Source organism: Miniopterus natalensis, chromosome 5 (assembly GCF_054644295.1).
Source record: "Miniopterus natalensis isolate mMinNat1 chromosome 5, mMinNat1.hap1, whole genome shotgun sequence".
In the NCBI taxonomy this organism is placed as follows: Eukaryota; Metazoa; Chordata; class Mammalia; order Chiroptera; family Miniopteridae; genus Miniopterus; species Miniopterus natalensis.
The window spans coordinates 6,513,653-6,802,010 of NC_142085.1; the positions used below are offsets into that span (position 1 = coordinate 6,513,653).

The window sequence follows — 288,358 nt, forward strand, 5'->3', positions numbered from 1 at the left end:
CCTGATGTCACTGTTGGAGCTATTATTGATTACCTGATGTTAATTTTGATCTATCAATTACTGATGGGGGATAGCAGACAGAATAATGGCTCCCTGAAAGAAGTCCATATTGTAACCCCCACAACCAGTAAATATGGTGTATTACATGGACAAAGAGATTAGTGTAGCAGCACAATTTAAGGTTGCTAATCAGCTAACTGTAGGATATTATCCAGGATTATCTGAGAGAGATAGTGCTATGACAAGGACCACAGAAGCGGTAGAGGGAGGTAGAACAGGGGATCAGAGTCGTGCAATGTGAGGCAAACTCAATCTGCCATCTCTGGTATGAAGATGAAAGCGAGAGACCCTGAGCCAAAGGATATGAGCAGCTTTGGGAAGCTGAAGTCGGGGAAACAGATTCTACCTTGGAGTCTCCAGGAAGGAATGTAGCCCTGTACACACCTTGATTTTAGCCCAGTGAGACTGTCAGTCTTCTGAACCACAGAATTGTAAGATTATAATTTGTGTGATTTAAGCCACTACATTTGTGGTCATTTGTTTTTGCAGGAATGTAAGTCTTGTACAAGGGGTGTTTGTCTCCAATCTAGTAGCTGATTTGTCTGTTTCCTTTTAGGCCTATAAGTTTTTGCCTCATGTATTCTATACTCCATTGTGAAGTGCACAGCAGTTTATGATTTTCTTATATCTCCTTGGGGAGCTAGCTCCTTTATCATTATGTATTGCCATTTGTCTGAGATTAATATAGCTACTTCAGCTTTCTTTTCATTGATGCTAGTATGGTATTTATTTCTTCATTTCTCTACTTGTATCAATAAGCGTCTCTGTAATTTAAAGTGAGTTTCATGTCATCCATTTATCGTGGGTGGGTTTTTAAATTCATGTTGACAATTTCTGTCCAGCTGGTGTGTATAGTGCATTCACAATTAGAGCCTTTTTCATATAGTTAGATTAATGTCTACTACCTTTGTAACTGTTTTCTATTTATTAAATTTTTCTTTCTTCTCTGCACTTCCCTTTTCTGCCTTTTTCAGGTTTTTGTGTTTGGTTGGTTCTGCTTTTAATCCTCACACAAGGATATTCTTTCCATTGCTTTTCAGAGAGAGTGGAAGGGAGAGAGAGAAACACTGATGTGAGAGAGACACATCTATTGGTCGCCCCCCATGAGCCCCAAAAGGGTCACGGGTGGAGCCTGCAACTGAGATATGTGCTCTAGGCCGGAATCGAACCTGGGACTCCTCAGTCGGTGGGCCGATGCCCTAACCACTGAGCCAAACTGGCCAGAGCCCTTTTTCAGGTTTTATAAAAATTTTTATGTGGTTCCATTTTATTGTGTTGTTTAGCATAAAATGTACACTTGCCTTAAAAACTTTATTGCTTTATCTGCAGTTTACCGATATATGTTTTTAAATAATCCAAAGTCAGCTTCAAATAGCACTGTATCACTTCATGCGTAATGCAGATAGCTTATAATAAAGTATTTCCAATCTTCTTTCCTATACCTTGTGAATTTCTTCCCATACATTTCGCTTATCAATATATTACAATTACCCAAAACTCTATTGTGATTTTGCTTTGAAGAGGCATCTTATATGTCAGTTAGTAACAGGAAAATTGGAAGTTTAATTTCACTTTCATTTGTTTTTTTTCCCCCTGATCCTAGGTGTTTCTTTATGAATAGCTAAGTTTCTGATCTATATCATTTTTCTTCTGCCTGAAGAAACCCTTTTCACACTTCTTGCAGGTTAGATGTAATAGCAATGTATTCTATCAGTTTTTGTGTATCTGTGAAAGCCTTTATTTCTTAGTAACATTATTTTTAAGGTGAAATTCATGTAACATAAATTAACCATTTTAATGTGTACAACTCACTTGCATTTATTACATTCACAACATTGTACATCCATCACTTCTATCTAGGTCCAAAAATGTCATCATCCCCAAAGGAGACTCCACACCCATGAAGTAACCACTCCTCATTACTTCCTCTCCTCTGCCCTGGCAAACACTAAACTGCTTCTTATTTTTATCAATTGACCTATTGTCCACATTTCATATGAATGGCATCGTACTATATGTCACCTCTTGTTTCTAGTTTTTTCCCCACTTAACTCTTTTTTGCTGGACATATAATTCAGTCCACCTCCACTAAACATTTTTCACCCTCTCTCTTCTTGAAAGGCCTATCCACATACTTCTTCAAATGACCTTGTTACCAGTTTCCACTCATGTTCTTTCTTTTTTAAAAATGTTTTAATTTAACTTTATTGTTGAAAGTATTACAGATGTCCCTTTTGTTCCCCCATTGATCCCCTCCACCTTGCAACTCTGCCCCCTTCCAGGTCTTCATCACACTATTGCCTGTGTCCATGGATTATGCACATATATGCATATAAGTTCTTAGGTTAATCTCTCCTACCCACCCCATCAACCTTTCAGTCTGAATTTTGTCTGTTCCATGCTTATATGTCTCTGGACCACTTTGTTCATTATATTCCACATATGAGTGAGATCATGTGGTACTTGTATTTCTCTGACTGGCTTATTTTGCTTAATATAATACTCTCCAGGTACCACCATGCTGTCTCAAAGGGTAAGAGATCCTTCTTTTTTTGAGCTGCATAGTATTCCATGGTTCAAATGGAATGCTGAGAAGATGCTTGGTATTATTTCAATGTTCTTGAACTTGTAGAGACTTGTTTTGTGTCTTAACATGTGGTCTATCTTTGAGAATGTCCCATGTGCACTTGAGAATAATGTCTATTTTGCAGGTTTTGGGTGAAATGTTCTGTAAATGTCAATTAATCTGATCTAGTGTGTCATTAAGAGTCACTCTTTCTTTGTTGATTTTTTGTCTGGAAGATCTATCCAGTGAAGTGAGTGGAGCATTAAAATCCACCTACTATGACTGTGTTGCTATAGATCTCTCCAATTAAAATCCTCCAGAATATTTTTTTATATATTTAGTTGCTCCTATTTTGGGAGTATAATGTTTAATAGGGCTATATCCTCTTGTTGGATTGATCCCTTTAGTAATATGTAGTGAGCTTTATTGACCCTTTTTATGGCCTTCATTTTGAAGTCTATTTTGTTCTATATTAGTATTGCTACCCAAGCACTTTTTTCATTTTCATTCACATGGAATATATTTCCCCATCCCTTCAATCTCAGCCTTTGTGAGTCTTTTGTTCTGAGGTGGGTCTCCTGTAGACAGCATATATATGGGTGATGTTTTCTTATCCATTCAGCTATTCTGTGTCCTTTGATAGAAGCATTTAATCCACTTACACTTAAGGTTATTATTGATAGGTACTTATCTATTGCCATTTTAATTTTTTATTGTTATGTTTCTCTCTCTCTATTTCAACTTATTACAGCAGTCCCTTTAATATTTCTTGCAATGCAGGATTGGTGGTGATAAACTCCTTTATTCTTATATTTTAAGGGGGAAGCTCTTTATTTCACCATCCATTTTGAATGATAGCCTTGCTGGATAGAGTAGTCTTGGTTTCAGATCCTTGCTTTCCATTACCTTGAATACTTCATCCCATCCCCTTCTGGCCTATAGAGTTTCTGATGAGAAATCAGCTAACAGCCTTATGGGAACTCCTATGTAGGTAACAGATTGCTTTTTTCCTTGCTGCCTTTAATATTCTTTCTTTGTCTTTGAATTTTTGGCAGTTTAATTCTGATATGTCTGAGCTTTGGCCTCTTTGAGTTCTTCTTGCTTAAGACTCTCTCCAAGTCCTGAACTTGTGTGACTTTTTCCTTCACCACACTATTGTCTGTGTCCCTGGGTTATGCATATATGCATATAAATTATTTGGTTAATCTCTCTGCCACCACCCACCCACTGACCTCCTTCCCTCTGAGATTCAGATCAAATGTTAACTTTGTGGCCCTAGGTTAACTATTCAGTTTATAGTAAGGCCCAGTAGCAAGCCAAAAACAATTTCTCAAAAGGAGAGAAGTCACCCAGAGAAGATGGTAGAGATTTGCTCCAACATCCTCTTGGACTATGCTGTGAAGCACTTATAAGAGTTGCAGAGGGTCAGACACCACTCCTATCTACCACGGCATTTTTAAGCACCACTTAATTTGTGGCACCATGTGTGGCAGAGCAGCCTGCAAGGCAGGCTGGGGTTTATGCAGAACTTTATCTTGTTCTGAGCTCCCTTCAAAACTAGCAGCTTTTCCATTCACTCGGTAGATGGCCATGGTAGCACATTTACAAATAGAATGTTTTATATGCCTCAATTGTGCCACCAAACCCACATACATATTTTAGAAAGACGTGAGTGTGATACAAAATAAGACGTCACTAATTGGGAAATTTTATGCCTCAATCATACCTAGAAGAATGTGCTCTGATATTCATAAAACAAATATGATTTACCAACCCTGGTCTCTGGGGATGTATCAGTGAACAAAAGAGATCAAGGCCAGGTCAATATAGGGCTTATTTTTACAACTGTTTGAAAAGTTGCCTGAGTTTGGATTCTTTGTCTTCTTCCCTCATTGAGTAATGAGAGCTGATTATCCTCAGGAGTTATCATTCATGTGGTGCTGGACAATCAAATTAGGATAAGGATCCAGCTCTCCATTATAAGATTAAGAAGTTTGCAGTGTACAGCTCCCTTTCTCTGTTGCTGTTATGTCTTCCCCTTCTAGTCCCCATGCTATCGAAGTCCAAGAGTAGATGCCCTCTCTTCCAGCACTTTTTCTTTTCTAGCTCTGATTATTGGCCCTCCTCTTTGTTCCTAAATAAGATAGAAGACTTGTGGAATTAAGTTTGTAAGAACAGTTTCAGATTTACAGAATAATTGTGAAGATAGTACAGAGTTTCCCTCTACCACACAAGTTTTCCTAATTATTTACATACTTTAGTATAAAGTATTTGTTACTGTTAATTAATCAGTATTGATGCATTATTGATAATTGACATTCACAGTTCATTTAGACTTCCTCACTGTTTCTCTAATGTCAGTTTTCTGGTACAGGACACCTTTCAGGATCCTGCACTGCATTTAGATGTTATGTCTTTTTAGACTCCTCTTGGCTATGGCAGTTTCTCAGAGTTTCCTTATTTTTGATGACCTGATAGTTATGAGGAGGACTGATAAGGCATGTTTTATGCCCCAATACTGGGAATTGCCTTATGAAAATACTGAGGTTATGCCTTATTTGGAAGGAAGACTGTTGAGATAAGGTGCCACTTGTATCACATCACATGGAGAGAACATAACAATCAGTTAGATTTATCACTGTAGACGTTGGCCCTAGTGACCTGACTAAGGCAATGTTTGTCAGCTTTCTCTTTTATAAATGTATTTCTTCCCTACTCCCATTTCATACTGTACACTTTGGAAGAGTTACTATGTGCAAATCACACATAAGGAGTGAAAATTTACTTTCTCTCATTTTGAGGCCAGAACATACACACTCTATATAAATATTATGGAATTTATATGAATGAAGTATTTGTTTCCTTTTTCTCCAATTCACTTATTTATTAACTTATCAGAATAGACTCATGTGTATTTATTTTATACTTTGGGTTATAATTCAATATTATTTTATTTTGTTGGTTAAATTATTTCTGCTTTGTTTGTTTATATTATTTTTCAGATTCCACATATAAGTGAAGTCATGTGGTATTTGTCTTTCTCTCACTGACTTAGCATAATACCCTCTAGGTTCATCCACACACAAAAAAAAGATTTCTGCTTTGGCCATTGGGAGCTCTTTCAGGTGACTTCTGTGATCTTTGACATGATCTCAGCAATCTTTGAGCACTTTCTTTCTTTGATTCACTACAACATGTCCTTGAGCCTTACTTTCAGAGATTACAAGACCCTTAAAACTCAGCCATTTCTCCGTAGAACACTGGATCTTCATACTAGAGAATGGTATTAAAACCAATATCTGGATGCTAGATTCATACATGTAAGTATGTTGATTTATTTTTAAATCAATAAAGCCCTTTACTTCCAGAAAAAAATATTGAGATAATGATTGAATCCTTTTGGCTGCTATTTTGGAGCAAAGTAGCTGAAATCTGAGTGAAGGGATGACAGTTCTTAGGAAATTCTAAAGCAGGAAAGCAAGCTTACTTACCTCTGGGGCTGCAGGAATCTCTTCAATAACATCCCCAGTACTATTGTGATCCAAGAACAATCTCCAATGTATGACCCCTCGCTCCTAATGGGTTACATCTCTGGGGTAGGAGATGTTTTTCTCTATAGCAGTTTTAATCAGAGACAGTCCTTGCTTATGTCAATTGCAAATGTGACCATTTAAAATTTCCATAAAACAGTGTTAACTTTGTCTAATGGCTACTCAGGATGACCACCCTCCTAAATGTTAAGTATTTTACAGGTTTGAAAATGAAAATTCCTGCTTTATTCCACAAAAGGTGTTTATTTATTTATTTTATTTTATTGGTTTCCTGTGGCTTCTGTAACAAAGTACCATAAAACCTGGTGGCTACAAACATCTCATATATATTCTCTCACAGTCCTGGAAGCCAGAGTCTGAACTCAGGGCTTTAGCAGTATTGCACATCCTCTGAATGCTTCAGGAAGAACACTTCTGTGCCTCTTCAAGATCCTAGTTGCACCAGATATTCTTTGGTTATTGCTGCATCACTCTGATCTCTGCCTCTGTCTTTACATGGCCTTCTCATTTTGTGTTTCCCCAAGTGTGTCTCCTGCAGGGACACTTGCCACTGCATTTAAGGACAACTTAAAAAATCAAGAATGATCATGTCTTGAGATCATCACTTTACTTACACCTGTAAAGATTCTGTCCAAATAAGGTTACATTCACAGTTTCCGGAGATCAGACCATAGCTTACTATTTTGGAAGCCACCATTCAACTCATCAACCCAGGGTAAACACACACCAATATATTAACCATTTATCCTTCTTGAAGGATGTCAGACTCTTTCATACTAGAATTATAATATTCCTGTTACCAAATTTCTTATTAAGCTATGGTCTTGAGAAGTCAGTATGCCCTAACGTAATCAATGAATAAGAGATTGAGACTACTATATTTTTCTTATGTTGAAAAGTCAAATCATTTCAAGTCTGTTCTTACCATACATGAAAAACAACTTTTAGAGAAGAGAAACATTTCATATAGGACTCAGAATTATTCTTTTAATACTCATTTTTTTACCTGTTGTCTATCAGAAAGCTTATGAAGGAACATCTGGAAATGGAATGGTAACCAGCAAGATCATGTCTAAGATCATTCTGAGGTAGATAGGTACCAGAGTGTACTCCTTCAGCTGTCAACACTTGCCTGGGGGAGTGAATCAGACCCTGGGGGATTCCATATTTTCTCCCATTTTTATGCTTCTCCCTATGAGGACCATGTGAGGTCAAAGCATTCTTTGCAAGTTCAGAAAGAAGAATAGTTTTGAAAAAGTTGGTTACTTCATTTAATTATCAAACATGATTGTTCTCTGACATTGGTAATGCAAAGACCCATTCTTCTCTCTTTCTCTCTCCCTCTCTGTCTCTCTGTCTCTCTCTTTCTCTCTCTCCAACTTATGTCTGATGATTAGAGAAGCTGAAGAAAGGAAAAAAGTTACCAAAGAGGAGAATCCTTTCAAATCTTCATTAATACCTATTTTGTATAAGGGACTGTGCTAGGCATAAGGAATGTATGCTTTTTTCCCCCCTGAAAATGCATAAATGGCGAAATGGTGTAAATTTAGAAAGTAACTATATTCCAATAGGTATACCTGACTTTACATTTTTGAGAACAAACTTTTCTTTAGTTGTCTCATTAAAAATAGAAATAATGCCCCAGCCAGTTTGACTCAGTGGTTAGAGCATCAGCCTGTGGACTAAGGGTCATGAGTTTGACTCCAGCCAACAGCACATACTTCAGTTGCAGGTTCCATCCCGTGTGCAGCAGGCAACCAGTCGATGTGTCTCTCTCACATCAATGTTTCTTTCTCTCTGTCTCTCTGTCCCTTCCACTCTCTTTGAAAAGCAATGGAAAAAATATCCTTGGGTAAAGATTAAAAAAAAAAAAAAGAAAGAAGTGATTACATGGGCTTTAAATTTTACGAGATTATGCTTTCATGGACATTATTATTCTTGTGGTGCCCAACAAAAGACACAGTCATGTTCCAATATCCATAAAAGCTTATGTCAGACAGCAGTTTGAATGATGAAAAGAGGACACATAGAATTCACTTCTCTCCAAGTGATTAAGCTCCAAAAGTGGACATGGGGATGAAAAGGGGCATCAGATGGTTTTCAGACTCTGAAAGAGAAGTGATTGGGGTGGAAACAGAGATGGGAAGTGGGTTAGTATGGGGACCAGAGATGGGGTCAAGAGCCAGTGTGGGATAGAACGAAGTGAATTCTGGAAACCGGAGAGTAGAAGATGGAAGATAACAAAATGAGTGTGTGGGGAAAGTACCTGATAAGGAAAGGCTGCGTGCCCACCCACTGCAGAATTGTTAGTCATGGGATGAAAGGTATTTGGGAACAGAAAGACTGGTGAGAATTAAATAATCCAATCTTGGACATTTCACCACTAGATACAGATTCTACCATGTTTCTTTCACTCTCCTCTCTCCTCTCTCCTCTCTCCTCTATTCTTTCCCAGCTCTCTCCTCTCCTTTCTTTTTTTCTTTCCCACCCTCCATCTATCTCAGTCTCTCCCTCTTTGTCTCTCATTATCCAATGTGTCATTTATATTTATTATCTTATAGTTGTGTACAGTAAATCCAACAAAGATCTCACTGGACAATAGTCAAGGGACTGGCAGGGATGCGTTTATTTACGGGGCTCTAGGGGAGAGCTTATGTCTGCCCTTCCCAGGTTCTAGAGACCAGTGTTATTTCTTGGCCTGTGACTCCCGTCCTCCATCTTCAAAGACAGAAATGGTGGTGAGTCCTTCTTATATCACATCACTCAGGCTTTCTCTTCTACATCCTACTTCCACCTTTAGGGGCTGGTGATTATATGACACCCAGTGAAAAAACTCCACTATTTTCTCTTTCATGGCAGCTGATTAGCAATCTTATTTGCATCTGTTATCTTAATTTTTTCCAGGTAAAATAATGTATTTACAGGTTCTAGAGGTGAAAACTTGAACAGTGCTTTTGAGGAGTGGTTATACTGCCTTCCACATCTATCTTTCACCTATTTATCTACTATCTATCTATTATCTGCTATCATCTATCTACTATCTATCTATCAATCATCTATCTATCACCTATCTATCATCTATCATGTAATCTCTTGCAAAATGATTCTAAGCCCATCAGGTTTGTTTGCAGGACTGAGCCAAATTCACTGGCACACCCTACTCTAGATTCACAAGAGCCTTGTGTTCCTCTCCACAGGACTGTAGCATAACATACAGAGAAACAGTCTGTAACTGGCTATTCTCCCAGGACTCAGTGCCAAGGGAACACATAGAAGCACCCATCACTCAGTATTCCTTGGACAGGGGCCTAACTGCTTACTTTAAAAGCTGCTAAGGGAGAGTGACATTACCAAGACAGCAACATAGGTCTCACTTGTCTTTGTTTCCCTCACAAGAACAACTAACAGCTATTCATAAACATACCACTGAGAGAATCCTAGAGCACTGGTGAGAAGGAGGCACCTCTTCCTGCACCGCAGAGACCAAGATAGACTGCCCTAGATGGAAAGAGAAGTGGCTACATGCTGACTGTATTGGCCCTCCCCCAGGCTGGAGAAGCACCATGCTGAGGGGTCTCCCCTGAGCTTACAGTAATCTCAGTGACAAAAAGCCAAGAACGGACATAGAGTTGACCAGCACTGAGGGTCATTTCTTGGGAGCTGCCACTCAGTTCTCAACCCATGGGGATTACAAGGATATCTGAGGGGCTTCACCACTGAGAACCTAATTGTGTCAAAGTGGGGACCAACATACAGCCACCAGCACTTGGGTCTTTGTATAGCAAGTTCCCACATGCAGTACCCAAGTAGTAGTCCCAAACATCTGACCAAGAAACATGCAGGGTATGGGTCTGACTGATTCAGGTCCTTCAACAAAGGGCCTTTTTGGGCCTAGAACCTGGTCTGCTCCTGTTGGTTTGTAAACTGATCTCCCCACATGGAGGGCAAGAAGAAGACAAAGAAAGAGGCAGACTACTACAGACAAGTAGGCAACGGGTTTTTTTGTTTGTTTTATTTTTAAAAGGGAAATTACTTTGAGGCTTATCTTGGGTGACCAGAAGACAAATAAGCCTCAGCACCCACCCACCAGAATCCTAAAAGATTATATAGAAACTGTCACAGGGTTCAGTCACATATACCATTCAGAGGGTCTCAATGTCACAATGCTATCTGAAACTTGTGTCCTTGGGGCATCTTCTAGTGCAGGGAAGACAAGTGGAATGCACATTCCAAGAACAAGGGAGAAGGTGAGGGGCCTCTAATTTCCTGTGTTCACATAGGTGGTTCGTTCAACTAATAATCACATCCTCTCGATAGTCACCTCCAACAGGGAACTTGGGGAGCTAGTTGGGTTGAGTTAAGACCACCAACAAAGAGACTCACCAGCCTTGGAGCTGGTTTTCTCACTCAGCCTAGACATGAAAATTAATTCATAATCCCACCCATTGCTGACTATAATCTTCAGCCCACCTGACCAGGGAACCTAAACAAAGCACATGGGAAGCTGCATAGCCCATTCAACAGCCTTACTTAAGGTGGCACCTGAACAGAATGCACAGCCCATGAGTTTCCCCATCTGCAGTGCAATAACGGTGGTCTTGTCTGGTCAAGAAATTTAGTGTACAAATTTGTCTGATTCAAGTCCCAAACAACAAGCCATGAGGGCTTTGGGCCCTGTTCTGCTGTCTCACTGAGGCAGGGAAGCCAACTTGTAGCCTCTCCTATTGCTGAGTATATTAACCAGTCCTGACCATCCGGGAAGCTTGAACAGAAAACCCAGGAAACTGTGGAGCCCATCCTACAGCCTCACTTGAGCAGGGAATCAATCCACAGTCCTACCCAAATGTTCTCAGCCAACAAAAACCTCCTCTCTAAACACAGAATTCAGGCAATGACCAGGAACGTTCCCAGCAGACATGTCCAAACACACAATCTGATCTCAATTCTTGAGTGCTACATCTCCTAAAGCAAACCTGCAATGTCTAGGGTACAGAGTGCTTACTGAAATGCATGAATACCAATGTAAGGAATCATGGAACACAAAAATCAGGTAAACACCAAAAAACTAATAGAGCTCCAATAATTGACTCTAAAGAAATAGATACCTATAAACGGTCAGACAAAATTTTAGACAAATCCTCTAAAATAAGTTTAGTAAACAACAAGAACACACAAAAAGACAACTAAATAAAATTAGGAGAACATGTGTAACATGAATCTTAACAAAGAAATAGAAACTATGACCAGAAATCTGAGAACTGAAAAATAAAAAGACTAAGCTGCAGAATTCAATGAAGAGCTTCAAATGCTGACTTTACTATGCAGAAGGAAGAATCAGTGACCTAGAAGGCAGGACATTTAAATTTATCCACTCAGAGGAGCAAACTAACTAATTTACTAACTAAATAGATAAATAAATTTTATGGGACTTACTGGACTCTGTAAAAAGAGACAATGTCTACATTAAGAGAATTCAAGGAGAATGAGAGAAAGTTAAAGGGACAGAAAGAGTTTTAAAGCAATAATGGCTGAAAAGTTTCCAAACTTGGGGAGAAAAATGGACATACAAGTTCATGGGTCCCAAAGGAATCCAAATAGGCTGAACACACAAATGGGGCAACATGAGGACCCATTGTAATTAAATTGCCCAAAATAAAAGGCAAAGAAACAATTTTAAAAAGTGCAAGGAAAGAAAAAAAAAGCAGTTACATACAGGGTTACTTCTATAAAATTATAGGCACATTCTCATTAGAATCTCTTCAGACCAGGAGTAAAAGAGGATGCTACTTTCAAAATATATTTTTAAATTTATCTTTATTGTTGAAAGTATTACAGATGTCACCATTTTACCCCACACGGACCCCCTCTACCCACTCCCGCTCCCTCCCCAGGCCTTCACTGCACTATCACCTGTGTCCACGGGTTATGCATATAAGTTTTTTGGTTAATCGCCTCCCCCTCCCCTTCCCTGTGGAATACAACAGCCTGTTGCCTGCTTCAATGTCCCTGGGTCTATTTTGTTCCTCAGGTTCTTTTGTTCCTTAGATTCTCCTTAAAGAAGACCCATAAGCATTTCATGTAATACTGGTTTGGTGCTGATGGACTCCGTTAGCTTTTTCTTCTCTGTGGAGTTCTTTAAAAGAAGAAAAACTGTCAACAAAGAATTTTATATCCACGAAAGATGTCCTTCAGCAGCAGTGAAGTAAGGACTTGAATGAACAAACAAACATCAGGGAACTCATCACCACTAGATTTACCTTACAAGAAATAGTAAAGGGAGTTATTTTAATAAAAGTAGTAGAATGTTAACTAACATTATAGAAAGATAGAAAGGTAGCACAGAACTCACTAGTGATAGTAAATATAAAGTCAGTGCTGGGTTATGTAATAGAGTAATGGTGGTGCATAATTAATAGCGGTTGATGGTTAGAAAACCAAAGTAGTAAAATAACCATAATAGCAACAATATGTTGGTTACACGATAGTAATAAAGACAAGTAAAGATATTACATAATATAAGAAGGTCAATTAATCAAGATAATATAAAAATTATAAATATTTATGCACTCTACCACAGGCCACCTAAATATATAAGCAAAAACTCACAGAGCTAGAAGTAGAAATAACAGTACAATAGTTGTGGACTTTCTTACCACACTCTCAAGAATGAATAGGTCATTTAGACTTGGAATCAATAAGAAAAAGACAGACTTGAAAAAGACTACACACTGATGGACCTAACAGACATATGCAGAACATTCTACACAACAACAGAATACATGTTTTTCTCAAGGGCATCTGGAACATTTTCTAGGAGAGACCATATGTTAGGTTACAAAATAACTCAGCATATTTAAGCAGATTGAAATCATATCAAGTATACGGTCTCATTCATATGTAGAATCTAATGAACAAAATAAACTGATGCACAAGGTAGATACTGAGATATAGAGCCATGGAGCAGTCGGACGAATTTCAGAGGGAGGCAACGATGTTGCGTTCGGGGGTGGGGAGAGAGATTAATCGAAGAACCTAGATGCATATATACATGACCCATGGACACAGGCAATAGTGTGGGGAAGGCCTGGGTGCAGGGGCAGGAGTGGATGCCAGGTGGAGGCGATCAGCGAGGAGACAAAGGGAACATCTGTAATACTTTCAACAATAAAGATCAATTCAAAAAACAGAAACAGACTCATAGATAGAGAACAGACTGACAGCTATCAGGCAGGAGGGTAGTTGTGAGGCTGGATTAAAAAGATGAAGGGATTAAGCACACACACAAAAACAACTCACAGACACAGACAATAGTCTGGTGACTACCAGAGGGCATGAGTGGGGAGAGGTAGAAGTGGGTACAGGGGTGATAAATGCTGATGGAAGGAAGCTGTGCTTGGGCTTGGGGTGGTGAACACACAATACAGTGTACAGATGATGTGTTGTAGAATTGTGCACCTGAAAGCTGTATAATTTTGTTAACCAGTGTCACCCCAACAAATTCCATAAAGAGGGAAAGAAAAAAGAAGATTGAAATCACATCAAGTATCTTCCCTGAACCCAATAAATAAAACTAAAAATAAATAACAGGAGGAAAGCTGTAAATTTATAAATACATGGAAACTAAATCACACTCTCCTGATCAATCAATGGAGCAATGAAAAAAATAAAGGGAAGGTAAAAAATTATCTTGACAGATGTCAAAACTTATGGGATGCAGCAAAATAAGTTCTGTGAGTGAATTTCACAGTAATAAATGCCTACATTAAAAAACAAGAAAGATCTGAAATAAATAATGTAATTATGACTTAACAACAAGAAAAATAAGAACAAGCTGCATGCAAAGTTAAAAGAAGGAAAATTACAGCAGAAATAAAATAGAGGAAAGAAAAAGTTTAAAAAAAAAGATTAATGAAAGTAAGAGTTAGTTTTTTGAAAAGATAAAATTGACAAACCTAATTGACTAGCCAAAAAAAAAAAAATCATCCGAATCAGCAAAATTATAAATTGTGGAGGAAAGATTACAACTGATACAAAGAAACACAAAAAATCATAAGAGTCTGCTATGAACAACTATACACCAACAAGCTGTGCAGCCTAAAAGAAACAGTAAAGCTCTAGGAAACACACTCGCAATCAAAGTTACATAAAGAAGAATAGAAAAGCTACACAGGCCGATTACTATACTAGTAAAGGGATTAAATCAATAATTATAAAACTCTCAACAAAAACTATCAGGACTAGATGCCTTAACTGGTGAATTTTAACAAATATTTAAAGAGAATTAACATGAATTCTTCTCAAACTTTTTCAACAAATTGAAGGGGAAGGAACACTCTCAAGTTTATTTTACATGTTCAGCGTTGCCCTGAAATGAAAGCCAGAAAATGACTTTACAAGAAATAAAGAATTATAAGCCAATAAACCTAATAAATATAAACTGAAAAATCATCAGGAAGAAACAACAGCAAAATCAGTGCAGCAGTAATGAAAAGGCTTGTTCGCAATGAGTAAGGGGGATTTTTCCTGGGATGCACATGCAAATATCACCAACAGAATGAGAAAACTGATTGTTTCAATAACCTGTAAAACAAATGGCATAATTAGGCCCACGCAGAGAGGGGGTAAAAGACGGCCGCACCCTAGGGAGGTGCCGTCCGCTTGCTCCCAACACTGCTATTGGCAGAACAATCCGCTTGGAACCGGCTGGAAGCAGCGGGTCGGAAAGCGGGGCGCGGGGCGCGGGGCGCGGGCGGCGGGGGCAGGTGGGCTGCGCAGCTCAGCAGCCCCGACGGGAGGGCGGCGGGGCACTGGGGCCGCATGGAGGCACAAAGCGGGGCTTGGTTACCCCAGCCTGGGAAGTTCGCCCTGTCAGTGCCTGCGGGGCCCTGGAGCTGAACTCCGGGAGCAGGGGTCTGAGGGGGTCCCCGCAGGGGCTCGGGGCGACCATTCCCCAGGAGCTTCCAGCAGAGCGCAGGATGGGGCCAGCTGCCCTGGGAAGGAGGCCTGGTCCTCCCCACCTGGAGGGAAGGAGGAGCCCCGGCCAACCTGCGGGACAGCCCCAGCTAGAAACTGGTCACCAGAGGCTCGGCCTGGCGGCAGGGGGACTGGCACCTCTGGCCCGGCGGGAGCCTGAGCAGATGCCCTCCCCAGTGCCGGGCCTGCTGCAGGATGAGAGCGCCAAGCGGGACTGAGGGGTGGGAAGTGCCTGCCCAGCCCTCCTAGAGGGTAATGGCCCACCCACCAAGGTAAAATTGTTCAACACACACCACATCCCACTCCCTGCGACCAGATACCCCCACGGAGCCAAGTTCCGTGGGGGAAGGGAAAGCGGCCCAGGATAAGTACCTTGGAGGACTGAGCCCCTAAGCAGACCCAGCCTCAGGGCTAGGGAGCCCCCGCCCACAGGACCACTGGGGAATCTGCCCTTCAGGGCTTCAGCCAGGCTTTCCAGGGCCAGGTAGAGACAGTGACTCACACTGGCTTGCACCAGGGAACTGCCCGGGAGACCCGGGACCCACGCACCAAGGGACCCACACACCAGGTACAACAGTGTCCTGGCCACCTGGCCAGAAGAATATACCCAATGAACTAACAGTAAAGGTAGAACAAGGTCCCTATTGCACAGGGCCAGGCCCGACAAGCCAGCCCAATAATGACCGCTGCCCCTGAGTTCCCATAGAAACAACAAACCACTCACACTCCAGCCAAGCATAACCCCATTACTCACTGTAAAACATTGTGTTTAAATCGGCCCTTTTGTGTTGCTAAAGGCCCCCTCCTTGTTTCCTGTAACAAAAGCTGACAACCTAACAAATTCTTGGAAACCCCTTTACCTCAGTGCCTTTTGGTTACTGAGCATAAAATGAGGGAAGAACTGAGGGTCAGGGCTGCAGTTGGGCTCTTACATGGGCGAGAGGCCGCAACTGCAGCCGCTGGCCAGCTAATAAAGGCTCCAAAATTCAAACACAAACTCTGCTGGTCGTCTGTCTCGGGTCACCCCAGAACAAGCAGCATGGAAGCAAAATACGGTGAGACCCAAAGGTTTCTGTGGGGTTTTTTTGGTTTTGGTTTCTTTTTTTTGTTTGTTTCTTTGTTTTTGGTTTGTTTCATTTTTGTTTGGTTTGGATTTTCTGTCTCTTGTCCTTTTCCCATATTCTAATTGCTATCTTTTATTTTAATCTAATATTTTTCTTTCTCATCCTCTTTACTTCACGTTAATTCTTATTTTTAATTCAATGTCTTTTTCTTCTTTTTTTCCCATTATTCTTTTCCTATTCTATATTTTATTTCATTTAGTATCGTTACTTTTTAAATTATTACTATTATTTTATTTATAATTTTCTCTTTTATCTTTTATATTTACCCTATTTCTAGTCTCTTCCTTCTTTGCTTTCATATTTTCTTTTCTTTATTTGTTTTAGGGTTGTTGTTTTTTCTATACTCTCCTAATTCTTCTGGTCTCTTGTCTTCTAGTGTTCTTTTGTTTTTGTTTTTTGTATGACTGTTTTTGTTTGTTTGATTGATTGATTTTTAGTCTTTTTGTTAAGGCTATTGTTTTTTCTTATTGTTGGCATTTTGGTTTTCTTTCATTTGTTTTTTGTTTCTGTGTTTTGTTTTTGTTTATTTTGGGGGGCTTTTTTCTTCCTTTTCTTTTTCTTTTCGTCTTGTTTTGTCCTGTTTTGTTCTGTCAGCCACTATATAACAGTTGGCACGATGTGTTCAGGGCTGAGACTCACAGTCAACAAGCTTGAGGCCTGAGGCCAACCACAAACAAAACACCACCAGTCAAGACCCAAGTTCAACAGGAAAACCCACATAACCCACACAAAGATCATTCCTAGAGCACTCAGCTCAGAAGGTCAAGGAGACTACACCACTGGGTCTCACAAGAAGGCCACCCCACCAAGACCCAGAGGCACAGCAATCTTCTCTGACACAAACACAAAGAAACAGATAAAATGGGTAAACAAAGAAACAGGCACAAAATGAAGGAACACAAAGAATCTCCAGAAAAAGGGCTAAATGGAATGGAGGCAAGCAATTTGTCAGATATAGAGTTCAAAGTAATGGTTATAAAGATGCTCAAAAAATGTAGAGAGATCTATGAGCAACTTAATGAAAATGATAAAGAACAGAGTGAAAACTATATCAGCATGAAAGCAGATATAGAAACCATGAATAAGAATGAGTCAGAAATGAAAAATGACAAAGCTGAAAAAAAGAATAACCTGGAAGGAATCAACAGTAGATTAGAAGAAGCTGAAGGCTGAATAAGCAAATTAGAATACAAGGTAGGAAGAAAATGTTCAATCAGAGCAGCAATTAGGAAAAAAAAAAAAAAAATTAAAAAGCAAGAGGATAGTTTGAGGGAGCTTTGGGACAACATGAAATGTAAAAATATACATATTATTGTGGTACCAGAAGGAAAATAACCTGGGTAAGGTAAAGAGAACATGTTTGAAGAAATAATTACAGAAAAATTCCCTAACCTGGTGAAGGAAGAAGTCACTCAAGTTCAGGAAACAAAAAGAGGCCTAATCAAGATGAACCCAAAAGACCCACACCAAGACACATCATAATTAAAATGTCAACCATTAAAGACAAAGAAAGAATCCTAAAGGCAGCAAGAGTGAGAAGGTCAGTTTCCTACAGAGGAGCTCCCATAAGGCTGTCAGCTGATATCTCAACAGAAATACTATAGGCGAGAAGGAAATGGCATGAGGTATTCAAAATAATGAAAAACAAAGAACTGAAACCAAGACTACTCTCTCCATCAAGTCTATCATTCAAAATTGAAGGGGAAATAAAGAGCTTCCCAGGCATAAAAAAGGCTAAAGGAGTTAAATACCACCAAACCCACACTGCAAGAAATACTAAAGGGATTGGTGTAAGAAGAAGTAATAGAAAGAAAGAAACACTGGCATAAAGAATAAAAATATCAATAAATAAGCACCTATCAATAATAAACTTAAGAGGGAAGATGGCGGCATCGTGAGAAGCAGCAGAGTTCCACTGTTCCCAGCCACAGACTTGATTGACTCCTAAAATACTACATAACTAGCTTGGGAAAACCAGAGAAACATACCTGAGTGGACAGAGTGGGAGTAGGGAGCTCTGAAGAAACATCATAGAGTCAGGTAAGAGAGGGGGGAGTAGAAAGGTGGAGTCCCCCCTGAAGCCTGTGCTGGGCTCAGAGCCCTGAGGCTTGGAGGCTGCAAAGCTCCCTCCCCTGGGGAGTGTGAACCGGCACCCAAAAGCAGGGATCTCACACCGAGAGTGGAGGAGAGGGGAAGGAGTGCCCAGTGCAGAGGGGAGAGGGACCCAGGGGAGGGGTGGAGTTCTCTTGCCTCTCCTGCAGCCTGGGAGCACCACTCCCAAAAGGAAAGGGGCTGGTCCAGCTCACCAATAAGGAGGGGATGGCACCTTCCTAGAAAAACAATGCTTCTAATGGCTGACGTGACCGGCTTCTATTGCTCAGGGTGCTGACCATAAGAAAGGCTGTCCCAAAGTGTGTGGCACCCAAGTAGTAAGGGATCAGAGATCGGGACTGAGCAGCTGCATACAGGGACCCTCTGCCCTGCTGTAAGGCACTGTGTTGAGCCCCAGGAAGCACTGAATCTGCTTGGCATGGGAAAGCAGAAGAGAGCCCTCCTGCCCTGAGCTCTGGGTAGGGAAAGTTTGGGATTTGTGACCAGCCCTAAGCGTGCCGTGTGAGCACTGAGCTTCCAATGGGGAGAGTCTTGGGTTTGTGACCATCCTTGAGGGCCACTGTGGTGGAGCATGGAGCCACCCCAGCTTTCAGTGGTGAGATCAGTGGTGCTGGGAGCTATGTAGGGCTGACTTTGGGTCCCCTACTGTGGGGCTGTGGGGCCTTGTGGGGTGGACTCTCTGCTAGTGTGTTGTTTTGTGAATTTGTGAGTTTTGATCTCTGAACTGGCTCCCACCTTCCCGGCATGCACTAGACAACCAGACTAGAGGAACCTGGGAATGGTGTCTGCACAGTAGACTGTTTGAAGGGTGGGCCTAGTGCAACCAGCCAACCAGATTTGGGAAGGGAGGAGTGGAGTTCTCTTGCCTCTCCTGCAGCCTGGGAGCACCACTCCCAAAAGGAAAGGGGCTGGTCCAGCTCACTGAAGCCCGAGACACACCCACAGGGCACTGTCCTGAGTGGGAAGAGAGAACAGCTCACAGGAGGACATTACAAGAATAAAACTCTCAAGGACCGTTATTTGGGAACTGGAAGAAATTCTAAAAACCCCTGCTGGGGGCTGGGCAGTCAAAGGGCTCACTGGAATGTCTTTAATTGAACCCACTGAGTCCAGGCTGCTGAAACGGCCCAAACAGAAAAGGCAGCAAGTGGAAATCAATCTGAAACTGCAGCAGGCCAGCGCATGGGGGCCTAGAATTGGGGGACAGGGTAGGGGCAGAGGAGATAGCTGTGGAGCAGAGACTAACTTCCTCACAGTGAGTGCCTGACAGCAAAACCTCTAAGTAAGGGGAGCGATACCCTGGGCTACATTAGCCATTCTTTAGCCTAAAGACTCTGCAGAAGACTGTGGAGTAAGACCAGGCAACTACAAAGTGGAAAATAGCTGACAAGAGGAGGTGGCCCACGGAGAGACTCAGATCAACCATCTACCTAAGGAGGCCAGACCCAAACCTAGACAGCTCCTCCCATTGGCTGATACACAAGTGCCTCCCACGAGGACAGAAATCAACACACAAAACAGAGAGCTGCAGACAGCATAAGCTGCCAAGAAGAAATTCACCTGATTTACACTCTTTGGTTTGGTTGGTTTTTTTGTGTGTGTTTTTTCTCTTTTTCCCTTAGGAAGAAAAGAAAGGGAAAAAAACTATTTGCTTTTTCTTCTTTTTAAATTTTATAATAATTTTTTAAATTTTTTAATTAATTGTTTTTCTTATTTTATTTTATTTTTTTAAAGAATTTTGTTTGGCTTAGCTTGTTTTTGTTTTGTTTCTCTGTTTTGTTTTGTTTCTTTGTTTTGCTTTGTTTTATCCTTGCTTCTACTATTAAGACTTTCTTGATATTCCTGCTTAATGGCTGGGACTTTTTCATCATAATCAACAAGTTTACTGCTTTTCTCTAGTTTTTCCCAATCTCTTATTAGACTCCCTCCGTGCCCAGGCTTTATCTTTCTCTCTCCTCTCAATCCATTGGCATAACTTTTTTTGTTTTTTCTTCTTCTTTTCTTTCTTTTGTTTTCCTCCCTTCTGTCTTCTTCTTTTTGTTTGATTATTAGTTTCTCTTATTCTCTTCAATGTATTTTTAGTGTTTCGTGTCCAACTATTATCCTATTCCCATTCTCTCCCTTAATTTTTTGCTGGCCCTTCTTTCAGAATCTTTTCTCTGCTTCTGTTATCTCCCAGTAGCTTCTTTATTTTTTACATTTTAGTTTATTTTTTTTTAAATTTTTATCACTATTAACAGCAATATACCTTTCTCTCTCTAAGCTTTACTTTTCTTTCTCTTTCTTTTATTTAAGCTTTTTTTTTCCCCTCTCTAAAATGTATGTTCTGCCTTCACTCTCCTAGTTCTATCTTCACTTGAGTTGTTTTCATTGTGACTGTCAAGATATTTTGTAAGATAACCTTTGTTTCCTGAAAGTATAGTTGGGTATTGTCCTGCCTTGCCAGCACCCATGCAACATCTTACACAAAGGGCTGACCCCACAGTTAGCCAACCTGAGAGGAGGGTCCTCCCAAGGACTGATCAACAACACTCTAGACCCAAGCACAATAGGATAACCCAAAGAACCCACAAAAGGGTCACCCACAAAAGGGACAGGTCTAGAGCAAAAAGCTCAGAAGTATAAGGAAAACACACTTCTGGGCTCCATTGGTCTCATCATACAAAATCCCTCCCCACAAGACTGGGAGACAACAAATATATCTAATATATAGTTGCAAACACTAATACCTACCAAAATGGGGAGACAAAGAAACAACCCCCAAATTAAAGGAAAGAAAAAATTGCCAGAAAAAGACTTTGATGAGATGGAGCTAAGCAAGTTATCAGAAACAGACTTCAGGGTATTGATGATAAAGATGTTCAAGGAACTTAAAAAAACACTAGATGATAAGATCGAGGACCATAGTGAAAACATGAAAAAAGAGATACATAACATAAACAAAAATCAGAAAGAGATAAAGACTGCTGTATCTGATATCAAGAATACACTAGAAAGAATTAAAAACAGGCTCAATGAAGCAGAGGATAAAATAAGTGACTTAGAAAACAAAATAGAAAAAAATCAATCAGAGCAGCAAAAAGAAAAAAACTTAAAAAGCATGAGGACAGTCTAAGGGAGCTTTGGGACAACATGAAGCAAAACAACATTTGCATTATAGGAGTGCCAGAGGGGGAGGAAAGAGAGGAAGGAATAGAGAACTTGGTAGAGAAAATAATGACCAAAAACTTCCTTATGCTGGGAAAAGAGAAAGGCACACAAGTTCAGGAAGCACAGAGGGTTCCAAACAAGAGGGACCCAAAGAGACCCACTCCAAGACGCATCATAATTAAAATGGCAAATGTTAAGGACAAAGAGAAAATATTAAGGGCTGCAAGAGAGAGACAAGCAGTGATCTACAAGGGAACCTCCATAAGGCTAAAAGCTGATTTCTCAACAGAGACTCTTCAGGCCAGAAGGGAGGAGCATGGAGTTCTCAAAGTAATGAAAAGCAAGAACATGCAACCAAGATTGCTTTATCCAGCAAGGCTATCATTTAAAATTGAAGGTGAAATAAAGAGCTTCCCAGACAAAAAAACAAAGGCTAAAGGAGTTCAGTACCACCAAACCAGCCTTGCAAGAAATGCTAAAAGGACTGCTCTAAGAAAAAGAAAGAATAGTGAGAGAAAGGTACATCAGCATAAAAGGGGAAAATGTCATTAAATAAGTTTATATCAATAGTAGCCTTAAATGTAAATGGAATAAATGGTCCAATCAAGAGACATAGGGTAGCTGAATGGAAAAGAAAACAAGACCCAAATATATGCTGTCTACAAGAGACCCAGCTGAGAGCAAAAGATTCACACAGGCTAAAAGTGAAGGGATGGGATAAAATATCCCATGCAAATGGAAAGGGGAAGAAAGCTGGAGTAGCGATTCTTGTTTCTGACAAAATAGACTTCAAAATAAGGACCATAACAAGAGACAAAGATGGTCACTACATAATACTAAATAGATCAATCCAACAGGAGGAAATAACCCTTAGAAGAATTTATGCACCCAATATAGGAGCACCTAAATATGTAAAAAATTTCTTGGGGGACTTCAAGGGGGAGGTTGACAGCAACAGGATCATAGTGGGGGACTTTAACACCCCACTGTCAGCATTGGACAGATCATCAAGACAAAAAATCAACAGGGAAACACAGACCTTAAATAACTCACTAGACCTAATGGATTTAATTGACATTTACAGATCATTTCATTCCAAAGCAGCAGAATACACATTCTTCTCAAGTACACATGGAACATTCCCAAAAATGGACCACGTGTTAGGGCACAACACAAGTCTCCACAAATACAAGAAGATTGAAATCATATCAAGCATCTTCTCAGATCACAATGCCACGAAACTAGAAATCAACCACTATAAAAAAACTCAAAATATTCAAATACATGGAGGCTAAATAACATGCTATTAAACAATGAATGGGTTACCAAGGAGATCAAGGAAGAAATCAAACATTTCATGGAAAGAAATGAAAATGGTCAGATAACAAGCTAAAACCTACTGGATGCAGTCCTGAGAAGAAAGTTCATAACATTTAGGTATAACTCAAGAAACAAGAAAAAGCCCTACTAAACCATCTAACAAAATAATTAAAAGAAATAGAAAGAGAATAACAAGAAATGCCCAAAGAAAGTAGTAGGAAGGAAATAATAAAGATCAGAGCAGAAATTACTGACAGAAAATAAAAAAGCAATACAAAAGATCAATGAAATCAAGAGCTGTTTTTTGAAAAGATAAATAAGATTGATGAACCATTAGCCATCCTCACCAAAAACAGAGAGGACACAACTAAATAAAATCAGAAGTGAAAGAGGCGATATAACAACTGACCCAACAGAAATACAAAGGATTGTAAGATAATACTGTGAGCAACTATATGCCAAGAAAATGAACAACCTCAGTGAAATGGACAAATTCCTAGAAACATAAAATCTTCCAAAGCTGAATCAGGAAGAATCCAAAAACCTGAATAGGTCAATAACAACTAATGAAATTGAAGCAGTAATCAAAAAACTTCCAGCAAACCAAAGTCCAGGATCAGATGGATTTAATAGGCAAGTTTTACCAAACATTCAAAAAAGAATTAACACCTATTTTCTTCAAACTATTACAGAAAATTCAAGACAAGGGATGACTCTCAATCTTTTTATGAGCCCAGCTTCATCCTAATCCCAAAAGGAGATAAAGATACTACAAGGGAAGAAAATTACAGGCAAATGTCCCTGATGAATATACATGCTAAAAACCTCAAAAAAAAAAAAAAAAAAAGTACTTGCAAAACAGATCCAGCAATGCATTGAAAATATTATACAGCATGACCAAGTGGGATTTATTCCTGACATACAAGGCTGGTATAGTATTTGCAAATCAGTAAAGGTGATCCATCACATAAACAAAATGAAGGACAAAAATTATATTATCATTTCAATAGATGCAGAATAAGCATTTAACAAAATCCAGCACCTTTTTTTTTTTTTTAGGTTTCTTTATCTTTATTGTTGAGAATATTTACAGATGTCCCCTTTTTATCCCCATTGATCCCCTCCAACCCGGATCCATACCACCCCCGGCCTTCCCCATGCCGATGTCTGTGTCCATGGGTTATGCTTATAAACATATAAGTTCTTTGTTTAATCTTTCCCCACCCACTCCCCCATCTACACCTGCCCTCTGAGATACCTTAGTCTATTCCATGGTTCTATGTCTCTGGATCCACTTTGTTCATCAGTTTATTTTGTTTACTATATTCTACACATAAATGAGATCAGTTGGTACTTGTCTTTCTCTGACTGGCTTATTTCACTTAGCATAATACTTTCTAGTTCCCTCCATGCTGTGCCAAAGAATAGAAGATCCTTCTTTTTTACAGCTGCATATTATTCCATGATGTAAATGTGCCACAGCTTTTTTATCCACTCATCTACTGATGGGCACTTTGTCTGCTTTCAGATCTTAGCTACTGTAAATTGTGCTCCTATGGACATAGAGGTACATAAATTCTTTGTGATTGGTGTTTTGGGTTCCTTAGGATATATTCCTAGAAGTGGGATCACTGGGTCAACTGACAGCTCAATTTGTAATCTTTTGAGGAAACTCCATACTGTTTTCCATACTGGCTGCACCACTCTGCATTCCCACCAGCAGTATACTAAGGTGCCCTTTACTCCATACCCTTGTCAGCACTTGTAATGCATTGATTTGTTGATGGTAGCTATTCTGACAGATGTGAAGTGATATCTCATTGTGGTTTTAATATGCATCTCTCTGATTATTAGCGATGCTGAGCATTTTTTCATATGTCTCTTAGCCACTTGTATGTCGTCTTTAGAGAACTGTCTATTTAGGTCCTTTGCCCGTTTTTTAATTGGATTGTTTGTCTTTCTTTTGTTCAGTTGTATGAGTTCCTTATATATTTTGGATATTAACCCTTCATCAGATGTGTCATTGGCAAATATGTTCTACCACACAGTGGGCTCCCTTTTCATTTTGTTGATGGTTTCTTTTGCTGTGCAGAAGCTTTTTATTTTGATGCAGTCCTATTTTTTTTCTCCTTCATTTCTCTTGCCTTAGGAGATGTATCAGCAAATATATTTCTGTGAGAGATGCCTGACATTTTTATGCCTATGTTTTCCTCTAGGATTTTTATGGTTTCATGTCTTACATTTAAGTCTTTTATCCATTTTGAATTTACTTTTGTGTATGGTGTAAGTTGGTGGTCTAGTTTCATTTTTTTACATGTATCTGTCCAATTTTCCCAACATCATTTATTGAAAAGACTGTGTTTTCTCCATTGTATTTTCCTGCCTCCTTTGTCAAATATTAATTAACTATAATGGCATGGGTCAGTTTCTGAGTTCTCTGTTCGGTTCCACTGATCTATACGTCTGTTCTACTGCCAGTACCAGGCTGTTCTGATTACAGTGGCTTTGTAGTATAACTTGATATCTGGAATTGTGATGCCTCCAACTTTCTTCTTCCTTTTCAAGATTGCCTTGGCTATTTGGGGTCTTTTTTGGTTCAATATAAATTTTTGAAGTGTGTGAAATATGTTGTTGCTATTTTAATACGGATTGCACTGAATTTATAGATTACTTTGGGTAGTGTGGACACTTTAATGATATTAATTCTTACAATCCATGAACATGGTATATTTTTTCATTTGTTTATATCTTCCTCTCTTTTTTCAGTGTCCTGTAGTTTTCTGAGTACAGGTCTTTTACATCCTTGGTTAAGTTTATTCCTAGGTATCTTATTTTTTTAGTTGCCAGGGTAAATGGGATTGTTTTACTACATTCTCTTTCTGAGAGTTCATTATTGGTGTATAAAAATGCCATTGATTTCTGGGTGTTAATTTTGTATCCTGCTACCTTGCTGAATTCATTTATTAAATATAGTTTTTTGGTGGAGTTTTTAGGATTCACTACGTACAATATCATGTCATCTGCAAATAAAGACAGTTTTGTTTCCTCCTTTCCGATTTGGATGTCTGATAGAAATGAAAGGAGGAATAGAAAATGTACAATTATAGTTGGAAACATCAGCGCTCCTCTCTCAACAATTGATAGAAAAATCAACAAGAATATACAAGAACTCAGTACCATCCTAGCAAAATATAGTCAGCATTTCTAGAACACTGTACCCAGTAACAGCAGAATACGCGTTTTTCCCAAGTGACCATGAAACATGTACCAACATAAGTTATGTCCTGGGCTATAAAACAACACATTTAAAAGCACTGAAAATCATAGAGTGTGTTCTCTGAGTACAGTGTAATCAAATTAGAAATCAGTAAGAAGATAACAAGGATATCTCCAAACAGTTGGAAACTAAGCAATATGCTTCTAAATATTTCTTGAGTCAAAAAGGTAACTCAAACAGTGCTGAGAGGTGAATTTATAACACTAAATGAATACATTAGAAAAGAGGAAAAAACACAGTTCAATAATCTAAATGCTTTCTCCAAGAACCTAAAAAAAGTTTAGCAAAATATACCAAAACTAACACAACAAAGCAAACATAAGAGCAGATATCAATGAAATTAAAAACAGAAACTTAATGGACACAATAAAACAAAGAGCTTATTCTTTGGATAAATCAATAAAATTGACAGATCTCTCGCAAGCCTAACAAAGAAAAAGGGAGATGGCACAAATTACCAATATCAGAAGTAAAACAGGTTGTTACCACTATAGATGCTATACGCATCAAAATGATAAAAAGGAACAAACTATTGAGAGATGAAACTCTGGATGAATCTGAAAGGTTTCATACTGTATGACTCCATTTATATAACATCCTTGAAATATTTGTATAAGTGGAGTACAGAACAGTGATGTGTTTGCCAGGAGTGAAGAGGTTGTAGGTTAGGAGGGAAGTCAAGTGGCTATAAAATAGCAACATGAGGAATCTTCATAGTGATGGAAATGTTCTGTATCTGGGCTACATCAATGTCAATATCCTAGTTATGATATTACACTATTGTTTTGCAAGATGTCACCATTGGGAGAAACTGGCTAAAGGGTACACAGAATCTCTATTATTTTTCACAACTGCATGTGAACCTATAATTACTTTAACATAGAAAATTTAATTAAAATAAAATAGCCATAGAAGGCAATATGATTACAAAGAATCATACTTTTCTTTTTCTTTTGTCAGTTGGTATTATATCAAACATTTTCGTAGTTACTACATTTCTTATAAAAGATCCATAACTTTTAAAAACTGTCTTAAATCAACAGTGATTTCCGGCATTTTCCTTGATTAATTGTACATGTTATTCATTCTTCCAAATTTAATGTACCCAGTTAATACAATACAAAAATATCAATTGATTTTCCTGAAGAAAAATTTAAGATTCATCAGAACTATAAATATAAAAGACTATCAAGTAATATTTTCATAATATTTTTAAATGAAGCAACAATGAGATATAACTTCACCACAAAATAATTAAATGCTATAATATCATCATATATATATTAATGGATTTTAAAGAAATTGTGAAGAGGAACCTATCTTTTTCACACATTACAACTCATTATAAGGCAAAACAAAACTTCATAATTTTATCACATACATATCAGTGGATCACAAAAAAGTATTCATGTAAAGAATCTATCATATGTCGAGTGTTTGATATATGGAAAAGAAAGCATTCTATACAATGAGAAAATATCATTTACTAAATTTTAATTATAACTGGATAATTATATTTTTAGAAAAGCAGATTCACAAATCATAAAACTAAAATTAACGTTCATAATTTTGCATAATTTATTACATTAAATTAATCAAAAGAAAACCTATGCAAAATAACCTGATTAAATACTTAACCACCCTGCCAACATCCTGACCACAGAACTAAAATCTTACTAACATCCATTTATCTTTGTGATTAAATGTAGAAGAGTTTTTCAAATAATTCATTGGTTTTCTCCAAGACTTTTCTAAGCTCTATATTTCCAAAAATGCAATTATATTTCCAAGCAAGTCATCCACTGAGTACATTCTTGATCCTAAATATTTGGAATTAGAGGATGATAAAAGCAAACATGACACTTTCTTCCTTGATATCTCCAGATACTTTATTTTGCCTTGTGAATTCCCATTAGATATGAAAACAAAAGAAACTAAGAAGTTAGCAGAGGACTTCCAGAAGTGAAATGAAGTGACTTTTCTATTTTACTTACCGTATCTTGACAATAATGTTGTTACCACTCTTATAATAACTTCCTTTTTAATATGCACTGAGGACATTCAGTATTTCCATAACTAAGCATTAACATTTACTTCATAAATAGGCTTCTATAAGAACCTTTCCAGAATGACTCTAAAAAAGGCATCTAATGTTGTACGTAAGATGTACTGTGAGAGTTCAGCCAATATCATTATTTTTACGTTGCAACATTTGCTGTTTCTCTAAATATTTATGTGTTCCTTCACAAGTACAACCAGCTTTGACGGAAACAAATGTGTTGTTTTTAAAGCGAGATAACTGGTTAGGAATGATAATGGCTCTGTTTGTGCTTTTCTTTGAAAATAAAATAGGTTATTCTACTATCAGCCTTTTTTACCCCCTGAAATTTTTGAGTTGAGACTAAAATGTATTTAAGTCTCTTAAATAAGGGAAAATTTGTGTATAAATGTACAAACACAGGTCTTAACTATCAATCAAAAAACTGGTAACTGGTTGATTCTGAAGAGAAATGGGAAGGGGTGAGATGAAGACATAATTTCATCATATGTACCTTGTAGTTTATTATTTGTTCTCCCATGTGCATGTGTAATCTATTTAAATGTATGAATATATAAATAATACACAAATAAATGAAACTGTTATGAAAAATAAATAATAAATAATAAATTAATAAATAAATAAATACACAATGCAATATTACTTCACACCTGTCAGAATGGCTTCTACTAACACATCAACAAACAACATGTGCTGATGAGGGTGTGGAGAAAGGAGAACCCTAGAACACTGCTGATGGGAATGCAGACTGGTGCAGCAGCCACTATGGAAAACAGTATGGAGTTTTTCTCAGAACATTAAAAATGGAACTGCCTTTTGACCCAGTTATCCCATTCCTAAGAATATATCCTAATTCAGAATTTTGAAACACTAATCAGAAAGAATATATGCACCCCTATATTCATAGCAGCACAATTTACAATACCTAAGATCTGGAAACAGCCCAAGTGCCCATCAGTAGATGAGTGGCAACAGAGATGTGGGGACATTTGCACCATGGAATACTATGCAGCTGTAAAGAAGAAGGATCTCATACCCTTTGGGATGGCATGGGTGGACCTGGGGAATATTATAATAAGTGAAATAAGCCAGTTCAGAGGAAGACAATTATCACATGATCTACCCACAGGTGAAATATAATAAACAAAATAAATTGATGGGCAAAATATATTCAGGGACATGGAAGCATGTATCAGGCTACGAATCTCAGAGGGAAAGTGGGTGTCAGTGGGTGGGTGGGGAGAGATTAACCAAAGAATCTATATGCTTATGTGCATAACCTGTTGACAGACAATAGTCTGGTGAAGGCCTAGGAAGAGGAGTGGCTGAGAGGGGGAAGGGGTCAATGGGGAAAAAAGGGGACATCTGTAAAATTTTGAACAATAGAAACAAAACAAAATAAGAATAATAATAATGGCTGAGCTCTTGGCATGGCTCAGTGGTTGAGTGTCAAACCATGAACCAGGAGATCACCCTTCAATTTCTGGTTAGGACACGCGCCGGGGTTGTGGCCTCAATCCCCAGTTGGTGGCACATAGGAGACAGCCAAGCAATGACTCTCTCTCATCATTGACGATTCTATCTCTCCCTTCATCTCTCTGAAATCAATAAAATGATGGCTGAAAACTTTCCTAGCCTGGGAAAAGAAATAGACACCCTCAACCTCATCGGGGTTCTAACGATGAATCTAAAACAGCTCCCATCAAAACACAATACAGTTAAATTGTCAAATGTTAAAAATGAGAGAATCTTAAGACTGCAACAGAAAAAGATCCTGTAACATAAAAGAAAACCTTTCGTACGTCTGTGAGCTAATTTTCAGCTAAAAATTTTCAGGCCAGAAGGGAAAGACATGATATATTAAAAGCGCTGGATGAAAACAATCTGCCAACCGAATATACGCTCTCTTGCAAAGCTGTCCTACAGAAGTGAGAGAGAAATAAACAGTTCACCAGACAAGCTAAAGCTGAAGGAATTCATCAGCATTGGACGGGCTTTATAATAAATATTAACGGGACTTCTTTAAGCTGAAATGAAATGGTACTAATTAGTAACAAGTAAAAAATTACAAAATTATAAATCTCACCCGGCCGGGCGTGGCTCAGCAGTTGAGCATCGACCTAGGATGCAGGCAATCGGGGTTTGATTCCCGGTCAGGGCACATGCCCGGATTGCGGGCTACGCAGTTGATCAATGACTCTCTCATCATTTATGTTTCTATCTCTCTCTCTCTCTCTCTCTCTCCCTCTCCTTTCCTCTCTCTGAAATCAATAAAGATATATTTGAAAAATAATAATAATAAATAAATAAATCTCATTAATTAAACTAAACTTAGAGTTAAATTCAGAATAACCGTGGTGGTTTTATCACTTATAAATTTAGTATAAAAGTTAAACAAAGTGGTATAATTAATTAAGAATGTAATAATTTGTTAATAAAATCATAAGGTAAAAATATGTAAATTGTGACATCAAAACCAAAAAATGTGAATATCAAAGTAAAAATTTAGGGTCTTAGAATTCATTGGTACTTAGTTGTTATTAACTTCAAATAGACTGCTATGATTCTAAGATAATGTAAGCCTCATGGTAGCCACACACACAAAAAAACTATTAGATTCACAACAAAGAAAGAGAAAGGAATCTAAGCATACCAGTATAAAAAGTCAAAAAAATCACAAAGGACTAGAGCAAGAGAGAAAAACAAAACAATTATGGAACAGCCAGAAAATGATTTACAAAATAGCAATAATAAGCCCATATTTTTCAACAATTAATTTAAATATAAATGGACTAAATTTTCTAATCAAAAGACATATGGTGGCTGAATAGATTCATAAAATAAAATAAAGGCCCAACTATGTGCTGACTAGGGGAAACTCACTTCAGATGTAAGGACACACATAGACGGAAGATAAATGGATGAAAATGTATACACCATGGAAACAAATAGAAAAGTGTGATAGCTATTTTATATTATTCAAATCAAATGACTGTAATAAGACAGAAAGTCACAAATATGAGGAATTTAAATAACATGCTATGAACAACACTGGGTTAAATAAGAAATCAAAAAAAGAAAAATAATAATGCCAAGCAGGGTGTGGCTCAGCGGCTGAGCATCGACCTGGGATCCAGGAGATCTCTGTTCCATCCCAGTAAGGGAACATGCCTGGGTTGCAGCCTTGATCCCCAGTCAGGGACGTGTAGGAGGCAGCTGATAATGACTCTCATCATTGATGTTTCTATCTTTCTCTCCCCCTCTCTTCTCCTCTCTCTGAAATCAGTAAAGATGCATTTTTAAAAAAAGAAAAAAAAGACAAAGATAAATGAGAGTGGAAATACTACATGCCAAAACATTTGAGATACAGAAGAAGCAATTCTATGAAGGATGTTAATGGCAATAAATGCCTACACTAAGAAACAAGGAAAATCTCAAATAAACTGCCTACCTCTACACCTCAAGGAACTAGAAAATGAAGAAGAAAGTAAAACCAAACTTCGTAGAATGAAGGAAGTAAAAATGACCGTGGCAGAAATAAATGAAATATAGAGTGAAAAAGAAAATAGGAAAGATGAATGAAGCTTAGACCTAGATTTTCTTTATTCATTTTCTTTTTATTGTCTTATTTTTTTAAAAAAAAAATTAAAATTATTAAGCTTACATTGGTTAATATCATTACATTGAAAATATAAACAAAATGGACAAAACTTTAGTTAGACTAACCGAGAAAAAAGGAAAGAGTACTCAAATAAGTAAAAACAGAAACAAAATAAGAGTCATCACAATTTAATGTTACAACAGAAATACAACAGATCATAGGAGACTACCAGGAACATTTATATGCAAACAAATTGGACAACCTTAAAGACATAAATAAATTCCTAGAAAAATAGAATCTCCCTAGATTAAATCATTTAAAAACAGAAAATCTGAACAAGTCAGTCACTAGTAAGGAGATTCAATTGGTAACCAGGAAGAGCCCAACAAACAACAGTCCAGGACAAGAAGGCTTCACTTGTGAAATGTAACAACACTTAATGAAAAAAGAGTTAATACCAAACCTTTTCAAATGCTTTCAAAATATAGATCAGGGAATACTGTCAAACTTCTTTATGAGACCAGAATCACTATATACCAAAACCAGACAAGGACACTATAAAATGGAAAACTCTAGCCCAATATCCTTGACGAACACAGATGAAAAAATCCTGAACAAAATATTAGCAAACTATATATTAAGAACAATATATTCAAAAATATATTAAAAAAATCAACACCATAATCAATAAGATTTATTCCATAAGAGCAAGGATGGCTCCATATCCACAAATCAATATGGTACACCAAATTAACAAAATGGAAGATAAATATAATATGATCTTTTCGATAGATGCAGGAAAAGCACTTGACAATATTCAATATGCATTCATGATAAAAAAAAAATTAAAACAAAAAAATAAAAACACCTCTCAACAAACTGGGTATAGAGGGAACCTACCTCAACATATTAGAGGCCATATAAGCCAGGCCCACAGCTAACATCATAGTCAACAGTAAAAGTGGAAATATTTTGCTCTAAGATTAAGAACACAACAATGATGCCCACTCTCACCACTTTTATTCAGTATAGTACTGGAAGCCCTAGCCAGAGCAATTAGGCAAGAAGAAGAAATAAAAGTTATCCTAATCAGAAAAAAGAAATAAAAACTGTCTCAAATTCCTGATAACATGATATATATATTTTCCTAAAGACTCCATCAAAACACTGTTCGCACTAATAAGTGAATTTAGTAAATTTGCAAAATACAAAATAGCACACAAAATTAGTTGTGTTTCTATACCTTAATTATAAACTAACAGAAAAAGTAAATAAGAGAATAAGCCCATTTATAATTACCAAAAAAAAGAGGAATAAATTAATTATGAATAAATTTAACCAAGGAGGTTAAAGTCTTGATACTGAAAACTGGAAGACTTTGATGCAAGTTTTTGAAGACACAAATACATGGAAAGATATTTCCTGCTCATGTATTGGAAGAATTAATATTGTTGAAATGCCCATACTATTCAAAGCTATCTACAAAGTCAGTGCAATCCCTATTAAAGTTTCAGTTTTATAAAAATAGAGCAAACAATTCTAAAATTATTAAGGTACTACAAAACCCTGAATAGTCAAAGCAATCTTTAAAATGGAACAAAGTGGAGTCATCATATGTTCTGATTTCAACTATATTACAAAACTATAGTAATGAAAACAATATAATATCAGCTTTAAAGTAGAAACATAGATCAGTGGAATAGAATTGAAAGTTTAACAATTAACCCATGGTTATTTCTCTTGTGACAAAGGAATCAAAAATATACAATAAAAAAATATAATCTCTTCAATAAATTGTGTTTAGAAAACTGACAACCACATTGCAAAAGAATGAAACTGGACCACCATGTTATACCATACACAAAATTCAAGTCAAAATGATTAAAGAGTTGAACATGATACTGGAAGCAATAAACCTCCTGTACAAAAACATAGGTGGTAAGCTCCTTGACCTTGGTCTTTGAAATAATTTTTTAGATTTGACACCAAAAGCAAAGGCAATAAAAGCAAAAATAAACAGGTGAAATGACAACAAACAAGATATGTTCTGCACCACAAAGAACACTGTTAACAAAATAAAAAGACAACCTACCAAAGGTAAGAAAATATTTGCAAATAATATGTCTGATAAGAGACTAATATTCCAAATACATAAATAACTCATAAAACACAATATAAGGAAATGACAATGTGCAGAGGAACTGAACAGTTTTTCAAGGATGACACTCAAAGTACCAAGAAGTACATGAAAATGTGCTCAACATCACTAATCAAGTAAATGGAAATTAAAACTACAATGGTACATTTACATAATGGAATACTACACTGCCACAAAAAAAGAAGGAAATCTTACCTTTTACAACAGCCTGGATGGACCTGGAGATTATTATGCTAAGTGAAATAAACCAGTCATAAAAAGACAAATACCATACGATCTCACTTATATGTGGACTCCAATGAACAAAATAAACTGATAAACAAAATAAAACCAGAGGCATGGATACATGAATGACACAGTCAGAGAGGAGTAGGGAGAGAGAGACTGGATGAAAGAAGGTGACGGGATTGGTCAAAGAACGTATATACATAACCCCTAGACACAAACAACAGTATGGTGATAGCCAGAGGGAAAATGTGGTTGAGGGCTGGGTGTAGGTGGGCCAAGGAAGGGAATATGGAGACATCTGTAATAATGTCAACAATAAAATAAAGTTTAAAAGTTTTTTAAAAAAGAAAACTACGATATATTTTTTCACATCTATAAGAATGACTATTGTCAAAAAGAAAAGAAAGTACCCACAAATGTTCATGAGGATACAGAGAAAAGGGAACACTATGCACTGTTAGTGGGAATGTAAATGGATACAGTCACTATAGATAATAGTATCGAGGTCCACAAAAAAATAAAAAATAAAGCTATCATATGACCTGAAATTTCCACTTCCTGCTACTCATTCAAAAAATATCAAAATCACTATCTCAAAAGATATCTGAACCCCATGTTCGTGCAGAATTATTTACAATGCCATGATATGAAAACAACCTACGTGACCATTGATGGATGAATAAAGAAAACATCATACATATAATTGAGCCATAAAAAAGGAAATCCTGCCATTTGCAACAATGTGAATGGACCTTGAGGGCATTATGCTAAGTGAAATATATGAAAGAAAGACAAATGCATTGTGATTTCACTTATATGGAAAATCTCAAAAAAATAAAACACCTGAAATGGTAGATGCAGAGAACTGATTGGTGGTTGTCAGAGCTGAAATTTGGAAGGAGACAAATGGGTGAAGGTAGTCAAAATGTATAAACTTCCAGTTATAAAATAAACTCTGGGGATGTAACGTGCATTTGGTGACTATAGTTAACAACAATATATCATATATATCTCATTATATAAAAAATTTGTAGCTAAGTGTGTTAATGGATAGTAACTAAACTTGTTGTGGCAATTATTATACAATATATACATATATCAATCATTATGTTATACACTTAAAAATAATACCATGTTGCCTGGCCCATGTGGCTCATAGATTAAGCGTCGACCTTTGAACCTGGAGATCACAGTTCGATTCCTGGTCAGGACACATGCCTGGGTTACAGGCTTGATCCTCAGTGGGGGTTGTGCAGGAGGCAGACAATCTATGATTCTCTCATATCATTGATGTTTCCATCTCTCTCTCCTTCTCCCTTCCTCTCTCTGAAATCAATAAAAGAAAAACATATTTAAAAATAATAATACAATGTTATTTGTCACTCGTATTTCAGTAAAAATGTATAGCTTAATACCAGCCTTTGAAACTTGTAAAAATGAATGTATAGATTACAGAGCAGCAATACTGCATAGGGCAAGATTGCAACTATTTTAGACTTTGTAGACAAAGAAGAAAAATGAAAGATATAATGACATATGTATAAGTAAGTGTACAAAATTGAAGGTGTGTATACCTATATAATAAAATAGGAAAAACATTTTCACAGTTTTTGAGAAAATTAAAAATGCGATATTAAAGTACTTTTTGGCAATAGGTCTAGTAAGAAGAATAGAACTCTTTTTTGTTTCAGGGCTGCTTGATATTATTTTGCTTAATTGAGTTTCAAAATTACTGCTTGCTATCTCCAAATGGATTACAAGTGTTCATCTCTGTCTATGGGTAATGACATTTTATGTATTTCATCTTGGAAAATGTCTTTTCACTCACATAGGACCAGAAAAATTCTGGTATCAATCTATGTGCATTGATTCTACTTTATCATAGTAATTGTTTGAATGTCTAGTAACTCACCAAATTCACTTCCATTTGAATTGCAAGAACTTGGGTCCTATAGTCCTTGCTGAGATTTTGCCTGTCCTCTTATGTTTACAGCTGCCTCTTGTTTCTGCTTTGGCAGTGCTAACCCCAGTCTCACCCAGGTGACTAATGCTTGACGCAGCCCCAAAGCTGGATCTCCACTTGCCAAGGACTAGCATCTGTCCTTCCTATCCCACTGCCTTCCTGTTAGCTTTCTGATTGCTAGGCATGCTCGCAAACTCTATGTAGGTTTTTCTGCTTTTCCATTGTGACAGGCCCTCCCTCCTTGAAGTTGACTACCTGCCCAACTATCCCTGCTCTCATGTTACTTGAGCTCTTTTTCCTGTAATAAATTCCTTCTTCCAGTCCCTGGACTGCAGCCTAGTACCAGCCTCACCTCTACCACCCCCTCGAGTGTGCCTGGTCTCTATGGACCTTTCTAGTCTGACTTTTCCAACTACTAACCAGGGTCTAATGTTGGAATCAGGAAGGGTAGATTTATGAGATTAAGGAGGACCCTGAGGCTTTCCACACACAAAAACAAGTGGGTTTTCTCTGATTTTAGAAAAGTCTCCAGAACCCTGTAGGCAAAGGGACCTTGTGAAACAAGAGAAATGTTATGATTGTTGGGGGGTATAATGGTAGCTGCCTCAGAGCACAAAAGGCAAATCAGCATTAAAATATGCAGAACAAAGCTTTCAGAACCCAGAAGATGTAGGTTGATCTAAAATTGAAGGCAATGAAATAGCAAGGCTGCCAAGGTTCAAGCAACTTAAAAGTGTGTGTTCAGGTCCAGGTGAAACAAGAGTCTTCTCCAAAAGCTAGGAGGCATGGAGAATGTGAATTTGGCTCTTATCCAATGCTCAGGTGAACTGTTAGAAATAAGTTCCTAAGACCAAAGAGGCTCTTAAGAGACTGGGATTTAGGGCTCAATCAGGGGAATTGCCATAGCAGAAAATATGACTAGAGACTAAGCAATGCCAACATCTCGACTATACCAACCTGTATATAAGACCCAGGTAGATTCTCTGAGGTGCCCTCGCTTGAGGACTTGAAGGAATACAATATTTCTCCATTAGAATATCTAATATTCCGTAACTTACAGGTAGTATTAGATCACTTAAAAAGTGAAGAATTTGATATCAACAATTAACTTGTAAGTGACAGAGATTAGATGTTATTAGAGGCTTCTTGATTTTCTTATCTAGTGTTTTTGTATGTCTTCTCAGGGTTGAGAAGGGGTGGGAGATGACGGTGGAAGGAGAAAGGAGGGAAGTAAAAATATAGCGCGAGAGTTAGTGGTTCCCTTGAAAACAAAGCTTGAATAAAGATATAACTTGGAGAGTACCAGGAAGCAGTGTCTGCAAGTACATCTGGGTATCAGAACCAGGTAAGAATTCTGGAGTCAAGGTATACAGATTATGACAGAAAATATCAATACAAGGATTTAAAAATAAGAAGATGGTCTGAAAACAAGAACATAGGACTTGAAGGTCCAAATTAGAGGAAGAGGTCAGAAATGAGGCAATGTCTTAAAAACAAGGGAAAATCTGAGAAGGTCTCAGTCACGGTACTTCAAAGAACTGGTGGTAGGTGTCAGAGAGAATGGGGGCAGAGAGACAGACAGAGAGAGGCAGAGAGAGAGAGAGGAAGAGACAGAGAGAGGGAGGGAGATACAGAGATGAGGGGGGGAAAGGGAGAGAGAGGTGGGAGGAATTGCCTCATTTGGTTGTAGGGACTTGGATGTCTGAAATCCACTGGGAAGGGTAGGCTGGCCACCTGGAAACTCAGTCTAATGCTATAAGCTTGAGGCAGTTACTTCTGTGGTATACCTGTTTTTATTCTTAAGGCCTCCAAATGATTGGATGAATCTTACCCTCATTATTGAGGGTATCTCCTTTACTTAAAGTAAACTGATTTTAGATGTTATCCCAACTACAAAACACCATTAAAGCAACTGTGAAGTAACACTTACTTTGATTAAGCAACTGAGTACACTATAGCCTAGACAACTTGATACACAGAAGTAACCATCACCTAGAGGAAGATAGCAGTAGGATAATCCTGAACCAGAGTCAAGGCAGACTACATAGATTGTCAGAAGTACAAATGGGCCATTACAACCCAGAAATCCAGAAAAATTGAAGGTATATGTCAGAAAAAAGCCGAAGATTCTAAATATTGAGGTAAATTGTCATGTAGAGTTGCTCTTTCTTTCATACAATCAATTTGACCCAGTAACAAAACCTACAAAATGCCCTGAAGAGGAAGTCTGATATCTGGTGGAATCTCATTTCGTAGATAACAGGAACCAAGGTGATCGTGGACAAGTCATCAAACCCCTCACGTCACCTAAGGTTGTCAGTAGAATTGGCAAGTGTGATAATGTTTGCAGAGTAGAATTCAGAAGCACAGTCACCTCTGAGAGCAGTATTTACACTGAACTTGAACATACAATGTCACTTGGAGGAACTATTAAAAAAGTACCTCTGCTTTAGTCAAAACTCCAGAAGATTCTAATTCCACTGAAGTGTAGCCTGGGCTTCAGGGTTTTTTAAATATTTAAATTTTTAAAAGTACCAACCCATGGGCATAGACTGGGGTGGGGCAGGGGCTGGGAGGAGGGGCAAAGGGGGTGATGGAAGACATCGGAGTGTGTGTGTGTGTGTGTGTGTGTGTACTTTGGGTGCTTCTAGGTTTATTCTCTGTGGAGAACCACTTACCAAAGTATTCAAACATGTTTTTGTTTGTTAATGTTTTTTAACAACCTGATAGTTCATTGTGAGCCATGGAAAGAATTGTTCAAGGTGCTGGTAACTTCTAGTTTTAAAAGTAATTACTTCTTTTTCAACTGAAAAAAATTTTAATTATTGAATTTATTGGGCTGATGGGCAACATTGGTTAATAAAATTATATAGGTTTCAAGTGTACCAGTGCATAACACATCATGCTGCACCTGTGTTCATCACACGAAGTCAAGTCTCCTTCTAGCACCCCTTATCCCCAGTGTAGCCCCTCTACCTCCCCCCATTTCCCCTTCCCTCTGGTAGTCACCATACTGCTTTCTGTGTGTGTGGGGGGGGGTGTTGCTTAATCTGATCACCTGTTTCACTCAACACCCCCTTCTGTCCCCCTGAAAGTCCCTTCTCTCTGACAGCTCTAAGTCTGTTCTTGGTATCTGACTCTGTTTCTACTTTCTTAGTTTATTTTGTTAATTAAATTCCACATATAAGTGAAATCATATGGTATTTGTCTTTCTCTGACTAGCGTATTTCACTTAGCGTAATATGCTCCAGGTCAATCCATGCTGTCACAGAAGGTAAGATTTTCTTTTTTGTGGCTGCATTGTAATCCACTGTGTAAATGTACCACAGCTTTTTTATCCATTCATCTACTCATGGGCACTTGGGCTGCTTCCAGATCTTGACCATTGTAAATAATGCTGCAATAAATGGGGGGGGGGGGGGGTGCATATATTCTTTTATATTAGTGTTTTGGGATTCCTTGGATATATTTCCAGAAGTGAAATTGCTTCTGTTACAGCAATAATGCAGATGCTATCACTGGTTAGGCATTTGCTAGAAGTTGGGGCTTGCTCAACTGGGAAAGCAATGGGAAAAGACAGCACAAACTCTCAAAACCATAAAAGGAAACATGGGTCGTATGCTGCAGAATAGTTTGTGTGCTTTTTTTAAAGTTATAAGTGACAAATGTATTTCTTTTTATTGTTATTAAACTTTTTTTCAATGTATTTCAGTAACCAAAGCAATTTTACTTTACTTTATTCCACTGTTGGTCATAGTTTGAGCCCTACACACCCACTTTTCTTTCACCTCAAAGGTCTTGTCTCTTGTTACAGCCTTTGTTTTAATGTCTGTTTTATCTGATATAAGTATTGCTACACCAGTTTTATTTTTCATTTTCATGGAATATCCTTTTTAATTTTTTTACTTTTAGTCTCTGTGTGTGTCTTTTGTTCTGAGGTGGGACTCTTGTAGACACCATATATATAAGTATTGTTTTCTTATCCATTTAGCTATCCTATGGCTTTTGATTGAAGAAGTTAATTAATTTACGTTTAATATAATTACTGATAGGTATGTATTTACTGCCACTTTATTCTTCATAATTATGTCCCTCCTTTTGTTTTTTCTTTTTTTACAGAAGTCCCTGGCACAGTCTCAGTTCTTCTGCCTTCCCTGGTTTGCTCCCACTTGCCCAACTACAGGCATTTCAATGCACACATCTCTCAGATGGGTTTGTGCACTTAGCAGGAAATCCTTTGTTGAATTATAGCTGTTAAAATTGTTGAAACTTCAAGGGGAGAATCAAGGGGACCACAATCTTGAGGAATAGGGTTTTTATATAATTATTTTGAGAAGTTTGATTATAAAAGAGCATTATAAGAGTATATAGGATGATTATGGAGTAGATAAAAAGTTGTACCCCATGTTTATTGCAGCATTATATATAATAGCCAAGATATGAATCAACCCAAATTCCCATAAGTACGCGAATGTATAAAAAAGCAGTGGTATATATATATATACAATGAATATTACTCTGCCATAAAAAGGACTTAAATCCTACCATTTCTGACATCATGTATGGATCTAGAGGGTGCTATCTTAGGTGAAATAAGTCAGACTGAGAAAGATTAATATCAAATGATGTCACTTATATGTGCAATCTAAAGATCAAATTAAACAAAGAAACAGAATGGAAACAGACTCATAGATACAGAGAGCAGACTGAAGATTAACACAATAAAGGGAGGTTGGAAAGATGGATGAAAAAGTTGATGGGATTAAGTGCAAATTGGCAATTACAAAATAGTCATGGGATGTAAAGTACAGTATAGCGATTACAGTCAATAATATTGTAACAACTAGCCAGGCTGGGCGTGGCTCAGTGGTTTAGCGTCAACCTAAGATCCAGGCAGTCGGGATGCAATTCCGGGTTAGGGCACATGCCCGGGTTGTGGGCTTGATTCCCACTCGGAAACGTGCAGGAGGCAGCCGATCAATGACTCTCTCATCATTGATGTTTCTATCTCTCTGTCTCCCTCTCCTTTCCTCTCTCTGAAATCAATAAAGATATATTTTTTTAAAAATATTTTAACAACTATGTATGGTGCAGGGTTGTTACTCCAAATATTAGGGGAACACTTTGTAAAGTATATGGCTCTCTAACTACTACGCTGCACCCTTGAAACTAATAAAAATAATACTGAATATATATATTGTAATTGAAAAATAAAAATTTTAAAATGTGCTACATTATTGGTTTTAAGTCTTTGAAAAATTAATTTCATGGGGGAAAAAAGCTACTAGATAAGCTAAGAGGAGTAACTGATGGATCCCATTGCCAAAGAAGACTGTAAAGGATGAATGGAGAGAATAGATGGGTTAGTGTTTCCTGTAAAGGAAGAGGGATATTTTCCTAACAAAACAGGGAGTGAGGAGTAATAGAGAGATGCAGATTTAAGTAAGTTTGCTATATTTTTTATTTAAAAGCTGAGACAATTCCCTTTTATTGATTTAAATTACTATTATTATTATTATCATTATTTTTCAAAGTGCAAACAGAACTAGGGGTATAGAGCTGGATATTTAAAGAAAGTATAATTTTTAAAGAAATTTACTGTGCAAAAGTAAGGAAATGCAGATGGCTAAAGAAGCGTGAGGATTACCAGATAGTGCTGAATTCTAAGTTGACTACATATTCTAGGTGACTACATATGTGTAGGTGTCTATACCAATCTGCTCCTATGTGTGGATTTGTAAAATATGTTAAGCTGCCAGTATGAGAAGTTGGCAATTAGATTCATCCAAATTTGGGCTTTTGTCACACATATGTGAATGAAAAACAAAGGGTCCAGATATTTTTACTTATTAACAACAGAATACTTAAAATTATTAACTATAGCACCTAAATAAGAAAGAGTAGGAGGTCAGGAGGGACAAATGGATGAGTGGAAACTGAGCGCCCTACTGAGACTGACACACTGGAGGGGTAGGAGTAGCTAAGTAACTAAACACAAGACTTTACATCTTCTGTTTCACGTGATTATGCAACCTGAATGTGATGTTATGCTATCCCTAAAGAAAGGATGCACCAGTTAGGACTAAATTCAATCACAGGTAACAAAACTCAGCATGTAAATTTGCTTAAAGATATAAAAGTTTATTTCTCACCAAAAAAAAATTCAGAAATTGAGCAGAGTTGTTTCATGACATTTTAAAAGACCAAAGCTCATTCTGACTTCTCTGACATCCTATCATTGGCATGGTCAGAGATGGTCTTAGCGTTCCACCTATCAGGCCACCTTACAGCCATCAGTAAGCAAATACAACAAGACACACAATTCCTTTAGGACACATCCCAGAAATCAAACAGAATAATTCAGCTTATAATGCCTTGGTCATTATTTAGCCACATTCAGCAGGGGAAGCTAAACAATATAATTTTTATGTGAGGCTGTCATAGGGCATAGTAATGAGAGTCTATAACTAAGGAAGAAGGGAAGATTGACGTGAGGAGCAACTATTAGTCTGTGTGCCAGAGCTTCATCTTGAAAAGGAATCAGTAAAGTAGAAAAAATCAATTTATGGCTGGTGGGGAGAATTGTGATCATCTTCGGTGCCCAATGTCATCATTACTCAGGGAAGGGTAGGCATATGAATTACATCACATCTTCTCCTCCACATGGACTATGGTCAAGGGGCCTGAGCCAGAGGACCAAAGTCCAAAAAGTGGTCTTAGGACACCATTAAATGTGACCTGTGGAAAGGTGAAAATATGGGACCCATCTGTCATGTTACAGAAAGATACATCTCCAGCCTCATAATCCAGGAATATCCCCACACAAAGGGGTCTTTCCCTTAGAGTAAGAAGAGTTTCTGGGGAGGTGAGAGCCCAGTATTCCCCATCACAGAGCCTGATGGCCCAGAAACCATTCTGTGGGGACATAGTGGCCCTCCCCTTCTTTTTTACATTATACCTACAAATTCCTAGGTCCCAGGAAGGCTTGTCCCCAACTTCCACCTCCCAGTAGAATCTCCCTGAACTGATGTCCTGCTGACCAAGCGCACATGGAAGGCTGACGAATCTCTGTGTGAAGCTGGGTAGATCCTGACAAGTTTGTTGCCTGGTTACTTGTTTCCCATCTTCAGACAGCAGGAGGGCAGGATGAGCACTGGCTGCATTCAAGGTCACATTTACTGCAAAGACAAGTGGGTCATCATGTCCCTAGGAAGAGTTTCAGGAAGCCTGGGACAGAGGGTCCCCATTTGGTGAGGGCTTCTCTGGTCCTGTGTAGATCCAGCTCACCTGCACCCATCTTCCCCCGAGACTACCTCAAGGGGAGCAAGGTCCTACCACCCTATACTCACCAGCTTTGAATTCTTCTTTCTTCCAATCTGCAAGAAACAAATAAACACAGAAACCCACTATTTGAAAAATAAAGCTGTTTTTATGCCAAGAATATCTGGACAACCAAAGAAAATACAACTTTGTATACTTAAAACTCCTTTCACATCCTGCTAATTTGTGTCTCACTTGAACATCTCACTCATTCATATTCTTTTTTCATCCAACATTCCCACAGCATAAGTGCTGTAATCTATTCAAGATGTTGAAGAGGAGGTAGGGAATGTGGTTAGTCTGACAACATGACTCTATGGGTTCCTCACGTTTTACAGCAGATAACATTTTACCTATCTTCAAAGCATTATGCAAAATTTTTAAAAATGCTAAAATTTAATGTTTTCCAACATGTCTTTTAAAATATTGAAAATCTACTGATTTCACGGAATGTATGTTTTGAAGTTTCTTTGGTTTTCAACATATTGTTTTGTACACAGTACATGCTCATTTAAAGTATCTTTGATAATAGGATCGTCTTCATCATGATTCATGTCACTCACCAGCATGTAATAGTGCTTTCTTCCAGGCTGCAAAAGAACAAAATAGGACACCCTTTACTATTTTTTCTTCCATGTTTTCTCTTATTGTTTCTTCTTTTTTATCCTATCTTTGTGCCATTTCTTCTTCTCAATCCTTTGTATTTTCTCTTTCTATCCTATATCCTTATTTTTTTCAAATATGGTGGAAAAAATGACCAAATGGAAGATAGATGGAAATACAGAGGCAACAAAGTGTGGGGGAAAGGGAGGAGCAGCTGGAGGGGGCATGAAATAAAGACAGAAAGCATGAAAGTCAAATGGGGGGAGGAACATACTGGATGACTTGCGATTTGCACTTCAGAAAGGATAGTTTTAAACTACTGAAATTTAGAAAAATCATGCTTTAGATGCACCCTTGCTTATTACAGAAGTTTTTGTTGATTTCCTGTATTCTAATCCTGCTACTACAGGGGAAAAATCTAAGAGAGACTAAAAATGAAGTTTCTTGAGAGATAAGCATTACTCACCAGACTTGAATGTAGCCTCCCTCTTATCTGGGAGAAAATATACAAACATTTATGTATAAGCAGGTAATTAACATTATAAAGAAGATATAATGAAAGCCATACATCTGCCAATATTTGTGCCTTAAAGTTGACCGACCAATGTCCATTTTCAAAGCAATGGAAGAAATCTCTAACATCCATTCCATTTGAAAACTTCACTACAATTTGAAGAATATAACCTGATATGTAGGAACAAGAGAATTTAAATACTTTTTTGTATTAGGGTAGGAAAATAGGATTATTCTAGATAAGGGCCTTAGATGTTGGAGTTATACTACCAATGAAGTTTACTTGAGTGAAAAAATACCTGTACAAACATTCTGAAAGAAGATAAATGTCTTGAACTAATAACTGAATAGATTAAAATAAAAATAAAAGAACAGTAATAATTATGATTGGAAGAAGAAAAAATCATACCAAATTATATACTTTAAATCCCTTAATCATATTTTTGTGATCATTTAAATCACAAAAATATTTACGTACCTTTAGATATAGTCAAGAGAAGTAGACTAGCTAGTCTCAAACTACACTTGACACCAATATACAAAGTGTTTGAAAGATCAACAGAAAAGGGACTTATCTTACTCAACAGCTTTTGAGTCTGAAGAAACCCCTTGAAGACTGGAAAAATATTATGTACAAAACATGGAAACTCTGTCTCAGAGAACATGTTGGAGAACCCAAATTAAAGGAAACTTTCTATTTAATACAAATAACCACATTCTTCTTAGCCGAATTCCCTTCATCTCACCAATGTTATAATAAAATATGTTAATTATCTCAAAGATAGAACAAACCCAAAAATATACCAAAGACAAGAAAAGGAATGAAGAAAAGCTGAGGGAAAGAATGGGAAGGAAATTTTATAAGAAAAGAGCCAGGAACTAGAAAATAAAATGGATAAGATAATTTAAAATACACAAGAAGAAAGGGAAAAAACAGGAGGGGGTAAGGAGTGAAGAGTCAGGAAATGGCAGAAAAAATATATTTCTAAGAAATATATCAGTAGAAAAGAAAGCCAGAAAAATTTACCATTTTTTTTTCACAAGTTCTGAAAAATAAAATGAGTCATTTAAACATGAAGGGGAACCAGTACAGAAAATAAAAATGGGTAAAAAAATCTCCATTGCACAGTAAATTGGCAGAATGATTGTAATTAGAAAGAAACAAATTTAAAAAAACAAAAACAACCCCACAAAAAAGGTCAAGGAAGTACTTTTTTTAAAAAATATGTTTTTATTTATTTCAGAGGGAGGAAGAGAGAGATAGAAACATCAATGATGAGAGAGTCATTGATCGGCTGCCTACTTCATGCCCCCTGCTGCGCATGTACCCTGACCTGATATCGAACCATGAGCTCCAGAATCATGGGTTGATGCTCAACCACTGAGACACATCAGCTGGGCAAGGAAGTACATTTTTATCTTAGAAAATAAAATGAAATTTACCAATTGATTAATTAAATAAAGATTGGAGAAAATTTGAACAGAACTGGTAACTAAGATTTTATTCGATACATTTTTTTAATGAATAGTTTTAAAGCATATGCATGATTCAATATTTGGACCAACGAGTATATTAAAATATAATAAAATAATTTTATAACAAATTCTATGTTTGTAGTAGTGTATTGAAATTGATTTTTATTTTGTTGTTAAGCCTCACTTGAGGATATTTTTTCCAGAATTTTAAAAAGTGGGAGGGAAGGAGAGAGGGGGAGACAGAAAGAGAGAGAGAGATCAATTGGTTGCCTCTGGCATGCATTACAAATGGGGCCAGAGATGGAACCTGCAACCCAGGTATATATGTGCCCTTGACTTGGACTCTAACCCACAAACCTTCAGTGTGTGGCCCAACACTCTAGCTACTGAGCCACACCCGTCAGGGGGAAATTGATTTTTAATTTTGCAAGTATTTCTGAGTATGTTAGATTAAACAAAGTATTTTCAAGTGAAACATAATTTATGTAATTACTGGTTAATAAATATTTAAGTACTGAAAAAATCTTTATAGAAGATTTCATATAAAGACCCAAGATAGCAGCAGAGTAAGTGAAAGTTACACTCAACTTCTCCCTTGATCATATCAAAATTACAAGTAAATTACAGAACAATCAACCTGGAGAGCCATCTGAAGACTAGATAAACAGATTTATAACTAAGGATTTTATAGAAGAACCCACATCAAGACTGGTAGAAAGGGCAGAGATGCAAAAAAGGGATATCTTAGCTGAAGAGGTCCTCCCAGAAGTGCAGGGAACCTCAAACCCTCATGAGCTCCACAGGTTGGAGCCCCAGATTCAGGAAGAGAAGCCCACATAACATCTGGCTGTGAAAATCAGTAGGAAGAGTGTTCTTTGGGGTGAGAAGGGAGTCTATAGGAAACCCAAGCATCCTCTTAAAGGAAACACAGGCACACAAAATCTCGTGCATGACCACTCACTTGGGCTTTAGCAGAAGGGTCAGTGGCTGGGGAAAAACTCATCACACAGGGAGAAATTGGGTTGTGGGACATTGTGGGAAGGGCTAAAGGGAAAGCTGAAAATTTCCTTGTGCTAGGTCACTCCCCTCGTCCACCCACAGATGCCATCTTTCCTGGGTTGAGCACTCTCCTCCACATGGCATTAGCCTGGGAGATGTACTAGCCCCTTGCTGCTGACACCTGGAAGCCCAACCCTGCAAGGCTCTTTTCAGTCAGAGAGGCCTACTCCTGACCTGCAGTCTGGGCCAGCCATACAATCTCTCACTTTTTTAACTTCATTTTTATTGTTGACATTATTACAGAAGTCCCCATAAACTACCCCTTTGCCCACATCCACCTTTGAAAAACTCTTGAGAAAGTTTGGGCAAACTCAGAGAGTGCCAGAAACACAGAGGGAGAGAGTCAGTTTTGTAGTTTTGGGGTAAGGGTCATCTTTTTCCCCTATGTGCCCTAATGGCACCACTGCCCATCAAATCAGCCTTAGGAGAAGCACTGTCCTATCTCTCCTGACTCCCTGAGGCCCCATCCCTCTACAAAGGTCCACAGGTCCCAAGAAGTTGGCAGCTGGCATTGGTGTGCCCTGAAATTTTTGAAGAGTGGCCTCAGATGCAGCACTTGTATGGAGTCTGAATCTATATGAACCTGATAAATACCACTCAGCCCTACCTGGTACTCACTGATAACCTGCCTCATGCAATTTGTGCATTGCCTGAGGCTAATTCAGAGGCTTAGCCAAATGGGCAGCCAGTAAGCAAGGCAGATCTCCAGAGGCCAGTGGCCTTTTTCTGACCTGTCTTTGGCCAGGACAGGTAGCAGACACCCATGAGGGATAGCTTGGCCACTCCCACAAGAACCTAGGCCCAGTGCCAACCATGCTCATTTTGTAGCTCTTACACGTAGCCTGAGAATGGTCACAAGAATTGTCTGACATTGATTTGCACTGGAATTTTTTCCAAGACACCCCAGAACCAACACATCAACTGGCCAGCTTCAGACCATATCAGAACACGACACGATTAGCTCCATAAGTGGCACACCAAAAAGAGGAGGTTTTCAGGCACCAGACCCTTCTGGGGAAAATTTTTAATTGAGAACTCAGCCCCAACATAGCAGTTTGTACACTGTGGTAGGGGTCTACCTTCACAGGCAGAAATCCTGAGGGTAAACCCCACCCATGGTTGGACCCAAAGCAATCAAGACTCAACCACAGCAGGAGGGCTCTCACAACCCACAGAAGAGACACTCCTGGAGTACTCAGCTAAGGGAATCAGGGAGACTGAGGTATAGAGCCCCACAAGACAACTGCTACATAAGACCAACCATACCAAGAATGGGAGGCATAGCATATCTACCAAATACATAGAAACAGCCAAAGTGGGGATACAAAGAAACATGTATGTCCCAAGTGAACAAACAGAAGAAATGAAATGGAGGCAATCTGCCAGATACCAGGTTCAAAACAATGGGTATAAGGTTGGTCAAGCAACTTAGGAAGACAAAAAACACAGTGGGGATGTCAATTAAAAAAATAGTAGCATAAAAAGGGACATAGAAACATCAAAAAGCACCAGTCAACAATGAATAATACATCTGAAATGAGAAATACATTAGAAGGAATCAACAACAGATTATATGAGGCAGTGGACCAAATCAGTGATTTAGAAGACGAAGTAGCAGGAAAAAAATAATTTTAAAAAATGAGAAAAGTTTAAGGGATCTCTGGGACAACATCAAGCATAACAACATCTGCATCACAGGGGTAACCAGAAGATTGAGAATTTATTTAAAGAAATAATGAGTAAAAATTTCCTTAACCTAGTGAAGAAAAAAAAAAAAATACAAAAAAACAAACCTAGGAAACACAGAGAGTCCTGAACAAGATAAACCCAGAGAGGCCCACACAAAAACATACTATAATTAAAATCGCAAAGATTAAAGACAAAGAGAGATTCTTAAAACCAACCAGAACAGGTAGTTAGTTACCTATAAGGGAGCCCTCATAAGACTGTCAGCTGATTTCTGATGGAATCTTTCCAGGACAGATGGTATTGGCACAAAATATTCAAAGTGATGAAAACCAAGGACCTACAACTAACACTACACTACCCAGCCAGGCTATCATTTAAATTTGAAGGAGAAACAAAGAGCTTCCAAAACAAGAAAAATCTAAAGCAGTTAATCTCCAACAAACCACTGTTACAATAAATGTTTAAAAAATGTCTATAAAAAAAGAAAGAAAAAAATGAGAAACAATTATAAAGAGTAAAACGGCAATAAATACATTCTTATCAATAATCAGTTTAAATGTAAATTGATTAACTTCTTCAATGAAAGAGATAAGGTACTGAATGGATAAGAAAACATCACCCATATATATGTGTGTGTGTGTGTGTGTGTGTATACATGCTGTCATACAAGAGACCCACCTCAAAAGAAAGAAACACACAGATTAAAGTAAAGAAATGAAAAAAGATATTCCATATGAATAGAAAGGGAAAAAAACTAGAGTAGCAATACTCATATCAGAAAAAAATAGACTTTAAAACAAAGGCTACAACAAAGGCAAAAGACATTGCTTAATGATAAAGGAATAAATCAAAAAAGATAACATAACTCTTGTAAATATTGATGCACCCACATTGGAGCACCTATACAAGTAAAGCAAATACTGATGCACATAAAGAAAGAGATCGACAGGAAGACAGTCAGAGTGGAAAACTTTAACATCCCATTGTCATCAATAGATAAATCTTTCAGATAGAAATCAGCAAGAAAACACCAGCCTTAAATGACATATTAAACATATGGATTTAATCAATATTTTCAGAGAATTTCCCCCTCCCAAACAGTAGAATTCACAGTTTTTACAAGTGCACATGCAACATTTTTCAGAATAGACAACATGTTAGGACACAAAACAAGTCTCAATAAATCTAAGAAGATTGAAATCATAGCAAGAATCTTCTCTGACCACAATGGTATAAAACTAGAAATCAATTACAAGAAAAAAAACCCTGAAAAACACACACAGAAGTGGAGGCTAAATAACATGTTACTAAACAATAAATGGGTTAAAAGAAGAAATTAAAAAATACCTGAAACAAGAGGAGGGCAGATGGCAGACAGCACTGTGAGAAGCAGCAGAGTGCCCCTGCTCCCAGCCACAGACTCAATCTACCCCTAAAATCCTACGTAACCAGCTTGGAAAAAACAGGGAAACAAACCTGAGTGGACGGAGTGCGAGTGGCAGTACTGAAGAAACATCATAGAGCTCAGTAAGGGAGGGGGCATAGGAAGGAGGAGTCCCCCCTGAAGCCTGTGCTGGGGTCCAAACCCTGAGGTTTGGAGGCTGCAAAGCTCCCTCCCCTTGGGAGTGTGGACCAGCATCCAAAAGTGGGGATCTCACACCTGGAGTGACGAGAGGGGAAGGAGCACCCTGCACACAGGGCAGACGGACCCAGGGGAGCAGTGAGTCCTGGAGGGCACAGCGCCTTCTTAGCAAACAAAGCCTGTAATGGCAAACATAACTGGAGTTTAATGCTCAGGGTGCCGACCTTAGGAAAGGCTGTCCCAAAGTGTGTGGCACCCGAGTGGTAAGAGACCAGAGGACTGCGCTGAGCAGTTGCACACTGGGACCCCTGCCTCCCTGTGGGGCACTGTGTTGAGCCCCAGAAAGCACTGAATCTGCGTGGCATGGGGGAAGGGAGGAGCCCTCCCACCCTGAGCTCCTGGTGTGGAGAGACTGGGATTTGTGACCAGCCTTGAGGGTGTCCTCCTGCCCTGAGCTCCTTGTGCCTAGAGGCTGGGATCAGTGACCTGCCCTGAGGGAGCTCCTGGTGTGGAGAGTCTGTGATTTGTGACCTGCCCTGAGGGTCGCCATGGTGGTGCCTGGAGCAGCCCCAGCTTTGCTGAGAGCAGTGGTGTGGGGAGCTTCGTGGAGCTGAATTTGGGTCCCCTCCAGCTGGGTGCTTTGGCCACAGGTGGCAGGACCCTGCAGGGTGGACTGTCTGCTTGTGTGTTGCTTTCTGCTTTTTTGATTCTGATCCCTGAACTGGCTCCCACCTTCCCAGAGTGCACTGCAGGGACAGACCACCTGAGGCTGGGATTGGAGTCTGCACAGTAGAGGGTCTGAGGGGAGGGCCTGGTGCAACCAGCCAACCAGAGCTGAGCAGGGAGGGGCAGGAGCACCGCCCCAATAGGAAAGGCTCAGGTCCCGCTCCATGAAGCCCCAGACACCCCCCGAAGGGCACAGTCCTGAGGGGGAAGGGAGAGCAGCTCACAGAAGGATATTATAAGAACAAGACTCTCAGGGACTATTGTTTGGGAGCTGGAGGAAACGCTGAAAACCCCTCCTGGGGGCTGGGCAGCCAAAGGGTTCACCAGAATATTTTTTTAATCAAACCCACTGAGCCCAGGCTGCTGAAACAGCCCATATAGAAGAGGCAACAGGCCAAAATCAATCTGAAGCTGCAGCAGGACAGAACCTGGGGAACTACAATCAGAGGACAAGGTAGAAACTGAGGAGCTGGCGGTGGAGCAGAGACTAACTCCCACACAGTGAGTGCCTGACAGTGAAACTTCTAATGGGAGTGACACCCTGAGCTACACTAGCCACCCTGCACCCTAAAGACTCTACAGAAGACTCTGGAGCAAGACCAGGCAACTACAAGGTTGCAAAATAGCTGACAAGAGGAGGTGGCCATGGAAATCCTCATATCAACCATCTACCTAAGGACACCAGAGCCAAACTTACACAGCTCCTCACACTGTCTGATACACAAGTACCTCCCAGGAGAACTGAAATCAGCATAAAAAACAGTGAGCCTCAGACAACATAAGCTGCCCAGAAGAAACTCACCTTATTGACAGTCTTTTTTCTTCTGTTTTTTTGTTGTTGTTGTTGTTGTTGGTTTGTTTTGCTTTGTTTGGGGGTTTGGCTTTGTGTGTGTGTGTGTGTGTGTGTGTGTGTGTGTTTGTTTTTTCTCTTTTTTCCTTAGGAAGAAGAGAAAGGGGGCAAAATTTATTTGTTTTTTCTTTTTTAAATTTTATAATAATTTTTTTAATTTTTTAAAAATATTTTTAACTAATTTTTTCTTTTTTTATAAAAGAATTTTGTCTTGCTTAGCTTCTTTTTAGTTTAGTTTTGTTTTGTGTTTTTGCTTTCTTTTATTTTATCCTTGCTTTTACTATCAACACTTTTTTGATATTCTTGCTTAACTACTGGGACTTTATCATTATAACCAAGTTTACTGCTTTCCTCTATATTTTCCACCAAATTGCTTACCAGACTCCCTCCCTGCCTGGGCTATATATCTCTATCTCCTCTCGACCCATTGGCATAACTTTTTTTTTCTTTTTTCTTTTTCTTCTTTTCTTTTGTTCTTTTGTTATCTTCCCTCTATCTTCCTGTCTTTTTGTTTGATTGTTAGTTTCTCTTATTCTTTTTATTATATTTTTATTTTCTCATTTTCAACTATTACCCTATTCATATTCTCTCCCTTAATTTTTTGCTGGCCCTTCTATCAGAATCTTTTCTCTGCTTCTATTATTTCTCAGTACCCTCTCTATTTTTTACATTCTAGTTTATTATTTTCTAAATTTCATCACTACTAACAACAATATACATCTCTCTCTCTAAGCATTATTTTCTTCCTCTCTTTTATTTTTTAAACTTTTTTTATTTTTTATGAGTGTTATCCCTTCACTCTCCCAGTTCTATTTTCACATGGGTTGTTTTCATTGTGACTGTCAAGATATTTTGTAAGATACCTCTTGTTTCCTGGAAGTTTATATGTGTATTGTCCTGCTTTGCCAGCACCCATACAACAGCTTACACAACAAGGTTGGGGCTGAGACACACTTAGCCAACATGAAAGGAGAGTCCTCCCAAGGACTGATCAATGATAATCTAGACCCAACCACAACAGGAGAACATAAAGAAACCACAAAAGGGACACCCACAAGAGGGACACGCCTAGAGCAAAGAGCTCAGAAGTATAAGGAAAACACACCTCTGGGCTCCACTGGACCCACAAGAGAAAAATCCCATCCCACAAGACTAGGAGGCAGCAAATATATCCAATATATAGATACAAACACTAAGACCTACCAAAATGAGGAGACGAATAGAAAAAACCCAAATTAAAGAAAGGGAAACATTGCGAGAAGAAGTATTTGATGAGAGGGAGTTAAGCAAGTTATCAGATACGGAGTTCAGAGTATTGATGATGAAGATGTTCAAGGAACTTAAGAAGACTCTAGATGATAAGATCAAGAACCTTAGTGAAAACATGAAAAAAGAGATACATAACATAAACAAAAATCAGACAGAAATAAAGAATGCTGTATCTCATATCAAAAATACACTGGAAGGAATAAAAAGCAGGCTTAATGAAGGAAGACAGAATAAGTGACTTAGAATATAAGGTAGGAAAAAATCACTTAATCACAGCAGCAAAAATAAAAAGCACTTAAAAAGCATGAGAACAGTCTAAGGGAGCTTTCAGACAACATAAGAGAAACAACATTCACATTATAGGAATGCCAGAGGGGGAGGAAAGAGAGCAAGGGATAGAGAACTTGGTGGAGAAAATGATGATAGAAAACTTCCCTATGTGGGCAAGGAAGAAAGCCTCATAAGTTCAGGAAGCACAGAGGGTTCCAAACAACAGAGACCCAAGGGGACGCACTCCAAGACACATCATAATTAAAATGGCAAATGTCAAGGAAAAAGAGAAAATATTAAGGGCTGCAAGAGAGAAACAAGCAGTGACCTACAAAGGAACCCCCATAAGGCTAACAGCTGATTTCTCAATAGAGACTATTCAGGCCAGAAGAGAGTGGCATGAAGTTCTCCAAGTAATGAAAAGCAAGAACATGCAACCAAGATTGCTTCATCCAGCAAGGCTATCATTTAAATTTGAAGGTGAAATATAAAAGCTTCCCAGACAAAAAAAGGCTAAAGAAGTTCAGTACCACCAAACCAGCATTGCAAGAAATGCTAAAAGGACTGCTCTAAGAAAAAGAAAGAACAGTGAGAGAAAGGTACATCAGCATAAGGGGGGGAAATGGCATTAAATAATTTCATATCAATAGTAACCTTAAATTTAAATGGAATAAATGGTCCAATCAAAAGACATAGGGTAGCTGAATGGATAAAAAAAATAGGACCTAAATATATGCTGTATATAAGAGACCCACCTGAGAGCAAAAGACGCACACAGGCTAAAAGTGAAGGGATGCAGTTAAATATTCCATGCAAATGGAAAGAAAAGGAAAGCTGGAGTAGCAACTCTTATTTCTGACAAAATAGACTTCAAAATAAAGACCCTAACAAGAGACAAAGATGGTCACTACATAATACCAAAGGGATCAATCCAACAGGAGGAAATAACCCTTATAAACATTTATGCACCCAATACAGGAGCACCTAAATATATAAAAAATTTCTTTGGAAACTTTAAGGGGGATATTGACAGCAACACAATAATAGTGGGGGATTTTAATACCCCACTGTCAGCATTGCACAGATCATCAAGACAAAAAATCAATCAGACCTTAAATGAATCATTGGACCTAATGGATATAATTGACATTTACAGAACATTTCATCCTAAAGCAGCATATTACACATTCTTCTCAAGTGCACATGTAACATTCTCAAAAATAGACCATGTGTTAGTACACAAGGCAAGTCTCTACAAATACAAGAAGATTGAAATCATATCAAACACCTTCTCAGATCTCAGTGGCATGAAACTAGAAATCAACCACTATAAAAAAAAACTCAAAAACTCTAACACATGGAGGCTAAATAACATATTAGTAAACAATGACTGGGTTACCAATGAGATTAAGAAAGAAATCAAACACTTCATGGAAACTAATGAAAATGAACAGACAACAACTCAAAATCTATGGGACTCAGAGAAAGCAGTCCTGAGAGAAAAACTCATAGCATTACAGGACTTTCTCAAGAAACAAGAAAAAGATCTAATGAACCATCTAACACAACAACTAAAAGAACTAGAACACGACCAGCAAGAAAAGCCCTGAGGAAGTAGAAGGAAAAAAATAATAAAAGTCAGAGGAGAAATTAATGACATAGGGCCTAAAAAAATAATACAAAAAAAATCAATGACACCAAAAGCTGGTTCTTTGAAAAGATAAATAAGATTGATGCAACTTTAGCCAGACTCATCAAGAAACAAAGAGAGAGGGCCCAAATAAATAAAATCAGAAATGAAAGAGGCAATATAACAACTGACACAGCAGATATACAAAGGATTGTAAGAAAATACTATGAGAAACTATATGTCAACAAATTGGGCAACATAGGGGAAATGGACAAATTCCTAGAAGCATACAACCTTTCAAAGCTGAATCAAAACGAGGTAGAAAACCTGAACAGGCCAATAACAACTAATGAACTTGAAGCAGTAATCAAAAACTCCCAGCAAACAAAAGTCCTGGAGCAGATGGATTTACAGGCGAGCTTTAACAAACATTCAAAGATGAATTAAGACCCATTCTATTCAAACTATTTCAGAAAATTCAAGAGGAGGGAAAACTCTCAAACTCTTTTTATGAGGTCAGCATCATCCTAATGCCAAAACTGGATAGAGATACTACAAAGAAAGAAAATTACAGGCCAATATCTCTGATGAACATAGATGCTAAAGTCCTCACTAAAATATTAGAAAACCAGATCCAACAATACATTATTGAAAAGATCATACACCATGACCAAGTGGGATGTATCCTGGGGATGCAAGGCTGGTACAACATCCACAAATCAATAAGTATAATACATCACATAAACAAAATGAAGAACAAAAATCATATGATCATATCAATAGATGTAGAAAAAGCATTTGACAAAATCTAGCACACATGATAAAAACTCTCAGCAAAGTGGGAACAGACGGATCATACCTCAACATAATAAAGGCCATATATGACAGATCTACAGCTAACATCATACTCAATGGGCAACAACTAAAATGATTTCCATTAAAAACCGGAACAAGACAGGGATGTTCACTTTCACCACTCTTATTCAACATAGTGCTGGAAGTCCTCGACATAGCCATCAGACAGGAAGAAAACATAAAAAGTATCCAAATTGGAAAGGAGAAAGTAAAACTGTCATTATTTGCAGATGATATGATACTGTACATAGAAAACCCTAAAGACTCCATCAAAGTACTGCTAGATTTGATAAATGAATTTGGCAAGGTAGCTGGATACAGAATCAACATCCGGAAATCAATGGCATTCTTATACACCAACAATGAACTTTCAGAGAGAGAAACTAAAAAAGCAATACCATTTACCATTGCAACTAGAAAAATAAGATACATAGGAATAAACTTAACCAAGGATATAAAATACCTGTACTCAGAAAACTACATGACACTGAAAAAAGAAATAGAGGAAGATATAAACAAGTGGAAGAATATACCATGCTTATAGATTGGAAGAATTAATATCATTAAAATGTCCCTACTACCCAAAGCAATTTATAAATTCAATGCAATTCCTATTAAAATAACAACAGCATATTTCACAGACCTAGAAGAAACATTTTGAAAATTTATATGGAACCAAAAAAGACCCCGAATAGCTGCAGCCATCTTGAGAAAAAAGAACAGAGTGGGAGGGATCACATCACATCACTGGATTTCAAACTGTATTACAAAACCATTATAATGAAAACGGCCTGGTATTGGTACAACAACAGGCATATAGATAAATGGAACAGAACAGAGACCCCAGAAACAGACCCACCCTATTATGGTCAATTAATATTTGACAAAGGAGGCAAGAGCATCCAATGGAGTAAAGACAGTCTCTTCAAGAAATCGTGCTGGGAAAATTGGACAGATAAATGCAAAAAAAATGAAACTATACCACCAACTTTCATCATACACAAAAATAAACTCGAAATGGATAAAAGACTTAAATATGTCACGAAACCATAAAAATCAGGGAAGAAAACATAAGCAGTAAAGTCACAGACATCCCATGTAGTGGAATTTTCACTGATATGTCTCCTAGGGCAAGAGAAACAAAAGAAAAATTAAACATATGGGACTATGTCAAACTAAAAAGCTTCTGCAGAGCAAAACAAAACAGCCTCAAAATACAAAGGAACCCTACGGCCTGGGAAAACATATTTGCCAAGGATGTATCTGATAAGCGGCTAATTTCCAAAGTGTACAAAGAACTCATACTACTCAGCAAGAGGAAGACAAACAACCCAATTACAAAATGGGCAAAGGACCTGAATAGACACTTCTCCAAAGAGGGGATGCGGACGGCCAAGAGACACATGAGAAAATGCTCGACGTCGCTAATCATCAGAGATACAAATTAAACCCACAATGAGGTATCACTTCACACCTGTCAGGATGGCTCCATCAACAAATCAACAAACAACATGTGCTGGCGAGGGTGTGGAGAAAGGGGAACCTAGTGTACTGCTGGTGGGAATGCAGACTGGTGCAACCACTATGGAAAACAGTATGGAGGTTCCTCAAAAAATTAAAAATGGAGCTGCCTTTTCACCCAGCGATTCCACTCCTAGGAATGTACCCTAAGAATCCTGAAACACTAACCAGAAAGAATATATGTACCCCGATGTTCATAGCAGCACAGTTTACAATAGCTAAGATCTGGAAACAGCCCAAGTGCCCATCAGTAGATGAGTGGATAAAAAAGCTGTGGGACATTTACACCATGGAATACTATGCAGCTGTAAAGAAGAATCTCATACCCTTTGGGACAGTATGGATGGACCTGGAGATATTATGCTAAGTGAAATAAGCCAAGCAGCAAAAGACAAACATCACATGCTCTCACTTATTCGTGGAATTTAAAGAACTTAATTAACAGATTAACAGAATAGATTCAATAACACAGAAGCGTAGATCAGACTGACGAATGTCAGAGGGATGAAGGAGAGCAGGTGGGTGGAAGGGGAAAGAGTAACCAAAGAATTTATATGATATATGCACTACCCAAGGACACAGACAATGGTGGGAAGAGGGACTAAGGAGGGGGATGGGATGGGGTGGAACAGGTTATTGGGGAGAAAAAGGGACATCTGAAACGTTTTAAACAAAAATAAAATTTAAAAAAAAACACCTGAGACAAATAAAAATGAAGGAACAACATCCCCAAATCTATGGGACACAGCAAAAGCATTCCTAAGAGGGAAATTTATAGTAACAGAGGCATACCACCAGAAACAAGAAAAATCTCAAATAATCCTACATTACAAATAAAATAGCTACAAAAGGAACAACAAAGCCCAAAGAAGTAGATAGAAGGAAATTCAGTCATAAAACGTGAAATAGAATCTAAAAGAAAAGAAGATCAAGGAAACCAAGAGTTTCTTCTTTGAAAACATAGACAAGATTGATGAACCTTTAATCTGATTCCTCAAGAAAAAAAGAGAGCTGACTGAAATAAATAAAATCAGAAATGATACAGGAAAAATAACCACAGATAGCAGAGAAATTAATAGAATTACAAGAAAATACTATGAACAAATATATGCCAACAATAAATGAATTTAGAAGAAATCAATAAATTACTAGAAACATACAATACTCCAAGACTGGGTAAGTAATAGAAAATCTGAACAGATTGATTGCAACCAATAAAATAGGAGGAGTCATAAAAAATCTCCAAAAGAAACAAAAGTCCTCGACTAGATGGCTCCCCGGGTGAATTTTACCAAATTCAACAAAAAATTAACACCTCTCCTTCTTATACTATTTCAAAAAATTCAAAAGGAGGAAAGACTACCAAACTCATTTTATGACACCAGCATTATCCCAATTCCAAAACCAGATAAGACACTACAAAGAAAGAAAAGTATAGGACACACCCCTTATGAACATAGATCCTAAAATCTTCAACAAAATATTAGCAAACTGAATCCAGCAATACATTGAAAAGATCATACACTATGACCAAGTGGGATTTATTCCAGGGTTGCAAGGTTGGCACAATATCCACAAATCAATAAATGTGATAAACCACATAAACAGAATGAAGGATAAAAACCACATAATCATATCAATACATTCAAGAAAAGCAACTGATAAAATCCAGCACTCATTTATGGTTTTAAAAAAAAGCTGTTATCAGAGTGAACATAGAGAAAACATACCTCAACATTATGAAAAACATACATGACAAACCCACAACCAACATCATTCTCAATGCCCGAAAACTAAAAGCTTTTCCCTTAAGATCAGGTACAATACAGAGATTTCCACTTTCACCACTCTTATTCAACATAGTACTGGAAATCCTAGGCACAACAATCAGACAAGAAGAAGAAATAAAAGGTATTTAAATTGAAAAGGAAGAGGCAAAATGTCATTATTTGCAAATGACATGATATTATATACAGAGAATCCTAAAACTTTCACCAAAAAACTACTAAAACTCATTAATCAATTCATTAAATTTGGAGGATACCAAATAAATATTCAGAAATCGGTTGCATTTTTATACACCAATAATGAAGTATCATAAACAAAAACTCCAAAAACAATCCAATTTACAACTACATCAAAAAAAAATAAGAAACCTAGGAATAAATCTAACCAAGGAGATAAAATACCTGTACTTGAAAAATTGTAAGACACTGAAGAAGTAAATTAAAGAAGATATAAGTAAATTAAACCATATACCATGCTCATGGATAGGAATAATGAATATTATTAAAATGTGCATACTATCCATAGCAATGTACAGGTTCAACCCAATTCCTACTAATGACATTTCTCACCAAACTAGATCAAATAGTCCAATCATTTTTATGAAAATTCAAAAGGCCCTAAATAGCCACAGCAATCTTGAAAGAGAAGAATAAAGTTGGAGGTATCATGCTACCTGATGTCAAACAATACCACAAGTCTATAGTAATCAAAACAGTATGGCACTGGCATAAAAACAGAAACACAGATCAATGAAACAGAATAGAGAATCCAGAAAAATAAACATATCCCCCAGCCGAAAGTGGCTTAGTGGTTGAGCATCGACCTAAGATCCAGGAGATTAAGGTTCGATTCCTTGTCAGGGCACATGCCTGGGTTGTGGGCTCAATACCCAGTCGGGGTTGTGCAGGAGGCAGCCGATCAATGACTCTCTCATCATTCATGTTTCTATCTTTCTCTCTCCCTTTCCCTTCCTCTCTCTGAAATCAATAAAGATATATTTTAAAAAAACACACATATCTATATGGTCAATTAATATATGACAAAGGAGGCAATATATACAATGGGGTAAAGACAAGCTATTCAATAAATAGTATTGCAAAACTTGGACAGATACATGCAAAAAGTTAAACTAAGCCATCTTCTTACACCATATACAAGAATGAACTAAAAATGGATTAAAGATTCAAATGTAAAACACAAAACCATTAAAACTCCTAGAAGAAAACATGGGCAGTAAAATCTTGAACATTTCTCTTAGCAATATTTTTAAAGCATATTTCCTTGAACAAGGGAAACAAAATAAAAATAAACATATGGGACTATATCAAAATAAAAGTTTTTTGCACAGCAAAGGAAATTATCAACAAAATGAAAAGACAACCTACTAAATGGGAGAAGATATTCATCCATGATACATCTGTTAAGGAATTAATATCCAAAACTTACAAAGAATTTATACAAACCCACATCAAGAAAACAAACAATCCAATTAAACAACGGGCAAAAGACTTGAATAGACACTTCTCCAAAGAGGACCTACAGATGACCAAGAGACATATGAAAAGATGCTCCACATCACTCATCATCCAAAAACTGAAAACTAAAACTGCAATGAGATATCATCTCATACCTGTCAGAAAGGCTATCATTGATAAATCAATAAACAACAAGTGTATGTGCTGATTTGGAGAGAAAGGAACCCTCATGCACTGTTGGTGGGAATGAAAATTGTTGCAGCTACTATGGAAAACAGTATGGAGGGTCTTCAAAATTTAAAAATAGCACTCCCTTCTGACCCAGCACATTCACTTCTAGGTATATATCTGAGGAAACCTAACACACTGATTCAAAGGAATAGATGTATCCCTATGTTCATTGCAGCATTATTTACAATAGCCAAGATATGGAAGCAACCCAACTGCCCATCAATAAATGAGTGGATAAAAAAGCAGTGGTACATACATACAGTGGAATATTACTTGGACATAAAAAAAAGAATAAAATCTTACCATTTGCAAAAATATGAATGGACCTAAAGTGTACTATGCTAAGTGAGATAAACCAGCCAAAGAAATAGAAATACCGTACGATTTCATTTATATGTGGAATTTAAGAACAAAATAAATGAACAAACAAAACAGAAATATACCTATAGATACAGAGAACAGACTGATGGTTGTCAGAGGAGAGGGTGGTGAAGAGCAGGGTGAAAAAAGTGAAGCAGTTACAAAACTGGTAGTCATGAAAATATGAACTACAGCATAGGGAATGCAGCCAACAATATTGTAATAACTATGTAGGTACCTGAAATATCAGCGGAAACATTTTCTAAAGTATATGATTGTCTAAATGCTGTGATGTACACCTGAACTAACACAAAATAATGTTGAATGCAAACTGTATTTAAATAATAAAACTAAATAATGAGTATTTCAGAGCTATTAAAAAAGTGAATGCTTAACATGTGTGGGTACAATCTTTTTTAGTCTCATATTTCTAATACTTTGCGTTCAAAAAGTTAAAATAGAATTTAATTGAATTGTCAATAAAACTTTCCATATTGGTTTTGATAAACATGCACTCTCAGCACCTTATCATTTACCACAGAAAAATTTTAAATTCAATGACATGCATCTATCAAAATTCCTTTCATATCTATTAACTTCGAAATAAGCACACAATTTCTTAGTATGTAAATATTTTATAAACAGAGAAATAAGTGTAATAAAATTAATGTTAATTCCTGACTCATGTATATTGGAGGAAATACATTAAAATATAATTTAATGGAGGGAAAGGAATGCCAAAATTACATGAGCAAAATGTTGGAAAACTGTGCTTTAAACTCTCATTTTATCTCTTTCCTATAATGTGACTCTAGGCTTTAATGAAGTCCCTTGAAAATCTTACATGAAAATTTCAAGAGATGAACTTATTTCCAGAATTCACATTCTGTAAAAAGGCAGTATCTTGGAAGGTCCTGCGCTTTATAGACTTCAAGCTTTTGTGTAATATGTACATAAAAATACGTGTGTACATTCTTACATTCTTCTAAGAAATCTCATTGGTGGTTTCTTTTCTCTCCTTTTATGTATTCCATAAACTTAATTGTTTGTTAATACTCATCTTGTCTGGAAGTTATAAACTTCTTCTTTACCAATTTTCCTCAGGGAAAAAAATGAGTATATTATGTTATATCCATTCCAATAAGAAAAATCTCATTATTTCTACACCACATAAAAGAAGAAAAGAAAAATGTGGTATTAAAAGGCAGGTGAAGAGGTTCTAATAAAATGAACTTAATCTATCTTGGACAAAACTAATGCAATAGTCACCATAAAAACACCATGATTTCCAAAATATATATTATCAATAAAATTTACTTAGGTTTTACTGACACATGAAGCTATTGCTAATGGACAGGACCTGAAAGGTGCTATTGAAATGGCAGCAAAAACTTAAAATAAGAAGAGACATTATCCAGCTAATGCCAGGTGAAGTTTCAATCAGCTTGGGGACATGACCACTTTCTGGACTGGAATCAATGGTCCATAATGAGAATGGCTAGTCTACTTTCTTTGGTTAGGTAAACGAAGCTTTACTTGATTAGTGAGTGCAGTTGTAATAATGGTGTGAAAATAAAAGAGAATTGAATGTGTGATATTGATAATTTATGTTATAGCTATGTGTAGACATAACGAGCAGTTTGAAATTATTGAGATACATTGCAAGTGCTACATTTATTTTTCAACATCTTTGAAACTTTTAAGAGAATCAAGCATATTGCATTTTTCACTTAACAAATTGAGTACATATTTAAATACAGAAAAAAATTTACTTGACATAGAGATCTGTCTAGTCATATTGAAATGACAGGGTAAATTACATAAATAATAACGGGAAAAATTAAATAACAAATGAAGATGGCAAATTTCAGTTGGATAGATAAGAATCAGATAAAATCATTTAAAATATATGTATGCTGGAGGTGCAGAATCTATTCACTGAGAGTAGAAGAAAGAGGTACAGCAACCAATGAAATAATTACTAGGTATAGAGTGAAATAGATCCCCTTGCCTGTGCCTCGTTCACACTGAACACAAAATAAAAGAATCAATTTACTCAAAATGAGATCACAATGTCAGGAATGAAGGGGGCAAAAATTTGAATCACATGAATAGTATTCTCTATGTTTCAAATTGACCCATATTACTGAAATTTAGAACCACAAGGTTCAAAATTCATCTCATCAATAAGAAGCAATATTATCTTATATTCCCCACATCCCTTACGCAAAAGGTTCAAAGATAGGAAATAAAACCATAAGGGAAAGTACCAAAGTATAACTCTGGGATAAACAATATCAATCATTAGTCTTTCATTGGGTCAACTTTTTAGGAAAAAATGTAAATATGGCAATAGAGTTGACATACAATATTCTATTAGTTTCAGGTGTACAACATAGTGACCAGACATCTGAGTAACATACTTGGTGATCTCCCCAATCTAGCACACTTTCTGAAAGAGGACATGGTTATCAATATCAAATATTATTGACTGTGTTCTCATGCTGAATTTTACAAGACATCCCTATTTTGTAACTCCCAAATTATAAGTCCTAATCCCTTCATATTTTCACCCAGCCCCCAAACACCCTCCTATCTGGCAGTCATCAATTTGTTCTCTATACGAGTTTGTTCCTGTTTTGGTTCTTTGTATATTTTGTTTTTGGATTCCACTTAGAATTGAAATCATATGCTATTTACTTTTCTCTGTCTGACTTATTTTACTCTGCATAATACACTCTAGGTCCATCTACAGTGTAGCAAAATGAAAGATTTCATTTCTTTTAATGGCTAAGTAATACATACTTGTACATATGTGATACATCTTCTTTATCCAATTATCTATTGGAGCACACTTAGGTTGCTTCCATATGTTGGCTATTTTTATAAATAATGCTGCAATGAATATAGTGTTTTTCTTTTTTGGATAAATAACCAGACGTGGGATTGCTGGGTAAGGTGCAAACAAAAGCAATAATACACAAATGAACTACATCAAACTAAGAAGTTTTTGGACAGCAACAGAAACCATTAACAAAATGAAAAGACAACTTACAGAATGGCAGAAATTATTTGCCATTGATACATCCATAAGGGGTTAATATTCAAGATTTATAAAGAATCCATATAACTAAAAGCAAAAAAAAAAAAAAAAAACCACACCACAAAATAAAAACAAACAATCAACCCCATTAAAAAGTGGGCGGAGGGCTTGAATAGAGACTTCTTCAAAGAGGACATACATATGGCCAATACATATATGAAAAGATGCTCAATATCACTAATAATCAGAGAAATGCAAATTAAAATCATAATGAGATATCACTTCACACCTGTGAGAATGGCTATCATCAATAAATCAAAAACAACAAGTGCTGGCAATGATGTCGAAAAAAGGGAACCCTAGTGCACTGTTGATAGAAATGCGCATTGGTGCACAAACTATGGAAAACAGTATGGAGGGTCCTCAAAAATTAAAAATGGAACTGCCTTATAACCCAGAGATTACACTCCTGGATATATATCTGAGAAAACCAGATACATTAATTTGAAAGACTATATGCTGCCCTATGTTCATTGCAATATGGATTACAATGTACAAGATATGGAAGCAACCTATGCACCCCTCAAGATGAGTGGATCAAGAATCTGTGGTACATATATACAATGGATATTACTCACCCATCAAAAAGAATAAAATCTTACCATTTGCAACAACATGGGTGGATTTACAGGGTGTCATGCTAAGTGAAATAAGTCAGTCAGAAAAAGACAAATAACATTTGACTTCACTTATATGTGAATCTAAAGAACAATATGAAAAACAAAAGAAAGACAGACTTAAAGATACAGGAACACATAGACTTATGTCACAGAGGAGAGGACTTGGAGGTTAGGTGACAAAGGTAATGGGATTAAGATGTACAAACTGGTACTTCTAAAATAGTCCCTGAGAAGTAAAGCATAAAGAACATAGACAATAATATTCTAATAACTATGTGTGGTGCCAGGTGAGTACTGGAAATATAGTGGGGAACACTTTGGAAGGTATATGATTTTCTAACCACTAAACAAAATAATGTTAAATGCACAAGCCAATTAAAAAATAAAATTAAGAAAATAAAAAGTTATCTAATTTACTGGAGAATGAGTAATAGTCATTATTTTGAACATCAACTGCAAATTTTAAAAAATGATGAGGAATGATAAAAATATATTTAAAAAGTAGGAAATTATACAAGGTGTCCACGTCACAAACAAATATTCTCATTTTATAAAAATCACCTGTTTCACTGTACATGAATTTTAACTAGGAAGATTTATGTCTCATTTTTCTGGAGTTATTCCAACGCTATTCTTATTTTCCAAGGATAATTATTAATAAATTTGTATAAGTTATATTTCTAAATAACAAATGACCACAAACTTTGTGCCTTAAAAGGAAACACATTTATTTTCTAATGGTTTCTCGGGATCAGTAACATGGTATAGCTTTATTGGATGCTGTACCTCACGGATTTTCAAAATGCTGCAATCAAGGTATTCACCACTACGACCTGGTTAAGGAAGGATCGGTTTCCAAGCCCATTTGTATAGCTCTGGCAAGAATTCCAACGGAATGGCTGTTTGGTTGAGGGCATCAATTCTGAACTGGCTGTTGGCCTGAGGCTGCCATAGGATCCTTCCCATGGGGTTTTCCTCAACATGGCAACTTGCTTTGTCAAGGGTGGTAAGGGAAAGATTCTGCTAGCAAGAGAGACATCAAAATATTTTCTAATTTAAGTGACATCCAATCAAACTTGAGATCAGAGGACAGTTATTCAATGGGAGAGGATTACAGAGACCATGAAGAGGCTGAAACCACTGGCGACCAGGTGAAATTTTCAGTTTAAGGTAAAATTTGCATCAAATTCTCACATCTCCTGGTTGCTGGGATTTTTTGGTACTATCAATTTAACAACAAAAATATTATTTCAACTTGAAAATATGGTCATGAATAGATGGATTATACATTCAAGGTCAGTGGATGAGTGATGACCCTGTTCAGAATTGACAAATGGCATGACGTGAGAAATTAAATATAGCACAGGCTTAGAAGAGACAATGCACAGAGAAGTGTCACTGCAACTTTGGAGTCTTCTCTTGTCTCCTCAGGATTTGGAGAAGCATCAACTGTGTAGTAATGGAGCCAAAAACATGGAATACCTGGGAGAGGTCCTAAGTTTGGATATTTTTCAGAAATATATAATACACAGACATACACACACACACACACACACACACATATGTTACATAGATGTACGATAGAAACCATGTGTCTAACACCTTAACACCATTCATCTCACTAACTTCTTCATGAAACAGGCTCTTTTCTGCAAGATGGATGCCGCCAAAGTTTACAGGGAAATCATTGTATAAAATGAAAGAAACAGGAATGGGAAGGGAAACAGAAATGGCAAGAATCCAAAGAGGAGAAGTCCAGTTCCCAAAATGAGGCTTGGAAGAGCAGACAGAATAGGCCAATGGAAGTCATCGAGGTAAAACGCCAGGAAATAGTAAAGAGGGAAAGAAGCCAGAGGTTCACAGGAGATCGAGAGTATAGGGAATCATAAATTTTACCTAATCTTGTCTGAAGTTCCTCTGAAAAAGAAAGGAAAGATCAATGTCAATTTCATGGGAAAGGACCACAAGGAGAATTTAAACTTACTACTGAATTCATATTTGAGCTGACCAGGTTTCAGATGGACACACAACACACTTGCACACACACCTGTGCACTGACCGTCACACCCCTGGGCCCCAAGACACTGGCTCAAAGCTCACTATTGTCCAGAGATTATGTTCAATACACAAGAAGGAGGAAAATGGGGTAAATTTAGTGAAATAACATAAAACCTAAAGAAATATTAATGTCAGCGGTTAATTGTTAAGGTATTCTTTAACTATTTGAAAATTTGTGTTCCTATGATTCAGTCTCTTAACTTTAGTGTCATCATGGGCTGCTTCTAAAATATTGGTCCGTCTCATCCCTGAGGCAGCTGCACTGTATGAAGCCAGCACAAGCGCTGTGGGAGGGAGCAGTGACACAGAGCGCCCGCAGGCACACAGGCCAGGCTTCTGGGTGCCTGTGTTCACAATGTTCTTGTCCAAAGAATAATTTCCAAGCAAACTCCACTTGAACTTCTGTGTTAACTCATTCCTGAAGGAAGCTTCCCGTAATCAATTCACATGGGTGCTGAATGCAGGAGAGAGAAAGCCCTGTGATTCTCTGACAGAGATTCTGTTTCTCACTGGATCTTTATTGTGCATGTGTCTTGACTGAGAAAACAATATCTAAACACACATATACCAGAAAGGTTATCTAAATATGGTAAAGGAGATGCAACTAAATATGCACATATGCCAATGATTATTTCTGCAATGTGGCCTGTCAAGTGCCCTCCATAAATAAAGAATAAATCTCGAAAATCCATTCCACTGAAATCATCACGACAACTATAGAAAATACCATGTGATATGTGGGGACAGAAAGGTTTCAATAACTCCTGAGTAGGGTACTAAAGAGTGGTGTAGAAATATCTTAGAACATAGACTTAGATATTAGAGTTTTACTTGAGTGAAAAACATATGTATAAGATCCCAAAGGAAGAGCAATTTGGTGACTTAATAATCACATGATTAAAAATGAAAGAAGGGTAATAACTATTGTCGAAAAGAGAATATCAGGAGGCACAATCATGAAAAAATATTTATATACTTTGGACCACTTGAGAATATGGTCAAGGGGAGTAGAACAGCATTTCTCAGGATTATACAATCTAAAGAACTTCATAAACTGATGAACACAATAAATTCAATGACAGGGAAGCATGTAACATACTGACGAATCTGGGAGGGATGGAAGAGGGTGGGTGGGTGGAGGGGGAGAGAGTAGCCAAAGAACTTATAGGCATATATTCACAACCCAAGGACACAGACATGGTGTGGAGAGGGACTGGGGAGGGGTGTGGGATGGGGTGGAATGAATCATTGTGGAGAAAAAGGGACATCTGCAGTATTTTAAACAAACAAACAAACAAAAGATTATACATGACTACAGTATGTTCAGAGTGTTTAAAATTCCAATTGGAGAAGAAACATAAATCTGAAACTTTGATGACTGATCCCTTCTCTTCAAAATTAGGACATTTTCCTGGGCCTGTCCTTGGGCACCACAATCCAGAGAACCTGCTGGAGAGCCCAAGGGAACGGAAGTGTCCTACAAGATATCTTAAAAGGAAGCGAGCACATTCTCTTAACCCGATCCTTCTCATCTCAGCAGCTTTGAAATGGAATTAAAGTGAGCATCTAGGGGTAGGAGAAGCCTGAGAATATATTGCAACTGAAGGAAAGTAGGAAAAAAAGAAATGAATGGGATACTTTAAAATTCAAGATGAAAGAGAGAAAAAGAAGAGCAAAGGAAGGGTTGGGTAACCATTTAGAGAATGAAATAACGACAAGAAAAAGACATTTTCTCTGAAATCCATCACTAAAGGAGCGCCAGTCTGAGAAAAGTTACCAAAAGCTTGCTGAAATTCTTCTGAAAAGGAAAATGGAAAACTTTTCTAAATATAAGGGAAATAAACATAGACAATTCAGGTCAGTTGAAAATTGCCACTGAAAGTAAATTGGTACAATGAATATAATGAGAAAAAGAGGAAGCATGGAACACACCCAAACTGAAAAGATGGGGAGAGCACCTTTTTTCCTGGGAAAGGGAGAAAAAGAACTGAATTCTCTCCAATGACTAAAGAAACGGAAAATGTTGGTGGAGTGTCAGGGAGACCACCTACAATTCTGCCCCATACACATTTCTCTATGGATGGCTGGAGGTCCTTGGGAAATTGAAGGGTTGGACCACAACACCTATATAATGAAGTAGAATGATTTTGTGACAAATATTTTCTTAGCAGTAGTATATTTAAATTGATATTTTAAGTTTGCAAACTTCTTACATGTATATTAAATTAAGCAAGGTGACTTTAGGTGTGGTATATTTTGTACCAATAAAGGTCAATCTATGAATCCTGAGAGAATCTCTTTAGTAGATGTGATGATCCTTGAGAAAGTGAATGACTATCATGTGTGGGCACAAATCTTTTTGCAGGTCTAATGGTTTTAAATCTTTGAGTTTAATGAAATTGCAACAGACCTTAATTGTCAATAGGTAGAACTTTTAAAATTAGTTTTGTAAACACTTTGTCGATTTCAGCATTTAACTCAGGAGTTCACAGAATTGAGTGAAACTGGTACTTGCCTCTGTCCTGTTCACTCTGCCCTGAAAAGTAAAGGAAGAAATAAACAAGTCATGCCAAATGAAACCACAATATGGGGGAGAGAGGAGAACAAACATTGGTATCCTTTTCATGGTTCCCTCTGCAGTGGAAATTTACCCAACTTTGGCACAATTTCAAACAAAAGGTGCCAAAGGACGTCTCAGACACCAGAGGTAGTGGCACTTGACCTCCCTCATGCCTTGTGCAAAAGGAACTAAATTAGGAAATAAAACCAGGAGGGAGGTAGAACGGCAATTCTGGGATGTGCATTATCAATCTTTCCTCTGTCATTGGACTATCACCTTTTTCACATTGGAAAGCAAACTTGCATTTCTCCATGACAATGGTGCTTAAACAATGAGGCGGAAGCACACAGTACAGGCACCCATCTGACATTCCCTTGACCAGGAATGGAACCTGGGACCTCTCGGTGCAGTTGCCAAGGCTCTAACCACTGAGTGATACTGGCCAGGGCAAGAAATATATTCTGAAAGACCTTTCCCAAGGTAAAAAATAGAATTGAACTTGTCATTATAAAAGGGGGATATTAAGGTTTGAATGATTAAGGGTTTTGGTATTTTTCCAGTAATGCTGTGGTCAATTTTTTCTTGTGTTCTTCACATAAAACATCCAGATGAGAGATATATTACTTTTCAGCGTTCCTTAAGATATTTACTCCATCTGCAAATTCTATTTTTAATTCTTGTTTATTGATTTTTACAGTGCTAAAGGGAGTGGGGTTAGAGGGAAATATTTGTGGTCCACTTATTGGTGCATTCATTGCCTGATTTTTAAAATGTGTTGATTGATTTTAAAGAAAAAGAAAGGCAACGAAGGAGAGGAACACAAACACAGAGAACCATGGAACATTGTTTTCTTGCTTCCTGTAGTTGCCCCACTGTGGATTGAACTTAAAATCTAGGTTTGTGCCCTGACCAGAAATTGAACCCACAACCTTGTCTCCTTGGGACCACAGTCTGACCATTCGAGCACCTCAGCCAGTCCTGCATTGTTTTGGTAGAGTGCTGTTTGTCATTTGATAACTGTGTCAACACAAATGCAAAAGAATAAAAAATTGATTTGGTCAAATATTATTAAAATCCCCCTCAAAAGAGGTAAATTTATTTAGATACCTGGGAATACCTGCTTTATAGTCAAGGGCACTGGAAGAGTGATGCCCCAGGTCACCCTTGGCCAGTGAATGATATGACATATTAATTATAACTCAGGCTTTAGACAGACAATGGTCAGAGAAACTTAACTCTGCAAGTTTGGAGACTTCTCTTGTCTCTTAAGGATTTGGCAAAGTATCAGCTGCACAGTAATGAGCCCCTAGACACTGGACATCTGACAGACGTCCTCAGCTTCGATATGTTTGAGGAATACATATATAATATTTATGTAAATATATTTTTATATATATAATATATACGTTATGGAAACCATATGTCTAACAGCTTAACACTCTTCATCAAACCAACTTTTTAAACAGGTAATTCTCTGCAAGACAGAAATATCGAGTGTTTTCAGGCCATAATTGCATAAACTGAAACACAAGGAATGGAAAGGGAGGGGAGGTAGCAAACAGAAATGCGAGAACTCCGAATAGGAGAAGTCCAGTCCCAAAATCAGGGTGGGAAGAACAGAGATCAGGAGGACAGGCCAATGGAAAGCATAGAGGTAAAAAGTCAGGACAGAGCAAAGAGGGAAATTAGTCAGATGTTTTACAGGAGATCAAGAGTAAGGGGATATCATAAATTTTACCTAATCTTGTCTGAAGTTTCACTGGGAAAAAAAAAACAAAAACCAGACAGGTCAATTCCATGGGAAAAAAACACAGAGAGATATCAAATGTACTAATTAATTCATACGTCATTTTGACTTTACCACAATCCAGATGAAAACACACAAATTCACAAGCATACATACACATCAATACAACCTTCACCCTGCCACCCCCGCCCATAGTTCATTATGTGCTGACATTTTCTACAAAAAATAACATGCACGAATATGGAGCTAATTTCATGAAATACAAAATTTTAGGAATGTTAGTTTGTTGCTTAATTTGGAAAATCCATTTGAAACTATTAATGTTCCCATTATTCAGTTGGTCAGCTTTAGTGCATGCTTATAGGCTTCATTTATTTATATATTTATTAAATTGAAATATTCCAACTATAGTTGACATACAATGTTCTATTAAGTTTCCAGTGTACAGCACAGTGACATGACTGCTGTGTAACTTACTTGGTGATCTCCCTGTTCAGTCTAGCATCCACTTAACCCAATACATGATTATCATAATATTATTGACCATATACTCCGTGCTGGACTTTAGAAGCAATGACTATCTTGTAACTCCCAAATTATGCTTCCTAATCTCTTCACATTTTCACCCAGTCACAAACCCCCCTCCTATTTCACAATCATCAGTTTGTTTCTCGTTTGGTTCTTTGCATATTTTGTTTTTAGATTCCTCATAGAATTGAAATCATATGCTATTTATTTTTCTCTGTTTGACTTGTTTTTCTCAGCATAGTACACTCTACGTCCATCTATGGTGTAGCAAATGGAAAGATTTCATTTCTTTTTATTGCTGGGTAATACTTCCTTGTACATATGTAACATATATTCTTTATCCAGTTCTCTATAGAAGCACACTTAAGTTGCTTCCATATGTTGGCTACTTTTATAAATAGTGCTGCAATGAATATAGTGTTTTTCTTTTTTGGATAAATACCCAGACATGGGATGCTGGGTAATGTGCCAACCTAAGAAATGATACACAAATGGGACTACATCAAAATATGAAGTTTTTGCACAGCATCAGAAACCATCAACAAAATGAAAAGGCAACTTACTAATGGCAGATATTATTACATGCATAAGGGGTTAATATCCCAAATTAATAAAGAACTCATGTAACTCAACACCAAAAAACCCAAAAGGCCCAATTTAAAATTGGGTAGAGGGTCTGAATTGACATTTCTCCAAAGATGACATACACATGGCCAATACACATATGAAAAGATGCTCAATGTCACTAATCATCAGAGAAATGCAAATTAAAATCATAATGAGGTATCACTCACAGCTGTGAGAATGGCTACCATCAATAAATCAGTGAACAAGAAGTATTGGGCAGGATGTAGAAAAAGAGAACCTCTGTGAATTGTTCCTGGTGTGCAGAATGGTGCAGGAGCTACGGAAAACAGAATGGAGAGTCCTCAAAAGTCAAAACGGGACTACCTTAAAGTCCAGAGACTACACTGCAGGGTATATATCTCAGGAAACCCAACACAACCATTTGAAAGAATGCGTGCTCCCCTATGTTCATTGCAGCACTATTTACAACAGCCAAGATTTGGACAAAGCCTAAGTGCCCCTCAAAAGATGAGGGTATCTACAATGGTGGTACATATATACAATGGAATATTACTCAGCCATGAAAAGAATAAAATCTTACCATTTGCAACAGCATGGATGGATTTAGAGGGTGTTATGCTAAGTGAAATAAGTCAGTCAGAAAAAGACAAATAGCCTATGATTTCACTCAGATGTGGAAGCTAAAGAACAATATGAACAAACAAAACACAAAAAGACTCAGAGATGCAGAGGACAGTCTGATGTATGTCAGAGGGGAGGGGACTTGGGGGTTAGGTGACAAAGGTGATGGAATTGACATGTACAAATTGGTAGTTCCAAAATAGTCACTGGGATGCAAAGCATAAGGAACATGGTCAAGAATATTGAAATAACTTCGTGTGGTGCCAGGTGGGTACTTGAAATATAGTGGGGAACACTTGGGAAGGTATATGATTTTCTAACCATTAAACAAAATAATGTTAGATGCACAAGCCAATTAAAAAATAAAATTAAGAAAATAAATAAGTTATCTATTTAATTTATTGGAGAATGAGTAATAGCATTATTTTGAGAATCAACTGCAAATTTTCAAAAACTGATGAGGACCAATAAAAATATATTTAAAACGAGTAGGTATCCAAGCTATCCACTTCACAAACAAATATTCCCATTTTATAAAAATCACCTCTTTCACTGTATATGAATTTTAATTAGGAAGATTTGTGTCTCATTTTGCTGTAGCTATTCCAATGTTATTCCTATTTTCTAAGGATAATTATTAATAAATTTGTATTAGTTATATTTCTAAATAACAAATGACCACAAACTTTGTGCCTTAAAAGGAAACACATTTACTATCTAACGGTTTCTGGGGATCGGGAACATGGCATAGCTTTCTTCGATGCTGTACCTCACGGATTTTCAAGAGGCTTCAATCAAGGAGTTCACCACTAGGACCTGGTTAGAGAAGGACCTGTTTCCAAGCCCATCTGTATGGCTATGGGCAGAATTCCAACAGAAGGGCTGTTTGGTTGAGGGGTCTCAATTCTCCACTGGCTATTGGCCTGAGGCTGCCATGGGATCCTTGCATGGTGTTTTCCTCAACATGGCAACTTGCTTTGTCAAGGGTAGTAAGGGAAAGATTCTGCTAGCAAGAGAGACATCAAAATATTTTCTAATTTAAGTGACATCCAATCAAACTTGAGATCAGAGGACAGTTATTCAATGGGAGAGGATTACAGAGACCATGAAGAGGCTGAAACCACTGGCGACCAGGTGAAATTTTCAGTTTAAGGTAAAATTTGCATCAAATTCTCACATCTCCTGGTTGCTGGGATTTTTTGGTACTATCAATTTAACAACAAAAATATTATTTCAACTTGAAAATATGGTCATGAATAGATGGATTATACATTCAAGGTCAGTGGATGAGTGATGACCCTGTTCAGAACTGACAAATGGCATGACATGAGAAATTAATTATAGCACAGGCTTAGAAGAGACAATGCACAGAGAAAAGTCACTGCAACTTTGGAGTCTTCTCTTGTCTCCTCAGGATTTGGAGAAGCATCAACTGTGCAGTAATGCAGCCCAAAACATGGAATACCTGGGAGAGGTCCTAAGTTTGGATATTTTTCAGAAATATATAATACACAGACATACACACACACACACACATATGTTACATAGATGTACGATAGAAACCATGTGTCTAACACCTTAACACCATTCATCTCACTAACTTCTTCATGAAACAGGCTCTTTTCTGCAAGATGGATGCTGCCAAAGTTTACAGGGAAATCATTGTATAAAATGAAAGAAACAGGAATGGGAAGGGAAACAGAAATGGCAAGAATCCAAAGAGGAGAAGTCCAGTTCCCAAAATGAGGCTTGGAAGAGCAGGCAGAATAGGCCAATGGAAGTCATCGAGGTAAAACGCCAGGAAATAGTAAAGAGGGAAAGAAGCCAGAGGTTTCACAGGAGATCGAGAGTATAGGGAATCATAAATTTTACCTAATCTTGTCTGAAGTTCCTCTGAAAAAGAAAGGAAAGATCAATGTCAATTTCATGGGAAAGGACCACAAGGAGAATTTAAACTTACTACTGAATTCATATTTGAGCTGACCAGGTTTCAGATGGACACACAACACACTTGCACACACACCTGTGCACTGACCGTCACACCCCTGGGCCCCAAGACACTGGCTCAGAGCTCACTATTGTCCAGAGATTATGTTCAATACACAAGAAGGAGGAAAATGGGGTAAATTTAGTGAAATAACATAAAACCTAAAGAAATATTAATGTCAGCGGTTAGTTGTTAAGGTATTCTTTAACTATTTGAAAATTTGTGTTCCTATGATTCAGTCTCTTAACTTTAGTGTCATCATGGGCTGCTTCTAAAATATTGGTCCGTCTCATCCCTGAGGCAGCTGCACTGTATGAAGCCAGCACAAACGCTGTGGGAGGGAGCAGTGACACAGAGCGCCCGCAGGCACACAGGCCAGGCTTCCGGGTGCCTGTGTCCACAACGTTCTTGTCCAAAGAATAATTTCCAAGCAAACTCCACTTGAACTTCTGTGTTAACTCATTCCTGAAGGAAGCTTCCCGTAATCAATTCACATGGGTGCTGAATGCAGGAGAGAGAAAGCCCTGTGATTCTCTGACAGAGATTCTGTTTCTCACTGGATCTTTATTGTGCATGTCTCTTAACTGAGAAAACAATATCTAAACACACATATACCAGAAAGGTTATCTAAATATTGTAAAGGAGATGCAACTAAATATGCACATATGCCAATGATTATTTCTGCAATGTGGCCTGTCAAGTGCCCTCCATAAATAAAGAATAAATCTCGAAAATCCATTCCACTGAAATCATCACGACAACTATAGAAAATACCATGTGATATGTGGGGACAGAAAGGTTTCAATAACTCCTGAGTAGGGTACTAAAGAGTGGTATAGAAATATCTTAGAACATAAACTTAGATATTAGAGTTTTACTTGAGTGAAAAACATATGTATAAGATCCCAAAGGAAGAGCAATTTGGTGACTTAATAATCACATGATTAAAAATGAAAGAAGGGTAATAACTATTGTCGAAAAGAGAATATCAGGAGGCACAATCATGAAAAAATATTTATATACTTTGGACCACTTGAGAATATGGTCAAGGGGAGTAGAACAGCATTTCTCAGGATTATACAATCTAAAGAACTTCATAAACTGATGAACACAATAAATTCAATGACAGGGAAGCATGTAACATACTGACGAATCTGGGAGGGATGGAAGAGGGTGGGTGGGTGGAGGGGGAGAGAGTAGCCAAAGAACTTATAGGCATATATTCACAACCCAAGGACACAGACATGGTGTGGAGAGGGACTGGGGAGGGGTGTGGGATGGGGTGGAATGAATCATTGTGGAGAAAAAGGGACATCTGCAGTATTTTAAACAAACAAACAAACAAAAGATTATACATGACTACAGTATGTTCAGAGTGTTTAAAATTCCAATTGGAGAAGAAACATAAATCTGAAACTTTGATGACTGATCCCTTCTCTTCAAAATTAGGACATTTTCCTGGGCCTGTCCTTGGGCACCACAATCCAGAGAACCTGCTGGAGAGCCCAAGGGAACGGAAGTGTCCTACAAGATATCTTAAAAGGAAGCGAGCACATTCTCTTAACCCGATCCTTCTCATCTCAGCAGCTTTGAAATGGAATTAAAGTGAGCATCTAGGGGTAGGAGAAGCCTGAGAATATATTGCAACTGAAGGAAAGGAGGAAAAAAAGAAATGAATGGGATACTTTAAAATTCAAGATGAAAGAGAGAAAAAGAAGAGCAAAGGAAGGGTTGGGTAACCATTTAGAGAATGAAATAACGACAAGAAAAAGACATTTTCTCTGAAATCCATCACTAAAGGAGCGCCAGTCTGAGAAAAGTTACCAAAAGCTTGCTGAAATTCTTCTGAAAAGGAAAATGGAAAACTTTTCTAAATATAAGGGAAATAAACATAGACAATTCAGGTCAGTTGAAAATTGCCACTGAAAGTAAATTGGTACAATGAATATAATGAGAAAAAGAGGAAGCATGGAACACACCCAAACTGAAAAGATGGGGAGAGCACCTTTTTTCCTGGGAAAGGGAGAAAAAGAACTGAATTCTCTCCAATGACTAAAGAAACGGAAAATGTTGGTGGAGTGTCAGGGAGACCACCTACAATTCTGCCCCATACACATTTCTCTGTGGATGGCTGGAGGTCCTTGGGAAATTGAAGGGTTGGACCACAACACCTATATAATGAAGTAGAATGATTTTGTGACAAATATTTTCTTAGCAGTAGTATATTTAAATTGATATTTTAAGTTTGCAAACTTCTTACATGTATATTAAATTAAGCAAGGTGACTTTAGGTGTAGTATATTTTGTACCAATAAAGGTCAATCTATGAATCCTGAGAGAATCTCTTTAGTAGATGTGATGATCCTTGAGAAAGTGAATGACTATCATGTGTGGGCACAAATCTTTTTGCAGGTCTAATGGTTTTAAATCTTTGAGTTTAATGAAATTGCAATAGACCTTAATTGTCAATAGGTAGAACTTTAAAATTATGAAATGTCAGAGTAAGGGGGAGAGGGGGTGAAGGGGGAGAGAGTAACCAAAGAATTTATATGCATATATGCACAACCCAAGGACATGGACAATAATGGGGAGAGTGACTGGGGAGGGGTAAGAAACGGGGGTGGAAAGGGTCATTGTGGAGAAAAAGGGCCATCTATAATACTTTAAACAAAAATAAAAATTATAAAAAAAACAACACATTACTAAATTCATAATAACATTTTTGTTTACTATATTTTCAATCAAGAGATAGAAAAAATGATCATTTTAAAATTAAAAATAAATTTAAAAAATAAATTATGATCCTTCAAAAATTTACAAACGACTATAAAAAAAATTAGCTTTTGTAAATATTTTGTCGATTTCAGCATTTAACTCAGGAGTTCACAGAATTGAGTGAAACTGGTACTTGCCTCTGTCCTGTTCACTCTGCCCTGAAAAGTAAAGGAAAGAAATAAACAAGTCATGCCAAATGAAACCACAATATGGGGGAGAGAGGAGAACAAACATTGGAATCCTTTTCATGGTTCCCTCTGCAGTGGAAATTTACCCAACTTTGGCACAATTTCAAACAAAAGGTGCCAAAGGGCATCTCAGACACCAGAGGTAGTGGCACTTGACCTCCCTCATGCCTTGTGCAAAAGAAACTAAATTAGGAAATAAAACCAGGAGGGAGGTAGAACGGCAATTCTGGGATGTGCATTATCAGTCTTTCCTCTGTCATTGGACTATCACCTTTTTCAAATTGGAAAGCAAACTTGTATTTCTCCATGACAATGGTGCTTAAACAGTGAGGCGGAAGTACACAGTACAGGCATCCATCTGACCGAAATTGTACATTCCCTTGACCAGGAATGGAACCTGGGACCTCTTGGTGCAGTTGCCAAGGCTCTAACCACTGAGTGATACTGGCCAGGGCAAGAAATATATTCTGAAAGACCATTCCCAAGGATAAAATAGAAGTGAACTTGTCATTATAACAGGGGGATATTAAGGTTTGAATGATTAAGGGTTTTGGTATTTTTCCAGTAACGCTGTGGTCATTTTTTCTTGTGTTCTTCACATAAAACATCCAGATGAGAGATATATTACTTTTCAGCGATCCTTAAGATATTTACTCCATCTGCAAATTGTATTTTTAATTTTTGTTTATTGATTTTTACAGTGCTAAAGGGGGTGTGGTTAGAAAGAGAGAAATATTTGTTGTCCACTTATTGGTGCATTCATTGCCTGATCTTTAAAATATGTTAATTGATTTTAAAGAAAAAGGAAGGCAAAGAGAGAGAGCGAGGAACACACACACAGAGAACCATGGAACAATGCTTTCTTGCTTCCTGTAGTTGCCCTGACTGTGGATTGAACTTGAAATCTACGTTTGTGCCCTAACTGGAAATTGAACCCACAACCTTGTCTCCTTGGGACCACAGTAACCATTCGAACTCCCCAGCCAGTCCCTCATTGTTTTTGAAGAGTACTGTTTGACATTTGATAACTGTGTCAACACAAGTGCAAAAGAATAAAAAATTGATTTGGTCAAATATTATTAAAATCCCCCCTAAATTTATTTAGATACCTGGGAATACCTGCTTTATAGTCAAGGGCACTGGAAGAGTGATGCCCCAGGTCACCCTTGGCCAGTGAATGATATGACATATTAATTATAACTCAGGCTTTAGACAGACAATGGTCAGAGAAACTTAACTCTGCAAGTTTGGAGACTTCTCTTGTCTCTTAAGGATTTGGCAAAGTATCAGCTGCACAGTAATGAGCCCCTAGACACTGGACATCTGACAGACGTCCTCAGCTTCGATATGTTTGAGGAATACATATATAATATTTATGTAAATATATTTTTATATATATAATATATATGTTATGGAAACCATATGTCTAACAGCTTAACACTCTTCATCAAACCAACTTCCTAAACAGGAAATTCTCTGCAAGATAGAAATGCCGAATGTTTTCAGGGTATAATTGCATAACCTGAAAGACAAGGAATGGAAAGGGAGGGGAGGTAGAAAAGAGAAATGCGAGAACTCCAAATAGGAGAAGTCCAGTCCCAAAATCAGGGTGGGAAGAACAGAGATCAGGAGGATAGGCCTATGGAAAGCATAGAGGTAAAAAGTCAGGAAAGAGCAAAGGGGGAAATTAGTCAGATGTTTTACAGGAGATCAAGAGTAAGGGGATATCATAAATATTACCTAATCTTGTCTGAAGTTCCACTGGAAGAAAAAAAAAAGACAGGTCAATTTCATGGGAAAGAAACACAGAGAGATTTCAAATGTACTAATGAATTCATATTTTATTTTGACTTTACCAGGATCCAGATGAAAACACACAAATTCACAAGCATACATACACATCTATACAACCTTCACCCTGCCACCCCCCTCCCGCTCATAGTTCATTATGAGCTGACATTTTCTACAAAAAATAACATGCACGAATATGGAGCTAATTTCATGAAAGACAAAATTTTAGGAATGTTAGTTTGTTGCTTAATTTGGAAAATCCATTTGAAACTATTAATGTTCCCATTATTCAGTTGGTCAGCTTTAGTGCATGCTTATAGGCTTCATTTATTTATATATTTATTAAATTGAAATATTCCAACTATAGTTGACATACAATACTCTGTTAGTTTCCAGTGCATAGCACAGTGACATGACTGCTGTGTAACTTCCTTGGTGATCTCCCTGTTCAGTCCAGCATCCACTTAACCCAATACATGATTATCATAATATTATTGACTATATACTCCATGCTGGACTTTGGAAGCCATGACTATCTTGTAACTCCCAAATTATGCTTATTAATCCCTTCACATTTTCGCCCAGACACAAACCCCCCTCCTATTTTGCAATCATCAGTTTGTTCTCTACATGAGTTCGTTTCTCGTTTGGTTCTTTGCATATTTTGTTTTTAGATTCCTCATAGAATTGAAATCATATGCTATTTATTTTTCTCTGTCTGACTTGTTTTACTCAGCCTAGTACACTCTACGTCCATCCGTGGCGTAGCAAATGGAAAGATTTCATTTCTTTTTATTGCTGGGTAATACTTCCTTGTACATATGTAACATATATTCTTTATCCAATTCTCTATTGAAGCAGACTTAGGTTGCTTCCATATGTTGGCTACTTTTATAAATAGTGCTGCAATGAATATAGTGTTTTTCTTTTTTGGATAAATACCCAGACATGGGATTGCTGGGTCATGAGCCAACATAAGAAATAATACACAAATGAGACTACATCAAAATATGAAGGTTTTGCACAGCATCAGAAACCATCAACAAAAGGAAATGACAACTTGCTGAATGGCAGAAATTATTTGCCAGTGATACATGCATGAGGGGTTAATATCCCAAATTTATAAAGAACTCATGTAACTCAACACCAAAAAAACCAAAAGGCCCAATTTAAAATTGGGTAGAGGGTCTGAATTGACATTTCTCCAAAGATGACATACACATGGCCAATACACATATGAAAAGATGCTCAATGTCACTAATCATCAGAGAAATGCAAGTTAAAATCATAATGAGATATCATTCACAACTGTGAGAATGGCTACCATCAATAAATCAGTGAACAAGAAGTATTGGGCAGGATGTGGAAAAAGAGAACCTCTGTGAATTGTTCCTGGTATGTAGAATGGTGCAGGAGCTATGGAAAACAGAATGGAAAGTCCTCAAAAATCAAAAAGGGACTACCTTAAAATCCAGAGACTACACTGCAGGGTATATATCTGAGGAAACCCAACACAATCATTTGAAAGAATGCGTGCTCCCCTATGTTCATTGCAGCACTATTTACAACAGCCAAGATTTGGACAAAGCCTAAGTGCCCCTCAAAAGATGAGTGTATCTACAATGGTGGTACATATATACAATGGAATATTACTCAGCCATGAAAAGAATAAAATCTTACCATTTGCAACAGCATGGATGGATTTAGAGGGTGTTATGCTAAGTGAAATAAGTCAGTCAGAAAAAGACAAATAGCCTATGATTTCACTCAGATGTGGAAGCTAAAGAACAATATGAACAAACAAAACACAAAAAGACTTAGAGATTCAGAGGACAGTCTGATGTATGTCAGAGGGGAGGGGACTTGGGGGTTAGGTTACAAATGTGATGGAATTGACATGTACAAATTGGTAGTTCCAAAATAGTCACTGGGATGCAAAGCATAAGGAACATGGTCAAGAATATTGAAATAACTTCGTGTGGTGCCAGGTGGGTACTTGAAGTATAGTGGGGAACACTTTGGAAGGTATATGATTTTCTAACCACTAAACAAAATAATGTTAGATGCACAAGCCAATTAAAAAATAAAATTAAGAAAATAAATAAGTTATCTATTTAATTTATTGGAGAATGAGTAATAGCATTATTTTGAGAATCAACTGCAAATTTTCAAAAACTGATGAGGACCAATAAAAATATATTTAAAAAGAGTAGGTAATTATCCAAGGTATCCACTTCACAAACAAATGTTCTCATTTTATAAAAATCATCTCTTTCACTGTATATGAATTTTAATTAGGAAGATTTGTGTCTCATTTTGCTGTAGCTATTCCAACGTTATTCCTATTTTCCAAGGATAATTATTAATAAATTTGTTTTAGTTATATTTCTAAATAACAAATGACCACAAACTTTGTGCCTTAAAAGGACACACATTTACTATCTAATGGTTTCTGTGGATCAGGAACACTGTATAGCTTTATCGGATGCTGTACCTCACGGACTTTCAAGAGGCTGCAATCAAGGAGTTCACCACTAGGACCTGGTTAGGGAAGGACCGGTTTCCAAGCCCATGTGTATGGCTATGGGCACAATTCCAACAGAATGGCTATTTGGTTGAGGGCCTCAGTTCTCAACTGGCTGTTGGCCTGAGGCTGCCATGGGATCCTTGCATGGTGTTTTCCTCAACATAGCAACTTGATTTACCAATAAAAGTAAAGGGGAGATTCTGCTAGCAAACCAGATATCAAAATCTTTTGTAATTTTCTAATATCCTTTCAAACTTCATATCAGAAGCCATTCAATGGGAAAGGATTACACAGGCCATGAAGAGGCTGAGAGTCTTGGGGACCAGATGAAAATTTGAGTTTAAGGTAAAATTTGCATCAAATTCTCACATTTTCCTGGTCTGTTTTTTCAGTAGTAACAACTTTAACAACAAAAATATTCTTTAACTTCAAAATATGGTCATATATATTCAGATTATATATTCAATTGAAATATGCTATAGAAGAAAAACACTGTTATTATTTTGTTCTTTATTGTTTTTCTTAAACTGGTAACATCTCATTCTCACTGTCCCACTCATTTTGTTGGGTTTAGTAGAATTCATTGCCTTCCATTTATGACAACTTACCTTTTTTATTTTTATTTTTTATGCAACATTTGTATAAGATAATTATAAATAATGAAAGTATTGCAGTGATGATTCCAAGGAGAATTATGATAATTTGATGATTCTTTGAAAAATTTTCTGAAAGACAAAACCAAATGTGGACATGCAGTTAGACTCAGTTTTCATTCTTTGTCTCCTTTCACCCTGCAAGAGCCCACTTGTATTTTTCTGCTCCCATCTGGGTAAGTCTAAGACTTGTGTCTTTGTTCAAAGAGAGAAATATGAGTTTGAACATCAGCTACTTTCACAACCTTACACTAGCTATGGGAAACTTATAGAAACATATACTTTCTGTGCTCAGAAAGTTTTACTCATGTTATATGATATGGTTGGATCTCCAGGAATTTTCTTCCTTAAAGGGTCAGGTGCAGTCACAAAATAATAACCAGTGAATGCTTGCTTAATTTAGTTTAACCATAGAAAACTGAGCTAGGAAAGGGATCCTGCAGACCCTTTTATGGGACAGCTTGTCCTACCCAGACTCAAGGCTATGCTAAGTGTGAGGAGGAAAACTGATCATTCTGCATCAATATTCCAACTAGAATTCTGATAAAGACTTATCCCACTGGTACATTTCATTCTACTTTTATTTCCCTTCATTATCTACTTCTTAACTTTCTACCTCACTGTCTCTTTAATGCAGAATTGTAGCCCAAGTGTAAACCTTCCATTTCTCTTTCATATTCTCCTTTCCATTCAATTCAGATATTATTTTCTGAATTAACCTTTTTTTGCCAATCTCTTTTCTGGCTCTTTATTTTACCAAAAGTTAACAGATACCATCAAACATTTTTTCCAAGGGTTGCCATTTACACTGAATGGTATTAGGATTTCCCTTGAGCAAACACTGCTCACCCATACCTTGTCAAGGGGATGTTGCATGCTTACCCAAGGCCTCTTTTCCCCTGGCCTGAGAAGAGAGATCACCCTCCTATAAACCTTGAAAGCTCCTTTGTGAATATTGTATTGACAGACTGCATTAACAGATCTACTACCTTTGTTTGGCAACACAGCCCATCTACTCTCATGTTTAGTTTGAATATGTATTGATTTTTTATATTTCCCAGATTTATTTCAATTTTTCCTCCTTAACACTTTGTTTAAACTTAAGCAACTTGAGAAAACTCATTGATGACACATTTCAGAGCTGCTTGTCAGTCTTGGATTCTTTTACACACGTAATTGATCTTTCCAATGAATTTGGGCAAACTGCTCACATAAACAAAACTTAAAATTTTTCACATTTTGAATTTATTTTCTAAAATCACAGTTTGAACTATTTTATTTTTAAAAGGATGTTCTGTGATTCTAATTTAAACATGCCACAACTCCAGAACATATGCTTTAAAATTTTTTATTAAAAACATTGTTTGGTTGAAATGTTTTTAAAATTGGTTCAAGATTTCTGATTCCAGTCATGATAAAATAGCACCAGCTGTATTTATTTTCTCACCAGAGATAGGAAACAAATGGAGTAAAGCCTAAAGTTGCCACAGCTTACTCTCTAAAGATAGAGTTTCCAGAGTGCATAAGTATAGCCTGGAAAAAAGGTAAGATGTAATAAATGAAATGAAATAAATTATGACAAAGCCAAATAAATTATGACTGGAAGAGGTGACAACAGGGGGAGAATACAGGGAAAGACTTGGCAACTCCCTAAATTGAGGGGACAGAATTGAGAGTCTGGTTGACCAAGGCATTGATAGTGGAAACAGATGCTCAAGGAGAGGACTCAAAAGATCTGCAGAGGGTCCATCCTGACTCCTCTGGCAAGTACTGAATGGCACATTCATGTGAGGAAACCATCTCAGCATGAAAACTACCTAGAAGTAATTAAAGAATACCTAAATACATTGATGATGGTTCCTAAATAAATGGATGTTTATGGATTAAAATACTCAATATGTTAGAATATCAAATCTCTCCAAATTGATCTATAGTTTCAATGTGTCACAACTGAAATCTAAGTAAATTTTTTTTGTTGAAATTGACATGAGAACTCTAAAACTCACATGGAAATTCAAGACTTACAATAACCAAGACAAAAAGAAGACCAAAAACAAAACTGAGAGAGTACTATTACTGCAATTCAAGATTAATTATACAGTTACAATAATGAACACAGTGTGGCATTGGTGTAAAAAATAAAACAAATAGATAAATTTAATACAGTCCAGAAATAGACCTCCACACATATAAACAACTGACTATCAACAAAGGTAGGAAGACAGTAGATAGATAAACATGGATATCCATATAAAAATAAAACTTTGATCTAAACCTTGAACTGTACACAAATTTAATTACATTTATACACATATATGTTGAACCTCAACCTGTGAAAGGTATAATAGAGAACATAGAAGGGAATTTTGTGACCTTGGATTAAGTACTGATTTCTTGGATATAAGAACAAAAGCACAATCCACAAAAGAAAAAATCGATACATTAAACCTCATTAAAATTAAAAACTGCTATGTTTGAAAGACAATGAAAAGAAAATCCATAGTTTGGAATAAAATAATTTTAATTCAGAAATAGTATAGATTTCTATCCATAATATATAAGGACTATCATTTATAATGGGCTTTAGTTTTCTTTTTTTCCTGTAAGATGAGCTTCAACAAAACCATCAACTTTTATTTGACAAACGTTATTCTCATTCTTAGAGATAAAGCAACATTGTTTTCCCTCTTGCTTTCCACTTCTAAGTCCCCCATCTTTCCTCCTTCTTGTGGATGCCAGAACTCTCTACCAGTTTTTAGGTAATTTGTTCATGTTCCATCCAGTGCATCTGAATTTCTTTATTACTTCTGTTTCACAGACTCAATTATGGCTTCATTAGAAGCACAACTTGGTTTCTATAGAAACTTATGATTCAATATTTCTTAGGGGTGTGAAATATTTCCTAACTTTTAAATGGCGACTTATTGTTTTTTGAAAACATGATAAAATAGATTGTTATTCTTAAATATTGAGTTCAGGTACATGTAGCAACATTTGTGCCTCTTAGTAAGTATACTTTTTATGTTTATGGGGGAAAATGGAATATGCAATGTGTGTAAATTTTCTATAAGAAATCTTCATTTATATTCCCAATGATATATCTGATGAGGGTTAATACCCAAAATTTGTAAAGAACTCATACAACTCAACACCAAAACAATAAAATAATCCAATTAAAAAATGGGCAAAGGACGTGAATAGACACTTCTCCAAAGAGGACATACAAATGGACAATACACATATGAAAAGATGCTCAACTTCACTAATCATCAGAGAGATGCAAATTAAAACCACAATGAGATATCACTTCACACCTGTCAGAATGGCTCCATCAACAAATCAACAAACGGCACATGCTGGTGAGGGTGTGGAGAAAGGGGAACCTTAGTGCACCGCTGGCGGGAATGCAGACTGGTGCGTCCACTGTGGAAAACAGTATGGAGGTTCCTCAAAACGTAAAAATGGAGCTGCCTTGTGACTCAGGGATTCCACTTCTGGAAATATATCCAAAGAAACCTAAAACACTAATTCAAAAGAATATATGCACCCCTAGGTTCACTGCAGTGTTATTTACAATAGTCAAGATATGGAAGCAGCCCAGGAGCTCATCAGTTGATGAGTGGATGAAAAAGCTGTGATACATTTACACAATGGAATATCACTTAGCCATAAAAAAGAATAAAATCTTACCATTTGCAACCACATGGATGGATTTAGAGGGTGTTATGCTAAGTGAAGTAAATCAGTCAGAAAAAGACAAATAGCATATGATTTCACTTATATGTGGGATCTAAAGAACATTATGAACAAACAGAATACAAACAGACTTATAGATACCGAGAACAGACTGATGTATGTCAGAGGGGAGGGGATTTAGAGGTTATGTGACAAAGGTGATGGGATTAAGATGTACAAATGGGTCATTCCAAAATACTCACTGGGGTGTAAAGCATAATAAACATAGTCAACAATATTGAAATAACAGTGTGTGGTGCCGGGTGGGTACTTGAAATATCGTGGAAAACGCTTTGAAAAGTATATGGTTTCCTAACCACTATACAACATAATGTTAAATGCAAACTGTAATTGAAAAATAAAATTAAGAAAATAAGTAATTTATCTATTTAATTTTGTTGGAGAATGAGTAATAGTCATTATTATGAGAATCAACCTCAAATTTTAAAAACTGATGAAGACCAATAAAAATATATCTATAATGGGTAGGTAATTAAACAAAGGGGTCCATTTAACAAACAAATATTTTCTCTTTTAAAAATCACTGGCTTCACTGTACATGAATTTTAATTAGGATGTTTTTATGTCTCATTTTGCTGGAGCTATTCCAAGGTTATTCCTATTTTCCAAGGATAATGATTAATAAAACTTGTATTTGTTATATTTCTAAATAACAAATGACCACAAACTTTGTGCCCTAAAAGAACACACATTTATTATCTAATGGTTTCTGTGGATCTGGAGCACGGTACAGCTTTACTAGGTGCTGTACCTCAGGGATTTTCAGGAGGCTGCAATCAAGGTGTTCACCACTAGGACCTGGTTAGGGAAGGACCTGTTTCCAAGCCCATGTGTATGGCTATGGGCAGAATTCCAACAGAAGGGCTGTTTGGTTGAGGGCCTCAATTCCCAGCTGGCTATTGGCCTGAAACTATCATGGGATCATTGCCATGGAGTTTTCCCCAACATAGTAACTTGCTTTGTATGGAATAGTAAGGGAGGATTCTGTTAAGAAGACAGACATCAACATCTTTTGAAATTTAAGTGATATTACTTCAAATTTCACATCAGAGGAAAATTATTCAATGGGAGCAGATTACACAGTCCATGAAGAGGCTGAGACCTTTGGGAACCAGGTGAAAATTTGAGTTTAAGATACAATTTGCATCAAATTCTCACATCTTCCTGATTTCTGTTTTTTTGTTTGTTTTTGTTTATTCTGAAATTATCCATTGAACAACAAAGATATTATTTTATCTTCAAATCATGGTAACCGATACACTGATTACATATTCAAGGTCAGTGGATGAGTGATGCCCCAGTTCAAAATTGATAAATGAATAATATGAGAAATTAATTATAGCACAGACTTAGAAAAGAAAATGAACAGAGAAAAGTAAATGCAACTTTGGAGTCTTCTGTTGTCTCTTCAGGATTGGAGAACTATCAACTGTACAGTAATGGACCCCAAACGTGGAATACCTGTGAGAGGTCCTAAGTTTGTATATTTTCCAGAAATATACATAATACACACAGAAAAACACACACACATATGTTACATAGATGTACGATAAAAACCATGTGTCTAACAGCTTAACACCATTCATCTCACTAACATTTTAATGAAACAGGCAATTTTCTGCAAGATGGATGCCGCCAAAGTTTACAGGGAAATCATTGTACAAAATGAAAGAACGAGGAATGGGAAGGGAAACAGAAATGGCAAGAATGCCAAGTAGGAGAAGTCCAGTTCCCAAAATTAGAGTGAGAAGAGCAGACATCAGGAGGGTAGGTCAATGGAAGGCATAGAGGTAAAAAGTCAGGAAATAGCAAAGAGGGAAAGAAGTCAAAGGTTTTATAGATCAAGAGTAAAGGGATATTATAAATTTTAACCTGATCTTTTCTGAAGTTCCTCTGGAAAAAAAAGGAAAGGTCAATTTCGTGAGAAAGAAACACAAGGGGAATTTAAATTTACTAATGAATTCATATTTAATATTGACTTTAGCAGGCTTCAGATAAACACACACAAATTCAAACATACACACCAACACCCACTATCCCAACTCCCATCCAAACACACTGGCTCATAGCTCATTATGCGCTGATACATTCTATAATAAATAAAAAGCAGGAACATGGAGCTCATTTAATGAAATATAAACTTTTCGGGATATTAGTTCATTAATTTTTAAAATGCCTTTGATATTAATTATGTTCCTATTATTCAGTTGGTCAGCTTTAGTTCATGGACATTGCCTTCATTTATTTATATATTTATTAAATTAAAATATTCCAAATAGAGTTGACATACAATATTCTATTAATTTCAGGTGTACAGCATAGGGATTAGACATCTGAGTAACTTACTTGGTGATCTCCCCTTTAAGTATACCACCCCCATGACCCAATGTATAGTTATCACAATATTATTAATTATATTCTCCATGCTCGATATTTAATCCGTGACTACTTTGTAACTCCCAAATTATACTTCCTAATCCCTTCACATTTTCACCCAGCCACAAAACCGCCTCCTATTTCGCAATCATCAGTTTGTTGCCTACATGAGTTTGTTTCTCGTTTGGTTCTTTGCCTATTTTGTTTTTAGATTCCACATAAAATTGAAATCATAAGCTATTTGATTTTCCCTGTCAGACTTATTTTACTCAGCATAATACACTCTAGATCCATCTATGGTGTAGCAAATGGAAAGATTTCATTTCTTTTTATGGCTGAGTAATACTTCCTTAAACATTTGTAACACATGTTATTTATCCAATTCTCTAATGAAGCACACTTAGGTTGCTTCCATATGTTGGCTATTTTTATAAATAGTGCTGCAATAAATATAATGTTTGTTTTTCTTTTTTGGGTAAACACCCAGACATGGGATTGCTGGGTCATGAGCCAAATTAAGAAATAATACACAAATGGAACTACATCAAACTAAGAAGTTTTTGCACAGCAACAGAAACCATCAACAAATTGAAAAGACAGCTTACTGAATGGCAGAAATTATTTGCCAATAAGACATCCATAAGGGTTTAATATTGAAAACTTATAAAGAACTCATATAACTCATCACCAAAAAGACCCAAACTGCCCAATTCAAAATAGGGCAGAGGGCCTGAATGGACACTTCTCCAAAGAAGACATACGCATGGACCATACACATATGAAAAGATGCTCAGTGTCACTAATCATGATAGAAATGCAAATTAAAATCATAGGGAGATATTACTTCACACCTGTGAGAATGGCTATTATCAATAAATGAACAAACAACAAGTGCTGGCAAGGATGTGGAAAAAAGGGAACCCTTGTGCACTGTTGATGGAAATGCAGACTGGTTCAGGAACTATGGAAAACAGTATGGAGAGTCCTCAAAAATTAAAAATTAAACTACTTTATAACCCAGAGATTCCACTCCTGGGTATATATATGAGGAAACATAAAACACTAATTGGAAAGAATGTATACTCCCTCATGTTCAATGCAGCATTGTTTACAATAGCCTAGATATGGAAAAAACCTAAGTGCCCTTCAAAAGATGAGTGGATCTAGAACTGTGGTACACATATGCAATGGAATATTACTCAGCTGTGAAGAAGAATAAAATCTTACCATTTAAAACAGCATGCATGGATTTAGAGAGTGTTATGCTAAGTGAAATAAGTCAGTCAGAAAAAGGACAATTAGCATATAATTTCACTTATATCTGAAGAAAAATATGAACAAAGAAAATACAAAGAGACTTATAGATACAGAGAACAGACTGATGTATGTCAGACGGGAGGGGACTTGGGGGTTACATGACAAAGGTGATGGGATTAAGATGTACAAATTGGTTGTTCCAAAATAGTCCCTGAGAAGTAAAGCATAAAGAACATAGACAATAATATTGTAATAACTATATGTGGTGCCAGGTGAGTACTGAAAATATATTGGGGAACACTTTGGAAGGTATATGATTTTCTAACCACTAAACAAAATAATGTTACATGCACAAGCCAATTAAAAAATAAAATTAAGAAAATAAAATGTTATCTAATATACTGGAGAATGAGTAATAGTCATTATTTTGAACATCAACTGAAAATTTTAAAAAATGATGAGGAATGATAAAAATATATTTAAAAAGTAGGAAATTATACAAGGTGTCCACGTCACAAACAAATATTTTCATTTTATAAAAATCACCTGTTTCACTGTATATGAATTTTAATTAGGAAGATTTGTGTCTCATTTTGCTGGAGTTATTCCAAGGCTATTCCTATTTTCCAAGGATAATTATTAATAAATTTGTATAAGTTATATTTCTAAATAACAAATGACCACAAACTTTGTGCCTTAAAAGGAAACACATTTATTTTCTAATGGTTTCTGGGGATCAGTAACACGGTATAGTTTTATTGGATGCTGTACCACACGGATTTTCAAAATGCTGCAATCAAGGTGTTCACCACTACAACCTGGTTAAGGAAGGACCTGTTTCCAACCCCATTTGTATAGCTCTGGCAAGAATTCCAATGGAATGCCTGTTTGGTTGAGGGCCTCAATTCTCAGCTGGCTGTTGGCCTGAGGCGGCCATAGGATCCTTCCCATGGGGTTTTCCTCAACATGGCAACTTGCTTTGTCAAGGGTGGTAAGGGAAAGATTCTGCTAGCAAGAGAGACATCAAAATATTTTGTAATCTAAGTGACATCGAAACAAACTTCAGATCAGAAAAGAGTTATTCAATGGGAGAGTAATACAGAGACCATGAAGAGGCTGAGACTACTGGGGACCAGGTGAAAATTTCAGTTTAAGGTGAAATTTGCATCAAATTCTCACATCACCTGATTTCTGGGTTTTTGGTACTATCAATTTAACAACAAAAATATTATTTCAACTTGAAAATATGGTCATGAATAGATGGATTATACATTCAAGGTCAGTGGATGAGTGATGCCCTTGTTCAGAATTGACAAGTGGCATGACATGAGAAATTAATTAAGCACAGGCTTAGAAGAGACAATGCACAGAGAAAAGTTGCTGCAACTTTGGAGTCTTCTCTTGTCTCCTCAGGATTTGGAGAAGCATCAACTGTATAGTAATGGAGCCCAAAACGGAATACCTGGGAGAGGACTTAAGTTTGGATATTTTCCAGAAATATATATAATATACAGAAAGATACAAATACACAAATTATATATATATACACACACACACAAATTAAGTGTATATATATATATATATATACACATTAAATAGATGTACGATAGAAACCATGTGTCTAACACCTTAACACCATTCATCTCACTAACTTCTTCATGAAACAGGCTCTTTTCTGCAAGATGGATGCCGCCGAAGTTTACAGGGAAATCATTGTATAAAATGAAAGAAACAGGAATGGGAAGGGAAACAGAAATGGCAAGAATCCAAAGAGGAGAAGTCCAGTTCCCAGAATGAGGCTTGGAAGAGCAGACAGAATAGGCCAATGGAAGTCATCGAGGTAAAACGCCAGGAAATAGTAAAGAGGGAAAGAAGCCAGAGGTTTCACAGGAGATCGAGAGTAAAGGGAATCATAAATTTTACCTAATCTTGTCTGAAGTTCCTCTGAAAAAGAAAGGAAAGATCAATGTCAATTTCATGGGAAAGGACCACAAGGAGAATTTAAACTTACTGCTGAATTCATATTTGAGCTGACCAGGTTTCAGATGGACACACAACACACTTGCACACACACCTGTGCACTGACCGTCACACCCCTGGGCCCCAAGACACTGGCTCAAAGCTCACTATTGTCCAGAGATTATGTTCAATACACAAGAAGGAGGAAAATGGGGTAAATTTAGTGAAATAACATAAAACCTAAAGAAATATTAATGTCAGCGGTTAATTGTTAAGGTATTTTTTAACTATTTGAAAATTTGTGTTCCTATGATTAAGTCTCTTAACTTTAGTGTCATCATGGGCTGCTTCTAAAATATTGGTCCGTCTCATCCCCGAGGCAGCTGCACTGTATGAAGCCAGCACAAATGCTGTGGGAGGGAGCAGTGACACAGAGCGCCCGCAGGCACACAGGCCAGGCGTCCGGGTACCTGTGTTCACAATGTTCTTGTCCAAAGAATAATTTCCAAGCAAACTCCACTTGAACTTCTGTGTTAACTCATTCCTGAAGGAAGCTTCCCGTAATCAATTCACATGGGTGCTGAATGCAGGAGAGAGAAAGCCCTGTGATTCTCTGACAGAGATTCTGTTTCTCACTGGATCTTTATTGTGCATGTCTCTTAACTGAGAAAACAATATCTAAACACACAAATACCAGAAAGGTTATCTAAATATGGTAAAGGAGATGCAACTAAATATGCACATATGCCAATGATTATTTCTGCAATGTGGCCAGTCAAGTGCCCTCCATAAATAAAGAATAAATCTCGAAAATCCATTCCACTGAAATCATCACGACAACTATAGAAAATACCATGTGATATGTGGGGACAGAAAGGTTTCAATAACTCCTGAGTAGGGTACTAAAGAGTGGTGTAGAAATATCTTAGAACATAAACTTAGATATTAGAGTTTTACTTGAGTGAAAAACATATGTATAAGATCCCAAAGGAAGAGCAATTTGGTGACTTAATAATCACATGATTAAAAATGAAAGAAGGGTAATAACTATTGTTGAAAAGAGAATATCAGGAGGCACAATCCTGAAAAAATATTTATATACTTTGGATCACTTGAAAATATGGTCAAGGGAAGTAGAACAGCATTTCTCAGGATTATACAATCTAAAGAACTTCATAAACTGATGAACACAATAACTTCAATGACAGGGAAGCATGTAACATACTGACGAATCTGGGAGGGATGGAAGAGGGGGGGTGGGTGGGGGGGAGGGAGTAACCAAAGAACTTATAGGCATATATTCACAACCCAAGGACACAGACATGGTGTGGAGAGGGACTGGGGAGGGGTGTGGGATGGGGTGGGATGAATCATTGTGGAGAATGAGGGACATCTGCAATATTTTAAACAAACAAACAAAAGATTATACATGACTACAGTATGTTCAGAGTGTTTAAAATTCCAATTGGAGAAGAAACATAAATCTGAAACTTTGATGACTGATCCCTTCTCTTCAAAATTAGGACATTTTCCTGGGCCCGTCCTTGGGCACCACAATCCAGAGAACCTGCTGGAGAGCCCAAGGGAAAGGAAGTGTCCTACAAGATATCTTAAAAGGAAACCAGCACATTCCCTTAACCCGATCCTCCTCATCTCAGCAGCTTTGAAATGGAATTAAAGTGAGCATCTGGGGGTAGGAGAAGCCTGAGAATATATTGCAACTGAAGGAAAGGAGGAGAAAAATGAATGGATGGGATACTTTAAAATTCAAGATGAAAGAGAGAAAAAGAAGAGCAAAGGAACGGGTGGGTAACGATTTAGAGAATGAAATACCAACAAGAAAAAGATATTTTTTTCTGAAATGCATCACTAAAGGAGGGCCAGTCTGAGAAAAGTTACCAAAAGCTTGCTGAAATCTTCTGAAAAGGAAAATGGAAAACGATTCTAAATATAAGAGAAATAAACATAGACAATTCAGATCAGTTGAAAATTGCCACTGAAAGTAAATTGGTACAATGAATATAATGAGAAAAAGAGGAAGCACGGAACACACCCAAACTGAAAAGATGGGGAGAGCACCTTTTTTCCTGGGAAAGGGAGAAAAAGAACTGAATTCTCTCCAATGACTAAATAAATGGAAAATGTTGGTGGAGTGTCAGGGAGACCACCTACAATTCTGCCCCATACACATTTCTCTGTGGATGGCTGGAGGTCCTTGGGAAATTGAAGGGTTGGACCACAACACCTATGTAATGAAGTAGAATGATTTTGTGACAAATATTTTCTTAGCAGTAGTATATTTAAATTGATATTTTAAGTTTGCAAACTTCTTACATGTATATTAAATTAAGCAAGGTGACTTTAGGTGTGGTATATTTTGTACCAGTAAAGGTCAATCTATAAATCCTGAGAGAATCTCTTTAGTAGATGTGGTGATCCTTGAGAAAGTGAATGACAATCATGTGTGGGCACAAATCTTTTTGCAGGTCTAATGGTTTTAAATCTTTGAGTTTAATGAAATTGCAATAGACCTTAATTGTCAATAGGTAGAACTTTTAAAATTAGTTTTGTAGACACTTTGTCGATTTCAGCATTTAACTCAGGAGTTCACAGAATTGAGTGAAACTGGTACTTGCCTCTGTCCTGTTGACTCTGCCCTGAAAAGTAAAGGAAGAAATAAACAAGTCATGCCAAATGAAACAACAATATGGGGGAGAGAGGGGAACAAACATTGGTACCGTTTTCATGGTTCCCTCTGCAGTGGAAATTTACCCAGCTTTGGCACAATTTCAAACAAAAGGTGCCAAAGGACGTCTCAGACACCAGAGGTAGTGGCGCTTGACCTCCCTCAGGCCTTTGGCAAAAGGAACTAAATTAGGAAATAAAACCAGGAGGGAGGTAGAATGGCAGTTCTGGGATGTGCATTATCAATCTTTCCTCTGTCATTGGACTATCACCTTTTTCAAATTGGAAAGCAAACTTGTATTTCTCCATGATAATGGTGCTTAAACAATGAGGCAGAAGCACACAGTACAGGCATCCATCTGACCGAAATTGTACATTCCCTTGACCAGGAATGGAACCTGGGACCTCTCGGTGCAGTTGCCAAGGCTCTAACCACTGAGTGATACTGGCCAGGGCAAGAAATATATTCTGAAAGACCTTCCCAAGGAAAACAATACAATTGAACTTGTCATTATAAAAGGGGGATATTAAGGTTTGAATGATTAAGGGTTTTGGTATTTTTCCAGTAACGCTGTGGTCAACTTTTTCTTGTGTTCTTCACATAAAACATCCAGATGAGAGATATATTACTTTTCAGCGTTCCTTAAGATATTTACTCCATCTGCAAATTGTATTTTTAATTCTTGTTTATTTATTTTTACAGTGCTAAAGGGGGTGGGGTTAGAGGGAAATATTTGTTGTCCACTTATTGGTGCATTCATTGCCTGATCTTTAAAATATGTTAATTGATTTTAAAGAAAAAAAAGGCAATGAGAGAGAGGAACACAAACACAGAGAACCATGGAACATTGTTTTCTTGCTTCCTGTAGTTGCCCCGACTGTGGATTGAACTTGAAATCTACGTTTGTGCCCTGACAAGAAATTGAACCCACAACCTTGTCTCCTTGGGACCACAGTCTGACCATTCGAGCACCTCAGCCAGTCCTGCATTGCTTTTGTAGAGTACTGTTTCTCATTTGATAACTGTGTTAACACAAATGCAAAAGAATAAAAAATTGATTTGGTAAAATATTATTAAAATCCCCCTCAAAAGAGGTAAATTTATTTAGATACCTGGGAATACCTGGTTTATACTCAAAGGCACTGGAAGAGTGATGCCCCAGGTCACCCTTGGCCAATGAATGATATGACATATTAATTATAACTCAGGCTTTAGACAGACAATGATCAGAGAAACTTAACTCTGCAAGTTTGGAGACTTCTGTTGTCTCTTAAGGATGTGGAAACTTTCAGCTGCAGCGTAATGAGCACCCAGACGCTGGACATCTGACAGACGTCCTCAGCTTCGATATGTTTGAGGAATACATATATAATATTTATGTAAATATATTTATATATATAATATATATGCTATGGAACCCATATGTCTAAGAGCTTAACACTCTTCATCAAACCAACATTTTAAACAGGTAATTCTCTGCAAGACAGAAATATCGAGTGTTTTCAGGCCATAATTGCATAAAATGAAACACAAGGAATGGAAAGGGAGGGGAGGTAGAAAAGAGAAATGCGAGAACTCCAAATAGGAGAAGTCCAGTCCCAAAATCAGGGTGGGAAGAACAGAGATCAGGAGGATAGGCCAATGGAAAGCATAGAGGTAAAAAGTCAGGAAAGAGCAAAGAGGGAAATTAGTCAGATGTTTTACAGGAGATCAAGAGTAAGGGGATATCATAAATTTTACCTAATCTTGTCTGAAGTTTCACAGGAAAAAAAAAAAACAAAAAAAAAACCCAGACAGGTCAATTTCATGGGAAAGAAACACAGAGCGATATCAAATGTACTAATGAATTCATACGTCATTTTGACCTTACCACAATCCAGATGAAAACACACAAATTCACAAACATACATACACATCAAAACAACCTTCACCCTGCCACCCCCGCCCATAGTTCATTATGTGCTGACATTTTCTACAAAAAATAACATGCACGAATATGGAGCTAATTTCATGAAATACAAAATTTTAGGAATGTTAGTTTGTTGCTTAATTTGGAAAATCCATTTGAAATTATTAATGTTCCCATTATTCAGTTGGTCAGCTTTAGTGCATGCTTATAGGCTTCATTTATTTATATATTTATTAAATTGAAATATTCCAACTATAGTTGACATACAATGTTCTATTAAGTTTCCAGTGTACAGCACAGTGACATGACTGCTGTGTAACTTACTTGGTGATCTCCCTGTTCAGTCTAGCATCCACTTAACCCAATACATGATTATCATAATATTATTGACTATATACCCCGTGCTGGACTTTGGAAGCCATGACTATCTTGTAACTCCCAAATTATGCTTCCTAATCCCTTCACATTTTCACCCAGCCACAAACCCCCCTCCTATTTCGCAATCATCAGTTTGTTCTCTGCATGAGTTTGTTTCTCGTTTGGTTCTTTGCATATTTTGTTTTTAGATTCCTCATAGAATTGAAATCATATGCTATTTATTTTTCTCTGTCTGACTTGTTTTACTCAGCATAGTACACTCTACCTCCGTCTATGGTGTAGCAAATGGAAAGATTTCATTTCTTTTTATTGCTGGGTAATACTTCCTTGTACATATGTAACATATATTCTTTATCCAATTCTCTATTGAAGCACACTTAGGTTGCTTCCATATGTTGGCTACTTTTATAAATGGTGCTGCAATGAATATAGTGTTTTTCTTTTTTGGATAAATACCCAGACATGGGTTTGCTGGGTCATGAGCCTACATAAGAAATAATACACAAATGGAACTACATCAAAATATGAAGGTTTTGCACAGCATCAGAAACCATCAACAAAATGAAAAGACAACTTACTCAATGGCAGATATTATTACATGCATAAGGGGTTAATATCCCAAATTAATAAAGAACTCATGTAACTCAACACCAAAAAACCCAAAAGGCCCAATTTAAAATTGGGTAGAGGGTTTGAATGGACATTTCTCCAAAGATGACATACACATGGCCAATACACATATGAAAAGATGCTCAATGTCACTAATCATCAGAGAAATGCAAATTAAAATCATAATGAGGTATCATTCACAACTGTGAGAATGGCTACCATCAGTGAACAAGAAGTATTGGGCAGGATGTGGGAAAAGAGAACCTCTGTGAATTGTTCCTGGTGTGCAGAATGGTGCAGGAGCTACGGAAAACAGAATGGAGAGTCCTCAAAAGTCAAAAAGGGACTACCTTAAAATCCAGAGACTACACTGCAGGGTATATATCTGAGGAAACCCAACACAATCATTTGAAAGAATGCATGCTCCCCTATGTTCATTGCAGCACTATTTACAACAGCCAAGATTTGGACAAAGCCTAAGTGCCCCTCAAAAGATGAGTGTATCTACAATGGTGGTACATATATACAATGGAATATTACTCAGCCATGAAAAGAATAAAATCTTACCATTTGCAACAGCATGGATGGATTTAGAGGGTGTTATGCTAAGTGAAATAAGTCAGTCAGAAAAAGACAAATAGCCTATGATTTCACTCAGATGTGGAATCTAAAGAACAATACAAACAAACAAAACACAAAAAGACTTAGAGATGCAGAAGACAGTCTGATGTATGTCAGAGGGGAGGGGACTTGGGGGTTAGGTGACAAAGGTGATGGAATTGACATGTACAAATTGGTAGTTCCAAAATAGTCCCTGGGATGCAAAGCATAAGGAACATGGTCAAGAATATTGAAATAACTTTGTGTGGTGCCAGATGGGTACTTGAAATATAGTGGGGAACACTTTGGAAGGTATATGATTTTCTAACCATTAAACAAAATAATGTTAGATGCACAAGCCAATTAAAAAATAAAATGAAGAAAATAAATAAGTTATCTATTTAATTTATTGGAGAATGAGTAAAGGCCATTATTTTGAGAATCAACTGCAAATTTTCAAAAACTGATGAGGACCAATAAAAATATATTTAAAAAGAGTAGATAATTATACAAGGTACCCACTTCACAAACAAATATTCTCATTTTATGTATATGAATTTTAATTAGGAAGATTTGTGTCTCATTTTGCTGTAGCTATTCCAATGTTATTCCTATTTTCCAAGGATAATTATTAATAAATTTGTATTAGTTATATTTCTAAATAACAAATGACCACAAACTTTGTGCCTTAAAAGGAAACACATTTACTATCTAATGGTTTCTGTGGATCGGGAACATGGTATAGCTTTCTTCGATGCTGTACCTCACGGATTTTCAAGAGGCTGCAATCAAGGTGTTCACCACTAGGACGTGGTTAGGGAAGGACCTGTTTCCAAGCCCATGTGTATGGCTATGAGCAGAATTCCAACAGAATGGCTGTTTGGTTGAGGGGCCTCAATTCTCAACTGGCTGTTGGCCTGAGGCTGCCATGGGATCCTTGCATGGTGTTTTCCTCAACATGGCAACTTGCTTTGTCAAGGATGGTAAGGGAAAGATTCTGCTAGCAAGAGAGACATCAAAATATTTTGTAATCTAAGTGACATCCAATCAAACTTGAGATCAGAGGACAGTTATTCAATGGGAGGGGATTACAGAGACCATTAAGAGGCTGAAACCACTGGGGACCAGGGGAAAATTTCAGTTTAAGGTAATATTTGCATCAAATTCGCACATCTCCTGGTTGCTGGGATTTTTTGGTACTATCAATTTAACAACAAAAATATTATTTCAACTTGAAAATATGGTCATGAATAGATGGATTATACATTCAAGGTCAGTGGGTGAGTGATGACCCTGTTCAGAATTGACAAATGGCATGACATGAGAAATTAATTATAGCACAGGCTTAGAAGAGACAATGCACAGAGAAAAGTCACTGCAACTTTGGAGTCTTCTCTTGTCTCCTCAGGATCTGGAGAAGCATCAACTGTGTAGTAATGGAGCCAAAAACATGGAATACTTGGGAGAGGTCCTAAGTTTGGATATTTTCCAGAAATATATAATACACAGACATACACACACACACACACACACACATATGTTACATAGATGTACGATAGAAACCATGTGTCTAACAGCTTAACACCATTCATCTCACTAACTTCTTAATGAAACAGGCTCTTTTCTGCAAGATGGATGCCGCCGAAGTTTACAGGGAAATCATTGTATAAAATGAAAGAAACAGGAATGGGAAGGGAAACAGAAATGGCAAGAATCCAAAGAGGAGAAGTCCAGTTCCCAGAATGAGGCTTGGAAGAGCAGGCAGAATAGGCCAATGGAAGTCATCGAGGTAAAACGCCAGGAAATAGTAAAGAGGGAAAGAAGCCAGAGGTTTCACAGGAGATCGAGAGTAAAGGGAATCATAAATTTTACCTAATCTTGTCTGAAGTTCCTCTGAAAAAGAAAGGAAAGATCAATGTCAATTTCATGGGAAAGGACCACAAGGAGAATTTAAACTTACTACTGAATTCATATTTGAGCTGACCAGGTTTCAGATGGACACACAACACACTTGCACACACACCTGTGCACTGACCGTCACACCCCTGGGCCCCAAGACACTGGCTCAGAGCTCACTATTGTCCAGAGATTATGTTCAATACACAAGAAGGAGGAAAATGGGGTAAATTTAGTGAAATAACATAAAACCTAAAGAAATATTAATGTCAGCGGTTAATTGTTAAGGTATTCTTTAACTATTTGAAAATTTGTGTTCCTATGATTAAGTCTCTTAACTTTAGTGTCATCATGGGCTGCTTCTAAAATATTGGTCCGTCTCATCCCCGAGGCAGCTGCACTGTATGAAGCCAGCACAAACGCTGTGGGAGGGAGCAGTGACACAGAGCGCCCGCAGGTACACAGGCCAGGCTTCCGGGTGCCTGTGTTCACAATGTTCTTGTCCAAAGAATAATTTCCAAGCAAACTCCACTTGAACTTCTGTGTTAACTCATTCCTGAAGGAAGCTTCCCGTAATCAATTCACATGGGTGCTGAATGCAGGAGAGAGAAAGCCCTGTGATTCTCTGACAGAGATTCTGTTTCTCACTGGATCTTTATTGTGCATGTCTCTTAACTGAGAAAACAATATCTAAACACACATATACCAGAAAGGTTATCTAAATATTGTAAAGGAGATGCAACTAAATATGCACGTATGCCAATGATTATTTCTGCAATGTGGCCAGTCAAGTGCCCTCCATAAATAAAGAATAAATCTCGAAAATCCATTCCACTGAAATCATCACGACAACTATAGAAAATACCATGTGATATGTGGGGACAGAAAGGTTTCAATAACTCCTGAGTAGGGTACTAAAGAGTGGTATAGAAATATCTTAGAACATAAACTTAGATATTAGAGTTTTACTTGAGTGAAAAACATATGTATAAGATCCCAAAGGAAGAGCAATTTGGTGACTTAATAATCACATGATTAAAAATGAAAGAAGGGTAATAACTATTGTCGAAAAGAGAATATCAGGAGGCACAATCCTGAAAAAATATTTATATACTTTGGATCACTTGAAAATATGGTCAAGGGAAGTAGAACAGCATTTCTCAGGATTATACAATCTAAAGAACTTCATAAACTGATGAACACAATAACTTCAATGACAGGGAAGCATGTAACATACTGACGAATCTGGGAGGGATGAAAGAGGGTGGGTGGGTGGGGGGGAGAGAGTAACCAGAGAACTTATAGGCATATATTCACAACCCAAGGACACAGACATGGTGTGGAGAGGGACTGGGGAGGGGTGTGGGATGGGGTGGGATGAATCATTGTGGAGAATGAGGGACATCTGCAATATTTTAAACAAACAAACAAAAGATTATACATGACTACAGTATGTTCAGAGTGTTTAAAATTCCAATTGGAGAAGAAACATAAATCTGAATCTTTGATGACTGATCCCTTCTCTTCAGAATTAGGACTATTTCCTGGGCCCATCCATGCACCCGGCAATCCAGAGAACCTGCTGGAGAGCCCAAGGGAAAGGAAGTGTCCTACAAGATATCTTAAAAGGAAACCAGCACATTCCCTTAACCCGATCCTCCTCATCTCAGCAGCTTTGAAATGGAATTAAAGTGAGCATCCGGGGGTAGGAGAAGCCTGAGAATATATTGCAACTGAAGGAAAGGAGGAGAAAAATAAATGGATGGGATACTTTAAAATTCAAGATGAAAGAGAGAAAAAGAAGAGCAAAGGAACGGGTGGGTAACGATTTAGAGAATGAAATACCAACAAGAAAAAGATATTTTTTTCTGAAATGCATCACTAAAGGAGCGCCAGTCTGAGAAAAGTTACCAAAAGCTTGCTGACATTCTTCTGAAAAGGAAAATGGAAAACTTTTCTAAATATAAGGGAAATAAACATAGACAATTCAGGTCAGTTGAAAATTGCCACTGAAAGTAAATTGGTACAATGAATATAATGAAAAATAGAGGAAGCATGGAACACACCCAAAATGAAAAGTTGGGGAGAGAGCCCCTTTTTTCCTGGGAAAGGGAGAAAAAGAACTGAATTCTCTCCAATGACTAAAGAAACGGAAAATGTTGGTGGAGTGTCAGGGAGACCACCTACAATTCTACCCCATACACATTTCTCTATGGATGGCTGGAGGTCCTTGGGAAATTGAAGGGTTGGACCACAACACCTATGTAATGAAGTAGAATGATTTTGTGACAAATATTTTCTTAGCAGTAGCATATTTAAATTGATATTTTAAGTTTGCAAACTTCTTACATGTATATTAAATTAAGCAAGGTGACTTTAGGTGTAGTATATTTTGTACCAATAAAGGTCAACCTATAAATCCTGAGAGAATCTCTTTAGTAGATGTGATGATCCTTGAGAAAGTGAATGACTATCATGTGTGGGCACAAATCTTTTTGCAGGTCTAATGGTTTTAAATCTATGAGTTTAATGAAATTGCAATAGACCTTATTTGTCAATAGGTAGAACTTTTAAAATTATGAAATTTCAGAGTGAAGGGGGAGAGGGGGTGAAGGGGGAGAGAGTAACCAAAGAATTTATATGCATATATGCACAACCCAAGGACGTGGACAATAATGGGGAGAGTGACTGGGAAGGGGGAAGGAACGGGGGGGGAAAGGGTCATTGTGGAGAAAAAGGGACATCTGTAATACTTTAAATAAAAATAAAAATTATTAAAAAAAAACACATTACTCAATTCATAATAACTTTTTTGTTTACTATATTTTCAATCAAGAGATAGAAAAAATGATCATTTTAAAATTAAAAATAAATTTAAAAAATAAATTATGATCCTTCAAAAATTTATAAACGACTATAAAAAAAATTAGCTTTTCTAAATATTTTGTCGATTTCAGCATTTAACTCAGCAGTTCACAGAACTGAGTGAAACTGGTACTTGCCTCTGTCCTGTTCACTCTGCCCTGAAAAGTAAAGGAAGACATAAACAAGTCATGCCAAATGAAACCACAATATGGGAGAGAGAGGGGAACAAATGTTGGTACCCTTTTCATGGTTCCCTCTGCAGTGGAAATTTACCCAACTTTGGCACAATTTCAAACAAAAGGTGCCAAAGGATGTCTCAGCCACCAGACATAGTGGCACTTGACCTCCCTCATGCCTTGCGCAAAAGGAACTAAATTAGGAAATAAAACCAGGAGGGAGGTAGAACGGCAATTCTGGGGTGTGCATTATCAGTCTTTCCTCTGTCATTGGACTATCACCGTTTTCCAACTGGAAAGCAAACTTGTATTTCTCCATGACAATGGTGCTTAATGGAACCTGTGACCTCTCGGTGCAGTTGCCAAGGCTCTAACCACTGAGTGATACTGGCCAGGGCAAGAAATATATATTCTGAAAGACCATTCCCAAGGATAAAATAGAATTGAAATTCTCCTTGTAAAAGGGGGATATTAAGGTTTGAATGATTAAGGGTTTTGGTATTTTTCCAGTAACGCTGTGGTCATTTTTTCTTGTGTTCTTCACATAAAACACCCAGATGAGAGATATATTAATTTTCAACTTTCCTCAAGATATTTACTCCATCTGCAAATTGTATTTTTAATTTTTGTTTATTGATTTTTACAGTGCTAAAGGGGGCGGGGTTAGAGAGAGAGAAATATTTGTTGTCCACGTATTGGTGCATTCATTGCCTGATCTTTAAAATATGTTAATTGATTTTAAAGAAAAAGGAAGGCAAAGAGAGAGAGAGAGGAACACACACAGAGAGAGAGGACCAAGGAACACTGCTTTCTTGCTTCCTGTAGTTGCCCCGACTGTGGATTGAACTTGAAATCTACGTTTGTGCCCTAACTGGAAACTGAACCCACAACCTTGTCTCCTTGGGACCACAGTAACCATTCGAACTCCCCAGCCAGTCCTGCATTGTTTTCGTAGAGTACTGTTTGTCATTTGATAACTGTGTCAACACAAATGCAAAAGAATAAAAATTGATTTGATCAAATATTATTAAAATCCCCCTCAAAATAGGTAAATTTATTTAGATACCTGGGAATACCTGGTTTATAGTCAAGGGCACTGGAAGAGTGATGCCCCAGGTCACCCTTGGCCAATGAATGATATGACATATTAATTATAACTCAGGCTTTAGACAGACAATGGTCAGAGAAACTTAACTCTGCAAGTTTGGAGACTTCTGTTGTCTCTTAAGGATTTGGAAAAGTATCAACTGCACAGTAATGAGCCCCTAGACACTGGACATCTGACAGATGTCCTCCGCTTCTATATGTTTGAGGAATACATATATAATATTTATGTAAATATATTTATATATATATATATATATAATTTATATGTTATGGAAACCATATGTCTAACAGCTTAACACTCTTCATCAAACCAACTGTCTAAACAGGTAATTCTCTGCAAGACAGAAATATCGAGTGTTTTCAGGCCATAATTGCATAAACTGAAACACAAGGAATGGAAAGGGAGGGAAGGTAGAAAAGAGAAACGCGAGAACTCCAAATAGGAGAAGTCCAGTCCCAAAATCAGGGTGGGAAGAACAGGGATCAGGAGGGCAGGTCAATGGAAAGCATAGAGGTAAAAAGTCAGGAAAGAGCAAAGAGGGAAATTAGTCAGATGTTTTACAGGAGATCAAGAGTAAGGGGATATCATAAATTTTACCTAATCTTGTCTGAAGTTCCACTGGAAGAAAAAAAAAGACAGGTCAATTTCATGGGAAAGAAACACAGAGAGATTTCAAATGTACTAATGAATTCATATTTCATTTTGAATTTACCAGGATCCAGAAGAACACACACAAATTCACAAGCATACATACACATCAATACAACCTTCACCCTGCCCCCGCCCCCCCCCACTCATAGTTCATTATGTGCTGACATTTTCTACAAAAAATAACATGCACTAATATGGAGCTAATTTCATGAAAGACAAAATTTTAGGAATGTTAGTTTGTGGATTAATTTGGAAAATCCATTTGAAACTATTAATGTTCCCATTATTCAGTTGGTCTGCTTTAGTGCATGCTTATAGGCTTCATTTATTTATATATTTATTAAATTAAAATATTCCAACTATAGTTGACATACAATATTCTATTAGTTTCCACTGTACAGCACAGTGACATGACTGCTGTGTAACTTACTTGGTGATCTCCCTGTTCAGTCCAGCATCCACTTAACCCAATACATGATTATCATAATATTATTGACTATATACTCCGTGCTGGACTTTAGAAGCCATGACTACCTTGTAACTCCCAAATTATACTTCCTAATCCCTTCACGTTTTCACCCAGCCACAAACCCCCCTCCTATTTCGCAATCATCAGTTTGTTCTCTACATGAGTTTGTTTCTCATTTGGTTCTTTGCATATTTTGTTTTTAGATTCCATCTAGAAGTGAAATCATATACTATTTGTTTTTCTCTGTCTGACTTGTTTGACTCAGTATAGTACACCCTAGGTCCATCTGTAGTATAGCAAATGGCAAGATTTCATTGTTTTTATGGCCAAATAATACTTCCCTTTACATATATAACACACTTTCTTTATCAAGTTCTCTATTGAAGCACAGTTAGGTTGCTTCCATATGTTTGTTATTTTTATAAATAATGCACACAGTGAATTTAAAAACACAATGAATATGGTGTTTTTCTTTTTCTGATAAATACCCAGACACGGGATTGCTGGGTCATGTGCCAAATTAAGAAATAATACACAAATGGGACAACATCAAAGTAAGAAATTTTTGCACAGCAACAGAAACCATCAACAAACTGAACAGACAACTTACTGAATGGCAGAAATTATTTGCCACTGATACATCCTTAAGGAGTTAATGTTCAAATTTAATAAAGAACTCATATAACTCAACACCAAAAAACCCAAAAGGCCCAATTTAAAATTGGGTAGAGAGTCTGAGTTGACATTTCTCCAAAGATGACATACACATGGACAATACATATATGAAAAGATGCTCAATGTCACTAATCATCAGAGAAATGTAAATTAAAATCATAATGAGATATCATTCACAATTGTGAGAATGGCTACCATCAATAAATCAGCAAACAACAAGTATTGGCGAGGATGTGGAAAAAAGAGAACCTCTGTGAATTGTTCCTGGTATGCAGAATGGTGCAGGAGCTACGGAAAACAGACTAGAGTCCTCAAAAATCAAAAAGGGACTACCTTAAAATCCAGAGATTACACTGCTGGGTATATATTTGAGGAAACCCAACATAATCATTTGAAAGAATGTATGCTCCCCTATGTTCATTGCAGCATTGTTTACAATAGCCAAGATTTGGACAAAGCCTAAGTGCCCCTTAAAGATGAGTGTATCTACAACAGTGGTACATATATACAATGGAATATTACTCAGCCATGAAAAGAATAAAATCTTACCATTTGCAACAGCATGGATGGATTTAGAGGGTGTTACGCTAAGTGAAATAAGTCAATCAGAAAAAGGCAAATAGCCTATAACTTCACTTATATGTGGAATCTAAAGAACAATATGAACAAACAAAACACAAAAAGACTTAGAGATGCAGAGGACAGTCAGATGTATGTCAGAGGGGAGGGGACTTGGAGTTAGGTGACAAAGGTGATTGAATTGACATGTACAAATTGGTAGTTCCAAAATAGTCCCTGGGATGCAAAGCATAAGGAACATGGTCAAGAATATTGAAATAACTTTGTGTGGTTCCAGGTGGGTACTTGAAATATAGTGGGGAACACTTTGGAAGGTATATGATTTTCTAACCACTATACAAAATAATGTTAAATGCACAAGCCAATTAAAAAATAAAATGAAGAAAATAAATAAGTTATCTATTTAATTTATTGGAGAATGAGTAAAGACCATTATTTTGAGAATCAACTGCAAATTTTCAAAAACTGATGAGGACGAATAAAAATATATTCAAAAAGAGTAGGTAATTATACAAGGTATCCACTTCACAAACAAATATTTTCATTTTTTAAACATCACCTCTTTCACTGTATATGAATTTTAAATAGGAATACTTATGTCTCATTTTGCTGGATCTATTCCAAGGTTATTCCTATTTTCCAAGGAAAATTATTAATAAATGTGTATTATTTATATTTCTAAATAAAAAATGACCACAAACTGTGTGCAGTAAAAAGACACACATTTATTATCTAATGGTTTCTGTAGATCAGGAACATGGTATAGCTTTATTGGATGTTGTACCTCACAGATTTTCAAGAGGCTGCAATCAAGGTGTTCACCACTACGACCTGGTTAGGGAAGGACCTATTTCCAAGCCCATCTGTATGGCTATGGGCAGAATTCTAACAGAATGGCTATTTGGTTGAGGGCCTCAATTCTCAACTGGCTGTTGGCCTGAGCGCCCATACAATCCTTGCCATGGGGTTTTCCTCAACATGGCAACTTGCTTTGTCAAGGATGGTAAGGGAAAGATTCTGCTAGCAAGAGAGACATCAAAATATTTTCTAATTTAAGTGACATCCAATCAAACTTGAGATCAGAGGACAGTTATTCAATGGGAGAGGATTACAGAGACCATGAAGAGGCTGAGACCACTGGGGACCAGGTGAAAATTTCAGTTTAAGATAAAATTTGCATCAAATTCTCACATCTCCTGGTTTCTGGGGTTTTTGATACTATCAATTTAACAACAAAAATATTATTTCAACTTGTAAATATGGTCATGCATACAGGGATTAAATATTCAAGGTCAGTGGATGTGTGATGCCCTTGTTCAGAATTGACCAATGGCATGACATGAGAAATTAATTATAGCACAGGCTTAGAAGAGACAATGCACAGAGAAAAGTCACTGCAGCTTTGGAGTCTTCTGTTGTCTCCTCAGGATTTAGAGAAGCATCAACTCTATAGTAATGGTGCCCAAAACATGGAATACCTGTGAGAGGTCCTAAGTTGGGACCTTCTCAGAAATATTCATCATACACACACACACACACATATATATATATTACATAGATGTCTTATTCAAACCATGTGTCTAAAAGTTTAACACCATTCATCTCACTAACATCTTCTAACATCTTAATGAAACAAGCTCTTTTCTACAAGATGGATGGAGCCAAAGTTTACAGGGAAATCATTGTATAAAATGAAAGAAACAGGAATGGGAAGGGAAACAAAAATTGGCAAGAATCCAAAGAGGAGAAGACCAGTCCCAAAATTAGGGAGGGAAGGACAGACATCAGGAGGATAGGCCAATGGAAGGCATAGAGATAAAAGTCAGGAAATAGCAAAGAGAGAAATTAGCCAGCTGTTTTACAAGAGATTAAAAGTAAAGGGATGCCGTATATTTTACCTAATCTTGTCTGAAGTTCCTCTGGAAGAAAAAAAAAAAAGTATAGGTCAATTTCTTGGGAAAGAAACAAAGAAATTTCAAATTTACTAATAAATTCATATTTAATATTGACTTTACCAGGCTTCAGATAAACACACACAAATTCACACACATACACATCAACACACACCTTCACCTTGCCACCCCTCCTGCACAAAGCTCATTATGTGCTGACCTTTCCTACAGTAAATAAAAAGCAGGACTATGGAGCTAATTTAGTGAAATATAACATTTTCAGAATTAGTTTGATTGCTAATTTGTAAAATCTTTTTGACATTAATTATGTTCCCAATATTCAGTTGGTCAGCTTTATTTCATGGCCATTGGCTTCATCTATTTACATATTTATTAAATTAAAATATTGCAAATAGAGTTGACATACAATATTCTGTTAGTTTCAGGTGCACAGCACAGTGATTAGACATCTGTTTAACTTACATGGTGATCTCTCTTTTAAGTCTAGCACCCACCTGACCCAATGCATGGTTATCACAATATTATTGACTATATTCTCCATGCTGGATATTTAAGCCATGACTACTTTGTAACTCCCAAATTATAATTCCGAATCTCTTCACATTTTCACCCAGCCCCTAACCCCCTCCTGTCTGGAATCATCAGTTTCTTCTCTACAAGAGTTTGTTTCTCTTTTGGTTCTTTGCATATTTTGTTTTTAGATTCCATCTAGAAGTGAAATCATATGCTATTTGTTTTTCTCTGTCTGGCTTGTTTGACTCAGTATAGTACACCCTAGGTCCATCTGTGGTATAGCAAATGGCAAGATTTCATTCTTTTTATGGCTGAGTAATACTTCCCTTTACATATATAACACACCTTCTTTATCAAATTCTCTACTTAAGCACAGTTAGGTTGCTTCCTTATGTTTGTTATTTTTATAAATAATGCACACAGTGAATTTAAAAACACAATGAATATGGTGTTTTTCTTTTTCGGATAAATACCCAGACTTGGGATTCCTGGGTCATGTAGTAAAAAAGCAATAATACACAAATGGGACAACATCAAACTAAGAACTTTTTGCACCACAACAGAAACCATCAACAAACTGAACAGACAACTTACTGAATGGCAAAAATTATTTGCCAATGATACATCCTTAAGGTGTTAATGTTCAAAATTTATAAGGAACTTATAAGTCAACACCCAAAATCCCAAAAGGCCCAATTTAAAATTGGGTAGACGGTCTAAATTGACATTTCTCCAAAGATGACATACACATGGACAATACATATATGAAAAGATGCTCAACATCACTAATCATCAGAGAAATGCAAATTAAAATCATAATGAGATATCATTCACAACTGGGGGAATGGCTACCATCAATAAATCAGCAAACAAGTATTGGCGAGGATGTGGAAAAAAGAGAACCTCTGTGAATTGCTCCTCGTATGCAGAATGATGCAGGAGCTATGGAAAACTGAATGGAAAGTCCTCAAAAGTCAAAAAGGGACTACCTTAAAATCCAGAGACTACACTGCAGGGTATATATCTGAGGAAACCCAACACAATTATTTGAAAGAATACGTGCTCCCCTATGTTCATTGCAGCACTATTTACAACAGCCAAGATTTGGACAAAGACTAAGTGCCCCTTAAAGATGAGTGTATCTACAACGGTGGTACATATATACAATGGAATAGTACTCAGCCATGAAAAGAATAAAATCTTACCATTTGCAACAGCATGGATGGATTTAGAGGGTGTTATGCTAAGTGAAAAAAGTCAGTCAGAAAAAGACAAATAGCCTATGACTTCACTTATATGTGGAATCTAAAGAACAATATGAACAAAGAAAACACAAAAAGACTTAGAGATGCAGAGGACAGTCTGATGTATGTCAGAGGGGAGGGGACTTGGGGGTTAGGTGACAAAGGTGATGGAATTGACATGTACAAATTGGTAGTTCCAAAATAGTCCCTGGGATGCAAAGCATAAGGAACATGGTCAAGAATATTGGAATAACTATGTGTGGTGCCAGGTGGGTACTTGAAATATAGTGGGGAACACTTTGGAAGGTATATGATTTTCTAACCACTAAACAAAATAATGTTAAATGCACAAGGCAATTAAAAATAAAATTAAGAAAATACATAAGTTATCTATTTAATTTGTTGGAGAATGAGTAATAGCCATTATTTTGAGAATCAACCGCAAATTTTAAAAACTGATGAGGACCGATAAAAATATATTTTAAAAGAGTAGGTAATTAAACAAGGTATCCACTTCACAAACAAATATTTTCATTTTATAAAAATTACCTATTTCACTGTATATGAATTTTAAATAGGAATACTTATGTCTCATTTTGCTGGATCTATTCCAAGGTTATTCCTATTTTCCAAGGAAAATTATTAATAAATGTGTATTATTTATATTTCTAAATAAAAAATGACCACAAACTGCGTGCCTTAAAAGGACACACATTTATTATCTAATGGTTTCTGTAGATCAGGAACATGGTATGGCTTTATTGGATGCTGTACCTCAAGGATTTTCAAGAGGCTTCAATCAAGGAGTTCACCACTATGACCTGGTTAGGGAAGAACCTGTTTCCAAGCCCATTTGTAAGGCTATGGGCAGAATTCCAACAGAATGGCTATTTGGTTGAGGGCCTCAATTCCCTGCTGGCTCTTGGCCTGAGGCTGCCATGGGATCCTTGCCATGGTGTTTTCCTCAACAGCGCAGCTTGGTTCGTCACAGATACTAAGGGAATGATTCTGGTAGCAAGACAGACATCAAAATCTTTGGGAATTTAAGTGATATTCCTTCTAACTTCAGATGAGAAGTCAGTTATTCAATGGGGAAGGATTTTAGAGACCATGAACAGGCTGAGACCATTGGGGGCCAGGTGAAAATTTGACTTTAAGTAAAAATTTGCATCAAATTCTCACATCTTCCTCATTTCTGTTTTTTTAATAGTGTCAACTTTACCATCATAATATGGTAATTTATAGATTTATAATACATTCACTTGAAATATGCAATAGAAGAAAAACATTGTGTTATTATTTTGAACTTTATTGTTTTTCTTAAACAGGTAACATCTCGTTCTCATTGTCTCACTCATTTTTTTGACTTTAGCATAATTTATTATCTTCCATTTCTTACATCTTACCTTTTTTATTGTCATTAGTTCCACAGCAGTAAAAGATAATTAAAAAAACTATTCCAAGGAGGACTACAGGCAAAATTTTAATATTTTCATCATTCTTTGGACAATTTTCTGAAAAACAAAAGCAAATATAGACATGCAGTTAGACTCAGTTTTCATTCTTAATCTCCTTCCATACTGCAAGAGCCCACTTGTATTTTTCTGCTGCCTTCTGGGTAGGATTGAGTCTTGTGTCTTTGTTCAAGGAGCAGAAACATGTGTTTGAACATTAGCTACTTTCTCAACATTACACTAGTTGCTGTGGGGAACTTACTGAAATATCTACTTTCTGTGCTCAGAAAATTTCACTCAAGTTATATGATATGATTGGATCTCCAGGAATTTTCTTCCTTAAAAGGTCAGGTGCAGTCACAAAATAACAACCAATGAATGCTAATTAATTTGGTTTAACCATAGAGAACTGAACTAGGAAAGGGATCTTGCAGGGTCTTTTATGGGACAGCTTGTCCTACCCAGACTCAAGGCTATGCTAAGTGTGAGGAGGAAAACTGACCATTCTGCATCAATATTCCAACTAGAATTCTGATAAAGACTTATCCCACTGGTACATTTCATTCTACTTTTATTTCCCTTCATTATCTACTTCTTAACTTTCTACCTCACTGTCTCTTTAATGCAGAATTGTAGCCCAAATGTAAACATTCCATTTCTCTTTCATATTCTCCTTTCCATTCAATTCAGATATTATTTTCTGAATTAACCTTTTTTGCCAATCTCTTTTCTGGCTCTTTATTTTACCAAAATTTAACAGATACCATCAAACATTTTTTCCAAGGGTTGCCATTTACACTGAATGGTATTAGGATTTCCCTTGAGCAAACACTGCTCACCCATACCTTGTCAAGGGGATGTTGCATGCTTACCCAAGGCCTCTTTTCCCCTGGCCTGAGAAGAGAGATCACTCTCCTATAAACCTTGAAAGCTCCTTTGTGAATATTGTATTGACAGACTGCATTAACAGATCTACTACCTTTGTTTGGCAACACAGCCCATCAAACCTTTCTACTCTCATGTTTAGTTTGAATATGTATTGATTTTTTATATTTCCCAGATTTATTTCAATTTTTCCTCCTTAACACTTTGTTTAAACTTAAGCAACTTGAGAAAACTCATTGATGACACATTTCACAGCTGCTTGTCAGTCTTGGATTCTTTTACACACGTAATTGATCTTTCCAATGAATTTGGGCAAACTGCTCACATAAACAAAACTTAAAATTTTTCACACTTTTAATTTATTTTCTAAAATCACAGTTTGAACTATTTTATTTTTAAAAGGATGTTCTGTGATTCTAATTTAAACATGCCACAACTCCAGAACATATGCTTTAAAATTTTTTATTAAAAACATTGTTTGGTTGAAATGGCTTTAAAATTGGTTCAAGATTTCTGAGGGGGCAGAATTGGGAGCCTAGTGGACCAAAGCATTGATAGTGGAGACAGATGCACAAGGAGAGGGCTCAAAAGATCTGCAGAGGGTCCATCCTGATTCCTCTGGTAAGTATAAAATGGCACATGCATATGAGGAAACCACCTCAGCATGAAAACTACCTGCAAGTAATTAAAGAGGACCTAAATACATTGATGATGATACCTAAATTAATGGATGTTTGTGGATTAAAATACTCAATGTGTTAGAATATCACATCTCTGCAAATTGATCTATAAATTCAACCATTGAAATCTCAGCATACTTTTTTTTGTTGAAATTGACATGAGAACTCTAAAACTCACATGGAAATTCAAGACTTTCAATTACCAAAACAAAAAGAACAAAGAACAAAATTGAGAGAGTACTATTATTGCAATTCAAGATTTTTTCTAAAATTACAGTAATGAACACAGTGTGGTAATGATGTAAAAATAAAATAAATAGATAAACTTAATAGAGTCCAGAAATAGGCCTACACACATATAAACAACTGACTATCAACAAAGGTAGCAAGACAGTAGATAGATAAACATGGATATTCATATAAAAATAAAACTTTGATCTACACCTTGAACTGTACACAAATTTAATTACATTTATACACATATATATTGAACCTCAACCTGTGAAAGGTATAAAAAAAAACATAGTAGACAATTTTAGTGACCTTTGATTAAGTACTGATTTCTTAGATATAAGAACAAAGCACAATCCACAAAAGAAAAATATATTAAACCTCATTAAAATTAAAAACTGCTATGTTTGAAAGACAATGAAAAGAAAATCCATAGTTTGGAATAAAATAATTTTAATTCAGAAATAGTATAGATTTCTATCCATAATATATAAGGACTATCATTTATAATGGGCTTTAGTTTTCTTTTTTTCCTGTAAGATGAGCTTCAACAAAACCATCAACTTTTATTTGACAAACGTTATTCTCATTCTTAGAGATAAAGCAACATTGTTTTCCCTCTTGCTTTCCACTTCTAAGTCCCCCATCTTTCCTCCTTCTCGTGGATGCCAGAACTCTCTACCAGTTTTTAGGTAATTTGTTCATGTTCCATCCAGTGCATCTGAATTTCTCTATTACTTCTGTTTCACAGACTCAATTATGGCTTCATTAGAAGCACAACTTGCTTTCTATAGAAACTTATGATTCAATATTTCTTAGGGGTGTGAAATACTTCCTAACTTTTAAATGGCCACTTATTGTTTTTGGAAAACATGATAAAATAGATTGTTATTCTTAAATATTGAGTTCAGGTACATGTACCAACATTTGTGCCTCTTAGTAAGTACTTTTATGTTAACAGAAAAAAATGCAACATGCAATGTGTGTAAATTTTCTATAAGAAATCTTCATTTATATTCCCAATGATATATCTGATGAGGGTTAATACCCAAAATTTATAAAGAACTCATACAACTCAAGAGGTGAGCAGATGGTGCCCCTGAATATTCACCTGAATAGTGATGAGCACATGCATGTGCAGAAACCTCCTGAAACTGGGACAAGAACATCCCCAGGATAAGGCAGAACTGTGCCTGATGCTCACACACAGCAAGGATACTACCTTTTAACAGTACATTTGGTACAGTACTGTAAAAATTACTATTTATTGTTAAATTAAATATAAGAGCATAGGAGTTTCAAGGGTACATTTCTATGATACATGATCTATATATTGCATTGTGTTCCCTCCACTCAAAGCCAAGTCATCCGTCATCATGTATTTGGCCCCCTTTACCCTTTACGACCCCACCCCCTAACCTTCTGGTCACCACCATCCTGCTGTCTGTGTCCATGAGTTTTTGTTTGTTTGATTTTCTTGTTTGTTCATTTGTTACTGTCAGTTTTATATCCCACATGTGAGTGAAATCATGTGGTTCTCAAGTTTTTCTGACAGACATATTGGCTTAGCACGATATTCTCAAGATCCACCATGTCACAAATGGCAGTATTTCATCTTTTTTATGTCTGAGTGGTGTTCCATATTATACATGCGCCATATCTCCTTTTCCCAATCCTCTATCAAAGGAAGCCTTGGTTACCTCCACGTCTTGGTAACTGTGAATAATGCTGCAATGAACATAGGGGTGCATATATCCTTGTAAATAAATGTTTTAAAATTTGGGGGGTAGATCTACCCAGAAGAGGGGCTGCTGTGTCATATGGTAACTCTATTCTTAAATTTTTGAGGAACTGCCATACTGTTTTCCATAGTGGCTGTACCAGCTTATATTCCTACCAGCAGTGAATGAAGGTTCCGATTTCTCCACAACCTCTCCAACACTTATTACTTGTGTTGCTGATAATAACCACTCTAACAGGTGTGAGATGTTATCTCGTAGTTTTTTTTTCATTGTTGACTCTATTACAGATATCTGCTCTCCCCTCTCCCCCACCTTTTCCTCCCTCTGACCTACCCCCACCACTCTCCTAGGCCTTTACTGCATTATTGTCTGTGTCCATGGGCTATGCATATATGTATACATATTCTTTGTTTAATCTCTTCCAGAGTCCCCTTTCTCTTCCCCTCTGAGACCTGTCATTCTGTTCCATTTAACAATGCCTCTGGTCATATTTTGTTTGTTAGTTTATTTGTTCTTTAGATTCCACCCATAAGTGAGATCATGTGATATTTGTCTTTCTCTGTCTGGCTTATTTCGCTTAGCATAATAATCTCCATGTTCATCAGTGCTGTCTCAGTATAAGGGTTCCTTCTTTTTCACAGCTGCATAGTATACTTTTTAAATCCATTCATTAACTAATGGGCATTTGGACTCTTTCCAGATCTTGGCTATTGTAAATTGTGCTGCTTTAAACATAGGGGTGCATATATTCTTTTTAATTGGTGTTTTGGAATTCTTAGGATATACACTCAGAAGTGGGATCACTGGGTCAAAAGGCAAGTTCTTCACTCTTGGGGCTTATCCAGGACCTGGTCCAGGTGGTTTAAACAGATTCCTGTAGTCAGTAGTGCTTGTAATCTGTTGGAGTGGGGCAGGCACTTCCTCTTTTTCCCAAGGATGCACTGGCTGAACTCATGAGAAGTTTGGGTCTGCTTCCCTGTAATGCTGCTGAAGGGCCCAGCACAGGCCCCTCTATCTCTCAGATAGAAACCCACCCAGGAGACACTGTTGCAACACCTCAGGTCCACCACGCTCCCTGGCACTCGCCACTCAAAGTAGGAGGGGATCAAAACAAAAACAAAGGCAAAGATAGCTCCTCTTGGCACTTCAACATTTCCATACAGCCAGCCTCCCTTAGGCAGAGCCTCCACTCAGGCTCTCAAGTTCCAAATGTCAGTGTCCCCCACACCGTCAGACTAAGCAGTGCCTGCACAGATTTCTAGCCCTGTTGTTTTCCTTTGGTTTGGACCACAACAAAATGGGGCAGACCTAGCAGATTCGCATTTGGGGGGAAAGGCGCCCTCTGTGCACAGACCAGGCTTCCTCTGGCTCCCTGCCTAGTGTTCTACCAGGGGTTGGAGGCCTTCTCAGAGTCACTGCTGGGTGTACTGATCAGCCCCCTCTGAAGCCCAGCTCTGCAGTGTGGAGCTTTGCTGTTGGTCCCTCCCAAGTTCCAGATCAGAGCGATTATCCCTGGTGCTGCAACAAAGAGATGGCTCTTTGCCTGGGATGTTGCTATTTGAGCTTCCAAGGTGGACTGAATCTTCACCGCTTCCCACCACCCAGTGCTGCGTGAGTTCCCCTTCCCTTTTGTTTTTCTGAATTAGGGGGCCCTGCATGGGGTTGAGATCCCAGGGGACTCACTGCCACAATATCTCTCAGGCTTCCCAGCCATGCACCTGCATGAGTTGGCTCACCCTCTTCACATCTCCTTTCTTTCCTCTGCCTTCCCTGTTCAAATATTTCAGATCAGCTTCCCTTCAACTGATTTCCATCAGGTGTTGGTAGCAAGCCCTCCAGGTTCCACCTAATCTGCAGAGCCATGTTGGATCTCCCTCGTGGTAGTTTTAATTTGCATTTCTCTAACAGCTAGTGAAGTTTAGCATCCTTTTGTATGTCTGTTGGCCATTTGTATGTCTTCTTGGGAGAAGTGTCTGTTCAGGTCCTTTCCCCCCTTTTTTTATTGGATTGTTTGGTTGGTGTTGATTTGTATGAATTCTTTATATATTTTGGATATTAACCCCTTGTCAGAGCTGTTGTTTGCAAATACCTTCTCCCACTTTGTTGGCAGCCTTTTTGTCTTGTTGCTGTTGTTGTTTGCTGTGCAGAAACTTTTTAGTTCGATATAGTCCTATGCATTTGTTTTTGCCTTTACTTCTCTTGCCTTTGGGGTCAAATTCAGAAAATATTCAAGTCCAAGGTTCATAAGTATATACCTATGCTTTCTTATATGTGGTTTGTTCTTTCGGATCTTATAGTTAGGTATTTGATCCACTTTAAGTTAACTTTTGTATATGGGAACAAACTGAAGACTCGTTTCATCCTTTTGCATGTGGCTTTCCAATTTACCTACCACGATTTTTTGAAGAAGTTTTCTTTTCTCCATTGTATATTTTTGGTTCCATTGTCAAAAATAGTTGCCTGTGTACATGGGGGTTTATTTCTGGGTTCTCAGTTCTGTTCCATTGGTCTTTGTGGCTATATTTCTGCCAATACCATGCAGTTTTGATTACTGTTGCTTTGTAGTATAATTTGAAGTTAGGGAGTGTGATACCTTCAGCTTTGTTTTTTTGTTCTCATGATTGGCTATTCAGGATCTTTTGTGGTTCTATACAAATCTGATAATACTTTTGTTCTATTTCTTTAAAACATGTCATTTGACAGAGACTTTAACCTAGACAGGAACTTGGAAGGCCTGTGGAAGAAGCTATCATACCATCTGTGGATCCCAAAAGCCCTACAGGAAGAACTTTATGGTTTCAGCAGAGTTCTATGGTTGTAACACCTTTTCTACTTAAATTTCTTTCCCTCTGTTAAAGGGACTTTGTGCTCCTTCTTGGCCCTTATGCGTGCATGTGGTTCACCATAGCTGCATGTGCTAGATTGCACTCCATTCTTTTTCCCAAATAGATCCCTTTGGTGAAAGACTACCAAGTCAACTATTGTTTTTTGGTTGAAAATACTCAGATTTTTGTTTTGGTAATGGTTATGAATTAGCCATACTCAAGACACTGCTCCAATATTACCTAAAAATGTTCAATGCCAGATCTTAAAGCATCAGACTGTATCCAAGTAACTTACCTACATCTAATAGTGAAGATCAAGAGAATGGTAGGAAAACAAATATATTAATTCATTAATTTTCAGAACCCAAACATGATAAAATTCACAATATCTGTCACCCAATCTAAAGTTTTTGGACAGAGAAACAAGACCCACAATAAAAAGAAATGTCAGTTGATCAAAACCACATGTCACTGATCTTAATATGTTCAGGCCAATACATTAAAAGAGTCATAACAACTGTATTACATATGTTGTAAAGTATGTAAACACATTAAAGTTATAAAAATGAACCAAATAGAACTTTTCAAGATAACATTTATATGTGAGATGAAAAAATACACTTGTACTTAATGGCAGGTTAGATGTTGCATAAGGAAATATTCAAGAATTTGAAGATATAGGAATAGAAAGTCTCAAATAAAAAACACAGAAATAGGAGAATTTTCAAAAGAATAGACCATCAGTGTGTCGTGGGACGAATTCAAGTGGCCTTCTGTGAATTTGGAATCACTTAAAGCAAAAGAGAGAAGTTTGAGGACAAAATACATCTAAAGAAAAAAAATAGCCTGACCTACTCTAACTGTGATGAAATCAATAAACCCTTGATCCAAAAAACTTAGTGAATCCCACACACAAGAAACACGAAGAAAGCTTCAAGGCACATCATAATCAAGCTGCACAAATATAAGATTTTTTTATTTAAATTTCTTTAATAGAATGTTGGAAAAAAGGAAGCAAGCAACATGGTGGTTTAAGATGTTTTCCCCTTTTTATCTCTTTTATAATCAACAAATTACACATCCACACGCTAACAAAAGTGCCTTGGTAAGTGCTTTGGGACCTAGCACCTTACTTTAATGGACTGGACAGAGTCTCACCCACCAGTGCAACCAGTAGTAGACAGACAAATCTCTGTACAGGTTGTGGATCCACTGGAGCCAGTGAAAGTGCTCAGTCAGGAAAAAATTGGGCAAGCACTTGCCAGGTAGGCACTCACACATGAGAGAGAACTTGCAGAAGTGCAGCCTTCCTGAGGGATGACTCCAGTACCCCACTGGAGAAAAAAAATGTGGTTACTGTGGGAAAGTTTGCTGCCACTCCTCCTGCCCCAAAGAAAGACTGCACAGGGCTAACTTGTCTAGCAGCGGTGACCCCTCCTGTGAGGGAAAAGGAAAGTGCTGAGTGAGTGTCTGGCTGCCTTAGCTGGGTGGTATGTGACTGGTGAAACCCATTTCTCTCAGTCAGCACCCAGAATACTAAGGTGGGAGCTCTGACTTGGGGGAGGGAGGATATTGGGAGAAACAGACAAGAATTTCAAATATAATTAAAGGGACTGTCCTCAGCAGGATGTCCACCCACAAGCCTCTGGGAGTACCACACATGGGAATCTCATTATTAGGTCCACAAGTACCCCCAAAACACCAAGTGAAAAACCCATACCTCCTTCATTCTGTTCCTGGCTCCTTGTGTGCATTCCAATGTGCATTTGCAAGAGGAAGCTCCACTGGCAGGGAGCATGCCCTGATTGAAAACAGGCACTTGCATGGCAAAGGAGAAATTGAAAACCAGGAAGAAATTTTCCAAAACCCAGTCTGGTAACCTCTAAAAACCAGAGAAGACAAAAGCTTAAAAATTTGTTCACAGCCCGGCCAAGCGTGGCTCAGCGGTTGAGCATCGACCTAGGATCCAAGAGATCAGGGTTCGATTCCGGGTCAGGGCACATGCCCGGGTTGCAGGCTAGGCAGTCGGTCAATGACTCTCATCATTGATGTTTCTATCTCTCTCTCTCCCTCTCCTTTTCTCTCTCTGAAATCAATAAAGATATGTTTTTAAAAAAAAAATTGTTCACAAGAGGGAGCCAAAAGAGTGGAGCAGGTAGGCCTTCACAAAGACAGAGGATAAACTCAGATAATAATATCACACATAGAACACAACATTCCATCTGAAGGCAGTGGGCAAAGAGTTAAGGAGATGTCTGTTACTTAATTAAAAAAGCAGCAATGCATAACTTGGAGGTATATGAAAATCAAGGACATATGCCATCACAAAAAGAAAATACAATTCTTTATCACAAAGACATGAAGTATTGCAATCTAACTACTGAAGAATACAAAATAGCTCTGTGGAAGAAACTTAAGGAACCAAAAAAGAATTAAGAAATATAATTCAATAAAATAAATAAAATAACTGAAGAGAGGATTTTTTTACAAAAGAGAATAAAATTATAAAAAAGAACAAAACAAACTTTTGAAAAAGAATGGAATAGAAAGCATCTGTAGCAAGGCAGACCAGACTCATGAAAGAATAAATTACAAGGTGTGTCGGAATTCTGAAATAAGTTATAAGAGAAGAAAGAACTAATATGAAAAGAGACTAAAGAAAAACTACATGAACTATAGGATTCCATCACAGAGGTAAATATTAGTATAATTTGGGTTCCAGAAGAAGAAGAGAGGAAGAAGGGAGCAGAGATTTATTTAAAGAAATAACAGCTGAGAACTTCTTAAACCTGGTGAAAGACTGAGATAAAAGTCCATTAAGATTATAGGTCACCCTATAGTGACAATGCAAAAAGACCTTTTGAACATACATTATGATGAAAGTGTCAAAAACAATGATAAAGAGAAAATCTTAAAGGCAGCCAAGGGCAAAAAAAGAATATAAACCACAGAGGAACCCCTGTTAGACTATGAGCGGATTTCTCAGTAGAAACTCTACAGGTCAGGAGAGAGTGGGCTAACATACTCAATTTGTTGAAAGATAAATATTACCAGCAAAGAACACTTTATCTGGCAATGTTTTCTTCAGATATGGTCGGAGAAATAAAGACTGTCCCAGACATAAAAGAACTGAGCGAGTATACAATCACTTGGAAGAAATACTGAAAGGAGTATGTCAAGCTAAATAAAAACATGCTATTCAGTGACAAGAAAACATACAAAAGTACACAACACATTGGCGAATATAAAAAATATAGTCAGATTTAGAACTGCAATTCTACAATAGGATGGTGTGTTAATCACTCAGCTATACTATAAAGGTTACAGAAAAAGAGTAAAAAATAGCTATAATTACTATAAATTTTTAACAAATACACAACATAAAGACAGTAAATGATGACAACAATAATATGGAAGTGAAGAGTGAAGGGTGTAGCCTTTGTAGGCAACTGAAGATAAACTGCCAGGGGTCTAAAATGGTCTGTATTACCTATAAGATGATTTTGTAAGCCTGTGGCAAACAAAGCAAAAATCTAGATTAGATCCACAAAAGGCAAATGAAAGGGGAAAGAGCATACCCCCACAAAATAACCAATTTACAAAGTAGGCAAAAGCATAGGAAATAGAAATAATAAAAATACAAATAAGTAGATGATAATTAATAAAATGGCTCGCATTAGGAAATCCTTACAGATTAATAATTGCTCTAGGTGAAAATCAATTGAATTTACCCACCGAAAAGCAGAGTGGTTGGTTGAATAAAAACCAAGACTCAACTATATGCCATATACAAGAGACTCACTTCAGCTTTATGGTTGCACTAGACTCAAAATGAAGGGATAGGAAAACATAGCTCATACATATGGAAACCAAATGAAAGTGGGAGTAGCTTTAACTATATAAGACACAAGACTATAAGCCAAAAAGGGTAACAGTAGACAAAGAGGGTCATTATATAATGTTAAAAGCCTCAATCCATCAAGAAGGTATGCTAATCATAAGTATATACACACTCAATATCAGAGCACCTATCTCTAGCAAGCAAATACTAACAGATATGAAGGTAGAACTAACAATGCAATTATAGAATAATAGTAGGGGATTTCAAAACTCAACTTTAAACAATGGATAGCGTGTCCATACTGAAAATCAACAAGGAAATGATTTACTTGAACCACACATTAAACCAAATGGAACTAACAGACAAATAGAACTCTTTTTTTTCTATAAAAGCTAAATACACATTCTTCTCAAATGTACACAAAACATTCTTTAAGGTAGAACATATAATAACACAAAACAAGTCTTAGCAAGTTAAAGAAGGTTGAAATCATACCAAGTCTCTTTTTCAACCACAATGGTATGAAACTAGACCTCAAAAACATGAGAAAAGCTGGAAAATCTACAAATACAGGCATAGTAAACAACAAGCTTCTGAACAACCAATGGGTCAAAGAAAAAAAAATCAAAAGAGAAATCAAAGAATATCTTAAAATGAATGAATAAAAATACAAAAATACAAAATCTGTAGGGTGATGCTACAGTCCTGAGAAGGAATTTATTGCAACAAGTGCACATATTAAAAAGTTAGAAATATCATGAACAACCAAACTTTACATATCAAGGAACTAGAAAGAGAAGAAAAAATTAGGCCCAGCGTTAGCAGAAAAAAGGAAACAATAAGGATTATAGTGGAAGTAAATAAAATAGAGACCAGATAGTAATAAAAAAGATCAGGAGAGTGACATCAGAGCAAGGGCGGTGTGAGAGATACCTTTGGATGCTCCCCTTGAAATTTTAACAAAATAATCAACTATAATTAAATGAAGAATTCCCTGCTCAATATACAGGCATGCCTGAAAGACATGAGCACTAAAAGATGTAAAGGTGGGCAACTGGGAATAAGCTGGGAGACAAAAAAGGAGGAAAGCATGGTCGGCAATCGCATGCAACCCTGCGGTCAGAAACTCATGGCATGGCTCGGCCAGGAAAGGGGAGAAAGCTGGCAGTATCAGGCGCCTTCTTTGGCTGGCAGAAATAGGGAGCTGTGGGAGGCAGAATAAACGGAGCAAAGAGTGACTGAACCAGCAGTTGCCTGACAGAGCTTCAGGGTTCTGCTGCGTGGCTGTCCACTGTTGGTGGGGATGTTTCTGACAAAGAAATGGACCACAGAGCCCAGCCACCACTTGGACTCCAAAAACTCTCCTCCCATTAACCTTGGTGGTGGGTTAAGGATCATTTTATCTGTAAACCAAGAACTATTGCGCTGGAACTGCTGTTTCCCTCTGTGATGGATCCGTGGGTTTGGTGCTTTGGGTGAGACCCCACAGATGTCGAGGTCACCATTATTCTGAGGGCTAAACAAACCCCACCCCCAAGGAGCACTGCTGTCATGTATAACAGAAGCACGTGGAGGTAAAGTCTGGGAGATCACAGAGGTAAAAAATCTTATGATTTAACACTGTCCTTTAGAAAATAGTTGAAAGACCTGGTCAGAGAACACTGCTATAGAAGGGATACTTATGCCTAGACAAAGGAGACTAGTAAATACCATGAATAACCACAGTAATGAGAATGATCAGGAGAAAATGAAAAATCCCCAGAAAGCAAGCTGGAACACATGGAAATATATGATATAAATGACAAAGATTTCAAGATTGCAGTTCTGAAAATAATCGACTAGATGTGAGAAGGTACAGAGAGGCAATTCAGTGCATTCAGAAAACAAATCAATGGACAAAACAAGTATTTCACCAAAGAGATTGAAACTGTACTAAAGAGATTAGTAATATCACAGATAGGAATCTAGAAATGAGGTAGAGGGAAAAAGAGAGAGACCTGAGCATAAAGAAAAATGAAAGAACTTTATGAGAACTATCTGACTCCATCAAACATAGCAATATTAGAATAATAGGCATTCTGGAGGAAGAAGAGAAGGAGAAGGAAACAGTCTATTCAAACAAATAAATAGTGGATGAGAACTTTCTAAACCTCTGGAAAGAACTAGATCCTCAAATCAAAGAACCAAAGAGAACACCCAATTACCTCAATCCAAAGAGGCCCTGTCCAATGCATATTGTATTAAAACTGTCAAAAATTAATGACAAAGAAAAAATTCTCAAAGCACTGAAGGAAAAGAAAGAAGTGACCTACATAGGAAAACTCATCAGAGTTTTATTTGACTTCTCAGTGGAAACTCTACATGCCAGAAGAGAGTGGAACCAAATATTCAAAAGCCTGAAAGAGAAAAATTACCAGCCACAAATTATATGTCCAGCAAAATTATCCTTTAAATATGAAGGAGAAATAAAGACATTCCCAGACATACAGAAGCTGAGAGATTTTATCACCAGAAAACCTCCTTTGCAAGAATTACTCAAGGGAGCTATTCTACCTGAAACAAAAAAACATAAGGTCAGAACACTACAAGTAAGATCACCAAAGTACTTACAGCATAAACAGGGATAATTTGTGACAACATAAAGGGATAGTGGGTAAAGATCTGAACTGGCAAAGGAGAATGAACATCAGATGCACTTGAAAGAAGAAAAACTATTGCATATACGCTACTTTATTTTTTATATACCTAATGATAATCACACACAAAAATCCCAAAACCAGGACATGTAGCTTAAAAAAAGAGGACACAGAGGAAAGAAGTGTGAAACACCACCAAACAAAAGCAACAGAGAGACGTACAAAGGAAAAGAGCCAATGGAGGCACAGAGCTACCAGAAAACAAAAGATAAAATGGCTATAGGAAATCCTCATGCATCAATAATTACCCTAAATGTAAATTGTCTGAATCCACCAATAAAGAGGCACAGAGTAGTACAGTGGATTAAAAAAAAAAAAAAAAAAAACCCACAACCATATGCTGCCTACAAGAGACACATCTAAGCTACAAAGACAAAGGTAGATTCAAAGTAAAAGGGTGGAAAATGATTCTCCACGCAAATAACATCTACCAAAAAGCAGGTGTAGCCATGTTTATATCTGACAAAATAGATTTCAAGACAACAAAGATAATGAGAAAGAGGGGTAGTTTATAATAATAAAAGGAGCACTACATCAAGAAAACATTACAATTCTTAATATATATGCACCCAACCAGGGAGCACTGAAATATATACAGCAACTACTCACAGAACTAAAGAGAGAAACAGATCAAAACACAATCACAGTTGGGGACATCAATACTCCATTGAAAGCTCTGGAAAGATCAACCAATCAGAAAATCAATAAAGAAATATGGACCTTGAATGAAACGCTAGATCAAATGGACAGAATTGACATTTACAGAGCCTTTCATCCCAGAACATCAGATTATACTCTTCTCTCCAGGGCACATGGAACCTTCTCAAGGATAGACCATATGCTGGGTCACAGAACTAGCATCAACAAATTCAAGAAGATTGAAATTATACCAAGCATATTCTCTGACCACAATACCTTGAAATTAGAAATCAAATGCAAAAATGAAGTAAAGGAACCCACAAATACATGAAGAATAAACAACATATTACTAAAAGTATGACTGGGTCAAAGAAGAAATAAAAGATGACATCAAAAGATATGTAGAGGCAAATGAAAATACAACATATCAAAATTTCTGGGATGCAGCAAAAACTGTAATAGGAGGGAAGTTTATATCATTACAGGTGTACCTCAAGAAACAAGAGAAATCCCAAGTAAACAATGTAACATCACATCATAAAGAACTAGAAAAAAAGAAAAGCAACCCAAATTCAGCAGATGAAAGGAAATCATAATAATGAGAGCAGAATGGAATAAAATAGAGAACAAAAAGACTATATAAAAGTTAATTTAAAAAAGAGCTTGTTCTTCAAAACAATTAATATATTGACAAACCTCTGGCTAGACTCACTAAGGAAAAAAGAGGAAAGATTCATATAAAGGAAATCAGAAATGAGAAGGGAGACATCACCACAGATATCACAGATATACAAAGGATCATACTAGAATATTATGAAAGACTATATGCCACCAAATTCAACAACCTAGAAGAAATGGATAAGTTCCCAGGAATATATAACCTTCTGAGACTAAATCATGAAGAACAGGAAAATCTAAATAGACCAATCAGCAGCAAGGAAATCAAAACAATCATCAAAAAACTACCAAAAAATAAAATCCCAGGAGCACATGGCTTCACCAGTGAATTTTACCAAATGTTCAAATAAGATTTAAAACCTATCCTTTTCAAACTCATCAAAAAATTTGAATAAAAGGCAATACTTCCCAACACATTTTATGAGCTCAATATAACCCTGAGACCAAAACCTGGTGAAGATAACAGAATAAAAGAAAACTACAGACCAATAACTCTGATGTATACAGATGCAAAAATCCTAAACAAAATGCTTGCAAATTGAATACAGCAGTACAAAAATAATACATCACGATCAAGTGGGGTTTATTCCAGGGGCACAAAGATGGTTCAACATACATAAATCAAACATTGTAATAAACCACATTAACAAAAGAATTGATAAGAATCATATGATCTTATGAGTAGATGCAGAAAAAGCAGTTGATAAGATAAAACATCCATTTATGATAAAAAAAAACACTCAATAAAATAGTATTAGAAGTAAAATATCTTAACACAATAAAGGCCAAATATGATAAATCCTTAGCTAATATCATACTCAATGGTGAAAAGCTGAAAGCCTTTCCTGTAAGATCAGAAACAGGACAAGGATTTCCACTCTCACCACACTTATTCAACATAGTTTTGGAAGTCCTAACCAAAGCAATAATGCAAGAGAAAGATGTAAAAGGCATCCAAATAGAGAAGAAAGTAAAACTGTGACTTTTGGGTGGTGACATGATTCTGTACATAAAAAACCCTAAAGACTCCATTAAAAAAAAAAAACTGTGAGAAACAATAAACAAAAACAGTAAAGTTGCCAGATACAAAAATCAATATACAGGAGAGACAACAAGATGGCAATGTCGATAACAGTGATACCCACTGCCTCCCACAGCCACATCAAAATTACAACTAAAATATACAACAATCATCATTCAGAACCTCCTGAAAACTAGTTAAACAAAAATACTAAAACTAAGGAACTGAAGAAGCATCAAGACTGGTTGGAGGGGCAGAGACGCAGGGTAGAATCTGGGATGAATCACAGAGACATGGCCACAGTCCCACACCCGGTCCTGGGGCTTAAAACCAGGAGGGATATCTTGGCAATGGAGGTTTCCTGGAGAAGTGAGGAGTCCCAGCCCCACATCAGGCCCCCCAGTGCAAGGTTCCAGTGCTGGGAAGAAAAGTCCCCACAACATCAGGTCATAAAAACCAATGGGGATTGTGACCGAGTGAGTGGAGGCAGTGGGAGTCCCAGGCTTTCCTCTTAATTGGCCTACAAACAACTTACTGGAACTTGCTCCTTCTGAGCTCCAGTGCTAAGCAGCAGCTTGAAAGGAATCTGGACATTCATGGAGGAACCAACTTGCCTGAAATTGGGGCAAGAGCTGGAAGGGCAGCTTTCTTATAGACAGAGGAGGTGGCAGAGGCCATTGCTCCTTTGATGAGCCCCCACCCCTACAGAGCCCACAGGCAGGAGCCATATTTGAATCTCCAACAACCTGACTCACACCTTTCACCCTCCCCTGGTGATTTCAGAAGACCCCACCCCTTCCTACTTGCAAACTCATCCAAGCCATGTCTAGTGTCTTTTCTATGTCAGTGGCCTCTCTTGCCTCATGCTTAAGAATTTCCTAAAGTTTCTGAAACCAGCAGCGGCTGGCCTCAGCATGCCCCATACCTCTTGATAAGTGGCCCCAGGCCTGGCACCTGCAGCACCCTGCATTGGTTCATAGCTTGGCATCTCCTGGATACTTCCAAGCCCAGCACAAAAAGCAGCCATCTATGGATTGCTGAGTAGCTCATGCTGGGTGGTCCTGGGCAGGGTAGGCAGAGGCTAACTTTGCAGCTCCCAGGAGGCCCCCAAAACAGTGCACCTGGTGGTCAGCTTTGACCACACTGGATTATAACCCTACCACATCCACAAGCAACACACTCAAGTGGTGGGTTCAGTGAACACCAAAGCTCCATTGAAGTAAATCTTACTCCATAGGGGTGTCTCCAGCACAGCAGCTCTTTGGCTATAGTTGCAGCTAGTCCTCACAGCTGACTGGCCTGGGGGTCAATTCCTCCCAGGGATGCCAACAGCAACCAAGGCTAAACTACAACAGGACAGTGCACACAGTCCACACAGGGGAGCACCTAGAAGGCCCAGCTCAGGTGACTGGGGAGGCTGAGCCAGTGGACCCTACAGGACACCTACTACACAAAGCCACTCTACAGATTCCAGGAGACATAACAGCTCTACCTAATACATAGAAACAAACACCTAGAAGCAGCCAAAATGTGGAGGCAAAGAAACATGTCAAAAAGGAAAAAATAGAAGAAATCTCCAGAAAAAGAACTAAATGAAATGGAGCCAAGCAAGCTACTAGATACAGAGTTCAGAATTATGGTTATAAGGATGCTCAAGGATCTTAGTAAGACTATTACGGAAACTAGTGAGATCATCAGTGACATAATAAAGAACCAATCAGAAATGGAGGCTACATGAGCTGAAATGAAGAATAACTTACAGGGAATCAACAGTAGAGTAGAGGACGCTGAGAATCAAATCAGCAATTTGGGATATGAGGATGCAAGAAACACCCAATGAGAAGAGCAAAAGGAAAAAATAATCCAGAAAAGAAGATAGTGAAAGGAGTCTGTGGGACAAGTTGAAGCAGCCCAACATTCATATTATTGGGATAGCAGAAGGGGAAAAAAGAGAGCAAAAAATTGAAAACTTATTTGAAAAAATGACAGAGGACTTCCCTTACCTGGTGAAAGAAATAGACTTACAAGTCCAGGAAGCACAGAGGCTCCCAAACAAGAGGAATCCAAAGAGGTCCACACCAAGACACATCATAATTAAATTGCCAAAGGTTAAAGTCAAAGAGAGAAACTTAAAAACAGCAAGAGAAAAGCAGCTAGTTACCCACAAGGGCGCTCCCATACGACTGTCAGCTGATTTCTCAACAGAAACTCTGCAGGCCAGAGGGAGTGGCAAGAAATATTCAAAGTGATGAAAAGCAAGAACCTACAGCCAAGATTGCTCTACCCAGCAAAGCTATCATTTAGAACTGAAGGTCAGATAAAGAGCTTCACAGATAAGAAAAAGCTAAAGGAGTCCATCACCACCAAACCAATATTACATGAAATGTTAAATGGTCTTCTCTAAGAGGAAGCTAATGCACACAAAAATCTGACAAACAGAAGAGACCCAGAGACATTGAAACATGCAACAGAAGGTCATTTCTCAGAGGAAAGATGGAAGGGGGTGGTGGATGGGAAGAGATTAACCAGAAGTTACAGGCATATATGCATAAACCATGGACACAGACAATAATGAGGTGAAGGCCTCGGGATGGAGGGAGTCAATGGGGGGGGGGGGATGGGACACCTGTAATAAGTTCAACAATAAAGATAAATTTTTTTAAAAATCAATATACAAAAATCCATTGTCTTCCTTTTTACTAACAAAACTTCAGAAAAAAGAAATGAATAAAACTATTCCTTTAACAATTGCAACCAAAAGAATAAAATACCTGGGAATAAACTTAACAAAGAACATGAAATGCCTACATACTGAAAATTTAAAAGCATTATTAAAAGAGATTGAAAAAGACACAACAAAATAGAAAAATATCCTATGTTCAATGATTGGAAGAATCAGCATACTTAAAATGGTCATATTACCAAAAGCAATATACAGATTTAATGCCATCCTGATGGAAATACCAGTAATTTTTCGAAGGAAAAGAACCAAAAAAAATCAGATTTGTATGGAACCACAAAAGACCCTGAATAGCAAAAACAATACTGAGATAAAAGAACACAGCTGGGGGTATCATGCTACCTTACTTCAAATTATAATAGAGAACTACAATAATCAAAACAGCATGGTATTGGTACAGAAACTGACACACAGATGTGTGGAACAGAATAGAGAGCCCAGATATAAAACCACATATATATGGGCAGATAATTTTTGACAAAGGAGCCAGAAACACACAATGGAGTAAAGACAGTCTCTACAATAAATGGTGCTGGAAAAACTGAAAAGTCAAATGCAAAAGAATGAAAGTGGATTACAGTTTTTCCCCATGTACAAAATTAACTCATAATAGAATAAATACCTAAATGTAAGACCCAAAACAATAAGTTACAAAGAAGAAAACATAGGTACCAAACTTATGGACCTTGGTCGTGGGGAACATTTTATGAACTTGACCCCAAAGGCAAAAGAAGAAAAGGCAAAAATAAATGAATGGGACTATATCAAACTAAAAAGCTTCTGCACAGCAAAAGAAACTGACAACCAAACAAAGAGGGAGCCAACCAGATGGGAGAAAATATTTTCAAAGAGTCTCTCCCACAAAGGTTTAATCTTCAAAATATATTACATAAAGATCTCACAAAACTCAAGACCAAACAAACAACCCTATCCAAATGTGGGCAGAGGACCTGAACAGACACCTCTCCCAAGAAAACATACAAACAGCCAATAGATATATGAAAAGATGTTTGACCTCATTAGCAATTAGAGAAATGCAAATCAAAACTACAATGAGATACCACCTCATACCTGTTAGAATGGCTATTATGAACAAGGCTAGTAATAACAAGTGTTGGAGAGGTTGTGGAGAAAAGGGAACCTCATTCACTGCACCGCAGTGAATGTAGACTGGTGCGGCCACTATGGAAAGCAGTCTGATGATTCCTCAAAATATTAAGACTAGAGGGACCATATGACCCAGTAATCCCTCTCTTGGGTATATACCCAAAAATGTCAAAAACAAGTACTTGCAAAGATATGTGCACCCCTATGTTCATTGCAGTATTATTCATGGTGGCCAAGACAAGGAAACAACCAAAGTGTCTTGTGATAGAGGACTGAGTAAAGAAGGTGTGGTGCATGTACACAATGGAATACTACTCAACCATAAGAAAGGGTGAAACAACAACAAGGATGGACTTTGAGAATATTATACTAAGTAAAATAATTCAGTAAGAAAAAGCTAAGAAACATATGATTTCACTCATGTGTGGGATGGAAAACTGGAATTCATGGACACAAACAGCAGCATGGTGGTTGTTTTAGAGGGAAGGGGGTGGAGATGAAAGGTGTCTTAATATATGGTGATAGAAGAATATATGAGTTTTGGTGGTTGGCTCATAGAGCAATATACAGATCTTGTAACATAGAAACCCACACCTGAAACCAATATGCTTATATTGACCATTTTCACCCCAATAAACTTAATTAAAAAATCAACCAATGAATGCATAAAAAAAAAAAGAAATGTGTTTCCTTTGTAGAAGAGTTTTGCCTAACTCACTTCTCTTTCCATTCCTGCCTATTCATTTCATTCTAAGCACATTCTCCAAGTTAAGTTATTATACATGAAATTTAAGATATGATTCAAAGACTGATATATGTTTTTCTAATAAAGGATTCACATTTGGTTGTAAATACCAATTTGTATTTCTTAATGTCTTCACCTTTTTTACCTACTTATCAATGGGACCTCCCTTCTGGAAACCATCAAAATCTTCTTTGTATTTATGAATCTCCCTTGATTTTTTTGTTTGTATATTTTGTTCTTTAGATTCCATATATAAGTGGAAGCATATGGTGTCTGTCTTTCTCTGTGTGACTTATTTCACGTATCACAATACCTTCTATATCCACCCATATTGATGTGATTCTGAGAATTGGATGTACAGTGCTCAAAAATCATCTCACTAATTTGATAAAATAAAATTTCACTTTCACACATTCCTGATGCCAGAGGGTCTGTGATTGGAAATAACAACATACAAGGAGCTGAACTACTACTCCCTCTAAAGAGTGGAGTCGATATAAGGTCTATCAGTCATTCATCTTGCACTGAGACTTTTACCTATTACAGAATAAAATTAAATAACACACTCATACACAAGAGTACTTAAAAAGAGAGGAGTAATAAGAGCACAAGTACCCATCATTCCAAAACACTATCTGTAGCAGCTGTCATTTAGAGCCTGGTCCATATATTATTATATCAATATACTATGGAATTGAAATCCCTTTGAAAGAAATTATTGTTAAGAAATTGTCATGACAAAGAGAATGTATAATTATCAGTATTACATTTGTGTTATAAATTAATCCTTGGGCATCATTATAGGGTATTGTCTCCCATGTCTTTCACAGAAAAAATTAAGAATATATACATATATACATATATATTCTTAATTTAATATATATATTTAACTTAGCATTCTCTGCCTCATGAAATCCTCCTACAAATATTAATCAGAAATTAGTTTTCCAGCTAATTCCAAGATGGCATCAGATTGGGTGGAAGCTAAATTGATACTCTCCCAGGACAAAAGTGGAATTACAAGTAAAATATAAACAAACCATCCTGAATAATTAACTGAAGATTAGCTGGATATCACCCTCATAACCAAGGACATAAAGCAGAGATCACATAGAGACTGGTAGGAAATGTGGAGGCGTGAGAAAGCTGGCTGAGCTCCCACAGACAGCAACTTAAGTTCTAGAGGAATATCTCAGCTATGAGGGTTTCCCACTGATAACTCTGGGGCCTAAACCCCAAGCTGGACTTCCCAGCCCAGAGAACCAGAACTGAGAAAGGTGCCCATATAAAATCTGGCTGTGAAGAGCAGTGGAATTTCTGTCTGCCAGGGAGAGATAGCTAGAAATGAAGGCACCCTCTTAAAAGGCCAATGCACAAAGCTTTGTGTGCAGCCTCTTACCTTGGGCTCCTGCAGAGGGAGAGCAGAGTCGACTGGCTATGTTTGGGGAAAGTATGGTTGTGTTGGCTTAGGGGATGGAGCTCAGAAGGCAGCCATTTGGATTTTTGTGCTGAGTCATTCCCCCATGTGGCAGAGGACATCTTTCTCAGGCAGACATTTACTGTCCAGGAACTTTTCCCTGGGAGGGAAACAATTTCCCAATAAAAACCTCTCACCCCACCCTGTGGAGTTTCTACAGCCTGAGGATCATTAAGAGACTGAATAACAATTATCCTCTGGGTGCTTTGAGCCTTTGCCTGATTTGCTTCTGGACTCAGGGCTTGGAAAAGCAGACCTTGGTGCTCATCTTGGTCCATTCCAAATGCACTCAGCCTCAGCAGGGTGAGCCACAAGCTGTGAAGTGCAGAAAGCTTCACGCAGGGTCCTCAATGCCAGTCACAAGTAGCATCTGACACTGGCCTGCACCAGAGACTATCCAAAAGGCTGGGAGTCCTAGTAGAGCTACCTAATACATAGAAACAAATCCAAACAGGCAGCCAAAATGAGGAGACAAAACTTAAAAAAAAAAAAAAAAACAAGCCTCAGAGAAAGAACAAAAGATTTCTCCAGGAGAAGAGCTAAATGAAATGGAGATAAGTAATCAATCAGATATAGAGTTCAGAATACTTATCATGAGTATACTCAACAGCATCAGAAAAGAGATGGAAACCATGAAGGAAATTAAGAATGACAGAGTAGAAATTAAAAATACAGTGGAAGGAATAAACAGCAGATTAGGGGAAGCTGAGGATCAGATCAGTGAATTGGGAGACAGGGTAGAAAAAAATCACTCAGAGAACCAAAATGAAAAAAAATTAAAAACAGGAGGACAGTTTAAGGTAACTATGGGACAATATGAAATGTAACATTACTCACATCATAAGAGTGCCAGAAGAGGTCGAAAGTAAGGAAAATTTAGAGAAACTACTTGAAGGAATAATGGCAAAAAAATTCCCTAACCTGATGAAGGAAAAAGTCACACAATTTCAGGAGGCACAGAGAGTCCCACACAAGAAGAACTCAAAGAGGCCCACTCCCAGACATATCATAATTAAACTGCCAAAAGTTGAAGAGAAAGATAAAATCTTAAAGGCAGCAAAAGAAAAGCAAGCTGTTAACTACAAAGAAGTTCCCATAAGGCTGTCAGCTGATTTCTCATCAGACTTCTATAGGCTAGAAGGGAATGATATTTAAGGTAATAAAAATCAAGGATCTGAAACCAAGACTACTTTATCCAGCAAGGCTATCATTCAAAATAGGTGGTGAAATAAAGAGCTTCCCAGACAAAAATAAAAAGCTAAAGGGGTTTATCACCACAATACCAGCATTGCAAGAAATGTTAAAGGGACTGCTGTAGTAAGAATTTGAAATAGAGAGAAAGAGAAACATAGGAATATAGAAATAAAATGGCAATAGATAAGTACCTATTAATAATAACCTTAAATGTGAGTGGATTAAATGTTCCAGTCAATACATAGGGTAGCTGAATGGATAAGAAAACATAACCCAAATATATGCTGTCTACAAGATTCCCACCTCAGAACAAAAGACACAGGCTGGAAAAAAATAAAACAAACAAACAAACAAAAACTACTGGAGGACATTAAAGGAGAGATCCATAGTAATACAGTATTAGTAGGGGACTTTAACACTCCACTGACTTTACTGGATAGATCTTCCAGACAAAAACTCAACAAGGAAAACAGTGACTCTAAATGACACACTAGATCAGATGGATTTAATTGATGCTTACAAAACATTTCATCCCAAAGCTGAAAATATATATACTCCTCAAATGCACATGGGGCATTCTCAAAGATAGGCCACATGTTTCAACACAAAACAAGTCTCAACAAGCTCAAGAAGACTGAAATCATATCAAGCATCTTCTCATTCATTTACACCCCTGAGTACTATACAGTTGTAAGGATCTCTTACCCTTTGAGACAGCACGGTAAGACCTGGAGAGAATTATGCTAAGCAAAATAAGCCAGCAGAGAAGGACAAGTATCTCATGATCTTACTCATATGTGGAATCTAATGAACAAAATAATCCGATGAAGAAAATAGATTCAGAGGCATAGAAGCATGGGACAGACTTACAAATCTCAGAGTGAAGGCAGGAGTCAAGGGGTGGATGGGGAGAGGAAAAAACAATTTTTAAAAAAGGAAATTAGTTTTCCAAAATGATAATTTTGTCATTGAAAGTGCAAAACAGTAAGAAGTGTTACTCTGGTTGGAAATAATCTTCCAGTAATAATCATGGGAAATGTTTGTACATTACAATCACTTGGGTGATGTATGCAAGGGCAGAGGTAAATATAAGCCTTAAGTTCATCTTTGACCTATTAATGATAAGAGAATTTACACAAGATTTGAAAAGCAATGCATCGTCAAATTTTACTCAGAATTTTTGGAATTTTTTTGCCTCCCTTAAGGTTAGGAAAATATCAGTGTTATAGGAATGGTCACTCTAGTATGGATGTATGAGGGTGGCATAATCTTTGACTATGTTCCAGAAAGATAAACAAAATACAAACCATGTGCTTATCAACCTAATGCCCTTCATCTTACCAGCTTCTTAGGGAAACTGTAACAAATTGAGAAAACAGTATAAGCCAATGTTGGTAGGGAGAACACACAAATAGCATAGGGAAGGGAGGAGCGGGGTGGGAAGAGATTAATCAAAGTATTCATTTGCTTATATGCATCACCCATGGACACAAACGATAGGGAGGTGAAGAAGGGGTGAGGTTGGAGCCAGGTGGAGGGGAGCAAAATGGAAGAAATGGGGGGCATCTGTAATACTCTCAACAATAAAAATAAATTTTAAAAAAGAAATAGAAAAAATGGAAGGTTGGGAAATTGAAATGGATAGATCTAATGTGGGAGAAGTCCATAACCAACTTGTTGGGAAAGGAACTGTTAGATGGGCCAGGTACACAAACTCCAGTACAGAAAACTCACCAGGGCAGGAAGCCCTGGATGCTTGGCCAGGAGTGAAACTGGGAAAAGAAGAACTTTGTCCCCAGGTAACCTATCCTCCCCTTGCATATCACTGGCCACTTGGTTTAGACCCAGTAATCATTCCTCCCTAAAGATAACATCTAGACCTCAGTTGTATTACAGCTCCAGGACCAGAAAAGCATTGAAACCAGCCACTTGTCTGGTGCCTTGGCTGCCTCAGGACTAATGACCCCCTGCTTTGGCAATGATCAATCAATGGAGATCAGGACCCTGAAAGAGCACACTTGGAAAGCTGATGAATAGTCTATTGAGACCCTCCCCTGAGACTTCCCCTCAGATTCCCGTCTGCAAGAAAGAGATAAATATGCTCAGGAAAAAGGACCCAGTGCACACTCTCCACTGGGGGGCACAGCAGCACAATCTCCATCCCTCTTCTTCCCTCCTTGGGGAATCCACTAGACTTGCAACCAGAGGAACAATGGGCAGTGACAGCTTGTCCCAGGCTTACCCCTGAACCTCTCTCCAAGGCCCCCTTCTCCCTCTCCAATTTCTCAGTGAGCCAAAGCAGTCAAGACGAGGCTCTCCTGTTGCTTCTTCTATGCTCTTCCTTGCTTCACTGTCCCAAGTATATTTTTGCTGCCATCGCAGACCCAATAACCTTTGGCTCAGGGATGTGTAGCCCTTCCCGCTGGCTATCCCATCCCCTTTTAATAAATTTGATTTTTATTTATTCACCCATTTGAGATGGCTATTTAGCCTGCCTGGGCACCACCAACCATTAACGTTTCAGGAGGGTAGAAATCTAGGCGAGTAAGTCAATGAATGTCAGACACTGTAGACTGCAGGGAATATTAAGGAAACAAGATACCAGTCATTTAAATAGGATGGGGAATAATAGGTTTCAGAAAACATACTTTCATATTGCTTTGGTCTTTCTGAAAAACAGAATGAAGGGATCAAGGTAAATATCAGGATGAAGAAATAGACAAGGAAAAAAAGAGTCAAAGAATCCAACTGTTCAAAATTCTACATGTAGCAACAATCATAAAAAACCTGCTATACACATTAAATTGATATATTTCTGGAATGAATTCACTTGGAATTAAAATGTTCATGAAAAAAATGGCATTGCAAGGAATGTGTTAAGTTCTGAGGATTTTACTTATGTTGTAGAAAAAATCTTTTGGAACATTCCAAGGAAATTTATTTCCAAGTACTTCAGTTCAAATATTGAGACTTGAGAAATACATAATCATTGAACATTTAAATTGATCTAAAATTCTCCATTAAATATTAACAGGCATTGGAGTTTAGCAGTATTAAAATAGTGTTAATCTAAAAGTCAAAGAGAAAAACAGGTGGTAAGGTTGTATATAAAATCATTTCCAGGAAAATCATGGAAAATATTTGTAGACCTCTGAACAGATTCAAAATATGTATAAGGGCAGTGGGAATATAAGCCTAATGTTCACACTTGACCATGGAATTATATATGTGTATGTTTTTGTGTGTGAATATGTATGTATGTATGTATATGTAAATATAGGTATATGTATATAGGTGTGTGTATATAAATATATATGTATACATATGTAAATCTAAAATGATTTTGAAAGGAAAAGGATTGACTAACTTTACTAAGTATATGAGGATTATTTTCACATGTCTTAAGATCAGGAAAATATCACATGATGACCTAAATATGGAATTAATTACTTTGACCTGCATTTGAATATGTTCCAGAAAGATAGACAGATTGAGAACCAGTCCATGTGCCTGTCAAACTAATGCCTTTCATTTCACCAAGTTACTGAAAATACAGCTGTTTTCTGAAGATCAGCAAAAGCCAATGTTTTTCCTGCAACAATGGTATGGAATGCATACAATGCAATGGAAATATATGGAAGTTTGGAAAATTGAATTGGAGAGACTTAATATGACAGAAGACCTTAGAAAGTTAATTAAAGTGGTAAAGGTAACTATCCAGGAAAAGAGGGAGCCAATCAATGGCATGTAGATTAACAGAAGGGAATATAAAGGTCATACACTTTATTAGGGTCATGAGTAAGGATTTTATAAATGTGTAGCATGTGCTTTCACAGGTTTTCTTAAAAACAAAATAGAGACATCAATGTAAACATTGTGTAACAGAAATAAGAATAAAACTCAATATCCACTCAAATTTCTATTTCAAATGTATCCTCTCAGGCTGCTGATAAACACACAGGCGCAACACTGCATATCGGCACAGACATCTCACCCACACACAGGTGTTCCAAGCAGTGCTTGAGACCTCAGTATTTTCCCGAGAGCACTCTTTTCAAAATGAAAATTACCATAAACTGAAATTTTTTAAAAATGTAAATAATATTTCTCAAGGTGACCTATTGAAGTATTTCTTATCCCCTTTGACATTACCTAGGATTTTACTGTTCAATGTGCAAGATTCATGAGTTCTTTGGCTTAATTAGTGAGCACAGTCAATTGTAGTGTTTGCAGCAGCTATGTTGTATACAGTAGGGACAAACAGTAAATTAGAGGACCTTGAACCAATGTCTGTAGAAGTACAACAATGTTCTATTCATAGACCACTCTATTTACAACATTTTTATCAACCTTGTGTTATGTGAATGTCTATTTTAACTGCCAGATAAATAAAATACTTTCATATTAAATTCCAAGAAAAAAAAAGAAATGAAGTATTACATGACAATCAGTTGGGTAAATAAATTTACATAAGCATATCCTGGACAAATTTATGAAATATATTTTGAAGAGAACTGAGAAATAAAGTGAAAAGATCCAAGGAAACATCAAGGAAACAAAAACAAAGAAAATTAAATTTTATTCAAAAATTTACATTTAAAGTTAAAATTATTAGAATGCAGATCAACATACACACACATGTTATGGGAAGGTACGTGTAAACACAGAGTGACTCAATGCTCACGTTTATCCAAGAATATGATCCAAAAAATGAAGAGGGGCATAAAAGGAGTCTTTTGACTGAATGGAGAAATAAATATTAAAATTTTAGGTCTCGATCATTCTTGAGGCTTTTTATTATTCATTTTCTAAGATTTAGTAAGTTCTGTGGTTGCTGCTAAAGATATATATTAAATCAATTCAGGTATCAGGATAACAATATTGTATAAATTAGACAAAATCACTGAGTTAGACAATATAAACCTTTTTTTTTTTCTTGAAGTTAGACATGTAATACACTGGGCATCTCCATTGACATCTATGTCATGCAATGAACATAACTTTGTTTTATGTGGGTGTTCATTGCAACCCATGCCTAAATTAAGCTTATATTAATTAAATCAAAAGGAAAAAAGAAAAATAAATTATTGTCTCTGAACTGAGTTCTAAGTCGCAGGACTTGATGTGTCTTGCACAAAAGTGACATATCAGCCACACTGTAAATGCCAGAACTTCAGACGTATGTGAATAGTAACATTGGCCACAGAAGAAATGTCTGCATAGGTCACAACAATGGCAAAGATCACAGAAGTTATAATGGGGAAAATCGAATAACAAATGAATATGAAAACACTGATTGGAGAGACAAAAAAAAATGAGAAAAAATAATACAAAAATATTTAGATATTGGAGTTGAAGAAGATGGTCATTGACTCAACGAGGTACCATTGAAGCCCAAGGTATAAATAACAGAGGAAACCATGACTAGGTAACTACATTAACAAGACCTGCCTTTTTCTTCCTCAGGTTTATTGATTAAATAAAAGAAAGAAGGAAACAATTCCTCCAAAGTGAAGGCATAATGTCAGAAATAGAGGAAGACAAAAATCTCAATACTCCAATAGTTACTTTCTGGAGTCCTACCGAATACTCATTTCTGAGATTGGAACCACAAGTTTCAAAGGCCCCTCACCAAACAGAGGAAATGTAGCTCTTCTTCCCTTTAACTTTTGCTGCCAAAAGATCTAAGATTCAAAGTGGCACCATGAGAGGAGTTGCAATCACTTCCTCGGGTTAAACAATGTCAAACATTGGTCTTTTATTTTGCCTCTACATCTTATAGAAAAAGAGTAAACTCACACACTCAAACACAACACAGGTATTAAAAAGAGATAAAAAAATGAATAAAGGTAACAGTCTTTACAAATTATGTCTATAGCATTAGCCATATAAAATTGTCACATACATTAAATAGACATTTATTTAACTTTATTTCCTTTGAAATCAAGAATATAATTATAAAATGTCTTTTTAAGGAGTATATTGTATTTTAAGGTTTATATTCCTTTTCTATGAAAATTATGGTCGATATCCTAGGATAATTATATCCTGTGCCATTTCCATGAAAACCTGCAATTTAAAGATGTGTTATAATGGGCCACTCCTTGTGACACAAAAGTTTTCTACAAATATTTAACACAAATGCAGCTGGTCATACTAAAAATTGTGTCATTGAAAATAAAAAACGAAAGTTTTATTATGGTTGTATATAAAAATATTTCCAGGATATTCATGGGTAATATTTGTACACCTGGGTAGTTTGTGTAATATGTTCAAGGAAAATGGAAAAATAGGACTCAAGTTCACAATTGACCATTGGATGTTATCAAAATTTACACAGGCTTTAAAAAGACAGTGAATAAATAAACTTTATTCAATATGTTAGATGTCTTCTCGCATCTCTAAAGGTTATAAAATGTATAAAAGATATAAAAGTGGGCCTTTTAGTTTGTTGTCAATGACATAGGTCCTTTCTTTGGACATGTTCTATAAGACATACAGAATGAAAACCATGTGTCTTCCAACCCAAAGCCCTTCATGTCACCAACTTATTAATTAAAATGTTACAAGTCTCTGGAAATTAAAAAGCCAATGTTGATAGTGAGAAATGGTATGGAAATGGTCAAAGAAGAAACATGAATACTGGAAGGTTGGGAAATTAAAATGGGGAGACTTAATATGAGAGAAGTCCATAAACAATTTTAGAAGGAGTGAAACATAGACCTCCAGGAGAAGAGTGAGCCAATGGATAGTATAGAGATTAAAAGGTAGGGAAGGTTAAGGCAAGCAGAAACTAGTTATTTCAAAAGGGTTGAGAGCAATGGGTTGACAAAAAGTTTACCATTTCTTTCCTTGAATTTTTCTGAAAAACAAAATAAGGAGATTGGTGTGAATATCAGGAAAAAAATAAAGTGAATTAAAATTTATGCAAAATTTTTATTTAAAATTAAAACTACGAGGATGCAGATAAGCACACACATACACTTTGCATGTAAGCACACACACAATCACAAACACACAGGGAAATGTCATTACATGGAGAATTTTCAAGTGCCATGAATTTTATTTCTGTTGTAGAAAAAAATCTTTGGCAACATCCCAAGGTAATTGGGAAACAAGACTCTAAAGCTTCTTTCCCTCTAGTTGTGTGTGTGTGTGTGTGTGTGTGTGTGTGTGTGTGTGTGTGTGTGTGTGTCTTTCAGGAGATAACAACAGGCCTCTCTACAATGTTCAGGAGACCATGGAACCAAGCCAATCACACTGGTCACAGAGGCTGGAGCAGGCACAGTTACAACAGCCCCATCACCCTAAACCGACCTCAGGAGCACAGCAGCACCAAGGTTCAGAGAACTCAAATAACAGAAATCCTGTTGTCACCTGGAGCCCTTTAAAAAGGGAGAGGTCAGTCAGTCCCTAAGGAAGAGCTGGTGCCCAGAGCCAATGTGGACACCCATGGACTGACCAGTCAAACTCTGTCGGGTTGGAATTTCCTTGTCCCCTCCTGCCCTTTCACATTCCTTACTTAGAGGGCTTAGTTCCAAGACTATCCAATAAGACCCCTGAATTACAATTAATCAATATGTATAACCCCCTTCTCACCCTTATTCCTTAAATTTGCTTTAAGATTTTATTTGGGAGATTGATCTGACTGTCTCCAATCTCCTCACCTGCCTGCCTGATGAATCAACCTTTTTCTCTTTCAAAAGCTATTGCTTCAGACTTTGGCTTCTCTGTAGGTGATGGGCAAGGGACCCACTGACTTTGTTCCATAACAATTGTTTTCTGTATCTTATCTTTCACGTGAAAAGATGAGAGCTGAGACCATATATATAATAATTGAACATTCTCTGTCATATAAAATCATTCTACAAACATTTAACAGAAATTGCAGTATACTGAAATTAAAATGTGTCATTGAAAATGTAAAAGAGAAGCCCATTAGTATGGTGGTACATGTAAATAAATTTCCAGGAAAATCATGGAAATACTTGTAGACCTGCTGCTCTTGGGTAATATGTTTAAGGGCAGAGAAAGAAGGAGCCTCAAGTTCACATTTGACCATTGAGTAATATCAGAATTTACACAGGCTCTGAAAGGACAATGGATGGACAAAATGCACAAACTTCACTCAGCAGTTCAGGAAAGTATCACTAGTATACTGATGAGCCCCTGAACATGGAAAGTGTGTTAGAGGTTTGATCTTTGTATAAGATCCAGAAAGATATACAGAATGGAAATCATGTTCCTGACAATCTAATGCCCTTCGTCTCACTAACTTCTTAGTGAAACTTCAGCAGGTCTCAGGAAACAGAAAATGTCATTGTTGATAGAGATACACTGATATGAAATGGGGAGGGTAAGCAATGAGGAAATGTGGAAAATTGGGAGTTGAAATACAGATAACATAATATAAAACATATCCATAACCAATATTTGGAGAAGGAAGTGTAGACACCTGGGAGAAGAGCGTGACATTAGATGGCATGCAGATTTAAAGGCAACAAATGTTAAGGCAACAAGAATCATTCATTTAAAAAGATTAGAGAGTAACAAGTTTTCAAAAAAATTTACCCATTTGTTCCTGAAGTCTTTCTGAAAAACAAAAAAAGAAAGAAAGAAAAGATCAATTGGGGGGAACAAGAAAACAATTCAAATTTTTGAAAATTTATATTTCAAAACTATCAAGATGCAGATAAATACACACACACACACACACATATACACACTGCCTGTAGGTAGGCACGTCCAATCCTACAAAAGCACTGAGATTCACACATTCACACAAAAATACAGTGGTTGAGAGTTCACTTTTACCCAGAGCATATTGATCAAAAAAATAAAAGGGCTATAAAATAGTAAATTTATTGAACTGAAAGTCTATTTCAGGAATAATAATTCTAGTGGTTACCGTTCAAAAATCTTATTGATTCCTTTGACATAATTTATGTTTTTATTATTTCATTGTTAGATTTACTGTCTTTATTCTTATTGAATATATGTAGTCAATTCTTGTTATTGTGGTACGTATGGAGTATAAAGTAATCACAAAGACTGAATTAAAAGATCTCAGACAACTACTTCTAGTGCAAATACAGGTGTAGGTTCCTGGGTGCCTCTAGGCACAACATTTTCATCAACCAATGAGTATATCCTTTCTTTGTGTGGATTTCCATCACACACTTAATGGAGCCATCTTAATTCATATAAAGAAGAAATATGAAGTATTAAATGTCAGTGAAGAATGTTGTAAATCAGATGGCCTGAGCATGACTTGGAAAAAACTTACACTTCAGTCACAGTGTAAAATACCAATACTTCAGATGTATATGATTAATAAAATTTACTTGATAAAAAGGATCTCTCCACATGATTTATATGACAGGACAATTGAAAAAGTAATAACGGGGAAATGCATAACAAGTGTACATGGCAAAACAGTGAATAGATAAGAAAAGAGACACTCATGAAAAAAAATTGGGCATTTTGGTTTTGAAGAAAATGATCATTGAGAATTTAAGTCAAAGGTTTAAGAAGTAGATACAACAATGTCCTGGTTTACAGTGAAATACATTAATGGGACTTGCTTATTCCTCACACTTAATAAAATAAAAGGAAGAAATTACCAACTCATTCAAAGTGAGGCACAATGTCAGCAAAGAACGAAGACAAAATTTTAAATTATTTTAGTTTTCTTTGTGGTTCAAACTAATCTATATTTCTGAGAATTGGAACCATAAGTTTCAAAAACAATTCACCAATAGGGGCAATGTTGTAATTTACATTCCTCAACCACTTGGTGCAATGGGAACTAAGATTGGAAATGTAACCATAGAAGCTGTCAAATAAGACCTCTTCTGACATAAACAGTATCAGTAATTCATCTTTCACTGGGCCTGCCTCATAGCCTTTTGGAATAAAAAGTTGACATGAATTAATATAAGAGACATATACTTAAAACATGATGTAAAAAGCATATAGTAAAAGCACCCATCTGTCCATAATTGTATTTGTAGGGGGAGTCATATGAAGTTTGTTATAAACTTTAAAATATATTTCTAAATCCCATTTCCTCTGAAAAATAACATGTTAATGTTTAAAGAAAAAAAAACTTTAACTTTTAATGATTATATTAGTGTGTTATGAAAACATCTCATGAAAACATATCTTACAAATATCCAAGGACAATGAGCTCTCATGTCATTCAAGTGATATTTCCAAACTGAAAGATACATTATTATTGACCTGTCCTTAGTACATAATGTCTTTTACAAACATTTAATGTATCACAGTTTGAAGAATTAATAATTATTTCAATAAAAATGAAAAAAAGGAAGAACATTCACTATGATAAAAAGAAAAAGCAGCCAGGTAATATTATGTAAAATACTATATACCTGGGAACACTTAGGTATATGACCAAGTGCAATCAAAGCATGAGTCTCATCTTCACACTTGACCAACAATTGATACAAAAAGTTATAGTCTTTAATAATGGATAATAGAGGGAGGAACGTCATACAGGAATTTTTGAGTCTTCTCACCTATCATAAGGTTAGAGGAAATGTAAATGTTTAAACTGCAAGTTTAATCTGTCTTTTAACTTGGATTATGTGACAGAAGTCTCAAGTTAATATATGTTTTACAGAAAAATACATAAAGAATGAAAAACATATGACTAATAACCCAACCCCTTTATCTTCACAAAATTTATAATGAAACTATGGCAAGTCTCTTGAAGATAGAAGAAGCTAATGATTATAGGGAAGGAAAAGTATAAAATAAAAAAGAAAAAAATAACATTTCTCTTTTAAGAAATGGAGAGAACTTAGTATGGGGAAATTTCATAACCAATAGATTGGGAAAAGATAGAGTAGACATCCTGGAGAAAGGCAAGCCAGTAAATGATGTACATTTTTTTAAAAAATGGAATGTTAAAGATGCCAATAAAGCAATCATTGAAAGAGACAATTAGTAAAGGATTGTCAGAAAATTTTCACTAAATTTTTACTGATGATCATTTGAAAAATAAAATGGAAAGCCCAATGTAAATATTATAAAAAATAAACTAGAGAAAAATTTAAATTATTGAATAATTCTGATGTGAAGCTAAACCTGTCATGATTCAGATAAAGAAACACACACATGAGTACATATACACACATGCACGAACAATGGCAGAAATCTAACTTTAGCAAAACATCAGCCACTTTGAAATCCTCAAACTTCAGATGTGTATTATTAATAAAATTTACTTCGCAGAAAGCATGTTCATATATAAACAACAGAATAAAACTATGAAGTAATGATGGGAGAAATTGCATAACAAATTAAGATGGAAAACTTTGTTTGGAAATATAATGAGACAAAATAATACAAAACAAGTACGTTAAAATTGAGGAAGTTTATCATTGAAACTTGAAGACAAAACTTACATGTCAGACACTTTAAAATACCATAATTATTAATAAAATTTACTTATAGAGATAATCTTTCTACATAGATTCAGATGACAACACTAATCAGATAAGTAGTGTTGGGGAATATTGAAGTGTAAGTGAAAATAGCAAACCTCTGATAGATAAAATAAAGAACCAAAATCATGTAAAAATAAATGTACTTTGAAGTTCAGGAAGATGATCATTGAGAGTTGAAAACAAAGATATAAAAACAGTCAAAACAAAAGCCAGGTACAAAGGGAAATACATTAATGGACTTGCTTTTATCCTATTCACACATATCTGAAAAATGAAAGGAAGAAATAAACAATTCATTCTAAACAAAGGTGTAATGTCAGGAAGGGAGGAGAACAAACATGTGCAACACCTCCAAAGGTTTCTCTCGGGTTCAAATGACTTTTGTTTGTGATTATAGTGAACATAAAGTTCAAAAAGTCAAAAATCACCAGCCAGAGGTATGTTGTTTGATATTCTCCCTCCCCCCCTTGACCCAAAAGCTACTGAAATTGGAAATAAAACTGCAAGAGGACTTAGAACAAGGTTTTCTGTTTGGTAAACAATGACACTCATTGATCTTTCATTGGGCCTTCTATATATTTCAAGACAAAATGCAAACCCACACATACATGAGACAGTTGTTCTAAAGGCAGCATACAGTAAAGGCACCCATGTGTTAACAACTGTATGTGTAGTAATAATCATATGATACCTGCTACATACATTAAAGAGATATGTACTTAAATTTTACTCTGCTTAATACAAAATTAAATTTGAAATACGTTATTAGATAAGGAGGATATTAAACTATTAATGTTTATTTTAGTATTTTATGAAAAAGTCTTTTGGGAAATTTTAGAATAATAGCTTCTGGTGCCATTCACATAAAACAAAATTAGAATTAAGTTATTACCAGTAAAGGAGATTCCAGATGGCTGTAGAGTATGTGGGAGCTACACACACCTCCTCCCAGTGCCAAGCCAGATTTACAACTAAATTGTAGATCAACCAACTGAACAATAGCTGAAAAAGAGTCCATTAACCAAGGATCTATAGAAATAGGCAGATGTGCCTATTGGCTATCTGTATGTACTCTTTGGAGAAGTATCTATTCAGATCCCTTGCAATGACCCAGTGATTCTTCTTCTAGGAATATATCCAAAGAAATCCAAAACACTAGTTTGAAAGGCTATATGTTCCCCTATGTTCATTGGGGTATTATTTGCAATAGCAAGAGTTGGAAGCAACCCTAGTGCCCATCAGTAGATGACTGGATAAAAAAGTTGTGGTACATTTACACAATGGAATACTACTCAGGTATAAAAAGAAAGAAATTGTAACTTTTTCAACAGCATGGATGGAATTTGGAGAGTATTATGCTAAGTGAAATAAGTCTGTCAGTGAAAGACAAATACCATATCATTTCATTTATATGTAGAATCTACAGAACAAAATAAACAAACAAAATAGAAACAGAAGAAGCCTCAGAGAGACTGGTTAGATTTGCAGAGATATGGAAAGGATTGGTCCTGGACTCACATGCAGCAGCTGAGAATCTGAAGGGATATCTCAGCTACAGAAGTTCCTCTTTGGAGAATGAGGGATCTCAACCACACTCTAGGTTCCCCAGCCCAGAACACCAGAACCAGGAAGAGGAGGTCACATAACATCTAGCTGTGAAAATCAGCAGGGATTCTATCTGCCAGGAAGAGACATAAGCCTCCTAGAAACCCAGGTGTTCTCCTAAAAAGCCAGCACACAGAATCTCATTCTTGACCACTCAGCCTAGAGCTCCAAGTTCAGGGAAACTGACTCAGAGCAAACTGGAGTCATACAGAGAATTACTGGGTTGCATGGCCCAGAGGAGAGATGTGGAGGATCAGCCACCGAGGTCCATGTGTTGAGTCCTTATTGTGCACTGCACACAGATGCCATCTTCCCTGGGTTGAGCACTCTTATCATTACAGCATCAGTCTAGGGGAGTGGACTAACCCTGTCCTTCTGACTCCCAGGGGCCCCACCCTGTTTAGCTCAGGCCCCACAGAAAAATATCTTGCAGCTTGAGCAAATTGCACTCTACCTTCAGGAACAACTGAGGAGATCCAGGCAAATCCAGCAGTTGTTGAAGAGTCTGGCCAACAATGAATTGTGTTGCTCTGGAATGGGGGTTATTTCCTCCCTCTGCATGCCACTGGTGGAGTCTCCCAACAGGAGACCTATTAGCACCATCCTCCTGACTACCAGTAGCTCTGTCCTGCCCAGGTAGCACCTTGTGCAAGAATCTGACAGCTGCAGTCAGCCTGGGCCCACTTAACAGACTTTGATGAAAAGTATATCAAGGAAGTCCAGGCAGTCTCAGAGGGTGTCAGAGCAGCCAACAGGGGGAGGATAATATCAGGATGCCTTGGGCTTTTTGTTTTACTACCTTTGAACTCATAGCTGGTAAACAGTTTGGACCCTCCCATGCACACCCAGGCCCAGCAGAAGCAGATACAACTGTGGATTGCATGGTAGCTCCAGAGAGGTAGCACAAGGATGGTTACAGGCAGTATCTGGCACTGTCCCTCTAAGAGGGCCCAGAACACACACAACCAGCCATGGGTTTCTGACTGCACGAGAGCAAAACCCAACTAGCCACACAAAGGACAAATGGGCACACTCAAAAGGAGATCCATTCAGATATGAGACCCTGCTGTGGCCAACTCTGCCTTGGAAGTTGGTCAGTCCCTGCAAAGGGGCTCATACACTGTGGTCAGACTTAATCTTCATAGTCAGCCAGCCTGGAGGTCATCCCCACTCATGGATGTGCTAAGAGCAATCAAGACTCAACTACAACAGGAGGACTCATTTAACCCACACAATGGACATTTCTGGAGCACCTAGCTCAGGTGGTTAGGGAGACTACACCACTGAGCCCCACAAAACACCTACTACATAAGGTCACCATACCAAGATTGGGAGACAAAGCAGATCTACCTAATACATGGAGACAAATATAAAGAGGCAGACAAAATGAGGAGACAAAGAAACATGCCTTAAATAAAAGAACAGGAGAAATTCTAAGAAAAATAACTAAATAAAATGGAGGACACCAACATACAGATGCAGAGTCAAAACCATGGTAATAAGGATGCTTAAGGAACTTAGGAGAAGAATGAATGAATTTAGAGAGAACTTAAGCAAAGAAATTGTAAGCATTAAATAGTAGATAGAAACCATAACAAAGAACCATTCAGAAATGAAGAATACAATATCTGAAATAAAGAATACAGAATAAGAAATCAGCAGTTGGGTAAAGCAGAGGACTGAATCAGTAACTTAGAAGACAAGATAGAAAACAGCCAAGCAGAGCAATGAAAACAATAAATAATTTTTTAAAAATATATCTTTATTGGTTTCAGAGAAAGAAGGGGGAGGGAGAGGGAGAGATAAAAACATCAATAATGAGAGAGTCATTGATCGGCTGCTTCCTGCACCCCTCCTACTGGGTATTATACCCACAACCTGGGCATGTACACTAACCAAGAATAGAATTACGATCTCTTGGATCATAGGTCAATGTTCAACTGCTGAATTATATAGGTTGGGCTAAACAATTTTTTAAAGTGAGGAAAGTCTGAAGGACTATTGGACAACATCAAGCATGACAACATCTGAATTTAGGGGTGCCAGGAGAAGAAAGGGATAGAGAAACTACTTGAAGAAATGATGGGTGGAAACTTTTCTAACTTGGTGAAAGAAAAGACACACCTCTACAGGAAGCACAGAGAGTCCCAATCAAGATGAACTCATAGACATCCACTCAAAGAAACATCATAATTAAAATGGCAGAAGTTAAAGACAAAGAGAGAATCTTAAAAGCAACAAGAGAAAGACAGTTGGTTACTTACAAAGGAGCTGGGGTGGCGATACTTATTTCTGACAAAATAGACTTCTAAATAAAGACCATAACAAGAGACAAAGAAGGTCACCACATAATACAAAAGGGTTGGATCCAACAGAAGGATATAACCCTTACAAACATTTGTGCACCCAATATAGCACTAAATATATCTTTTAAATCTTATTGGACATGAAGGGGGAGATTAATAGCAATAGAATCATAGTGGGGGGCTCTAACACCCCCCATCATCATTGGATATACTGGCAAGGAAACAAAGGCATTAAATAACCCACATGACCTAATGGATTTAATTGACATTTACAGAACATTTCATCTCAAAGCAGCAGAATATACATTCTTCTCAAGTGCACATGGGACATTCTCAAATATAGACCACATGTTAAGGCACAAAACAAGTCTCTAAAAGTTCAAGAAGACTGAAATATTTTCAAGCTTATTCTCCAATCTCAACTGCATGGAACTAGAAACAAACCAATATAAAAAATAATAATAATTTTTAAAAAACTCAAAAATATTCAAATTCATGGAGGATAAATAGCATGTTATTAAACAATGAATGGATTACCAAAGATATCAAGGAGAAAATAAACAACTTCCAAAGAACAAACGAAAGTGAACACACAACCACCCCAAATCTATGGGACACAGAGCTAGCAGTCTTGAGAGGAAAGTTCATAGCATTACGGGACTACATCAAGAAACAAGAAAAAGCTCAAATAGATTAGCTAACACTACAACTAAAATAATTAGAAAGAGAGCAGTAAGAAAATCCCAGAAGAAGGAAGGAAATAATAAAGATGAGAGCAGAAATTAATGACATAGGCACTATAAAAACAATACAAAAGATCAATAAAAAATAAAGATTGATGAATCTTTAGCCAGACTCATGAATAAACAAAGAGGGAGGACCCAAATAAATAAAATCAGAAATAAAGAACAACTGGCAAACAGAAATACAAAGAATAGCAAGAAAATACAACGAGCAACTATATGCAAACAAGCTGGACAACTTGGGTGAAATGTACAAATTCTTAGAAACATACAATCCTCCAATACTCAATCGGGAAGAATCAGAAACCCTGAATAGGTCAATTATAACTGATGAAATTGAAGCAGAAATAAAAACAACTCTCAACAAACAGGAGTCCAAGAGATGGATTTACAGGTAAGGTTTATCAAACATTCACAGAACAATTAACACCTATTCTCCTCAAACTATTCTAGAAAATTCAAGAGGAAGGAAGACTCCCAAGCTATTTTAATGAAGCCAGCATTATCCTAATTCCAAAACCAGATAAAGACACTGAAAAGAAAGAAAATTATAGGCCAATATACCTGATGAACATAGATGCTAAAATCCTCAACAAAATAGCAGCTAACCGGATCCAGCAATACATTCAAAAGATTATACCCAATGAACAAATAAGATTAATTCCAAGGATGCAAGGCTGGTATAACATTCACAAATCAATAAATGTGATACATCACATAAACAAAATGAAGGACAAAAATCATATGATCATATCAATAGTCGCAGAAAAGCATTTGACAAAATCCAGCACCCATTTCTGATAAAAACTCTCAGCAAAGTGGGAATAGAGGGATCATACCTCAACATAATAAGGGCCATATATGAAAGACCTACAACCACCATCATACTCAATGGGCAAAAACTAAAACCATTTCCATTAAAATCCAGAACAAGACAAGGATGTCTACTTTCACCACTCTTATTCAACATACTACTGTAAGTCCTCACCACAGCCATCAGAAAAGAAGAATACATAAAAGGTATCCAAATTGGAAAGGAGGAAGTAAAACTGTCATTATTTGCAGATGACATGATATTGTAAATATAAAAGCCTAAAGACTCTGTCAAAGTACTACTAGATTTGATAAATGAATTTGGCAAGGTAGCTGAATACAAAATCAAAATTTGGAAATCAATGGCATGCCTAACACCAAAATGAACTTTCAGAGAGAGAAACTAAACAAACAACACCATTTACCATTGCAACTAAAAAAATAAGATACCTAGATATAAACTTAACCAAAGATGGAAAAGACTTGTACTCAGAAAACTACGAACACTGAAAAAAGAAAGACAGGAAGATTTAAACAAGTGGAAGAATATACCATGCTCATGAATTGGAAGAATTAATATGTTCATACTACCCAAAGAAATTTATAAATTCAATGCAATTCTTATTAAAATACCAACAGCATATTTCACAGACCTAGAACAAACATTTTGAAAATTTATATGGAACCAAAAAAGACCCAAATAGCTGCAGCCATCTTGAGAAAAAAGAACAGAGTGGGAGGGATCATGTTGCTGGACATTAAACTGAACTACAAAGCCATTGTAATCAAAATTGCCTGGTACAACAGGCATATAGATCAATGGAACAGAACAGAGTCCCCAGAAATAGAAATAGAACCACGACATTATGGTCAGTTAATATTTGACAAAGGAGGCAAGAGCATACACTGGAGTAAAGACAGTCTCTTTAATAAGTGGTGCTGGGAAAACTGGACAGCTACATGCAAAAAAAAAAAAAGAAACTAGACCACCAACTTTCACCATGCACAAAAATAATCTCAAAATGGATAAAAGACTTAAACATAAGTCATGAAACCATAAAAATCCTGGAAGAAAACTTAGGCAGTAAAGTCACAGATATGCCACGTAATGGAATTTTCACTGATACATCTCCTAGGGCAAGAGAAACAAAAGAAAAAATAAACATACGGGACTAGGTCCAACTAAAAAGCTTCTGCACAGCAAAAGAAAACAGCCTCAAAATACAAAGGAACTCCACAGTCTAGGACAACATATTTGCCAAGGATGTACCTGATAAGGGGCTAATTTCCAAAGTGTACAAAGAACTCATACTACTCAGCAAGAGGAAGACAAACAACCCAATTAAGAAATAGGCAAAGGACTTGAACAGACATTTCTCCAAAGAGGACATATGGATGGCCAAGAGACACATGAGAAAATGCTCAAAGTCGCTAATCATCAGAAATGCAAATTAAAACCACAATGAGGTATCACTTCACACCTGTCAGAATGGCTCCCATCAACAAATCAACAAATGGCATGTGCTGGCGAGGGTGTGGAGAAAGGGGGACCCTAGTACACTGCTGGTGGGAATGCAGACTGGTGCAGCCACTATGGAAAACAGTATGGAGTTTCCTCAAAAAATTAAAAATGAAGCTGCCTTTTCACCCAGTGATTCCACTCCTAGGAATGTACCCTAAGAATCCTGAAACATTCATCAGAAAGAATATATGCCCCCCCGATGTTCATAGCAGCACAGTTTACAATAGCTAAGATCTGGAAACAGCCCAAGTGCCCATCAGTAGATGAGTGGATTAAAAAGCTGTGGGACATTTACACCGTGGAATACTATGCAGCTGTAAAGAAGAAGAATCTCGTACCCTTTGGGACAGTATGGATGGACCTGGAGAAAATTATGCTAAGTGAAGTAAGCCAGGAAGAGAAAGACGAACATCACATGATCTCGCTTATATGTGGAATCTAAAGAACTTAATAAACTGATGAACAGAATAAATTCAATGACATGGAAGCATAGATCCTACTGACTAATGTCAGAAGGAGGAAGGAGGGTGAGTGGGTGGAGGGGGAGAGAGTAACCAAAGAATTTATATGCATATATGCACAACCCAAGGACACAGACAATGGTGTGGAGAGGGACTGGGGAGGAGGGTGGGATGGGGTGGAATGGGTGATTGGGTAGATAAAGGGACATTTGTAATATTTTAAATTAAAATTTTAAAAAAATAAAACATAAAAAAAAGAAAAACATGTTATTTGAAACAGAAGTAAAATCAACCCTTCTTATTAAATGGCAAAGAATGTGGCTGAATTGTGTTTGTATGATGGTGTTTTAAAAAAAGTAGATCTTGTGAGCAATGGAATTGTATATTCAGCTGAGGAAATATCTAAGCAAAGTGTTGAAAAAGCCAACTGGCTCTTCCTGACTGTTTCTAATAAAATTTGAGGAGAGAAGTGACTTAATGATGGAATTATTAAGCAAAAAAAAGAACCAATAAATGATCCTGGAAACACTGGATATTTACCTGACGAAGAATAAAATTGGCCACTTGTCTCACCCCATGTATAAAAAATCAACTCAAAGTAGATTAAAGACTTAACTGTAAGTCCTGAAATCATGAAAACACTGGAACAGAACAGGGAAAATAATTCTGGACATTGATCTTAGCAATGATTATTTACATATAACACCAAAAGCATATTCAACAAAAATAAAAAGAGACAAGAGAGATTACATCAACCCAAATGCTTCTGCACAGCAAAGTAACAATCAGCAGAGTAAAAAGGAAACCTAAAGAATGTGAGCAAATCTTTTTAAACCATATATTTGATAGGTGGTTGATATCATTCCTCATTGGGAAACAAAAGAACTCAATAACATAAAACCAAACAATCTGATAAACAGAAGAAGGTAACAGATCTAAACAGACATTTCTCCAAAGAAAACATAAAAATGGTTACCAAAAAGACTACATTAGAAGGAGGGAAGATAGCGGCACAGTCTGATCAAGAAACACAGGAAAGTGCATGTCTATCTGATTTGGTCCAAGAAACAAAGAGCCTTCTGGACCTGGATATTGGTCTAACTCTACTCATTACTGAATGTAGCTCCCATCTCCACCTGACCGTAAAGGCTGGGCAGACCACCTGGAAGCTGTGTAGGCCAGCAGTGGTTGAGGAGAGAATATAGCAGGCAGAGATAATCATTCACAGAGCAAAGCCGGTGTCACTACAACCAGGCAACTGGAGGAGCATGTTGGCTTGAGCCAAGACCACAAACAAATAGCTTTTCCAGGAATAAAGTCTCTATGTAAGGATTCCAGACAAAGAAGCTAATTCATTGACAACCCAGTAGAGTATAGGTCCCAACCCTACTCTTCAGGTGGCCTGATCAAAACACTTGTAAAGTGCATAGCTCAGCAATGCACTAGCAGAGTCCCACAGGCAGAGGGATAACCATCGGCAGACCATAGTCTGTGACTAAATTTGGCCAAGAAACAGGGGGCACTGTCAGGTGGAGTGAAGATTACAAACAAAGAGACTGTGGGGCCTTGAAGTCTGTTCTACACCTCTAATCAAGCAGGGTTATTAAATCATAGTCCTGCTCATTACTGAATACAATATTTGACCACCCTACAAGGGAACCCGAACAGGGCACAGGAGAAGATGCATAACTCATCGAAAGTCCTGCTAACCATGGGATTTGAATGGAAAGTAAATTCATGGCATTCCCCATTTTTAGAGCAAAATATGGCCAGGGAATTCACTGCACAGTCTTGCCTGATTTGAATCTCTAAACAATGAGCCAATTAAGCCATGAGGACTTTTCTGCTGCCTTGCCCTATTCACTGCCAAGAATAGTACCCTGATCTGACTTATTAGTGAACCTGACCAGAGAAACCAGACAACCACAATCCTATCTGATAGCCTCTCTTGGGCAGGGAACCAAACCAGCTGTCCAATCTAACTGTTTGCAGCTAGCAGCCACCTCACAAACACAAAGCTCTGACAGTGGCCTCATCCCAAAATAAACACTGATAGCAGCTACCCCAGGATGTTACTAGTAGACATGTCCAGAAACTAAATCTGAGCTGACTTACAAAGCAAACCCATAAAATCTGAAAGAAGGTTCTGCATTTTCAAATGCACAAATATCAAAGTAAAGAATAAAGGATCATGAACAATCGGGTTAACATGACACCACCAAAGGAAACTAATAAAGATCCAAAAAGTGACCCTAAAAAAGTCAAGATCTATGAACTGTCAGACAAAGAATTCAGAATAATTGCTTAAAGTTTACCGAACTACAAGAAATCACATAAGATAATTGACAAAATAGATTTCAAAATGAAAGCCATGACAAGGGACAATAAAAGTCACCACATAATACTAAACGGATCGATCCAACAAGAGGATACAACCCTAGTAAACATATATGCACCTAACATAGAAGCACCTAAATATATTAAAAATACTGGTGGACTTTAAGGGAGAGATCGACATAAATACAGTCATAGTAGGGACTTTACACCCCACTGACTTCACTGGATAGGTCTTCCAGACAAAAAATCAACAAGGAAACAGTGACCCTAAATGACACACTAGATCAGATGAATTTAATTGACATTTACAGAACATTTCGCCCCAAAGCTGCAGAATATACATTCTGATCAAGTGCACATGGGACATTATCAAAGATATACCACAGGGAGGACACAAAACAAGTCTCAACAAGTTCAAGAAGACTGAAATCACATCAAACATCTTCTTGGGTCACAATGGCATGAAATTAGAAATCAACTACAATGAAAACACTAAAACACATTCAAACTCATGGAGGATAAATAGCATGTTATTAAACAATGAATGGGTTATCAATGAGATCAAGAAATAAATCAAAAACTTCCTGGAAACAAATGAAAATGAACACACAACAACCCAAAATCTACGGAACACAGTGAAAATAGTCCTGAGAGGGAACTTCATAGCACTACAGGCCTACATCATAAAACAAGAAAAACTTTTAATAAAATATCTAATCCTACAACTTAAGGATTAGAAAGAGAACAACAACAAAAACCCAGAGTACAAGGTAGGAAACAATAAAGATCAGAGCCAAAATAAATGACATAGAGACTAAAAAAACAATAGAAAAGATCAATGAAACCAAGAGCTGGTTCTTTGAAAAGATAAATAAGATTAATGAGCCTTTAGTCAGACTCATCAAGAAACAAAGTGAAAGGACCCAAATAAATAAAATCAGAAACAAAAGAGGTTAAGTAACAACTGACAGCACAGAAATACTCAGGATTGTAAGAAAGTATTATGAACAAACTATATGCCCTCAATCAGGACAATGTGGATGAAATGGACAAATTCCTAGAAAAATATAATATACCAAAGATGAGTTGACAAGAATTAGAGAACCTGTATGGGCCTATAACTGTTGATGAAATTGAAGCAGAAATTTAAAAAACTCCCACCAAACAAAAGCCCTGGCTTTGATGGCTTCACAGGAGAGTTTAACCAAGCATTCAAAGAACTAGCACCTATCCTCAAACTATTCCAAAAAATCAAAGTGAAAGGAGCACTTCTAAGCTGTTTTGATGAGGCCAGCATTATCCTAACTCCAAAACCAGATTAAGATACTACAAAGAAAGGAAATTAGAAGCTAATATCCAAGATGAACATAGATGCTAAAATCATCAAAAAAAAATTACCAGATTGGATTCAGCAACATATTAAAAAGATCATACATCATGATCAAGTGGGATTTATTCAAGAGAAGCATGGCTGGTACAATATTCACAAATTAATAAATGTGATACATCACATAAACAAATTAAAAGACAAAAATCACATGATCATATCAATAGATACAGAAAAACCATTCAACAAAATCCAACACCCATTTTTGATAAAATCTCTCAGCAAAGTGGGAAAAGAGGGATCATACTTCAACATAATAAAGGCCATATAAGACAAACCTACAGCCAACATCATACTCATTAGGCAAAAACTAAAACCATTTCCCCTAAGGTCAAAAAAAAAAACAGGGGTGTCTACTTTCACCACTCTTATTCAATATAGTATGGGAATTCCTAGCCAAAGCTATCAGACAAGAAAAAAATAAAAATAAAAGGCATCCAAATTGGAAAGGAGGAAGCAAAACTGTATTATTTGCAGATCACATGATATTGTACATAGAAAATCCTAAAGACTCCACCAAAAAACTACTAGATTTAATAAATGAATTTGCCAATGTAACAGGATACAAAATTAACACCCAGAAATTGATTGCATTTATATACCAATACTGAACTCTCAGAAGGAGAAACTAAAAAGCAATCCCATTTACCATTCCAACCAAAAAATTAAAATACTTAGGAATGAACTTAACCAAGGAGGTTAAAAGACTGGTACTTGGAAAACTACAGGACTTTGTAAAAAGAGAGAGAGGAAGGTATAAACAAGTGGAAGCATATACCATGTTCATGGACTGGAAGAATTACCATTCTTAAAATGTCCATACTGCCTAAAGCAATATATAGGTTAAATGCTATCACTATTAAAAAACCAATGGTGTATTTCACAGATCTAGAACAAATACTCCAAAATTTTATATGAAACCAAAAAAGACCCTGAAAAGCCACAGAAATCTTGAAAAGAACAGCAAAGTTGAAGGGATCACAATACCAGATATCAAGCTATATTACAAAGCCACTGTAATCAAATCATCCTGGTACTGGCACAAGAAAAGGGATATAAATCAGTGGAACAGACCAGAGGATGCATAAAAGGACTCAAACCATTACACTCAATATTTGACCCTACAGGAGGCAAGAACATAAAATGGAGTAAAGACAGTTTCTTCAATAAATGGTGTTGGGAAAATTGGACAGGTACATACGAAAAAATGAAACTAGGCCACCAATCTGCAGCATACACAAGAATAAACTCAAAATGGATAAAAGACTTAAGTAAAAGTCATGAAACCATAAAATCCTAGAAGAAAATGTAGGCAGCAAAATCTCAGATATCTCTCATAGCAATATGCTTGCAGATACATCTCCTAGGGCAAGGGAAACACAGGAGAAAATAAACAAATGTGACTGCATCAAAATAAGTACCTTCTGCACGGCAAAAGAAACCATCAACAAAAGGAAAAGGGAGCCCACTTTATGAGAGAACATATTTGCCAGTGATACATCTGATAAGGGGTTAATATCCAAAATAAGAATATATATTATGGATATTAACAAAAGGAAAAGAAACAATCCAATTAAAAATGGGCAAAAGACCTAAATAGACACTTGTCCAAAGTGGACATACAGATGGCCAAAAGACATAAGAAAAAATTCTCATCAGAGAGATGCAAATTAAAACAACGATGAGATATCACCTCACACCTGTCAGGGTGGCTACCATCAAGAACTCAACAAATGACATGTGCCGGCGAGGGTGTGGAGAAAGGGGAACTTAGTACACTGCTGATGGGAATGCAGACTGGTGCAGCCATTGTGGAAAACAGTGTGGAGGTTCCTCAAAAAATTAAATATGGGACTACAATTTGACCCAGTGACCTAACTTCTAAGAATATATCCTAAGAAACCCAAAACACCAATCAGAAAGAACATATGCACCCCTATGTTCATAGCAGCACAATTTACAATAGTTAAGATCTGGAAACAACCCAAGTGCCCATCATTAGATGAGTGGACAAAAAAGCTGTGGCACTTTTACACCATGGAATACTATGCAGCTGTAAAGACGAAGGATCTCTTACCCTTTGAGACAGCCTGGTGGGACCTGGGGAGTATTATGCTAAGCAAAATAAGCCAGTCAGAGAAAGACAAGTATCATGTGATCTTACTCATACGTGGAATTTAATGAGCAAAATATACCAATGAACAAAATACATCCAGAAACAAAGAAGCATGGAACAGCTCGCTTTGAGGGACACAGGATAGCAAAGGCCCACAGAGCTGCCACCACCCTTTGGGCCATCTTTGCCAACATCGTGCTCCAGTTCCTGCTGGGATTTACTTTTAGCAACCTGGTTGGAATGTATCTGACTCAGAATTATGACACACCAAACCTGGCTAAAAAAGTTGAAGGAATCAAAAAGAATGTGGATGCCAAGAAGAAACCCACTAGTTCATGAGGCCAACTCCAGCACTGCCTTCAGGAAATCCTGACTCTCCTCTTCTCCAGGGCCTCCTTCACACGGGAACCAAAGCTTCTGTCTTATCTCCAGTCTCAGCCTTTGCCAGACTTTGCATTCCTTCAAGCACAAACGGAACCACAAGTTAAGGACCGTCCTTGCTTTTCCAACATCCTCGCCTCCTCCCTTCCTCCTTCCAGCTGCTTGGGAAGTCCTAAGACTGGAATTATGGTGCTAGATTAGTAAATATGACCTTTAATTAGTAGTCTCTCCCTTATTCTTTGGGATTTCTACTGCCTTTTCCAAAAGAAAAATCAATGAGCTCTGTATAGCTGACCAGATATAAATAGTGCTGATTTCACAGGTCAGTTATAATGGGTGTTGCCTGGATGGGCGTGGCTCAGCGGTTGAGCGTCAACCTAGGATCCAGGCAATCGGGGTTCGATTCTTGGTCAAGACACATGCCCGGTTGCGGGCTTGATCAATGACTCTCTCATCATTGATGTTTCTATCTCTCTCTCTCCCTCTCCTTTCCTCTCTCTGAAATCAATAAAGATATATTAAAAAAAAAAAAATTATAATGGGTGTTAAGTGTTTGGTACTAAATTATGTCGTTTCAAGGTCATTAAAATTAAATCTAAAAGCCAGTTTCTGATGAAATATCCATTTATTTTATACTGTTCTTAGTATAACTGGCATATATAACTCTATAGTTCCTAATTTGACCAATAAATCAATTTGCTACTTATCAACTGAGGAATTATATTCTGAGAACCCCATCAGGAACTGGGGAATTAAAAATGATGTAAAATAATGGCCTTTGTCCTCAGTAGACTTCATAGTCTAATACGCATGTTTTTGCTTAAAGATGTATTTGATCTGGCTCTTTTTCCTCAAAAGAATCAAACTTATTTTAAGTATAGGTGCAGGTAACTTTATATGATGGATAAATGGCAAGTTGTCTATAAAGGAAATTTTATGCCTTTTCACCTTAAAAGATGTATTTACATTATAACTTCATAGTGATTCTCACAAGAAAACTTTTTGGTTTTTTGGTGCATTCAGAAATTACTGGAATTTATCAAATGTATAATCAGCCCATTTTTTAAAAACTAAACGAAAATGTTTGAATATATCACTTTTCCCGTGGGTCAAGATACAAGAGTGATTTAGAATGAAGGGCCTCTTCTACCTCTAGCTCCTAGCTCCCCCTCCTGGAAGCAGGCACCACCCCCAGTTTACTGCATACTTTTGAAAACAACTCTGTGCCTAAACATGTGTGCATGGGCTCTTTTACACAAATGATAACAAACTATACCTAGACCTTGTCCCAGCCTCCCCCCTCCCCCCCCCCCTTCATATGTAAGGAACAAGGAATATTTCCTTTTTTGGCAGCATAAGATTCTATTGAATGAACACGCCATTGTTTGTGTAATCCATTACTGATGAATAGTTAGGTTGTTTCCTGTCTTTTGCTGTTACAGCAATAGCCTTGAACCTAATGTTATACATAGCTCTTCAGGGTACAGCCAAAAGCTAATGTCCTAAAACTGAAATCTGCACTAAATATAGGTAAAGCCCCACTTCAATGTGTGTTCTGTTTTAGAGGACTTATCAGTCAGCTTCACTGATAATGCCACGTCCGGGGACATTTTAGCAGAATCAGTAAACTGGCAGGTTATTTAGAGAAACCTTTTTTCAAACAGTGAGGAAACTGATACTACATGTGATTATAAAATGAAGTGTTTCTGCTTCTCTTTGGAAACATGCATCTCTCATACATGGAGATAAGTTTTATTCATCAGTTCATCCTGGCATGTGAGACAGACTAGGATCATATTATGGTTTGGCTTCTCCATAGCAGTGTGATCCTGAACAGTTTGTTCTTTTGTTTGTTTATTTTTAAATATATCTTTATTGACCTCAGAGAGAGGAAGGGAGAGAGAGACTTGAAACATCAATGATGAGAGCATGGTCATTGGTCGGCTGCTTCCTGCATGCCCCCAGTGGAGCCCTCCACCTCCCCACCCACCCCCCATTTGCCCTGACTGGGAGTGCAGCCACCACCTCCTGGATCCTAGGTCTATGTTCAACCAGTGAGCCATGCCTGGCCCAACTAGCTTGTTTATCTGAAACTGTTATATTCTCAGTAAGATCTGGAAAGAATACCTACCTCATAGGGTTTCCATTAAAAACAATTGTGATAATGTATGTGATGCACAGTGCTTTGCAGAGTTGCCCAATAAATTGTAGATCTTAGTCCAAAAAGAAAGCAGCATGGAACAGACTGACATGGAACAGACTGACGAATATCAGAGGGAAGGCAGGGGTGGGTGGGGAGAGATTAATCAAAGAACTTATTTACATATCTGCATAACCCATAACAAAAGTGAGGTGAAGACTTGGAGTGGGGAGAGGGCTGAAGTAGGGTGGAGGGTTGTCACTGGGGGAAAAGGGGACATCTGTAATATTTTCAACAAAAGAAATTTACAAAAAGAAAGAAAAATGCAATGATGGAAATAAAGAATTAAACAGAGAGTTTCTAAAGTAAACTTAATCACACAAAATGAAGAATCAGTGCCCTAGAACATTTGAAATTATCCCATAAGAAAAGCAAAAATAAAAAGAATGAAAAAGAGTAAAGAAAGCCTGCGGACTTATGTGACACAAGAGGAAGAAATAATATCTGCATTAGGGGAATTCCAAATGGAAAGGAACAAGGGTGGGGAGATATTTAAAGCTATAATAGCTGAAAATTTTTCAGATCTCAGCAGAGAAATGGATATCTAGATCCATGAGCACAAAAGGACCCATAGATTGGACTAAATAAAGCTACACTGAGACATAGTGTAATAAATTGCCAAAAGTCAGCTTTAAAATCCAAATGGCTGCAGGCCTGGGAACAAGTTGGGGGGATTGCTCCCTCAAACTTTTCAGATATACATAATTTTCCAAAGTCTTTGGTAACTTAAAAGCTTTGGAGCATTGCTGGGTTAAATAATAAAAGTTATTAAACATCTAAATATTTAAAATAACATGAAATACTAAAACACTGATTGCTAGACAAGTCCTAACTATACCTGCCTTTAGCTTTTATTATAGAAAGTCTATAAGATGGATTTGGAACTGTGGATATAATGTCTTCTGCTTTGTTGTGTTATACCCAGTTTTCACGAGATTAATTCACACAGAGACCAAATTAAGCTTTTGGAGATTTATTTAGCCAGTGGCTACTATTAGGCTCATGCCCTAAACAGACTCATAGCCCCAAACAGTCTTCACAGGGAGAATATAAAGGCAAAGCTGCATCCTGGTTGGCATGGAGAGGGGTGGGAACCTAGCGAAGCAATGTACAGAAGCCAAGGTGAGCACTGTTTAACCGTTAGGGTTGGCTATTTCCTGGCACTAACTTGTAACTGTTTGTTCAGGGATATAGAACAGGGTTGACAGATTAAAAATGAGGGTTACATGCTTCATTTCCTACTCCTGTTTGTAAATTACGATGAGAAATCCTTAATTCTTCCTTGGAGGGTACAGAATTATACTCGGTTCTAAGAACTATTAATTTTATAGAATTAATTCTATTTCTAGGCAGTTAAGGAGACAGGGACCTATGATAAGGGCGAGTCTAAGGAAGGGTGGGGTACCTCTGCGGGCGCTGGGTTAGTAGCCCTATACTGTTATCCCAGGTACGTTGGGGTAGAACGTTGGGAGCAAAGGGAAGAGGGTGGCACCCTGACACAGCCCTTTCTTTAGCTGCCCCTTCCCTGTGGTCTAAGGGAGAAATGGGACATAAATCCTTGTTGCAACAAGAGGGCAGCTGCTTTGGCCAGGTCTGTCTGCGACCTGGGTTCCGATTTGAGCCGGGCGTGGGAAGCGAGGCAGCCGAGGGGGCAGGAGACCTCCCTCTGAAGGGGTGAGGTTTCAGGCCCCTGCAAAGTTGGGGGGTGAGGGTCTGTGCCCCACCTCTGTTGGCCCCTCTGTGACTGTGCCTGTCTTAGGTTGTTCCTTCCCTGAGGAATCCTACCCGTCTCTGGCTGACCAGCCATCCTCCAGGGCCAAGCAGGGTGAAGCGGGGTGTGCGAGCGAGGGAGGGGCACGTCCTCCGTGAGAGGTTCAGCTCTGTCCCCTGAGTAGCCTATGCCCCCGTGGCCTCCACGCCCAGCACCTGCCTTGGGATCCCCTCCCCTGCTGGCAGGGCCCCAGCTCTGGTCACGTGTCTTGGGGAACCCAGGTCTCTTCTCCAGGGAGGGCCTAGCTCATACTACTGGGCGAGACACAGATCCATGGCACCGGCCACTACAAGGCCCTAACCTTAGCATGAGCAGAAACCCCAGGCAACAGCGGTGGGTAACTGGATTGTGAGAGGACGGTTGGTCCCTCTGGACAAAAGGTAAGAGGGGCTAATATAAGACAGAGGAGGACTGGCCTAATAGTATGCAGCCCCAGGGAGAGGGTTTTCTCAGCCCAGTATGTCAGGATCTTGGCACAAGACAACTTTATGTATGGGGCATATACAAGATACCCCAGTTATGATAGAAAAAAAGGGGGTATCCTCCCTGGAACAATGAGGTAGGGAGATTTGGGCTGGGGTTAGGTCTCTTCTGGTTGGTAAGGAGAGTCCCAGTATCATAACTAGTTAGATAGAGCCAAATTCCCTAAGTCCGGCCTGTGAGCTAAGAGGAGTGGCTTCTATCCCTGGGTTGGAGGGAAAGAGGGTTACACTGTCCTATTGTGCAGGTGGTGGGTCCTGCTGTCCTCTAGTTTTAGGAACTTGTCCCTATCTCCACCCCAGGTGGCAAGGGTTTCACAGCCCCAGCTGGGACAGAAGTAATGTGAGGAATATGAACATTGGGGATTGACAGGGCCTGTTCCTGGACATAGGTCAAAGTCAGTAAATTGTAGGCTACACTCTGGGGACCAATACCTGCACCCTGATTTGGGTTGTTGGGTGCTTTGTGTAGGGAATCCTCAGCAAGGATGCACAGATCGATTTGGATAGCATGCTGGCTTAGATTCTAGCTGTAGCCGGGGTCCATGCAATTTGCTAGAACCGCCCCTGGGGTGCCATTTCGGACTTCCCAATAGTAGGATGCCCTAGATACAGATGCCGGGGACCAAATGAGATAAATAAGGGTTATAGATGTTAAGAAAGAGAACCCTCCCCCTCTTTAGTCTTATCTTGAGGGGTTTGGCAGTCACCTGGGAGTCTGCTGCCTTGAGTTGGGAGTGATGGATTCAGGTGGAGAGGAGGTTGGCCTTGACTGCTGTGGGTGTGGTTAAAATGATGAGGAAGGACCCCTTCCAGGTAGATTGTCGTCTGTCTTTTAGGTGAGTTTTAACCTACACTGAGTTCCCAGGTTGGAACAGGTGTACAGGGTCCGAGGAGTGTAGAGGGAGAATCTGGTGAACTTGTCAATGTATTTTAGCCTGGCCATCCTGCAGGGCCTGGAGAAACCTTCAGGAGAGCCAGGGGCAAAAGACTGGTCCAATTTTCATCGGTCTTTAGAATAAGTCTAGTCAAGGTTTTTTTTTCTTTTCTGTTTTCTTTAAACAAAATCAAAGAAAAAGCAGTAAAATCTTCCCTATCTGAACTGGTCTGTGGTCAGCCAGAATGTAGGGCAGGGCACCCTAATGATGCAGTGATGCACCAATCTCATCACCTGGAATCTGGGAACGCAACACACCCTTACCACCTACTACACGACTGCCCATCAGCTCTCATCCTGCCACAGGATCAGCCCACGTCTGGACTTAGCACTTATTTTTTTAAGGTAGGTAAAACATGTTATCAAGGTATTATGCAAGAAATCACATCTTTTGCATAAGTAGTCCCCTGGTTGCACTTACTGGTGACAAAAACAACACTGGCATGATTAAATATACTTGTATCATGGGTTACAAACATTGTTCAAAGCCAATATGAATTTTTAAAGTTGGATGGACCCTTTAACAGTTAATTGTTTGGCTTAAGAAATAAAAATTAAAATAGTCCTATATTGTATTTTACAAATGTTTTAGCAGCTTTTAAAATCTTTTCAGTTATAGTTATATAAAACTTATTACACTATGATTTATTTTAAATATAGTTTACAAACAGATCAGTTATACATACACTGGCACTTTAGCACAAGGGCAAACTTTAAAAACAAACTATTTCAGACCTTTAAAATTAGGCCACTGTGTAAAAAAGAGCCTATGGTCTTACATTCAGCAAATTCATACTAAAATACTCTGTTATTGTAAATGAATGCCCAAACTCTACATATGCTACAAGTTTATTACATATATTCACATGGCTCTTTCTTTCCTGGGTACTCAAGACTTTCAGGTCACACAGCTCCCTCCCTGACGCGAGCTTGCAGGGACGATCGGAGTGGCCTGTGCGGTGCTGCAATACAAAAATGTGTTTTGGAAGCTATTCTGTGACCACCAAATACTGTTGTTTCTATAAAAAAGGTTTTGGCGCATCTGTTGCAGTTCACCCGTCTACTGCACACAGAAATGGGGTCTCGAGGGCACCTCTCATTCTAAACAGCGCCTAGTGCCCCTTTCAGTCACTGCTGTTCGGTTCACCACCCTGCGGCTGTTCTGCAAGGAAAGTCACACTTTCTCTGGCGGTGCATCACGCTGCTGGCGTATAGCTGGCTTAAGTGTTTCTAGGACATTAAACTAGTTCTCAGGCCCTGTCTTGACTAGATGCTTGTAACCAGACTCACTAGATTTCAACAAGTAAATCCACTGACTTCTGAGTAATAATCTTAAATCAGTATTTTACCCCAAAAAGCAATAGGAAATGTTGATTCCCTTACAGTCCCCAAATCTAAACTTGGTTTCACATAAGTCACTCAGCTGAGAACACGTGATATTAAATACGATGATCAGTAATTTAGTTTTTTAAGAGGCACTGGCACCACCACTATATCACAGCGCAGGGCAGCGCGAAACAAGGTGAAGTCTGCATTTTCTTCATTAATTAGCTGTTTTACACAGAGATCAGTTACCGAGCACTGAATTTGGTACGAAACAGTGGACAACTGCCCTTCAGTATTACTCCACTTAAACACTGGGACCTGATCTTAGTTTACACCTGTCCTTCAAGCGGGGCCTGGAGCTGAACTGTCGCTCTTTCCTGCTCGGAAGGATGACAGGAAACAGGCGCCCAGGGCCTTGGCTGTTCCCGCGCTTCGGCCCCGCACAGGTGCGATTAGTCCGAGGCCCAAAGAGCAAGCGGGCCGAGCTCCGCCGCTCCGAGCACGGGCGCGGCTGCCAGGCGGCCTCGGGTGCCCCCGGGCCCGCGGGGCGGGGGCGCGGGGGCGGGGGCGCGGGGCCGGGGCGCGGGGCCGGGGCGCGGGGGCGGGGCGCGGGGCCGGGGCGCGGGGCCGGGGCGCGGGGCGGGGGCGCGGGGGCGGGGGCGCGGGGCGGGGGCGCGGGGGCGCGGGGGCGGGGGCGCGGGGCGGGGGCGCGGGGCCGGGGGCGCGGGGCGGGGGCGCGGGGGCGGGGCGCGGGGCGGGGGCGCGGGGGCGGGGCGCGGGGCGGGGGCGCGGGGGCGGGGCGCGGGGCGGGGGCGCGGGGGCTGGGCACAGGACCGAGCCCGGCCCGAGTCTCGCCTCCCGGGGCGGCCCGACCGCGGCACCTCCCGCCGGCCCCTAGCAGGCCCCGCGGGTCGGGGCGCCCGGCCTGGGGCTCGAGCCCCGGCGCTGGGTCGGGAGCCTCGCGCTCCGCCGACGGCTGCCCTGGGCCGGGGCCCCGACCGCCGCCGGGCTCCTCGCCCGGGCCTCAGCCTCCGGGGCGCGGGGCGTGCCTGCGGGGTCCCGGGGCCCGCGCCCCCGGGCGGGGAGGCTGGACGTGGCCGGGCCCAGCCGGTGCTCCGGGCCGGCCCGGGGGCAGGACCCCGGCCCGCGGGCAGCTCCGGCCCCAGAGAGGCACCGAGGGCGCGGCCGCGGGAGGCCCCCGGCGGCTCCGAGTCGCCCTGAGGGTAACCGGTGGGGCCCCGCGCGGGACAGAAGCGCGGACGGAGGAGAGGATCGAGCCGGGGGCGGGGACGGGCTGACCCGGGACGGAGCGCGGGCGAAGCCAGGAGCCCCTGGCAGGCCCGAGGTGAAGCACCGAGGCGGGCGGGCTGCGGGTGCAGGAGCCTGGCGCCGGTGCCAGCCTCGGGCGGGCGGAGGGAGGGAGGGGCGCCCGCGGGGACCCTCTCAGGTGCCGCCCGCCTGTCCCCTGCCGCAGGCGACCCGCTCGGCCCTCCTCGCGCCCCTCAGCCAGGGCCGGTCACCTTGTGTCGCTGCGCCGAGTCCGGAGACAGTGCCCGGGGACACGGACAGCCACTGTCACAGCCACTCAGAGGCCGGTGCCCTTCCTCCTTCCCAGAGTGTCCACTACACAGCCTGCCCCGGCCGGGGGCGACCAAGGACCGACAGACAGAGCCAGAGCCGGTCAGGGGTGACCAAGGACCGACAGACAGAACCAGAGCCGGTCAGGGGCGACCAAGGACCGACAGACAGAACCAGAGCCGGTCAGGGGCGACCAAGGACCGACAGACAGAACCAGAGCCGGTCAGGGGCGACCAAGGACCGACAGACAGAACCAGAGCCGGTCAGGGGCGACCAAGGACCGACAGACAGAACCAGAGCCGGTCAGGGGCGACCAAGGACCGACAGACAGAACCAGAGCCCGGTCAAGGACCAGGACCAGACCCAGGAGAGGGGATCAAGCCCCTCCTGGCAACAAGAAAACCAGAACTCAGTCAAAGACCAGGACTGGCGAAGCATGTCACCCTCATTTTTCAATCACGGAGCATGTCACCCTCATTTTTCAATCACGGAGCATGTCACCCTCATTTTTCAATCACGGAGCACGTCGCCCTCATTTGCACTCTAGCTGCCCGCCCTGCCCCATGTCCCCGCGCAAGCAGCTGCGAGCCAGAGCCAGGAAGCAGCCAGCCTGCGGGTAAACCGCGCTCCCCTGGCCCCTGCCAGGCTGCGCTAGGCTCGCACCCCTCCGTGCCAACCAGGACGCGGCTTTGCCTTTAAATTCTCCCTGTGAAGACTGTTTGGGGCCGAGAGTCTGTTTAGGGCATGAGCCCCCTCGTGGCCACCCGCTAATAAATCTCCAAAAGCTTCATTTGGCCTCTGTGTGAATTAACCTCGTGAAAACTGGGTGTAGCGCCAGAACCAGGCTCCGGGCAGCGTCGGGGCTTAAAGACCGAGGTCGCTCAGCTGGAAGGCCACGCCTGGCCCCAGTGGCGATAATCCAGAGACTAGTCTTACCAGGAAATGACCAGGGAATAATTTGAAATTAATTTAAAATTATTTCTTACCTCCGGAGGCGTCCTGAGAGATTCCAAATTGATAGATGGCTAAAGGGTGTCAGCTTTTGGCCCGCAGGGGAGAAGTCCTCCTCCAGGGACCCTGGGAAGTCACCAGGGGGGACCCCGACAAAGGGAAATTCCCCAGCGGGTCAGTCACAGAGGCCCAGCAGCCTGGAAAAATTTAGAATTAATCTCACTGGGGCCTCTAAATGTTATATCCAGCTTTCCCAAGATTAACTCACACAGAGACCAAATTGAGCATTTGGAATTTATTTAGCCGGAGGCTACTAGTGGGCTTCTGCCCTAAACAGATTCGCAGCCCCTAATAGTCTTCACAGGGAGACTATAAAGTCAAAACTGCATCCTGGTTGGCATGGAGAGGGTGGGAACCTAGCAAAGCAATGTACAGAAGCCACCGTGAGCACTGTTTAACCGTCAGGGTTGGCTATTTCCTGGCACTAGCTTGTAACTGTTCAGGGCCATAGAACAGGGTTACATGCTTCATGATTGAAAAATGAGGGTTACATGCTTCAGTTGAAGGTATGTTTCCTGAAAATAAGAGTATGTTTAAAGTGTATTCATAAATGTGAATATGAGAAATGCAGGTTGTTTACTTTTTGGTTATCATTGGAAAATTAAGGTTCCTAAGAATTAAAAATCCAAATTAAATTAGAAAAAATATAGGGATTTAATAATAGAAGGCATAAACTATGAAGATACATTTTTGCAGGACAAGAATTTAAATTAAGTTATGCTAAGGATGATTATTTCTGAATGGGTAAAATGGATTATGAAGATTGTAAAACTGTATAAACATTTTAAGTTTTAAGGAAGACCCCAGTCAGGCTCCAGTCCCTTTCCTCCACCTAATTTCTCTCTAGTGGTCCTAGGGCTGCTTTCATTATGCTTTCTCTTGCCCTTGTCAGTGTGGAGGAAAACTTCCCTGTCTAGCTGCAGAGTAATTCCTTCATCTAGATGCATCCTATCAATGCGGAAATGAAAGGTAAACCTGCCCTCTGGACTTGGAGTCACCCTCCCACAGGACCAGCTCCAGGCTACACATAGTGACAGGTTCCAGTGAGTCAGGACCTAATCACCCCTCCCTTCTGAAGGGCCCCTTTTCTCCTAGTATTTCTAAAAACCCCACTCTTGTCGTATCACATCTCGGGTCACCAGGGTTTCTGACTTTTTTGTGTGTAATCTTTATTGTTTAAAGTATTACAAATGTCTCCTTTTTTCCCCCGTTGATCGGGTCCTCCCCACCTCCACCCCACCCCCAGGACTTCCTCATGCAATTGTCTGCGTCCTTGTGTTAGGGATTATACCTGTAAATTCTCTGATTAATCTCTCCCCACCTACTCCCCAACCCCTGCCTTCTCTCTGACATTCCTCACTCTGTTCCATGCTTCTATGTCTCTGAATCTATTTTGTTCATCAGTTTATTTTGTTCATTAGTTACCAAGAGCCCCACCCAGGCTCTCTCCTGTTGCTTAAGTCCTTAGATTGGAGCCTAGACTTTATTTCCACAACTCATTCACCGTCCTTGAAACTTTCATTGGCAGTCTCAACAGGCCTTCCTGTTTGTTATTTAGGAACTTCTCTTCCCTTTTCTTGCCTTCTTAAAAGCCATCAAAAACAGGAAAAATCTTATGTCTTCTCTACAAAACTAATAATTTAAATCATGTGTATAGTCTTTATGTGTTTGTCTATATATTATGTGAAATGTGTTTTCTGCTTTCAGATGGCACCACTAGGGTATAATGTTTTATTGGCCTACAGAGATTAAATACTTATATACATTAAATAGGATCCTATGGTCTAGACAAAGTATTTAATATTGAAACCAGTTTAAGTTTAATTAATATTCTTTAAATTTATTACCATAATATATATACATGTATTTCACCTAGATTCTAAAAAAATTATAATCTTTTGCTTAAGTATATTGGACAATTTTCCCAAAGTTTAAATTTCAGAGGACTTTTTAACAGAGAAATGACTGTGAGTTATTAAAACGGGCCCTGAAATACCTCAAGGATTCCTTCTCTCTCCTGTTTTTGTTTTTGTTTTTAATAAAGAGTCCTATTTAATATGCTTGAAAATTACACGGGAAGCTTTACCAAATAAGAATTAATACTAATAACTATATTTTGTTTATATACATATATTTTTATTAAAATGAATATTTTAAAAACTTCAGTTCCCTCTAGGAAGGAACTTGCAAAGATTCAAAGCTGAGTTCAAACAGGAATTTCTCAGGAGTAACAAGTTTCCTGTTAGTGTCACTGGACAAGCCTAGAGTAATAGTTCCCTATGGAAGTCATCTGGCAGTATTTCTCCAGGTGTTTGTAATCCGCATAGTAGGGTGTTTATGAATTGTTCCCAGTGTGCAATACACACTTCAAATGAGCCATGTGCAGCATTCTAAAATCTTGCATATTGCTTGTTCCTTACATATTTTAAAACTCTATATTAAATCTAAGAAGATAAACTTTATATTGTATCTTTATGTCGTTTCATAATAATTATTATTTACCAAGAAACTGTTATCTTGGGACGTTATATCTTACAGAAAAGCAAGGTTCTTTGTCAGTTGTTTTATGGTCATTCTATAATCATGTCATTTAAGTTTGTCATCTACAGACATTGTTTTGCTCTGATGCATTTACAAATAGTTATGTCTTTGAAAAGATTCATAACAAGGACTCTTACTTCAGCTAAATTACAGGTTTCTAAGCAGATCATCTCTTTAAAGTAAGTAAAAGTTTCTAGAACTCTAAACAATGACTGAAAACATAAAATATTGACAAATAATCGAGACAAACAAAAGATTAGTTATATGGAAATCTTTCTATCTTCTAGATATAAGAAAGCTTATTTTTATTTCCCTAGAACAATTTGGTAAATTATACCTTCATAAGCAATCTTAAAGCTTTTATATTTTTCTCCCTACCTGATCCCACCAGAATTTGACAACTCATAACAATATATATATTTGCCTAAATCCAATAAGAATCTATTCTCTTTATAAGGCCAGTTTCCAGTTGTGGTCTTGTTCACCAATTCTTTGACTGAAACGTGATGGCTGAAAAAGATGTGCCTGAATTCTGGGCATCACCAGAAAGCAGTCTCAAAACGGATCAAAGCCACTTGCAAGAAATGGCCTTGTACCTTGCTTAGTCAGTGGTTCACAGCAATCTTTCCAGGTAAATAATGAAGGTTGCTTTCCTAAAAGATGGCAAGGAAAGAATCTTGAGACTTTTTGGGGACCTCAAGAACTTGAGGCATCCACCCAACCCCTAGCAGAGAAAGGCCAGATGAGAACCATGTGGCTCAGCTTCTTTGCCCTGAGGGGTAAATTAAAGCTCAATCATGAAATTCCAGCAAAGCACATTTTAAAAAGCCTATATGATCAATTTCTATTCTCTTCATGCAATCAGGTCAAATTGAAACTAAACTTAATACAGTAAATAAAGTGGTCTTAATTTGGCTCTTTAATAAAAATGACTATAATTTTAGGGGGGAAGTTGTGTTTTAATAGACTGAATATACACAATTGTAAAGGTTAGACTCTAGTTTGGTTCATTGACCTCAAAGTTTTATTTTTCACCCATGAGATAAACTAAACAATATCCTGATTTTTTTCTGGTTTATTTGACTACAACCCTCCAAACTAATGTTTCATTTTTCTCTCATGCTTTGCCTTGGAATTATTAACAACCAGAACTTTTTCTTTTTATCAGACCATTTGTCATAATTCTTGTCATTCTAGCTTTTGCTGCAATAATGCTAAGATTTGTAAAACAGTTTGTCTCTACTGGGTTACAAGGCCTACATTCAGGGAATACCACCTCTGACACCATCACAACCTCCTTTTGTGCCAAGGTCACATCACCCCTCTGAAGGAGAGCAAGAGCCTTTTGGCTCTGAGTGAAAACATCACCCTTTTTCAGCAGGCTGTAGTTACAGAAGAGATCCTTTCCCCTTTTTCTCTGAAAAGATTCAGTGCCAAAATATCCTTGAGGGGGAAATGTTAGATGCCAGGTACAGAAAATTCAGGCACAGAGGCTCACCAGGGCAGGAAGACCTTGATGGCTAGCAAGGGGCAAAACTGGAAAAACAAGTAGCTTCTCCCCAGGGTAGCCTATCCTCCCCCAGCACATCACTAGTCTTGAAGATTAGAGCCCCTGAGCAATTTGTTCCTAAAAATAACATCTAGGCCTCAATTGCATTTCAGCTCGAGGCCTAGAAAAGCAGCAACACCAGACAAGTGACATTTTGGCTGCATCAGGACCAGACACATTGACTAATGACTCCCTGCCCTGGCAATGATCAATCAGTGGTGACCACAACCCTGCAAGAGCACATCCTGAAAGCTGATGAATATTCTATAGATACACTCCCCTGAGACCTCCCCTAAAACTCCCTTCTGCCAGAAAGAGAAAAATACACTCAGGAAAAAGGGCCCAGTGTGTGCTCCCCAGCAGGGGAGCACCCCAGCACCATCTCCATTCCTCCAAGGGAACCCCAGGAGGCTTGCAACCAGGGGAGCAATGGGCAGCAGCAGCTCCTCCCAGGCTTACCCTCCCCAAGGCCCCTTCTCTCTGACTTCTCGGTGAGCCAGAGCAGCCCAGCCTGGGCTCTCCTGTTACTTCTTCTGTGGACCTTTCTTGTTTCACCATCCTAATTATATTTTTGCTGCCATCATGGACTCAATACCCTTTGACTCAGTGCTGTGTAGCCCTTCCCTTTGAGATCCCATCCCCCTTTTTCCTTAAAAAAATTCAAATGTTCTTTATCCACTGCCTGAGATGGCTGTAGTCTGCCTACTCACCACCAACCTTAAGCTTTCAAGTAATACTTTATGTATACTTGAAATTTGCTAAGATTCTAGCAAATTTCCTGTAAGTATCCTTAGAACAAAAAAGAAGAAAATTATAATTATGTGAAGTGATGGATATGTCAACTAGCTTGTGTTGATCATTTAACATTGTATACAATTACTAAAACACCAAATTATGCCCCCTAAATATATAAATATTTATTTGTCAATTGTTAAAAAAACCAACCACAGGCCTCAAATGGCATCACTCATGCTAAAACCTCCTGACACCAAACCTAGATTTAGCACCTGATCCAACTCCAGTTTCAACTTCCCAGCAAACTAATCTTTATCAGCTAGTCTGGGATTTCTGGTCAAGCACCACTAAGGTAATTTGTCACTGTTGGCCCTATCTCCCATAAAAATAAGAAGCAATTTATATGTTGAAAACTCTTCCCATCCTCATGCCTCTGAACAAAAGGTGCCCCATCTCAAAAATAATCACTTATTTTTGTTGTTGTTGTTGTTGTTAATAGCTCCCTTGCTCCACCCTTCTTCCTATAAAAACTTCCCATTTTGTACAACTCCTCTGAGTGCCCATCACTTAATAAAGCCAATTTGAACTTCAAATTTACTTGGTTGAATTTTTTAACACAATTATACCCAATAAAAGCTTTTTAAAATAAAAACAAATGACTCCATTTACAATACCATCACAAAGGTAAAATCTTTAGGGATAAATGGGACTGAGGTGGTAAAAGATTTGTACACTGAAAATTATAAAACATTGCTGACAAAAGTTAAAGAAGAGATAAATAAGTGGAAAGACATCCTAAGTTCTTCTTTAAAAATTAAATTTTCACTCAACTAGTAATAGAGAGGAATTTCTTCAACCTGATTAACAGCATCTATAATAAACCCTAAAGCTTATATCACACATAATGATGAAATGTTGAATGATTTTTTCCAAGACTGAAAAACAGGAACGGGAGCTCACTGTCATCACTTCTCAACAATAATGTACTTGAAGTACCAGCCATTGCAGTAGGAAAAAAACAAACATTAAACTCAGAAAGAAAAATAACAATACCATCACCATTTGCAGATAAGATGTAGAATATAAGAGCAAAAAAAAATTCTAAAGAATTTACAGAGAAACTATAAGACCTAATGAGTCAATTTATCAGGGTCACAGAATATAAAGTTAATAAACAGGTATCAATTTTATTGTATATATTAGCAACAAATAATTCCATTTGTATTAGCATCAAAAATGTAAAATACGTAAGAATTTTTCAAAGGAGGCAAGGGCACACAATGGAGTAAGCAGAGCTTCCTCAATAAATGGTGTTGGGAAAATTGGGCAGGTACATGAAAAAAATGAAACTAGACTATGAACTTACACCATACACAAGAATAAACTCAAAATGGATAAAAGACTTAAATGTAAGTCACAAAACCATAAAAACATTAGAAGAAAACTTAGGCAGTAAAATCTCAGACATCTCTTGTAGCAGTATGTTTGCTGATATATCTCTGAGGGCAAGGGAAACAAAATAAAAAAAATGGGACTACATCAAACCAAAAAGCTTCTGCACAGCAAAAAAAAACAGTAACAAAATGAAAGGGGAACCCACTGTATGAGAGAACATATTTGCCAACAATACAACCCATAAGGGGTTAATTTCGAAAATACATAAAGAACTCATACAACTCAACACCAGGAAGACAACAATCCCATTAAAAATGGGCAAAGGAACTGAGTAGACACTTCTCCAAAGAGGACATACAGATGGCCAAGAGACATACGAAAAAAATGCTCAGTCACTAATCATCAGAGAGATGCAAATGAAAACCACAATGAGATATCATCTCATATCTTCCAGAATGGCTACCATCAAAAAATCAACAAACAAGTGCTGGCGAGGGTGTGGAGAAAGGGGAGCTCTAGTTCACTGCTGGTGGGAATGCAGACTGGGGCAGCCACAGCGGAAAAAAGTATGGAGGTTCCTCAAAAAATTAAAAATGGAACTGCCTTTTGACCTAGCGATCCCACTTCTGAAAATACATACTATGAATCCTGAAACACCAATTCAGAAGAATATATGCCCCCTGTGTTCATAGCAGAGTTATTTACAATAGCTAAGATCTGGAAACACCCCAATTGCTCATCAGTAGATGAGTGGATACAGAAGCTGTTGTACATCTACACAATGAACTACTATGTAGTTGTAAAAACAAAAGAACACTTACCTATTGCAACAGCATGAATGGACCTGGAGATTATTATGCTAAGTGAAATAAGCTAGTGAGTAAAAGATAAATACCATGTAGTCTCACTTATATGTGGAATCTAATGAACAAAATAAACTGACAAAGTAGAAACAGATGCATGGATGCATGGAAAAGCCTGACAGCTGTCAGAGAGAGGGGGAAGGCAGACTGGATGAAAGAAGATGAAGGGATTAGCCAAAGGACATATATGCATAACCCATAGACACAGAAAACAGTGGTTGGGGTGGTGAAGGCTGGGTGGAGGTGGGCTAAGGGGGAGAAAATGGGACATCTGTAAGTGTCAACAATAAAAATAAAATTAAAAAAAGAATAAACATAACAAGGCCACTCAGGATCCATTCCATGAAAAATGCAGATTACTGTTAGGAAAATTTAAAGCATGAAGGAAGAGAAATTCTATTTATTATTGATTGCAAGACTCATTATTTTTAACATATCAATTCTCTTCAAATTCATCTATAGCATCAAACATTTAAACTGATACCAAAGATCTAGACTGATCAAATCAATATTAAAATGAAAGAAAAAGTTGGAGGTCTTATACTTTTTTTATTTCAACAGTTTCACTAATTCAGTATATTAGCATTAGAAGGGACATATAGATATAGATGTGTGAATGGTCAATTGATTTGCACCTATATAGATATATATGTATACATAGATATGTACATATAGATATATAGGCATTTATGCTTAATTGATTTGCAACAAAGCTGTCAAGCCATTCACTAAGAGAAAGGCAATATTTCAATGAATGATGTTAGAAAAACTGGATATCCAGAGGGAAAAGACAATAATCAGAGATTCTTACCTCACAATATTAAAATCTCAAAAACTCTCACAGACCTACATGTAAATTCAAAAATTATAAATCTTCTAGAAAAGTACATAGGAGAAACTTTTTGCAACCTTGGATTAAGCAAGTATTTATTGTTTTTTATTGAATTTTTGGGGTGACATTGGTCCATAAAATTGTATAGGTGTCAGGTGTACAGTTCTATAATTCATCGCCTGTGTATTGGATTGAGTTTTCACTGCTCCAAGCCCAGCCTCCTTCCATCACCGTCTATCTCCCTATAGGCTCTTCTACCTCTGCCCACCCTGCTTTCCCCCTGGAAATCACCATGCTGTTGTCTGTCAGTGAGGCCTTTGGGGGTTTTGTTTCATTTTGTTTTGTTTTTGCTTAATCCCTTCACTTTTTCCACCCACTCCGAAAACCTCCCTCCCCTCTGACAGCTGCCAGTCTGTTCTCTGTCTATGAGTCTGTTTCCATTTTGTTTGTTAGTTTATCTTGTTCATTAGATTCCACATATGAGTGAAATCATGTGGTACTTGTCTTTCTCTGACTGGCTTATTTCACGTTGCCTCACGCTCTCCAGTGTGTATTTCTTACATCCCTGTTGTCACAAAGGTTTACTTCTTTTTTTATGGCCAAGTAGGCAAGTATTTCTTACATAAAACATATAAAGCATGAAACATAAAGAGTTATAAATTAGGCTTAAGAAAATGTAAAAGTTTGCTCTTCAAAAGAAAAAATGTAAAGAAAAAAGAGAAAACTATTTACAGAATATCTGGGACAATACGGCCAACTCAGCAGGTGATGTAACCACTCATGGAAACCCAGAGCATCCTGCTATGAAATAGGCAAAAATTGGTACCAATCTTTTGTTTTTAACAAAACTGAGCTTTTAGTTGGGTTTTGATGTGGGGGAAAGTGAAGAGAATTATGTTTTATTTTTACTTGTAAAGGACTCCTTACTTGTAACTATTATTATCGTTTTCGTAGCCTGTTTTAGACACTCACTAAATAAGTAGTTAATTAAGAAGAGAAGGAGAAGACCTCTCTTCTCACTGGTTTATGAAGGACTGAGTTTAGAGAAGGGAGTACAGGGAAGAAAAGGAGTCAGAGCTTTCTCACCTGACAGCAAAAAATTCTGCTGTTGGGCAGACAGTGATGGAAGAACAACAGGTATGAAGGAGGTATAGAGACCATGGGCGGGACTGAGAGCCAACAGGGACAGAGCCAGGAATTTTCTGAGGGCCAGAGAGAGTGAGGCAAAAGCCCAGCATGTGCGGTTGGAGAGGATCATGGCTCTTCTAGAGGAATCCTTAAGGTTTGCTAAAGAGGAAAAGAAAGAAACTGAACATGGACAAATCATGAAAGTCAATGATTCTAAATTTAGGTCTTTTTTCTCCATTCTTCATTATCTCCATTAACCTTTCCCATCTTTCTCAGGCTGTTCATGAACACACACACACACACACACACACACACACACACACACCAACACTCCCCTTCTAAACCCCCAGGAAACAAAATTGATTTTTAGCTCACCTGGTTAATCAGCACAGAACAGTGGCAGATTCAGACGATACAGTGGGTATCTCCTCTCCTCTTGAGGCCCCTCTGCAACACCAAAGCTTCAGTCAGACCACCCGGTGTCCTCCTGCCTGTCCTGCGACCAGCAGGGCAGGACGCACCAGGGGAGGGAACTGGACTGTACTTTGCTCCTCTCAGTTCTGTGGTGGTCATAAAGATGACCTCATGTGACCGGGAAGCCACACGGATATATATTCTCATGTGAACACACACACACACACACACACACACACACACACACACACACACACTGAAGAATGGCTGCCCTTCTTCCTCTTTTTATTGCTTTTATTATTATTATTATTTTCAAGAGAATAGCATGGGGTAAAAATTCAAGTGAAACATTCTCATAACCACTTCCTAGATTTATGTATTTACCTTGTTCAGAGTAAAGATTGTGTGTGTGTGTGTGCTGTCACTAGAGTTTTTTTTCAATCTAGCCTCATTAACCCTACAGTTTATGGAAAATCTACTTAGGACATTGAGAGAAATTGATTCTTATTTTTACAGCTGCAGCTTCATAAAAGCTACTATAGATGTTTAAATCATCAAGAGTTTGCTCTCTCCAGGACACCGCAGTGCATTAAATGCTGTCAGTCCATAAAACTGAGTGAGAACTTGTAATGGTTGCTCTAAGCGAGTGTGGGGAGCCAGCTGTAAGCTGACAAAGCCCTTACAGACCCAGAGGCACACCCAGAGGCCAAGCCTCATTCCGGGAACTGGAAACTCTGAGTAATGCACACCGAGATGTGAGCAAACAGCTTGGCCCTCGCCCGGGGACAACCTGGGGGAACTGTGGCTGCGGCCAGACAGGAGAACAATGACATGCTGTCCAAGGGAGATTTAGAGATAAATGAGTGCTGTATAAAATGAAGCTGCAAAGCCCGTTTAGTGTCACCTGTATGCCATCAGCATGAGGTGAACCTCCTGATCCCGCTTTCTGTCTCTCTGTCTTTTTTCCTGTCCCCCACTGTTCCCACTCAGCCCAACCGGAAGGAGTCATGCAGGACTTGACAGGTGAGAACTCAGGAGACACCCACCCTTCATTTGTTGTTAGATCACTTGCACTCAGCTCAACCTCTTAAGGCATAAACTAAATCCTGGGATCATGACCTGTAATTATTAGATACTTCTTGATTTCTTGGATTTGATGCCTGATAGAAGCCCCTAACTGGCCCTCAAGGCTCTCAGTCCCCTACACCAATGTCAGCATCCTGCACTTCTTTGGCCTTGGGAAGGTTTGTTCCATGTATGAGAATGCTCTACCTGTCACTTCTCTCAGATGGGAAACTGAGTGACCTAATGCAACCAGTTCCCAAACCCACTCTCTCCTTTATAAGCCAGATAAGAGAAACTGTGGGAATAGAACACTTTGAGATGAGAAGTGCAGAACTCCCTGATTAGTAGCCACTCTTTTAGATTAATGCACATGATTAAGGAGAGGTTTTAATGGTCTTATACACACAGGGGACACCAGAAAGGCAAACTACTCCAGAAACTTCTCTCCTGCTTTGGAGAATTTCAGGAACTTGAAAGAAATTGTGGCCACACTCTAGTAAATGCACAAGTACTGGCACATCCAGGTGCTGGTGCTCGCATCCCTCTTAGCACGTGAGCCTAAAAACTGCTATGTATTCTATTACTACTCAAGTTGCTGGCTCCATAACCGATGAAAAAAGTCATATATTAAAAAATCTAAGTCAAAAAGTGACACCCAAGTGCTACCATGAAAATTCCATTGAAAGTACAAAGAATTTCTACCACGTAAACCTGCTGCAACTCTAACTGCTCAAGTGAGAGACTTTGGCCTATTGCTGACAGGAGCAGTGGGGGCCAGTGAACTCACTGCTGTGAACTCACTGTGGAGGCCAGAGAAAGGTCAATAATGATCATGTATTTCTGGGGAATCACTCAGAGATTCTTCACTTTCAGTACTAACCTAATTGGTGAAGACAACTGTTTTGCTTCCCTAATTTCCCTATAACAGAAAATTAGCCCCTGTTTTCCTCAGATCTGAATCCTCGTGGAACTGTCCTTGTATTTTAGTTTATGGCACTTCTGAGTTACCTTTATTGTCACTCTTTAGATTTTGTGCTAGTGTTTCCTCCACAACCCCACTTGCTGGGGCCAGAATGCCAGCTGACCCAAGTACACCTGCTTAGGGGCAGATCAGCAAATGCTATGATGTGCACTATTTCAGATACATGCCATTCTCTCAAAATTGGTTTCCAACAATAGAATTAAATCACATATCAAAAGACAATGATATGGGAGGGCAGATGGTAGCCTATGAGAAGCAGCAGAGTGCCCCCGTTCCCAGCCACGGACTTGATTTTCTCCTAAAATCCTATGTAACAAGCTTAAAAAAAAACAGACAAACATACCTGAGTGGACGGAGTGCGAGTGGGGAGCAATGAAGAAACATCACGAAGTCCGGTAAGAGAGGGGGGCGTAGAAAGGGGGAGTCCCCCCTGAAGCCCGTGCTGGGCTCAAAGCCCCAGAGGCCAGGAGACTGCAAAGTTCCCTCCCCTCGGGAGTGCGGACCAGTGTCCAAAAGCGGAGATCCCACACCCGGAGCGACGAGAGGGGAAGGAGCGCCCCGCGCACAGGGTAGAGGGACCCAGGGGAGCGGTGAGTCCGTGAGGAGGGGTCGGAGCCTTCCTGGGAAACAAAGCCTCTAGTGGCATCTGCGACCAGTGTCTAGTGCTCAGCGTGCGGACAATAGGGAAGGCTGTCCCAAGGTCTGTGGCACCCAAGTGGTGAGGGACCACATGACTGCGCTGAGCACCGGCACATGCAGACCCTCTGCCTCCCTGAGGAGCACTGTGCTGAGCCCCAGAAAGCGCTGAATCTGCGTCGCGTGGGGGAGGGGAGGAGCCCTCCCGCCCTGAGCTCCAGGTGCCGGGAGGCTGGGACCTGCGACCCGCCCTGAGCGGCACCGTGGTGGCCTGTGAAGCCGCCCCAGCTTTGCTGAGACCAGCGGTGCGGGGAGCTGCCGGGAGCTGACTTTGGGTCCCCTCCCGCTGGGTACCTTGGCCCACGGGCGGCGGGGACCCTGCAGGGCCGACTCTCTGCCCGTGTGTTGCTTTGTGCGTTTGTGAGTCTAATCACGGAACTGGCTCCCACCTTCCGGGGGTGCCCTGGGGGACAGACCAGCAGAGGCTGGGACTGGGGTCTGCGCAGTAGACGGTCTGAGGGGCGGGCCTGGTGCGACCAGCCAACCAGAGCTGAGCAGGGAGGGGCGGAGCCGGAGCCCACAGCCTGTCCTGCAGCCGGGAGCCCCGCCCCCAATGGGAAAGGTCCAGCTCACTGAGCCCCAGACACCCCGCAGGGCACAGTCCTGAGAGGGAAGGGAGAGCAGCTCACAGGAGGACGTCACAAGAAAAAGACTCTCAGGGACTGTTGTTTGGGAACCGGAGGAAACGCTGAAAACCCTGCTGGGGGCTGGGCAGGCAAAGGGCTCACTGGAACATGTTCCTAATGGGACCCACTGAGCCCAGGCTGCTGAAACGGCCCAGACAGAAAAGGCAACAGGCTGAAATCAATCTGAAGCTGCAGCAGGACAGAGCCTGGGGAACTGGAATCAGAGGACAGGGTAGGGACTGAGGAGCTGATGGTGGGGCAGAGACTAACTCCTGCAGGGTGAGCGCCTGACAGCGACACCTCTAAGGGGAGTGACACCCTGGGCTACACTAGCCACCCTGCACCCTAAAGACTCTACAGAAAACTCTGGAGCAAGACCAGGCAACTACAAGGTTGCAAAATAGCTGACAAGAGGAGGTGGCCCACGGAGAGCCTCAGATCAACCATCTACCTGAGGACACCAGAGCCAAACCTGGACAGCTCCTCACATTGGCTGATACACAAGCACCTCCCAGGAGAACTGAAACCAGCCCACAAAACAGTGACCCTCAGGCAACATAAGTTGCCCAGAAAAAACTCACCTGACCGACTACCTTTTTTTCTGCTGTTTTTTTTCTTTTGTTTGGTTTTGGGTTTTTTGTTTGTGGGTTTGTTTATTTTTTCTCTTTTTTCCTTAGGAAGAAGAGAAAGGGGGGAAATTTTGTTTTTTCTTTTTTAAATTTTATAATAATTTTTAAAAAAATTTTTAAACATTTTTTACCTAATTTTGTCTTGCTTAGCTTGTTTTTAGTTTTGTTTTGGTTATTTGCTTTGTTTTGTTTTATCCTTGCTTCTAATATCAAGACTTTCCTGACCTAGCAGGGTTCAGATTTTCCTAAGGGCTCTCCTCCAGGCTTACAGACAGCAACCTTCCTGCTGTGCCCTCACGGGGCAGAGAGAGGGAATGCAGTCTCTATCCTGCCTTATAAGAGGACTAATTCCTTCACGGGGCTCCACCCTCATGACCTAATAATCTAATCCTAATTGTTCCCGAAGGCTAGATCCCTGACGGGGGCACGCAGGAGGCAGCAGATCCATACACTCACACATCTGTGTTCCTCTCTCTCTCCCTCTCCCTTACTCTCTTTCTACAAAATAATCAATAAAAAGAATTTTTTTTTAAAGTGGAAAAACAGCAGGTGCCCACTAAGAACCTCTGCTGCTTGAGTGAACTCATAGCTGGGAGGAGAGGGATGGAGCTGGGAAAGAGGGAAACCACAGAGCGTTGGACAGGTGAATCTGCAGCAATGAATTAGAAACTAGAGGTTCTGAAACTCAGGGTGATTTTTCCCCCAAAACATTTACTAAGTGCTGGGGAGTGAGGGAGGCTGGCAGGGGTGGGAAGGGAGGAGAGGAACACAGAGCAAATTTTCTAAAATTCTCAGGTGCTTTGGGAAAAAATCCCTCTAGGAGGAAGAGACTTTCAACAAATACCAGTTTGCTAGCTTTAAAACATGTTTTCCAACATAGAATGTTTTAAACCTGTAGGAACACAAATATTTGCACTTTCATGACTGTTTCAGTATCAGGTTGGGCAGATAGGATTAAGGTACCAAACAGATCTACATATATTCCCAGCAACAGCCCTCTGAAATTATAGTAACAATGTTAAAGGTCTATCGTATTTTTAAAAAACGAATATAAAGATAAAAATTTTCCTTCTATAAATTCTTTCCTCTAAATAACTATAATCAGTAAAAATTGAAATTGTGAAATATTATATGAGTGGGTGACTTGGCATTCTCTGAGGGTGAGATTACAGCCACAGGAGGACATCTGAGGAGCAGACCAGGACTGCAGCCTGGCTTATGTGGCACTTGAGGCACAAGTAAGATGACCAGGAGGAGTCGGTCTGGAGGCAGTTAAATGTATCTCTCAAATCTCCAGAGTAATGCCGAAAGCATATTTATATAGGAGATTACTAAGTCAGGGGACTACATAAAACTAGCAAAAGAAATCACACAGGTGAGAGAAGTAAAGAGCGAGCTTGAAAAGCTATGTCAGAGGACTTGGGGTGTGGGAGGAGGTTAAGGACTGGATGAGAGGAAGACCCTGTGACTGGCCCGCGGAGACTCATAGAGGCTAAAAGGAGCACTACTTCATGGCGATCTAACAAGACAAGAGCGTCATAGACTTACTGACCATATATGTCAGTGCTGTGGAAGTTTGAGGCTAAAAAATATGGGAGCAGAGAGTGAGGGACCTGGCTGAGGCCCTGACAGCAGACTGATGGGGTCGGGAGAGAGAATGGATATTAGGACAGTGAAGAGGCTGAGGACAGACCACTCTTTCAAAGAAATACTGGTTTAAAAGGAAGAAAGATATGGCAGGATCTGTAAGGGAATGAAGGAAGGAATTCAGTTTCTGCTTGTTCTTAATTGTTGTTAATTTTGTTATGTTTTTAAGTGGGAGATAGCAAAGCATCTGTTTATGCAGAAAGGAGAGCAGAGAGTGAGAGATGGAACTTATAGGAGAGACGGTATCTCCTGAAGTGCTTATGGCTGGAAGAGAACAGAAGTGACATCGGAGCCCAGGCCTGAAGACAGCAGGAGAGAGGCATGATGGAGGAGGCCTGCCAGGCAGAGAGGAGCACCGTCAACCTCGTGGTGAAACACTCACCTGGGCTGCAGCTGGGATGACTAATCTGCACAGGGAATGGTCAAGGGGAGAGGGATTGTCTCTGGAGGCCAAGACCCTAAATACTGGGAGCAGCATCCTGAGAGCAGGGGAACCGTGGGCTCTGGAGAAGAGGGAATCCCTGAGAGTCTAGGATGATGGAGGAGTGTGAGGATCTGTGGAATTGTTTGTGCAGGTTGGTGGTAGAAATTGTTCCAGTTGCATTTTGGCCTCTCGTTATGGTCTGGGTGTGTCACCATTTGGCTTTTTTGAGAGAGCAATTCAACACACTGCCATGTCCCACGAAGTTTATGTCTAATTACAGCAATCCCAGAGTGAGCCCAGAATTATGTCCCTAGACAGCCAGTTACTAATGGCCTCCATAACCAACGTCATGTAGCTCAATGAGAAATCACCTTTCAACATCCTGTAGGCTCTCCCCAGATATTTATTCTTGAGTCTTTCTGAAAGTCCTTCTTACCCGTATATTCATTTGTTCGGTTCTTTTCAAATCTCTTTTTTTTCTAATTGTGCTTTCTTGCCATTTTTTGTCAATATTTTGCCACTGAAATGTACCCATATATTCTCTTTCTTTCTGTGAACCTTAGAAGGTTTTCTCAGTTTTCAACATAGAAAAACAGAAGTTTCTGCATCAAATTATTCTCTTATCAATAAGAAAAATATCTCCTCTCCCCAACCTAACAAAGGTCAACCAACTTACAGCCCAGATATCTTTGCCAAGTCATCAGTTGTGGGTGATTTATTACCGGGATCATTCTTACCTGGGCAATAAAAACGTTTGTATGACTTTTTATATTTTCTACAGTTATGTATTCAAAGATAAGCAATATACAGAGAAGGAAGGAATGAGAGGAAGAATGACAGAAAAGAGGTTTCCTATCACACTCAGAGAATTCATGGAAAACAGATGCATATGGGAAAATCCACAAACTTCGAAAATGATGTATAGATTTCTCTAATACAAATTACTTTGAGAATATAGGTGACAATGGAGTGACGAGAATAAGAAATATAAAGACACATGAAATTCATTCATTCAACTGATCTTTTGTTCTGAATACATTTAATGAGTTTTTACTCTGCGAACAGTATAAATTAATAAAATTAAAACAAAGTTGCCATCAAGGAAATTGTTCTCTGAGCAGTTAGAAGGACAAACACATCATTGTCTCTCTTTTTTTTTCTGTTCTACACCTTTTTTATTTTAAACCCCCTATTTTTTTTATTGACGCACAAAGTTTTTTTTTTTTAATTTTATTTTTGTTTAAAATATTACAAATGTCCCTTTTTCTCCCCAATGACCCATTCCACCCCGTTCCTTCCCCTTCCCAATCTCCCTCTCCCCACCTTTGTCCATGTCTTTGGATTGTGTATATATGCACATAAATTCTTTGGTTACTCTCTCCCCCTCCACCCACCCGCCCTCCTCCATCCCTCTGACATTCGTCAGTCTCATCTATGCTTCCATGTCATTGAATCCATTCTGTTCATCAGTTTATTAAATTCTTTAGATTCCACATATAAGCAAGATTATGTGATGTTTGTCTTTCTCTGCCTGGCTTATTTCACTTAGCATAATATTCCCCAGGTCCATCCGTACTGTCCCAAAGGGTAAGAGATTCTTCTTCTTTATAGCTGCGTAGTATCCATGGTGTGAATGTCCCACAGCTTTTCATCCACTCATCTAGTGATGGGCACTTGGGCTGCTTCCAGATCTTAGCTATTGTAAACTGTGCTGCTATGAACATCGGGGTACATATATCCTTTCTGATTAGTGTCTCAGGATTCTTAGGATATATTCCTAGGAGTGGGATCACTGGGTCAAATGGCAGCTCCATTTTTAATCTTTTGAGGAACCTCCATACTGTTTTCCACAGTGGCTGCACCAGTCTGCACTCCCACCAGCAGTGCACTAGGTTCCCCTTTCTCCACACCCTCGCCAGCACATGTTGTTTGTCGATTTGTTGATGGAGCCATCCTGACAGGTGTGAGGTGACACCTCATTGTGGTTTTAATTTGCATCTCTCTGATGATTAGCGATGTTGAGCATTTTCTCATGTGTCTCTTGGCATCTGTATGTCCTCTTTGGAGAAGTGTCTATTCAGGTCCTTTGCCCATTTCTTAATTGGGTTGTTTGTCTTCCTCTTGCTGAGTGCTATGAGTTCTTTGTACACTTTGGAAATTAGCCCCTTATCAGATTCATCCTTGGCAAATATGTTTTCCCAAACCGTGGGGTTCCTTTGTATTTTGAGGCTGTTTTCTTTTGCTGTGCAGAAGCTTTTTAGTTTGATGTAGTCCCATATGTTTATTTTTTCCTTTGTTTCTCTTGCCCTAGGAGATGTATCAGTGAAAAGTCCTCTACATGGGATGCCTGTGACTTTATTGCCTATGTTTTCTTCCAGGATTTTTATGGTTCCGTGACTTACATTTAAGTCTTTTATCCATTTTGAGTTTATTTTTGTATATGGTGAAAGTTGGTGGTCTAGTTTCATTTTTTTTTTTTTGCATGTATCTGTGCAATTTTCCCAGCACCACTTACTGAAGAGACTGTCCTTACTCCACTGGGTATTCTTGCCTCCTTTGTCAAATATTAACTGACCATAATGGCGTGGGTCTATTTCTGGGGTCTCTGTTCTGTTCCATTGATCTATATGCCTGTTGTACCAATACCAGGCCGTTTTGATTACAGTGGCTTTGTAATACAGTTTGAAGTACGGTAATGTGATCTCTCCCACTCTGTTCTTTTTCTCAAGATGGCTGCAGCTATTTGGGGTCTTTTTTGGTTCCATATAAATTTTCAAAATGTTTGTTCTAGGTCTGTGAAATATGGTGTTGGTATTTTAATAGGAATTGCATTGAATTTATAAATTGCTTTGGGTAGTATGGACATTTTAATGATATTAATTCTTCCAACCCATGAGCATGGTATCTTCTTCCACTTGTTTAAATCTTCCTCTATTTCCTTTTTCAGTGTCATGTAGTTTTCCGAGTACAGGCTCTTACATCCTTGGTTAACTTTATTCCCAGGTATCTTATATTTTTAGCTGCAATGATAAGTGTTATTGTTTTTTTAGTTTCTCTTTCTGAGAGTTCATTGTTGGTGTATAAAAATGCCATCGATTTCTGGATGTTAATTTTGTATCCAGCTACCTTGCTGAAGTCATTTATCAAATCTAGTAGTACTTTGATGGACTCTTTAGGATTCTGTAGGTTCAATATCATGTCACCTGCAAATAATGACAGTTTTACTTCCTCCTTTCCAATTTGGAACCTTTTATGTTTTCTTCCTGTCTGATGGCTGTGGCGGGGACTTCCAGCACTATGTTGAATAAGAGGGTGAAAGTGGACATCTCCACCTTGTTCCTGTTTTTAAGGGAAATGGTTTTAGTTTTTGACTATTGAGTATGATATTGGCTGTAGGTTTGTCATATGTCAGGAACCAGCCTGAGAAACGAACAAACCTGAGGTCGAGTGGTGGGAATGAAACAGACAGACGAAGTTATGGGATCAGGAGGACTGTCCTCTGATGAGGAGCAGCCCCAAATGGCTTCAATGCCTTTATTATATAGTAATTGACATACAATTGGTAATGAGGTGAGGGTGACACAAAGTAGTTCCCTCAAGGCCGCATGAACACGCTTTCAGAGTAAACACCCTGCCTCCTGCGTGAGCCCAGACCTTGGTAATTTCTTTATCTCGGCTCCTCGTGGGAACTTGTGGGGAGGGTCAAGTCCTTAACTCCAGACCCTCACGTGACATGGACCATGTGCAGACACGTCACCGGCTCCCAACATCTCCCCCTTCTTTACTTTTTAATTTGAGCCAGTGGACTCCTGTCTGCAGCTCTGAGATGCTCCGCGTTCCTGCTCAGACACAGACTGGGAATAAACATAGGAATATTAATACTACAGCCAACAACATAATACCAGAATAAAATCATGAGGATAAACTATGCCCAGAGAGAATATTAGAAAACTTGTCAAACAGTTATTTTGCTAAGTCAGCGGGTGAGGTATCCAGAGGAGGAGCAGATTCTATAGCATTTATATCAGCATGTAAGCGGCAACATCAATAGATACATTATTTTGACTTCATATCCCCATAAGATGGTTTTTAACCCTATCCCACCCCCGTTCAGAGTGATTATATGGTTTCTTGGTAACACAAAGCCATTGAAACTGAACATGACACTGCGGCGACATTCTAACCTTCACATTTTGAATTTGATCTCCTAAAGTAACAGCTTCTTCTAAGGCATTCAACTTATCCTCTAATTTATTATCAATTCTTTTTTTAAAAAAAATATATCTTTATTGATTTCAGAGAGAGGAAGGGAGAGGGAGAAAGAGAGACAGAAACATCAATGATGAGAGAGTCATTGATCAAGACCACAACTGGGGCATGTGCCCTGACCGGGAATCGAACCCTGATCGCCTGGATCCTAGGTCGATGCTCAACCGCTGAGCCACGCCCGGCCGGGCTCCTATCAATCCTTTCTTGAGCTCCCAAATCATCAGATACATTTTTTGCTAACCCATTAACAAAACTCGCTGTATGCATTTCTTGAGTAAGAGCAACTCCAGCAACAGCAGCTGTAGCAATAATAGAAACTAAAGCAGCAATACCGGCTATCAACCGTCCCAGGAATCTTTTAGGTCTCTCCAATAGTTCACTTAACTCTTGCAACACTTCAAGTCCTTCATTAGTACACCAATGTCCTTGCATCTTAACCAGAAGCATTACAAACGCAGGTTGGTGCAATACCAACAAATCTAGGTTTGCATTAGCACTAGATACACAATTTGTAAGGTTACAATTTTCACAATTAATAGTATAATAATCAACTAATTTCTTAATCAAAACCTTACCTACCAATACTACATAAGGAGGAGGAACACAGGCTAAACCTCCTTTAACAGAGTAGTTCCCACTTGGATGATTCTCATCTTTATGTTTCACTATGACAATGTCCGTGTTTGCTGCTCACTTCCGTACATGAGGTGAACGCGTCCGTGCTCTGTCAGTAAGGGCTCCACAAATCCTCCAGGAGCTTCAGTCAGTCCACAGTGTGAACGTCCCACAGGGTTAGGCGTGGCCCAGTCATAACCTGCCAAAGAGGTTCCTTCTATGGGGTGTCTCACGGCCATACCGTATCTGCATGGTCTCCAGTTTGGACAGTGTTTCAGTACGTGGGCAGCAATTCCACATGTAGGAACTTTATTTCCTCAAATGGGCACCAGCACAGATTGGAAAGATGACAGGAACAGTGCACTTTTCTCTAATACTGAATCACTATGTACAAATATAGGAAAAGGTAAAGACAAATTATTTTGAAAATAATTATCTTTGTTAGTAAAGCAAAGTGACCTGAAAAATGCCAACAACAACAACAGAAATATAAACAAAAGAAAGTAACAAAACCCAAACCCAACAAATAGTTTGTAAGCACGAGCCTAAACAGGTTCTGTATTCAAAGGCAGTCTCTGCAGGTTGGGAAGGAAACTCACTCTCACGGAAACGTTACACAAAGACATCTGGGAGATAAAATTTGGAAAAATGAGAAGAGCTTGCTGCTTCTTGGCTTTACCTTTCACGACTGGCAGATTTCATGTCTGTATTTTAATTTTAAAAATTAAACATCTCTTTCCTCTACTTAGACCATTAGCACGATTTCTCACTTGAAGCAGACTTTTAAAAGAACTTGTCTTTCGCTGCCTGGCTTATCCAAAGAACTTAATAAACTGATGAACAGAATAGATTCAGTGATGTGGAGGCATGGATGAGACTGAGGAATGTCAGAGGGATGGAGGAGGGCGGGTGGGTGGAGGGGAGAGAGTAACCAAAGAATTTATGTGCATCTATGCACAACCCAAGGACACGGACAATGGTGGGGAGAGGGACTGGGGAGGGGGAAAGAACGGGGTGGAACGGGTCATTGGGGAGAAAAAGGGACATCTGTATTATTTTAAACAATAATAAAATTTAAAAAAATAAATAAATAAAAATAAAATAAAAATAAAAATAAAAAAAAAGAACTTGTAAGTTGACTGTGTTCAAGGTTTGATTTCCCAGCCATTTCCTGAACCTGAGGTGATCTGACCTTTAAAAAAACCAGCTGTTTACCAACAGGGCGTGTGTATTGTTTTACACTGCATTGTTTTCAACCCAAAACCGACGATGTTTTAACATGTGGCTTCTACTACGACTGGAGCCCTGGGGTCTCACATCTCAGAAACACAGGTTTGACTCTGCCTGATCTCCGCAAACAACAGATTTCCTTTACAGTCTGGAAAAGCTGAGCACACAAAGAAAGAAGGGATAAACCGGCAACAGCTCCATGCTCAGGAAAACAAGGCCCTCGAGGTTTGTGTGGTGGTCCACTCGAATGAAAGAGAGGAAAAGTCCTTATGTGCCCAAGGTGTAAACCACAGGTATAGTGTCCCCAATAAAAAAGAAAACATGAGGCACAAGGCAAAGTGCTTCACACACACACGCACACACGCACCTGTACGCACAAACATGATTCCAACTTTCCAATTTGTTTCACTCTAAATTGTTACTAAATTTATTTGATTATATTTCTTTCTTTTTTTTTAAGCCAATACTGGTGCAAGAAAAGAATTTGGATTTTCAGCCTACCAATGTGTACTGTAGAGTCCACTCCATTGGGGTTACAGAGACGCCACTTCACCGCCTCCAGACTAATGTGCTAGAGATCTCTTTTTCTTTTTTTTTTCTAAATACATTGGTGATCACTGTTTCCCTTAAAATATACTTCAAGAAATGCAGAGAAAACCATAAAATTTAAAAATGAAAATAAAAAGTGCTCTCAGGGAATCTGAGAAAACAGCACCAAATATATTATTTAAAAAATTAAATATTATTTACAAAAGTATATATTCACAAGCAACTGTTTCTTCTATATATAGCCACTTGGAAACATTTTTACAAAGGGGATGCCTCTTTTTCACACACTGACCCATCTTATTTTACTCCTAACTGTAAATCAAAATGCTCCTCTTACCCCAATTCCTTTCCTGGCGGCGCTGCTCACATGGAGAGGAGCCCTCGCCTTACCTTAAGTTGCGTCTCAAGTACTCAGGTCCCTGCTCCGGCGCCACTTGTCAGGAACCAGCCTGGGAAACGAACAAACCTGAGGTCGAGCGGTGAGAATGAAACAAAGTTATGGGATCGGGAGGACTGTCCTCTGACGAGGAGCAGCCCCAAATGGCTTCAATGCCTTTATTATACAGTGAGTAACAAACAAGTGGTAATGAGGTGAGGGTGATGCAAAGTAGTTCCCTCAAGGCCGCATGAACACTCTTTCAGAGTAAACGCCCTGCCTCCTGCGTGAGCCCAGACCTTGGTAATTATCTTGATCTCGGCTCCTCGTGGGAACTTGTGGGGAGGGTCGAGTCCTTGGCTCCAGACCCTCAGGTGATGTGGACCATGTCCAGACACATCACTGGCTCCCAGCAGTCATACATGGCCTTTATTATCTTGAGGTATGAGCCCTCTATTCCCACTTTGCTGAGAGTTTTTATCAGAAATGGGTGCTGGCTTTTGTAGAATGCTTTTTCTGCGTCTATTGATTTAATAATATGATTTCTGTCCTTCATTTTGTTTTTGTGATGTATCATGTTTATTAATTTGCAGATGTTGTACCAGCCTTGAATCCCTGGAATAAATCCCACTTGGTCATGGTGTATGATCTCTTTAATGTATTGCTGGATCTGGTTTGCTAGTATTTTAGTGAGGATTTTAGCATCTATGTTCATCAGGGATATTGGCCTGTAATTTTCTTTCTTTGTAGTGTCTTTATCTGGTTTTGGGATTAGGATGATGCTGGCCTCATAAAAACAGTTTGGGAGTTTTTCCTGCTCTAAAGTTTTCTGGGATAGCTTGAGTAGAATAGGTGTTAATTCTTCTTTGAATGTTTGGTAAAACTCACCTGTAAATCCATCTGCTCCAGGAGTTTCATTTGCTGGGAGTATTTTGATTACTGCTTCAATTTCATTAGTAGTTATCAGCTTATTCAGGTTTTCTGCTTCTTCCTGATTCAGCTTTGGAAGGTTGTATGCTTCTAGGAATTTGTCCATTTCAGCCATGTTCTGCAGTTTGTTAGTTGCTCATCGTATTTTCTTACAATCCTTTGTATTCCTGTTGTGTCAGTTGTTATATTGCCTCTTTCATTTCTGATTTTATTTATTTGGGTCCTCTCTCTTTGTTTCTTAGCGAGTCTGGCTAAAGGTGCATCAATCTTATTTATCTTTTCAAAGAACCAGCTCTTGGTTTCATTGATTTTTTTTGTACTGTATTTTTTGTCTGTAAGTCATTAATTTCTGCTCTGATCTTTATCATTTCCTCCCTCGGGGCTTTTCTTGCTGTTCTTGTTCTAGTTCTTTTAGTTGTTGTTAGATGATCCAATAGAGCTTTTTCTTGTTTCTTGAGATAGGCCTGTAATGCTATGAATTTTCCTCTCAGGACTGCTTTCGCCGTGTCTCGCAGATTTGGGGTTGTTGTCTGTTCATTTTCTTTTTTTTCCAAGGAGTGTTTGATTTCTTCCTTGCCCTCGTTGGTAACCCATTCATTGTTTAATAGCATGCTATTTAGCTTCCATGTGTTTGAATATTTTTTAGTTTTTTATTTGGTTGATTTCTAGTTTCATGGCATTGTGGTCTGAGAAGATGCCTGATATAATTTCAACCTTCTGCCTACACTTCTGTCTGGGAGAAAGCTGCACTTCCAGCTCTCACCTCAATGCCAGACAATTCAGTTCCTCCCTGCATGACCCTGATACCTTTTGAGCTGCTGCCCAGGACTGGCACTCAGAGTGAGTGAGTCCAAATAAGTCAGTTTTCAGGACCTTGAAGAGGAACGCCTGGACTCCAGCAGCCCTTTGTCTCACTCAGCCATAATCCCTGCTGGTTTTTACAGCCAGAAGTTGTGGGGACTTCTCTTTCTGGCACTGGAACACTGGGCTTGGGGGCCTGGTGGGGTGCTGGGACCCCTCACTTCTCAGGGGTAATATCTCCAGCTGAGATATGCCTCCTGATTTTTGTCAGCCACACGTGGGTGTAGGACCAGCCCATTCCATTTCTCCACCCTCTTACCAGTCTTTTTAAAAAAATCTTTATTGTTGAGAATATTAGCTCCTACTAGTCTTGATGTGGCTGCTTCTTTGTATCCTTAGTTGTAGGACTTCTATTCAGCTAGATTTCAGGTGGTTCTAAATGATGGTTGTGTAATTTAGTTGTAATTTTGATGTGTTGTGGGAGGATTTGAGTATCACATTTACCTATGTCACCATCTTGACAGGAACTACTCCCCACCCTTTGGCTACCTTTACAGGTGTTTTCTCTTAGGCAAATCAGATTCCCCAGAAAAAGTCTTCCAAATTGTTACATGGAGGTTACAAGTCTAGATTATGGAATTTTTGACATACTAGCATTTTATTAAACTATGTTTCTATCTAACCTATCATCTGTCTTTTCTCTAACCAAAATGATCAGTTTATTCTCTATGGACAGCATACTCCAGAATTCTGCCAACATGGAAATAAGTGTGTGGTGGGCAAGGATATCTAGGCATCTAGCTCCTTAATCTATTAATTTTGAAAAATTTCATGGAATGTGCTTTCAGTGTTGTAATTGAGAAACATTTGCTTAACAGAAGGTCACAGTATTATTATATCCTCTTGATAAATAGATCTCTTTATAATTAGAATTACCTTATCCTGGGAAATGTCCTTTCTTCTATAATCTACTTGTCTGATATTACTAAAGCCACTCTAGCTATCTTTTGACTAATGTTTGCGTGATATATATTTTTTCATCTTTTTACTTTTAACCTATATGTGCCTTTATATTTAAAGTATATTTATTGTGGGCAGCATATATTTCTTTCCTTAAATGGGTATTTCTTTTCTTAACCACCCCAACACTCCTTGCATTTGCATTTACTGTAATTATTGATATGGCTCACATCTATCATCTATTTATCATCTGTTTGTCCCATCTGTACTTTGTTACCTTTTACCTCATTTTCTGACTTTGTTTTGACTAATTGTATATTTTTTATGATTCTATTTTATATCTTTTTTTTTAACAGCTATAATTATTTTTTTACTATTTTAGTGGTTGCTTGGGGTTTATAATATTTATGTTTAACTTATAATATTCTAACCTCAAGTGACATATTACTCCATGTCCAGGATAAGAGACTTACAGCAGTATATTTTCATGTCTTTCCTCCTGGCCTTTGTGCTGTTGTTAGAATACACTTAAATGTTTCCTCTGTTATAAATCTCATACTTCATTGTTATTGTTTCTGTTTAAGGATCCAGTTATCTTTTGAATTTTTAAACAATAAGAAGAAATCATTCTACAATTACCTACACAAAATTCATTTCCAGTGCTCTTCATCCTTTGTATAGATCCAAATTCCCATCAGTTACCACTTTTCTTCTGCCTAAAATACTGCATTTAGCATTTTTTGTAGTGTGGGTCTCTGGTGATGTTTGTTTTTGATTTTTTTCCTGTTCACCTATAAGTGAAAATATCTTTATTTCACCTTTTTTTTTTTTAATATATCTTTATTGATTTCAGAGAGAGGAAAGGAGGGGGAGAGCGAGAGATAGAAACATCAATGATGAGAGTCATTGATCAGCTGCAGCCCACAACCCGGGCATGTGCCCTGACCAGGAATCGAACCCCGATCGCCTCGATCCTAGGTCGATGCTCAGCAGCTGAGCCATGCCTGGCTGGGCTCACCTTTATTTTTGAAAAATATTTTCACTGGGCACTAAATCCTATTTTAACAATTTGTTTTTCAGTACTTTGAGATGTTTCTCCACTGTTTTCTCGCTTGCATTGTTTATGTGAAATATGCTTTCATCCTTACTGTTGTTCTTCTGTTCATATGTGTGTTTTTTACTTTGGCTTCTTAAAAATCTTTGATTTTGAGAAATTGGATTTTTATGTGCCATGGCCTTCTTCATTTTTGTGCTTTAAGTTCACTGGACCTTGCTATAGACTGAATGTGTGCCCCCAAAATCTATATGTTAAAACCTAATCCCCAATGTGATGGAATTTGGGGGTGGGACCTTTGGGGAGTGATTAAGTCATGAGGATGGAACCCTCACAAATTGAATTAATATCCTTATAAAAGACATGTCAGAGAGCTGCCTTATCCCCTCAGCCATGTGAGGACACAGTAAGACAGTCACCTCCAAACCAGGAAACTGGCTCTAACCAGACACCAAATCTGTTGGCTCTTTGATCTTATTGGGGATGCTGGCAATGCACTCCCACAATTGTCCATGAGGTGGCAGCATTTTCCCACCAAATGATTTTATTGGGAATCCTGGCGACGTATTCTCATGCTTTCCCACCAGATTGTTGCATGATCTAACAGGTGATTTTATTTGGGGTGCTGGCAATGCATTCACATGTTTCTCCACAAGTTGACAGCGTTTTCCCCCCAAGTTTATTTATTGGAAATGCTGGCAATTGGTTCTCACGCCTGTACATCAGATGGCAGCATGATGCTGGCAATGCATTCTCACTTTTATTTACCAGGTGGCAACTTTTTCTAACATACGGTGTTATTGTGGATGCTGGCAATGCATTCCCATGTTTGTCCAACAGGTGGTTGCATTTTTCCGCCAAATGATTTTATTGGGGATGCTGGCAATGCTTTCTGAAGATTTCCCACAAGATGGCAGCATGATCTCACAAGCGATTTTATTGGGGAGGCTGTCAGTGCATTTTCACATTTGTACACCAGGTAGCAGGAATTTTCCACAAAAGGATTTTATTGGGGTTGCTCGCATTGCATTCTCATATTTATCCACAAGACTGCAGAAGGATCTCACAAGCAATTATATTAGAGATGCTGGCAATGCATCTCACATTTTTCCACCAGATGACAGCATTTTTCAATCAAATGATTTTATTGGGGCTATTGATAATGCATTCTTACTCTTGCCCACCGGGGGGCAGCATCTTCCCACCAAAAGATATTATTGAGGATGCAGGCAATGCTTTCTGACGCTTGTCCACAAGATGGCAGCATGATCTCACAAATGATGTCATTGGGTATGCAGGCAATGCATTCCCACGTTTGTCCACCAGGCGGCTGCATTTTTCCACCAAATTTTATTGGTGCTGCTGACAATGCATTCTCGCTCTTTTCCACCAGGCGGCAGCATTTTCCCACCAAAAGATATTATTAAGGATGCGGGCAATGCTTTCTGACGCTTGTCCACAAGATGGCAGCATGATCTCACAAATGATTTTATTGGAGCTGTTGGCAATGTATTCTCAGCTTGTCCACCAGGTGGCTGCATTTTCCCACCAAATTATATTGTTTGGGATGCCGATGGATGCTCACGGGTTGGGGGGAGGGGGTTGGGTGTGTTCCATTTTTAAAAAATTCTTTGCGGTTTATTTTGGACAGTTTCCATTTCTATGTCTTCACTTTCACTAATCATTTATTTTTGCAATGGCTTATCTATTAATCCCATCCAATGTAATTTGCATCTCACACATTGTAGTTTCTCCCCCCAGAAGCTCAATTTGGGTCACATAACAGGTAGTGCGATTGGAGGGAGAACTTTTCTTTACCTCTGCCAGTGGACACATCGAGAATTCCCAAGAGGATAAAGTAGCCATTTTCCTTATTAATATCTTACGCAAAGCAATTTCTCTCTCTCCTTCAATAAGATGAATACCTCAGTGTGCTCTGACTTCACTCTGGTCTCCCCAGCTGCCATCACGTTGAAATCATCACATTTGTTAGAATTAGACTGGTATTGACATTTGGTTTTCTTTCTTCAAATTATCCTTTAGATATAGATTGTTATGACTTTTCTCCTTTAACATTTAAAAATGCACACTCGGTCATTTTTATTGTGTTGGTGTTGAGAAATGTGAGGAGGTTCATCCAAAACTTTATTCCTTTGACTATTGTGTTAGCAAAGCTACTTGAAATGTGGTGCACAGGCAAGTGCCTCTATATAAACTGTTTCTTACCAGGTGTTTATGAAAGAAATACAGACGTAAAGTATTATAAAACTTTTAGAGCAAATTGTCAGAATAGTTTTAGGTATGCTGAATCTAATAATAATTACCACTCGTAATTGTGTGTCATTTTTTATTCACTTCATTTCGCAGTAATTCATTTTAGAAAATTATCAATCTGTGATACATTACATATGAATCAAGAAACAACATTTATAACAATAACCGAGGAAATGATTCTTCTCTGGAGGTTAAGAAACACTGCTTGAGGATCAGGCACTGGTCATGCAGATATATAAGGCCTTAGGCCAAGACGCCTCAAAATCAGTGGGCTCGAGGCCTGCCATCAGGACTGGAGTGCTAGCAGCATTGACAGGGAAGGGGCTACTGTCTTCAGGGTATAGGTTTTTCCTCTAAGTCACTTAATATTGAGCGGATGGGGAAAGCTCCATGGATTTCCGTTGGAAGTAAGGATATAGTGACCCAGAGAAGTTGGTCTGGGTGAAGGAGAAGATGTGGGTACCATCAGTCATGTTGTAGAAAGAAATGTCACTATCCTCATGATCCAAGAAAATCACAATCTTTTGTGGACAACTTTCTATCTGGAGACGCTCTTCTAGAGAAATGTCTTGGAGACAACACTCCAGAGCCCTGTAGTCACATCCCTTTTTCTCTAAGACTCTGAATTTCTTTTGTGGACCTTCGCATGATCCACTGCTGTCCGTGGGCTCCTCATAAACACCTAGCGTCCACTCCTCAGTGCCCTCAACATCTACCTCCCAGTAATATTTCTCTGAAGTGAAGCCTTCCTTATCGAGTGCGATGAGGTTGCAATCCCCCTGCTTGTTGCTAAGAGAGAGACCCTGTGTTTCCTCTCTCAATGTCTCTTTTCTCTCTGGGTCAGAACTGTTCTGGGGAAAACTTTTATGATTTAGAGTCACAGGAGCTGGAAGAGAGGAAAGGACAACATTGTACATCTCGGACACCAGTTGTACAGGGGAACCATAAAGCAACAGATGTGGACCACGTGGTGAAAGACCCTCCTCTGAAAGTGCATGTTGGGGGCGGTGGAGCTGGGGAGTTAGCTGTGCTCTCCCCACAGCGCGACACTACTTATCTCATCTTATCTCATCTACGCTACTATCAGTGTCTGGGCAGAATGTCGGAGTGAGCCAGAGTCTCCAGTATTCACTTGAGAATAACGCTCTTTCTGTTTTCTGCAAATCAGACCTACATTCCTTAATTAGTAACAGGCTCCACATGAGCTGATTTTTTTCAAAAGACCAGCTGAGTTACTCTTGCCATTTCGAGCACTTTTCACTAGTTGGGGGCCTCCACACGGAGGGGCTACATTAATTTCTCTTTCAGAACCAAGTGGACTCCACAGAGGAGAAAGCTGGGCCAACATACAAAGACAAAAGCACAACCAGAGCAGCTAATCCAGCAGCAATCTTCAGTTCAGGGCAGCATTCACTGACCTCCATGCTCCTCCCTCCACTCACCAGAATAGTGGTGCCTCCATCCTCCACGAGGAGTGATGTGAGGAAGGGAAAATGGGACCAGTTAGAAGGGAGCCAAAAAGATAGATCAAGAGCTGCTCACCAAGCTGGAACTGCTCCTTCCTCCAGTCTGAAAAAGAGCAATACAGATCGAGATCAAGATGGAAACAGAGCCAGAGAATGGAAAGGAATCGAGATGCTTCCTTCCCCAGATCATTTTTTTTTTTTTTCCTCGACTCTCCACACTTCCTCCTCTAAGACCCCCAAACTGTAGTGTTCAGAAACTACAGGACACATGGTACTCTTTCTGTGCCCTGTCTCAGGTTAGGAACTGTCACCTAACTAACACAATTCATGTTGAGTCAACCCTATCCCTGTTGTAAAATTTCCAAGGTAGCAGTTATTTCTCCTTTCTCCTTAGCTATGGAGAACAACTGATTTCTTAAGCCTCCAAATACAAAATACTACAGATGGAAACTGAATAAATTTTCACAACCTGCAGGTGGATGTGGTGCGTGTGTGGTGTGCGGTTTGTGTTTCTATCTCTGCTTATTATGCTTAGAGTACCAGAAGCACTTGGCAAGATCTGAGGCCAGGGAGTTACTTACCAGGATATAGCAGGGCCTTCCTCCAATCTAAACAGAACAAATCCAGGTAAAACACGGTGAGACACTCATCTGGGAACTCACACTTCTCTCCCTTCTCATTATTTTTCTTCCACTAATTATTATTATTAAGTCATTGCGTCTTTCCCTCTGAGGAGAGGGAGGTGAGGAAGTGTTAGGTATCAGGACATCAGGTGGCATGGGAAACCCAGGGTCCCTTACCTGCGGCGTATAATTTCTTCCGCTTCTCTGGAAGAAACAACATTCAGTGAGAGACCCAGAGCGGATGTGGAAAGGAAACAAGTTTTCCACAGGGCATGAGAAAGAGCAAGACTCACCGAGCTCTGCTTCGAGATCCGCTGAAAGAGAAGATATAAACTCCATCAGAGAAGGTTTTAGCTGCTCCTGAGTTTGGAAAGCAGCTGAATGAGTTCAATTTGGCTTTCCCTTAAGGGCACCATGGTGAAGTGGGCAAGAAAATTAGCAGACTTACAGGTCAAATCTAAAATGACTAGAGCTAAGAAAAGTTACTTGGGACGCCTCACGGGGCCACAGAGGAAGGGCCCTGTGCTTGGAGGGGGTTTAAGGTTCCCTGGGTGTTTCCGAAGCCTATTCTTGAAGGACGAATAGGAAGAGAAGACAGTGGAAGACCTTCCCGCAGTTGAGACAGCAGCACAGGCTGGGGCACCGAGGTGCCTGGAGTGGTTTGAGCCACACTGATGACGCCTCTGCCCCCCAAACCTCCTGGCTCCCCGCGTGGCTTTCTCCTTCCCTGGGGCTCCTGTGGAATTCTTGGTACCCTGCGTTTTCTTTGGGGTCCTTTGGCAACCTTTTATCGCCCAACCGTGCTGCACAACCTGCCCCCAGCTGTCTTACAAACCTCTGGTTTGTCCTGCTGCCCAACTTACCCTTGGCTTTTAGTGCCATTTCCTTGTCCTTCTTCATCTGATTTCTTTCACCAGACTCCTTCTCCGTCTTCTTTGCTTCCCTCTCTTTGGCCTGATGTACTCTCCAGCCAGCGTAGCTGACCCCCAGGAGGAGGAGGGCCAGCGCCGGGAGCACTACAGCCAGAGCTACCTTCCAGGGGCACGTCCTGGGAAAGAAGGGCTCTGCCACAGGCAGGGCTGGCGCAGTGAGGCCACCGAGCTGACCCTCCCTGAGGGCTCCCCTCCCCCTCCTCCCTCCCTCCCCTCCCCCTTCCCCTCCCCCTCCCCCTCCCCCTCCCCGCCCTTACCACACCCAGCTGTGCCCGGATTGTGCCGCCCTGACCTGGAAGGAAGATGGTTGACACCTTCTCCTGCCCAGAGAGGGGGTTCTGGATGGAGCAGGTCACGTCGCCCAGGGAGCTGTCCCTGACCACGAGCGCCGCCTCCGCGTGGAAGAGCCCGTCCCCATCTCGGGTCTGGGACTCGGAGGCCGACGGGAAGGCGGCTCCCGCCCGGTCCCTCCACTGCACCCTGGGCTCGGGGAACCAGCCGCCCGAGGAGCACAGCACGCGAATCCCGCCGTCCTCGGGCCCCGCCATGAGAACGTGCGGGACGGAGCCCAGGCCTGCGGGGAGAGGGCGCGCCTGAGCGGGGCGGGGCGGGGCGCGGAGGCGCCGCGGCGGGAGAACGGGGGCGGGGAGGAGGCCGGCCGGACTAGCTCTTTCCCCCGCCGGTAGGCTGACGCGTGAGGGCCTCGGTGCCTATCCCAACCAACACTGATCGGTTAACCGTCCGGGATCTTCCGGGCGAAACGTCGAAGCGCGGCCTCCGCCGGTGCTTAGCGAGCAGGGCAGGGGCCGCGGCCGACCTGCGGGGAAGCAGCTCCCCGCGCGGCGCCGGGCACAGCGCGCAGAGGTCCCCCGTCCCCTCGCCCGGCGGCGGGACCCGGGGCTCCGCGCCGGGGTAACGCACCTACGACGCGCAGCTCCGCGGTGGCCTCCCGGGAGACGTCGCCGTCCTGAAACTGGCAGCGGTACTGGCCGTCGTCGGAGGCGCGCACGTGGCGGAGGCGCAGGGCCACGGCGCCCTGGCCGACGGCGTCGCGCACCAGCTCGGCGCGCCCGCGGTACTCCAGCGGCTGCTCGGCGCCCGGGTGCGCGAGCACGAGGCGCGCGGGGCGCGCGCGCAGCCAGCGGACGCGCATGTGGGCGGCGCTGCGCGCGGGCACCAGGCGGCAGGGCAGCGCGGCGTCCGCGCCCAGCAGCGCCACCAGCGGCTCGGCGGGGCCCTCCACGGAGAATCCGGGCGCTGCGCGGGAACCGGGCGGGTTAGGGGGGGGCGCGGTGACGCGGCCGACCCATCGGTGCTTACAGACCCACGCGTGTTTTCTTCTTATTCGTGTTATTGTCCAAAAATTAATACACATTTTACGATTTATTTGTATATAGAAGTCTGATTTCTTCAACTGTATCGCCCTGAAGTGACAACTGTTGATAGTTTGGCCCTTGAGAAGGCATTTTTTCTGTGCATTTCTAGGCAAGCTATGTAAAATCTATGTAAAAGAGATTTATGGAGAATTAAATATGGCAAAGTAACTTATTAAGCATTTATCTTTCCTGTGGAGAGGGGTGTTGGAAGGCCCCCTCTTCATGCCTCCTTTGCATCCCAGGACCCTGTGCCTAGGACGGTGAGGAGATGCTTCTGACTTGACATTTAGGTTTCTGCATGTTGGATGGGGTGGCGGGAGGATTATGGCGTGCGGCTACCCCAAGGTGAAAAGCAGAGCTGATAAGGTAAGGTAATCTGTTTTAGTTCTTTTATTTTCAATAACTATGAAAGAATCATAGAGATAGTTTTCATAAAATCTATTTTTCTGAATGGATAAAGATGTTGTATTATATACAATGGAATATTATTCAGCCACAAAAAAGGAATGAAACCTTACCATTTGTGACAACAGAGATGGATCTACAAGGTATTATGCTAAGTGAAATAAGTCAGACAAACAAAAGACAAATATCATGGTTTCACTTATATGTGGAATCTAAGAAACAAACAACAACAACAAAAACAGGAAAAGATTCATAGAAACAGAGGAAAAACTGATGGTTGCCAGAGGGGAGGGGCGGTTAAGGGGACTGGGTGGAAAAGATGAAAGGATTAAGAAGTACAAATCAGCACTTACAAAATAGTCTCAGGGAAGTAAAGTACAGCACAGGGAATATAGTCAGTAATACTGTAGTAACTTTGTATGGTATCAGGTGGGTACTAGACTTGTCAGGGGGGACACTTTGTAAATTATGTAATTGTCTAACCACTATGCAGTACACCTGAAACTAATATAATATTGAATGTCAACTGTGGGGAAAAAAAATTTTAATTTAAATTAAAAAATAATAATTTAAAAGAATTACTGAGAGAAGTGCGAAACTTGGAGGCCAGTGCCTCAGGTGTTAAGAGGCAGGGCAGCCCTTACCAGGGAGGAGGGTTGGACTCCCAGGGAAGGGAAGGACGGTGCCTGCAGGCCTAAATGGGAACTTTGCCTGAATTATAAAACACCCTTTTTTTGTCAAGTCACTTACAGACATCTGCTTGAAAATTATTTTGCCATAGAAATTCATGACCACTAAAAAGTGACTGGTGCCCTCTGGGGAAAATGTGCATTCAGAGGCCCAGGATACTGCGGATCTTGTCAATGGTTAGGATTTAAGGACTGGCAAATGCAGGGCTCTGGGGTGGGAAGGGTTCAGAAAGACATGCCATATGGGTGCTCAGGAGGCTGAGCACAAATGACAAAGGCATGTGAACTTAGAGGAAGAAGCTGGTGACCAGCCTGTCCCAAGGAGTGTGGATCAGGCAGTCCTGGGCAAGGAGCATGACATTGGCCTTTAGGCTGGACTGAAGCCATGCCTCCTTCCTTTCCATTCCTGTGTGCAATCCAGGTACTGGTATAGCTCAAAGGATATATGTTCTTTACTAACCAGTACTGGGCTGTTGGCCATACATGTTATATGAACCATTTAATTTAGAAAAAGATATTTGACAGTACTTATAGCCACAATGAAGCAGAAAATATCATTCTGCTTCACCTAAGTGGGCTCATTATGTATCAATTTCTGCAAAAGGAACATCCAAGTATTTTAGTACAAGTAGTACTAAATGTTGGCACTGCCCACACCATCAAGTTTAAACTTCCCTGCATAAGTGTATATTTACATTGCTCCCAATTGATTATTACTGCAAACAGTCCCACAGTAAACATTTCATATATATAATAAGTACACACATGGAAGAGATTTTCTTTAGTATACATTCTTGTAGAATTGCTTAATCAGCATATACGGGAATTAAACATTTGATCTTACTGCCTAATTTACCTTAAATCAAAGAGATAAAAAGTATCATTATTATAATCTCATACCCAGCTTATCTTCAAGCCTGGCGTCTGAAAACTTGATCCTGAAGGCTCTTTTATTTTATAATGAACTCATGTCCCCCCAAAAATAAATAATTTTTCCAAGATTATAACCAGATAGAGCTCGGGGGTCTTGAGTCCAAAGTCTTTGTACTCAGGTTGGGTTTTCTGGGCAGTGTGAACATTACGAAGTATATTTTACAAACGTTTACATTGAAATTAAAGAGGCTAACACCATGCATACTCAATAAAAATTTAAATATGTATTACAGCTATGAGTTTTATGAGGTCTACTCAGAAGAGTAAGGGACATGTGAGGGAGGTCACCCCCATTCCAGGTCCAACCCTCAGGCCCCCTGCTGGCAGCAGACACAGCCACAGCTTCCCTGGGGTAGAGTCGTGACTGCTGACGCCCCGGGTTATCATTACAGAAGAGCCATTGAAAACAAGCCAATAAATAAAAAGCATGAGGGAGAACACGGACCTGCTGAGCACCATGTGGGCACCTGGAGCAGGAGGACCCCAAAGAGGACGCCGGCAGCGCAGCCAGGAAAACGCACCATCCTCGGAGCTGGAAGGGGGCCCAGCGGCGCGATGTGCTCACTCTGACAAAGGAGCTGCAGGGGAGGTGGGAAAGCCGCCGGGGGAAGGTCTTAGGAAAGAAGTTCCCTTTTTATACACAGGCTTTTGTCTGTTTTCCCTCACAGACCTCAAGATAAACACCACCAACTCCCACCCACCCCCAGTGGGTTTTCCTTTCCTCTCCTTTTTCTGAAAACCAGCAGTTTCCCCAGCAGGTGCAGAGGACTGTAAACCGTCCTCCGGTGTCCTGTGAGCTGTGTGCTCCCCGGGATGCAGCCTCTCACCAGGGCTCTCGTGAAACAGAAAACCCGGAGCTCAAAGTTGAGAAATGGGGTCGGACTCAAAATTAGTCCACTCTTCTCAGCTAACCTATCTTTTTCCTTGTCATTCATTCACTGATACATTATTTATTTATTTTGACCACAAACAGCTCTTGTGGCTAAGCTCCCAAAGAGGAAGGTAGTTTTCTCACCATGTAACACGGAGATCAAGCCCTTCCTTTTTCAGGACCCACGGGTCCCAAAAACACACCTGCACATCACAACGTATGTCTCTCTTACCATCCAGATTGAGCAGAGGCTGGGTGTTCCTGGAAGCTCCCGGTCTCCTCGGTACACCTGCAATGCCTGACTCCAGAGACAGTTTGCAGCTGGCTGTCCTTGTGGCCAGCATCCAAGGGTGTGGCTGCAGGGCCTGGGAGCAGCAGGCTTCTAACCCACCTCTGGACTGGGGAACTATTCTTAGGAGGGGGGACAAACCGGGCTGCCAGGAGGCACTGGCATTTGAAAGTCTCCCCTAGAAAGGGTCTGATGAGAAAGGTGGAGCCGGACTCCAGCCCTTCTAGTTACTTTGAAAGTGGAGGTAATAAAGGTCATCCTGGAAGACTTTGGACTGAGCTGAGCCGTAGAATGATGGGAGCTCTAAAGCCGCGTTGGTGGAAATGCTCAGTGTGGCTTTCTCCTCCTGCCTGCAAAGGCCTGAAACACATTCCTCACAGAGAGGAAATCCTTCCTGTATGATACTCGGGGGCTGATCATTCCAATGTTCAATTCACAAATGTAACTGATTTAGAAATAAGACCAAGAAGAGGAGCGTGCTTCCTCCCACCACACCCTAAAGGACGCTGGAAGCCGTGTGCAGAGCTGTGCGGGGAAATAAGAGGTCAGAGACCGGAGGCCCTAAGCTCCAAAAACCTTAGGGCTCCCCATAGTAGAATAGAAACAAAAACAAGTTGTACAGTGCCAGGCATAGAATGTGCTCAAGAGGTGTTTTCCTTCCATTTCACATACTTTCCAAGTTCAATCTATGATTCTTCATGTCACTCAAGGTTTAGAGATCATTGGGGACACAAATGACAATTGCCATTTGTGTGTTAGTACGGGAGCCACTAACAGTCTGGCCAAAGGGACACCAAGCTCCTCAGTTCTCTAGAGACAGTGAGGTGAAGTCAGCTTTTAAAAAATTAAATTTATTGAGATATAATTTGCTTGCAATGAAAACATGGTTTTAGAATGACATTTCAGTGAGGTTTCAAAAATGTTTACAACTCATGTAACCACCACCTCAGTCAAAATATGGAACATTTCCATCTCTCGAAAATGTTCTTCATGTCCATTGTCAGTCAGGACAATCCAGGAAAAACAAACAATATCTGATGTAAATCATGATAGCTTAGTCTCACCTATGCTAAAATTTCAAAACAACAAGAAAGGAATCATACACAATATATGCTTTTGTGTTGGCTTCTGCAGTTAAACAAAATATTTTTTTTGAGCCTCAAGCACACTGTGTGTATCAGTGCGTTTACATTTTTATTGCTGCATCACATTGCATTGCTTGACTCAAGTGCAGTGCATTCTTCTGCAGTTCTCTTCCGGGCTGCCTCCCTGCTCACGTCTCCCTCCTCTGTCCGTTCAAGCCCTTTCTCACCAACCAGGCTGGGCAGCCCTTTGGTCACACTGGGGCTCTGACACCAACCTAATAGTTTAGGTCTGAGAAATTGGGGAATGGGAAGGGAACACTGAAGGGGAAGAGAAAAGAACTGAAAATACTACTTGCCTCTTTTGTTTACTTTGAAATTTATGATATATGTTTGTGTGCGTGCTTTGTTCTAAAATGTAAATAGAGCCCGGCCAGGCGCGGCTCAGCGGTTGAGCGTCAACCTAGGATCCAGGTGATCGGGGTTCGATCCCCGGTCAGGGCACATGCCCGGGTTGCGGGCTCGATCCCCAGTCGGGGGCGTGCAGGAGGCAGCCGATCAGTGACTCTCTCATCATTGATGTTTCTCTCTCTCTCTCTCTCTCCCTCCCTCTCCCTGAAATCAATAAAGACATATTAAAAAAAGAAAAAGAAAATGTAAATAGATTAATATACATTTCCAGCATAGCTGAAAAAATAAGTTTGGAAATTTTAAATACATATATTAGATATTTTCTGCAGTAATAGAGAATTGTTTGAGTAAAGTTAGTTAATCTGTGGAAAATATTTTGAGGGAATTATATTAAGTACACATCAGTGTTTGTTGTTTAAGAGAGAAAAGTGAGGAAAAAGAGTGAGAGAAAACTACAATATATTGTTTTCAAAAAGCAGTTTTTGAAACAGTGTAAATAGCATGATTCTATTTGTTTAAGAATTATGGAAGGATAGACACCAAAATCACACAAAAATAATGATAGGGTATTTATTTCTGAGTGGTAGGAATATAGGTGTTTCTACCTATTATATTTGCTTATCTCTAATTTCCAGATTTCTTTAACATGAAAAAGTAAAAAAAAAAAAAAAAAAAAAAAAATATGTGTATATATAGAGATTTTTAAATAAAAATATGAAGTATAAAAGGAAAGATTCATTTGTGGGAGATAAAGGATTGGAGAAACAATCAACATTCTTAGGAATGAAAAACTGACTTAAAATAGAAGCCAGGTGGGAGGGCCAAATATCCGAGTCAAGACCAGTGAAGATCAAAATATCAGGCTAGCAGAATGGAGTTACAGGATCCTCCCAGAATGTAGTACAGCAAACCAGAGACATAATTTAGGAAACATAAGTTGAGTTAGGCCCAATAGATCCAGAATTTCAACATTCATCTCATCGGATTTCCCAAATGGAAAGAAGGAAATTAAGGGCAAGAATCTGGTTCCTGAATTGAAAGGACACTTGAATAAAGTTGAATTGTTGGAGAGAAAATGGGTAATTTATGCATGAATTCTCGTAATGCTTTAGAGCTCCAAACAAGCAGGCAAGCAGGAACCTCAAGGTTTCCAGAGTCCACCATACACCTGTCATTCTGCATTCGTTGCTAGAAAACGGTTGAATATAGGCTTTACTTTCCTGAGTGGAAACTAGAATTATCTAAGGAACAAAACTAACATTTAAGTATAAGCCAAACAAGGGAGGGAGGGAGGGAGGGAGGGAGGGAGGGGAGAGAAAGAAGTTCTTAGACAAGCAAGGAATCAGAAGTTTTCTCTTCACAAAACCTCTCATTTAAAGAGTGAAAGTTGCCGGTTTTGAATACTTGGGCCGGTTTTGAATACTAGGGAGAAGGTGTGGATCCTGCTGGGCTGTTGACTCACCCCCTGGGCAGTTACTGTTATTTGAGTTGGAGTAAGGTGGGAGATAAGAGACTTGGCAGATGTTCTCTATTGAATTTAACCACCTAGGAATGGAGGAGTCACTTGCTGAGTTGAGCAGAAATGTTTTTTCTTTTTCTGGTAGCCCCTTTTAATAGAGTAGTTGCCTCCAGGGAGGCTGTGTGGCTTTCCTGTGGTGGTGACAGACATTTAGTATTTGTTTATATGGGCGGGCCTGGGAAAAGCCTGATAGTGAGCACCACGGAGAGGGGGTTATAAGGGTCATGCTGGGTCATTCTACTAATCCGTCTTAATTGCCTAAAGTGGATTTGTATTCATCAAAATTAAGATAAATTGTTGAATCTCACCAAGTCATAAAGTAAAGAATTTGATACGGCATAGCTGTTATTTATTTAAAACCTTTATCGCTTGATTTATATGTTCTGTAATAGTCTGTTCATTCTGATTAATTATGATTATAAATTTCTTTTCGTGTTCCCAACTGATTTTGCATTTTTTAATTCTGTTGTATGTTAGCACCATACAACCCTAGGAAGTTTTGTGTTCTTAACAAATGTCTCTATTTGAAAGAGCAATCTTGTTTGTTTTTGTTTTTTAATATACCTTTATTGATTTCAGAAAGAGGAAGGGAGAAGTGGAGAGGGAAACAGAAACATCAATGATGAGAGAGTCATTGATCAGCTGCCTCCAGCACGCCTGCCACTGGGGATCGAGCCCATAACCCAGGCAAGTGCCCTGACTGGGAATTGAACCAGGATCACCTGGATCATAGGCCAGTGTAACCACCGAGCCATGCCAGCTGGGCAATCTTGTTTCTTTGAATGATTTTTATCTGAATGTTGTTTTTATTTTAAAATTTATGTTGACACATCTACAGTTTTGTTAGGCTATGTCTAGTGTGTATTTGTTTATTTCTTGTTTTGCTGTGTTTCTTATAAAGCATATAGAGATATTCAATCTTAGATCCAGAATTTTAAAAATGTAAATTAGACTTTTTCAATTCTTTCAGGATCTAACTCAGAATTGTTCTGTCTCTCTACACAAGAAAAACAATTATTCTAGAATTCATAGAACTTGGAGGACCTTCAAAACTAAAATGAGTTATGAAGACAGAGGACAGCAATGCCATCCTTACTCTTGACATTTGCAGCAGGGAAGGAAGGTGAAAAGTATTAGAAAATCATCTTGGGATTTTATGCTCTTCTTCTTTCATCCTGGTCGAGATGGAGATCATGTCAGTGGAGGAAATTTCTATGTCTGGGAGAAAGAGAGTCAGAAAGTATGAATGTATTTTCAATTCCCTGTCTAAGGAATGAGGGGCCTAGCTGGCAGATGTTATTTGTCAATTATATCTTAATAAAACTGGAAAAAAAAAACTACAAAAAAAAAGGATAGCAGATATATTGAGGTGAATTAAACAAGACATCAAAATAAAAATTGCTAACAATTTACAGAATTTAAAAGTTACACTCTTCTGAGTGCTTTACATGTGTTAATTCATGTAATTGTCAGGCAAAACTTAGGGCAGGTACTATAATTAAACCCCATCAGATAAGGAAAGTGGGGCACAGAGAAGTTGTATAACTTGCGTAAAATCACAAGCTCCTAAATAGCCTCACCAGAATCTTAAGTCAGGCAGTCAATTCTGATATCAGTGCTATTAACTTGGGTAATATACTTCTCAGAAAGAGAGAAATCACCTGTTTCTTAGTCTTTCTATGCCTCATAAGTATGTAATTATTAGATAGATGTATTACCATGACAGCTCAAAGTTATCTGTCCTTATTTTACTTTCAGTTTTGAGTATGTCAGGTGGCCAAAGAGAAACCCACTGATAAGAAGTAGCTATTCAGAGGCATCTTTCTCAGTTTTCTGAAACCCTTTAAAAGACCACCCAAGGCCTCCTCCCAGGCTCCAAGTTTTGTAAGGTCTGATACCCCCTTGGCATCTTGGAGCAAGTCTCACAGGAGAGACCTGTATTAGCCGAGAGCTGGAATGGGGCAGAATGGCAGAATACTCCTTTTGGTGCCCGTGGCAGTGAGGGTGAGAAGTTCCAGATGCCTTCATCTCTGTAAGAATTTTTTAAATTAATTAAGTTATTTACATATTTTTTATTGAATTTATTAGGGTGACATTGGTTAATAAAATTATATAGGTTTCAGGTATACAATTCTATAATACATCATTTGTATATTGTGCTGTGTAAGAATTTTAAAATTGGTTTGCATTTTGTGGGTGGTGGGCAAGAGGAAGGAAGTGAACAAATCTGGGAAAGGATCCTGGGGGCTGACAGAGGACAGGCCAAATTATGTCTGCTCCTTCATCAGATAGGAATGTGTGGGGACAGAATTCGTTGAGGCGGAGTAATGTTTGTGGAGCGCCATCTCTCTCTCAGCATCCGCTCTTCACTTCCCGTCTCTCCGTCCATTGAACAAAATGTTCTTCTTGAATAAAAGTTTAGAGAGATTGTGGACAGATTGTTACTGCAGAGTATGACTGCTGAGATGGGACAAGACTGTTTCCTTGGAGAAGGGAGACAGAAGTCTTTTCAGTGAGTGTCAAAGGCTTCCCTGATAACCCTGAGAGAGACAGTGCCGTTGCTGGAGAGCTACCGGAGGCTGTTTCTGTGAACCACCTGGTTATGACCGTTTCACCTGTGGGTCCCATCTTTTGCTCCCCCAGCTATCCCCAGGACCTCCCTCTGCGTCATACTGTTCTCTGCTCTGGGAAAGACATGGGTCCCCTGGACTTCTCTCGGCCAAGAGACCTCTTCTCCATCCTGCTTCTCCAAGTGTCCATGTGGGGCTCAGGTGAGAATACTTACATATTCTACACCTGGATTCTCTTGTTCTCTGAATGGAAGGATTCAATCACTTCTCATTTATACCTGCATTCATCCTAAATCCTTCCTTTTGATATAATGACTTATTTGCCCAAACACAAGGGCAAGTGAGTCATAGGCTATTTTAGCGAGCAGGATCAGGTAGAATTACCTCACAGAGGCTCTGTAATTCTCCCAGGCCTCAGCATCATGAGGAATGCCTTTCTGGTGCACAAGACCTGATTGGAAACTCTAGTTTCATATTTCTCTGCACTCTCCCCTCCTCCTTCATAGAATTTACCACCAATGCAATTTTAAAAGATCATTTTTTTAATACGAGATTACCATATTGCTCCGAAGCTCCAGAGGGTAGGAACCCTCTCTCTGTGCCCTTGCTCCACCACCTGGAGCCTGGGTGTGTGCAGCGGCCCACGGCTGCCTGGCGGCAGAACGTCTGAGGGTCTCCACTGGCCAGTGATGATGCCGTGTCAGAAAACGCCCCAGCAGGGCGTTGTGATGTCCTCCTCACTTGCTGCTCTATTTCCCAGACGTTCGCAGTCATCAGCCCCTAGGAGCCCATTGTGGCCATGCTGGGTGCGGACACGGCTGCCCTGTGCGTGGGCCCCACGTGGGGCGCCTAGGACGTGGAGCTGCGGTGGTTCTGCACCCGGTTCCCAGAGGCTGTGTGTGTGTGTGTGTGTCTGTGTGTGTGTGTGTGTGTGTGAGAGAGAGAGTGTGTGTGTGAGCATGTGTGTGTGTGTGAGCATGTGTGTATGTGTGAGTGTGTGTGAGTGTGAGAGAGAGACTGTGTGTGAGCATGTGTGTGTGTGAGCGTGTGTGTGAGAGTGTGTGTGAGTGTGTGAGTGTGTGCATGTGAGTATGTAAGTATGTGTGAGTGTGTGTTTGAGAGTGAGTGTGTGGGTGAGTGTGTGCATGTGAGTGTGTGTGAGTGTGTGTGAGTGTGCATGTGAGTGTGTAAGTGTGCGTGAGTGTGTGAGTGTGCGTGAGTGTGTGTGTGTGGGTGAGTGTGTGCATGTGAGTGTGTGTGAGTGTGTGTGTGAGTGTGTGTGAGTGTGTGAGTGTGTGCATGTGAGTGTGTGTGAGTGCATGTGAGTGTGTAAGTATGTGTGAGTGTGTGTTTGAGAGTGTGTGAGTGTGTGCTTGTGAGTGTGTGTAAGTGTGCGTGAGTGTGTGTGAGTGTGTGAGTGTGTGCATGTGAGTGTGTGAGTGTGTGAGTGTGTGAGTGTGTGCATGTGAGTGTGTGTGTGTGTGAGAGTGTGTGAGTGTGTGAGTGTGTGCATGTGAGTGTGTATGTGTGAGTGTGTGTGTGAGTGTGTGTGAGTGTACGTGTATCAGGACAGAGCAGAGCGGGCGGAACAACAGCTGGTGGACTTCAGAGGGAGCGCAGAGTTGCTGAAGAATCACGTCACCCAGGGCAGAGTAGCTGTGAGAACCCGCAGACTCTGGGTCTCAGACAATGGGATGTACACATGTGTTTTTTAAAAAAGAAGTGATTTTGAAGGAGTGATTTTGGAGCTAAAGGTGATAGGTGAGTAATTACCTGAAAGCACAGACCACTCTAAGAAAAATGTAAGAGTCCTGCATTGGGTCTGGAGGAAGCTTGATGAACGCGCAGAGACAAAAGGGTAAGTTCGCTGCAAGCCAGTCGGCGTCCTGGACGCTGGGCTTAATCCCAAGTCTTCTGATCCATTCACACATCTATTGTGCTGTACTTTAAAAGTAAACTTTCCTAAATGTCTACCATGAAAATAGATCACTTACTTCCTCTTATATCTCTCCTACACATTTGGAAGGACAGCCCCATCGTTACCAAAATGTGCCCTTCACCTCAGAGGCCAGCACCCCAGCCAGCTGCTGCGAGGGGCGAGGCCCAGCAGGGCGGTGGGGGGTCAGGTCTGAACGCCTTGCCTGGAGGGCTGGGGCAGGGAGAATTGGTAGTGCAGGAAAAAATCAGTAGAGAATTGAAGTCAGAAAGTAATGAACATTCAATAACTAAGTGGAACAGAAGTAGAGAAAACCGTTAACTTAGTGATTTGGGGAGAAGTAAAAAGGCCCTGAAAAGTAGAACAGGGGGAAAGTCTACAGTGGACTGAGGGCTGGTCACAGAACACTGAACTGACCATCTGAGTTGCAGCATCACTGATGCTGTTTCATTTAATTGCAATAATATTATGGGCTCATTGAATCAAACTCAATTCAGAAAGGTATAAAACATAAATTGATAATCCTCACTTTCCCTCCAATATTCTTTTTTCTCTTCCAAAGTAACTATTAATACCAGATTATTCCATGTCCTTCCAGTGATCTTTCTTTACATATTTATATATTAATTATAATGTATTTACATATAACTAAAATTATTAATAATTATATAATATAATCATAAAATGTAATGTTTATATACTACTCCTGTCCCTAACTTACACATTCAACAATACAGGAGACAAAGGTCTTCATGCAGGTCCTACTTCAGGCCACACGAATACCCCTGAAGCTGAAATGTTGTCACTGGAATCAGGACAGGGCAAAGCTTAGAGGAAAAACTCAAGTAACAAGTATCAAAGTAAAGTTAATAACACTACTAAAATGTCAAGTTATGTTCAGCTCCATATACACATACTGATATTTTATTTAAAGTATGTCATAGTATATGTTTCTATAACTGCTTTTTCCTCCTTAACAAGATATAACAAATTGCAAAAGATTGCATTCTTTAATGACTGCAAATGTTTTCATGATATAGAAATGTCATAATTTATGTGAATATTTACTTTTTAATGAACACTGTCTTCAATTTCATATTGCAAAAATAACGAAATACATGTATTTGCAAATAAGTCTCTATGCAATGATATAAGTAGTTCCTCACCAGATAAATTTCTCAAATGATTAATTTTATACCCTATATTTAACAATTCCAATTTCAAGATAATCATAAAATTCCTTAACGATGTGGACACTCTAATAATTGTTTTAGTCTACCCTTCTAACAGCAGTGTATGAGAATAAACATTTCTTCAAGTTTGATGGAACTGAATATTAGATATCTTCTGTTTTTATTTTTACCAACCTGATAGGTAAAAAATGATACCTCACACAATAAAAGTAAAAAAATGATATCTCACCAAATTTGCATTACCCTCATAACAAATAAATTGGATGTTCTTTACCTCTTTGCATTATGTCTTCCTTCAATTTTTTATTTATGTCTCTTAATTAACCAGGTGCTTTTTGGGAGGGATCTTTCTATGAAAAAATTTTGATCCAGTTTCAGTTGCTGTTTTACTCATAAATATTGAAATACTTTTTCCTGTTCTGTATTTGTCATATAATTTTTATGGTAACTTTCATTTATTGAAGTTTAAAAGTTATGTTCTCAGAGCTGTCAACATTATCTTTTATGTCTTATTTTTATGATGCTCTTAGACATACTCTACAGTTACCTCCTTTCTCCTAATACTTTTTCTGTAAAGTATATTGTAATTTAACATACATAGTAAATTTAGTACTGACTTTAAATGTACCACTCAATGAATTTTTATAAAGCAAATACACCTGAGAAACCAGCACCCAAATCAGGAAACAGAACATAATTACAATGCAGGGAGATCAGCATTTTCCCTGCCAGCCACTGTTTCCTCAAAGGTAATCATTTGTCTGATTTCTAACCTCGATGAGTAATTTGGCCTGGTTTTGAATTTCACATACACAAACGCTTTTCCGTCCGGCTTTTCTTACTTACCATTATGTCTGTGAGATTTTTCTGTATCGTTAATTGCCTGTAGTTGTAATTCATTTCTATCTCTTTTTCATTGTTTTACTTTTTACATTTAGATCTTTAATCCTTAGAAATTGTTTTGGCATAGATGTTCTTGGAATTCTCAAAATATTTTTCCTAAGGTATATTCACTCATCTCTATAACTTTCATAGATCCTGGGGTAAATTCTAAATTCTCTATATGGTTATAATGATTTCTCTGTCCATTTCTTCAACAATACCATAGCATTTCCATTTCTAAAGCTTTATATTCTGTGCCAAGACAAACGTGTTGTTGTTTTTTAATTATAATGTTTTTCTTCTTCTTTGAATATTAGGCCTCTTAAGTTAATACTTCTCATTTGATACTATCTGACAAGGTACCTATAGGCTTATTTTATCTGTGTTTATGTGTAACTTAAACGCAAAGAAGCCAAATCCATTAGGTCTTGAAGGAAAGAGTCACAAATTCGCCTGAGCCAGTAAGAGGTCAAAGATTTCACATTCCCAGAAATAACCTAATGGGAGTCACAGCATTTATAGTACCTTTCCCATATCAGTTCATTGAATGACACCGATAAAGGCAAGTCCAATGTTCAGAAGCAATTAGTTGACTATATATTTATACTCATCTTCCCCCTAGTTGACCTTTGCCTAGTACAACCATTTCTACGCTCAGAAATGGGCATCCTGTCCTGTTCCTCTTTCTCAACACAAGTATAGTTTTTGTCCACTTATTTCAACTTGGAACATCAGTGGTTATGCTCTTCCAGGAAATACAAGGTCTGTTTGGTCTATTATATTTTCATCTGCTACCTAGGCTTTGATCTGCTTCATTTTGCGTAGAAACAGTTTCACCCACGTACATTCATCTTCCTTCTCCTAGGGATTTAGAAGCCCCCTCAGGCAGTTCTTGTAGGTTGCTTTCTGTTTTCTAGAAGTGTGTTCCTCCCAGGCAGGCCAGGGTCTGGTAGTAAAAATTATTAGCTATATTATAATTTTCAGCCAAAAAAAGACGACGTAGCTGAGGTTCCTAATATATTTTCTGCATCTAAGGAATCAGAGGAGGACTGAGCTGGACACAAGAGGATTCAGACTGTGAGATATCGAGTTTTAAAAAGAAAAAATAATATATAGTCTTAGAAGTCATGATGGTCATCATTCTCAAAGAGACAGTGTCTTCTTCTAACATCTGGTAATGTGCGGTTTTGATACAGCTGCTGGGGACATGGACCCATAAATGAGCCCATCCTGTGCTGAGCTGGAGAGGAGAGAAAAAGTAAAACACATCTTGACTCCTTAGTGGACTCAGTTCACCTGGATATCTTCATCTTTTATATAACTCCCACTCAGAGGAAGAAAGAAAATTTGAAAAAATCACAAAGAGATTTTTTTTAGGGAAGTGAGTACAAGAATTCTCAATTTAAGCCCAAAAAGGTAGTCTTCCTTGAGACTCCAATAACTGGGATAGATATAGATGATATAGCTATAGATAATCTAGATTGATATAGATAGGTATAGATGATACAGATGATAGATAGATAGATGATAGATGATAGATAGATGATATAGATAGATGATAGATAGATGATAGATAGATGATAGATAGATAGATGATAGATGATAGATAGATAGATAGATAGATAGATAGATAGATAGATAGATAGATAGATAGATGATTGATAGATAGATGATAAATAGATGATAGATTGATGATATAGATAGATGATAGATAGATAGATGATAGATGATAGATAGATAGATAGATGATAGATAGATAGATAGATAGATAGATAGATAGATAGATAGATAGATAGATAGATGATAGATGATAGATGATGATAGATAGATGATAGAGAGATAGATGATAGATAGATAGATAGATAGATAGATAGATAGATAGATAGATAGATAGATAGATAGATGATAGATAATAGAGACATAGATATAGATATATTGATGTTTTCTGAAAGAATTCAACATTGGCAAATTTTACTATGCTCCTTCTGTTATCCTTCTATGACCAATTGCAGATATCTCTGGGTAGAAAAGATGTGGCAGGTATCAGTATATGTCCCAGTATCAACTTCAAGTCTCTTGTGAATTTGAACTACGCATACCCATTTACCTCATGGGAGAAGGTAAGAAACCCTGTGCTTCCACCAAGAACTATGGTACTATGTCCATCTCCCCACACAGGTCTTATTGTGTAACACTAGGGACCTCTGGACACAACGTATCCAGGTCTCAGATGAATGACCTTCCTCTCCAGGTCTGGGTTCCGCTCCTCATGTTTTCATGGTGGGTCCAGAAGATGAAGGAATAAGACTGATGTGCTCAGGCCAGAGGTGGTTCCCCAGCCTGAGGTGCAATGGAAAGATATGACAGGAGAGAAGATACCTTCTCTCTCTGAGGACAAGACCCAAGACGATGATGGGTTGTTTCAGATTGAGGACTCCCCGTTGTGAGAGACAGCTCAAAGAGAGGTGTGCTGCGTCATGAAGAACCCCGTCTTCGGACAAGAGCAGGTGGAAACCATTTTTATCCCAGGTCAGCGTTGCTCATTATGAGGACAGGAAGGGAGTAAGGAGGTGATGTTTGGGACCAAGGATGGGTAGGCTTGCTTATTGTATGTTTTTGATCAGGTTTGGGGCCTGTATCAGAGTCCTTCTTCCCTGGGACCTCTCTTTGGAAAGCAGCAGTCTCTGTGACTTTCCTCACACTTAGGATTCTTGTGGGTGCTGTTGTGTTTTTGACCTGGAAAGAACCACCAGAAAGGAAGCGAGTATGGGAAGCCAAGGAGGAAAAAGAAAAGGGAAGCCAAGCCAAAGGTAAAACTGAAGGAGACTTGGGGACACTGGGTTTGTTAGCATGGCTGTGTATGTGGATGGCATCTTTTGGGACACAGAGGCATGTGTAGGACTGAGTTAGAGCCCCAAGACCTTTAAGAAGACATGGAGCCCAGGACCTCCATGAGGAGAATATTATAATAGAGTCCAACGGAGAGAGAAAGCTCACCGCTATAAACATGGAGTCTAGAAAAAATGGTCACAGTAATTCTCAATTAAGGTAAATTTCTTGATCTAGGTATATATAAGCAGCATTTAGGATCTGGACTCAGCAACAGTCTAGAAAGTAAACCTTGGACTTTTTTTCTGTAAAACCTGTTTTTTATTTTTATTTTTATTCTTTGAATCTTTCAAGAAAGAGCTTGGTAAGTTCTCCATTTTCTTTGCTAAATAGTCATTACTTCATGCTGTACACTTGGCATCTCACAGGCTGTTATTGCTTTTCAGACAGAAAGAGGAAATTATATGATCAAGGTGAGTTGTTGGGCCAACCCTCTCATCTGCCCCTCTGTTCTGACCCCTCCTATTGATCTTGTTGGCAAAGGGGAACACCCCACCCTAAACAGACTAAGTGATCAGACACATGACACCCAACACTGGACAGATGAGGTTGCCAACAGTTTGTTAATCACATATACTCACATCCTGGGGAGGGCGCCGCTCACCATGCAGGACACATAAGGGCTGCACTTGGGAGCAGAATGACCCAGCAGGGCTGTGGGAGGTAGATTTATGGTAACAAGAGGATGAGGTGCTCCTGTTTTCTGTAGAAGTGTGTGATCGGCTTGTTTGAAGAATTTTGCCAGCTGACAGGGAGGCAAAGCCCACTGTTAGGCTGAGGACCAGGTGGTGTTCAGCTGGCTTGGCTGGTAGGGGAATTAGCTGGGTGGGGAGCTTTTCCTGCTGGGTCGAGGGCATATCTGGTGAGAACCAGGGAACTCACAGTTGGGCATTTGGAGCCCTGAGGGGCTCAAAGATGTCAAGGCAGCAATGAAATTTCAGGGTTTGTAATACACATTCACAATTCATACCCTATCCTCCTCTCCCAAAAGAGCCAGACCCTCCTATTTTATCACAGATGTGTTGGTGGATGTGGGAAGTGTGAGGAAATAGTACAGGAGATATAAAAGAAGACAAATATCCCAGAATTTTCATTGAGATGATGAACACAGGACTATAGCACATCATGAACCATCTGACTTCATGGGGATGCAGCAATTTCAGTTTGAAGTGAATGTCCTACGAATGGGAGAATCTAATTTGTTTATTTCAGGCTGGAGAAAAGCTCGTAAGTAACTGATGTTGTTTTGGGGCTTCAGGTGCCCCAGGACTTCATGAGGCATTTCCAGGGCATTTGTAGATAGGTGCCACCTTCTGGAGATTTGATTTTGAAGCTGGGAGTCCAGAAAAGTACAGACGCTAAGGGAATAAGCTTTCCACGAGTTTGAGGCCATGTTCTTGCCATATTCTAACGTATGACTTTTTCTTTTTTTGACTGAAGAAAGCAACATTTTAAGGCAGGTGAGTGATCCTATTTTTTTGTCCCCCATAATCTCTTTTATACAAATGAGAAACTCTTGCATTTATATAGACTCCAGATAATACCTACTGGTTATGCATTTCCTGACTCTCTCTTCAGTCTCAATTTCGTGCTGAAACATTAACAGATTTCTTACTATTTCATTCAGCCTAAATATATAAAACTATTTAATCAGTGTCAAATAGTCTCTGGCTTCATGGGAAAGTGCACATACAAATTGTGATGAATGTTATGAAGGAATAAGCAGTTGCTGTGGGGAAAAAATATGGATTAAAGGAACTGCCCTGAAGAATTGATGTTTTATCTGAGACTTCAGTGATATGGTAGATTTATTTATTCATGTGGATAACACGGAAAGAGTTCAGCCTGAATGAAGTCTCCTATGAACCGTCCTGAGAGAGCGGAGCCTGGAGCCTCTCAGTGCAAGAGGACAGTGGTTCTGGCCTTGGAGTCTTTCCGGAGCTATGAGTGTGTCAGTTTCTAGTGCATGCTGCATCCACACACATAATATCCCACATACAAATTCTTAGAAAAACTTTAATTATTGAAAATGTTCGTTTTGACAAGAAGCAGATTACTTACTACTAGTACTAGTTCTACTGCTACTCCTACTGCCAGTATTAGTGTTACTAGAACTACTGGAGGCTGAAGTTTACCAAGTGTTCATCATGGGCAAGACACAGTATTAAACTCTACACACTGTCTCATTTCCTTCTCTCAATAGTCCTATCCTGAGGGATCAAAATTATGTTCATTGTCACAAGGGCAAAGCTAGGCTGAGAGAAGCAACGTACTTTCTCCAACATCCCAGCTAAGGACGGAGTGATTGTCACGGTCCGGCCTTTCTGACCACAGAGCCTGAGACTTCAACCATTAGACGTATAATAAGTGTCTGAGAAGAGGGTGGCCTGGTTATTACAAATGCCCCAGAAAAATGATGCCAAAGAAGCTTAAATGGAAGTAGGTACAGGGTGACTGGAAACGTGGCAGGGCTTAATCATTAAGAGCAGGGAGCGAAGCCGCCAGCATTTGCAGGAAACTGGAGGGAGCCCATCCTGAAATACCCGATCCTGGGGGCTCTCAGATGACCCTCTTGGCTAAACGGTCCCTGTGGGAAACTGGTGGTCACCCAAGGTCCTGTGAACCCTGACCTGCTGTGATCTGTACATCTTGTGTCTCCTATAAGTAGACACGGGATAGAACATAAATTGTTTCCCCGAACTTCCGTTTACCTCCTCTCTTTCCCTCCAGCCTCCTTTCCCTGTTCTGTATTATTGCAAAGGTCAACGGGTCTCTGTTGTGGAATGACCTTTTTTTTTTTTCCATACCTGCTGTTACTCTGGATCCAGACACAGCTCATCCCAAACCCTGTCTTATCTGAGAGTAGAAAACATGTTTCTTCAACAGAAAACGTTTCTCAGAACAATGACGCCCCACACACCAAGGGCAAGAGGACATCTTCAGGGTTCTGGGCCAGAATTGTTTTACCGGAGGGAGACACCGCTGAGAGGCCGAAGTAAATGTGGGACCTGGATCCAGATGGGCACGGTGTCTGCTCAGATACAGTGAAGAGGGAGGGGTGGTTTGTAGGAAGTCCAGAGAAGAATTTCTGGGGGGTGGCATATGAGGAAGGGGAAATCAGGGCTCCCACTCCCAGCCGGAGTCTCTGTCGCTGAGGCAGTGCCCCCACAGGGTGCAAGCTTCCCTGGCCTGGGAGGCTGGGGACACGTCCTTTCACAACGTGGCTGACGGCTCTCACATCTATTCCGTCACTAGAATCACCTTCTGTGGGGTCCTGTGTCCTTATTTGAGCCTTCAGAGTCCTGGCACATATGTGGCCATCTGCTTAGCTTCGGATCACCCTGAGTACTGTCCTGATTCTTCTCCAAAGGCCTCTGTAGCTCACTTGAGGGGTTGCGATATGGGTGCCCCCAGGAAGCTAACTCCCTGTTACCCCCTAGGAGGGAAGTGTGAGACCCGTAGGTACCTCTGAGCTGCCGCCTCTCAAAGCTCTTAAAGGCGAGAAAGCTGTCGCTGTGTGGAGAGCTCATTTTCGGTGGGTATCATTTCAGCCCCTTTCAAAGCAGGAGAGGCAGAAAGAGGAATGTTTGGGGGACTTCCTCGAATGCTGCCTTTGGGGAAATGTGGTCTCTTTACAAGCAGCAACCATTTGTCACAAGAAAACTCCAAACAAATGCATGGTGTCTCTCCTGGTTTTCAGGGTGTGCGGAAATAAATATTTTAAAACTACATTTAAAGAGAAATTTTCTACTCTTGCAGTTTGGGTTATCAAATGTTTGAAGGGAAGGGCCAACAGCTGAGTGAATTCTCAGTACATGTTACCGCTGTTGGAAATACACAGAAGTCTTTTCAAGTCTTTTCAAAGTTAATAGCTCAGCTTGCCCTTGCCTCCCTGCCCATCGACCTGCAAACCTGGGGTCCATGAGGTGAGGGGACTGATACAAACCATCCACACGAGAGACCAAGCCTTCTTCGAGGCAAGAACCTTTTATTTTTTAAAACAAGTTCTCACTGGTCAGCAAATCCAGAATTCTGTCCTCTGTGAGTATGTGAAGGAGAAAAACAAACGAACAAACAAAAAACTAGTCAAACAGGAGCGAAGAAACACCTGCAGCCTTCCTGGAGACGCGTCCTTGACCACCTGCCTGCTTTCCTTTCTGACCGTTCTTCCACCGCTGGGCGTCTCCTTTGCCTAAGTGCAACTGAACCTCTGCTGTCACCAAGCTCAGGTCTTCAAGGATAAAAAACACGAGCTGCTGTTAACTGAGCCTCTCCTCCAGGTGGCCAGAGAGATCCACTTGGCCTTTTCTGCACTATCTGCAGTTCTTCAAACCACAAGCCCCTTTAAGAATCTCCCTTGGAGCCCGGCCGGGCCTGGCTCCTGGGACCCAGGAGATCGAGGTTGGATTCCCGGTCAGGGCACATGCCCGGGCTGCGGGCTCGGTCCCCAGTGATTCTCTCATCATCGATGTTTCCGTCTCTCTCTCTCGCCCTCTCGTTTCCTCTCTCTGAAATCAATAAAGATATATTTAAAAAAAAAAAAAAAAAGAATCTCTCTTGGAAGATGCATCTCCTTAGCAAAACTTCCCTGGCACTACTTGGCAAAGCCAGTATTTGAAACTAGGAAAAATAAACCCAGAGCCCAGAATATCCACGTCACTGACAGTAAAGGGGGGTGAGGGGCTCACACACCAAGTAGGAAATAGTGAGGCCGGAGAGAGGTATGTGAACAGCGGAAAATAGTAAGTTGGTATAATCGAGTGGACACCGCGGACGAGGAGGGGCGTCTGGGCGTGAGAACCCTGCACACGGGTAACAAGAAAGCAGGAAAAAGGAGCTGGAATTATGATATAGAGCAGGGGGGGCAATGGGTTCAGTCTGGGGTGTTTTTATTTTGTTCTAAGCTCAGGACATTCAGCATGAGGTTCTCAAATGAGTTTTTGGTGCCTCTCCCACCGGAATTAATGCTCATTTTGTCCTACAGCAGGATTCCTCCAGCTGTCATTTCTCTACTCATTCTGATCGGGTTTTGTCCTAAGCTTGGAGCCCGGGAGCACGGGCTGGAGGTGGACCGCGAAGGAAAACGTGAGGACTGCTGCCCTTCGGAACCAGCTGTGGAAACATCCGGGGCGACGTCGGCCACAGCACCCCCAGCTCTAGTGTGGGCAAATCAGCACCCAGTGAGGGGCCTCCAAGTAGCCTGTGGTTTTGGGCAAAGTAATGACCTTGAATCCACAATATGATTCCACTAGTTCTTTCTTGCTAAACTACTCTGGCAACCCCATTTTGAATAAAGCTTTTGAAGGTATGATAGGACATCAACAAAAGAAGCTTCAATAAACTAAAAAAATTTAGGGCAGAAATTATATCTTATTAAGCATTTTATCTCTAGGCCCAGCACAGTGCATTCTGCAAATAAGGATTCAATAAATGTTTGAATAAGCGTCTCACAAATGTTTATTGATCAATTAATTTATGCTGCTTTTCTAGGTTGTGAGGATACATAAAAAAGAAAAATATTTCTACTGTAATGGAACTGATAGTCTACTGACAAATGAGGAAAAAGTCCTGCAGGGAGGTTAACGAATTTAGTATCTTTGGCCCGAGTCAGTTTTGCTCAGTGGTTAGAGCATCAGCTGGCAGCTGAAGGGTCCTGGGTTTGCTTCTGCCAGGGGCACGTACCTGGTTTGCAGGCTCGATCCCTGGCCCCGGTCGGGCCTGTGCAGGAGGCAGCCAATCGATGTGTCTCTCTCACATCCGTGTTTCTCTCTCTCTCCCCTTCCTCCCCCCCCATTCCACTTTCTCTGAAAAGCAATGGAAAAGATATCCTCTGGTGAGGACTGGAAAAAAAATTAGTGTTTCTGTTTCTTCCAGTCCTCTCCTTGAAAGTAAGATTCATCCAATCCACACATCTATTCTGAAAGTTGCCGAGCTTTACATGACTACAACCAACTGTCTAAGCACCAGGAGAACCGGGTCCTTGGTGGGCCCCTCCAATTATTCACTGTCAGCCTCAGTGACTCTTTCAGCGATGGGGGCGTCTTACTCAGGCCACTAGTCATCCTCCTTTTCTGTGGGTTTTCTAATTGGAGCTGGAGTGAGATAGGAAATTAATCCTCAATTTGGGAAGCTAAAGAAAAAATATGTTTCTTAATGCATAGTAAAAATTTTGACTGATAAAAAACATTTAGGATCTGCACAAGTTCACACAACTAACAAGCAAAGACTTAGTTTGATTAGGAAGAAAGGCTAAAAGAAAACAAAAGCAAACAAACAAAAACAAGAAAAATGAAGACAGTTAACCCCCAGATATTAAATAAAACACTTTCAGTTACATTAAATCAAAATAGAATAATGTCAAAAACATTTTAAGACAAAGGTAACCTATTTACTAGTAAATTTGTCTACTACTAAATTTATATTCAAAAACATAAAGGGTATATAAGGGCATATTAATGTATCAAAAATGTGTAAATAATTTGTAAAGACCCATAGAATATTCAACACAAAAAGGGAGCCACAATGTAAACTGTGGACTCTAGTGGCAAATAATGTATCAGTATTGATTCATCCATTGTAACAAATATACCACACCAATGCAAGGCGTTAATAAGAGAGGAAACTATGCTGGGAGAGAGGAGGAATATGGAAATACTCTGGATTTTTCACTCAATTGTGATGTAAACCTAGGAGAGCTCTTAAAAAGAGAATGAGGTACTGGTACATGCTACAACATGGATGAGCTTTGAAAACATTATACTGAGTAAAAAAGCCAGACACAAAAATATCCATATATTTCATGATTCCATTTATATAAAATATTGAGACTAGGCAAATTCATTGGGACAGAAGGTGGACTAGCCATTGCCAGGGGCTGGGGAGAGGGAAAGGTGTGTAGTGACCGCTGGATGGGGGCCGAGTTTCTTTTTGGAGCAATGGAAACATTCTGGAACTAGGGCATGATGATGGTTGCACAGTATTGTGAAAGTATAAACGTCACTAAATTGTACGCTTTAGATGGTCAAAATAATAAACGTTATGTATATTTTACCACAATTGAAAAAAATTAAAAACAAAATAAATGTGTACATAATTGTGGGAGGATAATACATAGTTGCAAACATAAATTTATGAGTTTGAACAGAAAAGAATATTATGACCAGAAAGAAGCTCCAGAGTGCTGTAGGTGAATGACCTTTAAAGAACAGGGGAGACTCTGATGACTGACAGCTTGGGAAGCAGAGTGTCCCTTGCAGGTATCCCTCCCTCTCACCTCAGGAGAGTTTAAGACTTTCCAAGTCCTTTTCTTACATTATTTCTTCTCCCACATGCAACTTCCCTTCTTTAATTTATTATGACTCTGAAATATTTTTGCTGTGTGTTATTTATTGCTTATGTTTATTTATTTTGTAATTATTCATTTTAAATTGTGTGTGTTATTTTTCTCTAAAAGTAAAGTCAACATTTTCATAATTAAATTTTCTCCTGGACTAGAATTTCTAAAAATTCCACATTTGCTATTAACTTTCTGAAAAAGTCTGGGACCTCACACTTTGTATGACTTTCTAGATTATATCTTAGTGATAGGTTTTTCTCTGTATAGTCAGCTGTATTTTCTCTTACTATTTCTAAACAGTAGTTACCATTTTCTCATCCCTACTCCGATAATTAATTTTCACCTTTTTAAAGAAACCAAGAAAATACTTGATCATTTCTTGCATGTCCTTCTCTAAATTGCATTTTCCATTGGATTTCCTAAGGGTCTTTGGTCATCAGGTATCAGACTGTGACCATTAGGCAGATATCAGAGAATCTGGGACAGGTTAGTCTCAAGGGCTCAGTCACCGGGTCGGATCTGAAGCCAGAGTGAGGTTAAAGCACTCTTGATCTGGTGCCTGGTGTCTCGTGAGTCCCACCTGAAGGTAAAAGGAGGAACAACCTGGGGCTTGGAATCGAACTTTGGTTTCCAGAATCCAAGGAGACCGTGTCGGGAGAGCCTACATTAGGGGCCAAAGACTAGGAAGTGTAGAGTTTCAGAGAAGAAGCTGGGAGAAGATGAAGATAGGGCACTTGATCATGTTACAAAAGAAGAGCCATCCACAGGCATAGTCGAGGGGGATTCTGACGCATCCTGGGGCATCTTCATGGAGAGGAGGCTTGGAGAAGACGTAATTCCCAGTACTCGTGTCCATAGCCACCCACTGCGCACACTCATTCTCAGGTGACAAAACACTGTCCTTGGCAATAGCCAGGACCCACCCCGTCCTGTCCCCAGCCTTCACCTCCCAGCACCACCTCCCTGACGCGAACCCTTCCTGGCCCAGAGCGTGGAGCAGCCTGTCAAATCTCTGTGGGACATCTGGTTGCAGGACTGTCCATGGGTCCCGCGTCTCATTCTCTCAGAAAGGGTCGGTTCTGGGCCGGCTGTATTTGGATCCAGTGCCACATTCACTATAGGGAAAGAAATTCCGTTCTGATAATAAGCAATATTGTGAAGTATTAAAAAATATTCATTTCATGAAATTAACATCCAAACAGGCAAACAAATGTTACAGTGACATAAGAAGTTGAAAGTGGAAGAACTTCCCAGGGCACATCAGTACATGAGAAGTCTTTCATCACCAGTGAGCAAGTCACCGTGGAGTTCAAGTTCTCTCGAAACGCCTGCCTGCAAATCTCGCCTGTCTCGGCTCACAGCCTGCCACCTCTTTCCTTCCCCTCCCTTGACTAGAGCACTTGGGGATGTGCACTAGGGGATCAAATGGTCGTCTTTTAATTCTTTTGCTCCTAACATCACTGTAAACGCTGACCTCACTCAGCACGGATCCCATTACTGAATGTAAGTCGTGGACTCTCGTGCTCATGGGTTACTGACTGCTCCGGAATGACTGCCATAGGCAACTCCTGAAAGAGGGGTTCCCACTGCCCGGTGTGCTCCAGGGTCTCTCTTTACCTGCCTTACCTTTGCTACAGCTCTTCCACTTGACCAGGCCTACAGCCACCAAAAGAATCAAGCCCAGAATAAGCAGCATCTTCCATGAAAAAGTCATCCTGGAGTCTAAAATGAAACCCCGAAAATCCCAGTAAATCATAAAACTAGGAAAATTTCAAGATAATCCACTGTATCTGAACGACTCCTGAACTGGAGAGGAGGCTGAGAACGGGCCTTGGGGAGGAAGTTGGGCTGCTCCTCCCTGCTCTGCAGAAGCTGAGGAGAGACTCGAAGTTTACGCTGCTTTACTGTTTGCTCTTCACAGACACACACACACATGCACCTACTCCCATACATGCACACACATACCCACTCACATACATTCACACACACATACACAGTCACACAGTCACAGTCACACACGCATACCCAGTCACATGCGCCCACTCACATATATGCACATACACACTCACACACATATACCCGCTCACATACATTCACACCCTCACACACACACATTTCTTACCCTTCCCTTTTCCGGTTATATTACCACAATCATTGGAAAAACGAGGGTGGCAAAGGGTAAAAATACCCAGTCCCCAGCCATAAAGGTGGTGTTTAGGAAAATTAGTTTCTAATCCAGAACAAAACCCACCATGAGAAAAACAAAACGCCTGGGTTGGTCTTCATATTTACTTCCCAAAGCCGAGGATGACATGGCACCACCAACCTGAGAGAGAGAAAGTTGCCCTTTTCTCCTCGCCAAGAAGGGGGTTGCTGATGGAGCAGGTGACGTTCAGAGCAGAGCTGTTTGTGACCAGTAGAAATGCCTCCACCTGGAACAGCTCGTGGCTGTCCTGAGTCAGCACCTCGGAAAGGGATGGCACTGTCTTTCCTTCCGTGTCCGTCCACTGCACCCAGGGCTGTGGGAACCACCCCTCTGAAGAGCACCTCAGCCGCATTTCTCCCCCGCTCAGTCCCTCCAGGGTGATCCGCGGGGAGGAACCCAGACCTGCAGCACAGAGATCAAGACAGGAAACCTCAGTCTCTGCAGGTGGCCACATGGGCAGGGAAGGCAGAGAGCAAAGCTTACGGGGGAGTTATACTCCACTTAGGGCTGAGACCAGCTGGAGCAGTGTTTTGTTTTATTCGCTTATTTTTATTATTTCATTTTTTGTATTTTTAAAATTATCCTGGGACAGATTAAAGGATACAATAAATTTCAAATCCAATCTTTTTTCTTCTGTACCTGAGAACAAAATGATTTGAGCAGGCGAGGAAGTGAGTGAGTGAGTGAGGAGAGAACAGCCTCCAAGATCAAAATCTTATAAATACAGGGTGTCCCCCAAGAATGTACACACACACTCTGAATGATTATAAAGGCAGTGCTTATTAAAATACATTTTATTTTTAAAATTGTGCTATCTGCTGTTAAAGTGTGTATACATTTTGGGGGGACACCCTATATGTATGTCCTATGGCATAAAATGATAGAGTCCATTCAACTTCTCCACATGTGCTCCTGTGGATATTCCGTAAATGTGTTTATTAATTTAGACACAAAATCAATGGGAGAACCAAGTACAGTATCCAAGATGTTGGCCTACGTCTTCAATGGCATTTGCTAGTTTTGGAAAATCCATTTTCATTCACAAATATAGACTGCGGCAATTATGGGGCAGGGAGCAATGCTGTCCTTCCTCCTTCACCCTGCCGACACTGTCAGCGTCTATTATTTTTGTTTATATGTGGGTCTAGTTTAATCTTCAAATCATTATACCTCCCAGGAACAACACATTTTGCAGAATTTTGATAACACCCTGTGAAACAGTGAGTCCTGTGTAAAGTTATGGAGAAAAATTCTCAAATTTCACTAAATGGATGATCACTTTATGGAGATCCTGGGAAGGGTAGCAATTCTGTAGCCACAGAATTAAATATGGCCCATTTGAGCTTGTGGGCATTAAGGACCTGCAGCAGTTACTGCACATCAGCGGGCTCAATACAAATTTGATGAGTGAATGGACGTTAAGAAAATGTCAGATGCCAGGTAAATTCTCTAGAACTACCACACGGAAGTAGTAGAAACCAAAACATCCATCTAGAATCCTTACCTACTACCTTCAGATCCAAGCTGTTCTCCTGGTAGACACCATCTTTTTCAAAAAGGCACCGGTACTGCCCATCGTCTGAGGTCCTGGCATCGTGTATCCGCAGGGTCAGTCTCCCCTCGCCGATGGCATCAGTCACCAACACTGTCCTCCCCCTATATTCTGCCATCTGCTCTGCAGACAGGTGTTCTCCAGCCATATACACATAAACAGCAGGATAACGGTGGGATCGGACCCACCTCACCTCCATGCTCCGTGCATTAGCCTTGGGGGACAGGGAGCAGGTGAACTGTATGTCTTCTCCCACTCTGACGAGAAGGGGCTGGGAAGGCCCAATCACTTTTAAGGAAGCTATTAAAAAAATAGACAAAACACAACAAAAGACTCAAAATGGAGCAAAAACTGTCATCAGCAAGAGCATCTCAGGTGGAGTTTAGAATCCACCAGCATCCCAGCGGAGCTCAGATCTCAAGGTTATCCTCTGGAGAGGGGGAAGCTTAGTGTAATCAGGATAGAGGGCATCCCTGCTCAAGGCCAAACCACCTCATCATGTGTGTCCGTCTGAAAAAAATCACTAACAAAGCCCCTCACCTGCCCCTAACTATAACTGCATTTAGGTTACAGCGCAATAAAATAATTTCCCGATTAAAACCCCTAGAATACAATTAATATTTTACCACTTCACATCTACATGACCTTACCAACACTTAATTGGTGTACGCCTCAGTTTCTGTAAAACAAACTATAAACATATCTGTATCAAAATCATGAGGCTGCTCAGGAATTAAAATTATCTGTATAAAGCTCTTGGATGACCATGCAGTGTGAGCAGAGGCATGCGGACTGGGAGACCTGAGGGCACAAGAGCAAATCCCACCCTCTGCCTTGACGAGGGGGAGGGGTGAAAACGAGTTTCCAGTGGGTTTTGGTAATGAAGTACAAAGAAACCTTCCCCTGCTCCGATTTCATGATACCTTATAAGTCATATCCTGCCATCAACTTTCAGTTCCCCAATGTCCACGTACGTGGAGCTTTAAACACATACCCAGTTCAATGTCCACAGATGATTTTGAGAAAAATAAGATCAAGAATTGGGGGCAGTTGGCAAAATACAGAATGTAAAATGAAGATGAAGCCACAACCGGAGTCTGATCTTCCCATTTTGGAGGATGGAGGTTTTCTCTCCATTCTCTCCAACGGCGGTCCTGGACCCAAGGCACTACACCTCCGGTTCCCCGTGGTGGCGGCCACGCCATTTCTCTTCTATTCTAAACTAAGAACCATCCTTTTCTATCAATTGGTTGGAACGCTTTCACATATGTTATGATCACTTATATCAGAAATCTGGATGGGAGTCAATAACCAAAGGCAAAAATATCCTCATCATGTAATTATTCAAAACCTGCTGGTATTTCTCTTAAGACTAATCTCACTGTCGACACAATTCCAATTTTCAGATTATCCCCTTCTATCCCAGCTAAAATTAGACTTCCAGTTACTTCCAGCATTTTCTATGTTTTGTCCTTCAGTTTTACCTAAAACAACATGTATCTGTTAAAATCTAAAAACAAATGTAAGAAGAGTCAAAAAAGTGAACAAATAATTATTAGAATTAGTGGGGTGATCACATTGTAAGGTATAAAAATGTTCAATCACTGTATTGTACACCTGAAACTAATATAACCAGTATAAGGCTGCATACCAACCATGCTTTTTAAATTTTTTAACGAAAAGGTGATGTAGGGGTTAGTTTGCTGCTATTTCTCCGCCCGTGTGTCTTACAGTAAATTACTCAGCAAAACATATTGTTTCTCCTTCTCTGTTACCATATGAGGGTTTTCCCCTGTTCATGGCCCATGGTGTAGATCAAACTGGATTACCCTGCCAGGCACAGGTTAACTAAGAGCTAAAACTAATTTTAATGGAAACTAAAGAAAGCAAAATATGTGTTTGGAGATTTAATTATTCAGGTGTGCTATAGATAAGTGAAACTGCTGTTCTCCAGAATCCATGTGAAAACGCAGTCTAAAGTCCTGGGGAAAGTCCTGCAGCCTCCTTTTATAACAGATTTTCTAGTAGAGTAAGCTCTTTGAGGGAAGCTCTACATAATCTTTTCCACATGGGTTTGTACACAACCTCACACATAATTTGTGTTCACATTTATTGTTTTGTTTTAGTTTTGAGCATTGGATGTATGCTCCTGAAATGCCTTCAGAATATCCACTGAAAATTTAAATCCTTTCGGAGAGTGAAGCACACGGACTTACACACTCATTCCTTGAAACCTGATAATCTCATCGTCATGACATATAATCCTCATTGAATCAGCAGATTCAGTTAAGTGGGCTGTCTCATTCCCCAATATGCTAAATTGTATTATAGCGTATTATGTTATATCATATCACATCAACACTCTTAGACCCTGACACCTTAGAGATTAAATTCAACATGTTCATTCTAAAGATGAGGAAACTAGGAACCAACGATTTCCTTAAATTGCACCTAAATGATTAAGAGCTTGCACTCGTAAATCAGACAGATTAGAAAGCAAACATCACAATTTCTTGGTGGATTTTGGCAAACCACATATGTCTCTAAGGTTATCTCCCAACTGCAAAATGAGGACAAATCCATTAACCTTTATAATTATCATAAGGAAAAAACTTCCTGTAAAGCACTTAGCATAGTGCTCAGCATATAATTAATATTTTACTAGCCATTATTTTTATAAACCAACAACATTATCAGCCAGAGTGGGACTGGGGTTTCAGTCTCAGGGCTTCCAGAGAGGGGCCGGTTTGCCAGCTGCCCTTTGCCTCTGAGACCCAGTTCCCGAGGACAACAAGGAGGCAGCTAGGAAGCTCCCGCCTCCTCCGTGGGCAGCCCACCCTGAGCCCCTGAGGGCACAGCCCTCCTCCCCACACAGACTCGGAGCCCTGGGAAGCCCGTCTGCCCATCTACTTAGTGTGTCCCAGGTCAGCAAACTTAGTGTGTCCCAGGTCACGGCATTGGACTGTATTCTGCGTGCTGGGACCCCAGTGAACACGTGGATTGGTTCAGATAATTCAGAGCAGTGACTCTTCACCTAAAATCTTCCTAAAGGACAGCCAAGTGCCAACCTGCCCCACACACTGGTGTGGCTTCCTGACCTGTAGCTAACAAGCTCTGCTGGTTAAGGTTTCTATCAGATCGTGAGTGGATGTTGCCCACACAGGAAGGGAGCCAGCTTGGAAGGTAAGGCTCACAGGTGCGCAGCCTCCTCAGATTGTGGGCTTACCTTTGAACTTCCTGAGGCCCTTCCCTCTTTATGGCCCAGTGGGGTCCAAAGTGTCACATTAAACTCTGGGAAGTATTGGAGAGTGTTTGCCACCCTGATTTTCTTCACAAAATCCTACACGGGCACAGGAGTGTTCTGAAGCTCACCTACTGTGCACACAGGTGCGCACACACTCCCGTAACAGGTGACGGGGAGAGCAGGGTGTGATGGGAGAGGAGGGACACAAGTTCACATGCATCTGCGCAGGGCGCAGGCTGGCGGTCTGGCTGGGAGAAGAGGCCACAGAGAGGAGAAACCAAAAGAGGTTCAAATATCAACTGGTTATTTTTAAACCACTTCTCTTAGGTACAGTAAAATACCTGCAGTCCAACTATTAAGTAAAAAAGAAAAACATAAAACAAACAAAAATGGAGAGTTATCAGCGCAGGCAGCCCAGGGTCCCAGACTGCTGCTGGGTCAGCAACCTGTGGCGGGGATGAGGTCAGGAGCACCAGGCGGGGGGGGGCCTGGGGACATCAGGTTACCGTGATGACACTGCCCTCACTCACACTAGAAATACTTTCAGAGGGACTACAGGGCCCACCAGCGGTCCTGTGCCATCCTCTAGGTGCTCCGAGGGCAGCTCCCTTTCCTCCCACCCAACAGGCAGATTTGTTTGTGCCCCTTACGGGTGTCCATCCAAGGCTCACCTGGGCTCCCTAAACCCTGAGAGTGACAGGTAGCCCTGTGCAAATGTGCTAAAGGGGGCCGTGGAGGCCTGTGCTCTGCGGGTCCCCACTGGTACTAACTGCAGATGGGATTTGGGAAAGTCAGGCCTCGGTTCTCGGTTCTCGTGGGGATATCACGGTGTCTCGGGGGCTGAGCAGCTGGGCCCAGGGGCCCCGTGTCCCTCAGGGAACACAGGGCCTCGTCCACACCCATGGGCGCTGGCTACTTACCCAACTCAGACTGGAGTTTCTCTGGGGAAAAATGAGAATGACACATTAAGTAAGGAATTTGTTCTAAGGAAACAGATAAAATATTTCACAAAAATAAAAGCAAGTCCTACATTTCATTGGAAATCTGGATTCATAAAAAAGAAATTAAATGTAGAAAAACAGAAAACTATTGGTTCTTTTCCACCTGATGGCTGCACTGTTTTTCCTTTTCTCTGCACAACAAAAATGCTCTCAGTTCTACCTCATAATACGTTCTTTTTACAAATGCACGGACAGGGACCATTATCACCTACAACTCCAAATTCAGACATCAAACACGTGTGTGTTATTTTAATATTGACACGTAGCATTTACTTCAATTTTTTCTATACCCATGGATAACAATAAGAATAACTGTGTACTTATGTCCTTATATCTAAGTATACATGGCATCCAAAAAAAAAATCTTTACACAATTGGAAATGCCTAGTTATAGATAGGTGACAGACAGATGTAATCTTTACCATTAAGTAGTCCATCATGAGGAATTTTTTCAACCATTAAAATATTTTGAAAATACTATTTTTCATCGTTGCTATAATGTATAGTAGCGTAAGACACCTAACACTCCACTGTTGTATTGGGGTGCTTGGGCTGTTGTTTCCATTGCTATTTGTCAAAGAGGCTACAATTAGGGTGCTACTGTATACATAGTTGTCTCCATCTTTGACTCTCTTCCTATGACAGGTTCCTGAAAGCAGTTGTCCCAATACCACATAAGAAAACATTTCTGTTGAAAGAATATAGTTTTATTTCCTTTACAATGTCATGCATACTTGTGAGTAAAGAAAATCTTGAACTTGGAAAGAACTGCAACATCATTAGCGATAGCAATTCAATCAAACTATAGCGGTATATTTTCAGTCATAAATGTTTTATAGCTTTCAACACAAACTATTAAATGTTAGATAATTTTCTTGATTAAAAACATGTTAGGTGCTATGGAACAGTCCCTGGAACCTCGCCTGCTGATCTGAGCTCCTGGGTTCTAGGAGCTGAGCACTGACCTGGGATGGAGAAGACTGATTCCATCTCCTTGGCGAGGAGAGGGCTGTAGATGAGGCAGGACACAGTCCCTGCCGAGGCATCCCTGACCACGAGCCTGGCTTCCACATGGAACAGGCCACCTTCGTCCTGGATGTGGTACTCAGACAGAGTCAGCAGCTTCTCTCCCGCGGCATCTTTCCAGTAAACCTGGGGCTCTGGGAACCAGTGGTCCGCAGTGCACACAAGCTGGATCTCTCCTTCCACGGACCCCTCCATGTGGATGTGAGGGGCAGACCCCAGACCTGTGGAGGGAAGACATAGCCCTGAGGTTCAGGGCCTGTGGAGGCACAAATCATAGAGACTGAGATCCCAGCGGCACTGGTCTAGGGAGAGAGTAGAAATTCATGGGCCTGGGGAGCAAAAACGGTTCCCGTCTTCTTTCCATTCCAATTGGAGATGTCGTGCACAGTGCTTGTTCCCCCGTCTGGATCTTTACATTTTAGCACATAAGCAATATTTTTCTTTGGATCCAGGCAGGAGAATAAGAGAAAAGGGCATAGGACATCTGGCTTGTGTCTCTAGTAAGCAAAGATGTTTTATAATTTATTCATGAACTCACCCTAGCGGCAAACTCTGCCTTTTCATCTTGATATTATTGTGCTCAAGGTGATTCAAAATGGATGTGTCTCTGAGATGGGGTGGGGGGGAGGGGGCAAGAAGCACATACTAAGGCATTTCACTATCAAGGACATTTGGAAATAAGAATATAATTTTATGTCCTTTACAGTGTTTTCACTTTGACATTTTGGATGATATCCTGACTCCAATTTAAACAGACTGTTTAATGTAAAGTCTGAAATCACCTCCATGGGGCCTGTTCTTCCCATCTGCTTTGTTGGTGGTTGTGGTCTTGGGGTGCTATGAGGTACCTGGGTGTGTAAAAGGGGAGGCTCCACGAGGAGTCCCTGTATCTAAATATTCCACTCAGTGGGAAAATGTTTTTGTGGAATCCTAGTTTTCCATAATGTTGAAATTCTTTCTCTATTCAGCACAACTCTCCAACCCAGACAAAGGGGACTACATGTTTCCTAAACGGGAATTCTGTCTCTGAGACTTGCTGGGTGACCGAGGCCCAGGCCTTCAGCTGGAGCCCAGGAAAATGTGCGGCTTGCTTTCAAACGCCCCTGGCAGCGAAGCACCCCAGTGGGCGCCCCCGCCGCGTCTCGGAGACACAAGGGTCCTTTCACCATCTTGACTCGCCTCGAACATGGTAACAACAAGCCTCGCAGTTCCGAGTGTGTTTTAGAAAGGTGCTGGGAGACAGCCCCCGGGCAGTAAAGCGGCCGCAGGGCAGCCCGGCTCTGCGCCATCTCCCGGGAACTGCTTCCCCGGTGAAGCGGAGGCGTGTGCCCGGCGTTCCCTCCGGCGCGGGGGTTCTCACCTGCGAGCCGTCTGGGAGTTTACCGCAGCTGTTTGTTTTCCCTAAAGACGCGCCCTTTCTTCAGGGACCCCTCGCCCCGAAGCGACACACAGCGTCGGGCGGAGCCGCCTTGGGGGCCCCCCTCCCCGAGCCCAGCCCGCGCCCCCCGGCGCCCCCGCCCTTGGCCGCGGCCCGCCCGCCGCCGGCTTCCTCGCTGGGGGCGGCGCGCGAGGGAGGTGCTCGCACCCCGGCCGCGCGCACCGGTGCTGGGCAGGGGCCGGCCAGCTCCCCGGGCAGCAACGCCAAGCGGCCAGCCGGCCCCCCGCTCGGGTGCGGCACAGAGGCCGTCTCAGCAACACCCCTAATGACCGCATGTCCCGGGGTCTAAGTGACGGCCAGGACCAGCCAGCCGCGCGGGCTAAGCCTGGGCGCGCCGCTCGCGTGCGCCGCCGGGGCGCAGGGCGGGCCGCGGGAAGCGCCCGATGCCCGAGGGGGCTCCGAGCAGCCCGCGAGCGCCCCGCGGATTCACAGGCCCCAGGCCCTCCCCGATACTCACGCGCCACCCTGAGCAGCAGGCTGGCTTCCGCGCGGCGGCTCCCCTCCTGGAAACGGCACCAGTACTGCCCGCCGTCCGCCGGCCGGATGTCGCGCAGCCGCAGGGCCGCCGCGCCGCGGGCCAGGCCGCCCGCCACCCACTGCACGCGGCCCGGGGGCCCCGGGGCCCGCACCTCGGCCGCCGCCCCGTCCCAGCGCGCGAGCAGCGCGGGCGCGCCGGGCCCCGAGCGGTACCACCGCACCTCCAGGCGCCCCGCGGGCCTCTCGGGCAGGAGCCGGCAGGTGAGCAGGGCCTCCTCCCCGACCCTGGCCAGGACCGGGCCGGCGGGGCCCTCCGCCCTGAAGTCGTCTGCAAAACAGTGGGAGCTGAGATTTGGAATCTCAATTTCTTCATCTTTAAAGTACTGAAACCATCATCTCTGGGTTGTTTTTATTCTCAGAGAAGTTAATGTGTAAATCCATTTTTAATAGAGAGCTTTATTGCCCGGCCGGGCGCGGCTCAGCGGTTGAGCTCGACCTGGGATCCAGGCGATCAGGGTTCGATTCCCGGTCAGGGCACATGCCCGGGTTGGGGGCTGCAGTCAATCAATGACTCTCATCATTGATGTTTCTCTCTCTCTCTCCATCTCCTTTCCTCTCTCTGAAGTCAATAAAGATATATTTTTTTAAAAAAATAGAGAGCTTTATTACTGATTTATTTTATATTTTATAGTGATTTATTTTACAGTTAGTGATTTCACTTTGTATTGTTAGTGACTGACATTGCAATCAATTTTCTTAAAAAGTTAGGAACTAAACTTACTCAATGGATTTTTCAACTTTTCAGGGTTGCTCTTGTCCCAGGTAAAAAACTGAGGGGTTTGGGGTTTTTGTTTGTTTGCTTGTTTTCTCTCTCTCTTTTCTGGTCTGGAGCAGGCGGGACTCCAGTTCCTGGGGCTAGTGCCCGAGGCAGTTTTTATGAGGAGATTTTGTGGTGCATTAAGGGCAGTGATTTGTCGAGAGTCTGAGCCCTCCGATCAGACCAGTCATGGTTGACCTCTTTGTGGTTGCCTGCAAGTTGAGATGTTTAATAACTCTGTTATTATGCTTAATAATTTCATATGCTGTGTATCATGTCTTTCTCAGCCTAAAGTGTGGTAAGGACTTTGGGCAGATCCTCCTTAGGAGGAGCCTCGCCTTGCTTAGTGTTCAGTGTCACACAGATGCTACTCGGAAGGTCGCCACGGAAGGTAAGTGGAGCCGGCTTGCTTCTTTGCTGATGGAGTCAGTGAGCAGCCAGAACTGGCGATCCCAGCTGGTCGGCTGCTTTCACAGGTGAGAACCGCACTGCCCAGAGCACAGGGCAGCCTCACCCCCCCCAAGTTCCTGGCAGCACCCTGTCTGCGGCCCATGCCTTCTGGTGCCCTGGCCACTGCTTTGCCTGCTTTGCCACGCTGCAGTTCCTTGGGGCTCGGACATTACCCGCTGACACTGAATTCTCATAATCCTTTTTCAAAGTACAACATTGTGATCAACAAAATTCAGCCCCCGAGATTTCCAAGTCCATTTACAGGAAGTCTCTCCTAGTTATTTCCAAGTGTTTTTATGTTACTTAATTTATGGTACAATGCATTTGTCTAGCCCTAAGTGCTGCCTTGCACAGAAGCAGAAGGATGCGGAGTGCTTTAACGTGTTCCAGGCACTGACTGGGGTGTTTCCTGAGCACAGCCTCACTTCTCTTAATGCCCGTGCAGGCCCGTGCAGGCCCGTGCAGGCCTGTGCAGGCCCGTGCTGGTCTGTGGGATGTAGGTATGTTGTTTTTCTCATCATAAAGCTGAGAAAACTAAGGCAGAAGGTACTCAAGCAACTGTCTGAAGGTAACACAGCGGGAAGTGGAGGGGCCCTTTGTGGAACACAAGTGTTTGGCCCCTGGGCCCCACTCTTAAGAGTGTCCTAGCCCTATGAACTTAGACTTCTGCCCCGGAGGGGGTCTCTGGGAAGGTCAGGCACACAGAGGGGGCGTCCTACCTGCCTGCTTCATGCTGAGCAGTACGAAGAGGAAGGAGGCAGCCGCCCCGGACAGGCTGTACCCCGGGAAATCCACCATCTTCCCTGGAACAAGACAGGAGAAAACACCACGTAGCTAAGTGAGGCTGCAGCGCTGATGCATTCGGCAGCTCGCTCCGAGGGTCCCAGTGGCTCTGCAGACATAACCCGGAGCCCCTTCAACCTCCACGAGCGACAGTGAAAAGGACCTGGCTCCACCCTCAGCGTCTGACCAGTTCCAACCCTTGCCCAGTGTGCTGTCCTCTAAGCGATGCTTGGGCCTGAGGGAAGATTTCTGACTGGAATGAAAAGCTTTCCTGGGCTAAAGGGACAATAATATTCACATTTGTTAAAAAAATCCCTGTTCCATCTATCCTACGCATGCAGAAATTATAGAGCAGGAGTCATATGTGTTTTCTCACCCCCCTCCCAGTCCCTCCTGCAAATTCCTTCATCACTGGGGACTCCTCGGTGTAGACTCAAGGCTCTGAGGCCCACCTGCAGCCAGAAGCCCTCATTGGTGCCCCTGAGAGCCAGGGCGGGGGCACCTCGGAGAGGGAAGGAGAGAGTCGTGGAAGTGGTGCTACACAAGGAGATGGCCAAGACACACAGGAATGGACAGAGGGTAGCCCCATGGGCTGAGGTTGGCCGACCCCCCACTCCCACTGACCAGCGTCCCAGAGCCTCTGCTTCACGGCGAGACGGCTGAAAGCAACCAGGGCAAGAAAGCGCACAGCTTTCGTTCTGAAAACGGAAACCTTCAGCATGAAAGAAGCCTAAGACCTACTCTTTCTGCTGTGTCAAGTATCTTATGGAAAAAAACTTGCTTCGCCTCAAGTGGAAGAACCTGCTCAGGAGCATGAGCCAGTGGCTCCTCTTTCCCCAGACACTAAGGCAGCAAGGTGTTACAGGGCAGGGAAATCAACCGTCGCCTGAGCCAGAGACTATGAATCACATGGTTTAGGGGATTATTTTTACTCCAACTCCATTTGGCCTTAAAATGATGCACACTTTCATCAAAATATCTCTAGGGAAACTGAGGTAAGCCCTGTCACAATGCCTAGATCTGAAACAGCTCTACATTATCTATATGAAAATGAGACTGAGCACTCTGACACGTCTCAGTCCCTTCTCCCGAGACAAAAGGAATTGCACATGCCTCCTGGATGCCCCTCAGATGAGCAGAAACGCTTTCCCACCGCGAAGCCCTGCCAAGCACCTTCGCTGGTCCTGTGAGCAAGAAGGACCCACAGTTGCTACAGACCAGCTTATAGGTCTGCGCTCCTTGAGGTCTTTTGTGTTAAAACAGCAGGGGGATCTATCACTGCAGTCTGGCAGAAAATTGTCCAAACCAACGGAGCTTTTGTGAAATGCGTCTTAGCCTCCACGGGGGCTCAGAGTGAGAGCCGCATGGTGTAAAGGGGAGAAACTGCCTTGGACCAGCGTTCAGTGGGGAGGGGGCAGTTTTGACCTGAGAGGGCACTTGCAATGTCTGCAGACATTTTTGGTTGTCTCAGTGGGGGAGGGAACATCTACTAGGTGGCAGCTGGGATACTGCTAACCACCCCACAAAGCACAGGAAGCCCCCACTACAGCCAAAACTGTCGGTGCTGCTGAGGAGAGTCACCACCGCCGGCCATCTGCCGACGGTGTGCGGGAAATCCTTGGCACACTTTTTGTTAAGTAAATAACTGGATTTAAATTGTAATTTAAATTATAACATTTTAATGGTAAGCTTCTTGACATCTCTATTTTACCACGTGAATGTAGGCCAAGAATCTTCCGAAACTGCCATTGGTGTTGAAAATGGTAAACTTTGGCACTGCCAGAGGTGTGATCTAACGTGTATGTCACCAAATTTTGAAAAGCCCGTTTTGCTCACTCTCTGGCTGAAGGATGAGTGTTAAGGTGCAGGGATAAGTTACTCTGTGTTTAGGCACTAGGTGAACAACAGTTCTGAGCCCCAAGGTCATGAGCCCACATCATATGGCGTCAGAGGTTTTTTTGTTGTTAAAAGAAAACCTTAAAACTTAAATTCTCCAAATTCCAAGTAACCATAGTAATTAACTAGTGAGATTTAATTAAGTCAGTTCACAGAGTCTGAAGTTTATATATCTACTTAACTTAAAAAATAGATACAGCTTATCACATGCTAAAACACCACATTTTTACAGTGAGAAAGCAAAGTGAAGTAAGAGTCCTGGGACACAGGTGATGTTTCCTTCTGCGAGCTGAGACTCTCGCTGTGCTTTCTTGGGCGTCTCTGTTCCTTCCCTCCGTTCCTTCCTCTCTGACGCAGACTATTCTTCCTCACCTTTTCCAGCTGTATCACCAGGCACGGCAACAGAGGCTCAGAGGTACAGACGCACCTCGTGTGTGAAAACGGCCAAGGAGCCCGCCTCACCCAGCCTGCTTTACAGCAATATCGTGAGACTCACACCAGCCCCTTGTAAAATGTGAAGTGGGGCAGGAGTGTAGAACCCAAGGGGAGCTTCCGACGGGGCAGTTTCCCAGCCGAGGCCCACTGTCCACACCCCCCCTTTGTCATCTTCATCACCTTCCCCGCCTCGCCCTGGTGTCCTGGCTGGGACCCTGCAAACCACTCACCTGTCTGCCTCCCTCCTCCAGGCGGAGACCGGGCTCAGGGGCGCCCTTCACCCACACAGCAGGTGTCCAAAGGGTGGCTCGAGGACTGCGGGATAGTCAGGGGGCAGGGGTGGCCGCTCAGGGCTTTGGGTGAGGCAGGATGAATGCTGCCTCGCCCACCCCGAAGGGAGAGCCAAGTCCCCAAGGCCTGCTCTGAAATCAGGCCCCAGTCAGAATGGCGGGCGCCTCCCGCAAGCTGCAATCCTCTGAAAAGTGAAACTCCACCTGTGGACTTTGACTGGGCTTAGTTATGAGTTCTTTCGACCTGCAGACTAAATGGTGGCACTAGCACAGCTCACCCTTCTGCAGGCAGCCGTGTGGGCCCTTGTGACTCACGGTCTGCACCGTCTCTGGTCAGGTCCTCACACAGCACCTCCTGCCAGTGGTCTGCCCTCACCCTGCCCTCTACCTGTTAGACCTCAAGGGCCCCCACCGAGGGCCAAGGGCCCAGAAGACGGTATTCAGGGGGCTTAGAGTTGGAAGCAAGACTGATTATCAATCAGCTCATCCCTCATTTTAGTGAGGAGAAAGCAGGGGCCAGAGAGAGACAGGAAATGCCTTGCCCAGCACCCCAGCCCAGGCCAGTGCTGCTCAGTGCTTTTCACCTGGGACCTTATCTCCCCTGCTGGAAAGAGAGGTTAATTCCCCTCAGATATCAACCACAGAAATTTAATGGGCTTCTCAACACAGTGTCTGGGCACAAAATTACAACAACAGAGCTTGTAAGCACACTTTATATGTGTGGGATGTTTAGGTTGGATTTTCCTTTAAATTCCCCTTAAGTCAGTTTTTGTTGAATCAGACGCAGTAGCCCTGGGGTCTACAGATGTATTCTTGGGACTTCAAGAGCTCCCAGAATAATTTTAAATTTAATTTTAGGTGTTCATTTTGATGTAAAATATAAGCAGATGTGATACGATGATGTGATAGGTTTAAGCTGATTTCTTCCCTGAAGTTCCTCCCCCTCCCCTGTTGGGATCAGCCCATATTTGGGCACCTAACTTGAGGTTGCTACTCTTTTTTGTTTTTTCAATTACAGTTGACAAGCAATATTATTCTATATTAGTTTCAGGTACACAGCATTGTGGTTAGACATTTATAGAATTTACAAACTGATCCCCCTGATATTTCTACTACCCACCTGGCCCCATACACAGTTATTACAATATTATTGACTATTTTCCCTCTGGTGACTATTTTGTAACCACCAGTGTGTACTTCTCAGTCCCCTCACTTGTTTCACCCAGTCCCCCAACCCCCTCCCTTCTGCAGACCATCAGTCTGTTCCCTGTATCTGAGTCTGTTTCTATTTTGTTTGCTGCCTTTATTTTGTTCTAAATTCCACATGTAAGTGAAATCACATGGTGTTTGTCTTTCTCTGTCTGACCTTTTTCACTTAGCATAATACCCTCTGGGCCAATCCCTGTTGTCACAAAGGGTAAGACTTTGTTCTTTTTTAGAAGTTGCTATTCTTAATGTAAGAATTTTCCCTCCACTTTTCAGTGTAGATAAATATCTTTCCCACTGTGGAGGGTGAAGGGTTTGAAGAGGAAAGAAAAATTAAACATTGGTGATTCTCTACCCTCTCTCTCTCCATTGGAGAAGAGGGGACAGCACCCCCTTCACCTCTGTTCCAGGAATGGCGTCGGTGCCCAGACTTTCCTCCCCACAACGCACTGATGGGCAGCAGCAAAGGGTAAGTCACCCCGGCAAGAAGAGGAGGCCCCGGCGGGCTCAGGAACTAGAACGGAAGTTTGCTGCCTAAAATGCTGGCACAGAATGATCCAGCGGGGGGGGGCTATGTTACAGATACGACAGGCATTGCGACAGGCACCTCCCACAGGCACCAGAGAGGTGTTATCAGCCAGCCCCCCGAGTCAGTGGGAGAATTAAAATCCCGGACACCCTAAGCTCAGGGCTCCTGTTTCCACTTACTAGCTTAGGGAGTCATAAATGTGGGTCACACACACTCCCTGCTGTCCCCAACCTCGATCCTTGTCTTCTCATATAAATGATTTTATGTGAGAGACCTTGATTGCATTGTGATAAAGTGAATTTATTAAAACAACAAAGCAAGTGAATTAAAAAAATTAAGGCATACACATTTATTAAGGAAGCAAGGCAAGCAAAGCTATCCACTTAGCTTATGAAGCGCAGATGGGCTCTCAGCTAACCTGAAGAGCCAGTTGGGGGGGGGGAGCTTCGCTTATATAACCCTCTTGTCTATATGTTTCTTAAAAATTCCTCTGTTAGATATCCTGGTACAGGTTAACTCTTTGTTATGGTTTTCCCACAATTTATAAGAAGTACCTGGCAACTTTATCTTGACAAACCCAAGGCCACTGACTTCACTGTTTAAACAGAGGACAAGACAGACAGCCCTCTTCTCTCCCCCTCCTCCCTGCTGTTTTAACAGCTTCAGAAGGATTGGCACTAAATGGTCTCTAATTAATTTAAATTAAAACTCCTCCTCTTCCCCTTCCCTCCTCCCCCTCCTACAGTCTTTCGTGAAAAGAAGTTTTAACCCTTTGTTCTCAAGATAAGGTCCTGCTACAAACAGCTTACAAAGCTTCCTGGCTTTGTTTAATTTTCCTGCCTCAATTTCCCTATTCCTCCTGCCCCAAAACCTTCCTAGCCTGTTGCTTTTCTATAACAGCATCACCAAGGACACGAAGTAGGGGCCAATGCCAGAAATATGAGGAGAGCCTTCTGCACCAACCCCGCACCACCTGCCACCCTGGGAGAGAGCTGGTTTTAAAGCCCTGGCTGTTGTGAAAGTCACTGAGTTTATCTGGAAATTGCTAGAATAACTCCTCTGCTCTAAGTGTAGTGCCTGACATAAAAATTAGGATCTGTTATAGGACAATGCAGAATTTGGTCACACCAAAATCTGTGAAAGTGTTCTACCCGCTGCACATATTCCGTGTGGCCCTGAGGGCATCCAGTGTTCAAGGCCTTGGGGAGTCTCCCCGTTTTGTTTGGCGCCTCATTGGCACCAGGAGACTCTGCACCCGCATGGCCACCAGAGGGCGGCAGAGACGGTCACTGTCGCGCCTGAAAGGACTTTCTTCAAAACGCGTTTGGCTCACAGATGTTTCCTCCTCCAAATGCTGTCGTCTTAGGTGACCCACATTTATGTGACCCACATTTATGACTCCCTCCACCAATAAGTGACCAACGGAGCCCTGAGCTTAGGATGTCTGGGACTTTAATTCTACTTTTGCCATAAATTTCGACAAGATTTACTTTGGATAATCGGTCCATTTCTGGGGCTTCAATTTCCTTAGAGATACTATTCAGCTGTAAAAAAGAAGGAAATCTTACCCTTTGGGACAGCGTGGAGGGCCCAGAGAGTATTAAGCTAAGCGAAATAAGCCAGGCAGGGAAAGACAGGTATCACATGATCTTGCTCATCTGCGGAATCTAGGGAACAAAATATACTAACAAAGTGGAGGCAGACTCAGGGATACAGAGAACAGACTGCCAGCTGTCAGAGGGGAGGGGTTGGGGGCCGGGTGAGCAGGCGTGAAGGGATTAAGCAAAAAGACAACTAAAGAAAGACTCATGGACCCAGACAACCGTGTGGTGATTGCCAGAGGGAAGGGTATAGGGGAGGTAAATGGTGATGGAAGGAGACTTGACTTAGGTGGTAAAAACACAATACAATAAGCAGATGGTGCATTACAGAATTGTACACCTGAAACCTGTATAGTTTTATTACCCGCTGTGACCCCAATAAATTCAATAAAAAATAAAATGGTGATAATATGTGCACAACTCACATTAAAATATTCTTAAAAGGATAGTGGGAGAATAAAATCATGACGTCAAACCCCAACTCAGTTATAAGATTTTGGTTTTGGGCGTGGAAGGTCATGGAAAGAGCGTAGGCTGAAACAACAGAGCGAATAAATGAAACAGGGAGAGAACATTGAGGTAAGAGTACGTCAGCATTCTTACTAGAAATTCGGGTGATGGCCATCGGTTCAGTTCGTGGGGACAGTTGTCAGGTCAACTCACTAGAAAGATAATTATTTATTTCAGGGAGTCCCCGAGCAATGGGTGCTACCCAAGTAGAGTTCCCTGGGGGGAGAGGCGGGAACCCCCCCTCACACACGCGGGTGCCCCAGCAGTGCATCACCCTACAGTCCTCTCGATTTGTTTTCTGACTGGAAGGGAGACACACTGATGGAGCCCTGAGATGCACCCCCAAATGCTGGGTAAGGGGTCTGGAGCCCCCGAGAGATGAGAAGAGGGCTGCTGCTCCAAGGCAGATGATGGCCTTCCTGCATCGGTCTGGCCCCCTGGAGAGGGGTTCTGGGCCCTCTGTTCCTTTATGCTCTTGGACAACTGCAGACAAGAAAGCCTGACTCTCTCTGTTGCTGCTGTTTAGAAGAATCCTGAGGCCTTGAAATGTTGTTTAAAACAGTGTTTCCTAGATTTGTTCCTCTTGCAAGTGTATGCTTCTGACACAAAATAAAAGATAGTTGGTTTTGAGAGAAAGGAGTGATTCCCTCACATTGAAGTGTCAGTAAGGGGAAGGAGGTCCTAGAGGGGGCTATGTGTGCAGGAAGGCGGGGGCAAGTCAGCAACCCTGACCTCTGGGGCGGCTGCACCCACAGGGTGGGCGTTCCAGGGTGTAAATAGCCTGAAGTTAGCTCAGGTCCTGAAGGGATAGAAGCAAGTTATTCCGCGTCAGTGTCACAGGGCCCCCTGTGATATCTCCATGGAGATGGAGTTTACTCCTCAGAATCGTCTCCTCGGAAGCAGCTCCGAGGGCTCCTAGGTGTGCCAGCCTCTTGCCCCAGCCGCCTCTGCCAGTCTTACCTTGGCCTCAGCAGGGGTGCCAAGGGCGTGGAGCTCGGCGGCCCACCTGAGGTCCGCGTGGCTGGGGCTGTGCCACGTTCCTGCCCTCGGGGGAGCTCAGCCCTGCCCGCCGGCCGAGGCCCAAGGAAGAAAGAGCGTCCGTGAGAAACTGGCCTGTGGACGGAGGCGTCGCGTAAAGGACAGTGAGAAGGTGGTGGTCTGGGGAGCTCCTGCCAGCGGAACAGGGCGACGGTAACGCCGGACCCCCGGGGCCCCTGCCCAACGGAATCTCCGCTCGCTGCGCACTATGCCCAGGACGCAGTGAAAGAGGCCCGGGAACCGAAAAAGGCAGACCTTTCTCCCTCAGGGGCCGGGGCTGGCAACGCCGGGGTCCGACGAGGTTACCGTCTACGCCGAAGAGCTGGCTCCGCCGCAGGCTCATCGCTGCCATAGAGCCCAAAACGCGACTGATGAACCACCTCCTCCGAAATGTTTAATTTTTAAACATGTACTTTTATGAAAAAGGTGCAAAAGTGCAAAAATGACTATCACCTGTGATTTTTTGAAAATGATAAAATTCTGTGAAGCGGCGTCCGTCGCAGGTTCTGGCCTGTGGGAGCGAGTCCGCGGGTGAAACACCAGCCGCCAGCCCCGCAGGAAAGCCGCTCAGACGCCAGGAGGCGGCCGGCACACGCCTCCCGAGCCCAGAGGGTGCCCTCAGGGGTCGCCACGCAGGCTCTCCCTGGAAGTAGAAGAACCTCCCAGGGAGAAGGAGGCCCGGGGAAGCACGCGCGAGCGCCTCCCGCTCGGCTCACGCGCGCCCCCAGCCGCCGGTCCCGGGGGCCGCTGCAGCGCTACATCCGACCGCTGGGCGGCGGGCTTGCCCAGCAGCGCGCACCGGCTTTCGGGAGACGCACCGACCTCACCCCGAGCCGGCAGGACGGACGGCCGGGTCCCAGCAGAGTCCCGGATCTTAACTTCCGACCTCTTCCTTCCATAAACTGCGCGGAATGGGAGCGGGAATAACAGAAAACGGCTGCTGCGGAACGTGCTCTAGTCCCCTGGGCTGGGGAGAGGGCCGGGGCCGCACCGCGCGGGCACGCGGGAGAGGGAGACGCGGCGGGAGGGGCGCGGGGTCCCAAGGTCAGTGTCATCCTGTCTGCGTCGCAGGCACTCTCCAGGAAGCAACGCCGGAGAAATTATAAACCCAGCTCCCGAGGGAACTTACAGTCTTAGGAGGAGAGGACATAGGCGCCAAGTTACAGTAGTTCAGCGACTGACGAAGCGCCAAGAAAGCAGAGGCGCTGCGGGGCGCGCGGCGCGCGGCGCGGGGGCTGCGAGGCAGCAGCCCCGCGTTTTCCGTCGGGCACACGCAGCTTTCAGCGCGAGGGCCGTGTGACTTGGGGGCGTCTATGAGAGCAAAGTCCTCGATGCTGCCAGAGAGGAAGGAAACCCACCCTTCGCGGGACATCCTGGCCATGAAAACGATTTAAACTGGAACGTGGGAATCGGTGGCTGTTTAGTTCCATGACCACGTTTAAGATACTGAACTGTGACTGGCCGTAATTTAACGTAACGTTGGTTATAAGAAACAACTGTTTAAATAGCCTTTAAATTTTTAAGGAAGCAGGATTTATATCTCAAACTGATATTTTAGAGGGCCAAGCAGATCTCACACCATTTCACACGCCTTTTGGCAAAAAATGAACATTGCAACCTGGAAAACATGTCATGTTTACATAGAGAACCCCACGGATGCTATTAAAATGTCTAGAACCTATAGCAATGGCCGTATACAGAAAACAACTGCAATTCTATATGCTAGCAGCTGAACACTGCTTATAAAAATGTAAGTTTATCACAATAGCAGTAAAATACTTAGAGTTGAATTTAACCAAACTATGTGTGGTGTCTCTACAGTGTAAAGTACAAAACACTGATGAGAGAAACTAATGAAATCCCAAATACCTGGAGAGACATGGCATGTTTGGTTTTGGAGGAAGTGATATTGTTCAAATACCAGTTCTCTTTGACACAATCCTGATCAGTATCTTCAACTGGGTTTTTTGGGGGGACCGTGGTAGAAATAGACAATTATAAATTTACATGAAAATGCAAAGGATCTAGAAGAGCCAAAACTATTTTGAAAAAGAACAAAAAAAATATTTAAAAGCTGGTTTCAAGTCACACTATAGAGAGACAGGCAACCTGTCAGGTCCCGTGATGTCAGCTAGAGAGACTTAACGACATTATACTTGGTTACGGGCATGGGTGAGAGCGAGCTCCTAGGGAACCGTGTGAGTCCTGAACCTGAGCCCTCAGTCAGTTACGGGGAAATGAGGGGGACTTGGCACAGGAGACTGAGGAGTGGCCATCAGTCTGGCGTAATGAGAATCCCAAGAGAGTGATGCTTAGGGACAAATTGAGAATGTGCGTTGGTTACTCAGGAGTGAATAACTATCTAAAAATACTTCCAATGTGATAAATAAGATGATGCCTGAGAAGTGACCATTGGATGTGACAACACTGAGCAAACCGATGACAATGACAAGAGGGATTTCAGAGAAAGGTGTGGACTGTAGCCTGATTTGTGTGGGTTCAAAGAAAAAATGGGACGGAATGGAAATGATAAGTAGAGCCAACATTTCAAGGATTTTTCTGCAAATTAGGAGTAAAGGGCCATTGGTTCAGCTGGAATTGGGGGAAAGGAAATATTGCAGCATATTAGTATGCTGGTTGGAATCATTCACTACGGAGGGAAAATTTTAGTACACTGGTAAAGATAGTTACAGCATATTAAACCATAAAAGGATTAGTATCCAGTTTATATAAATATCTCCTACAAATCAGTTAGTAAAGGAATATACATAAATCAACTGGTAAAGGAGTATATTTATCTGAGGAGGAAGGCAGTAAAAGCAGGAAGAAACTGTGCAGCAAAGATCCATAAATAACACTTACATACATGAAAGTTGTTCAACCTCCTCGTTACCAAGACAACACTGGGAAAATAATTAAAAAGTCAAAACGTATCAATTGAGGGCAAGGCTGTAGAAGAATGCTTCTACCAATGTACTGCTGATGGGAAGATAAATGGATACAGTCATTTTGGAAAACAAGTCAACATAACATAGTAACATTGAAAATATATTATACATTAAAATACTGTATTCTTGAATATACACCTCAAGGAACTGTTGGAAGCTCATAACAACTTTATTCATAATAGCAAAACATTGAAACCAACTTATCTTAAATGTCAACAGCAATAGAATGGAAAATAACTTTATATATCCTTATATAAATTGTAGCTAAATTCACAAGCAAAAATAACTTTTCAGGGCTGTAGAAAGGGCGATCACCTAGATTTTCTGAGCGGTGCCTGTTTCTGCACTGGCATCTCCTCCTGGCTGCTAGGCACTCCTTCGGTAACGTCACTTTCTGGTAATGTCCTGTGGTCCTGTGCCGACCAGGCTGCCTGAGCCGCATAATAATGACAATCACCATATGGAGGGACCACCCTGGGAGGCTCAGCAGTCCCAGGAGCCTCACCCTTCGCCCAGTAAGGTCAGCTCACTTGGACTTAAGGCCTGGCCCGTGATGACTGGTGCGTGCTCCATGTAATCCGGAGGCATAAACACAGGCAGAACCACACCAAAGAGGCCATGTCTCTCCCTCAGGGGAGGGAGACCGCCTGTGACTGCTCTGATGGCCCGGATAAGTAAGGGGTGTGAACAATTCTCAGGGTTTTTCCATGAAGAAACACCTTAATCAGCAGGGTAGCAGGGAGGGAAATCCGGGGAAGGTTGAAGAAATTAGGCAGCTCTCCATGGAAAGCCATGCTTTCTTTCCCGAACCAGCCCCGCTGCTTCCTCCAGCGGCTTCTGCCGCTCCAGCTGTCAGCGGCTGCACGGCCTGGGCCCACGTCCTTTGTTCCGAGGCCTCTCTGCTGCTCCCTGCCCCGCTCTATGTGTTCCATCGGTCACTTGCTGAGGGTCCCCTGCACTGTCCCGGTCTTTTCCTCTTGCACGTCATTTTGCAGTGAATAACCCCGCCGGCCCCTAGGGCGACTTCCAGGACGGCGGGACTGGGAGCTCTGGCGCGAAGCAGGAAGAGGAGGGGCAGGAAAGCTCTCAGGGGAGCGCGGAGCTCCCTCCGGGGCTGCACACGCCCTAGCGCACCGTCGGAGCCAGCCTTGGAGCCAATTCTTTTATAGATTTACAGACCCAGACTTTCTGCACCAGTATCACTCCAGTTTGCCCGAACCTTTCCCCTTGAGGTCTGCTGAGCATGTGGGTGCTGCCACCTTTTTCCTGAGGTGCTGAGGGACAGATGGTGCCTCCAGAACTTGAATAGTCTATCCCTCAGGGCACCTCACTCAACAAGGTGCCAAATCCTTCATAAGAGAAAAAAAGATATGCCTGGGACTCTTGCCACTTCCCTGGGGTCTGTTGCACTGTGGACTGGACTTCTGGGGAGACCGGCGTTTGTAATGGCAGATTTGGGGTCTGGATAGGCGGCCCTATCGCCCCCCCCCCACATCGCCCGGCACAAACACCTGTCCCTTGCTGACCCCTGTGCTTACACCTTCTCTGGTCAGGGGCCAGCATAAAGCAGAAGCTGCTACTCTGCGCAGTTTAAGGGCCTGCCGTCATTGCTGGCTTTCCCTCTCGGCCTCCAGACATCCTACAGGGCTCACATAAGCAGGAGTGGGTCTCTCGCTGGGCCCATGACCCTCGGTTGTTTTGCCATCTCATCCGTGGCAAAGAACCCACTCTGCAGCTGGATACGCCAGGATTTTCTCACCCTTGATGCTGGTTCCACAGAAGGCTGGCAGAAACTCTGCCAACGGCAACAGGAGTGCCACTGAATCCAACCCAGGGGGCTGGGACGGGGACAGTGTTGCTCAGTGCCTGACTGTTTAGCAGTGCACAGTGAGGCCCTGGTGCAGGACCTACGTATGGGGCCACCCCAGAGTTATGAGAGCGCCTGTTCCAGACCAGATCCTCCGTTTGGAGGACAATGCTTGCCCCCCACTGGGAATCGAGCCCACAACCCAAGAAGGTACCCTGGCTGGAAATCAAGCCATGACCTCCTGGTTCATGGGTCAACGCTCAACCGCTGAGCCATGCCGGCTGGGCCAGGTATATTTTAATATACCAGTAATGAACTATTAGGGAAATTAAGAAAACAATTTTACTTGTAATTGCATCAAAAAATGAAAGGCATAAAAATAAATTTAACCAAAGAAGTAAAAGATCTCTACTTAGAAAATTATAGGATAGTCAAGAGAAAAATCAGAGAAGATACAATGCAATCCCTATCAAAACACCAATGGCATTTTTCACAAGACCCCAAGTAGTCAGAGCAATCTTGCGGAGGGGGGAAACATAGTTGAAGGTATCATGCTACCTGATATCCAACTTTACTACAAGGCTATGCTAATCAAAACTGTGCGGTACTGGCATAAAAAGAGACACACAGATAAATGGAACAGAGTAGAGAGCCCAGAAATGAACCCAGGCCTTTACGGTTAATTAATCTATCGCAGTGAAGGCAGGAATCTACAATGGGGTAAAGATGGTCTATTTAATAAATGGTGTTGGAAAAACTGGATAGATACATGCAAAAAAAGAAACTCAAATTCTTTATTACACCATATACAAAAGTAAACTCAAAATGGATTAAATATTTACATTTCTGAGCTGAAACCATAAAAGTCCTAGAAGAAAACATAGGCAGTAAACCCTTTACCATCACTCTTAGCAATATTTTTTTGGCTACATCTCTCTAGGCAAGGGAAACAAAATGAAAATGAGACCACATGGAACTAAAAAGATTTTGCACAGCAAATGAAACCATCTTCAAAAGGAAAAGACAACCTACTGAATGGGAGAAGAAATTCGCCAATGATACATCTGATAAGGGATTAATAATCAAAATATATAAGAACTCATACAACTCAACACCAAAAAAAAAAATAAACAATCTAATTTAAAAGTTAGCATAAGACCTGAACGGACATTTCTCCAAAGAGGACATACAGATGGCCAACAGGCATATGAAAAGATGCTCAATAGCACTAATCATCAAGGAAATTCAAGTAAAAACCACAATGAGATATCACCTCATGCACGTAAGAATGGCTGTTATTACTAGATCAACAGACAAGTGTTGGTGAGGATGCGGAGTAAAGGGAACCCTCGTGCATTCTTGTGGGGCTGTAAATTGGTGTAGCCAATATGGAAAACAGTATGGTAGTTCCTCAAAAAATTGTAAGTACAACTACCATATGACCCAGCAATTCCACTTCTGGGTATTTATCCAAAGAAATTCAAAACTAATTCAAGCCCTGCCGGGCGTGGCTCAGAGGTTGAGCGTCGACCTAGGACCCAGGCGATGAGGGTTTGATTCCCGGTCAGGGCACATGCCCAGGTTGTGGGCTCGATCAATGACTCTCTCATCATTGATGTTTCTATCTCTCTCTCTCTCTCCCTCTCCTTTCCTCTCTCTGAAATCAATAAAAATATATTTTTTTTAAAAAACACTAATTCAAAAAGATATATGCACCCCTATGTTCACTGCAGCATTATTTATAATACACAAGATATGGAAGCAACATAAGTGTCCAGCTATAGATGAAGAGATAAAGATGAATATAATGGAATACTACTCAGCCATAAAAAATGAAATATTGCCATTCATAACAACGTGGATGGACCCAAAGGGTATTATGCTAAGTGAAATAAGTCAGAGAAAGACAAATACCATATGATTTCACTGACATGTGGAATCTAACAATAAAGTGAACTGACAAAGAAAACAGAAACAAAGTCACAGACACAGGGAGCAAATTAGTGGTTCCCAGATGGGAGGGGGGTTAGAGGACTGGGCAAAAAAGAAGGGATTAAGAAGTACATATTGGCAGTTACAAAAATAGTCCCAAGGATGTAAAGTACAGCAGAGGGAGTATCGTCAATGACATTGTAATAACAATGTATGGTGTCAGATGAATACTGGACTATTGGGGCGATCACTTCATGAGTTATATAAATGTCTAATCACTGTATTGCACACCCGAAACTAATATAATATTGTATGTCAACTGTAACTGAAAAAAATTAATCTAGAAATAAATAAATGCATAAATAAATAATAAAAGAATTAAATACTATTGACCACAAGAGGGAAGCCTAGGCCCACTTTTACTGTGTGTTAGAAAAACCAGGAAAGAGACGTTTACTGAGAACCTTTGAAATATCTACCTGTAAACACATTAACAAGACAAGAAAGCTGTCAGCCCTACCTGAGGCTGCATTTATGGTTGAAGGGGTTTCAGTGTTTCGAATGGGCTCCTTGTGGGACTCCACATGTTGCTGCTCCAAAGTTAGAGACTAGATTTAGAAAACCACCCTTTCCGCTTTCAAATCCAGGTTTCTCAGAATAAGGAAATACAATTATTATCTAGCAAATAAAATAGTAAGATTTAACGTGATATCTGTTATTAGTAGTGTTTTTAATTGCTGAGGGAGAAAGAATGTACCCAAAAGAAGAATTTCAGTAAATCCTCTGGCCTATTTCTCACTTTTTGTTCTACCTTAAAGTTTCAAAGTTCTAAAGCAACCTCAGAAATCCAAAATATGCTGTGATTCTCTATCATCACTCTTGGTTTTCCTAAAACATCTCCTTGCCTTGACCCTCCTCATGTGTTACCCTATCTGTTCTTTAGATGCCGCTTCTCCACTCGGGTTTCCCGGCTCTGCTGCGATCCTGCAACAGATCCCCCTATGCCCTGTGCTGGCCCCGGGCTGCATTCAGCGCGACCGAGGGCCTCCTCTCCTCCCAACTTCTGTGCCTTTGCGAACATTTCCTTCACTCGTTCAGGACTTGCAGACTTAAACTCTTAACTGCTTAAGTACTTTTTTATTATGTTCTACCACTTCTGGGTCCTAATTCAGCCTAGTGATTCATCCTTCACATTTGTTCACATCTGCACGCTTGTCTTAACTTCTCTACTACGCCTGGTTTGTGTGTCTAGAACCCAGCTCCTTGGCCCTGATTACTAACCAAATACATTAAATAAACCATCTTCAAGTTTTCAGTTTCTCGCCCTCCGTTATACCCATCAGAACAGAGTAAGTGGACAGGAGGACTGTAGTATAGACACGTTTAATAATCTTCGGAAAGGAGCAGGGGTCTCGCTCAGTGGGTGAACATCTCAGTAATGCTGCCTGGGCCCAGAGACGGGGCAGGAACCACGGCACAGGGGTCTGGACATGGTCAGTTCTTCAGACTCCAGCGCTTAACGTCCTCCGGACGGAAGGAAGGGCCCTCGCAGAAAGCCTACGGCTTTCCTTTGAGAGAACTGCCTTCAACGCTAAGCAGTTTTACGTGGCATCTGCCCCTGGAGAGCAGATGGATTTTAGCACGGAGGGGTGCCAGCCACTGCAATGCTGAGGGCCCTGATAGATTGATGCCTCGAGCACCAATGTTACTCTTGGAACAGAGCGCGGGTGACTTTAAAACAGCTGAAAGAAGCTCGGTTTATTCCTTAACAGAGTCCCCTGTGCAATGCTTGCTCTAAGGACAGCCAGGTTACAGCTCAGCCCCCTCCATCACCCCTGAGGAGACTGGACGAGGCACAGCTTACAGGGCCAGCTCTACGCCCATCTCCTCCACTGTAACATAATGCGACTTATACCCCTTCGTATATAAGGTTTGTCTAATGTGTGTCTTCTTTCCTCAGTTTCACCTAAAGGGCCATGAATTCAGATGTATCTATGGACTTGTAAGCTTCCCTTGATGCGTTTTGCAGGATTCGCCTGGGAAAACATGTTTGTTGTTCTCTCTCCACCGAGAAAAGGTGTTCAGAAAGTACAGGAGGGAGCAGGTTTGTGATATCTTTGGATGGATCTGCTCTTTACGACTGATTCTACCTCTACCCCCCGAGCATGTGGGGAAGAGACTAATTTACTTGCCTGGAACTTAATGCACTTATTTCTAGGGCACCCAAGAGTTTGCTTTACCTGCCATAGAGTTGGGTGGTTGAGGACAAGGAAATTTGCCCCTGATGCCCATCAGGAAACCTGGAGGGCAGGGTGGCAGGTCCTGGAAAGGGTGGCTGTGCTGGGAATGGTCTACACACCTAGAGTTTGTGGGCACAAAGCATGTTTCAGCATTTCCTATGCCCCAGATTTAGGCCATGAGGGAATCTGAAGAGCCTACAAAAGCTCACACAAGAGGAAAGCTCTGCTTTGAGCACCAGGCGGGCCCAGAGAACACAGGCATTTTATTTCCACTGACATCTCCTGCCTTTTCCTCTCCGTCTCTCTGAACCCACCCAGGGGAATGGACAGAAGAAGGAACACTAAACGCCTTCCTGTCCCCCAAACTCTCCAGCTTGGGGAAGAAAAGAATTTATCTTAAATTAAACTGGGACTTTCAATGGTTACATAGAACTAAATCATCTAGTTGCTGAATTAAGATATGTTTGTGCAAGTTAAAGGAATTATAGGATGTTCTGTTAATTAAAATTGAGCAAGTTCCCCGTGATATGCTACAATCCCTGTACAACGGCAGGGAGACGGCTCCCCTGCTGAGAATCTGGGGCAATAGCAGACACACGAATTTCAGCTCAATCTAGAGTTTCATGAAGTGCTTTTCCAACCTACTAGTTACATGTGTATGCTTCAGGTTTTCTAAAATACAACAAAACAGCACCTATGCAACAAAATAGAGTATGAGCAAATAGCATTTAATTAAGGAATTGATGAGTAAACAAAAATTATATAATTTGATTGATTGAAATTCACTTCCCCAGTTCTCCTCCAACTTCCATACAGAGAGAGGTGTATTTGTGAAATCCATCTGTATTCTATGAAATCCCTCAGCCCCAGATGAGCCCCTGCAGTGTAGACCTCATGGGGCAGAGCATCACATTTAAGGATGAGATTTCTGGGCCGCATCTCCCAGGGACAGTGACTAACATCATTCCCTAGTCCCGGGAGAGGAGCTGAAAGGAAGACTCACCGGTGAGGGCAGGCACATTTTCAAAAGACGATAACAACTTTACATCGTCCTGGCCTCTATTCTCGGGATTCGCAGAGATGACAAAGGAAGTTGAAAGCAGCTCTGAAGCTGCAGACTGCGTAACTCTCTGCAGAGGAGGTGCTGAGTGAGTGGCTCAAGCTGTTGATTGGCCGTGAGGGGCAGCTATTGAAGGAAACCGCGCTTAGGCTCCTTTGGTAATTTTTCAAATTAATCTTTTCCTTCACAGTGTCTCAGCTATTAAGTTAAGCCTGTGCCTTTTAGAACAAATGAGAAAATTGGGAATTATAGGACAGCCTGAGTATGGATGCCCAGGTTATAGCACTGGAACCTGTGGTCAGCTAATAGATATTCTGAGATGCGGATTTAAAGTTTCCAAATCCTCACGTGCACGTGCACACACAACAAACATAAGAGTGTGTGTTTGTGTTTGTATATACAAAAGCACGTAAATATATGTATACGTGCAAAACCAACCCAAGCAAAGAACACTTGGGGCCTGTGCAGAGGGAACTGAGGCTTCACAGTACCAGGCTCGAGGGGCAGGTGAAGAGAGCACGAGTCAGGCTCACGCTGTTACCCCGCAGGCAGCCCTCTACCCACACAGGACACCTTGGGAAGGGGCACTGACCCAGCTCCCAGGCGCACTTGTTGATATCAACAGCCAGCAGCCTTCAACCTGCTGGAGACTTATTTCAGCCAAAGAGCTTCTGCCTCCTCTCAGGATCAGAGGGACAAAGGATGCAGAACAAGGACAGTTTCCTGCGTGGGGGTTAGGGAAAGAAATGCCCAGATGAACATTCCCCCTCTCCTCAGGGCGTCCTCCGCGGGACAGGTGTCATTAAGACCCTTAGTGCTGGGCGGGCAAGGGCAGGGAAGGGTGGCTAAAGAAGGGGCCGGAGGTTCTCAGAATCCCAACCACACAAACATGAAGTAGTGAGGTCCCAGGCTTGGCCTGCACCCAGTGTGAAAGTTCTCGTTGCCGAGGCCTAAGCCCTAACCCAGATAATGTTTTCTCTGGTTCTAGGTTCGGTGCTGTGGGGGAACCAGAGTGAGTTATGTGGGTATAGTATTTGCAGTTAGTCGGTTTTTAAAAAAATTCTCATTCACTTCTCTGGTCTGGTTTAAGAAAAGGAAGCAGGTGTAAGAATGCTGCTTTCTCAGGCTCTCCTTGCCCCAGGCTTCGGATGCGGCCGACTTGCTGCCAGTGGAGCAGTATCCTGAGATTTGGGAGGGGGCCAGTGGGCTGAAGCCCTCTCACGCATGGACACAAAGGCTCCCAGACAGGAGTCTTGGCAAATGGCCTGTGTCCTGGAACATTCCTTCCCTTGAGGCGCCAGGGGAGCTATGTTGTCAGCAGTGGCTCCTACAGGCCGCTGACCTCTGACCACTCAACACTGGGGGTGTGCACTGACTGCTCCTCCAGAATTCCTAACAGTGTCAAGGTAAGATTTCCTATAATAGGGCAGCACTGTAATAAGCAGTCCTATGGGAGTGTCTACAGGGTTTCTATTTCCTGACTGAACTCTGAGTGCAGTGGCTCGTCACCATCCATGTCACCAAGAAGGCTTCATTCAGGAGCCTCAGAAGCTCCCTCAAACACACAGGAGAGAAAGGGAACCCTGAGTAGTTTCCAGATAGGAACTTCTCCACTATCACAGAGAGAGGGAACTGAAAGTCTTTTGCAAAATCTCCCAAATTTAGTAATCTCAGGAGGGTGACCAATCAGTGCTTTAGGACTAAACAATATCATAAGTTACTGAGCAAAGTGTTGGGTTGAAGGTGCAATTGTGACATGTCAGATACTTTTCTGTAAAATGTCTCTGAGATTACCATATATTTATTGAGCTCCTTGTAAGAATGAGGTATCAGGGCAGCAAAGGAAAGGCACAGAAAAATCACACTAGGTTTTTCCTCCGAAACAGGGGATGACAAGCCTGAATCATAGAATCAAACTCTCGACAGAGACGGATATTGTGACGCTTTCCTCTGGCCCATTCCCCTGCCTCCAGGAAGCGTATTCCTTGAGAGCTACAGGCTGGAACCCTGCTGTGGGTCTCCTCCAAGGGGCCCATAGGTCAGTGTCAGAGAATGTCCAAAGCCCTTAGCTATGATCAGGTTTTCAGTAACATGTAGGGGTTTGTCCTCCTGGTTTGTGAGGGTAGCTGCAGGGCAGGATGAGATCTCAGCACAAGGGTGTGGAAAACTCACCCTGAGTACATGACAGTAACTCATGTGAAATACTGAACTCACCATCTGATGGGCTGCCTCATCGACAGGTCTCCCTTCATTGAAAGTATTTGGATTCCAACCCTTTCTATGTGCGGCTTCATTTTCCTTTGTATTGCACTGTTTTTAAAAACATGAGGGTCAGAATGTCTTAACTTTCAGCAGTCTCCATAGTAAACATCAAAATTAACTCTTTGGATGAGAACTTCCATAATTTTATGACATAAGGAAGTAATGGTAAAGCCCTCCTACAGCTCATCCCTACAATTCCCAGTAAAATTAGCTCTGCCCAATTTACTTCAGCCTATTCACTGACCCAAGTCTTCAAGTGAGGCATGTCCCCAACAGCCTACTCCATCTCTGGTCATCTCTGGTTGGCACTAGCAAAAAGCAGGCCCTTAAAATTTCACTGTTTCCAGTAACCACTACCCATTTCCAAGGGGTAGCTTTCCAGCCCTCTTCATTTGGGGGAGAGTTGAAACTCAGTTTCTCCTTCAGCACCCCCTGAAGTACAGTACAGTGCCAGGGATCTCGCGCTCTCGGGCGGAGCTGGCCACCTTGGGGGCTAGGACACCGGAGGAGGAGCGGTAAGGAGCTCCTTAGGTGAAGCTCTGTCCCCCAGTATTGCCAAGATTCAGGTATTCTCCATAGCCTGATAATTTACCTTCTTTTCAGATGATTTATTGTCTTTTAAAATGAACTCCCCAGCTGTCTCAGCACAGAGGCCTGAGCTGTCATTAACTCCCATGACAGTTTAGGTTTTTCCACTGATTATATTCTCACTCATGTGAATATGTCCCTTTCTAGAGCTTGGATGGGGCTGGAGGACTGTGAGTGACTGCCTAACGTCCCCCCCAAAAAAGTGAATTTTTTTGTTGTTTTCTTTGTTTAGTGTTTGTTTAAGAACGTTACGTTCTTGTCTAAGCGTCTCCTTTTCTAGACCCTTCACAAGAGTCCTTTCCTTAGCAACACATGTGTCATCTCAGAACAGTTTGCTGATTGGCTGCAGCTCCACTGATTTGCATCTGAGTCAGCCGGGCTGTCACTCTGCGCTCTCTGTGACTCCTGTCTGTGCCACTCCACTCCTGAGCGCCACTGACCCCTCCAACACCCAGGAGGAACATGGCCATCACCGGAGTCCCAGCGTTAGGGTTTTTCATCACCGTTGCCCTGATGAGCCTTCAGGAATCGTGGGCTATCAAAGGTAAGTGCTGAGAGAGTCATAAACATTTGGAGTGAAAGAAAAGTTTGACAGGCATTCTGAGGGCCTCAGCCTGAAAAGGTAATCTGTGGCAGCTGGGAGGGCTCTCTCCTCACCACAACTTGAAGTCAGTCCAATTTAGTTTAGAGGAGCAAAACTGAGCTGTATATTGGCCAGCCAAACTTGAGGGGGACTAGCAAGCTGCCTCTCTGGGCTTCAATTTATCCTTCTAGAAAATTAGTAAAATGGAAAACCTCACACAATTTTGTTAGGATTAAATGAGAAAAATATGAGAAGTTCTTAGCTGAATGCATGGCAGTTCTTTTTTGTCATGTGAATGCCGTGAGGATATTTTGAGCAATGACATTTTAGTGAAGATCACTAGAAAGGAAAGTCACCAAAAAGTAACAATCTTCCCAAGGGCGGGGGAAGGACAGGTGCGCCGATAAGAGCTGCGTTTAATTTACTGCCTCCTGGGGCAGCGGCAGGCTCCCTATATGGGATCTTACAAGGATCTTGGTCACTGCTACTTAGCAGTTTTCCCAGGAGAGTAGAAAATGAATAAGGGAGCGAAGGGTCTGATGTTCTCCGCCATCCCCTGAGCGAACATTGTGCTGTAGTGATGTATTGAGAAGAAATACCTTTCGCTCCAGGTGACCACGGCAGAGGGTGGCAGGTGCACTGGAAATAAGTAAAGTAAAAGCCCAGCCCCAAGATCCATGATGGCAACTGGAGATTTTTATTGCCCAGAAAGAGCCATACATGGGGATGCATAGCTAGAAAGAGAGAGGCCCATCCCTTGGGCTGAAAGGGGCAACTAGAGTGTGTGTGTGTGTGTGTGTGTGTGTGTGTGTGTGTGTGTGTGTGTCTTCCCTTGGGCTGAAAGGGGCAACTAGAGTGTGTGTGTGTGTGTGTGTGTGTGTGTGTGTGTGTGTGTGTGTGTAGGCACACACAGGTGAATGCATAGCTGCAAATGCTAAATAAACCCCTGGCTTTACCTATATACAGTCAGGCTTTAAAATCCCCCTCCCCTCCACATACACCTTGGAGGGTGCATACTCTCCAATTGTAACTTTCTTGTTTCAAATTGATTATTCCCTTGGTACAGATTATTCTCAGTATCAAGCATAATAGGACAGGTCTCATAATGACAGTCTCAATATAAGGAGCTTTAAGATATATGGGCTCATTGCCAAGGTCAGTCCAAACATAATTCTTCCCTCAGGGTATCCACAGTGTGGGTGTAGGTCCAGGAACATGGGTGCTCTACCAAGTCTCAGTCTTAATTCCCGGGGTACTTCAGACCCCAGTGTTACATTCCATGGCCCTAGTCCTCTCTCCCACCAGTCTCTGACCCTAAAAAGTGCTTGTTATAGGCCTGATGATATTCTAACAAATTACTTACCTTGTCTGATTTAAATTAAAAACAAACCTATGGAAGAAGCAAAACCTCAGAAGAAAATAATAGGAAAACTACATGTAAGCAGATGAAACCATCTGCTCAAGATCCCCAGGTAAGTAAGTACTTCTTTTTGAACAAGAATTCCAGCTTTGTTTTGATTTCAGAGTCCAGAAGCCAACCTCCTAAGAGCTGCTGCTGGATTTCTAGAGTGGGGATCATTCCTCAGCTAGTAACCTGGAGGCAAACCACAGCTTCCGAAGCCTCGGAGTTTTCAGCCCCATTTCCTTCCATCCTCCCTCTCTAACAAGCCCCTAAATTTCTCCCTCCACTTTTTGCTCAACAGGAATATGCTTCACCCAGGACTCATCTCCCCACTCATCCCTACTCTCCCTCTCACCTCCGTTCCTCTTGGCCCACCCCTTTCACCACCCCCAGCCCACAATTTGTGTCTCCCATCCTGGATTCTTCTACATCTTTCTCTGCCTGTTCCAACCCTAACTCCCTTTTCTGCCTTTGCAGAGGATCATGTGATCATCCAGGCTGAGTTCTATCTGACCCCTGGCTCAGCGGGCGAGTTTGCATTTGACTTTGACGGTGACGAGATTTTCCATGTGGACTTGGATAAGAGCGAGACGGTCTGGCGGCTTAAAGAATTTGGTGATTTTGCCAGCTTTGAGGCTCAGGGTGCATTGGCCAATATCGCTGTGGACAAAGCCAACCTGGACACCATGATAAAGCGCAGCAACCACACCCCGAACACCAATGGTACCTCTCCCTGCTGCACTCCTGGATGTGGGGATCGTGGCTTTAAGTAGATGCTTCGGCTCTCCGTTACATTATCGTGAATGACTTTCCCCTCCAGGGGCCTAAACTTGCCATAAACAAGCCCTAGATTCTCATGCTGCAGGCCTAAGAACTTCATGCATGTTTTCATTTCCTGATGTTCTCTCATCTTGTCTCTGCCATCCTCTGTCATTCACAAAGTTGTTGTCCTGAATCTGTGCTGGGAAAGCCAGAATGAGGTCCCTGAATTTCTTATACCTCAATATCAGTTACTGTTTCTGGGTGAGCATGTCAGAGATAAGTATCTGAGGCTGGCATAGATTCTCAAGGCACAATATCAACTTCTTTTGAGCTTTAGTGGGAGAGAGGGAGGGGTCAAGCCTAAGCCAGGAGGCTCATTTCTGTCCCTTGTCCCCAGTACCTCCAGAGATGACTGTGCTCTCAAGCAACCCTGTGGAACTGGGAGAGCCCAACGTCCTCATTTGCTTTATCGACAAGTTCTCCCCACCAGTGATCAATGTCACATGGCTTCAAAATGGAAAACCTGTCACAACAGGAGTGTCGGAGACGGTCTTCCTGCCCAGGGAGGACCACCTTTTCCGCAAGTTCTACTATCTCCCCTTCCTGCCCTCAACTGAGGATGTCTATGACTGCAAGGTGGAGCACTGGGGTTTGGAGAAGCCTCTTATCAAGCACTGGGGTATGGACCATCCTTCAATCTCCTTTATGTTATGGTTTCCTTCTGTGATGCATGTGTCTGGTCCTTCGGGAGTCAGAGTCTGCGAACTGTTTCATAACAACGGCTACAATTCCCCTTCTTGTCTTTTCCCACTATCCAGCTTTCCTGACTTTCTAACTTGCAATTTCCGTAATACATCATTCAGCCTTCCTCTTCTTTAGTTGATTAATAATTATTGTTTTGACTTAGTACCACATTCATTACTTGTGTACTCTGTTTTTTGTTTCCCCAGAGTTTGAAGGACACAGCCCCCTCCCAGAGACAACAGAGAATGTGGTGTGTGGCCTGGGCTTGGTTGTAGGCCTGGTGGGCATCATCGTTGGGACCATCTTCATCATCAAGGGCGTGCGCAAAGGCCAGGCTGCTGAACGCCGTGGGCCACTGTGAGGCACTTGCAGGTGGGTTTGGTATGGCCAGAGGAAGACATGCGTGGGGTTATCAAGGGAAGGAAACAGAGTGGGGGACAGGACATACGATGCCTCTAAGGGACAAAGATGGGAAAAGTGATGGCTTTTGACTTAGCTTTGTTAGGACAGAATCAGACATAAGCATCGTTTGGTATCCCCAAGCTTTAAGGTCCACCATTACTTTCCACGTGTGTGCACCTAGACCTTCAGTTGTGGAAATTATCTCCAGGTCTCAAGACATTGTTTAACATTAGATGGCGAGGTCCAGTGATCTAGGAAAGTTAGCCTCAAGATTTGAGCACTTCTTGCCTAATATTTTCTGAGGCAGACCATAAGGTCAAAAGCATCTCCAGAGCTTGGCTCTTTTGGGGTCAGTGTGGATTCATTGTGTGAATGCCAATGCCTGTTCTTGCTCCTTCAATCTGAAAAGTGCTGTCAGGGGTTCTAAGAAGAGGTAAAGCATGGTCTCCTTGTTCAGGCTCAGCTGGAGAGTAGAATATAGCAGTTCATGTTGGAACGGTTGTATTTACTAGAAGCCAGATGAATATTAAGAGACTTTTCCAAAGTCAAAGGGTTAAGGAAAAAGGGGAAGGAATATGAGGGTATCTGCTCAAATGTTCATCTTAAACTCTTTAGAAATTATGTGTGTCCTTAGGGAGAAGATCATGAAGAGGTTTCTGCTTTAACATCTTTACAAATTGGCAATTCTCCAATTGTTCACCTCCGTGAAGACAACCATTCTTCAGCACTTTGCAGTCAGTCTAAGAGTGGTGATGCCTTCGCCATCTCTCCATACTCCAGCATCTAGTTGGACTTCCCTGTCCATTGGCCCTTCCCGATTCTGTTTTCCCTCCATTTCCCACTCTCTGTTTTACTATGAGCATGCAATGCCCCTCCAGTAGGCCCAATAAGATCCTTTCTTTGCTGTAAGAACTTCTGAAAATTCTATAGGAGCATCTCCTGTATACTTACTGCTTGGGGTTTCTTCAAACTGTGACTGTGATTTTTCTAAATACAATAAACTATTGGATAAGTCCAGGTGGAGTTTTTGGCGTCTGATCCAGTTCTTCACAGGGGCTGGGGAATATATGGGATCCCTTCATACTCTGTAATTAATAAAAAATACCTGGGTTCATTAGGGCGTGGTCTTATTCAGAGGACCATAAGTAAGACAGCGGCTGTGGTCCAGTCCTTACCTGGAAAACTCTAGAAGAAGGTTTGCTGGAAGATCTCTACCAAGGAACCAGTTCAGAATTTGGTTTTGGTTCTTGAGCCTCCAAGCCAATGAAATATCTGGATCTTCATTAGAATGAATCTCAACGCCTAGGGTTTGGCCTCTGATAATAGGTGAGACAGGTGGTAGGGAGAAGATGGGGGTGGAGTGGAGAGCAGAGCAGAGGAGGATCCATATATATTACAGAATTTAGAGATCAATGTCATTCATTCCAGACTCAATGAGCAACCAGATTAGGCACTGAATTGCCATTACCCATTTTATTAACATAGACTTGAATGCCTGTTTTATTACCAGGAGAATCGTCTGACTTATTCTTGGAACCATCTTGTATTTGGAGACGGGGCTCTGAGTGGAAAAACTGGGTAAAGTGTGTGGGGGGAGGGAAGTGACATTAAATAGGAGGAAAGGATGTTTGAGACACAGTGAGCTATTGCTCATTTATCTTTGAAACTACTACTTGATATTTATTTCTAAAATGGTCACCAAAACCTATGCCAAACCATGAAGATTATCCATGACAATATGGTAGACTGGCATATCAGTGTTTTTGAAATGAATTAGACTTGGGCTTCATCTCAGCTCTATCACTTACTAACTAAGTATTCACTGGTGTCCTTTTTATTAAATGTATTGGTTAATAATTTTATAGGTTTCAAGTGTATCTTTCTATGATACATGATCTGTATATTGCATTGTGTGCCTACCACCCAAAGTCAAATCTATCAGCATATATTTGAAACCTCCCCTTTCCCATTGGTATCTTACTAACTCAATTTAACCTGATTTCTTTCATTAAAATATTGATGCTATTTTTTTGAGTTATTACAAGAATTAAAGGAAAAATGCAAAAAAAAGTAATTAGGTACCATGCTTAGTGGTATAGTGTTGCAAAATTATAAATTCCATTATTTTTCCTAAAAATTCCTACAGCTGATGATAAAAATTTAAGAGAAAGAAAACAAAACAGACACAAACCCAAGCAGGATGACCTTGAAAGGAGCAGCACACGCCACCCCAGGGTGTGCCTCTTTGGCATATGGATTATTTTGAGCAGATAAGGTGGTGTCAGATAATAGAACTGCTTCAGATTACCTGTTTACTGAGCAAGATGTCTGTGCCATGGAAAATACCCTGCTTTACCTGGACTAACACCTCTGGTGTCATAGAAACGCAAGTACAAGAAATTAACAAGCATGCCACTTGACTAAAACAGATTGATGCCTCTTCAGGTACATTCTTTGACTTATTTTATACCAACTGGTTTGTTTCATGGGGGACTTGGACTTGAAGATACTTTAGTCTCCCGGTACTATCCTCTTGACAGTCGTCGCTGCAGTCTCCCTGGTGAGCTATGTTCTCTCAGGGTCTTAAACATGTGTTCACAGCCATCAGCAGGACAACAGACGGTCTCACTGTGCTTGAAAAGACAGAAACAAGATGAAAAATGAGATGAACAGCAAAAGCCTTCCACAAACCTGACCTCATACGTATGCGTTTCACAGCAAAACAAGAACAACTGAACCCCGATGGTGACTGAATACCAAATACCAAATACCGGCGCTAATGCCAAATATTTGGTCACTTTCTCATGTGACCAAACGGAGGGGATTGCTAAAGTCATTAGACAGAGAAGGTTCTCATGCCTTGGTAGCCTACATTAGCAAACCAGAACCTAAGTCAGAGTTAATTCTTATAATTGCACTTGTTCCCCACAACATGAAATTTCAGAGCAATTGATCACAAACAGTAGCTACGCTTTCCCAAGTAAGACAACTACTGCGCTATAGCCGATCAAATCATTCTCGTGCTTTGCTTCCTGGTCTTCCCTATAAAAGCCTTCCCCCAGCTCCTGTTGGCAAAGCTCTCTTAACCACTTTCAGCTTGCTGCTGCCAGATTTAAATCAATGTGTGCAGAAATAAACTCTTGAAAAATTCATCTTTTAACAAGCTTTCAAGAATTACTGGTAAATAGCAATTTTCTGTACCTATGGGTTATAGTATCAAAGCAAATTTTCAGAAAATTGAAGATACAATAGACCCAGGTGTTTCTTTTACGTAGCTCCATTTCCTATTATAAAATAAATAGATGTACGATAGATGTATACTAAAACTCAGACAGGCATGGGATAAAAAAGAAAACAGTAAATTTTATATCTCACCACATAAAAGAGTCCTTTTTAAATCGACTTTACTTTTTTAGAGAAGCTTTAAGTTTACGGAAAAAAATGTGCAGAAAGCACAAGAGATCCCTAACCCCCTGTTCCACACACAGTATCTCTTAGTGTTAACATCTTGCATTAGTGTGGTACATGTGCTACAACTGATAGACCACTATTGATACATTATCATTAATTGATGCCTACAGTTTACATTAGGGTTCACTTTTTATATTATATACATCAATGGCTTTTGACAAATGCATGATGTCATGTATCCAGCACTGCATCACACAGACCGTTCCACCAACCCAAAATTCCCCTCTGCTCCACCTGTTCCTCTCCTGCCTCCTCTCCCTGGACCCTGGAAACCACTGATCTTTTCCAGAATGTCATATAATTGGAATCAAATAGTAATTTTTTCAGTCTAAGATAATCTTCTCATTTAGCAATATATATTTTTCTCCATGTTTTTTCATAGCCTAATAGCTTTTCATTTTATCACTGCATCATAGTTAATGGTGTGAATGTACCACAGCTTGTTTATCCATTCACCTACTGAATGACATTTTGGTTACTTCAAATTTGGGTAATTATAAACAAAGCTGCTATAAACAGTTGTGCGCAGGTTTTTGTGTGGACAGTTTCCAACTCATTTGATTCAATCGCTGAGACTGTGTCTGCTGAATCGCATGGTAAGAGTCCGTTCCGCTTTCTGAGAGGCCACCAGAGTGTCTCCCAAAGTGACTACCATTCTGCATTCCCACAATGAATGAGTGAGTCCCTGTTGTACTACATCCTTGCTAATATTTGGTGTTTGGAGGGCTCTGGATTTTAGCTAGAAAGCTAATTTTTAAAAACTTTTTATTTGAACTAACTGTAGATTCACAGGAAGTTTCACAGACGGTACAGGGAGATCCTGCGTACCCTTTCGCCTATTTCCTCAAGTGGTTATATTCTAAGGAACTGTAGTGCAGTATCAAAACCAGGAGACTGATGCTGGTACGCTGTGTGTGCACACTTCTATTCCTGTTTGGGCACATTTTAGATTTGTGTAACTGCCACCGAGATCAAGCAGAAAACCATCCCATTACCACAGAGATCTCCCTCACGCTATCCTTCACAGTTACAACCACTTCCCTCCAGGCACCGTCACCCTAGCATCTGACATCCACGAATCTGTTCTCCATCTCTACAATTTTGTGAAGTTGAGAGTGTTAGATAAATAGAATCATACAGATGTGACCTTCTGAGACTGGCATATCTCACTTAGCCTAATGCCCTCGAGAGCGATCCAAATTTTTGTGCATATCGACAGTTGGTTCTTTTTTACTGCTGAGTAGTATTCCACAATATGGATATACCACCGCTTGTCTGTTCACCTATTGAAGGCCACTTCAGTTGTTTCTCACTGGGGACTATTACAAATAAAGAATCTATATATATTTGTGTAAGGTTCCTGTGTGAACATGGGTTTTCATTTTTCTGGCATTAATGTACAGAAATGTGATTACTGGATCATGTGGTAAGTGTATGTTTAGCTTTAAGAAACTGCCAAACCCTTCCAGAGGAGCTGCACTGCTCTACATTCCCACACTCAGGGTATGAAATATTCAGTTTCTTACCAGCATTTTGCATTGTCAAGACTTTATATTGTAGCTCTCTTCATAGTGGTGCATTTCTCTAATGGCTGCTGATGTTAAACATCATTCAGTGGTTGCTTATCTGCTGTCTGGATATCCTCTGCTGAGCTGTCTCTTCATGTCTTACGCCCATTTGGCATTAGGTTTTTTTAGTGTGGACTCATGAGAAGCCTTTATATATTCTAGATGCATACCCTTTGTAATATTTGGGGAGTGCAAATATTTTTTTCTCTGCCTGTAGGTTATCTTTTCATTCTCTTAACAGAATTTTTGCAGAACAATTTTAATTTTGATAAAGCCCCATTTATTGATGTTTTTCTTTTTTGGATTATGCTTTAGTGTCATGCCTAAAAAGTCTTCACCAGGCACTAGGTCCCGAAGATTTCTTCTAAAATTTTTATATTTTACATTTAAATTTTTGATCTAGCCCTGGCCAAGTGGCTCAGTTGGTTGTGATAGTATTGTAATTAGCTAATTATTAATAATAGAAAAGGAGGAAAGGAAAGGCCAGGCATTATAGGCATGTCCCCTGCAAAACACTGGGGAAGAGGCTCTGGACAAAGGGAAGATAGACACATGCTCAGTAAAGTTAAGATGACATAGGAAAGGTACTTGCCTGTCAGTCACACCTGGGGACCGAGATGGCTGGGCAGAATGGGCGTGGCCTCTGCAAGCATGAGAAAATTGGGGATAGTTCATCCCCTGAGCAAAGGAGTTCACTCTCTTTGCTTTTGGGACCCTTGGGACTCTTGTTGCTTGGGGCATGCTCTCCCACGTGGCCCGCGGCCATGCAGGCCCCGCACACAGTGGACTGATGGGCTGTAACTAGCCCGATGCTACGCTGGACCCGGCTCCCACACGGAAGGGAACTCTGGACACTGGCTGTGCTTCCAGCTTTACTCAAAGCCCAGCTGCACTTCTTTTATGACTAGACTCAGGGAAATGGGACTTTGGAAACCCAGGGATGTAATTCCATGGAAATAAAGCTTTCTACGGGATCTCATCCTCCCGTGGGGGCCTCCAGAAATGCTTATTCCAGTGGTACCCCGAGAACCTGACTGCCACCGATAACGGAGAGTCATCCCTTATGCCAAAAAGGCTGCGGGTTGGGAGGCGTGGGGGTGATGTTAAGGAGGCAACCGACTGATGTTTCTCTCTCTCTGTCCCTTCCTCTCTCTAAAACAATTACCCTATCCTCAGATGAGGAATAAAAAAATGCTTTATCTCATTTAAGTGAATGTTTTAATAGCGTGAGAACTGGCCTCTTTTCTTTCCTTTTTTTCCCATGGATGTTCACTTCCTCCAACACCGTTGCTTGAAAAGACCATCCACCCTCCATTCGATTGCTTTGCAGCTTTGTCAAAAATGACTCGGCCTGGGTCTGTTTCTGGGCTGTCCATGCTGCTCTGTCAGTCTTCGTCCGTCCCTCCACAATGCCCATCAGTCCTGATTAGCGTAGCGATGCAAAGGTCTTAAATTTGATGGGGTGATCTCTCAACTTTAGTTTTCTTTTTCAAATTTGTTTTATTTATTCTGATTCCTTTGCCTTTTCATTTAAATTTTAGAATAGCTTTGTCTACAACTATTAAAATTATTGCTGGGGTTTGGATTAAAGCTGCTTGAAAGTAGGATATCAGTCTCAGGAGATATGGTAAGCCTCTCCACTTATTCAGATCTTTGATCAGTTTCATCCGAATTTCCCCATACAAGTCTGATACAGGTTCTGTCAGTTATATTTGTGTTTCTTTTTATTTGCAGTGATTGTAAATGGTATTGCATTTTTCATTCTTGTTTTTATGTCTTCACTGCCACATACAGAAATACAAATGAATTTGTTGGTTGATCTTGGATTCTGTTTGGTGCGGGTGGCAACCCGGGGTCTTTAATGTAGACAGTCACACAGACTGAACAAGGACAGTTTTATTTCTCCCTTTCTGATCTACGTGGGTTCTGACCACCTCCAAGTCACCTTGTTGATAAAAGTGGGGCCCTTCCCCCTAAATGGTACGAGATGGCTGAACCCACAACACCCAAGGTGGACAGATGAGATGGATGGCAGTTTGTCACATGTACCCACAGCCTGAGGAGGGGACACCGCGCTGTGCAGGGCCCCTGGGGTTGCACTCAGGACTGGGAGAGGCAGGCTTTGTAGGACGGGGTGCCCCTGGTTTCCAGGGGAAGATGTGATTGGTGTGTTTGAATCGTGCCATGGGCTGCCAGAGAACTGAAGCCGTGGGCTGGGGCTGGGTGGAGAGCAGCTCTCCGGCTGATAGACGTGGCCGGTGGGGGAATGTGACTGGTGGAAACAGGAGAACGCATAGTTAGTCTTGGGGAAGCTCTGAGGCTCGAAGATGTCATGGCAGCACTTGACATCTCAGATCTCTCAACAGCATGCGTCTATTTCCTTTCCTTGTTTTGCTGTGCTGCCCGGGGTTTCTGTTACTAGTTAAATAAGAGCGGTGAGAGCAGCAGAAGGAAAACACTAGCCTTTCACCATTAAGTGTGATTTTAGCTGTAAAATTTTTCTGTGAGTTAATCAAGTTGAGAAGTTTCCCTCCATTCCTATATTTTGAGGGGCTTTTTAAAATCATAAATAAGTATTGAGTTTTGTCAAATGCTTTTTCTGCACTAATGGTATGACCATGTGGCCTTTCTCCTCTAGTTTATTAATATGATGTATTACATTGGTTGATTTTCAACTGTTAAACCAGACTTGCATCACTAAAACAAACCTCATTTTGAAATAGTATATAATTCTTTTTAAATTTTGCTGAATTTTGCCCTGGCCAGCATGGCTCAGTTGTTGAGCATCAACCCATGAACCGGGCGGTCAGGGTTCAATTCCCAGTCAAGGCACATGCCCGGGTTTCGGGCTTGATTCCCAGTAGGGGCAGGAGGCAGTGGGTCAATGTTTCCCTTTCACATCAATGTTTCTCTCTCTGCTCTCCCTCTCCCTTCCTCTTTCTCTGGAATATATATATATATTTAAAATTTTGCTGGATTTTTTGCTAATACGCTGTTAAGGAGTTTTGCATGTATAGTCATTCAGGCATATTGATCTTTAGTGTTCTTTCGTTGCACCGTATTTGCTTTTGTATCAGGAAATGGTGACCTCATAAAATACAATGGGATGTGTTCCTCATTCTCTATTTTCTGGAGGAATTTTGGAGACGTGTTAATTCCACTTAAAATGGTTGATAGATTTCTCCAGTGAAACCATCTGGGCCTTGAGATTTCTCTTTCATCAGTCTTTCAACTATGCATTGAATTTCTTTAATAGTTACAGAGCTATTCAATTTACCTATTTAATATTGAATCAGTTGTAGTAGTTTTTGGTTTTCAAGAAATTAGGTATTTTCATCTAAGTTGTCAAATTTATGTGTAAAGTTGTTTTTAGTGTTCCCGGATGTCCTCTGAATGTGGGAAGTGTCTGATATGATACCCCCTGTTTTATTCTTGACAGTGGTAATTTGCATGTTCTTACTTTTCTTTTTCTTGTCAGTCTTCCTAGAAGTTTGTTAATTCAACCAACCTTTTCAAAAAAACAGCCTTTTCTTTTATTAAAGTATAGTTAACTTACAATATTATATTGCATATATGTTCCACATGTACAGCATAGTGACTCTACATTTATATACCTTACAATGTGATCACCACGCTGTCTAGTAACCATCTGTCATCGTGCAAATTTATGACAATATTATTGACTATATTTCCCATGACTTATTTATTTTATGACTGGCAACTTGTACTTCTTAATCCCTTTCACCTTTTTCATTCATACCCATAAGCTCCCTCCCATCCGGCAACCATCAGTTCTCAAAAATCAGAAGCTTATCTATGATTTTTTCTGTTTCATTTGTTTACTTATTTTGTCTTTTAGATTCCACATGTAAGTGAAATCATATTGCATTTGTCTTTCTCTATCTGACTTATTTCACTTAGTATAATACCCCCTAGGTCCATTCATGTTGTTGCAAATTGCTATATTTCCTTTTTAGGGCTGAATAATATTCCATCCCATTATCCATTTTCATTATCCAGTCATCTGTCAGTGGACACCTAGGTTGTTTCCATTTTGTGGCTATTGTAAATAATGCTGCAATGAACATGGGATGCATATACCTGTTCAAGTTAGTATTTTTGTTTTCTTCAGATAAATATTCAGAAGTGAAATTGCTGGATCATATGGTAGTTCTATTTTTAATCTTTTAAGAAACCTCCATACTGTTTTCCACAGTGGCTGCACCAATTAACATTCCCACCAACAGTGCCCAAGTATTCCGTTTTCTCCAAATCCTCGCCACCAACCCTTGTTATTTGTTGACTTTTTGATAATAGGCATTCATACTAGTGTGAGGGGATGTCTTACTGTGGTTTTGACCTGTTCGTCATCATATGTCTACTTTATAAAGTGTCTATTCAGGTTTTCTGCCCATTTTTAATGAGATTGTTTGTTTGTTTATTTGTTTGCTATTGAGTTGTATGAGTTTGTAATATGTTAACCCCTTAGGGATATATGACTTGCAAATATTTTCTCCCATTCAGTAGGCTGCATTTTCATTTTGTTGATGGTTTCTTTTGCTGTGCAGAAGCTTCTTAGTTCGATGTCATCTCACATTTATTTTTGCTTTTGTTGATTTTGTTTTTGGTAGCAGATTCAAAAACTTTCACCAAGACTGATATCAAGGAGTTTAGCCCCTATGTTTTCTTTACCAGTTTTATAGTTTCCAATCTTACATTCAAGCCTTTAGTTTATTTTGAGTTAATTTTTGTGTATATTGTAAGACATTGGTCAGATTTCATTGTTTCACATGTGCCTGTCCAGTTTTCCCCACACCATTTATTGAAGAGACCATCCTTACCCCATTGTATATTCTGGCTCCTTTGTCATAAATTGACCTTATATTTTTGGATGTATTTCTGGGCTCTCTATTCTGTTCCATTGATCTGTGTGTCTGCTTTTATGTCCATACTACACAAATTGATTGCTATAGCTTTGTAATATAATTTGAAATCAGAGGGCATAATGCCTCCAGCTTTGTTCTTCTTTCTCAGGATTGCGTTAGCTTTTGGGGTCTCTTGTGGTTCTTTTGTTTGTTCTCTTTCCATGGAAAAAGTGATTAGAACTTTGTTAGAGATTGCATTGAATCTGTAGATTGCTTTGGGTAGTATGAATATTTTAATAATATTAATGCTTTCAATCCATGAGTACAGATTATTTTCCATTTATCTGCACCTCCTTCAATTTTTTTACCAATGTATAGATTTTAGTGTACAGATCTTTCAATACTTTGGTTAAATTTATTCCTATGTATTTTATTCTTTTTGATGCCATTGCTAATATTTGTCTTTAACCCTGACGCTGACTTGGGCCTCTTAACACCCTTGTAGGTTTCTAAGTGATAAGAGCACTAGGAACAACTTATATTCTAACGAGGAGACTCTGGGTGGCTCCTGGATGGCTGGCCCTGAGAGGGAGCTGGTCACCAGAAAGACCAAGCCATGATTAAGAGCTTGTATACCCACCCACCGACCCCCACCCCGTGCTCTACAGTGGGGAGAGGGGCTGAAAATGGGCTTAATAACTTATCATGCTTAGTGAGAAAGCTCCATAGAATCCCAATAATGGGGTGTTCAGGGAGCTCCCAGGCTGGTGAAACATCTACCCTAGGAGGGTGACGCACTCCAACTCTGCAGGCACAGAAACTCGAGCACTCGGTACTCTCCCAGTACTCAGCTTATGTACCTCTTCATTTGTATCTCTTATCATATCCTTTAACAAACTGATAAACATAAGTGACTGTTTCCCTGAGTTCTGTGAGCCACTCTAGCAAGTTAATCAAACCCAAGGAGGAAACTGTTGAAACCTCTGATCTATCATTAGTTGGTGATAACCAGGCTCACGACTAGAGCCTGAAGTGTGTGTGACGGGGGGCAGTCTTGTGGGTCTGAGCCCTTAACCCATGGGCTGTGACACTATCTCTAAGTAGATAGTGCCAGAACTGAGTTAAATTGTAGTACGCAGCTGGTGCCACAGAGAATTACTTGTTCTGGAGAAAAACCTCCACCCATTTAATGACCAGAAATGTCAGAAGTAAAGTGTGCTGTGCGAGTGGTAGAGGAGACACGGGGAAGAAAGACATAGTGGGAAGAACTGGGTTATTCTCTGTGCAGAAGGTAGACTGCACTGAGTTTTTCCTTTACACTGCTCCACCGGAAACAAATCAAAATCAAAATCAAAAAAATGTTACCTTTCACAATAGCATAAAAAATATCAAACATCTAGGAATAAATCTAAAAGATGAACAGGATTTCTAGACTGAAAAGTAGATGACATCATTGGGAGAAATTAATGTGCCTACGAAAGTGACAAGAATATACAATTTGGAGGTTATAAGAGTAAATATATTAAAGATGTCAGTTCTCTCCAAATTGATCTCTAGTAAGTAAAATTATCATTAATAATCATGGCAAGGATTTTTGTTTGCTTGCTTGTTTGTTTGTCTTGTGTCTTCTTGTTTCTTCTGGTTTGTTTGTTTTTCTTGTGTGTGTGTGTGTGAAGATTGTCGAGCTAAATTTAAAATTCATATTCATATGTAAATACTGAAGTCTTAAATTAGCCAAGGAATTTTTTAAAAATAAGAACTAAACTGGAAGAAATTCAGTATAAAGTAACAAAATGTTAATGTGAATGAACATTGTTGGTATCGGTTATATTGGTTAACACCTTGTTGTGTCCTAGTTAGCATAGTGTGGAGTTGGCTCCACGCAGACAAACTAGACAACAAACAAAATTCTGGAAACAGGCCTCCTCCAGATGCGATGCTGTGGTGGAGGGTGGCTCAGGCCTCCTCCGGACGCGATGCTGTGGTGGAGGGTGGTTCTGAGTGCAATGGGAGGAAGGAGGTCCTCTCAACAAATGCTGCTCAGGCATTGAAATGTGCTCTTGAGAAAATTTACTGCAATGTCTACTCAAATCATCAAAACAACCAATTCTAGATGGGTTCAAAATATTTAGTAAATTTAACGTCGAAGCAAATGGGGCCTTGAATTCCCATTGGGGGATGTTTCTATTAACAGTTACAATTTCTTTATCAGATATAAGACTATAAGATTGTCTATTGTTGAGTCCGTTTTGGTAAATTGTGTCTGATAGATTAAAGAGGGGTGTAAATTATTTACCATTCATCTCATGGAGAGGTAGATTGTACCCTCCTCTAAGTCCCTTAAATCTGACCATTAGAAGTGGTGGGAATTATGCCACACAGTTTTGAGGCTAAGTCTAAAGGGGTCTTGCAGGTTTACTCTTCTCTCTTGGGAGTCTCCAGCCACAGGTGATATAAATTTAATATTATAATATTCCCTTCATTGCTGATGGGACCACGGAGGCCACGTTCGAGGCACTGGAACTGCATGCAGAGGAAGAGAGTGTCTCAGTGTCCCAGGTGAGCCTCCTGAGGACCCAGCCCCAGCTACTTGGTGACCATAACCACATGAGAGACCCCAAGTGAGAACCACCCACTGAGCTCAATCGACTCTCAGAACTGTGAAGTATCATTAAATGGCTGAAAATGAAAATAAATAAAAAATCATTAAATTTTAAGCCACCAGTTTTGGGAGTGAATTATTACACAGGAATAGATAATGAAATAGTGTTTTTTCAAGGAATTTCAACTAAAATGTCAAACCTACTTACACAAAATTATTTATAATATTCTCTTAGTGTCTTTTAATGTCTGTAGGATCTGTAGGAATGTCGTCTTTTTCATTCCAGATGTTAATAACTTTGTGATTTGGGTTTTTTTTCTTTCTTATCAATCTTGTAGGTGGTTTATGACTAGAAGGAAAAAGAAAAGCAAAAAACTTTCGGGTCCTGTTAATTTTTATTATTATACATCTATTTTCAATTGTATTAGTTTCCTCTCTTACCTTTATTACTTCCTCTCTTCTTCTTTTTTTCTTTTTTTTTTGTTGTTAAATTTACTTTTCCTAGATTCTTAAGTTAAAAGTTTAGATCTCTGATTTTTATATATTTTTCCATTTATATTATAAACATTTAAATCTTTAAGTTCCTCTCTAATAACTAACTGTTTTTGTTGCATATTTCAAATTTAGAAATTCCCGTATCTTAAAATATTCAGTTTCTCATCTGATTACTCTTTAATAAATCATGGATTATGTAGAAGTACTTTATTTCACTTCCAAAAAGTTGGTTGCCTCAATCTTATAAGTTTGTAATTTAATAAGGTTGTTGTCAAATAATACATTTTGTGTGATTTTAATCCTGCGAAATTTATTGAGACTTGTTTTATGGCCATAACATATTATCTATTTCATAGATATTCTTTGTGAAATTTAAAGAAATATTTATCCTGTAGCTATTGGGTATAGTTCCTATACACGTCAATTTTAAATGTTAATTAGGTCAAGATGATTTAAAGTACTGTTCATGTCTTTTATTTCCTTACTGATGCTTGTTTGCATAAAACTATAGAGAGCTTTACTGCCTTCTACCTGCCTCCCACCTCCCCACACCACCATGGACTCAGCAAACGCTCTGGGGGGAGAATCAGCTGGCAGGGAAAGTAGCCTATGTTATTGTTCGCAGCTCTGTAGACTCGAACCCATCACACGAGCGAGCCCACAGGGTTATTCAAGGCTTCCTCGTTTCCCCCTCCATCGCCTCCCTCCCTGTGCCAGGCCCGCCGTCCACCCATGCTGATGTTCGGCAGGTGGTCCCGGGGTGAGAGTGTGCAGCACCGTGCTGCTCGTCTAAGCAGAAAGGGCCCGCCTGCAGAATTCGGCATTGTTAGGCTTCTTTGCACCTACAGCTTTTTTAAGTCTTTAAAAAAATTTTTTTCAGTTTACCTGTTTAGCTCATACATTTTTTCTTGTTCTTCTGGTGGCAGTGATGGCCCTTGTAATTTTCATCACCCTAACTGCCACTGTGGTTTATTGTTTTCCTAGCTATGTTGATAGCGCTTGGTAATTTCTTTAAAGCTCTGTATATTACTCTAATGCATGGCTATATCATAATCTATCTGTTCTCTACCTGAAAACTCAGGCTGCTTCTTTCCTCTTCTATTACATGTTTATATGTCATCTTGGGCATGTATGTGAGAAGTTACCAAGAGTGTAAACACCTGGGGTGGAGTATTGGATTATCCAAACTATCCGGAGGGGTGCACCGATGCATGCACATCTCACGGTGCTCAGCACCAAGTGCCACCTTGCAGCACACTGTCCCTTCACGTGTTTTCACAGTTTTTTGATGTACAAGTCAAGACAAATTTATGTTTTTCTTTTAGAATTTGAAAATGCTTTTACTATTCCAAACCCTGGTGCAACAAACATTCAATTATGTCTGCTTGGGCTCATGTAGTAGTATTTCTCTAATGTAGTTACCTGAAAATGAATGTTTGTTGTTGTTAGTCATGTGGCATTTGCATTTTTAATTATAATAGTTACTGCCAAGCTGCCACCCACTTATGATCCTTGCAACATCTGAGAGAATCCATTCCCACAGACTCTTATAAATCCAATTGGGGAGAAGAAATATTTAATCCCATTGTTATTTGAATTCACATTTTTCAGATTATTGGTGAGTTTCTATAAATATTTTGTGTTTATTGGCCACTGGTAAATTTTTATCTATAAATAATCTATATGCATTGGCCCAATTTTGGTTGGGCTTTTATTATTGACTTGGTGGAAATTTTACATAGTAAAAAGGCCCAATGGCTGGGCTGGTGTGTCTCAGTGGTTGAACATCAACCCATGAAGTTTGATTCCCCATCAGGGTGCATGCCAGGTTTGGGGCTAACCCACAGTAGGAGGCATGCAGGAGGCAGCCAATCAATGACTCTCTCTCATTGATTTTTCTATCTCTCTCTCTCTCCCTTCCTTTCTCTGAAATCAATTTTAAAAGCATGTTTTTTTTAAAAAGAAATGCATTTTTTTAAAAAGACCCAATGTCTGCCTTTTGTGTTGCATTTTTCCCCTGAGTTTTACATATTTCTTTTAATTTTATTTTTTTCAATGCAAAGAAATATTTTTTATTCAAATATATTTTTCTGGTATGTCTTTGGGATTTTATCTTGCTTACATAACTTCTCCTTTAGAAAAGCTGTTTCTAGCAGGCTTGAGATATAACATATACCACAAAACTCTTTATATGTGTAAAATTCAATGATATTAGTAAATTTATAGTTCTATGCAACTATTACCACAACCCAGTTTTAAAACATATCTATCACCCCAAAACCTTCCCTGTTTACATTTAATCCCCACCTCCACCCCAAGCCCTAGGCTCCAACTGATCTGCTTTCTGAGTCTACAAATTTGCTTTGTGCAGATATTTCATGTAAATGGAATCATATGACATGTAGTCTTTTGTGTCTGGCTTCTTTCACTTTGTATAATGTTTTTGAAGTTCATTCATTTTGTAACATGTATCATCATTTTGTGTGTGTGTTTTGCAATTGTTCCTTTTTATTGCTAGTGTTTCATTATATGGATATAGTGCATTTTTTTAATACATTCACTAACTAATGGATATTTGGATTACTTCCAGCTTGGGGCTATTACCACTAATGCTGCTATAAACATTTTGCACACATGTATTTGTGAGAATATGTGCTTTCGTTTCTCTTGGGTAGATTCCAAGGAGAGGAATTGCTGGGTCATAAGGCAAATCTGTGTTTGACTTCTTAAGAAATCGCCCAAGTGTTGTCTGATGTAGTTGTAACATTCTACACTCCCATCGGTGAAGCATCAGGGTTAGAAAGGCTTTTGTCCTCAAGCACAATTATAACAATGATGATGATAGTAATGGAAACAATAACCCTTATTTTATTAATTTTTTACTTTCTTTATATGTTTTGATTTTTACTCATCAGGGATCTATTTTGTTAAAAGGACTGTGTTTGGGATTTATCTTACCAACAACTTGAAACTCTCTGCCTTAAACTAAGCCTCAGGCATCTAATTCAGGTCTCTATTTTACTGGTATATTTACCCAATAATTAATCAATGCAAAAGTGGTTAATAAATGTGTACTAGGTTTTAGCATCTTATAAAGCCAGTCATTTTTATGTGTCTTTTTCAAAAACATCCATGGAAAATATATTTCTCTCATAAAATTAAGTATCAGCCTAATAAATTCTAAAAACAAATTAATCCTCTTGCTTGCTTGTTTGTGTTTTGTAATTAAGTGTAAGGCTGACATTTAGTTCTCAATGTTCAAAACACACAAAAGGATGTTAGGGTCCCCATAAGCTTGAATCCATGGTGCCCATCAGGAATCTATCATCATTTATGAGGAAATGATTAAACGTATAAGCAGTCTTACAGTGCTGACGCTGTAGTTTCTGTGCCCTAAATCATTCTTCCCCGCCCCATCTACCATTTCTTTCTTGCTAAAAGAATATGACTCTGCTCTTCTTCCGTGTGCAGCAGGGGAGGCAGGCCCAGCCCGCAGAGGGTGAGCTGTGGCTCCTGAGCCTCCGGCTGTGATCCCAGGGTCCTCCTCGCTGTGGGAAGTGGGTGCAGTGGGGGGACTCTGGGGGGGTTTAGTTGCTCCTTATAAAAGCACAAAAGAAGAACAGTCTCTTTCCCTGCCTTTGGCAGTTGTTGTGAGACAGTGCGAAGTCTAAGGCTGCTTCAGGCATCCTACTGTGTCTCAGGAGAGCCAGGTGAACAGAGGCGCCAGGTACCACGTCCAGGGTCATTGGCGGTGCCACTGACCTGATGAACTGACCAACTCTGGAGATACCCCACCTGCGCTCTACGTTCCATTAGGCTGGATCTTGTACTAGTAGCAGAAAACATACTCTAATTCTACCTTATAATTTCACACCACGGGTCTAAAATAAAACAGACAACTTCCTTCTTCATCTCAGAGAACAAAGCAAAAGTGAAGGTGCAACCCTGGGTTTAAACAGAATTTACCCCAACTGCAGGCATATTGCAGCCATTACTATCGGCTTATTAAATGTCTACAGGATGATAACCTGTTTCACACAACTAATGCGCAAGATACTTAAAATATGCATATAATAATCTTTGAATTTGCCTGAAAATAAATAGTTGTCTCTGACACTAGATAAATTGTGTTCAAATCACTATTCCTTTGAAATACACTCAGTCTATTATCTACTCTTTAGATTGTAGATTCGCATTGAAACTGACAATTCAGAGGAAACACAAGAGCAGAACCCCTCATCTTCTCACCACAGGAGCTGCCTCTCCCTGAAACCCATCCAGCTCCTTATGTTATTAGTCCGTGGAGTACAGAGCTATATACTGATTTACCGTTATAGTTTCACAACCTTTTATCCAAGGGTCAAAAAAGTTTTCATTTTGTTTTTTAGCTTGTTTTTCACTATATATTTTTATCAAGTTTATTTCAATTGTTAGTTTGTTTTCAGTTTTTATGTATTATCTTTTCAAAGTTTTGATTTAAATTTTCTATTATACAAAATATTTGAATGTTTCTCAAGATAAAACTACTGTATAAAATATAAGTCTAGCTTTTATCACTGTCCCCTTAACCCTCATTCTGCCCCAGGGGTAACCATTTTTTTAAAATTCTCTATTGTTTCTATTTACAAAGAGAAGAGAGAGGCAGAGAGAAAGAGAGAATGGGTATAGCTATATACGCCTTTTCTCCTCTATTTTGCTAAAAACATGTTGTGTCCTATGCAAACTCTCCTGTTCCAGACCCCAACACATTTTGGAGGTTACCTCACAGAGTCTTCTCACCTTTCTTCCAGTGCAGAGTATTTTGCTGTTAGGTTGCATGTCAGTGGATTCACAGACTCCCCCTTGTTTCCCAGCACTGCCCCTCATTTATGCTGAAACACGACCCACACAGGGTTTTCCCGTGACAGTGAGTTTGTCACACAACCTGGAGGGCCTCAGAAGTGCATCTTTGCCGCTGGAGTTGGGGCTTTTTCCTGAGGGTCTCTGAGGCCTATTTATGGGGAAGGGTGCATCTCAGGGCAAAGAGTCAGCACAGTGCTGATTTTTATCTGAGAGACAGAAAAGACTCAAGTGTGGAAGCTCACCATGAGTCTAATAAAAGGGGACTTCAAGAGATACCGGGGCTTAGGTACCTTCTTTTGAAAAATCAGAGACAAAAAGATAAAAGAACATGATTCTAGAAACTGTGAAGGCATCACATCCTTACAGGTGAGCTGCATTTCTTAGACATGTCCCCTTTCTGTCCCCATGGGGCAAGGAACCTGTGTGTCTGTCTTTGAGAAACAGACGTAGGAGAGCCCGGGCATGGTACCTTGCAGGCTTTCTCCTGCCTCAGGAAGCCAGGCCTGGTTACAGAATGGAAACCCCATGAAAACGCACCGAGGGAACAGGGAGCCTTCCAGATCCCCACGTGACCAGCATTCAGGAAAAGAAATGAAAGTGACTGTTGTGTTGAGACGAGATCCCCTTTGTCTTTTCTCTCTACTTCCTGTCATGAGGCCTGAGGAGCACATGGTCTTCACTCCGTATTTAATGGAGGGAAATTTTATACAGAAACGTGGGAGAGGTGAGCTCAGGGGCCCAGTGCACAGCGAGGGCCGAGTACAAAGGGAGCGGGCGGGTGGAGATGAGGTTCCCCGTCCATCCTGGGGGCTCCGGGTCGGGGGGCTGAGGAAGCCAGCGGGGAGCACGTTTCCCGCAGGGTCTTGAAGCAGGACTAAAGGGCAGCCAGGAGGCACTAAAGAGCCGAGCAGGAAACCTTTTCATGCTGCGAAGAGGCCAGGACAGAAGGCTCTTCCCCCTCAATTGTCACCATCGTCACCTCAGCTCAGGAGGCCTGCGGACAGAGGGCAGTGTTGTTTCCAGACCCTGCCAACCAGCGGCGCTGTCCCCTCCCGGGCCTCCTGTTTCAGCTCCGCAGGAAGAAGTTCTGCGTCACCCCCAAAGCTCCTTCAGGGCCGGCCTGTTACCAAACGGGGAGCAGGAGCTTCGGTGTAAACGGCCCGGCCAGAGGTCAGACCCAGTGTCTCCCAGGGTTTCTGTCCCCTGTCCGTCACCCCACCTCCTGCTCTGGGGAAAGCGAGTGTGTCTCTGAAAGGGGACTGAGGAGCATTACCTGCTGGCTGAAGTCCAGAGTGTCCTGGGAAAGAGAAGGAAGGTAAACACTTCAAGATAGGAAGGCAAATCTGTCCCCAAAACAAGGTCCCCGCCCTGACCCCCTGGGATTTCTCGATTGCCACACCAGCCTCACATGACACCAGAGGAGAGAGAAGAGCAGGAATGGAGACCAGCGTCCCCCCGACCTCTGTCACACGTCCGGTGTAATCTTATGCACCGTCGGGTCTGCTCCTGCATCTCCCAGGATCTGGACCCAAAGCTCCGGGCGTGGTAACCCTTCCGCCACCTCCACCGGCCATAATTCCTTATGTTTCAACCATAAGTAACCATGGACCGTTTATTTCTGGATTTCCAGGAGATTTAAGCTCGGCCAGGGAAAGGCTTTATACGGGCCATGGATACACAGAGGACTAACCTGAGCAAAGTCCTATTTTCCCCCCATAAAGTCTGCGGGGAACCCCAGCGGCCCCTGACCTTTCTGATTCCTGAAGTAGACGAACAGCCCTGCCCCGAGGAAGAGCAGACCCAGCACGAAGCCCCCGACTCCACTCAGCATCTTGCTCTGTGCAGATCCAGACTGTGCCCCTGGGAGAAGAAGCCAGTTTTAGTGGCTTTTATCCCAAAGCCAACTTCCCTGAGACTGGGACTGAGAGCTTTGAGGGGGGGGGAAGGAATCCAGAGGAACCAGCACAGTCGGCCCTTTCTGGAGAAGAGACTTGGGTCCCACTGGGTGGGTACGCGGTGCAGGCACTGGCCCCTGCAGCCTCCCAGCCCTGGCACGAGGCCACCGCTTCAGCATCTGATGGATGCGGAGCCTGGGGCTCAGTGAGGTTCAGGACTGGTGCAGGGTGACAGAGCTCACAGATGGCAGAGCGGACACTGGCCTCTCCTGTGTCAGGAAGGTCCCTACGTTGTAGAGGATGAGCCTCTTCTCAGATCACAGTGGACAACTCAGAGCAACAGGCAGAAGTTCCAGCCCAGCTGACGCAGGGGACTGGTGCCCAGGGCCAAGGGGACCAAGACCTGAGATATTGTGGGAATGTCAAAGCAGGGATAGGAATGACGGCCTCCCAGGCTCTAGGTATCCACAGAAGTGATCACAGGCCCACCCCGGTGGCCTGTGCTGCAGAGACACAGCAAAGGATAGTGTGGTTGGGGAGGGGAGAGCCCTGTCCCCGGGGATAAGCAGAGTCCCCTGTGGCGGGTGAGGCGGGCGAGTCCGAGCACATCTCACTCCATTCCGCGGTGAGAGGGCTCGTCCGGCTCGGGTGCTGCACTTGGCAGGTGTAGACCTCTCCGCTCTGGGGAACTGTCTCCAGCATCACCAGGATCTGGAAGGTCCAGTCCCCATTCCGGATCAGGCCTGTGGACACGACTCCCGCCTCTTGCTCCTGGCCGTCCCGCAGCCAGCGGACGTCAATGTGGCCTGGATAGAAGCCGTTCACAGAGCAGACCAGGAGGTTGTGGTGCTGCAGGCGCCGGGTCTTGGCGGGATACACGGTCACTGTAGGCGCAGCTAGGACAGAAAGGGGGAGGGGCAATGTGAGGAAGGCAGGGAAGGCTCCTTGGCTGGCTCCCTTTCGGCCTCCAGGCTCCAGTCCCAGGCTCCAGGCTCGGGCAGGCCTCCCTCAGAGCCGGCCCTGCGGCCCAGCAGGAGTTGCTGCCATGAGCCTTGAATCTGACCCTCCAGCGTGTGCCCACTCGATTTGAGATGCAGAGGAAACTTGTGGGATTTTTTTCATATCTCAAAACAGTTATTCACTGTTGAATTTAAGTGTTTACAAATCTTTGCAAGGCATGTAGTGTATTGGTTAAATGTCTGATTTCTGGAACAGGGACTGTCTGGGTTCAGATCCAGGCTCTGCCTCTTACTGGGTGACCTGGGAGAATTTTACATTCCTCTCTGCTCAGCTTTCTCACCTGCAAACCAGATAATAATACTCACTTGCCTCTTAGGGATACATGAGGATTGGTGGACCTAAAACATGTAAAACCAGGGCTGGATCTTAGGCATCACTATGTGTTAGCTATTTACTATCCTCCTTCACTTGGAGAGAAAATGTCATTCAAAGCAGTTGGGTAAACTGGGGGACAGCTTGGGGAAGATGGGGACACAGGGCGTGAAATCGGGGATGCGGCTCTCGCACCTGAGACCACCACAGAAGTGGTTCTACCTGGGAAGAGGGAAGGACACGGGGGATTCTCTAACTCGGGGAGCCGAGTCCCAGAGGAGCACGAGTCCTGCAGGAGAGGGAAGGACCAAGGAAAGTCACTCGTTAAAAGTACTTAGTTACACTGGCTGAGCAACCCCTCTCCTCAAAAATCTAGTGCTGGAATTATTGTCGTTTCATAACCATCTCTCTTCAAGCTGACATTTGAGCTCAGAGCAGGGTCTGGGATTCAGTAACACGTGTGCTTCCTGCCTGAGACCAGGCTCAATACACAATTGTGGAGGAGAGGATGGGGGGGGGAGGGAGGGGGGCCGAGGGGGAGGAGGGGGAGGGGGAGGAAGAGGAGAGGAGCACCCTGGGAAATCATTGCTGCTAAACCACTACATCGTAGACTTACAACTGAGGGTAAATCATTGCTAACAACTTTGCAGCACATTTGTTACATTAAAGATGTTTAAATTCTTTTTTCTTTTTTTAAATATATCTTTATTGATTTCAGAGAGAGGAAAGGAGAGGGAGAGAGAGAGATAGAAACGTCAATGATGAGAGAGTCATTGATCGAGCCCACAACTTGGGCCTGTGCCCTGACCGGGAATTGAACCCTGATCACCTGGATTCCAGGTCGACGCTCAACCACTGAGCCACCCCCTGCCGGGCGAGATGTTTAAATTCTTAACACTGAAAGTAATGAACCAGAATCAGAAGTCGAACCAGGAGCAGGAGAACGTGCTGAACCCGGTCAGCAGGGTCCATCTAGCTGCACAGAGGAGCCATAAAGTCACTGAGGGAAACACCAGGACCCCAGAGAGGACCGACAACAGGCAAGTTAGAGCAGGAGCGACAATTAACCAGCAAGTGCGAGAAACTGTTGAAGAACCTTAGAAATCAAAGCAGCGGAAATTAAAAATGAAAAGCGAATTTTCAACTGAGCATTTGGTAATATTGACAAAGTTTCAGACTGTGAGGTAAATGGTCACAACTGTAAGAAGCTAACATGTAATTACTATGCTTTAGCTTTATAAAGGCAGTGAGCTCAGTACGCTCAGTGACAAAATTATAATTCAAAACCGTGGTTTCACAATCATTTCAGCTACATAAAAATAGATACACTAAGGGAGGAGGAGGGAGGGAGTTTTTTTTTTTTTTTGAAAAGCAGGAAACTTAGACCTAAGAGGAGCCTGGGGAGGATGAGAGGTGCCCCAGCCCCCCCCCCCCACTGACCCTCTGCCCAAGGCCACGGCCTCTTCCAGGGGCTCGGGACAGGAAGGGGGCGGCCCACAGGCTGCGACTCCGCGTCCCCCCCACTCCCCACCTCTGCTCCCCGAACCTGCCCCCACTAGACACACAGACGGCACCCACACGTCCCTCCCCCGGGGCAGAACCCCAGTGTCCCCGACAGCGGGCCTCACGGGTCCCCTCCCAAGTGTGCTCGCTCGCAGCCCTACACACGCGCACTCGGGGAACACTCGGGGAACACTCGGGGAGCACTCGGGGAACACTCGGGGAGCACTCGGGGAACACTTGGGGAACACTCGGGGAACACTCGGGGAGCACTCGGGGAGCACTCGGGGAACACTCGGGGAACACTCGGGGAGCACTCGGGGAACACTCGGGGAGCACTCGGGGAGCACTCGGGGAACACTCGGGGAACACTCGGGGAGCACTCGGGGAGCACTCGGGCACACGCTGGGGGAACACTCGGGGAACAGTCGGGCACACGCTGGGGGAACATTCGGGCACAGCCCCCCCCCCGCCCCACTCACTTTGCCGATGCACCAGGAATCTATCCAACACCTGGTAGTTGTGTCTGCACCCCGTGTCCACCTCCGCCCGAAGCCGCTCCAGGAGGTCCTCCTGCCGGTTCAAGGACTCGGCGCTGGGCCGCCCCAGCTCGGTCAGCGCGACAAACTTCCCCACGTCGCTGTCGAAGCGCAGCAACTCCTCCTGGTTGTAGATCCAGCTGCCCAGGAGCCGCACCCGCTCGGTCCCGTTGGAGAAATGACACTCGGCCTTAAGCTGCCACAGGAAATGTGCTGTGGGGACAGAGCGAGCAGTGACCCTGGTTAGACTCTGACGGCGACGCCGCCCCAGGCGGTGGGGACACGAGGACACGGGCACCCGACCGCCAGCGCCCAGGGGTCGCCTCTCGTCGGGGCCGGGGGGAGGCCGAGGGCGGGGAGGCCCCGGGACCCTGAGCCCCGGGGTCCACTGGGCTCCCCCGGCCCGTGTTGCGGAGATGAAACCGCAGCCCGACAGGGCCCGTCCCCTTTCTGCGCGTCCGAGCCCAGCAGGCGCAGGACACCCGGCCCACCTGTGGCTAAAAGGGGACGGACGGGTGGAAGCCAATTACCGCAGACAGGCGGACCCTTCACTCAGACATGCGTGTGACTTAAGGGACCAGCTGTTGAAAGTCCATACAGATGAGATGACCGCGAAGTCATGACATTGTCACAAACATTGCATGAGACAAAAAATAAAACTGAAGGTTTTAAACTTCAATGGATTCAATGGATTCAACAAGAGGTGGCTAATTTCTATAACTGTCTATAAATACATAAAGTAAACCATGAAGAACTGAACTGGAGGCGAGCGTGCGTTCAGAGCGTGCGTCTGGAGGCTGTGGAAACAGCCCGTGTACAGCAGTGTCCTCGGCCTCAACGCGGGTGACATTTGGGGCCGGGGTGGTTGGCCGCTGTGTACTCCGGGCTGTGCACCGCATCCCTGGCCTCATCCCGCCAGCTGTCAGAAGAAACCCGCAGTGTGACAACCGGACGCGGCTTCAGTATTGCCAGATGTTCCAGGGGTGGGGCGGGGAAGGGGCCGTGAACCCTCCTTCTCAGGGGAGCCCCGCGGCCGTGAAGCATCTGAACAATCTGTGGTGAAAATGACACTGTCGATGAAGCCGCAGCGGAGACCTCCCGCACGCATTCTGCCAACGTCGTGTCTGCTGAAAGCCTTGGTCCTGTATGTTTATCTTAGGAATCCGGTCCCGTGCAGAGTAATTTTCCAGCAAAATACATCTGCTCAGGACCAAGATGTACCTGTTTCTGCGCCTTGCCAGTCCATCACCAGGCCGTTTAATTTACCCTCCACGCCGTCATCTTTCTTAACTTCTCCACTGGTGCACGTCTCATCCGCAGTAGAAAACTACGGCCGCTGCCATTTGAATCCTGCTCAGTGTCCCAACTGATCCATTTCTAGCTGCCCCCTGCTCCCAGCAACAGCAGCAGGCACCGGGTTACCCGCCCGGGCCGGGTGTGGACTCTCGTTTCTAGAGGCAGGTCCCCGCAGAAGGGGAGAAACTGAGGTGACACCCTCATATAGACAGTTTACAAAATGAGCAGGTCCCGACCTTCCCTCGGAACTGACGGCAGAGAGGAGGGCACTCTGGCCAGACCAGGTCCACTCAGACCCTCTCGGACCTTCTGGGCACATGAGGAGGTTCGGAAACAAAACGTGTGGAGTTGCTGTTCCCTGCAGCCTGCACGGTCAGCGCCATCTGTCCACGCTCATGTGCCCAAGGTAAACGTCCCCAACTTAGCAAATAAAAACGCAGGATTCAGTTACATTTGGATTTTAGATAAATCATTGTTGTTTCTCTGAAATACAGATTTAATCGGGCCTCCCGTATTTCCTTCAGCAACCCTAGCCCACCTGCTGACAAAATTTAAACTTCTTTGTGTTCTTTCTCATGTGCCCAGGATGGTCTGTCCCTAGTGTGAGCCCCTAAGGAACTTTTCAAATTATAAATGTAACATACATGTAAATTTCTCCTATATGTTGGAAGGAGCAGCCCTAGCATCTGCCCGCCCCAACCCGAAGACCCACACTGGCCCATGTGAACATCAGGAATTCCAGCAGGAACCCAGACCCAGCCGAGCCCCTGTTCACTAGTGGTGTTTGAAGCCCGAGCTCTAGAACTAGGAAATCTAACTTTGAACATTAGCTCTTCACTTGAGTCAGATATTAACACCCATGGGCCTTTTTCCTTTATCTCTAAAATAGATTTAATGACACTGGATTCCTCACAAGATATTAAGTGTGGAATTAAATGGCGATTCTTCCTAGTGCTGATCATATAAGTAATAAATGCATTGCTATTTTAATTCTTATAACCCCTATGAATGCAAGCTCACAGATCTTTCTATTCCTTACCTTCCTAAAGCAAATAGTATCTTCATTAGCATTTGGCATTTGTCTTTAGTTAATTTTATCAGTAAATATCATTTTGAACAAAAGCACAGAAACACTGGTTTGTGTGTAATAACGGGACAGACAGGAACCTAGTGTGAAAGGACTGTGCTGACGCAGGAGAGAGGGACGTTCTAGATGCTGAGACCCAGACCATGTCATCTGGGTTCTACAATTCACTAGGTGACAGGGTAAGTTACTTAAACTCTCTGAATTAGATCCCATAGATGATCACAGTTTTAATTGCTGCAGATAAGATAGGGTGGTTATGAGAGTTACATACTCAGCTTTAGGCCTGGGTCATAGTAACTGCAAAAAGGTGCGGCCTCCATGCTGGTGGGGCCAGACCTGTCCTGTTGGTGACACTCTCGTCATCCCCCAGGGTGACAACTGGCTTCTTCTGGGTCACTAATAAATACTGGCTGTATAATTAATGGCCCTTGCATAACCGGTCACCTCTGCATTCAAGGTCACCCCAGTGGCTCCTTGCTGATGACTGAACATCTCTGCTTCTCAAGCCCGCCCAGCTTCTTTTCA

General features: G+C 40.5%; 5 protein-coding genes and 1 pseudogene across 5 annotated transcripts in view; 2 read left to right on the top strand and 4 right to left on the bottom strand.

Moving 5' to 3' along the window:
- Positions 1 to 42,258: 42,258 nt before the first annotated feature.
- LOC107544123 (butyrophilin subfamily 1 member A1-like) lies at positions 42,259 to 181,379 on the bottom strand. The gene is made up of 19 exons (XM_087817324.1): positions 180,974 to 181,379; positions 178,545 to 178,616; positions 143,251 to 143,271; positions 141,521 to 141,541; positions 112,131 to 112,238; positions 108,953 to 108,973; positions 105,278 to 105,298; positions 103,534 to 103,554; positions 100,508 to 100,528; positions 95,090 to 95,110; positions 92,418 to 92,438; positions 83,061 to 83,177; positions 79,875 to 79,895; positions 78,084 to 78,104; positions 75,057 to 75,077; positions 71,439 to 71,459; positions 69,656 to 69,676; positions 66,979 to 66,999; positions 42,259 to 43,320 (listed from the first exon to the last, which is right to left on the bottom strand). Exons 3-19 carry the CDS (start codon positions 143,252 to 143,254, stop codon positions 42,788 to 42,790), a joined length of 1,035 nt encoding a protein of 344 aa, XP_087673450.1. The 5' UTR covers positions 143,255 to 143,271; positions 178,545 to 178,616; positions 180,974 to 181,379; the 3' UTR covers positions 42,259 to 42,787.
- A 16,390-nt stretch (positions 181,380 to 197,769) lies between these two features.
- Positions 197,770 to 202,106, bottom strand: LOC107544124 (butyrophilin-like protein 1). The gene is made up of 8 exons (XM_087817231.1): positions 201,653 to 202,106; positions 201,024 to 201,305; positions 200,663 to 200,863; positions 200,093 to 200,113; positions 199,977 to 200,003; positions 199,758 to 199,784; positions 199,253 to 199,279; positions 197,770 to 198,596 (listed from the first exon to the last, which is right to left on the bottom strand). The coding sequence occupies exons 1-8, from the start codon at positions 202,104 to 202,106 to the stop codon at positions 198,073 to 198,075; spliced, it is 1,563 nt and encodes a 520-aa protein (XP_087673357.1). The 3' UTR covers positions 197,770 to 198,072.
- Positions 202,107 to 209,490: 7,384 nt separating this feature from the next.
- Positions 209,491 to 221,248, top strand: LOC148093016 (butyrophilin subfamily 2 member A1-like; annotated as a pseudogene).
- A 4,840-nt stretch (positions 221,249 to 226,088) lies between these two features.
- On the bottom strand, positions 226,089 to 238,121 carry BTNL2 (butyrophilin like 2). Its single transcript, XM_087817082.1, has 9 exons — positions 238,043 to 238,121; positions 236,037 to 236,384; positions 234,081 to 234,362; positions 233,035 to 233,055; positions 228,823 to 229,170; positions 227,439 to 227,720; positions 226,745 to 226,834; positions 226,482 to 226,488; positions 226,089 to 226,227 (listed from the first exon to the last, which is right to left on the bottom strand). The coding sequence occupies exons 1-9, from the start codon at positions 238,119 to 238,121 to the stop codon at positions 226,176 to 226,178; spliced, it is 1,509 nt and encodes a 502-aa protein (XP_087673208.1). The 3' UTR covers positions 226,089 to 226,175.
- Positions 238,122 to 258,843: 20,722 nt separating this feature from the next.
- On the top strand, positions 258,844 to 263,353 carry LOC107544122 (HLA class II histocompatibility antigen, DR alpha chain). Its single transcript, XM_016221899.2, has 5 exons — positions 258,844 to 258,992; positions 260,911 to 261,156; positions 261,593 to 261,874; positions 262,146 to 262,311; positions 262,976 to 263,353. The coding sequence occupies exons 1-4, from the start codon at positions 258,911 to 258,913 to the stop codon at positions 262,298 to 262,300; spliced, it is 765 nt and encodes a 254-aa protein (XP_016077385.1). The 5' UTR covers positions 258,844 to 258,910; the 3' UTR covers positions 262,301 to 262,311; positions 262,976 to 263,353.
- Positions 263,354 to 281,019: 17,666 nt separating this feature from the next.
- The window catches only part of LOC107541585 (DLA class II histocompatibility antigen, DR-1 beta chain-like), a 10,228-nt gene continuing 2,889 nt past the window's right edge, over positions 281,020 to 288,358 (bottom strand). Inside the window, exons 2-6 of the mRNA XM_087817083.1 lie at positions 285,394 to 285,663; positions 282,694 to 282,975; positions 281,934 to 282,044; positions 281,458 to 281,481; positions 281,020 to 281,178 (exon numbers count right to left, since the gene is read on the bottom strand). Of these exons, the coding sequence (XP_087673209.1) occupies positions 281,165 to 281,178; positions 281,458 to 281,481; positions 281,934 to 282,044; positions 282,694 to 282,975; positions 285,394 to 285,663 (701 nt within the window). The 3' untranslated portion in view covers positions 281,020 to 281,164. The remainder of the gene's footprint in view (positions 281,179 to 281,457; positions 281,482 to 281,933; positions 282,045 to 282,693; positions 282,976 to 285,393; positions 285,664 to 288,358) is intronic.

What these genes read in the sequence shown, in the direction of transcription:
- LOC107544123 (XM_087817324.1), bottom strand. An exon ending in GCAGAGTGAACAGGACAGAG is followed by an intron (nt 100,529 to 103,533) that starts GCAAGTACCAGT and finishes TTTCTTTTTCAG; the next exon opens with AGGAACTTCAGACAAGATTA. An exon ending in GCAGAGTCAACAGGACAGAG is followed by an intron (nt 92,439 to 95,089) that starts GCAAGTACCAGT and finishes TTTCTTTTTCAG; the next exon opens with AGGAACTTCAGACAAGATTA.
- LOC107544122 (XM_016221899.2), top strand. Translation starts at nt 258,911, where the DNA reads ATGGCCATCACCGGAGTCCCAGCGTTAGGGTTTTTCATCACCGTTGCC. An exon ending in CCACACCCCGAACACCAATG is followed by an intron (nt 261,157 to 261,592) that starts GTACCTCTCCCT and finishes CCTTGTCCCCAG; the next exon opens with TACCTCCAGAGATGACTGTG. An exon ending in GCCTCTTATCAAGCACTGGG is followed by an intron (nt 261,875 to 262,145) that starts GTATGGACCATC and finishes TTGTTTCCCCAG; the next exon opens with AGTTTGAAGGACACAGCCCC.
- BTNL2 (XM_087817082.1), bottom strand. Translation starts at nt 238,121, where the DNA reads ATGGTGGATTTCCCGGGGTACAGCCTGTCCGGGGCGGCTGCCTCCTTC. An exon ending in GCTCAGCATGAAGCAGGCAG is followed by an intron (nt 236,385 to 238,042) that starts GTAGGACGCCCC and finishes ACTGTTTTGCAG; the next exon opens with ACGACTTCAGGGCGGAGGGC. An exon ending in GGCAACTTTCTCTCTCTCAG is followed by an intron (nt 226,835 to 227,438) that starts GTTGGTGGTGCC and finishes GTTTCATTTTAG; the next exon opens with ACTCCAGGATGACTTTTTCA.
- LOC107544124 (XM_087817231.1), bottom strand. Translation starts at nt 202,106, where the DNA reads ATGTGTATTAATTTTTGGACAATAACACGAATAAGAAGAAAACACGCG. An exon ending in GAAGAAATTATACGCCGCAG is followed by an intron (nt 199,785 to 199,976) that starts GTAAGGGACCCT and finishes TGTTCTGTTTAG; the next exon opens with ATTGGAGGAAGGCCCTGCTA. An exon ending in GAAGGAGCAGTTCCAGCTTG is followed by an intron (nt 198,597 to 199,252) that starts GTGAGCAGCTCT and finishes CCTCTCTTCCAG; the next exon opens with CTCCTGTGACTCTAAATCAT.